Here is a 211,085-nt window from a genome sequence, read left to right on the forward strand (position 1 = left end):
CATATGGCTTGTTGGCACCTCACCGTAACTGCAGGGCTTAGCGAGCTGTCAATTAGCCTAGCGTCTGCAGAAAACAGTGTCTTGAACGAACAACTACGTGAAAAGATGACTTTTTCCTCATCATTATTATGTGTGTACCAATGTTCTCCTGCAGGAAAAACAAGGGTCATGTTGCCCCCTGGACATAATTTTAAATACACTGCTTGTGCCAAGAATGTCTACATAAAAAACACCCTAAGGGCCAACAGCATGCTAGGCAAAGCGCACATAATGCACGCATGCAACAGGGAGGGGAGACAAATACAAAGAAAGATGGACGGATGGAAAATAAGAGAAGACAAGATCCAAGGAACAAAAGCAGGCATGTTTTTTTGGGGAGAAAAATTAATGTTTTTACATATCGCCTGATGGTTACTATCATACCCGTCTGATTGAGCGATAACACCCTGCACTTCATTTCTTGGCACCACACTCCACCAGTAATACCAGACAGCTGGGAGGCAGAAAAAAAGCAAAAGTGCAGTTTAACCGTTTCACTGCCAGACAGAATTGAGTTGGTTGTGGTCGTGTGACTAAAACTGCTCTTTCTCGGTCTCTAAAGTTTCACGAAGATGAGTATTGATGAAAGTGCCTCTCCCAGTCACGCCTGTCTCCACCACAACCTGAAAGATAAGCGAACACCAATAGTAGGCATCCATAAGTCTTCTCTCTGATAACTAAAAACTGAAATGAAAAAAAAAAAGGTTTGGAGAAAACATCAAAAAATAAATATGGTTTACCACATCGTTATCAAAATGCAAAAGAAATAACTGCTTACCACTTTTGGATCTCAGTGCTTGTTTGCAGAGGGGATGTTTTTTTAAAGAAGTTATTACTAAAATGAGTCTGCATTTTCCCCTCTCACGGTGTTGCTGTTTCCCCTTTACTCTCATGGGAATGTATGGGGAGAGAAAATATGATACAAATGTATGTGACCATAAACAGATTAGGACAGAGAATAAAGTAATAAGGTGGTCGTGAATTTAAAAAAAAGAAATATTATTAAAGTATATGATAATTGATAAATATTGCCTTCAATTTCATTTTGATTGAATAAAAATACAAAAATAAAAGTAATGCCTTTGCTTGGTTTTTGGCTGTATCAATGAGTTACTATTTTCATGCATGAAAATTTGCTTTTAACCATTTCCCTGCATGATGCACCAGATTTATGTTTATTATATGTGAACCATATTAAATTATGTTGTAAATACAATTATAATACATGGAAAAATGGAATGGAGTGAGGCAAATGTAAAAATACAAAACAGCAGTGTTAAAGGTCAGCTATTATGCAAAAATGCACTTTTTGATGTCTTTTATTCATAAATGTGTAAGGAGACTCACAAAATGTCAGAAAATACAAACCTCTCACTTTTCCTCCTTACCCACATATCTAAAAAATGGGGGTTCAACGGAGTTGATCCAGATTTGCTGCGGACTTGATGTCATATCGGAAATGTGGGCTGGCTTTACCTTTAACGTATCTATATACATTTATCGAACCTAATATACAGTCGGCAAGCTGAATCCCCTCCCGCAGCTGTGTGTCTGTGTATTCAGCAGGATGTCTGCAGGAGGGACTTAGAGTTAAGAACATGTCAAGCTATGTGCTGTATCAGAAACAATGCTTGACGTGTTTTGGAAGTAGTATGGTCTGCGTTTACATTAGCAAGATTCGCTAACACTCAGGGCTAACGCTGTACTGGAGAAACTATGTGTTTTGAAGCCAGATATAAAAGGTACTGTCCTTGTGGTAAACCCATGAGAGAGAAACATTTGAGCTCCATACTGTTTTAGAAATAATGCTTGATGTGGTTTGGAGCATAATATGGTGTTTAATCACTGCAGCGTTTAGCTGAGTTTCTACCCTTCTCTTCTCAGAGCAACACTTGTAAGGGCGTGTGGCCAGCAGCAGCTCATTTCCATTTTAAGCTACAGTCACAGAATCAGCACTTCTGGAGCAACGCTGAAATAGAGGGGGATGAGGCATGCTACAATAGGTGATTTGTTTGGTATTTTTAGCAAAACACTTCACAGACATGTTTTGTACAGATATGGCCCTAAAATATATTGTTCAAATATAGTATAGTACGGGACCTCTAAAACAAATGTAAGATTTTGATGAAGGTCCCCTATGATGCAAAATGCACTTGTTGATGTCTTTTATACATAAATATGTGTCCCCGGTGTGTAAGGAGACTCACAAAGAGTCAGAAAATACAACCCTCTCTCTTTGCCTCCTTACCCACATCTCTAAAAACTGGGGTACAAACAAGCTGATCTAGATTTGCTTCGGTTAAGACGTCATAACCGAAATGTGGGCTTGCTTTACATTGAACTCCTGGCAAGTCCCACCCACTCGACACGTCCCAACCTATCGTCAGCAATATACAGTCGCGAGATCAATCTGAAATAGAGGGGTATAAGGCATGCTACAATGGGTGATCTGTTTGCTATTTTGAGCAAAACACTTAACAGACATGTTTTGTATAGATTAACCCTACACTATATATTTCAAATATAGCATAATAGGAAGCATACTTTTAGGTGGTTTATGAACTTTCTCCTGAAATGCAGGTGCCCACTGTGGCTACAAAGTGCAAATGTGGGGATGAATTAAAGTTGTTAAAGCATACACTAACAGTAGCACAATAGAGAAGATCATGAAATCGCCCACACCTAATCAGTCATTAAAGTTACACTTCAGAATGTCAATTTAGTTAGCTAAGTAAGTCAACCAACCAAAAATAGTGCATATTATTTTAATTGTCAGTGTTTGAATACATTTGTCCTTTTAAAAGGTTTGCTTTAAACACACTTTGATATCAAAACAAAATAAAATGTAGCTGTAAGATTTTAGAGCCAGCCGTTTAAAAAGATCTGAAAAAAGGTTAAAGCTCTCTTTTTATGTTTCAGTTTCCCCCCTCACAAGAATTACCACTGTGGAATCCACAGATCTACAAGTCCAATGTGAGAGTGTTTGTGAGTGAACCAATGTGTCATGTATCTGGGGAAATTAACAGAGAGTGTACATGTGACATAAAGTACAAATGAGTCTCGTGTAAGTGTCTGTGGTTTGTTTTCTTCGTGAGAAGCGCTGTCTGATGTTGTGGCTCGCTGTGTGTAATTTAGCAAATAGCATATCTTTGTGTAGCAGGCTTACACTACCACTTATAGTAAACCGTTTCACCTTTATTGCATAGGATGTAGAGGTGAGCATGACTTATCAGGAAATAATCTTTACATCTTAGAGCTGTAAAAACATATCTTGGCACAATTATCACACACACACACACACACACACACACACACACACACACACACACACACACACACACACACACACACACACACACACACACACACACACACACACACACACACACACACACACACACACACACACACACACGTCAGTAAAAGCTTTAAGACTGCAGATACAGTCAATAATGGAACATAGAGTCAGCAATATCTGCTTGCTCAAGGACTGAGACGCCTTTCTTGATATTTGAATACAGACTGGATAAATGATCTAGGAAGCCCCTTTAGCTTTGAGAGGAGGCAATCATTGCACCTATACACAGCAATTGCCTTTGACCGCCTTTATGCTCGCTCACTTGGTTTTCTTGGTATGAGAACAACTGTCCTTTGACAGGAAAGTTCCTGTCACTGTGAGAATGTGTTTGTGTGAGTGTGTGTGAAAACCCAAGCTAGTGAACCACTTCTGGTAAATAAAATAGAAGTGGGCTTTGCATTGCCATGACACAGATAGTATATAATGAAGAAGAATCAGACAAGAGTTTGAGGGGCTTGAATGACTAATAAGGAGATACAGTTAGCATACACAATGATGGTATTCCCTCTCACTGGAGACAATTTTATTATGAGATTAATATGATGTTAGTGTTGTGGTATGTGGGTTATATTATTTAGCATATCAGTCAAAGCCACACAAATGGACACATTCATATTCCCTGGGGCTGAGGATGTTTTAAGGTTTTTAAAGTGTGACCAAATGTCTCAGAAAAAAATGAAACCAGTAAACTGGGACAGTGTGGGCATTGTCACAATGCATTTTCCAAATGTGCATCACTCTGTGGAGTACAGTATGTTGTACTGTTCAAATTAATGAATGGGTAGGAAACTGCCTTTGAAGAACTCTCTGTGGTTTGATCACACGGGTGAAATATTAAATCAGCTCCTCAGCATAGATCAACAAGGGCTCTCACATCCTCGTCTTCTAGACATGGACTATTTTTGGACTCTCACATCCACTTCTGGTCACATCTCTGTGCTTTAGTTCCAGGAAGCATTGGGGCACAGGAGTGCTGAATCTCAATGTTCATTAGCGACAGTGAGAGCATCAGAATGCACCTCAAGCGCCTACACAGTTTCAGCCCAACTCGCACCATTGATCTCGCCAGTAACTGTGTGATTAGACTCACTGGCCTTTCCCTGTATGTACTCAGTGTCTCTTTGATAAACATTTCTCATAAGGCAGACACTATCAATTGCTGGCATAGATGCAGAAAGAAAACAACAGATTTAAAGACACAAGACAAAAGAAACTACAAAGAATGTTATGAGTAAGCTGATATAAGCTACTGATATCAATATTAATATGTATATAAATAAATGAAGAGAGGGGGTGTGAGTGATAAACTAAAGAGGAACAGAATAGTTCTTGGAAGTTGGATATCTCGGGTGTGTTGTTTGGGTTCAAACTCCTACTATAATAAGGTTATTACCATTTTTTTTGTTTTCTCAGCAGAATAATCTACGAATAGCAACCCCTCTCTGCATGAAAGATAAACATAGCTAGCATCTCTCATTTAAATTACCTGCTGGGAAATTGTGTAGGCTGGAGGAAGGCTCTAACCTCAAACCAAAACCACATATTCTCATCTGACACTTCGAGAGTAAATAAGCTAAGTCATTTACCAGCTACTGTGATAAATGTTACAATCTGCCCTGATGTAAATGAGCTCTCTTTCTCACAGGTCAGTGCGTATTTCTGATCCATTTTGAATTTCACAGGAAAGATGAGTTTAGTAAAGAAGACATTTTCAGATGTACAAAGCAGGAAGCAGAAACACATGCTGTGTCTGAGTTTGTGGATTTACATTAGCTATGTTGCATGTTAAAGGTCCCGTATTATACTGTATTTCAACAATATATTATAGGTCTCAGATATATACAAAACATGTCTCTGAAGTTTTTTGCTCAAAATACCCAACAGGTCATGAATTATAGCATGCCAAAAACCCTGTTCCAAAAGTCCTGATACTGTGTCTGTAGCTTTAAATGCAAATGAGCTGCTGCTTGCCATGCCCCTTTGCAGACGAGTTTCTAGCTCTCCGCCCCGCACCCGTGCAGCTCCATGGTAATAGTGAACAATGGTGGCAGAGAAGTGTTTCGCAATGTCCACCAGCAGAAACTCAGCGCAGCCGGATTTTTGCCACCTAAAACAGCACAGCGTCTTCTGAGACATCCCGCTGAAACTGGTGGCCAAAAATACACTGTCACACAGAGGTGCTGCGGGAGGGGATTCAAGTAAGAGGGTGGGCGGGGGCTTACCGTGGTTGGTTTGTTGCTAATGGTACAACCCACAAATGAGGTCAAAGATGAATTTTATGTCACGTATGAACCAGAAACCTAACCCACCCACTTTTGAAACGGCTTTCACATGCTTGGATCAGGAGGAAAAGAGAGACTTATTTTTTTATTGAAACTTTCTGACTATCTTAACACAAAGTGGAGACATATGTATTCAATACACTAGAAAGTGCATTTTGCATAATAGGGGACCTTTACGTGTGTCCCAATGTGAAATGATGCAGTGCACTATAAGTCTGCATGGTGCACCAAATAACAGTTACGTGTGGATATGGTTTAAAAAAATTATCAGCTGATTTACAGACGTCATCTATCCCAGTGTTAGACAATGGGAAGAAGTCCTTCAGGCCCAACAATGTGACAAACTGACACTGAGGTTCTAGTATCTCATTTTTTCAGACCTGGGTCTAGGCTGATTCATTTGACATCACTTGAGGACTTTTAAGATTTTGCAAGCTCCCTCTGGATCCACAGAAAGGCTTTATACAACTCTATAAACATATGCAGTAGTACTTCCCAAGATCTGTAAACACGTTGGAATGAGTTGAATCTGGGGAGTTCCTCTTTAACCATGCCTCTTCTTTGGAAGGATGAATAATAAAAAGGAAACTGAAATGATACAATATGCATCAACACAGCTTGTCACATGCATACAAGGATGGTGTTTTTCACCCCACATTGAGTCCAAACATACTATTAGGCTTTAAAAAAAGGTATAAATAGACACGCCACCAGAGTCTTGCACAAGGTCATGTATACCTGCAAAAATGGTACAAAGAACATTTGTGTAAATTCACTGCACAGATTGAAATAAAAGTCAGAAATGAAAATTAGCAGTATTTTGTACATGTATTCAGCTTACAGTATAAAGCATTATAGGCTAGCACAATATGTTTGATTGTGAACGTAAGGATATAGCTGCCGTGCCGGCACGGAGCACAGCCTGTGAAAGAGATTTTTGCTTGACTGAGTGACTTTGTATCCTGTGTGTTTTTTCACTGGTACAGTTGGTACCAGATTTTAGTTGGAGATCACTGTGGGAGACGGGTCACTTGAGCTTCTAAGCTTTGCAGTTCGAGGTATACAAAACATGTATGTGTCAGGACATGTGTGTTCAAAAACAATACCTTTTTACAAAATATGATGCCAGACCACTTCAGTTTATATAGATTAAAAATGATCAGAGGGGGAAGTTCTTAGTATACATTAACTCAAATACTGTACTTAAATACAATTTTGAGATACGTAGGTACTTTACAGATTTGGATTAATGATGTGAAATATAACCAACCCTTAAATCAGACTTTAGTTCACCTGGAGTAAATTCAGCAGCTACCCTGCAGTATACAAAGCCACTAAAACTAGCTGCACCTTTACCAGCTCTGAGAACACTTTAATGATCAATAATTATAAAACATATCAGAGATATTATTCTGAAATGAATCAAACAATGATTACTTTTATTGTCGCTACTTTTAGTACATTTTGATGAGAGTACTATCTTCCATTCTTTATGCTAAACTAAGCTAACCTAACTCTCGGCTAAAGCTTCCTGTTCATAGGACAGTTGCGAGTGTGGTATTGATCTCTTTTAACTATTCCCCTTAAAACGGTGTGTGTGTGTGTGTGTGTGTGTGTGTGTGTGTGTGTGTGTGTGTGTGTGTGTGTGTGTGTGTGTGTGTGTGTGTGTGTGTGTGTGTGTGTGTGTGTGTGTGTGTGTGTGTGTGTGTGTGTGTATAAGAGACAAAAGGGTGACTCAGACTTCTACTGAAAGTTGTGTAATGAACATGTGTTGATACAGTTTAGCAGACATGAAGACCTAATTAGGAAGAAGTGTTCAGCCACCCAACACACTGCAGACAACTACAAATAATTTTAAAAAAACAAGGTTTTCACAACCATGAATAATGTGTTACTTATCAACATTAATCAAGGAAGCAGTGGCATGATTTAAAAATCTTATCTAACACCTGAGGTAAAATATCTTGTTTTCTGTAGGTCTGGTGCATCCATTAGCATGATTCCTGACTTGGATCTTTTCAAGCCTTCTGTTGTTGCCACACCAGCACCGCAGCTGGTCCATTACCGCAACTTATTGAGGAAATGAAAATGTGGTGTACCCAAATCCTCCACACCCGTGGCCTCCTGCCACCTTACATTCACTTCTCGTATTTTCTCACAAAGAGGAACACTCAGCCTGAATCCGAAATCCATCCCATCTCTCTCCCTGATCCCCTGCTTTAGAACAAAATCCAGTTGTCATCTTTGAGTGGCTTATTGAGGTCTAACACAAACACAGTAAGGCAGATTGGCATTTTCCTGCTTAATAATATATACATATTATGTCTATACTTTCTATTACATATATTTATTTAGAACCTTTGGTATCAAAGATGTGGCTCAAAGTGCTTCACGAAAAACAGATGCAACAATTAGATGCAAATTAATAATACAACTACACAAGTAAATTATTAAATATATAAGTATACAAAAAAAAGTCTATGAACAATTATAGAAATGAGAGAATAGGTAAAACATAAAAGAGGGTTTACGTTAATTACGTAAAGATTGTGCATCTCTTCATTTTGGAGCATAGTTAAAAAAAATATCTTCTCTTTGTATATTGTCATGCATTACATTAATTATATAATAATGATATTGTTTGTACAAAGGTTCAACCATAAGACTATATCACAGTACTGTGATAGATAGAATCGGAGGATGAAACCCTCTTTATTAGTCACATACATGCACACAGCAGAGCACACACAGTGAAATTGGTCCTCTGCATTTAGCCCATCCTACTACTAGGAGCAGTGGGCAGCTATTGTGCAGCGCCCGGGGAGCAATGGGGAGGGGGGATTGGAGGTGTCCGGTGCCTTGCTCAAGGGCACCACAGCAGGGCCTAGGAGGTGAACTGGGACCTCTCCAAGTAGCAGTTCACTTTCCATATTTCAAGTCTGTTCGGGGACTTGAACCAGCGACCCTACGATTCCGAGTCAAAGCCCCTTCTGACTGAGCCACTGCTGGAGCAACCTTTTAGTCAGTAGTCAGTCGGTTTGTCAGCCCTTGTAGTTTCACAGCAAACATATGTGTCTTGTTTGGGTACGTTTGCAGAAAAGGGAGTGTTTGGTTTTTAATCGAACCAATTTTTTTTGGCATCTGCTTATCATCAAGCTCGAGTCAATGAACTGTGTGTGGGACATGTTTATATTAACTCTTCTTATGTTATCAGAAAAGCAGTTTCCTTCGATGACTGCAATCTACTCGTAAATGTAGTTGTTTGAACTGTTTGTAACCTTGTTTATAACAAGAACATAAGACACTCAAAACATATTGGTGATCCCCATTTAGGACAAAGCATGGCTGTGCAGTCTTAAAAAGTCGCTAGCATGGCTCTAAACTCTAATTATAGGCGTCAATACTTCAATAATTCTGTCGGATCGCTTACATGTAGTATACTGTTTAAGCTAGGTACTTATTTATGTACACTATGACCTAATTTTTGACATGGTAGTGTTGTCTCACAGAGAAGATGGCTGTTTTGCAAAGTTTACCGCTGTTAGCTACTGCAGCTAGCTAGCTTGAAAATGTGTCGTTCGGGGCAATTAATTATTACAGACTGCTTATATCAAACATTACACATACTAATGGCCTCTTTCCTTCAACAGTATAGAGATACTTATGAATTTCACTCCGCACTAGACATGTTGACTGTATGAGTCTACTCCTGGGAAGTTGTAAAAACATAGTTGTCACCGTGAATGCATTCATTCGCTCAAAATAGGAAGTGCAAGGACAGAAGGACGGTCTTATGCTTTATAATCGATCAGAACGAGACATCTCAATCAATAAAAAACTGAAATATTGTAAAAACAATATCTAACCTCACAGTTTCATCCCCCACTCATAATTAAGTTTTTGTCTTTTTCAAACAAAACAATTCCAACAATGAGCCAGCTCAATTAATAAACCAAATGGGCATGCTAAATCAGATTAGACCTAATTAAACCCCCACTTCCTGCTGTTGCCTTTTTTTTTTACAGACTGGCAGAGTGACAGGGAGTTTAAGCATCCGTGTAGATGAAGGGGAAGTGGGAAGGACAGCTCCATATGCGTTACGTCAGCCCGGGGGGACAGCTGGGTCCGACTGTCTTTTCCTGCCACACTCATTTGGCCCCAGCAATCATCCTGTCTTGTGCTAAAGGTCTCTCGTCGCTACAAGGCTCCTTGGCACTATCTGGGAGCTACAGACGAAGAATATGCTGATTAAACATGCCTTCATTAAAGCGATTACATGCAGAAGGCGGTTCAATTTCCCACGGGCAGCCAAATAACGATGAGGGGGGAAGAAGAAGGAAAAGGCTTTTGGTGCGGGGATGGGGTTCATGGAGGAGAGGAGGGGGTAAATTGAGTATGGCTGCTTGTTAGTGTTAATTTAAGTTACCCACACACACTCTTTAAAGACTGACTAAGTCTTCCTACTTAATATGCTGTGTGAGCTGCGCTCCCTCCCGGGGACAGCCAGCTCTTTGCCCTTACGAACACCCCTACCTGACTCACCACACCTACAGGCCACTTCCAGGTCATCGAGCTTCCACCGCAGAAGACCTTGCCAAAGACGCAGGAGAGGCATTACTTCTGGTTGATTAAATAAGCCGGACAATGTTTTAGTGCCTGAACAAGCTGTAGAAGATGTGGTGGCATGCAAGAAGGAAAGGAAGGAGTTAAAGTCGTTATGAAAGCTGAATGAACATCAGCAGCATTTAGGCATTCTTGATGTTGTCCTTTTCTGACCAACGTTTCTTTTTTTGAAGGACAAACAAGATCATTTTCTTGAAGCCAAATTGATATTTTAACGATTACAGAAAAGTCCTAATTTTGTGTACTACTCTTTTAACAATCTCTTACTTCCTACTCACTCCATCCTGACCTAAAGGAAATTGATTTTGCAATACACCCTTCTCTTGTTGTGTCAGCAGTCCTGGTCAGTTCCAGATAATTGATTGCTTAGTGAAAAAAAGCATGATTCATCATTACTGAGAACAGCCACATGTTTTGTTGAGATCACAGACTTTATTATAACTGACACACTACTACAGTACAATGTGACAAATTCAACAAATTCAATTATTCCTCCCACAGTACACTTCACCTGCCCTCAGTCCCTCTCCCTTGGGCACGGCTGGCAGTCTTCCCGTACCCCAGTGATGTGCTAATAGCCAGTAAAGAATAGAAGAGTCTTTATATTTCTCAGCCAGAGGCGCTATCTGCCCTGCTGTTGGTGATTGCACCTATACACTCCTCTATTGCGTTCATGTATTTTTATTTTATTTCCCTGTTGCCTCTTTTGTGCTTTATTACCCTACTGTCAACCTGAATCACACCAGCACTCAAAGAAAGTGACAAAATTGCATGTATGAGGTGTTTGAACTGTGTATTCTGGTGCATAGCGGCATGTAATCATGTGCATGCGAGTAAAATAATTGTTCAGCGCCTCAGAGGCAATTAGGTGTCCCAAATAGGAAAGTCACATGTAAAGAAAGTGGTTTCTAGCAAATGCAAATATAGCAGCAAAAAAGTCCTGATTTTGATTCCCATCATAAAGACCCAAAAAAATTCTAAGAATCATCCTCCTAATTATGATCTAATGAGAAGCAAATTTTGTCAAACCACACGCAATAAGCAGTTGTTACTTTACTGACCTTTAGTAAAGTCGATGAGGTCAATCTGAAACTGGAACTGACCACTGTGTGATACTTTTTCTGTTTCCCTGAAACTACTTCTGTTTCTCTGTTGTCCCTGACATTTCTTTTCAATGACACCGGCACATAAGAACACTCTTTCAATAGAAGGAGCTCGGTCCAAATTGACCGCTTTATGACAGCTTGTCAACCTACAGCTCCCAGAATCTGAGGAAGAGCACAAGATGTGGCTGTTGATAATTCAGATATCCTTAAAAACTTCAATGAACAGAATAATACAGCAGCTATGGTGAGAGCTGATGTAACTGGTTAACCTGATTTATTTATCCTTTATTATTTCACATAAGGTGTTTGTTGGTGCAAAGGTGATAGCAAAGGTTAAAAGGTCAACATGCTCAATGAGGGGAACCCCCAGTTTCACTTTCAATAAATAATAGTTTTACCTGTATTATAAACTAAGTATGAAATTATACTGATGAAATATTTATGACCACAAAGCCCATGTTCCCATCATACACACATTAAAGCATGCATTTCTGTCAGCATCCCTGTTGAAATCTATCTTTCAAAATAAAAGCCCTTGATTGCATCATTGCCTACCAGAGAGTTACCAGAGGCAACTCAACAAAATAGCTAAAATACCAATGTCGAGGCAGCAAAAAGTGCTCATAAGTTAACTCCAGTAATACGAGAGTTAAAGAACCAGGTTACACGGAGATAGCACCAAAAACTGGATTCCTAGTTATTTTGAACTGATGTTGTTCCTTGCTTAAAATTAGCCAGGATGCTAAAGGTAGCAATTAGGCTAAAGCTATATTAGGTAGTCAAATGATCTTCTTGTTTATATGAAAATCAACGGACGGTTTTCTAATGAGCAGTTTGTTTGGAAAAAAATGCCGAACATCTGTTGTTAGTAGCTCTGGGGAAAACAAATAAATCTGGTTGTGTTTGGGACAGTGGCACCAACAACAATACCATTTGAAAATGCTAGTGAACAGCTATCTGTTTCCACTTATTGTTCAGCCTGTGAAAACAGTTGTAAAATCTCTTATGTGGCTCTTCCACAAGTCTGAGGAAATAAGGTGATGTCATGGTGATGTCATTTAAGTTTTCTCAGCATTTGGATTGAGACTTTTTATTATTACATTTTAAAATGTGAATCCAATTCTACAAACAACAATCTCACTGTGAGTGACCAAAAATACAGTTATTACCTCATTATCCCCGGCATGTGTCCGCTGACAGATCTCATGTCATCTGTTCACACTAACACAGACTGTCAGAGCAAACAACAGGAGAAAATGTAGTTAAAATTGTGGTTTTTCCCACAGTGTAACTGTTTGATACTCTGGGATTGCTAAAGTTGTACCACTATGTTTAATGTTACATCAGCTTTGTCTTAGGACTAGAGAGAACATAATGACTTGAGTACTAGATCTGCGTAAAGATGGATAAGGTGCTAAAATAAAGATAAAATAAACAGAAACACATATAACCTGAGGATAGGTGCAAGCAGCAGGCTGGAAACTCAAACTAGACGATGCAAACGTGCGTAGGCGCATGGCCCTCTGGCAAGTGATTCAGAGGTCATTACCATATTGAGAACACAAAGACTTCTTTCTATCAAACAGGTGTTCAGTCCAGGGGGACATGTCAGTACTCTTGCATACCTCGAAGGATCCGTCAATTGTTATTAATTTCTACCACAACCATTCAGTTCAATTCACCAAATAAAAACAAGACAATAAAATAGAGAGACGAAAGATATATACTGAGATCTAATAAGACATGAGCTACTACTACTACCTTTAGTTTTAAATAATACAACATACTAATGTATACAGTAATAATAAGATGTATAGTTTATTTGTGTACTGCCCATAGTTGTAGACAAGTACAATAGTAGAATGTAACTTAATACATTTACTTAAATACAGAAACATTTTGAGGAACAGTAATTAAGTACTTCACCATTTTATGCTACTTTAAACTTTCTACTCCACTACATATTTAATCTAACTATTAATATTCTAACTTTTCTGATTCCCTAAATATTACTATAGGTTAAGATACCCAGTGGTGTATGAAGCAAATAAAATTAGCAACATTTATTAATGCATCAATTCAGTAATGTTATATTATATTATTTAGGAGCTGGAGACAAGTTCTATCCCACCTTGACCGACACTGCAGTCGACATGCCGTCCCTTGGCAAGACACTTCACCCTAAATTGCTCCTGTGGGTATTGACCACAGTATTGATGTATCACATGATAAGTAATATGTAATTCAAAGCGCTTTGAGCACTTGTAAAAGCACTAGAATAAATGCAATTAATTGTTATCATTATATGATCCTTTAATACATGAAATGGTCAGTTCTGCATAATGATATAATAATATAATAATAATAATAATAATAATAATAATAATAATAATAATAATAATAATAATAATAATAATAATAATAATGCTTTTATTAGTTAACATTAGTTAGTTTCAACGCATTACTTATGGCAAAGGATGTTTTTACATTGTGTAGCTCTTCTTGAGAAAAATATTGTAATACTTCTTCCAGTTTGTCAGATTATCCATCTAATAATATAATAGATTGTATCACATGATTAGAATTCTGTCTGATCCGCCGAGCATATGTCTATATTTGCCACCCACTATGCTTCATGCATTCTTTTGAAGACATCACGCCCAAGAGTTTACGCCACCTACTATCCTCTCCCTGCCTGTAGGGTGGAGGAGCTCAGCAGTGAGCCTCCTCTGCCTCCCTCATACCGAAGAGCTGGATGCGCGCCAGGATGGGATTGGCTTCCCGCTCCTGTCAGGGAGGAACTGGTGCGCCAGGATACCCAAATATGGACTGTCCGATCCAGGTTGGAGCACATGACTCAGCACCAGACTATATAGCCTATCCTTACCTTGGGATTGTTATGAAGAATAAATAAGCTATAAGGAGTGTTGGAGTGTTTTAGGTGTCTCATTAGATTGGGAAAAGGGAGCTTTGTGGTTTGGATTGTTTTGAGCTTTGAGACACATTCAGAGTGACCTGTTAATAAATGCTAATTAGTGTAGATAAGCACTTGAATCAACTGTATACGTTTCCTGGGTTGAGTTACCCTCACGCCAAAAAGCACTCGTCTTGTTTACAGTCCTTGTTCCTGGCAACAACGTCATCAAGTGTGCCTGACATCCCGGAGGCGGGGTCACAGACGAAGCAGCCAATCAGAGAGCTGACCGGAGCGCATGTTCAGCCCTACACTGTGTGTTCAGCGGTATGATATAAGTAGAGTGGAGCGCAACCGGCGCCTGTCATTACAGAGGAAACACAAGTGGAGCTCAATTTCAGAGCAGAAAAAACTCCTACACACGAGTGGAATCAAAACATCTGAATTAGTCACTGGACTCCGCTTTGAATTCAGGTACAAAACGACGACTTGGTACAGTACAGTTCCACTATTTTGGAAGTTTTGCTCTGTTTTTGATAGCTTTGGTCTTCAGTATAATAATACAGCGGGACTTTGTGCTGGAATCAATTGGGACACTAAATCCTCGGTGTCCAAGCAAGCAGCTTTGCAGCGCACTCTTGTATTTGACTGTGTGATTTTGAAATATGTCCACAATAATGGAACAGCCTTTTTATGACGACTCGTTTCTCTCTGCTTATGGCCATCCAGGCGCAGCCTTGCCAGACTACAAGCTGCTAAAGCAGAATATGAACTTGAACTTCTCCGATTCATATCGGAACTCAAACTTCAAGTCGCAGCACCTGCGCAACGACGGTGATTTCTATTCGGCTGGGTCAGCAGAAGTGGGCTCGCTGAAGCTCGCCTCTCCGGAGCTGGAGCGCCTGATTATCCAGAACAGCAACGGGGTGATCACCACCACACCAACACCTGCCCAGTATCTCTACAACCGGGGAATCACAGAAGAGCAGGAAGGCTTCGCTGACGGTTTTGTTAAAGCCTTGGACGACCTGCACAAAATGAACCACATGGCTCCTCCAAACGTCTCGATCGGCGGCGTCTCCTGTGGCGTCCCGGGCGGTGTGGTGTGCTCCGCCCCCCCGCTGTTCGGCTCATCCATGCAGCAGGACGCTCTCGAGTACACCACCTTGAGCAGCTGCACCACGAACCCCAGTCTGTCCTCTGCAGCCAGTTATCCCTCCAGCACCATCAGCTACCTGCCACCACACCACCAGTACCACCACCACCAGCATCCCCAGGCCATGGCGCACGGATCGCACCATTTCCAGCACTCTCTGGCCAGCGCGGGCATCCACTCGCAGCGGTTCACCGGCTTGAAAGAAGAGCCTCAGACGGTGCCTGACATGCTGAGCAGTGATTGCTCTCCACCAATGTCTCCTATCGATATGGAGAACCAGGACCGCATGAAAACGGAGCGCAAGCGACTGAGGAACAGGCTGGCCGCTTCAAAGTGTCGGAGGCGCAAACTGGAGCGCATCTCCCGCCTGGAGGACAAGGTGAAGGTGCTGAAAACTGACAACGCCGGACTGTCAAGCACGGCGTCTGTACTGCGGGAGCAGGTGGCCCAACTCAAACAGAAAGTCATGACACATGTGAGCAGTGGCTGCCAGCTCATGTTGGCGCCCAAAGTGAAGTCCTATTGAAGAAACAATGCACTTTAAACAACAAAAAACACTGGACATGAACTGCACTGACAACGAACAATGTCACCCTTTTCTGTACGAAAGAACTGGACCATGATAGTTTCTATGGCTGAAAGAGAAGCAGCTGAAATCTAAAGACTAAAACACTTAGGGGCATTTTTGAATACTTTTTTAAAAAAATATGTCGTCTTGGCTCTGCCTGTTTACATTTTACCTTAATTGCTATCTGTGATACATTGTTATGTAACTTATTTGTGTTCCTCAGGTTGACCCTGTTTTTTTACTTGTACAGTATATATTTAAGTAAATGAAATTATGAAACTAAGAAGTATGTGGTGTTGTTTCTTATTGGGGTTATCCGTCATCTGATGAAGTAATTCATTCTCGTTAACATAACCGCACTGTTATCAATGGTCTTTTTCTGGGCAGAAGTTGAAGTTCAGAACAGCAGCAGTTACTTGACGTTGGAAACGTCCCTACGTAGGATTGTTTGCCCATTGACGCACATACGTCAGTCCATATATGGTCAATTTGGCTGACAAACGTCACAAACCGAGAAGGTTTCCGGGAACTCCCTCCTACACTGCCCGTCAGTAAAGCTGCGCTCTCCCCTTTACACCGCAGTTTGAGTGTGTGGGTTTAAATGAAGGTTTGTCAATGGGTGGTTTATTAAAGTTAAGGGAGTTTCCCCATTCTGCTTTCAGTTTCCCAAAACAAGCCCTGAGAACATTAGCTCAAGGAAAATGGTTGAAAAATAAGTTCCAGACAAACAGCAGAGTAGACTTTCTGTCTGGTTGTTAACAGCTAGGTTGAAATAAAAATAGATAACGAAAAAAAGACTTTGGCTGAATATGTCAGAAAGGAAATAAAGGATCCACATAAGATAAACTACCAAATCATGTGTTTAAAGTAAGACAGCAAATAGGAATGTATATACATAAGTGGTACAGCTTATACTCAAATAGCCAATATAATTCCTCACTGAATTAGAAATAAATAGTATCATTATACTATGACATCGAAAGTAGGATTCATACATATAGATTCATCTTTTCCTCAAAAAAGTCATGTAGGACTGTGTAAATCATATCCAACAATCCAATCTTTCCCAATGCACCACAGATCCTTTGGCAATACAGGGTTGTTTTGTGAGTCAAACACAATAACTCCGACATTTACCAAGACTTCACAGCTTGTGACGTACTCAGATCCTCAGGCAGGCACCGAGCCCAGGATTGATCACAAGTTAATCACAAAAATGTCTTTTGGCATTTTTCTTCCAAGTTGTAAAGTCACCAAACTAGTAAACACCAAGGAGAGATTCAGGTAGAAGTCTGGCGCCACTTAGCAGTCACAAGTGGAATTACTTTCACACATCAATGTACAGCAGTTATGCAATGAAAAAAACACACTTAAGTCATAGTTCTCCCACTAGTTTTAATAAAGATGGTAGCAAATTATTAAACTCCAGCAAAGAAAATTATTTTTTATTTATTTTTCTGAAAAAGGAACTATAGTTTCAGTGCTTGAGACTATGAGGACACCCCCACCTATTGTACACTGGACGTACAAAGATAAAGATTTGCAAACAAAAGATTATCCAACAAGTTTAGAAATATTGTTTCGGGTTTGAAAACATTAGATTGGACGCCATGAAATACTGCTTCACAGGGACACCTCTCATCTGAAGGTAAGTGCTTTGATAGGAAGTCTGCGCGGAGACCTTCCTGTTTACTGCTTGGAGAAGTAGGTTTTGCTCTTCTCAACATCGGGGATGATTGTGTCGCTACCGGGTTTCCAGCCAGCAGGGCACACTGCGCGGGGGGAGGGAGAAGGGACAAAGTTTAGCACAAGGCATAACTGACATTGAACTTTGTATAGGACAAAGAACATGTGTGATAGCCCCAGAGGTTAGGTTAATAATGCAAGGCTATATCTGCAAACTAAGTGCTGTCAGATAACAGCTACCGAAAATCTAAGTTTTGACTTGCTAGCTGTAAGATGTGCCATACAAGGGGTTTAAGCAAAGTATCTCTTACTCATGCATGGCCGCTGCATGTAATTTAACATGTTAACAAATATTCTTATTTATACTAATCCTGCATTTTAAAAACATACATCCTGTTCTCAGCATTTTTATTTACAAAGGAAAGAAAAAATAATAATTTTGTTGTTGAAATATTTACATTAACTGATGCCATGACATCGAACTGGGGTATACACACACTACACAGGGACTTTTTCTCACCCTCTCCATGTTTGTCAGTGTGCTGGAAGGCCTGGACCAGACGCAGAGTCTCATCCACAGAGCGACCCACGGGCAGGTCGTTGATGGTGATCTGCCTCAGGATGCCCTTGTCGTCGATCACAAACAGACCCCTGAGAAGCGCAATGTGAGTTTAAAGTATAGCACAGCAGATAATTATCTTCTTTTGTAACCGAAGCTGCCCAAACTTTAGCTGAAATACATTTTGCTGCGGCACCTGTCAAAATGTGTACATTGCACCAGAGTTAGTTCTCCTGTCCATTTCCTAACTGGGGCTTAGCAACAGTCATCTACTGTACACGACTATGGATATACATTTCGAATAATGCAAACCATCCCTACAAGTCATTATACCACAGAATTTGTATTAAAAGCCTCACAAGGGCTCCCTCCTCATAAAGCTCATGGATTTCCCCCACTGGATATAGCAATAATGCAGAAAATAAGATCTGTGGCAAACATTTATAAGACGTATGTGTTGTGTTCAGCAGGATAATCTTCTCCTATTTACACAACTTTTATCATTTTTTAAAGTGTAAATACAATCGGTAGAAGTATATATCCAATGTTTAGCCTATAATCAATCTACAAAACGTTATCATGGCTAGGCTATACCAATGCTAAACTAAAGGCAGCTAATAATCTGCCTGACGAGATTATGTTGTCTTATGTAGTGGCTTGTTACAACCACTGTTTTTATGACACATAGAAATCGTACACATTCACAAGTGGGGTGTTATTGACATTTTTTAAAAATGGTTGACTTCGAGATAAGGCAACCAGAAGTGGTAAAACGCTAACTCATTCCAGGTTTAAGGACTCACTCCTGCAACACTTTATTGGACTAAGCTCTCGCGCACAACATCCATTGGCTTTTTGTCTGAACGTTTCAAGTCCTTTTCCTGACCTGTATGCAATGCCTTCGTCCTGCTTCAGCACACCGTAGTCTTTGGAGATTGTCTTGTTGAGGTCTGCCACGAGAGGGATTTTCATGTTACCCAGACCTCCCTGCTTCCTTGGTGTGTTGATCCTGTAATGAGAAAATATAATACAAGTTGCACATCAAAAACTCATTTATGAGCCAAAGAAATATGTCCAAAATTCAACTCCCAATTTAGACCGAGGGCAGAGACCATTCCCTTGGAACTTATCAACAGCGTGCAGAGAAGCACAGTGACAGCAGATAAACAGGGGAGGGTGTTGCTTGAGAACTGCCAAAAACAGTCATTAACCGACTTGTATTTTGCAAAATAGGGACCTCCTTATGAGTCATGTAGTCTTTCTACATTTTTCAAATAACTACTAATAGTATATGTGTTAATTATGGTATTTGGGGTGATCACTTTTTTAAGTATACAACAGTCAACCTTGAAAACAGCAGCTCTGCTTACTCCATGTTGACTGCATGGATGATATTTTGCAACTGTTGTTTTCACTGCATACAATCACATGGATTACTGTTAAGCTTTAAAGCCATAATATACTTTCAGTTGGGAAGAATTCTCACCAGGCCAAGTGACTGAAGTGAGAGTCTACGGAGCAGCCGATAACCTCGCAGCCGAGTTTGCGGAACTCCTCTACCCTGTCGCTGAAGGCGATGATCTCGGTGGGACACACAAATGTGAAGTCCAGGGGGTAGAAGAACAAGATCACATACTTTCCTGCAGAGCACGGGAGGAAAAGATAAAGACACATTTTCACACTGATCATCTCATATTAAGATGAAAAAAACTAATTATGATTATCGATAATTTAAAATAGGTTCAAGAGTAGTATAATATTCTATAAAGGATAACTTTAACAGGGAGTACGAAAAACAACTACAAACTGTTTTACTAAGTGCAATTTAAAATGAACATATTAATGTGATCACTAGTTATAATTCAGTAAAAATAAATACATAAAATAAAATATTTCTACACACAAGTACATTCAAGTACTTTATAACCCTCCTAGAAATGGTAAAAGATGTACAAATACCTGTACAACTACTAGTGATGTGCTCTATGTCAAATAACAAAGTTACCTTTGTACTCTGATAGCTGGATGTCCTTGAACTGTCCATCCACTACAGCTGTGGCTTTGAAGTCTGGGGCAGCCTGGCCAATCTTAGCATTTCCAGCAGACATGGTGCTAGAGGTTGACTGAGGGAGAAATAGCACTTATAGTTACCAGAACATTCCTGATGTTCATGGGCCGTTGAGGATCAAGTTAAGCTGGGTGGAACTCGTATGCAGGAGAACATACATAACACTACAACTAGGGAGATCCTGCGACATGTTTTCGCAGTTCCTTGATAATTGGTAGACTGATCATAAGCTGGTTCAGTAAGAAAACCACATTAAGTCACATGCAAGTCATGTTCAACCCGTGGGGAACAATAGCCTATTAGGCAGCTTACATAACCATGACAGGCACAAACCAATGGGGGAGTAGTTTTGGGATTCAAATGCTTTTCAACAAGAGTCTGCAGTTCTTCAATCAAAAGCTAGCGATTAAAGTGCAGGATATACTTTATCTACACATTTCACATACTGTAGAACTGATTCAACCAGGCCTAAACAGCCCCATGAGGTGTTTATTGTTTTTAAACAATTGTTCCGTCTCAGAAATAGGCCTAATTTGACTGTCCATGTCATAATACAAAAATCAGATAAAAATCCATCTATCCTTTGTGTTCTTCAAAGGATATATATTTATCGCAAGTAGCATACAAATTGCATGGTCAAAGTTTGGCGCAGTAGGTCAAAGTTTTACAACGGGTTGTCAATTGAGGTGTTACCAACTAATGTTGAACAAAGCGAGGAGGTTTTCACCAGTCTCCTGCAAGCTAGCCGCAGCACAGGGACAAAGAAAGAGCCAGAAACAGGCCCAATACTTCAGGAGGGGAGCCACTGACCCGCATTGCACAGCTAGCTTGAAGTTAGCTTCATGAAATAAGCTGCTTCCTTTGTTGTCTCTTTGTTCAATGACAGACAGTTGCTGCTTTTGTGCAGCTGTGCAGACATAATGTGAACGTCTGACAGGAAAGGCCGAGAGACACATATAATATATCTGACTCACCTGTCTGTTCGTAAAGCAGATGAGAAGTTGGACGAGCGGAGGAGGTCTGATGCTGGCAGGACGCGAGTACTCAAAGGAGGGACCGTGCGAGGAAGAAGTAGGCGGGGCCAGCTGCGGACTCCGGAAGTGAAAATAACCTATTTCAAAGTAAAGGTTGAAATCAGAGTGTGTCACTTGGTGGTCAAGAGAGAGAAATACATTTTATTCAACTGCAATTGCACGCATTCACTTTAATATTAATAATTTGATTAAAATGTAGACATAACTTGGGGTATAGTTCAGAATGTTGACCTAGGACCTCATTTCCAAGTTAGCCAGTATGCTATTTATCAGTGGAGACCGTTTTCAACACGTTTCATCCAGTCCTCCTAGTTGCAGAGTTCGCTGGTGCTAGGCTAGCACAAGTCAACGGTTTCTGCTAGCCTGCCAATAAAAACAGTCTTACCCACTCCACAGTACACCCGAGGCAAATAAATTAAAACGCCAGACTATCGACGTAAATGTTTGTGTTGATACAATAATGTTAGAAATAAAACTATCCTTGCATCGCAATGATCGCATTATATTTTGACTTTCCGAACCACATGCCTCGGAAAGTAGTGGCATCTGCAGCTGCAACCGCAAGTACTTGCCACTGCTTGCAAATGCCACAAATTGAGCCAGGCCCTACTGCAGAGAAGCGCACTCCAGTCGGGACACAGTAGTACAGTGGGATTGAAGCATTAGTCGATTGTAAACGAACGACTAAGCAGCATGGTGATTCGGTGTGCATTTCCACATTGTAAAAATAAACGCTACAGATGGGCACCACAAAGTTTCCACAAGTTTCCAGTGCAAGATCCAGAAAGGAATCAACTGTGGCTTGTTGCTGCTGGCTTGGACCTCAACACACTGGCGGAGACTCAACTCAAGTGGCGACTGTGTAGTGATCATTTCAGACCAGACGACTTCGAAAAACCCCGCAATCTAAAAGACCACACGTTACTGACAACGAATGCGGTGCCATCCGTCTTTCCAGATGCACCAACAGCTACTGATGAACAGGTAATAACTTGTGGTAGGCTACTCTAGCTAATAAAGCTAGCCCCTTTCAAAACGTTAGCCTACTACCAACTACAGCGAACAAATTATAAACTACGCTGCTGCTGAGACACTAGTCCCTCAAAATATAATGCGTTGCAAGGGTAGTTTTATTTCTAACATTCATTTATTTGCCTCGGGTGTACTGTGGAGTGGGTAAGACTTATTTTATTGGCAGGCTAGCAGAAACCGTTGACTTGCGCTAGCCGAGCGCCAGCGAACTCTGCAACTAGGAGGACTGGATGAAACGTGTTGAAAACGGTCTCCACTGATAAATAGCACACCGGCTAACTTGGAAATGAGATCCTATGTCCAAAATTCTGCACTACCCCTTTAATGTCATAGAACAAAACGTGATCCGTCTCTTAAATTTGTGTCAACCACAGACCTTATTTCGAGCTATTTTCCAAAATTGCATTGACTGAGAAGAGGGAACCGGAAGTTGTAAAATGTTAACTTACTTCCGGGTTTTAGGACTTGTTCCTGCGGCAATATATTGACCATTCATAAGCAACTAATGCAATGTAGGTGTGTTGGTATGGATGTCAAAGAGTGGTGTCTGTTGAGTTAAATACAGCTTTACAAAATAAAATATGCATTTAATATAAAATATTAAGATAAATAAAAACACACAGCATACTGACATACACAGCCATACATGCACTATTTCAATTAAATAAATAAAAAAAACCTGTCTCCAAAGACAAAGCTATAAATATGTGTATTTTTCTTATTTTGATAAAAGATAGCCATATTAGTGACCAGTAATCATTTGAGCCCAGTTCATTCTTTGTCTACACATGAAGCACCTTTTGGGCTTTTATTTTGAAAACATACAGCACCGGTAATGTGTGGAGTAGACCACTACTTCCGCTAAGCTTGTCAGTGTCTGGAATGAAACTGATGTAACGTTACTGAGGCAGCCTGATCAAGCTTTTAGGTAAATTTACTTTTATCTATAATTGAAAAAAATGCAGTTGGGTTTGTAGTCCAGATTGTTGTATGTGTGGCTAATTGCTGTTCCGCTAAAGTAACATTTATTTTGAGGTAGCATGCAGCTAATGTTAGCATGCTTCCAGAGTAAAACAATGGGTGTAACAGCCCCGTCCTTAGCTCTAAGTTAGCTCTAACTTCATGATGCTTAAGCCACTTACAATGTTATAGTTGGTTTATTACGTATTGCCCTTGGAGATGTTAAAATTACGGACTGTTCTCTAACAGGGAATAACGTTACAAGTCGCAATACACAGCTTTAAACATATTTCTTAACTGGCAACACAAAGTTATCGCGAGGTTTTAATCGTGTGACGTTCGTAGGCAAAACAACAGTAGATGTAGTTACCAGTCATTTATAGATTGCATTCTGTCTCAAAAAAACAGTATAGATTTAACAGTCCGTGAACCCGTGTTAACATAATACATAATCTAATTTGCCCTTAAATTGCCTTAAACAATTGTAGCTCCAATTTGAGATGGCTGTCAACCTGTGACGTCATGAGGTTGGTTGGCTACTGTTTTATCTTCAGCTGTTACTTAAATCTAGTTAACTTTTTTAACAAGTGACAGCAGCACTGACTATCACTTACTAAATGGAAAAGAAGGACCCCAAAACTATAAAGCGATGCAAGGGGGGTCACTTTTGTATTGCCCCTGGATGCAACAATAACTTTTATAGAGTCAAAACCCAAGGAAAAATTGTCCACTTTCATGCTTTACCATTTAAGCGTGAAGAAGTTCTTCATCGGTGGCTAGCTGCACTGAAGCGAGAGAATACTCCAGTTCGTCCTGGAGCTAGGGTTTGTAGCGAGCACTTTGTAGATGAAGACTATGTGAAGGAGAAGGCCTTTCAGTTAGGTGTAAAGGTGTTTCGCCGGACCAATAAACTGAAGTCAGAGGCTGCTCCCTCTCTGTTTGGGGGTGCAGACCATCCAACCCAACCTGCTAGCAATGAAGTAGCCGCGAGCCTTCAGGAACAATCCCAACGATACGCCCGCCTGGTTGAGCAGAGAGAGGTACTGCCAACAAGTTCAATAACCAGACATGACATGGCAGGACAGGGAGTTCTTTTATCCATTATGGTCTTAAACACATTTCCCTGTAAGGGATTAATAAAGTATTTCTCCTCCTCCTCCTCCTCCTCCTCCTCCTCCTCCTCCTCCTCCTCCTCCTCCTCCTCCTCCTCTCTCTCTTCTTCTTCTTCTTCTTCTTCTTCTTCTTCTTCTTCTTCTTCTTCTTCTTCTTCTTCTTCTTCATGACATTACACCACACCAGTATCTCAATTCACTTTACCCCCCTCTAGTAAAAAGTAGTTACGCTCTCATCTGTTAATGTTTTTCAATTTAAATTTCAATAGCTATTCTATTCAGCCTATCAACTTGTTCATCGCACACCTTCGCCATTAGCTTAAAGATAAATGATCGTTTTTGTCCATGTTCCAAAGATATAGGGGGCAGCATTTTACCTCACTTATCACTTATATGAAAAAGCGAACTAGTGGAGGCGAGGAATATGCAACATTTTACCAAACTGCACAAACTCTGAAGCCAATCTTAATAAAAACACTACTTTTCGCATATGGCATTGGCCATTAAGAAATCGGAGCCTGCTTTGTGTTCACCAATTGGGGCTGTAAGGTCAGTGTACATTTATTTATTAGATTGAATCTTAAGTTGCAGAAACAAGAGATCCATTTATGATTTTGTTTCGTCCTCCCTGAACCTTAAGGATTTCTTTGTGGTTTGCGTTGCCCAAAGTCAAGCTAACTGCTAAAGTCCATCTCCCTGAGCTGTCACCTTCTCTCCTTTCGACACACTAGCATCCTGGTGGCATGAAGGACTACATGCAAATACAAATTTCTGCAACTTTGGAATTAATTAAATAAAGAATCTACCAAAACTTACACAGACCCCGTACTTTAAATGTGATTGAGAAGCCCTTGGGGTAGATTTACTTCTCCGCATTTTGTGATGGACTAAGGGCTGACTGGACGCAAATAGGGCTGCTTGATTTGGAAAAAATAACTAATTTTGACTGATAGAAATTGCTATATGATGAAGGGGTTTGTCATTTTCTCATCTATATTCTCATATCATTGAAAAATATATGACTATGATCATGTTGTGATTTTTGTATTGTTAAGTTGGATTACAGGGCGGCCCGGTGCTAGTTGCATAGCATTTCAGATATCGCTGCAACACAGTACATTGATACGATGTCAACAATGTAACCTCTCTACATACTGTTGATCAACTTTAGTTGTTAAACTTAAATACTTGGCATATCTTACTCGCATCCTTCATAAACTTCTCTTTACGGGAGAAGCAATTTACAATGAACACATTTTCTGAGAGGCCCTTTGAACATTCGCTTGAATACAGTGCACTAGAGCAGACTACACAACATCATCAACACAAGCTAGCATATAGGTTCACTGCACATAATTCATATGGAATAAACTGATAACTATTAAATCCCACCAGAGTAACTTATCAGCACAAAGACAAAGCAAATATGACATCCTAAATGGAAAGGGGTTTCAAAAGAATAACACAACAATTATTCTAAAATGCAGAAAATGTATATGTAAATGAAAGTGTATAGAGGGTAGTTAGATAATCCGCTTTTTTTTCCCTTCACAGCATCCACAGAGAGTCGGCATTCACATCCTTGAAGAGAGACCCATAACATTATCAGCAGCCATGGATTCACCAGGTAGGAGACATTGTTATAAATGAACAACCAATAACTTCATAACTTGTTTTGCTACATTGTCAATGCAGGTGCTTGTACATTATATATCAGTGGTCATCATTATGATTAGATCTCGATTGTAATATCATTTTAATTTTAGATCATTTTAAAATTAACTCAGCTCATAAAAACAAGAAAAAATGCAAGTAAACATTGACAATTAGCTTCCATTTCATAAAGGTTAAGTTATGGTTTTCAAGTCTATTGTGGAATTGTACTTCCATTTCATTTGTATTGACAAACTCCCATCTGAACTCCCCCACAGCGACCCAGCTGTCAGTCATGTGTGAGGTCTGTGGAACTTACTTTGAGACTCGTAAAGGTCTGTCCAGCCACGCCCGCCTCCACCTACGGCAGCTCGGTGTGACGCTGTCCGAAAGCAGCGGTGCTCCCATCGAACTCCTCTACCAGCTCATGCAGGAGAAAGGGGGCTCCCTCCCAGATTTTAAAGCAGACTCCTCTGAAACTGGTGCGACCCCACCCCAAAAAACAACCCAGCAGGAGACCGGGAGACCTTCCGCATCAGAGGACAGTATTGACTCCTCCAAAGCAGGGAGCAGAGTCATGACGACTCCACGAAAGATGGACCACAGAGCAGGTGAAGGCAGCAGCTCTTCCTCAGAGCAACAAACCCCGACCAAGCCAATGTGGGCACCCTCGGCAACTGACGCCCCCATCAGCTTAGGTACGGCTGAATATTGAATTGATTAGATTTTTTAAGTTTTGAAGGACTAGCTGTCTGTACCAGAAATGTAACAGCCAGGTTTTTATTTTATTGCTAAGAGATTATTTTTTGCCATGGATGTTATTTTCGGCACATTTTCAGTTTATTGTTTACATGAATGATCAAAGGTGAATTTTTCTGTAAGCAGTTCACATAGCACCTTGGACAAATATATATTAACTGTATAGATAACATGCAAATCCTTTTTGTGTGCACTATGGTATTGTAGGATATGGACCTTTCCCAGTTCCTAATAAATCCATTAATGATGTAATTTCTTAGGTCGATATGGAAGGTAGCATTGCAAGGGCTCCCTCAACAGAAAACCAATGGGAATGTTCCATGATTTTCAGAATATTGCAGAAAATAAGATATTTAGCAAACATTTTTGTGATGCTTACAAGTTTTGTTCCGTAGGATAACATCAACGTATTAACACCCATTTTATGATTTTTGATGCGTTAATGGATAAGCTAAAGGTGGCTAAAAATGAGTGAGATGATATTTAGAAGTCTGATTAAGTCACTTGGTAGCAACCGCCCTTATGTATTTGATATCGTAAAACTGAACAGTTCCATTTACAATTAAGAGTATCAGTGGAAGCAATTGAGAAAAACTGCAACATATGTTTCCTTGAGACTGTGTTTCTTTCTCATATAATTGTTATTATTGTTGCAGCTTCAGACACCAAACATGAGGTCCATGTGTGCCAACTCTGTGGCTGCTGGTACGGGACACGCAAAGGCCTGTCGGGTCACGCTCGGACCCATCTGCGCCAGATTGGAATCCCTGACAGCGACATCAAGGGAAGCCCAATTGATTTGCTTTACCAGATCATGGAAGAAGAGGACTTCAAGCCCATCAGCAGCGAGGGGCAACCAGGGGAGTTCACCTCAAGCAGCCCCTCCACATCCACCCCTTCGAAACGGCCCTCCCATCAGTCACCTCTATCAAGCAAGCGGCTAAAACTGTCGGAGAACTTCGCCTGCATTCTGTGTGGGGAGGAGTTTGAGAATCGTAAGGGCCTGGGAATCCATGCGCGCGCTCACCTGCGTCAGATGGGAGTGGTTGACCTGCAGGGGAAGAGCTCGGCGATTGACACCATCCAGGAGCTGGTCAGCAGCGGCATGCTAGAAGCTAAATACCAAAAGAACAGTACAACCAGCTTGTCTGCAGCGTCCTTCCCCTCCACATCCCTCTCCCCAAGCTTTGCAAAGTACCCTCGGTCTCCTACGGCCCCAAAGGCTAAGAAAGGCTTTCGACTAGCGGTGGACCCCCTTCATAGGAAGCCCAAGCCGGAGCCTGTTGAAGTTGAGGTCTCTTTTGAAGCGCAGGGATCCAGCACTAACAACTCTTTCACGCACAAGTCACCTGCTGCTCCGAAGACTCTTATAGCAGGTAAGGCAGAGAGCCACTGATCTCCATTAGTTGTTGGGAAATACTACTTTTTGGTACCTTAACATGTTGTAACATTCCCAAATTGAGTGTTTGATTTATACTCTCAGGTAGGGCTGCAATCTTGTTTTGTCAGTCCAAAAGCAAAATATACTACTATATGACATAAAACTGAAAAAAATAGTAAATATTCACATTTGAGAGTCTGAAATGAGCATTTTCTAACATTTTTGCATGAAAAATAACCTTAAACAGTTGATGCATTATAAACATAACTGGTGATAACTTATCAATTATTTTGTGCATGCAGTGTGGATTCATCCTCTTTTATTTTACTCCAGTCTCCTCCACAGGTGTAGAATCTCCACCCACAGTCCTCTGCGATTACTGTGGCCAGCTATTTGAAACCCGCAAAGCGCTATCATGCCACGCTCGCGCCCATCTGCGCCAGCTCGGAGTGGCCTGGTCGATCAAATCTTCTCCCATCGATATCCTCAATGAGATCATGATGCGTGGTGAAGAAGGCAAGAAAGTGCCTGCCGCCTCCTCCGGCAAACCATCATATACCCCTCAGGGCTCCAGAAGGTCCCTGGACAGCCTCCAGTCAGGGGAAGCCGGCCAAACCTCCTCCTCCCCTGTGGATTACTCCATGAGGGAGAAATCCTCGTCAGGCAGGAACTGGACCTCGTTCAACGGTTAGACGTTAACATGTTAATGTTTCAATTGTTAGGCCTAATATGTCCCTGTAACAGCCATGTTGTTTTAATATGGGGAGCCTCACTGTTGTACTAAATGCCTCTTCACTAAAATGAACAAGGACACTGAAGTAAGTCCTGAACAAATAGTCCTGGGGCCTTAAATATTCACTTGAATACGATTCAATACAATACAACTTTATTATCAGACATTAAAGAGCCCCTATTATGCCTTTTAGTTCGCACTTCTATTGGCTAGTGCTCCAACACACTGGACGTGATAGGCTTTCTAAGCAGATGATTAATCACAATAAAGCCAACCAGCTAACCAATCAGAGCAGACTGGGCTTTGGTTTCAGACAGAGGGTTACAAGAGGTGCTGCAGCTCAGGCAGTATGAGGAAAATAAAGAGCTTTTTGAACCTTAAAGGATGGAGACATGTCACAGTAGAGGCAGAAAGTACAAATATATGCTCTGAAAATGAACATAATAGGCCCCATTTAAGACAAGACACATGTAAACAGACTTTGAACGTAACATTACCATCACTAAGGACTATATGTCAAAGTCTTTTGAACAAACATTTGACGTGGGATTGACTCTGCACTAAAGAGTCTGTATGCGCCGCCTTTGAAGTTGTTGTTTCACCAGATGTGGTCTGGTCTGCAGATAAAAATAGTCCTTAACAAATGCAATAGTTAATCTTTGTTAAACACTGAGATAAGAGGCCAGATTCAGATCTAAATTGGGAACTGATGTGTTGAGACATGACAGGGAATTAAGAGTATTGAGGGAGACCAAAATATTTGTTTTTTCTTTTTATATAAGAAAAACACAACTTCACACCAGCCTTATCCTTTAAAACCCAGCCTTTTAGCCTTAAGATAAGCCTCATGTAGAGTATTCTCTATCCCACAATGCTGCTTTCAGCATTGTTGGCATTACTCTGCTGTCCCTTTAATCAATTACTGCACTTGGTCAAATCCATGTGCATTTCAAGACAGTTAAAACCAAAAATTCTGGTTAGATGAGAGGAAATCACTGTAGATGCAGCAGGTTTAATACGTAGGAATAAACCAAAAGTAAATACGCCATAAGACTATTTCTCAAACTCACTGGACTGGTGATACATTTCTAACCCGTCATCAGTAGTTTAGATACTGGTTCTTATTTCCTCGTGTCTTCTCTTTGTTTTAGACGCATCCTGTGAGCTTTGTGGCTTTCGCTTCGAGAACCGCAAAGCCCTGGCCAGTCACTCGCGGGCCCACCTCCGACAGCTGGGGATCATGGAGTGGAAGACGGACGGAGCGAGTTCGCCAATCGATCTCCTCAGTGAGTTGATCCGGAGGGAACCGGCCAAGGTAGCAGCTCTAACCAGCCGCTATCGTTCGGGAGACTTTTACATCAAGAAGGTGGGCTGTATCTGTCTTGTACAGGGTTGGACACAGTGGATGTATTCATTTATTCAATCTGATGCTCTACACTGAAATGCGTGCGTTGTTGTTCTAAGAAACAGAGCGCTGTATTTCTAAATGAATTAACACATGAATTATAATACAGGAAACAGATGATTATGATTTGACATCAAAGCCTTTAACAATATGCCTCTATGCCTTTTTAAAGTAGGTTAAAGCTTACGTTAGGAGTTACAGAAGATGTAAGCAGGTTAGCTAGCAACATTTTTCCAGTTTCATTAAATAATACCCAGCTCTGGCACTGGTATTATTTAGGAAAGCAGCCAATGTTTTTATTCATTTGAATTATTATTTACTTTCTTTTTACTCTTAGTCCCAGAAGGGTGCTGCTTCGCCCTCCCTGTCCACAGACTCTGACTCTGTGCCCGGCAGCAGCCTGAGGCTTTCAGGGGGCAGAGAGCATGCGGGATTGTCCAGACACTTGCACAGCCACACACGGACTCCTGTGGCCCAGCGCAGTGACCCCGGCCTGCGCTCCCCAAGGGGTGAGAAATCAAAACAGCCGGATACAGAAACACTGTAATTGAATAAAGGAATCATCAAGATTTTGCATGTTTCTCTAATACCTTCCTGTGGTTCCAGGGGTTCATCCACCAAAACGTGTTGTGCCTGCAGGAGGAGAAAATCAGGACAGCAATTCCCAGCAGCCACCTCGGTCAGGCAGCATCCCTGCTATGCTGCCAAAGCCTCCGCTGACACCGCTGGTCAAACTGGTAGGGAAAGTCTACTCGCTGAAGTGCAGGTCAGTGCAAGTACAACATATAGAGAATCACAGCCCTTATGGTTTTTTCTGTCTTTTTTTTTTCAGTTCACATTGTCATTTATTCTAATTGCCATATTCTGTACTAGAAGAATCCCATTCTCCCTTGCTTTGTTTTATTCAGTGAACAATAGGGGTTATAGAAATAAACCAATAGGGTATATCAGATAAATCAAATCAAGCTGGAAACGAGACAGCATTCATATTTAAATTAGACTAAACCTACTGTGCAACATTTTCATTTGTATTTTTGAGCAATTATGGCAATATTAGGCAAAGAGGTGATATGGAAATGAGCTGAGACGGAGATGGGGATGACATAGAGATGAAATGTGTAAGCCTGCTTGGAATTCACAAACTCATGCCAAACAGGCCAATATTACTCAAACCCACAGAGCTTCTTCTAAATAATTGTGGAGATCCCAAAATGTCCAAAGATACCAAATATCGTTATTTGCGTATTTTCCCGAAATGTGAAAGCATTATGTAACTATGCCGAATATGTTAAGATATTTCCATCAAAACAATAAATTGAGCTCAGTCTGTAGGGACTTGGCTCAGGAACCGGAGGGTTGCTGGTGGAAGTCCCAGAACGGTCTAACTAAGGCGAGTAGAACTGTACTTTGCGATGTCCCATTTGCCTCCTAGGCACTGCCTAGCTGCCCTAGAGCAAGACACCAGACTCCCACACTGCTCGTCTGTTGCTGTATAATAGCTACCCACTGCTCATAATAATGGTATGCATTAAATGCAGCGATTATGTTTCACTATGTCTGTGGTGCTGTCTACATGTACATGTGTGTAAAGTTTAAGAGGAATTACGGAATACGATTATTTATACAAACCATAACTGAAGTGGAAACCCAATAGAAAAAGGTTTGGGCTTTTTTGGAATGAAATTGACAAGGGGTACTTAATGTTTTTATGTTGCTTGGCTTTAGCTGCACCTCATTTAATGCAATTAAGATCATATCCCCCTCTCTTTGTGCTGCTGTTCAGGTTCTGTGAAGAAGTGTTTCATGGCCCTTTGACGATTCAGGAGCGCTGGATCACACACCTGCAGAAACACATCCTCTCCCTGGGCTACAAAGGCAAAGCGCCTCCACCTGCTGCGCCAGTGGCAGCTCCAGCTCTCGTCCATCCAGTCGCTGTGTAGTCCCCTAAGTCCTTATGAAGGTCGCATTAAACTAGGTTAACATTAGGAAATGTAACGGCAGAGTCATGAAGTCTTTATGTCTACTTGAGACAATAAATTGTCGGTTAAAAATGTGCAAAATAGATTTTCCTTTTTTTGTCCTAGAGAGGGCAGGCATGAGCCTTATGAGGATAGCAGCAGAAAATAGTCAACTCAGGTGAAATCCACTGGATCACATTTTCATGTTTTCTAGAAAAAATATCCAAGGCCGGTGAATCCTTAAAAATATCCAAGGCCGATGCTTTCTTCCTCCTGCTGATAATTCCTACCATTGGTAAAGGTGTTGTTAATATGTTTGAATGTGTTTCAATACTTGTCAGTGATTTCACTGTGATATCTCCTAAATGTGCTTTTCAATTGAGTCTTGTTTTACACATTTATTTTTTTACAATCCATCCAGAAGATTTATTTAGTCTCAAATGGATATTTTATGAAAACCAAAACACTGAAAGTCAGGCACAAAAATGTAACTTGTGAACATTGAGTTAAAAATACAAATGTCAATGGAAATGTAATTTAAAATGTGTTGAGCATAGAGACACAGTGTCTCTATTATTTTATTCAGAAGTAAATGCAAATAATGACCTGTGTTTTTGGTCTTTTTTACATTTGTTTTCTAACACTATGTTATTAAACTGTGCCTTTGTATGTAACCATGAAGCATATGTGTTTTTCTTATTTTTCACAAATGCAAATCAATCAACAATGTACAAATGTGACAAACAACCTGCACTCTACCAGCTGCCACAGTAATGCTCAATAACGCCAATACAGTTTGTTCACATAGCAACCAGATGTACACATCTTAGCAGTTTCAAATACAAGGAGGAGCAACGACTACGCCACAACATGTTGGTTTAAGATGTATTTACAGGAGATATTGAATGTAAGGGGAGGGGAGAAGAAGTATAAGGGATTTCACTTGTCAGGCCGATCTGGACGACTGAAAACCATACAGAGGGAGACTCAGGGTGGGGGGGGGGTTACATCTCAGGTGGGTTTCTGCCCCATCTGAATACAAGCCTCCAGACGAAAAATGAGAAAAAAGTTTGCACCAGATAAAAGAGAACGGAATAAGGGGAGACCAGAAGAAGATATTAATGGTTGGAGGGATGTATAGGAAGGGAGGCATGAACGGATGTCGGTAGGGATGAATGGATGGAGGGATATTGCAAGGGATATTGCAAGGGATGTAGAGATGAAGTGATATAGGGCGGTTGTGGCGACGTCTGTAAGGACTTGGCTTGGAAGGTCACCGCTTGAAGACCCTGAAAGACCAGGTGCTACAGAGGTGTCCCTTGGCATGGCACCGTTCCCTACACTGCTCCTCGAGCCCTGTACATATGGCAGCCCACTGCTCCTTACAATAGGATGGGTCCAATGCAGAACTTAAATGTTCCCACTGTGGGACCACTAAGGGCTCCTTCTGTTATAGTAAGGGATGAAAGGATATTGGAAGGGATGTAAGTAGGGATGAATGGATAATGGGAGGTAGGAAGGGATGGATGGATGATGGGATTTAGGTTGGGATTATTGGAAGAAGGGATGATGGGATGTAGGAAGGGATGAATGGATGATAGGAGGTAAGTAGGGATGAATGGATGATAGGAGGTAAGTAGGGATGAATGGATGATAGGAGGTAAGTAGGGATGAATGGATGATGGGATGTAGGAAGTGATGAAGGTTGAAGGGATTTATGTAGGGATAAAATGATGTATGAATGGATGTATGGAGGATTGAAGGAAGTTAGGGGTGTGGATAAGGATGGGGTAGGAAGGGGAATGGATGTAATAGGGAGGTTGCATCATGGTACAAATGAGGCTGGATGTGTTGACTGGTATGAGTAGCAGGTGATTAGAGGGGCGGTTGAGGCCCTGCTCCCTAACCAAAGTCTAAACTATAAAACATTTCCCATGTGATCAAAATAGCTTGTTTAGATGTAAAACTGTGTGTCAGTTAAATGTTCAAAAACTGACCACTTGTGGTGAGAAAACACTGTTGCTCAGTTTCTATTCTCACCGTTCTTCTCATGTTAAACTTGTTGTTGTGTCTCAGGATGACTTATTATTTCAAGCCCACCAGGGTGTAATTCCTTCTGAAGGAAGAATGTGTGACCTGCACTGTGTTAAATAAGTGCAAATGAGTTTGTATTGGCCGTATTTATTCACAGGCTTTGTAGCAGATTGCTTCTGATGGCGCCCGTAGTTCTTAGAAAAGTGTCCTCTGTTAATACATTCCTTAAACATTGAGGTGTCATTTCCCTTCCCTGCTTTGTTGAATTAAAACAGGATCTCGCTTTTGTTTTAAAATGTCATGCTTGGAGTCATAGATAACATTTCGGTTTCACATAGCTTAGTTTGGAAAATGTGGAAATCTGGAAGAAAAAAAAGTTTGGAGCGTTTACTGCTCATGTCAACCACAACCCCCCGAACACAAATATGTTTCCGTGCTCCTCAGTCCTTACAAACATTGTCGATAAGTCTGTCTTGCTCCCAGCGGTACCCTTAAAAGTGTATTTGTCAAGATTTGACTTCAGAGGAAGATATGTCTGAGCTACCCTCCCTAGTGTCCATAATGTTTATAGGGTGACTTTTAATGTAAAATCCTCCACCTTTAAGGACTACAGTCATCGTTGTGCTGACAAGTGGTCATTAATCCAAGTACCCATATGGATTCTGCACTCCGTCTTTTATTGCTCTAGAGATGGTGCCTGAAATTGTTAGCTCTTCACGTAACAATAAAAAAAACATTGTAAACTATTGTTATTTAACTTTCATATGGCTATACTTGTCACAACACTTTAGAAGTCTTACAGATCTCAATCTCCCTCACTCCTTGTTCAGACAAGAAAACATGTTTTATTCTCAAGAATAATCTTTGTGCTCTTAGATGAAATGAGTAAATATATATAACAATAACAGGTATTATGTACGACAATAGAACAAGTAACTTTAGAAAGGAGAAACCAAGATAATACTTTTAGCAAATATATTTTTGGGGATTTGTACATTCAGTAGATGGCGAAATTTCCACCTAGTGAAAGCATTCTTCAAACTTTAGGCCAACATGATGACCTGGAAGTTTAGCTATGTTTTCACTCGGGACTTGGTGTTGTGAGACTCGTGAAGTGGTAATGCTATCCTGCTAGAAATCCCCATTTTAAAAGGAATGTATCAGTACTCTGATTAGTTCTTTTTTTCATGGAACTGTAAGGGAATACAGTTACGTTTTTTTATATACTGATATACTGTTAATCCCGTTACGTGTGGATGGGATGATCTATAGAAGCTGTCCATTCAGCCTATAACACTATTTATCTTTTCTGCTGTCATCCCCATAGACAGTATATGGTCACCACCCTCAGTCTCTGCTATATTTTACGTCACAGGGACAATCTCTGGGGTCTCTCTTTGTTGTAATTTACTGTTGAAGGGAAGTGGGCAGTGCTTTAGTCCGCCTTCATTCACTGATGGATAAATCTGATGTCCGCTCCACTGCTGGCGCGCCAGCCTCCAGGCATTTAGTGGGCGACTGATCCCACCTGTCTGAGCAGGCTGTTGCGCAGAGCTTTCAACACCTGATTGTTTAATCATGCACACAAGGAAGGACTCATGGCATTTATTCCAAAGCCCTCATTGAAGTGAGAGCCCACATTAGGAGCACATCTGTCTTCGAGGGCTGTGGAATTAGTGAGATCTTGTGTAATAACTTTGGGTTCCAGACTGCGGTCCATGGATTTTATATCTGGAAGCACAAGCTTTCAATTCTTGGAGCACAATCCTTATTAGCCATGCTCTTGACAAGTGTGGACGGCTATATGTGGAGGAATCACCTGGAAACGGTAGAAAACTAAAAAAAAAAGCTATTAACTTTCCTGTTAATTATGGTTTAATTAAAGTGACATTTATGGGTTTTAAGAAGCTAGTAAAGAAATGGATGTGTTGTAATTTTCTATGCAGTTTTATATGGTTTACCACATGGTTTTAATTGTTTTTAGCAGAAGAACCTCATAAAACGGACTATTACGTGTTTAAATGTCTGACTATAAAGGGTTATTGAGGTGCTTGGAAAGTGTGGAATAGCACAACTTGTCTAACACAGGTGTGCTAATAACACGCTTAAATGCTTCATTGCATTATTTGCCCTAGCAGAGCCCTCAGTAATGGTATTGTTAACAGCTGTCCCACTGGGACAAAAATCAAAATAGCCTAGTTTAAAAAAGTATTTGAAGCAATAAAGTAATGGCAAAAAGGAGGAAATAACAAAGAATGTCTATACCAAATATTTTATATAATTGGTTTGATGTATTTACTGTATACTGTTCTCTGAGTTTAGTACTTTAAGGAGTGTACTCAGGCCCAAACTTCAGGCTCGCTAAAGAACTAAATGTTCTTTCCCAATACTACAAATATTCAACTCAGACTTTGACATAATAAGGAGATATTAGGGTAAATTGTCCTTAAATTACCCCCAGATTAGCATATCCTCATCTGCTGCTGCTGCTGCTGCTGCTACTTCTTTCCTAAAGGTGGCACTAGTTTGCACATGTACAAAGCTTTAACAATGATTATGTTCAAATAGATCAAAATGTTAACCCTTAATCGGAAAAGGAAATTATTAACACTAAGCCGTAAATATCACTGATAAGAATGTATATTGTGTTAATATACCCGTTTACATGCTGCCGTGCATGCTCCAACTAACATCATGTACAAATATGGAAAAGAAGAACAGCTGCTTCTGCCGTGTTGCTTCTTTGTGACAGGATAGGATTTTTTTAATGGAATTTACTCGAGAATTTGCTAGGCATACAGTATGTAGGAATATCAAACAGAATTCTGTTTACATGGTAATCAAATTTCAGAAAATTGCTCAATATTCTTTAAATGTAACATATTCAGTGATATAGAAGATACCATTTCCAAATTTGCATCCCCTATCCTTACGTACATTTTTTATGTATCTGTTGTAGGGCACACAATATGTGGACATTTCTTTTTAATTCACAATTCCTTAATTCCAAACAGATTTTTCATAACTCATTTCTGAACATGGGTGTGATTTCATGCATATATCCAATTAAATGTGATATTTGATGACTAGCTAACCCACCATCATATAAAAGCATACTTGACAGTTAGCTATTGTGAAAAGCTGAGCAATATTTCATATCTCAGGACCTCATACCTTATCAATGATTCTAACACTGAGGTATGGTATATTTAAACATGTGTAGTACAGATCGGATCACAGTACCATTTATATCTTTTTGAAATCCTGAGCTTTGATCACTGCTTGCTTTAGCTAGATTATCTGTTAGGACATTATATAGCAAATGTGGAAAACCCAGATAAGATACTTTAAACTATTTTAAGCAAAAATATTTGGCAAAAAATGATATCATCAATCATATTTAGTTCTTTCGTTGAAAAGAGGTAAAGGTTGAATTGTATAAGTTTTCATTTGTTATTTGTACATGTGGGTAAAAAGGGAACAACACTTTCTCTCCGTTCATCAAGTTTGTCCTATGACTCAGTGTCTGGAATTAAACTCTTCCAGCATCTCTGGCATGATTTATAGTAGGTTTTAGGGGCTTGGCAGAAGATGGATTTTTATCACACAGTTTGTGGCTTTGCAATAATCCCTTAAGGAGGACAGATTCCCCACACAGTGCATCTGTGCTTTTCCCTTTCTGTTTTCTAGTTGTTTATTGTTCTGATTTTGATGTTTCTTGTCCTGCAAAGCTGATGTTGGTAGAGTACTTCTTCACTTTAGTTCAAGGATAGTAGAAGATGTTCACCCCGAGCAATAGGCGCATGCAAACAAAGTGTATGAAGTTATAACTGGGTTTTGTTTTATTGGTTAAAAAACAACCTCTGCTTGTATCTTTGAACCGGGTGTAAAGCTGTCGCGCCTTCAGATTAGGTTTTTACTGCACTGTCATTTTCAGGCAGTGAGGTCATGATTTTGTGATCAAAGTCCACTTGGCTGATCAGGTTACTGGTTTTGCAGCATGCAGACTCCACTTGACACCAGAGACGAGAAGAGAAACTTTTCCCAGGGGGCCGTGCTGCTGCTGCTGGTGTCCTCATGCGTGTTGCTGTTCTTCAGACTGAAAAGCTGAACTCCTACACATCCTGGAACAGCCCAAACTAATCTTAAAACTATTTTTCACAAGCAATTAATCAGTAGAACAAAACATGACTTACTGCCAGGTGCTTTTTGGGAATCACGCCCAGACATTTGTGTACAACAACTCAGCTACACAAGAAGTGAAGTGAACATTTTGTAAGTCTGGTGAACAAAAGTATTTTTTTACCTTCTCTTCGAAATAAAATTTAAGAAAGAAATAAAATGTTCAGTTTGAAGCTCACATCTTCTCTGAGTATAGGGTGATTGTGTGCGTAATAGTAGCCCGTAACTTTATGCATGTACTGTATATAGGGGATGTATATTGTAGTTCTATGGAAGTCCTCAGAAGAGAGTAAAACTCCTTGTGATATATTTTCAGAGTCTAATATTAATTGTTTTCTTTTGTATCTATGACTTAAGCAAATGAGGAAAAAAGTTTCTAGATTAATCGTTATATGCCCCTTGCTAATACCATTGCACCATCACCTCATGTCAAAAGTAGGAGTACAAGTGGCAGAGAACTCAAAGATAAATTATGTACTACCAGACATAGTATTTTTTATGTATCAGAAGGAGAAATTAGCTGAAACTGAAAAATAGCAGCTTAATATCCTATTTTAAACATTTGGTTGTGGTGCTCTTTAGCCTCCCGTGGCCAAAGTACATATATCAAATCAACAAACACTACGAAACACTTGTTCTTAAATCAGAAATATGTCTTACAAAACAGATAACAAGATTTATGGTTGCTGATTTGCCTGTCAGGGCTTCCTTTAGTACCCATATATATGTGTGCGTGTATGTGTCTGTCTGTGGGTCAGACTAAGTGTAACTCCCCTTAAGTGATCTGTCCTGTCATAGGAGAACAGCGTGTGCCGATGAAGGCATGCAACACCGCCGGGTCAACAAGCTAAACGAACTCATCATGATGCAGGGCAAAGGGAAAGGATCTTAACATAAATTACAGTCAACTGCAGTGAAGAGAGGATTTTACAACCTAACTCTGTCGGGGAACTCGAAAGCTATAGAGAACACAACAACAACAAAAACCCTGATTGTAACTTTCAGAGCTTTTTAGTGTTTTTTAACCCACTCATAAACATGTCTTCATTTCTCAATGGTAAGCCATTTAGGAATTGTGTTGGACAACATGAATGGGATCCCAGAGAATAAAATATGACTTTGGTTTTGAGTTTTATCAAGCTTTTTTTGTAAAGTGGTTTCACTTGCTGATTACGGTATTTTAATTTTCTGTATGTATAACACATGTGGAAATTTGGACAATAAAGTGGACTTTGACTTTGATGTCTAGAGAGACAATTATTCAACACTTGCTTATCCGTCATCCGTAATGAATAGATATTAAGATGTGGAGCTCTAATATGAATATATAGGCTACAGAAAATAGAACTGGGTGTAACTGATTGGAAGATGGGAGAATTGGGGGAAGGATTGGAAGAAGCATAAAAAAAGCTTTCTTAATACATCCATGGTTAATATGGCAATGTGTTTATCAGACAGTTGCAGTGACGCTGGAAGTCATTCAGAGTTGGGGGAGCTGAGTGACGTCACCCGGTGACCACGACGTCACACCAAACGCAGCGCAACGGAGCAAAAAATGAGCTAGATTCAATATTATGCTACAATAGGCTACTTAAATTAGCTCTATCTAAAGCTAACCACCTCACAAGCCATATTTGTGAACATAACATAATTTTTTTAATGACACAGGAAGCAAAAATATCACGATTATGTAAAAGTACAAAATTCATGTTTTTATTTTGAAAAGTAAAAAGTTGAAAATAAAAATTATTTATTTACCATGTCAGTGTTGCAGTGTTGCAATAGTCCTTCACCAGGGGGTGCTGCAAGCACCCTCAGCACCCCTACTTCCAGCGTACTATGGAGGACCTGAAAGTGCCAAAATTAAATAAATAAATACGCCATTAAATAATTACTTAAATGTGTCATTAATTAATTAAAATTGGAATTAAATACATAAATGTGTTATTAAATGTGTCATTAATTAATTTAAATACCAATTCATTTTATGTAAAAAAAAACCGTATATAATTATTTCACTATTTAATTATTTCATGGTCCTGTGTTGCAGTGCATCATGAATTAATTTTATCTGTCAAACTCGCCCATCAAAGTCAGTGGGCGGATTTGTAACACCTGATTGGTTACCATGCACATCAAGTCAAGGCAAATCGATTCCAGATAATAGCTGGGTTTCAGTCACGTGATTATGATGACGCGCGAAGGTGGCGAGATTTCAGATGGAGGGCAGGAAGTAAAAATGGAGAATACGTCTATGGAGGAAACTGTTGCAGAGAGTCCGTATTGTACAAATTTAGATCCAGTTTCAAGACAAAGATACAAGCAATTAATTAACAAATATGTTGGCCGTGACCCGTATCTCATGAAGATGAGTGAGTTTTCCACAAAAATCTAAAGATTTGCCGACAATCGAGGCTGTTGATATCACAAACTATCTGGTGCTTCAGACATCCTACTACACCAAACTGCAGATGAAAGCCTATAAAAGTCTGGAGGCATATCACTTTTTTGTCAGCGGGTGGGTCCACAACCTCGGTACAAAACGGCTCCACGATGATTATCGTTTGGTCTTCACGAGGGTGAGTGTTTGTTGGAAGACATCCGCCGTGACGTCTGTCAGTTCGTGTATGGCAACAGGACATTTATGGAGACAGGGACAGTGTTGGATGAAGGGAAGAGTGGACGACCGAGAACATCTGAGGAAAACATCCATCGTGTAAGACAATCCTTTGATCGTTCTCTCTCATCCTTACGTACTACTGCAATTGTACTTGTGTGAAAACCTAATTTGAGGTTTGCATAGATTTTCTGACGATCACATTTGTAATATTTAATAATAATGCTGGTTGTACTGTTCTTAAAGCTAACAGCCAGCTAAACTCATCTCTTCAACAAATCCCCCAAGAAAAGGCAGGTCTTGTAGTTAGCGAGGTTTATTGAAAAGAAGGTAAAACTGAAATAAACACAAATACAGCAGGTAAGTGTAAATAATATCTAAACATCAGATAAGCACCAAATAATAAGGTAAGTATTACAAATATCTATACAGATAGATAGCACAAATAAGTAACTGAATGCTATACTTAGCTTAGCTTCCATGCTAATAAGGTCAATGGTAAATCCCACACAGGAATTGCTAACATTAGCTGAGTCACACATCATTTCCAGTACAATAACTGCATTACTGTGTCCACATGAATTAACTTATTTTCTCATGAAAAGTTCGCCTAAACTATGTATTTACTCATTAACTTCTTCTTTCTACAGGTTAATCAACACAAATGTACTTACTGGCAATGCCACACCAAAATGGAACGATAATGTTCAGAGGAGCTGAGCTGACATGTGAACTTCACCTTGAACAACTGAATAAGGACTATTCCCAGAACAGGAAGTGACATCATACCCCAATCCGAGAAATTACTGTGTCAAAATAAAAGTCACTATCAAAAATATATTCCCCGTGACATCACACTGGTTACACATCTTAGTACAATAATTTACCTTGATCATTTAATGTCCCATTCCCACTGATGCCCTCTGATTGTGGGTTGTCAGCTGGCTGCTTCGGTTCGGAGCTCTCGGCTGTCTGCTTCATATCCGGGCTCTCAGCTGTCAGTTGGAGATCAAACATCTGTTGGTCTTCCTTGAGCTTCATCCTCTGCTCTCGTTGAAGAGATGCCTCTGATTTGGGCTTAGTTTTTTGGTAACCGAGGTTGACCGTCGGAGCCCAGTCTACCGACTCAACGTCACTCAAAGCGCTAGGGCAGGCTAAAAAGTCCCAATGAAGTCCATATTAGACTGCCAGCAACTTATTGATCATTACTAGGTAAATGAGCATTTAACAACAACCTAATGCTATATAAACACAGCCACAAAAACCAAGTTAGCTAGCTAACAAACCTCTGACGAAGTGGTCGCTGCAGACACGGGCATTATCAGACTCTGCTCCTCCCGACCACAGACGTAGGTTTAAAAGCAACTTTTTACGGCGTAGTTCTGAGAGCATTTTACATTTCTCACCTTTGTGAACGACAATCTTTGGTAAACCCATTTTCCTTTTCTCGGTTAGAACGATTGGAGCAGCCGTAAACTACACAAAACATGGGCATTTTTAAGGACGGCAGATCCTCAGAAGCTACTTCACCTCCTGCCCTCCATCTGAATTTCGCGCTCTCGCGATGCAGCAATGTGACGTCACGTGAAACCAACCTATGGATTGGTGCAGAGCTAGTGAACACATTCCTATACACTGGGTGGCGCTATTCACCTCTACGTTGGTTTAGATACTCTATCAAACAAAACTTTATTTGTGATCATTCAAAATCAAGCCCCAATGTTGAGACAGCGTCTAAAACGGCAAGATGTCTACAACTTGTCCGGAGCTGCTGAGAGAAGCAGCACATTTAATCGAGGAAGCTCTGAGCAGAACTCCTTCGGCTCCGGCGGCTCAGCCACAGCAGATACCTGCTGCTCCATCACGTACCAGTGCTGGCGCTATGGGGGGGCATTCGAGGGCCGTGCCCCCCCTAGCGGTCATTGATGCCCCCCCTACCACAGGACTTACCTCGGCAAAAAAAATATCCCTTTTAGTTATTCTTTGAATATTAAATGTGCAAAGTGTAACTTAAATGAAATAAAATAAAATTAACGGTGAGAACGCATACTTTTGGTTGTGCATGCATAGCAGGCTACTAGGCTTGGTCAACGCTCATTGGTCGCTGAATAAACTTGATACATTTGATTTCGCATTCTAAACATAACAGTGAGCTGCAGCGCGCAGAATCCATTTCAAGTTGTTGGTTTGAAATTGAAAAGTTTGTCCGTCTATCATAATGCAGTTGGCCTAATTATCGACAATGGATTTACGAAAATGGCTTAGACCTCCACCTCCTCTTCACCAGCCTCTTCCAGCAGTAGACTCTGACAATCCAGCCACCACCACCACCAGTACAGCCACGGTCTCTGAGAGTCGACCTGGTCCTGGCCCTTCGGCTAACGCTAGCTTCGGACAACCGCCAACGGTCTTAACCAGCGCAGCGCAACGATCTACAAGCTCGCCTAGCCAGCGGACAGTGGTTGATGATCTGGGGACTGACGGGCCTGTCCAAATTGTGTTAAAACAGTATCCTGTAACTGACTACAATGGTAAGGGGCGATCATTTGTTGAGAAATGGTTTCACAACAGAGAGTGGTTGGAGTATAGTGTCAAGGCAGACGCAGCATTTTGTTTTTGCTGTCGGATGTTCAGCTGCACTAGAAATCTGGAACATTGGATGCCTTCGCTAATGTGGGCTATCGTAACTGGAAACACGCTATGGCCAAAGACTGTGGATTTCATAAACATGAAACTTCGAAGGACCACATGTCTTGTTATGCAATGTGGAAAGAGAGAGAGATGCGTCGCAATACAGAGAATGAGGTATCAACCCTTGTCAATGCAAGCCAACTGAAGAAAAACCGGTATTATGTGTCGTCACTAATCGATATAGTTGGGTTCTTGGTTGGAAACCAGTTGCCGCTACGGGGGAAGGTTGATGCTTTTGATGACATGTCGGAGGGGGGGTCTGGACTTTTCCTTTCCATGCTTAATTATACCATCTACAAGGATCCTGAATTGGCTAATGTCGTGAAGACAATCCCTCGCAATGCCACTTACACCTGTCATGATATGCAAAATGAACTAATAAGAACACTCAGTAGTGTCGTGACAGAGGCTATAGTGGAAGAAGTTGGTGACTCCTACTATACTTTGAAAGTTGATGGAACGCGTGACCCCACAGGATGTGAAAATATTTCCATTGTGCTTCGGTTTGTGAATGATTCATACGAAGTTACAGAGCGTCTACTGTGCATCGCTACTTGTCAGAAAGGTGACGCACAGACATTAACTGATACCGTTCTCACAGAGCTGAACAAGGTTGGCCTGGATACCTCAAAAATTCTGAGTCAGGTGTATGATGGAGCTTCGCTTATGTCGGGGAAACGTGGTGGTGTTCAGAAAATTCTACAGGAGAGACATGGACGTGAGTTTCCGTATGTGCACTGCCTCAACCATCAGTTGCATTTGGTTGTGGTCCATGTCATGTCTGCAGAGTCTGCACTTTCAGAGTTTTTTGAGGTTTGCAATTCCCTCTACAAATTCTGTAGGAAGCCAACGGTTGCTATGCATTACAAAGGTGTTCAGCTTAAACGTCTTCTGGAGCAGAGATGGACAGGGCATCTTGCCACTGTCTCAGTCATTCGTAAGTCTTTCAATGACATCAAATCGATTCTGACCGATGCTGACACAGTGCTGAACTATGGCGCAGAGACGAGAATGGAAGCTACTGGCCTACTACGCGAGGTGTCTGAGCCAAGTTTCATGTTCCTTGTCAACTTAACCCACAGGGTCCTTTCTCTATTGGATCCACCGAACAAGCTTCTACAGAGAGAGGACACTGACTTGTTGAGGGGTTTAAGTGTTGTGGCGAGTGCAACAGCATGTGTTAAAAAACTGCGTTGTGATGAGGAGTTTAAGCAGGTGCTGGATACTGCCACAGCCACCAGCGAGTCACTGAGACCTGGGCCCAAAGGGAGACGCACAGAGAACACACGGATGGATGGTTACATCGTTATGGGGCCTACAGGAGGATACAGAGCCAGAGGTGATGATGACTGCGAAACTGAACTTCGGAGATTGTACTACAACACGATTGATTTGGTGGTTGGGGAACTGGAGCGTAGATTCAGCGAGCGCAACTCACAACTGGCAAGTGCACTTGCAGCACTAAATCCTGAAGGTGATAATTTCCTTGATGTGAAAGCTGTGAAGCATATTCTCGACCTGTCACAATCAGTTTTAATTGACGCTGAGTTCGAAGTTGCTAAAGAGTTTTTAATGTCACAAAAGCAAGCAATGGAGGGAGACTGGACCATACAGCACATCATCTCAAAGTACCACAACCATCTGATTGCCATGCCCAGTGTGCTGACTGCTTTTAAACATGCATTAACATTTGGTGCATCTACAGCAATGTGTGAGAATTCATTCTCCACTCTGAGAAATGTTTTTTCGGAACACAGACGCTCAATGTTACACGAGAGAAAGGTCCGGTTGGTACAGCTTGCAATCGAAAAAGACTTGACTCGCAAATGCACAAGGGAATGGAAGGACACAGTACTTCGAAAGTTCAGCAGCAACACTCGTCGCCTGCTGCTCTTCTGACCGTAAGTTGTTGTTTGTTAATTTCACTTGTTGAAGCCAGCCCTGGCTTTCATGATAAGGCCTAAGCAGGTGAATTGTTGATTAACGTTTACTGGGTCTATCTGCATTTGTGTTTTATACTCGGCTGCCTGTAAAATACATGGGCTTATGACATTTCTGCCTGGTGTGTGGCTTGTCTGTTAGGCTACTTGCTGCCCGAATGCGTGCCTAGGCCATATGTCGTGATGTCAACCGATAACGTCCGGTCATTTTACCTAGACCTAATATAGCTATGTTGTACAGGGCCCTGTTTATGATGATGAGGTTGTCTAAATGTATATATGTATATAACCAGCCTACCGCCTACTAAATGGTTTTCTGGAGGTGCATTTAAAACTATTTCTGACATGTCAGAGGTGGGTAATCTGTTGTTGTTGTTGTTTTTTAAGTGTCGCGAACGGAACGCTTCAGTTATGTGCCCGGTGTAGCTTCCCTGAGTGACATGATATAGAAATTAGCAACAACAAAAAGCGAAATTCGCTAATGAAATTATTATTATTATTATTATTAATAAAGAAAAACATATTTTGTTTTTAAAATATTTATCAAACGGCAGTGCCCCCCCACTGCTGAACCAATGCCCCTCCTGCTCTGACGCCGACTCTGTCACGTACACCTGTCCAAGGTAAGCAATTTCATTAAGTATTTTCATGTTAGCCAGGTGTGCTACAATCAATGACTCGGGACACAGATGTGGGTTAATTTAGATAACAATTTGTGAGTTGAATCGAAAATGCATTTTGTAGGCTCATTATGTAGGGTGACCAAACGTCCTCTTTTGCCCGGACATGTCCTCTTTTTACGTCCTGTCCGGAGCGTCCGGGGGGTTATATAAATTCATGAAAACGCCCGGTTTTCACTGTTGGGACCATTAAAAATTGACTGGCGCTTCCCCCCACCCCCCAACAATCGCAAGTGGGGGGTTTTATAAATTCATGAAAACGCCCGGTTTTCACAGTTGGGACCATTAAGCGTGTACTTAAATTGACTGGCGCTTCCCCTAACCCCCCAACAATCGCAAGTGTCCTCTTTTTCGCCACCTCAAATCTGGTCACCCTACATTATGCTTCGTGTGTTATACGTTCATTGTTAATGGTGGGAACATAAAACTAGTTCGCTAATCGGCTAAAAAATGTTAGCTAGCAGTAACATCCCAAGATAACATTTGAGGCGATTTTAGCTGACTGGTGACCATTGAGCTGAGGCGTATTTGTGTCTTGCAGCCGAGGTAGCGAGGCTCTTTGCGCCGTATAACGGTGGAGCCAGACGTAATATGAAGAGACGACCAGCACAAATCCAAGTTAGCCGAACAAGCTACACACACACTGTCTGTTGTTTGGCTGACCACAAGTCGGATAAAGTTCCAAGTGTAGTGCTTAAAGCGCAACTTCTAACTTCGGGACTTGGAGAGCAAATGGTGACATTTTCAGGTAAGTGGGAAACTAGGAATTTACCAAAACCAAAAAAAAGCTTGTACTGTCTGTGGCTCGTTGAAATTATTTGCAGTTCTTCTTATAGTCATAAATATTTCCATATGTTCATATTCGACTTATTGGATTTTCATTGTGTGAATAATAGGCTGAATCACAGGCTTATTTGCTCAGTTTTAGGTGAGTCAATATGAGTTATGACTATTTGTTTTCCTTCCAGGGAATGACAACGATCCCATGGTTATAACAAATAAACTGATGGAAGTGTTTCCGAAGCTCCAAGAAGGGGGAGGCTTTGAACTTCTAAAAATTGTAGGATCTACTCGCAGTCGAAATCTTGCATTGCTTCAGTGTCCCAACACTGGATACACCCTTGCTTATCTGAAAGATCCATTGACGATGATTGGACAGGCTACAATCTATATAGGCCTACGTCCACTTCAACAGGATCTACCATTAGATTGTGTACATACATTTACAGAGACTCAGTTTATTACATAGTCAAAACAAAGCTTACTGGTGACTTTTATTCATTAATTCAAAGCAATTCTTTGTTATTAGGAGAGCTCATGTCTTGCCTCTGGTCCAGTCATTCCCTGCATCACTTGTCAGAAGGAAGTTCCCTTTTCAGAGATGAAGCTGCACAGATTCAGCTGCAAGGGTAGCTGAATCTGAAATGCAAGGGTAGCATAATAATTTTTCTTTGTGAAAATGTCTCTCTCAGAGAGTTGTGCACACAAATAAGGGAGTATGACCATCATTTTAATTGAGTTAACTTCAAGGACACCCCTGCAGGAATCAGAAAGAGAGCAAGAGGGAGGCCAAAGTGAAGGAAAGGATAGCGAGACAGCCCAAGTCAGTGACAGTGTTCCAGTGAGACCTGAAACGTCAGCTCAGAGTGCAGTAGTATCAGCAGTGATTGACAACCGAGGAGTTGGATCTCAAAGAAACAGACAGTGGTTAGTGTCATCACAATAGGGTTACTATAAGATTGTGTCATTAGACAAATATCACCTGTAAGATATAATTAGATGAGATAATACAGTTACACACAGTTAATAGCATGCACATGGATCATATATTCTAACTGTTAAAATATTATTTGTGTTCAGAATGCTGTTTTGCTGTTTTTATGTCAACTTGGCTTTGTGACAGATTCTGAAGATGTTGGGTCTCACGTGTTTGTCATTGACATGGACAGCACTTTCCTCCTTTTCTGTAGACTGAGAGGATATCTGTATCTACAGGTAACATGCCAACTCACAACATGTCTCTGGAAAAGATAACTTATTATTGTTGTTTGTTTAGAATGGAAGCTTATTGAAGAACCGGCTCAAGCTGCCAAAGTTTTCAAAGAGAATCTGCTAAGGGAACATGCATCTGGGAAAGCACTTAGAATGAAGATGGATGTAAGGGACTCTGAAGAGGACAGGGAACGGGAACTTCTCTCATTCTATAAACAGCAGCAAGAATGGGCATGTCCACTTCCTTGTACTCTTGTTGGTAAGTAATATAAATGTATCAGTAAAGATTATACCACTTAAATGGGAGAATGGGATCCAAAAGATTATATAATTGATGACCACTAATGAAAATATGCCGTGCACAATATTCTCCTGTTATCTGGAAGAGTCAATATTAAGGATGCTATTCTAGAATTACAGCCAATAGAATATTGACTATTTCTATCCCTTGCTTGTTAAATGTTACCTAATCAAGTTACCTGTATTAGTCAGCCACTGTTTTTCCACTGTGTTATTATCAGTATTTTATTTCAGGTGATGCTGCTGTCGGAGAGGGAGTGATGCGGTACTTTATATCCAAACTCCAGTTTGGATTCAGTCTAGATCTTGGCAAGTCTCTCACTATTTTGAAAGTTATATGATGTCATTTTAATTTTAAATGTATTTAAGTGGTTAATTGTTGTGACTTTATCCCCTGCTCTCTTGGTACTTTACAGGAGGAATGGGCCGAACACTGCTATTTGAGGGTGAACCTGACCATCTTGTTCCAGCAGCATCAGAGGTTCTTATTGAAAGCAACCTCTTCCGGGTTGCAGGAAGGATGTTGGCCCACACCTTCCTGCATGACGGTCCCAATATCACAGGATTAAGTCCTGCTGTAATTCATGTACTGTTCAATGGGGACCCTGAAATGGCAACTGTTATAGAAGACTGCCCTGATCTGCACATCAGGAGTGTGATACAACTGGTATGTAACATAAAAAAAACGTTCTCTTGCAAAAATTATTGTTTGGGCAAATGTAATAACTTGTATGGTCTTGATTCTAGCTTGAACAGGAAGAACTTACACTGGAACAGAAGGACACAGTTTCAGATCTTTCCATGTCTTGGGATCTCCCGGCAGTCACCAAAGCAAATCAGAGATGGCTGCATAACAAAGGAAAAATGATCACAAAAAACTAAATGTAATCCTTTACAAAAAAATTACACTACAGTACATTGAGAGCAGCTCAACAACACACGTCTGGCCTTTTGATAATTTACTTTAAAAAGGTGATGGTCAAGAGTTCACCATTGTTAACTTCTCTTTCATTTACAGTTTTTAAGCATTCAAGCACTAGACACCAGTTGCTGAAATGTAGAAAGTGGAATTTCCCCATTCATCCAATAGTTACTTGTTATCCAGGTACAATGCGATTTGTTGTGAAATGAAGGGACGTCCTGGAAATATACACATCGGAATAGCTGCAAACATTCTAAAATGTGTAAATGTCGTATAAGGGGTTCATATATTCTGTTCTCTGAATGGATTTTATAAAGCACTTTATTGTGCTTTTATGAACATTTCCCTACTGTATTTGGGTTGAGGATTTGGGCTGAAATATCGGTCTCTTAGGTCCTTGGGAGGACCATGCGCCAAATTAAACAGTTCAGAAAGGGACTGAAAGATGTGATGGTATGGCCCCTGCTGACATCTAGGCCAGATGTTGTCTCACTTCTTTTCCCCAAAATGGCTGAAATGCAGTTCACACCTCAGGTAAGTCAGTAATTCAGTTATATTTGATTGAATGTGACCTGCATATTCCTTCACCAAAATAAGTTCTCCCTTTCTAAAATAATTAATATTTGTTTTTATTTAAGATGCTCCTACAAAAAATCACATGGCCAGTTGAGGACAGTGATGATGAAGACTTTGACCTGGAGTCCACGTGCCGCGTCACTGGCTTTCTAAGGATGTTCATTGAAATGGGTATTAACACCTTATTTGGCTAGTGTATTGTTCTCTTTACAAATGCCTTAATGTGTCATGGATAAATATGATTAATTAAAGTCGAACTAAATGTTGTCTTGAATCTATTTTATGACTTTCAGCTTCATCAGGTACATTGGCTCAGCTGCTGACATTCTGGGTTGGCTGGGAGATGCTTCCTCCTGAGCTGTAAGTGGAGATTTCTGGGGGAACTTTTCCTACGTCTACATGCTTTGAAACACTCAAGCTGCCAGCTCATTTCAAAACCTACATGGACTTTGAGAAAGCACTTGTCTCTGCCATAAATAGTGCACAGAGTGGATTTGGACTTGTTTAAGTTTTTTTCAAACAGATGTCATTTCATGCACTGTTCAGTCAGGTCAATTGACACAAGTTCAGTGTCTTTAACACACCGTGCAATAGTTGACAATTGTTTTATGCAACATATTTTTTCCATTTACTGAAACCAAACAGTTCTGCATCTTCAGTGTTGACAGAACATCATTCATGTTATTCATTCTGTGGACAATAATGAGACGGGAAGTAAAGGAGTGTGTTCAGAAAGTAGTGACGCTGTTCAGAAAGTCCATTTGCGAGATCAGAACAGTAATTATAGTAGAGCTTCAAAGTAAAACAGCTTTTTTTCTTTTATTCTTCTTAAGGAAAGCAAACTTTCAGTTTATCCTTGCTTGTTCTATCATGCTAAATAAAAGCATGGGTTGGACATCAGTCTGCTATGATTCTTGATAACACTTGCTCAGTCTCTACATATGATCTAAGTCAGGGGTCTTCAACGTTTTTCAGGCCAGGGACCCCCAAACTGATGGAGAGTTGGAGCAGGGACCCCCTACTATTAATATGGCATACAATTGTGTTTTATATTAAACGGGGCCTAGTGCAGTGTGTAAACATAGATACTGTTATTGTACATTCAATACTAAGCTATTCAAATAATACACAGGTTAATATATTCATGTTTTTATTTTAAACAAGTGCAAGGTACAGTGTGGCCGTACCACTGCCATTTATGAACATATATCTTGCACACAACACAGGGCTATTAAAATAAATCACAATAAAAGTTTGAACTTTAAACAAGTGCAAGGTGCAGAGTGGCTGTGCCACTGTCATTTATAAACAAACACTGAGCTATGAGATTTTAACACTAAACATGCATGTAGATGGGACAATGAATCCTCAAACCATCTGTGGATGGCACACGTACTCTCACATCAGTGAGATGTCTGACCCTGATGAGCAGCACACAGCTGATCCAGCCTTGGACGGATGGAGGTTGTCAGGCAGAGGGTCATATCAGCCTCAGGCTGCAGCCTTGACCTGTATTTGTTTTTCAAGTAAGTCAGTGAGGAAAATCCACTTTCGAAAAGATAGGTTGTGGCAAAGGGCAAAAGGCTCATCATGGCTTTTCCTGCCAATTGCGGAAAGTCTTTCTGGCAAGAGATCCAGAACTGGGTGAGTGGTTTTGTGTCATATATGTGTCTGAACGTACTGTCAGTGGATAGTTCGATTAGTTGATCCTCCTCCGTCACTGTCAGGTGTGTGCCGTCTGCTGCGTTGTCTGTGAATGGAAACAGTATCCATGTCTTGTCCCTGCGCCAGGAGTCAGCCTCAGAAAAGTAGTGCCCAAATTGTCCCTCGAGCGCCTCCAAATGCGCAAGAATTGCGCGTGTAATGGGGGGCGAGAGCACAGCAGAATCTCCCAGCTCATCCACTGATGGAAACATGGAAAATATTTCCTCCCCGATGCGCTCCCTCCACCTTTTGATTTTTTTTAGAAAGCCTTCCATTTTGTCATACAGTTGAATGGCATGGGTATTGCGGCCTTGCATTGAACTGTTCAGTTTGTTCAGCTCAGCGAAAACATCAGCAAGATAGGCAAGTTTGGTGACCCAAACATTGTCACTGAAAAGTGCAGCCAGCTCTGTGCGCTTTTGGAGAAGTAAAAACTCCCGAATAGACTTGCGCAATTCCAGCACACGTGACAACACTGTTCCACGTGAAAGCCACCGAACCTCGGAATGGTAGAGTAGCGCAGTGTGTTCTTCTCCCTCAGCAGCACAGAGATTCGAGAAGAGACATGTTTGCAATGCGCTCTTCTTGACTAGGTTGACTACTTTCACTACCGAGTCCATGACATCTGCCAATTCAGCGCTCATATCTTTGGCAACAAGTGACTCCCTGTGTAGCATGCAGTGCGTCCAAATCACTTGCGGAGACACATCCCTTACAAGCGCGATTAGTCCACTTTTTAAACCAGCCATGGCTCTTGCACCGTCAGTGCACAGCGCAATACATTTTGTCCACGGAATGTCATTCTCTCTGAAAAAAACATCGATCACTTTGAAGATTTCAGAACTAGTTGTGCGTTGAGGGAGGCACTTACAAAACAAAAATTCCTCCTGCATTTCCTTATCATCGACAAAGCGCACAAACGCCAGAAGCTGGGCGTCCTTCGACACATCTGTTGACTCGTCTAATTGTAACGCAAATGCATCTGCCAACCTCAGCTTCTCTATCAGTTGCATCCTCACATCAGATGCCATCTCGTCTATACGGCGAGCTATGGTTGTGTCCGACACTGGAATGGTTTTCAGTTTATTAATGTCAATATCATTTCCATACATGGTTTTACACATATCGGTTGCTGAAGGCAATATTAAATCCTCTGCAAGTGTGTATGGCTGTTTCTTCTGGGCAATCCGAAGAGCAATTTGATAAGAGCATTTCAAAGCTAGCTCCCCAACTTTGGCTGATTTTCTGATCAATGTCTGTTGACCTTGGAGGGATTTGAGGCTAGCTTGGAAGTATTCAACAGGTTTGTCTTTTAAGTGGCTGTGTGTTGTCTCCAAGTGACGCTGCAGCTTTGATGGCTTCATAGATTCATTTGAAAGAACAGTAGAGCAAATGACACACATTGGAAACTCAATGCCATCTGTCTCCTTAAAGGTAAACCCGAACTTCAGATAATGATCTGAGTATTTTCGTGTCTTCTCCCTTTTGCGCTTACCCTTATTAGCTGCAACATCTGCAGGCGCAGCAGGTTCTGCCTCGTCACTTGCATGTTCACTGGTGGATGGTATCTCGCTTGTGCTTGTTGATTTTTTCGCTCGAGTTACAAAACGATCCATTTTATATGTATGGTCTTCTCAATAATGTTGCTGCGTGCATCCCTGTGTCTGGGTCTTCAGTAAACTGGGGCCTGAATAGGCTCTCGTCCAATCACGGGGAACCTGACAGAGCCAGCGCATAGACATAATATTATGTCTATGAGCCAGCGTGTGTCACACGGCCTCGTGATTGGCACATCTGCCTCCATTTTTCCGTTCGCTATAATATTTTGGATTTGTGTTGTGCATTTAAAGACATTGCAATTTGTGGGAAAAAACGGTTTGTAAAAAAAATATATATATATAAAAAATTGTCTAATCAACCAAAGATTTCGCGACCCCCCTGCAGTACCTCCGCGGACCCCCTGGGGGTCGCGACCCCCCTGTTGAAGACCTCTGATCTAAGTGCATCAGTTACAGAAACTCCTGGAGCTGGCAAAATAGCAACCTCTTAATCTGAGAGCTCACGGGCCAGCTGAACCTCGGGGACTGACACAATGCCTCCATGAAGACTGTGAGGTCCGTTCCAGTCGATCCCATAGTCTTCATAAACCTGAATGGAGGACAAGCATGATCAATCTTCTACTTAAAACTAGTCTGACATGTCATTACACACAGTATTTAAGATTGTTATTTTTGGTCATCAAGTTGGTGAGAAATTAAATGTTGCCTATTCAGTTTTTTAAAATAATAGTTGTGCACAATAGGAACTACAGCTCAGAGGTTGATCTTTGAAAGCTCAGGAGACTTTGAAGAGACTATTGCCTATGTTTCATTTAAAGTAGCACATTAAGCACAATAGTTTCCCCCATAATTCCTTTGGGGAAACGGACAGTAAATAGTGTTTAAAGTTGATCTTTCTTTAACCTCAGTAGGATCCTCCATAGGGCCTTGCTCTCTGTATCTTCTCTAGAGTTGCTGTGGTGACTGATTCCTTTCAGTTCTAAGACCATGAAAGTTCCAAGCATCTTTGAAAGAGTTGAGGCTTTGCTGAGTTAGTGGAAAGAAGATCCGGTGCAGTGCGAAAACATGGACTTCGTTGTCTGGATTCAGTGTTCCCTGATCTTCCAATGAAGTGAAGATCTGATAGAAAAGGTCCAGGGCATGTTCATAAACATCTCTCCACAGCCTCTCTATTCTGTATTTAGGATACAATTGACAAGTGTTGATTAACGTGTGACATGCTAAAGAAGTACATTCAATCATTGTGTGAGCCTAGTTGCCAAACATATTTATTTACTGCTGATTGTGGACACTTCTGCCTGTGATGTGTGAATTCCTGTCAGTACCTCTGCTGCTGATCATGAATTCTGCTACATCTGCATTCTCCCCCCCTTTATCAGACCGTACCCTTGATGGCAGCCCGTACTGCTCAACAGCAGCGATAAAGCTCTGTAAGACCGTATGAGCTCTATTATTGCCAGCCACAGTCAGGTAGACCACTAAACGACTGAATCCATCCACCCCACCATGGACAACAAATCTCCACCTGTCAGGTAATTGTGAACACACGAAAAAAACAACTTTATTGTAAAACATTTCTAATGAAACATCTATAGAAAGATGCGTTGTTAATCTGCTAATATCACTCACCTGATGAGTTTATGGTTGCCGTCTATATGCCACAAAGAGTTTGGGCCAGGTACAGAATACTGCCGTCGTCTCGTGTAGACTCCCTCTGCATCGACTCGAGCAGCATCACCTGAAATAAAATACTGATAATAACACAGTGGAAAAACAGTGGCTGACTAATACAGGTAACTTGATTAGGTAACATTTAACAAGCAAGGGATAGAAATAGTCAATATTCTATTGGCTGTAATTCTAGAATAGCATCCTTAATATTGACTCTTCCAGATAACGTAAAGACTCTTGCAGTCTTGAGACTGAGGGGAGTAAAATGAATAACCATACACTCACTGGCAACTTCATTAGAAACACCTGTTCAATCTACTTGACCAGTCCTGGAATAAAAATACTCAGTCACTAATTTTGAGGAAATGGTGGTGTCATAATAAAATACATATGTGTGTAAAACGGTCTCAAAATGTACTGTCAGATCTTGTCCCTCTATTTATATATAAAAGTAATCCCACATGCTTGATGTTTAAACTGCTGACTATCATCCAAACAGACAATATTTAAACAAATTTAAATAATGGCCATATTATTACACTCACTTGGGACATGCACACCTCTTGCAATCAGATGACCACGCATTAGCTTGTAGCCGGTGTTTGGATGGCTTCTGTGAATTTCACTTATATAACTCCTCATCATTCACAGTAGAATAGAGGTCTGTCTTTCTGCGCAAACAAAAAACATAAACATCCGAGTACTGTTACACTAAACATAATATCCTTTCTGAGTGAATGAGACCGGCAATTCATAAACTGAAGACTCAAGAATTTAGTGTCAATACCTTAAACCGCTTTGTTTCATGCGCCTCCTGATGGTCCTCTTTGACACTCCAAACATCGCTGCAATTTGTCCAGCTGGCAATCCACAAAGAACTTGATGCTCCAGGACTGCACTCGGTATGTCAAACGCCAAACGCTCCGGTCCCTGTGTGTGTTGTGCCTGTTGCGCCCTGGTACCGGAGAAGCCGTAGAGTACGTCTTCTAAATTTGCAGTCACTCTGCGGTCAATATCTTGGTCGGAAAGTGCGGAAATAAGTCCAACAGCTTCAATCAATTCCTCTGCTTTATTTGTTACATGCTCTGGGTCAGCAGATCCTGCCTCCACATCCTCTGCTAGGGCTAAAATGCCTCTCACCAACTCCCGGGAAAGTTCATGAAGGTCCTCCATCGTCTCTCTCAAGGCATGCTACTTCAGACCAAAGCAATGGATCAGACTAGAAGAAGAAGACATACTTTATTAATCCCTTACAGGGAAATTGCTTAATTAGATTAGCGTCAGCCCCGCCCACTGACTTTGATGGGCGAGTTTGACAGATACAATTAATTCAAGATGCACTGCAACACAGGACCATGAAATAATCAAATAGTGAAATAATTATATACGGTTTTTTTTACATAAAATTAATTGGTATTTAAATGAATTAATGACACATTTAATGACATTTATGTATTTAATTCCAATTTTAATTAATTAATGACACATTTAAGTAATTATTTAATGGCGTATTTATTTATTTAATTTTGGCACTTTCAGTCCTCCATAGCAGACTGCCTGTACAATGGTAAAAGCAGAAGATTAATAGGGTGATAGGGCTGGATTTTTCATTATCTTGTCACACAATGTAGGCTACACCTCATGCTACCACATGCTATTTATAAAATAATTTGGCATGGCCTTTGTAATTAATGAATATATTTCTTTCGGGCAGTGGATATTGGTCCCTCAGATTAATTGGCTCAAAAGTGCAAATCAAGCTTTTTATTTCTCTCTCTCTCCGCAACTTCATTTGATTTAAATTGACTGCACTCCAATAACTGTTAACTGTAGGGAGAAATTCAACAACCAAATCAATCATACTGCCCATTTTCAGAAAACTATGTAAGCACTTACAGTTGTGTAGGTTTGTCATAAGAGTATGAGTGCAGCTAAGCCTTTGGTTGCCTTATTTTTAAGCCGTAACCTAGGGGGCTGTACATTTAAGCCAGTGAAAAAACTGCTATTTATGAAATGGCCAGATTTTTTCGTGCTAATATTAAACAGATAATTTAGTCTGTCTTGTCTGCTATCCAACAATACGGTGCTTAATTTATTTTTGATGAGTGAAAGTCTATTTTAATGTTAGCATTTATTATCAGGTATCAGTGTCTTTTCTCATCATAGCTGGCTTGATAGCTTAGTTCATTGTACTATAAGACTCAATTGGCAATTATTTTTTCCTTAAAGCATCCCTATTAATAGCACGGTTAACGTGGAAGGTGCAACTTGCTAACCTAACTAACCAATGTAGGTAGCAAAGGCTAACATTACCGTGTATCTTTGTGTTTGTAATGCTAACAGTACCTAGCCCTGCAAGGTCTCGCTTCTCCCAAGCTCTACCTTTGTATCCTTGTATGGCTTACCTCTTGCCTCCTAAAACCAAAGTGGCAGAGGCCAAAATACCAAACAAATGTTAATTTATTTTGTACAGTCTTTCTTCTCTCAAAGGAGAGGATAACACTGAGCTAGCAGCAGGATGCCAAACTGAAATTCTTGAAATTAGCTGCCATGGCTAAATAGACTGTGGCTGCTTTTGAGCTTTGAGTTCAGAACATGAACTTTTGTACCAGCACATAAAGGTGCCAGCATTGACATAATTTGGCCTGCAGAATATTTCTTCTCTGTCAGAATTGGCCAGGGTTGGTGTTGACATTTTTATCTTTGAAAAGGCAAGAAAACATTATGTGTCACTAAATTAGAGGCCGGAGACAGACACAGGGCAGACTGCCAGTCACAGTGCTGAAAAATATAGACGGATATAAAATGACTAATATTTGTATTCCTACAGAATATAGAGAAAAGTGATGTAGAGCATGTTAGGAAAATGTTCGTTGTTTGAAGACCAAGAGTTGTTGAAAAGTAGACCAGGAAACTGCTAGGTTAAATTTAAGAGTATTTATTAAAGCAAGTGTAGTAGGTTTGAGAAGGGGCACAGCTGCGGTCCTCCCCCACGCCACTGGACCACAGACTACGTTTAGGCAGTTAGCTGTGTCCCAGCAACTCGGAGGAAAAGAGGCCGATGTTTTCCCTACATCAGACACTTCTACTCAAAGACATCTTAGCTTCTACTCTGCGTTTTTTCCGGTCTCGTCTTCTCTCATTGGTTGGCAATGGGGGCTGGATCCTGTTGGTCCCATGTCGTCACATGGGTGTTTCGCGGTCTCTCCTACTGGCTGACACTGTCGGAGGCGGGTCCTTTGCAAGATCTGCATAGCACTTGTGACGTCACCGTCGCCGCCTGTTGGCGTAGTCATGAAGTTCCACCTACGATATTCTTATTATGCAATTCTTCTGAGGTTTATGGGTTATTAAACACGTAATAGTATTATTGCAGCATCAATGAGTGAGAGGTAGAGGCGGTGTGTTAAATATGTAACTCTCCTTCTACTTGTATAATGATTATACTATGAGCTACAAGCTAACCGAGTCTAAGAAAACAACATCCGGAAGTGCAGAAATATGGTCCGTCCAGAAACAGTGAATTATATCTTTTAATGTTTCGTTTCAATAGATTGACTATTCTTACAAGCACCAAGTTATTTCAGGATATAGACGTTTGGCAAAAGCAATTTAAATACAGAAAAATAACATAGGAAGGCACCAACTCACATATACCGTAAGTGGTTTCAGGTCATTCTGTTGAGTTGATGATTTCCTCTTTCAATGCTTATCTGTACATCTAAGAAAGAATCCAATCCACCTGGCTTGTGAAGTATAGACCGTAGTTGTCTCTGTCTCATGTTAATCACTGTTCTGAATGTCCAATGTACAGAAAAGTATCCTGGCTTTGATACAATAAATATCTTCTGCGTTTTTCCAGTCCCTCTGTCCAGTTCTAACGCTTGATTTATTCATGATCTTCCCTCTCTTACAACACCCCTTCACATTAACATAATAATGTGAATGGGTCCAGGGAAAGTACTTCAATACTACATTTCAGACGAATGAGCTGAGAGATTTTAAATTAAAGGCAACTCATCAAAGTCCCTGAGGTTTCTCCAACTACCAATAGTTGAATAGAAAGCATTTCCTCCCATCCTAAAACTGTATAACCTTACATGAACCGCGTCTTACTCTGTAAGATCCAGTGACAGGACACAGGCCGAAACTGTAGCTCTGCTCATCACAGAGAGCGCCCCAGCCAAACAAAGCTTGCTCCAAACCAGTGTGGGTCCTGGAAACAGTATGCTATAAGGTGTAAGCCATGAAAAATGTATATTTCACTTACAAATCCCCAAAACTGGAATTCACTGGGCCTCTTCATCGAGAGCCTTAGGGTGACCCTAAAAACATAACATATATAGGCTGGAACCCCTTGGTGTCTTGGTAGCTGAGTGGTTACATTGCATGCCATTTAACTGCAACCTCCTCGGCATGTTTATGTAAGAAAGATCCCCCCCCCCGATTAAAAAAAAGGAGAAAAAAAGAAAGATAAATGTGTCTGCAAAACCATTGTTAGAAGCTTAAAACAAAGTGTGTCAACTGTGTTATTATCTTATTATGCATGAAAGAAGTACCTTATCATGTTGAGAGCAGAGAAAATAAAACATGTTACATTTAAGATGGCCAGTGTCCCATAATGATTAATCATTTAAATGCTGAAGATTTATTTTCCAGCTGTTTTTTAACCTTGGGCCAAGAATTATTTACATCTGGGTTCTGCTTCTCATACTACTTTGGAAATTAAAATCCACAGCTCTGTGTTGTGAAGTCTGCAGGTCACTGATGCAAACTGAGCCTCTTCTTTTAACAGAAGCAATGAACACAACATACTGACTCAGCCTAGTATTGCAAGTAATTTCCAGGAAAGTCATACAGTACAGTACAGCTTATTGTTGCTGTTTAAAACCGTAATAGTTATTTCTATTTCACACGAGAAGGTCCAGACGAATTTGATAAATAATGAGTCGGACAGAGAACAAGTAACACATGGGGTGTGTTTTAAGATTGAGAACCAGCCTAAAATTGTATGGGTCCTTAATGTCTATTTTGGAAAATAAACACCTAATTTTCCAAAATGTATCTCCTAATTTAAGTCAAGAACAGCAAACTCAAAATAACACCAGCCCAGTGTTAGCAATGCAATATTCCACACATGCCTTATCCCCAGAAATACATGCAGCACTATTTATTACACCTCAAACAATAGTCATCTTTTACAAAACCAAGCATTAGCTGTACTTCCTGAATAATCACAGCCTTGTGCAACATATTTGAAAGTCTCACATCATTTGCTGCACAAAGCAGTGAAAGTATACATTCAGTGACTCTCCATTGTGTCACATACTGTAAACACAAGACGCCTCCATGGTGCTGTGATCCTCAGCAGGGCAGCACAAGCTCCAAATATGGAACCAAAAATATTGGGGAGCGACCAAAATCTCTAAAAGCTTGCTGTATGATTTTGTTTCTGTGGTGTTTACACTGATGCCTCGTTCAGCAGTGAGCACAGGCTAATGTGGCTTCACGCCTTGTCTCGACCCCTCTGAAGAACAAGAGTTTGGCTCCTGAACAGGCGTTGACTCATGTTGTTTCATAACGGATTGCTCACTCTCCTCTTCGATTTGTCTCAACGTGTTCCCCTTCTGCTCCCTGTGGACATCGAACACGGCAGGAGATCCTTAAGCATTAAAAGCATGTTTAAGGGTAAAAACACTTTATGACATCTAAGATATAGCCCAATAATCCTAGATGCATTTCTTATTCCCAACATTACAAGAATAAACAAACCAGTTGTGCATTTAATCAACATACAATCCATGAGGGACATGCTCATTCAAACTACTCACCGCCACCAACTGCAAGATAAATCGTTTTGGAAGCCCCTTGAGGTTGCAGACAGACACTAATGACCTTTTGATGATGAATCTTGTTTACTCCCTGACGTCAGCTCTACATTGGCAGACCTGTTGATGGACTGTGATTTACGGCTTCAAAAACGGATCAATCTGACCGGAGTCAAAGCAGGACTGGAATTAAAACCAAACGAGTTGACCAACAAGACAATCAGTCTAATTTCTTGGCACCGCTGTCACACACACTCCTCTGCGTGTATCCGTGTGATACATCTTTAGCTGCTACCCTTCAAATCTCTCATGAGCTGTTAATAGACGGTCATTGAAGTCAGCCAGCAGACTCCAACCACTCCCTTTGTGACTGGATGACAGCAGTCCAGTTATCCAGTGTCCTCCACACCCACAGTACTAGAAAGTCACACCTTGTCTATATCATATCCTATATCTGGAAAGTATTACCACCCTATTCCAGACCTGCATATAGATACGAATTTGGTGTATTCTAAATTTGCTCTTGAAAGTTCCCAGAAATTTCACAACAACACTTCAAAAACAAATATGGATGTGTAAGGATTTGTTAAAGTGGACCCACCCAGACTAATTCCAGCAAGTTTTCACAGAAAAAGAGAGAAAACATGATCTGAAATTGGGATACTGCAGATCTCATGTGGATAGAGAAACAAGGAGTGCAGCCAATCTGTTGGAGAAACCGCCAAAATGAACATCCATGAAACAGTTGTTCAGCCTCACACCCATTGGATCAACCCTGCGTCACCCCTTTTAGCTCTCTGCTTCTTTCCCCTTCTCCTTCTTTCTTCATCAGAATCTTTGAATCACCAAATTAACTTTTATAAAAGCCCATAGAGAGTGGAAGTCGAGGTTAAAGCCACCGATGGAGTTGAGAAATACACTGCAGTGCTGCTGCCCCAGGTGTTAAATATTTCTGTGGTTATTCCAAAAGACTGACATTCCTGGTGCACCTGCAGCAAACCTTGTGTAGTCCTTACTTTATTAACGACTTAGTAAAGAAAAAAATCTCAGTTTCTGATACACCTGCCAAGCTACGTAGGTATAGGTATTTTTAAATAAAAAACCCATAGAAAGACACTTCTATCAATTGGCCTCTGCAACGGTCCATATATCTGGGCTTCTGGTCAATTGTTTAACCGATCAGCAACCTCTCTATGTTCCTAAATTGCAATTCAACCAATGCATTTGGCCTCTTCCCTCGGATTGCTTAGCTACAACAAACCAACGTGCGCTCAAGAATGATTTGTGAAAACTACTCCGACATTTTACTGAAACAATTGTGCTTTCAATACCAAAAATCTTGGCTACAGATTCTGCAATAATACACAGATATCTGTTTGGAGAAATAAGAAACAACCAGGGTAACAAATCAAAGTCGTATACAATCCTGATGACAGTTTGCTAACTAATTAAGCTAAAATGTACTCAACATATCGGGCTGTCGTGTTGCAAACTAACAACTTCATCCAGAGTCTTAAAAACGCACTTAATGATATAGTGCTCAAAAACAGTTGCTTAAGCCGCACATCCCAAATCCAAGCGAAGTAGAATTGCTGACCTTACCCTGACGTCGTAAACAAACTCATGGAGATATTTACAGTAAAGATGTGCTACATGGATGTAACCTTGAGCTTGATGCCTAATTATTTTAGATATCTAATGATGTGCTGCATGGTAATATTGGGTTACTATAAGACAGTAAGCTAGTTAGCTAGGCATGCTATATGTATATATTAGAGCACATAAACACATTTAATCAATTTTGTTATTTCCATACTCTAAACTATTTATATATTCCAGACCGCCATATGCACCACTTCAACATGTGGGAAAATGCAAAGCTTGGTCTGCCATGCCTGGTTACTGTTTCTTAGCTAGGAGTGGACAATTATTGGTTGGGTTGAGGACTTTGCAATCAGTCAACTGCATGATGAGGATAGCTTAAATACTGAAGAACACATCTGTTATATTGCTTAAATACAAGTTCAGCCTCACAGGTTGTCAACACAGTCTCATAGTTTGGCAAACAAGTGACAATTACTGTATCACAGCATGGATGTTGCATCGGACATCAAGGAATGATGAAATAGTGTGGATATCCAGTAAATGTGGAACATAAACTACCTCTATTTCCTGATTTCTCACAACTGTAAAGTCTAAACAGTTGGTTCCTTCATTCATCTGTCTTTATTAGCTTTATTTAGAATCCAGATTTTTTATTAAAACCAGCCAGGCACAAGAATGCTCAAGAACAGCGAACATTAGCTGTACAGGCCATTTCCTGCTCTAATGGTTGGTTGGCTGTTCACTATTAGGGGTTGGACTCTAATTCGTGTTTTTTTTTCACACTCCATATTTCCAAAGCTGAAGAGCAGAAGACAAAGATGGCCCTGAGTTCAAACGGAAAGATTCTGTCTGACAGGAAAGTACTGTAATGATGTACAGATGCACATTTAACAGCTGAATAAATCTGTTAAATGTCCAAGTCTAGATTCTGCCAATCCAGTTCTTGAAAATTATATTTAGTATTTGTTCCAACACAGTCCTAACAGCAACCGTAACATTATTGGAGCCATTTTTAGTTAAGTTAAAAAATAAAATGGCAGAGTTGAGTACAGTTTATATGAAAGATGTCAGCACTCTTTTGTCGTGTTAACCTGATCTGCTTCACTGGCCTCAGCATTCAGCCTATCCAGCCATAAACGACTTGCCATGACAGCAGATTATTGGCCATTCAACAGAAACACAGACTAAACTGCCTCACCTGTGTCGAAAGTAACCAGCACCCGGCTTACTTCAGACTGGCTTGATCATCAAAGAGAATTTGAAGCTGACAGCTGGCCCACGGGAACTGTTAAACGTTGCACTGCAAGTGCTTCTCCAAAAAACATCAGTATTTAATGTTATTACACTCATATTTAAGTTTTTGTTTGAAGCAGGGCTGTCACCGTGAGAGCCCCTGAGGTTAAATACATTGTATGTGTCTGAATGTGGAGAATTGTTTAAGCCCAAATTTGGGCTGCAGTTTTGGTTTCTATCACGTGTTATTGCAAATATTTTCCTTTCAAAAACCATTTGGCCTTCAGCAGAACACATTTCAGCTTCGCCAGATTCATAACAAGTGCTAATTCAATAGTTGTGAAGATAACAGGGCTATTTATTATCATAATCTGGCAGTCACTGGCTGTATCTGGTTTGGACTACAACATCTGATTCAGTGGTACAGATCTCTCCTTTCCCTTTGTTCTTGTTCTTTTGAACTTCTGTTAGCTTACTTTAAACAAAGTTCATTTTCGAAGACAGCCCTAAAGTGTTTGCAGATTAATACAGATAGGCATTAGGCATCTAATAATCTGGGATATTTAAAAAATAAAATAAAAATACAATCACAAACTCCGACACCACATTGCAATCTGCTGGACGTTTGAATACCCCCATCAACTGAGAATCTTACAATATGTAACAGCAGAAAGAGTCAAGATCTTCTCCGACTGAAAGTGGACACATTACTTTTTTCCCTAGCAATTCTGCTTGTTGATATGCAGCGCAAAGCATACAATGTAAGGGTCATCTTATTGCATGCATGCACATGTAAGGACAAATGGAGGTCATTTGTCTTCATCGGGGTTTATGAATCCAGAAGTTCATTTTTTAAGATGTTTTTCAGATTGTATTTGATTTATTATCCATGTATTTATTGCTGACACCTGCTCACAGTATTTGTGAAATGTGAAAAATCTCAGATGCTGCCCAGATCTTGTAGGAACACATTAGTATCATTTTCCCCAGATGTTCTAAAGTCAAGATCACCACTCTTTGCTTTGAAAAGGAACCAGACCTCTAAACAAAATTTGACAAACGTTGCCACTTACACTGTATTTATCCTTAGCTATGGGAAAGGTATGTGGCTAATTGACATTTACTTGTTTTTATAGCAGCAAGTAAAGCTAAGTTGAAACAACTACATGAATTGTGTGTTGTACTACTACTGCATATTTTTGCTTTAATTGGCTCGGAGTCTCGGAGGTTTTGGTGAGCAAGATTACGTGCCAAAATGTGGTTTAGGTTAAGTGGGTGAGAAGAATGCCAGGGCGCACTGACATCCTGTATCTTAGTGGTAACACAGACATACTTTCAATCAACAACAGCTGTGGAGTGTTTGAATGCCCCACACTGAATACTGTTTGGACTGTCTTGAGTTTTCAATATTAAATTGAGAGGGATTATGTAGAAATTGCAAAATAGGTGAACAAAGACAAATTCCTCTTCAGCATCTCCTCTATGCTGACTACATTTTTATTACCCGTTGTCTGGCCGGTTCACAGCTGTTGAGATGGAGTTCGAGTAAGAATAGTGTTTTTACTCTGCAATGATTGCAAGACATTTTAGGAAATACCTTTGATTATTTTCTATTGCCTGCATGGTAAATAAAAACGTACCACCACTGTTAGCTTAGCTTAGTATGAAGACCAAACGGTGTAACAGCTAGCCTGGCTCTGTACAAAGGTAATATTAATTGCCTACCTATGCCTAAAACAGGTATTGTCTTGTTTGTTAGATTTTTACAAAAAACAGAAGTATAAAAATGACAACCTTCAGTTTTATGGAAGATAACCCAACCATAGAGAGCAGACGTCATGCAACACGTCAGTGCTAACCTCTGTTCTATTAGCGTCTTTAGCTCAATGCAACCTCTAATTCAACATTTATTTCATCCGTCTCTCTAGAAATGAAGTGTGCTGTTGGGGTTTACTTTGGCATTTGAAAACCAGAAATAGTAGATATAAATTGTTTGGAGTAAAAAATGTCCACCCTTAGTTAGATATTTGAAGCTAGCCAAACAACATACGGTAATGAATGTGCAAGTAAAACCAGACGCAAATGTTTTTGGCCAGGTGCACTGGCTTCTGGGATCTCCTCTTCAAGAAAAACTGGTATAGATTTTGTTACTGTTGGACAAGGATAGACTCGCTGTTTTCTACACTATGCTAAGCTAACCAGCTGCTTGCGGAGCTTCATATTAAATGGAGGATACAATAATTTTCTGAAAATTACATTCACGAAAGTAGGTGTATTTTGCCAGAGTTCATTTATCAGTTAAATGCTTGCATGTAACATAGGCCTGGTTACATGCTGCTATTCCGACATACCTCTACTCCGACATTGTGCCCACATATACACATGCACATGCAAATAATTGAAGCACTTGATAGCTTAAATTTTACAATAACTTAATGCATTTTATTTCTGAACATGTAGAGTAGGTATTTTAGTTTGGCTGTAGCTGCTTCAGGCCACCTACAGAATTATACGGTAGCTGACACGCTACAACAGGCCAAAACACATCCAGAAGGAGAAAGGCCCTGTGGCCTCAGAAACGATACAAATACAAAAAGACAAATGTTCCAAAACACATGCAAATAAAGAAACATCTTCACCAACTTGACAGCACTGCATAACGCTGCATAGACCGGACACTACAAAGTGACGCACAAAGCTTGGACCAGAGCGCTTGGTAATGTTCCCGGATTATAAAAATGGCCAACTGTCACACTATCACTGGAAACGGATAAACATATAAAACTGCTCTGAAAAGAATTAAAAAACCACATTTTTTTCAGTAAAATAAAAATGAAATTCTGTATTTTATAAACTACTGTCAACATTTCTCTGTGTTGGATTTCAACAGACACCAGAATGGAATGGCTGCCATCTAGAGATATTTTTACTTGCAGTGTTGTTTTATTTGCAGCTTTTTTGAACGCTGCACCTGCGTTGTCATGTTGGTGAAGATCTTCCTTCGTTTGCATCTGTTTTGGCATTATTGTGTTTTTATATTTGCATCGTTTCTGAAGCTGCAGCGCGATTCTCCTGTTGGAAATGCTTTGGGCCGTTGCAACGCGTTTGCACCTGTCAGCCACCGTATCATAAACCGCACTAAGCCAAAGTGAACATTACACACTGCAGCAAATTAACATCATTGGTACCACCAGAAGGAATAGAACAGGTGTTTTCTTTTAAAAGTAACTTAAAGAGTGTCTTAGTCTTTCTCTTAGTTTTAGTCTAGAGGGGATTATATGAAGACAATGAGATGTATTTTGGCATTAAGATGCAACTGTCTTTATGACCGCTAAATCTATTTACAGGTTAAATATTAGTGTTATGTCTCATCGCTCCTAATACAATGTATGACACAATGCTGCTGCTGTAAAACCTTTTATAGAAATGTCTAACAAACATTGTTTATCATCGGCTAAAGTGTCTACTGTTGGCTCAAAACACCCCATTTTTATAGAGCTCTTCTTTTTTTTGCATCGTATAAAACAAACCAAATTGAGACAAAAGTCTAGATGATGTGTCACTGGACGTGCCTATGAAACATGAACCTTAATACCAAAAAGTGGACAGAAAGCAAAATAAAAACATCCTCAAACTGTCACTTTTTTACTTAAAATGGTTCAGATTTTGAAAAAACAAACAGATCGCTTCTAAATTTGGTTTTAATGGTGACATGACCATGAATGTAACTGATTAGGATGAAACTAATATAGTAAAACAACCATATCTTTCTCCATATGTAATGAAGTCACTTAAAGGGATATCCTCAGAGCTGAATGAGAGCAAATAAATACAAGTAATGACATCAACAACAAAAAAATAATTCACTTAAAATGTTCAAAAGAAACAATAAATCATAAAATACAAATAACATAGGGCACTAGTTTTTAAATAGATCAGTCCAGCTGTCCTCACCTCAGAACAATTTTTTGTTTAATACGTTTGCATGACGGTGATCCTTAGACGCCATCAGGCCAGTTTGAGCCAGGAATTTGGAGATAATGTGGAAACACGGCTCAGTGATGAGCCTCTAATCCTCAGGGTTGTGAAACAAGGACACTGCACTGATTGTATTTCTGTTGCTGCTGTGCCACATCCCTGCTGTCTGTGTTTTAGAGAGAACAACCCCAACCAGGGTTCCTTGTACCCCAGGGTTACCCCTGTAGTAACCAATAGTAACAACTGAAAAGTTTGGCAATTGCATCTTGCAAGATTGACAACATCTTGAAGGTAATATCGTTATCAGCGTCGCTCTTGCAACTGGTAATAGTTTAAAGGCAAATTAATATTATTGATGTCGAGTAGTTCACCTGACATAGCTGTTGGGAAAATGGTTGGGAACGACTGCCCATACCAATTATGATAAATGAATTCCTCAGAAGAAATCCAATCAAAGGAAAAGTGTTATATTCAAAAGGATTTCTGTACGAATTCCCAGTCGAAGTTGGGTGTCAATTCGGTTTGTGATGTAATGTCCTGCATTCATGCTCCTGATGTTTTACATCACCTGTGCCACCACAACCAGGTGATTTAAAACGACAAGGATCATCAAAGCTCCACATGCGGTAGTTGTAGTCCTGCATGAACATACCACACACTGTAAGCATTTATAGGCAGTAAAAAACATTGAATAATTTGTCTACAACACAAGTTTAAAGTGTTTGCGGCTATGTTATACAGTGTTATCATTCATTAGGTTTTGTTATATACACTAATTACAGATGCTTCCACATAAAACGGTGCTTTAGCGTGATATGAACCTTGAATTAGTTGCTTACATACTGAAAACTAAAAGGCACACAGAAATCTCCAACCTCAGCCAAGGTCTTTCGGTGGTAATAAAGTGTTTTATCAGTTATAAAATGGTTTTATTCTTTGGCCTATGTTGTACCCTTCTGCCAAGTTTCCTGTAAATTGGGCCAGTACTTTTTCCTGAATCCTGCAGACGAAACAAACCCACCCGAATACCTCCTTGGTGGCGGAAATAAATGCTAAATAGAGGTGCAATTAAGAATAAATTTTTTTTTGGCACATGATTTACTTTCACAAATAAAAAAAGCAACAAGTTATTGACTCAATTTTGCTGTTTAGCCTATAAGAGTCATCAAAGTCTTCAGCACCTCTGTCAAATCACCCACTAGATTAAAAATCAATCTGTGAACAGAAAGGCCAGACTAGAGGTAAACAGCATGATTACTTTCATCTTTGTCACCAAAACCAGTGAGATGGCTTTGCTTTATCACCACAGTACTGTTTGTACCTTTGAGAGGAGAACTATGCTGAGTGAGTTTCAGTGTGGTTACGCAGCAGAAGTTCTAATGTTAAGAGTCTGAGTTATCTGTCCGTCTGCCTGAGCCCCATAGAGTCACATCTGAGAGGCCTGTTCTAAATATGTTATAAGCTACTGTACACTCATTTCTCCATAAATGTTTATGGGAAGATAAACAGGGAGCAAGCTTCTCATCCAAACCTGTTCCCAATAGGGCTATTTACTACAAAATGCATGAGGAAAATGCTTAAGATTTATATCTTCATTTAGAAAGGACATTTAAATTTATAATCAATCCCTTAGTGTTCCGCTGCAGCGTACTGCCTCTGACATTTCATCACATCTGTGAGACTGATGAGGAAATGGAAATTAAATGGAGGGAGGTCTGAAGAGATGAATGCCTTGAACCCACAGCTATAACTGTTCTTGTTATAGTTTGGACTGTAAATCTGTTTGTGTGCAGAGCATCTGTTTTTAACGAATTCTCATCGACATATAATTTTGCTCCCTCGGCCTCCAAGGTTTATTGATACTTCGTCGATAACCATTTGCCATTCTACAAACTGATCAGTTTTATGTATGTGCAGCGGGGTGGTGAGGTGAAAATCTAGAGCATTAAAGTTTAATAAAAGGGGGACCGACAACGCCACCTGGGGACTTGCACCCCAAGATATAAACCTTCAAAGATTTGGGCACAAGTTCGTACTGAGGGGCAGAGACGTGTTTTGTACAGAAAAGAAACTTTTATTAATTATGAATAAAACAACAAAAGAAGCTGAGGAAGAGGATGCTAAAAAGAGAAAATGCAAAGTCATCACGTTGTAAACAATAGTACAGTTTATATCTTTATTACTACCAAAAGGTTTTAAAATCTTTATGTAAAAGCTGACATTTAAATCAAAACAGAAAAATAAACTAAACCTCGGTGAGATGAGGCCAGTTAATGGGGTAGCATACTACTTTGTGACACTCGGGTGCAACCAAATACTCACAGGTGCAGTCACAGCAAACCAGTCACAGCAAGTAGGTCACTCATTCGTGCTCCCCGGTGATCTCCACCACAGCAAACAGTGATACGGACTAGCCCTCCCCATATACTGGCACTCAGCTTGAATAGCAAACTAAGACTAAAAACTAAACCTAAACAAATAAGAAAATCCCAGCTGGCAAAAGGAACTAACTAAACAAAACCAAAGTAACTATACAAAACTTAACTAAACAGCAATGAACAAAAAACAGCAGGTAAACCACCATAGGAAGTCAGCAGACAACTGTACCACCGACCATGAGGACAGGGCCATGGGGAAGGATGATTGCAGCAGGTGCCATTTATACTCTCTCTAATTAGGGGGAGTGGTTCGGGGAGGAGTAAGGCCCTGAGCTGCTTTTCCCAGCACCCAGCTACATATGCTTAAAGTGACCTGCCATTAAAATCCATTTAACCTGCACTTAAATGGTTTAGTAAAATAGTCACAGTAAATGGTTAAAGGGCCTTATTATGCTTATTTTTAGGTTTCATTGTTGTATTTTTATGTTTTAATGTTAAAAAAGCTCTTTATTTTTCTCATACTGCCTGTGATTCAGCACCTCTTTTCACCCTCTGTCTGAAACCAGAGCCCAGTCTGCTCTGTTAGCTGGCCAGCTCTATTGTGATTGGTCAACTGCTTAGAGATGGTCCCAGCCCTAAGCCTATCAGATACAATGTGTTGGAGAGCTGCAAATAGAAGCGGCAGTGTAATTTAATGCTGTCATTATGTTACAGAAATAAACATCAAGTCCAATGGAGGCATTTCATGCATGGGGAGAGTGTATGGGAGAGAAACTCTCTCTGGAAGAAACTTTGGGATGTTATCCTTTGGAGACCATTTACATGAACAAAAACCTATATCCCAAACCAAAACATTGCAAAACACATGGAAAAAATGAATTTATATTCAGAATCAAGAAGAAAAATGAAACTTTCTGGTGTAAATGGCTGCAGTATTTTTCCAAATTAAATGAGGGTTGTGGAAATTATTTCTGTAAGAGTCTGCGCACATATTTTCCACAGTTTGTTTTTGACAGATAAGAGATAGGGTGTGTGAAAGCATGAATTGCTGTTTAGCCAGACAAGGAAGAACATCTGTGCGTGCTATTTAATGCCATTGAGTGTTTTGTTGATGGGAGTAAAATGTTTCTCTCTTGATTAAGTGGCGCAAGCCAGAACTGAAAGATACGAAGAAGAAAAGGGAGACTAATGGCATGGCTCAACACCACACGGCTTTGTGGATCGAATAATGGTTTCATTGGTTTGGGCTGGTTCAATTTGTCTTCATTAGATTGTGTTTCATGTCCTCTAAGCCTCTATGCTGATCACTCGGTACATTTGAGCCCTCAATTGATAAATAGCATGAAAACCTAACCTAACTGGCATTCAGAGAAATACTTAAACATTTTTGGAAATACGCTTATGCACTTTCTTGCAGAGTGTAGCTTTAGATTAGATTAGCTTAGCAAGACTAAAAACAGGTGTACCAGAACAGTACAAATTGGACATTTGAGCCCAATTTGAATAAAGCCCTCCTGGCATTATTTAGATATTCAAGAAAAGGGACAGACAGACCATATCCCTAAAACATAAAAACTGACAAAAATGTGTATAAAGCAGCACATTACTTTCATGACCATCTGGATTATGAGCTCCAATAAAAGAGCAGTATTATTCAATTCAATCCAAATAAATGTAAAGCATTCTCCTTGCAAATAGCCCATATAACGATGGTGCCCCTGCAAATAGCTTTCAATTTGATCAGTATTCGCTGATTAACACATTGTTTCTGGTGACAGGTAAAACACTGCAGCTAGGAGGTTAACATATGTACCTGACTGAATATGTGAAGGATTAATTGTTTGCTTGAGTGTCGGGGGAGTTGATAGGTGGTTGAGTGCTTGTGTCACCATCCACTATTAATAGCATGTGGGCTGACTTGATTAGCAGGCAGTGGTTCTTAGATCTTGCTCTGCTGCAGACCCACTTTAATTACCACTGGCCATCTTTTATTCCCACTGACAGGAGCTCTCATAAATCACAGAGAGGTGAGCCTTTCACTTTTATTACTGCATCAAGCAAAGCAACAAAGAGCACGACCCGTGATGGTGGGCTAGGATCAGATTGTTCACCATGCTCCAATGTAGAGTCGCTGTGCAAAGTTTGTTATTATTTATCTGCTAAGTTGCATTGACATTAACATTTTTCGGGAATTGGGAATATGGAAATCACATTTAACGGGAAAGACCATACAAAAATGTCTTTCAAATCAAGATTTATGAATCATTGCCACTCATGCATTTTCATTTCATGTTTATGCAAATTTAACCATACCACAAGTCAAGCACATCAGCTTCCAGCTATGAGTCCCTGTATGGAGTTATTAAAATATTGACAAAACACTGGTTTAGTTTGGCCGAGGGCAGTGAAGGGAAAATTTGATCTCATGTAAATCATTAAACACTGATTTGGAAAACTGTAACTGGTTTTCACCATGAAAAAAAACGTTTATGAGAAGAAAAGCCACAGAAATGTCACGGTTGTGCTCTTTGCAAAGACAACAGAAATACACAAATCCTCTTCCCAGAAATACATTTGGTTAAGAAACTATTGGGAGATCCAGGACTGGATGTAATTCATGGCACCTGCGGACTTTCAAGCTGCTGAATCATATTGAAGGTGAACTGTAATAGGAAACATCTTTTCTGTATTTCACAAAAAGGTCACAGTGTTCTTCTTGTGATCTGGGAGAATATACTGTGTGAACATTTCCCACATAAAAACCTTGAGAGATCAGACTGTTCTGTGCATAAATAACTAACCATGTATTTTTGAAGGGCTGATGTTTATTAATAAGGTTATTTATGAATAGCAAATTGTCCAGGTATTGAGAAAACTGCTATCGCAAACTAGTCTTTTTCTGATATTTTGTGAATGGAGCTGTGGGTGGTGTTAGAAGATGGTGCATGACAAAAAGGGAAAATGGATGGAAAATATTTGCTTGATAAAATGAATGTCTTCTCCAAGCAGGAGACACAGTTCCTGTACTTGGCATGACAGACTACTGCTAAAACAGTGTGGATGTGTGTGAATGGATAGCCACAGAGGCTGGCAGTGCGGTGTTTTTTTTTCTCCTTTTGACTTTGTACAATTCATAACACCACGTTGTTCTGCTGACCTAAGCGTTCTCTTCCCTAAACCCCAACAATTAAATCCTGACACTGATCATAAATTATAACCAAACAGGCTCATCAGATGGGGTCTGCAAGTTTGTAGTTACTGTGACATACTGCTTCATTTAAGAAGTGCTTACAAGTTCCATCCGCTCTGGAAACAGAAAGTGCTCAAGCCCTGTGAAATGTCTTTGCTGTCCTGTCTGACTTTACAGGCCAAAACATCAATGTGGCAAAATACAATGATAAGCTTGAATAATATGCTTGTGTCATGGTCAGAGAGCGAAAGAAAGTCACCAGGACAAACAATGACACACACTGACTGTAATAGGTTTTAAAATCTTCAAGGACACTGCAGACTTAACACGGTGATATATTTATAGCAGAGGGAGAAAGTTGTCCTCCAGAACAGACGTCACTCAGTAAGAAATTTCATTTGACCTCATATGAAAGCTAAATACCAATAACAGAAGACTAATAACACTTGTTTGGTGTGAGGAATTTGTAAAGCATCTGTGAATATTGACTCATGTGAACGAGAGATTATGGCACAGTAAACAACAAGATAAAAGTCTACAGCCCTAGCAGCTTGAGAGGCTGTATGAACTGGTACTCTGAGCTCAATAGTGGTGCAGGTATGACTCATATACCGGTAAATGAGTTCTAAGACATAGAATATGTCAGATAACCCCAAATTAGTGACCATCTAAAGCATCTAAACATTAGCTGCCTTTAGCTTAGAGGTTTAAGACATGAAGCCATGTGGTTCTTTATAGCATTACGTTAGTTAACAAAATAGGAGTATCATAAAACGTGTGTTCGCAACAGATGTTACAAAATCAATTGGAAGTCTCCCATCTCTTTAGGTCGAGGGAGCCCTTGCAATGCTTACTTGCGGCTAACAAAACATGACATCACTGCACACTGCGAAACAATTTCCCCAGCTGCTCCTTTGCCCCTCAGCAAATACATTGGGCTGCTGCGCTTTGAAACAAGAACCAACTAATTGTATCAATTTCCCTCTGGTTCGATTAGCCAATCGTAAATGAACTATCGCTTGTGAATCTGCCCTTTCATAACACTGGCTCAATGTTAAAACAGCACGATTACACTGTTTTCCTTAAATCTGCATTGCTTGATATTGTATCAAAAGAATACTGATTATCCTGAGTACTTTGAAATGCTTGCCGTTGTACACAAGAAAATGCGCTGAGATGATCCTCATGTTTTGCATTACCCAGAAAGAATGATAGCTGAGAGTATTTGTGGTTTCACCATATTGTGGCTATTTCTCTCGGAACAACGAGCTCTCCCTCCCTTCTTCACAAAGTTTAAGACACACAGTGGCAAAACAGTAAGCAAATATTAGAAATGACCTTTGGGTTTCTGCCAGACAGACAGACAGCCATTTTTAAACAATTTGCACTACGAGGAGTGTGCGTTTCATCAGACAAAATTAGCTGTTTCTGCCTTTGACAGCGTGTTTGTGTTCTCCACTCTCGGCTGAATATTCTCATGCAAACATTCCACTGTTTCATTTCTGGCCCGTAGTTTGAGAAGCGCCCAGACAGATAGCGTGTGGCTTTCCACTCATGATAGCCAACATCTCCTTAAAATGTCAGCGAGGAATGCACAAACACACGACTGCCTGAACACATTTACATGATGTCATTTTGATTGATTGATACTAGCACCTTGCAATTGTGAAAATTACCATCATAGGCCTACTTTTTCTTCCCAAAAATATTTCAAGTGTTAGCTTCAAATGCTAAGAAGTTTTGGCAAAATGAGCGTTGAGAGAAACCGCTCAACAATTGTGGTCAAGGTATGTTGTGTCTTGAGGCCAAAGTGGAATACTTGTGTGAACATGCAACAAGTAATGCTTTTTCTTCCATGTTTTCTTCAAAACTTTAAGAAAAGAGATCTTACCCTAAACTTTTCCAATCGGTATAGCTTCTCCATCTCAGAGAGCTTCAAAGATCATCAGGTATGCAGTCTGAGGTTTTCACTTTGTGGTCAGTGGAAGAGGAAAGGGTGTAGAAGGAGCCTCAAACCCATAAACCCCAGACTTAGTATTGGAAGAGCTAGCAGGCTGTAAAGGCCAATGGCTCCATTTGTAAGAGCAATCGAGGAGAAAAATGGGGGCAACAGGGTCTGCTTTCAGAGACAGAGTAAAAACACACACGGCAGCCAAACGCTTGATTGTTGCACTTAGAGCGTAAATGGGCACCAGGAAAGGAAGACAATCAGACATAAACAATTGTGTCTTTAGTCCAGAAGCAGCACACATTGACACATATTGTGATGTGCTGATAAGATAAATGAAGCCAATACAAACAAAAGCAAAGTAGTTCAGCATTGACCTCCCAATATGCCACTTTTATTCTTTTGAATTCCTTCTGTGTAAGTTTTGAAATCAATGACGGTTTGGTCAGAACTAAATGTGAATAAAATGACCAATAATTGCTTCCTTTTCTGTCTTTTTGCAGTGATATGTCAAACTGTATTTGATTGATTACCCTTTTGTGTAGTACAGAAATATGTGGTCTCCAGAGACTTTGGTGATACCCTGACTTTCCCTTAGTGCTACCAGGATTTTTCCTTGAATTTTATGTCTGCATTGGATATTCGACAGCAAACAAGGGAAAATAGACAATGGGAACGACATGAAATCAATTTTGGGTTGGAGTGAAATTCTTCAAATTTTCAAACATAAAATGAGATTCATGGTTCCCAGAGGATGATTTCTACCAACTCCGGTGAAACAGTGAAGCCGACTTTTAATGAGTGAAAGGTTTTGGCAAATATCAATACAAACTATGGACTGTGTAACGCATCTGAACACGGGGTTAGCCTGTAATTTCATGGGAAACAGGGGGTTAGACATACTACATTACTGATGCATCATCATTTTCATCAGGGCATTATAATTTATTATCAGAACTGCATCATCAGAATCAGAATCAGAATCAGAATACCTTTAATCGTCCCACAGAGGAGAAATGTTCTTGTGTACAGCAGAAAGAGCCAAAGACAGCTTAATATTACACATAAGACACAAAAAAAAATATACAAGAATCCCACAATTTATAAATACACAAAAATAAAAGTATAGCAGCCAGATATATATTGCACAGTTATCAACACAACAGGGGGTGTTATAGTCAGTGTTGTTATGTGTGTGGGGGTCTACCGGGGGCCATGATGGTTATAGAGTCTGACCGCTGCAGGAAGGAAGGACCTGCGGTATCTCTCCGTGAGACACCGCGGGTGCAGCAGCCTGTCGCTGAAGGAGCTGCACAGCGCGGACAGGGTGTCCTGGAGGGGGTGGGACACATATTCCAGCAGGGAGGACAGCTTGGCTGCCATTCTCCTGTCTCCCACCACTTCCAGAGTGTCCAGGGGACTCCCCAGGACAGAGCTAACCCATCTGCCTCAGTATCGCTTCAATGCTACTTATCAAGTTAGCATGCTCACATGGTAAATTATGGCAAATATGTTATACCTGATTAATATCATTAGCATTGTAATTGTGAGTATGTTAGCATGCTAGAATTTAGTTTAAACACAATGGCGTACCTGAGTGCAGCCAGCAAGCTAGCGAGTCTCTTGACTCTTGAGTGGTTCTGTCCAAACCAAATGTTGTTGTGAAATCCTGCTCCCTCTCTGCAGCTGCTGTCAAATGTGATTGTATCTTTCACTCCTTATACCTCTCTTTCAACAGTTCAAATTACTGAACAATGTTTTTCTAGTACAAATGTTTCATATAAGGCCTAAATGAAATACACTGTTAAATGACAGCTGTCAGTTCACAGGTTCAATACATAGTTTCCAATCAGTATAATTATTTTCAGCATATTATTAAAACAATTAAACCAATTTATATGTAAGTGCCATTCTCCAGCCTGTGAACCTGCAGCTAATTTTGAAAAGATGTTGCTTTTACCCTTTTTCCAAACCTCAGTGTGTGAAAGAATGTGATCCAGCTGCTTGCCAGGTTCCTGTAAATTTAAAACAAACATAACCACCTGTCCCCAGTATTTAGCGAGAGGACAAAAATCAAAAATCCATTATGCCTTCTCGTGGTTTCCCCTCCTAGAGTGTCAATCAAAGAGAAGATAAAAAGGACATTTTTCCCTGAAAGCAGCTGCAAAAACCTTTAGGAAGATCACAGTCCTTGAAGAACATGTGGAGCATTCATAAGGGCCAATATGACCATTCCATACTGGAGTTTCCATAACATGTGGTATTCAGATCAACAATACAAGGGTACACTGCAATGAAAGACTAGCTAGGATATACCCCTCTATTAACGCGTTCCTGTCTCTTCGTAGTACATTTCTGGTCCTCCCAATTTGAATGCTTTCTGTCTTTGTAATAGAACTTTGAGACATAACCCAGTCAACACCATCTTGGCAATAACAACTCTATAAACTCAAACCTCAAATGCGAAAAAGAAAGCAATAGCATTAAGTAACTTCATAACATGGATGCTAAATGTTATGAATTGGAAATGTAACAGACTTCTTGGCTTCAAGAAATGGACAGTGTTATCATTGGTTCAGCTCAACAACGTAATATGAACATTGTGTGGGCTCCATTCATTGAATGGAGCCCACACAATGTATGAACTATGCAGCTTTAAGGATGAAATGAAGATTCCTTGAGTTTTATACAAATTATAATGAATGTAACCCAGACATTTGGGTTAAGTCTCTATGTGTACATCTTATAGTATATAAATAACATAATTCTGAATTTGTTGGGGGTATGTTTGATGTGGAAATATAATTGGGACAAACTAATATGCCTTGTGCTTATCTATCTTACCTGTCCAACATTCTCTGAATTAAATAATGGCATTCTTTATGTCGTTGCACCGGTGGACACATTTTAGGACTACCACACCAAAAAGTGAATAATATGCAAAATATATGAAGAATTAGAAATGGACACATTCAGTTTTGAATTATTCACATATAAGGGAATATAATTATATGTCATTGGACATATATTTTTGAATTATTATTTTTTTCACTTTGGATTTGAGTTCACGTCAATCACCCATATGTAAAGGAATATATTCTCTGATACACAATACCATGGGATTATTGGTTTCCCAAATCAATTTGTTGCTACTGTATTTAATGCATTGCATATTTTTTTATACCCTTCACTATGGGTTGTTTTGTCTTTTCCCCAATGTTAGTGTTTGGTCATTTGCATCATTTTATTATGCTTATACTTTTTGAGTGGATCCCACAAAGGATGGATATGGGTCAATTAAGTCCTTAGAAGTTTGGTGGGTTTAAATATATGTTTCATTTGAACATTTCTATAAATGCAAGAGTCCTTACATTTTGAAATAGATACAAATGCAAGAACTTCATTGTTTAACCTTATCTATTAATTGTCTAAATAACTGTCCAGCAGCATTTTCTCTTAGGTCGTTTTTTCAAGCAGGTGAAATAGAAACCCTCTCCAACAGAAAACTGATAAACATCCACCATGTCCTTGATCTCTCTGGATAACTGATACCCCAGAGGTTATTTTGAGCACAGGGTTGCGCATCAAACAGCAAGAAAAAAAAAAAAAGATGCAGTCTATGAAACCAAATATGATCTCATAGATCCAGACTCCATAAAACAAAATGCGTAATGAAAACATTGATGCATCCATGTTTATAATCCATTCATACATTTAACATTGTACTGAAATAGAGTATTATCGCATAATAACTACTTTTACCTTTGGTACTTCTACTTCTAAGTACAATTGTAACAATGTCTTCACCCAATAACTGGTCAATAAAATCCTAACCCTGTGAAGTCTGCACATTTTGGTGACGTCTAAAATATGACTAAGTTATAACTGAAAATTAAAGCTTTGCTGTACACAACGCACCTCTAGTAAAATAAGCCAGTTTGAGATAGCTTCTTGGAAATGGACGTGACACGCATAAAGTGAGTAAACGCATTAAAGTGCATTAATGTATAGGCTACAGAGAAGCGACAGCAGAGGGGATGAGACGTGAACTTGACTGTGCACCCCCCCCCCCCCCCCCCCCCACACACACACACACACACACACACACACACACACACAGGAGGTAGAAACAAGCGCTATAAAAACGTGGCTCGGTATTTGAGTGTCAGTGGGGATCACAACCTTTAAGCCACCATGAAGGAACCAGATGGATTTAGTGTCGGGAAATACTCCGCTAAGGACATCGGTACATTGGATTTTATGAAAGGGAAACAGGATATCTGATCTTAAGGAAAAGGACATCTGTTTGTGGAATTTGCTGAAAGTGTTGCACAGACGGTGGATGATATCTGTTTGACAAGGAAAACTTATCTTCATGTTTTTCAGCTGGACTGGGAAGGATAGCTGAACTATGTAGTGGTAAGATACATTTGTTATATAATTTGTTCCTAAAGAAAAATGTGGCGAATTAAATCGGATGTATTTTAAATGTGTGACTATAACTTGATACATAGCGTTTGTAGCTTGTTATCACAGTAAGCAGTGTTTTTGTGTTCTTTCTTACACACTGTAACACGCTGCCAACGGGAGCAAATGTCTGTGGGAAATTACATAGTTTTACATGCAGAAAAAGAAAAAAATCGTTTGGTTATTTATCTCATTAAAACTTTATTGCTAACAGATTATGTTATACTTATAGCATCCTTACAATGCTTGAGACTGACCAAAACATATATAGAAGTAAGCTAGTATAATGGTTCACTTACATACTGTATTTGCACACATACGCTAAAAAAAATCTGAAAATACAGTCTATGGTTTAAGTACAGAACATCAGCTTTTCGATTTATTTTCTTTACATCACATTGCACTCCTTTAAACAAGCTAAGATAACATAAGGTAAGATAAGATAGAGCTACATTTATCCTGAGGAAATTTGATTTAGAAATCGGATACATTTTTATGTCCTTAAATAGAACTCATTCTCATTCATTTACTGCATTGCTGAGCCATGGTGTATTTCAATATGCAGGAGTATGTCACTGTCCTGTGTGTGACCTGTGTTTGACCTCCAGCCAAACTCAACCTAAGTGATCATTAGCCTCCACTCCCCATCCTGCTACTCTGCAGCTCTGACACTTACCTTGTGCCTTTGTATGATAGGCTGGACACTATTCACAAGGTAAACAGCTGTCGAGTCATGTTTGAGATCATTATGAAGAAAAACTCCAGAATGTATTCAAGTATTTGACAAAGTATTGTTTATCATTAGAAGTCCCTCAACCTAAAGACACGGATCAAATAAAATAATATCTAAGGCCTATATTTAAAGTTTCCTAATTTGAAGTAACACAGTTTTGGTGCTCTTAAACTAAGTGTGTGAAGGAATTAAACACTATTATATCACATCAATAAGGTACAATATGACATAATACCATCCATCCATTTAGTTTAAGATCTGTTGGATTTCCAGCTTCAGTTTTTTACATAAATGTTCACTTTTTATGTGTATGCTTTACAGTTTTTATTATTTAAGATTCACAGCTCATTTGTTCTATCTCCTTTGTCTTGCAGCCTCCCTTAACTATGGACCTCCTGCCCTTTGCAGTTTAGTGATGTTAGCTTTGAGCCACTGCAACTCCTCATCCTCCCTGCTCCTCCCTCGGTCCTCTAATGACAGCGGGGGGAAAGTGGAGGCCAGGGTGGCAGTTGAAGGTCTGTCTCATCAAGGAAACCTCACCCTGCTGCAGCCCACCACCAGTGGAGTCATTGTGGTCATACTGTCCATGACCCTGGGCATCATCTCCAACATTGTGGCCCTCTTCATCCTGGCCAATGCCTACTCCCAGCAGCGCCGGCGCACCAAAGCCACATTCCTTATCTTTGCCTCTTCTCTGGTGGTTACAGACTTCATTGGGCACCTGATCCCTGGTGCCCTTGTGCTCAGACTCTACCTCTCTGGAGGCGTTCACCCTGATGACTTTAACTCCTCCGATGGGATGTGTCAGTTCCTGGGTGGCAGCATGGTGTTCTTCGGCCTGTGCCCCCTCTTCATGGGCTGTGCCATGGCTGCTGAGCGCTGCCTGGGTGTCACCAAGCCCCTACTGCACTCCTCTCTAGTCACCAAAACGCGTACAAAGATCTGCCTGTCCACCATCTGGCTGGCGGCTCTGTGTGTGGCCCTGCTGCCCTGCCTTCAGCTAGGATCCTACGCCTACCAGGACCCAGGGACCTGGTGTTTCATCAAAGTGCTCAGTGACACTCAGGAGGTGGACTTGGCATTCGTGGTGCTGTTCTCCGGGCTTGGGCTGGCCTCATTGGCTGTGGCGCTGGTGTGTAACACCATCAGTGGACTGACACTGGTGCTGGCGAGGCTCAGGAGGAAGCCCGGCTCTCATCACTCAGCAAAGTCTCATGATATAGAGATGGTGGTGCAGCTGGTCGGCATCATGGTCACCTCCTGTATCTGCTGGAGCCCTCTGCTGGTGAGTCTTATGAAGTACAATGAGAGGGGATGAGCGCACAGGTCGGTTGATAATGAGATCACTTCACTCTCTGCTAAGTATGCACTGGCACTCTGAGCACTTATAACGATTAAATAAGACAGTGCTATAAGTGCTATATTATAAGTAAAGGTCTTTGAGTTTGTTGTCCCCTTTCTTATGGTGCCTATAGTTTGATAACAGCATGTCATTTTCACACAGCTGGAACAATGTATGATGCAAGGTCATTTTTCAGTGACTATCTCTGCAACATAATACATATTTTTGTAAAACGTTTTCATATTCTCTTGATAGAAAGTTTTAATACGTTTGCCCATATCTTACACATTGCAAATTTAAGGGACAGTATTATGCAAATAAGGTTTCATAATTGTATTTTGTGCCTCTACTGTTTACATGCTTTGAGGAGCATGGGAAGTGTGGGAGAGATTTTACCCTTTAACTTTAGGATTATGTTACTGAATACAAGTAAATTGCAACAGCTTAGACAGTGGTGTAGATCATACAAATATTAATCAGGTTTTTTTTATGGATGCTCATTGCTCACTATGCAGTTGACTGTTACATTTTAAAGAAATCAAATAAGCCTGATTTAACTAAACGGAAAAATGGGATGTCAATTCAATAGGAAAACAACTATTATGAAAACAAATTCAGACAACTTTAATAAGCAATGCGTTCTGCTAAAATCCAAGAGGGTCTACGAAAAAAAAAACATATCAAATTTTTAACACATCACTAAATTGGTAAGCAGTGGTGGAATGTAATCAAGAACATTCAATCAATGTTTGTGATTGTGATGGATGCAGTTTACAAGGTAATAAAAAACTAGCCCATCTTTTACAAGCTTCAACATTAGTGTAATGAAGACATTGATGCATCCATGTTTATAATCCATTTATAAATTTAACTTTGTACTCAAATAGAGCATTATCGCATAATGACTTTTTACTTTTGGTACTTTTACTTCTAAGTACAATTTTGAAAGCAAGACTTTTTTGTAATAGAGTATTTAAACATCTGAATATTTATTCCACTACTAATAAAGACATTTTTCTAACATGTTTCATCCTGATATGGGTGTGATAATAACATAATGTGTTACATAAAATCAAAACAAATATAAAGTTTTTTACGTATGCAGTGTTTTTCCCCTGTCATCATGTAATAATTTCAAGCACGTGTTTCACCCCTGCAGATATTTGGCCTGATGTCGGCGATCCGTTCATACACAGGATCTATAGCAGAGGACTTATCAAGCTATAAAACCCTGATGGTGATGGCCGTGAGGCTGGCCACATGGAACCAGATTCTGGACCCCTGGGTCTACATCCTGCTGCGGCGCACCGTTCTCCGCAAAATCTACCTCATCTCTAAGTGCCAGATGGGACTGAGGGGGAATATATTGGGCCGCTGGGAGCCCACCTCTTTCCCCAGCTCAGAGAAGCACGCAGTCAACCAAGTTTGAGCTGAGTGAAAGACTAACTGAAGATGATGCAGTACTTTGTCCCCCAGGTCATTGAACATTTACAGAACTTTGAGAATAAATTTGTTTAAAAAAGAGAGACCAACACATAAGATATATTTGGCTAGAAATGCATCAAAAGTATCTCTCTCATACTCCATCAAAGTTTACCCTTGAGTTTGTTGTCTGAATTAACTAATGGAAGCTAGCTAAGGCTATGATTTTGCACATAAACCTATTGTTTTCTTGTAATAGGACATTCAGTCATTTTGTATTCTCATTTGGAAACATGAAGGGGCAAAGAATATGAACACAGAAATAACCATGCTCTGTCCTGAGGTTTGATGACGAGCCACTCATAAAGGGAAGGAGTAATGTTTTATTTCTAAACTTCATTTTAACCATCTTTGGAAGTAAAAAAAATTGCACGGTGTCTTGCTCTTACATGTATATGGAAGAATTGAGCTGCACCATTATAACCACCAGGGCGAGCTACAGAGTAAAGCAGAAGTACTCGGATCGTGTCCAATGCAAATTATTCTGCTGAATGTATTACAAGGAATGTTAATATTAAAGTATTGTGGAGTGTATGTAAGTTTACATTTGAATATGCTTTCCATTTGTTTATATAGTGCTTTATGTGAAGTAATCTATTTTTTTTATAAGTTAAAACTTGAATTGTACCCTCGTTTTTACTGAGGATAAGAAACGTAAATTGAATGTAAATAAAAGTATGCAATGTGAGCTTACTCCGAATTGTATTGAGTGCTTAAGTATTCTCTTTGCTGTCCTGAGTATTAATGATAAAACAAATCTTTATTGACAGTGTGATCTGCAGCAGTAATTTCCTGCCGATTACTTCTGGACTTCACATTCCAGTGATGACAATAAAAAAGGACCAAAAATAATTATCCACTAAGCTCATGCGGGTGATAACATAATAAATCGAGAAGATTGTTGAGCAAATATCTTTGATTAAGTTGAGGATGTAACCTTTTGACAGGCTTCAGTGCTTCAATGAAATACCATTATCTCCAGCTTGGTATTTGATTAGTTTCCTTCCTGCATCACCTTCTGCCGGATAGAAAATAAAGCCTTTCTGACAAACTTGTTCATTAATTAATGTGACTCACTCTGAAGTGCAGGTGTATAACTGGGACATCCTCCATTCTGCTAACCACCTGCAAAATCTTATCTTAAATGTGTACAAATTAAATAAACAACTATTTATAGATAATGATATTTTAGGAATTTGCTTTAGGTCAGAAGCAATTCATTCATATCCAATACACATATTAAGAGGAAATAAAACATAAAGCCAATGTAATAATATAGGTATGGAGACGTAAAATACAAATATAATAAAAAACAGTATTCAATATATGTACAGTATGTTTTGTTCAAATACAGCCCTTCGACCTGTAATTGCGCTTATCGCCATAGAGTGGGCTTGGCGCCTTTTATGATGGTTCGTATTGCACCAGTTAAAGCAAAGGAGAAGAAGAAGAGGAGGAGCAGGAAGTAGAAGAAGTCATCCTAACTACGTAATCGCGAAAACGTCTATACACATTTGTATTTGCTTTTTATCAAAAGGTAAGCCCTAACTGCGCAGGCGTTAGTTCTCGTGAAGGTAGTGCTACTGTGCTAAGTAAACCCCACTGTTGACACGTTCACAAACATGGCACTGTTATGCTTGACAGCGTTAGCTAGCTTGCTAGCATCAAGTGGGATGCCAATGGTATAAACAGTTGACATTAGCTAACGTTAGCCTGTTAGGTGCTAGGAAAACATGCATCTGGATAACTTGCCTACCATCATTTAGTACAGTTTACAGTGGCCGTTCGGCAGTGACAAGAAGGGTTTGTTTTTCTTCTGAAAGAGGTGGTAGCTTTCCTGAAAGTCGTGACAGCATGGCCGCTGCAGAGCAGTGGGATGAGCACCAGGCGTATGAGGAGCTGCTTTACTGGGACGCCCTGATCCAGGAGGGCCACCGCCTACTCCCGCACGACTTTGATAGGTACACACAAGCACGCACGCAAACACGCCTGCACGCACACAGCAATGTAATACGAAGTGGTCTTAAGATAATATGTACCTTTGTTGAGCCTCCTCGGGAAATGCAGGTGTTGTAGCAGCAACAGAATAAGGGAAAAACACAGGTGTACTACATGAGCATACACAGGGATATTAAGAGTAAAGAAATAAGAATAAACATGTATTAACAGTAAGAATAGAAGTAACAAAAATGACATGACTTAAACTCTGATCAGGCGAATGTACATATAAACATATGTGAACATGATTAAATATACATTTAAATGTACATTTTTAAAATAAAATAATCCTAAAATAAAGCAAGGCAATTGAATTTGTATAACACATTTAATGGTATTTATTTTTTCATAAATAATGAACATTGAGCAACATGTATTTTTCAATAATTCAAGATACAAATCAATAAAGAGAAAGGAAAAAACACTGCAAGAGGTCTAGAAAGCCACAAACTGACGCGCACAGGAATTCATAATAAAACTGACATAATAGAAATGATCCATTTGCTTTTGAATGAGGGCACAGTTGGAGTAGATTAATTTACTTGAACTCAAATTGAGACATTTCTTCTTTTGGCAGAGCAGGTGCGTTTGATAAGAAGAGGAAACCTTTCTTTGTTTTCGCACAGAAATTGCTTTAATTGTATCAACCTGTTGCATTTAAATAAAAACTATAGCACATTGGGTAGATCAATCATTCAAAGGGTCTTATGCTAAATGTTCAAAGTGACAATAAAAAAAATCAGATTTTCATGTTACTGCATTGTTGTAGCGTCTGCTTTGGTCAGAGCTGTCCTCATATTTTTTTTTCTCCTCCCTCCAGATATGAAGATCTGCGCTACTGGTATGACAGCCTGTGCTACGAGGAGGAGTTGAGACGATACCATGATTACGTCGCAGCTATAGAGCAGATTGAACACCACCCAAGGCACCATGAGGTCCTTATTTCACCTTCTGAATCACACATCAAAGACTAAATAATCTGCAGGCTTTATAATTTGACTTATTTAACCTTTTATGCTTTAAAAAGATTGTTCTTCCTCTTTCACAAAGGCTTTTTCTGGTGCGTGTTATTTTGTATAAAGTCAGTTACTTCCCGACTATTTCTATTAATATTTTGACTTCCCAATTCTATTTTTAATCCACATATGGAATGCATCAAAGTAGCAATGAACTGGAAATGCAAAAACTACCTCTAATGAATACTCATAAAAGTAACTAAATGTATGTAGTGGCCGATTATGCGTAACAAAGTGTTCAAAGGCCACTTCGGCGAATTTGAGTATTGACTCGCTAATACTTAAAAAATCCAGATACCTTCATCGTTCCATTCAAAGTGCTTTATTCCAAGGTTTCAATTAATCCGTTGGCGGCTGCCTGCCGACTTAGGACTTTTGCACAGCACAAAAAAAATGGATACGAACAAAAAAGCAACTGGCCTGCGGACGGGTGCAGACTTCCTGTTGTGTCATGCTGGCAGCGTCATTTATACCTGAGACTGCAAACTCGAGCCTGCGCACTACAGTCTGCTAAATAATAACAAAACATAAACCTAGAGCAGTCCATAAACAAAACAAAACTTTACAAAAACGGTATAATTATAATTCAGTTCATTAAAGTTTACTTGAAAGAATAAGCAACTGCCTCACCAAAATAATAAAATAATTACCATAAATAATATGCCTAAATGGCTCTTCCATGTATATTTGCCCTCATCTACACGTTGTCTATTTCTCTTACCTAATCCTTACCTTTTCTGATTTCCCAATAAAGGAAGCTCCAACCCCCCGGGCTCACACAGGGCCATATGACCGCCACGTGATGGCCAAACACTCGGAAGTGTATCCTTCCCCGGAGGAGCTGGAGGCGGTGCAGACAATCGTCTCGCGGGTGGAGTGTGCCCTCAAAACTGTGTCTGACCAGATGGATACTCTGAAGGATAAGACAGGAAAAACAATGAGGTGAGCGGCATATCCAAATGGTCTGTGGCTGTCTTGCCCAACGAGTTGAAAAGTAAACAATACATTATTATTGTTTTTATTATAGCCTCATATAGTGATATTTGGTTGTACATTACTGCTCTAGAAAGAACATTTAGGTCTATTTAGAGTCAATATATATGTTCACAATACAATGCATTTATATTTGGAGAGATAGAATCGGAGGATGAAACCCTCTTTATTGGTCACATACATGCACACAGCAGAGCACACACAGTGAAATTGGTCCTCTGCATTTAACCCATCATAGTACTAGGAGCAGCGGGCAGCTATTGTGCAGTGCCCGGGGAGCAATGGGGAGGGGGGATTAGAGGTGTCCGGTGCCTTGCTCAAGGGCACCACAGCAGGGCCTGGGACCTCTCCAAGTAGCAGTCCACTTTCCATATTTTTTCAAGTCTGTTTGGGGACTTGAACCGGCGACCCTACGATTCCCAGTCCAAGCCCCTACTGACTGAGCCACTGCTGGAATATACATACAATTCTTTTTTATCTTTCATATCTTAAAAATCTATTTTTTATCAATGGACCCATAATACTATACATTAAGCACCAAACCAATAAGGATGCATCGATAAGTAGCATTATCAAATCTTAACGACACCCATCTCTAATAATTTGCAGATCAAAATGAGACTTCTAACCTGACAGTTTTTCCTCTTTAGACAAATGCTTACATTATTATTTTTATTGTTGGTCCGTCTCACAGTGCAAGTGCTGATTCACAAGAGCGTGTCCTGCGTGGGGTCATGAGGGTCGGCCTAGTGGCCAAGGGCCTCCTTCTGACCGGAGACAAGGACCTGGAGCTGGTGCTGCTCTGCACCAACAAGCCCACAATCACTCTGCTCAATCAAGTGGCTGAGAAATTATCTGAACAGTTAGAGGTAGAACTGACTACCTTCAGTTGTTTTAAGTCATTCTCCATAAACACATTTCACAAATTGAGGTTACATTTTGTACTTTCTTAGATATTAAGAGTCTTGTTTTTTTCCTCTTTTAACAGGCGAGTTCAGCTGGGACATATACAGTGAGCCAGTGTCCGGAGGATGCCAGTCTTGTTGTGACAACTACCAAGGAGTCGATCCTGACTCTCACTATCCACCTGACTTCACCTCTGGTCAGGACAAATCAAGAAAATGAAATCGCAGAAGGAAAAACTGAAGGAGAAGAAGGTACGTATGTTGATGGAGTCAACATCAGCTTCCACAGCTGCTCTGATCTGTGTGTCTGTGCAGACACTGTGCCGCTCCACTGACATGTATCTCTGCACACTATTGTCCACCATCATCTTGTTAACCCTCGGTGGAGCTGTCACAGTGACTGTCTTACACCGACGCCGGTGAACATCCAGTCATTGTTGGCTCTTCACCTGCTCGGGAGTCCTGTCGTCGTTTTGGGGCAATCTGGTGTTTGCCAGCTCTACATTTCCTCTGTAGTCGCTGATACATGTTGTTGATATCAATGCTACAGTCCTAAAAACAACTTGTTGAATTGTTTTCATGTTTTAAAGTGAAGGCTTTTCAAGGATAACAATTAAAGCGCGCATTGCATGTACTTGATGAATATGTACATTTGGCACCAGCTGCAGCAAAACTGATACATCATAATGTAAAATGACTTGAGGATAATTACATGGCTTCTATTAAGATCCTTTAAATGTACCAGACAGGGAGAAGGTGTAAACACAGAAGCAGTCTGTTGTGTTGGTGAGTGTTTATCGAGCTTCTGCAATGATCAGCTTTAGCTGTATTTACATAGTAGCAAGGAGTTTTAAAGGTTAAGGGGAGGCATACAGAACCATACCGGTCTTAGTGCAGTTTAGTCCATTTACTGCACCGCACACTGGGGCAGCACAGTTAAAACGGTGCAATAATTTCATTAATCATGACTTTGGCTTCCCTTATTACTCAGACCTGATCAGATGCAGCACTGTGCGTGTCTAATGCCTTCAAAGGCTAAAATCCCAAAGTTCCCTCCAGAGGGAGTTTCTCTCCCACACACCCCTCCCCCCATGCCTGAAACGCCTCCACTGGACTCCTTTGTTTACTTCTGTAACATAGTTAGTGCTCCATTGTGGTGGTGGCTGAGAAACCACCCACGGAGTCATGTTGTGAAATGTATTGACTACTTCCACGACTTTTCTTATGTTCAGCATGAAGTGAGGCTATGGCTTACATGATGAACAATTACTGTTTCACTCGAGGACAAGGACAGTAACCTGAGTAGAGTTCAGCTTTCCTGCATAAGGATGCATTGTCTCAATATCATCTCAATTAAAAGTAATTGCGTTTCTACTTTTCGTTCAGCTTAAATAACTGCCATCTGTCAGTTTTTCAGTTTTTTTTATCTCGCCTATCACTCATGCAACCATTCAATGTGGCGTCGAAAGGAAATCAACTTAAGGAAGCTTACGACTTTCTGGGGATAGATATGAGTACATTTGAACTAATAGTTTTTTAAAATAGTGTAGAGAATGAGCTTAAACTTGCACAAAGCTGGTATGGCCCTTTGATTTTTCCAGTCTTTTAATAAGGCACTTTTAGATCAGGGACTCCATCAGTTTTGCTGCAGCTTGGGGCAGACGTGAAGACTCTCTAAATGCTTGTGATTTACAATTGACTGCCTTTTAGTTTGTGAAGTTTTTAGGAACGCTGGACCTTTGACCAACTGGACACACTGTCTCAGGAGGGGAGGAGCAGCAATCCCAAGCCAAGTGGCTGAGAGAAGGGGGTGTTTAATGTAGTTTACAACATGCTATGTAATGTTGTTAAGGCTGAAACATTGTTTACTTCCATGTTAACCCACTGTGGAAACGTACACCGGGATTTGTGAGATTTATTCTTGTTGGGACCAAAGATTTACACCCCCTTTCCCTGCTGCTGGTTTGGGGAAAGCTGCTACTCCCTGAGCTGCGAGACAGAGCCCACCCCCTTGGTCAAACTGTACCTTTTCTTCTTACCCCACCTCGTCAATAGCTACGCGAACAGACAACGATCCGCCGGACGTTCTGGACAGGCAGAATTGCCTTACTGCCTTGGCGTCTCTCCGCCACGCCAAGTGGTTCCAGGTTTGCATTCACGTCCTTATTTATACATAAGGTTGAGTTTCTTTGAGTAGTGTCTCTTGTCAACCTAATTAGAGACAGTATCAATAAAGAGAGATCTGTTGATCCATACCAATGACACATTAGACTACATCATTGATATTGACAACAGCATATAATTTTCGTTATCAAAAATGTCATCTTTCAGGCTTGAACTCTCTCTATATCAACTTTGTTTGATAGTACATTGAAGTCTTGTTGATTTGGAGACGGCTCAGTTGTTCCGACCTGTCTGTGCTTTGTTTTCGGGTTGTTTTGTGAAACCTCAAAACCCAGGGTTAGGGAGACATTAGAGGCGGCAGCTCCTCCAACTGCACTAGCTTTTGTTTGTGTCTCCAGGCTAAAGTCAACAACCTGGGTTCTGCCATCCTCGTGGTGCGGATCATGAGGGACTTATGCAACCGCGTGCCTACTTGGACGCCACTCTCAGGATGGGTGAGGAAACCGTGGTTGCGCATGTTGCAACAAAAATGTACTTTTATTAAGCTCTGGATAACGTGCAGATAGTTTTGATAGTTTTGTGTGTGAAGTGAGGATTTTAGAATGTTGCAAAAGTGGAGATCTGTGGCAAACAAACCTTGGTGATACCTAAACAAGTTTTCCAGGAGGATAAAAGGTTATTAACACCAATTTAATTATAGTAATAGCCAATATGCAATTTCCATTAGTAAATAGCTAACCTAATGCTAAAGGTGGCTGATGTTTGGCATGAATTTACTGATGTATTTACTGATTTTTTAGAATCAGAAACCTGTTTCTGATTCTGATTAAACACAGTCCTTCTTTCCGGCATCGAACCAAAAACTCTGCTGAAATTCTAAGTATTTTCTGGGACTCATCCCACAGCTCTATGCTCTCTCCTCTCATCTCTCATAGCCTCTTGAGCTGCTGGTAGAAAAAGCTATAGGAACATCTGAGAGAACGATGGGAGCAGGCGAGTCGCTGCGCAGGGTTTTGGAGTGCGTTGCATCTGGAATCCTCTTGGAAGGTGAACTTTTGTACTGATTTTGAAACCGGCATTGATGTTTATACACTAACATTACCATGTATATGCTAATGTAGCTGTGTCCGTGCATAGACGGCCCTGGAATAAAAGATCCATGTGAGAAGGATACAGTGGACGCCACTGCATATCTGACTCAGCAGCAGCGTGAAGACATCACGCAGAGTGCTCAGGTGGGAGGAGGATGCTAATGCTTGACTTACTCATATGTTTGGATTTAGTGGCTAACTTTGACATTCTCCATAGTTTGCCTTGAGGCTCTGTGCATTTGGACAAATGCACAAGGTATTGGGGATGGACTTCAAACCTTCAAAGCCTCGGAGAATAGGGGGAGCCGGCAAAGAAGGCACAGGTACCTATCTATCTCTTTTATTTCCTGTGTTGGTTGTCATGAAATAGTATTTTCTCATGCAGGTTTCTGTTTCTGTTGTGTCTTGCAGCCCAGATACCACCCGCTGGACACTTCAGCCTGCCAGCTAAGAGACCGTACACACAGGTGGAGAAAGCTGAAGGGGAGCCACAACTCAACAGCAAGCAGAGGAAGTTTCTCAAGTTCCAGAAGCGCTTTCAGAGGAAATCATGTTAGTAATGAGTGTCAGCGGGCCTCCTGTAATCTGAGCCTTTTTACTGTAGAATGAGTTGTGTAGATATCACTGAAAGACAGAACACATTTTCTCGGCTGCTTTTATCTTGGGCTTATAACTTTAAATTTCGGGCTGAATTCCATTGTAGCAATCCACACTCAGAAGGAAGGTAACACAGAATAAAAAAATATATTTGTAATTCAAAAATTAAATATATTTAGCATTCTGAAAGTGCTAAATTTCGCGAGTGCTCTGAAAAATAAACATTTAAGTAGACTAATGTTGTTGTTATTTAGCCTTCATGAAGAAATCACCAAGATGCTGCTTGGATAGGACAGCAGGTTTCAATATAGTCCAACTGCATCTACATGATGTCTTCATGATATAAAATAAGTAGATCAATTGTAAATTTAAATTAGTGTTAACATAATTATTCAAATACTAATATATACCAAAAAGAAAGGAACCAATAAATGGCCCTAGTCAAATTACTTTCCACAAACACGGTTTGTCCAGTCAGGCTCCTAAGATTAGATAGTGGTGTTTTTAGGGTCACCATAATAAAATGACAACCTGCCATAGATAAAAGCTGGGGAAATGTTTGCAGAGCTGCAGGTATTAAACGTTTTGGATATTTCTCAAAGAAACTGCTCATGTCTGAATAGTTTATTTCCCTTTCCTCCATAGTTACGGATGATTTCAGCATGAATGCTGTGATGCGTCTGAACCAGTACAGACCGGGCCTGGAGTACCGACTCACATCTCAGACGGGTCCAGTCCACGAGCCGGTCTTCACCATGGCTGTGGACGTAAACGGGAAGACCTATGAGTCAACGGGGCCGTCCAAACGAGCAGCCAAGCTTAACGTAGCCACCAAGGCAAGACTCTTGTATTCCTTATTCAAGATTATTTAGTTGGCTTTCACTAAAAGAAAAACATTTTGAATGCCGGTGAAAATAAAGTGTAACTTTATCTTCTGTAGTATTACATATTCCCCAGGGAAAGAAATATTTGAGCTAAGCACAGTTATAACAGTACTAGTAGTTAGTCATTTAAAAAGAAACCTATCCATGTTGTTGGACCGCTATCAAAGGGGCGGGGTTAGGATGTAGCGTGCTACAGCGCTAACTCCCTTTTCACTATCATTAGGGGCATGATCCTATTGGTTGAAATTGGTTGGGACTAGCTAAAGTAAAAACTCTGTTCACAATCTTTCAAAAGTAAGGAAAGATGTTTGGATTAAATGTAAAAATACAAAGAAATTGTCTTCGTGTTGTATATATTGTGACTAAAAGGGTTAAAAATGCCCTTTTCGCATTGTCTCGAATCTACCACATTGACGTCGTTTAATGGCAGAACATCTGAAGCCTTTGCCTGATTGTTGACATGTATGTATACATTTACATAACACACATGGCATGTGAATAAACAGAGGGTTGTTAATGTTTTGACTTTTGTAATTGCCAGGCCCTGCAGGATCTTGGCCTTCCGACTGGCTCTGAATCTAAAGCAGAGTCCATTGTTGAAGTTGAAGGAACCCAGGAAGTAGTGAAAGCTGCTAGCACGGCCTCTAATGCATCGGACGACGTATGTTCCTCAGTTCCTCCCTCTGAGAAGCCTTTTTTTCTTTTAAAAACTGTTATGCAAAAAGATCCTCATGTGTGTTTACCAGCCACTGTTTGTCATTTACTACAGAGCGGTCAGGGTCCTATCTTAACCAAACATGGGAAGAACCCTGTGATGGAGCTGAATGAGAAGCGCCGCAGCCTGAAGTACGAGCTGTCTGCAGAGACGGGGGGCTCCCATGAAAAGTGCTTTGTCATGGAGGTGAGTCAGCAGTATCACATACAAGAAATACACAAACTGTAACTGTTCGGTTCCTTTGGAGGGTTTAGCGTCAGACTTTGCAGACTCTTAAGTTGTAGAATCAAATAAGATCACAGACTGTAATGCATGTCAGTTTAAAAAGCACAAACATTAATGCTTTATCTTCCATCAGGTGGCGGTTGATGGACAGAAGTTCAAAGGGAGAGGCTCTAATAAGAAGGAAGCGAAGGCGTACGCTGCCCTCGCAGCTCTGGAGAAGCTGTTCCCAGATGAGAGTGGCGTGTCAAGCACAGACAGAAATGCTCCCAAGAAGAAAGTCACCTACACTGACATGGTAACGCATCTACTTCATGATATGATGTATTGTTTATCTTGTTATTATCGCGGACCTTGTTGACCCATGCCCTTAAGTTCCCAACAGCTTTTAAAAGTGTCTGAATTTGAGTGGGAAAAATGAAATCTACTTTGGAAGTCTTGACTCTTTCACCTTGTGTGTGAGCTTCTGTAAAGCATCCTGCTTCTCATTATAAATATGGTCTGTTGTAGCGTTAATCATCCTGGATTCATCTGTCAAGTCAGGCAGTGTCCATCCATCCATCCATCCATCTTCTCCCGCTTTCCGTCAGGGTCGCGGAGGTAACAGCTCCAGCAGAGAACCCCAAACTTCTCTTTCCCTGGCCACATCACCAGCTCTGACTGGGGGATTCCAAGACGCTCCCAGGCCAGTGAAGAGATATAATCCCTCCACCTGGTCCTAGGTCTACCCCTAGGTCTCTTCCCAGCTGGACGTGCCTGGAACACCTCCCTAGGGAGGCGCCCAGGTGGCATCCTCACTAGGTGCCCGAACCACCTCAACTGGCTCCTTTCAACGCGAAGGAGCAGCAGTTCTACTCCGAGTCCCTCCCTGATGACTGAACTTCTCACCTTATCTAAGGGAGATGCCAGCCACCCTGCGGAGAAATCCCATTTTGGCCGCTTGTATCCGCGATCTCGTTCTTTCGGTCATGACCCATCTGGCTTAGCTCTCTTTTTCACAACGGTGCGTTAAAGCGACTGCAGTACCGCTCCCGCTGCTCCGATTCTCCGGCCCATCTCATGCTCCATACATCAGGCAGTGTTGGGTCGTTAAATATGAGGGAATTGGGCAATAAAGTCCTTAAATGTATGTTGAGGAAGGTGTATCTGTACATGGTGTGTATTGGATGAGGACCATGTTGGATGAATATGCCATTATGGATTGTGGCTTTAAGGTTTTGTTTATTTATAAATGTGGAATAAAACATTTACTTCCTTGGTTAAATATCAGAATTGTCACACAAGCATTAGCTATTAACATAAATTATTCTTCAATTTCCTGTTCAACAGCACATCCCGGGGTTCGGCACTATCCGCGGCATTCCTTCCGACTCGGGGTCCCGTGGCTGGGGTCCCAACAGAGGTCGAGGCAGGGGCCGAGGAAAACAGTTTCCCTCAGGACCGAGCTATAACAAGAGTAAAGAATCTGCACTCACTTGATTTCAGCTTAGTCAGTTCTTCCAAGATCCTTTGAATACAGTTAGACCCAACTAAATGTTCCTTTCTTTCCTTTATTTCAAAAGCTAACTACAGTTATGATGGCGGTGCTGGCGCAAGCTATCGTAAGTATTTATAAAAGATAAGATTCAACTAAACACAGAAATCAACAAAGATGCAATTTTAAACAGATCCACTACACTTTAAAGATCATAGGGAGTCACCTAAATGCCTGTTTGTAAAAGTGTCTTGTCTGTCCTTCAGAGAAACTGTATGGAAGTAATGCAGCCAGCACCACAGCCACAGGTCCCATTGTATCAGGCAGCAGCGTTGGCTACGGCACCTTTTACCCAGAAGGCAGTAGCACCACCACATATGTCTCCCCACCCGTCTCCAGCTCCGACACCGGCGCCACACAGGGAGAAAGCTACCAGTCCATGCCTCCGCCCGCCGACCAGGAGAGCCCCTACAGCTACGGCTACGGAGACGAGAAGAAGAAGATGCTGACCCAGAGTCAGACGCAGGGCCCGGCAGGAAACTACTCCATGTACAGCACGGCTTACCCCAGCTCAGTGACAGGAGGACAGATGTATAACACTTACGGTGAGGGAGGATGGAGTTGAATTTAACTGATACAAATAAAATGTACAATTTATAGGATTTTGGTGTACAAATTATTTCTCCGGAGAAACCCTCCTTTGGCATAAACTTTATCTCAAGGATGACATGTCACTGTACCATCAAATGTATCAGATTCCATTCGTTGCAATATCTCGAAATATATGCAGACTCAAGATTTACCTAATTAGAATATGAGAAACTCCTTCATGAGGGGCCACATGGATTTAAGTCTCTGCAGACCCTTTACATGCACAGAAAACTATATAACACTACAGGAAAGGGGAAACCCCCCAAAAGCCCCTTTTAAGGGTAAATGCATAATTTCCATCATATGACACCTTTTGGTTTTGTCCACAGATTGGGGATACCAGTCGTCCTTGGAGAATCAGAATCAGAGTTGCAGCTCGTACACAGGCTTCGGAGGACAAAACCAGGGCTCGTACTCCGGATACAGCAACATGCATTACTAACCATTGGTGTACAAACGTTTCTCACCTCACTGTCATGTTTTTGTTGCGTTCTCACGTCACTAGAGTTATCTGATTAACTAACCATAACAAATGTGATCTCGCTAAGCGGTCCTACGACACTGTTTAGCAACTCGTTAAGTCAACCCAGGGTTTCTCAGTCCTAAACATAAAGAGGTCACGTGAAAGGGGCAGGGCTGGCAACATTTGACCATAATCCAGGAAAAAAGCAACATAGCTGCAGAATGCAGGAGGAACGGCAAAAAACTCTGTGTGAATGCACAAATTAACCGGTTTATAATATCACTACCCCGTTTAAGACAGTGGATCTGATTAATTACATTTGAGTGTTTCATCAGCCTAATGTGTTGTTTAAAAAATGTTTTTGTGGAATATAAGAGAATATATTATACATCCCCAGAAATAATTAGAAAAACACAATTTAACAGGCTTATTGTTATATCTTCAAGGCAGCAGTGGTTTATTAAACGTTTATCTAACCGCAAGTGTAATAATTCTTAGATCAGTGATATTCTGTTAATCTTTCTGTTCACACAGTCGGCGATATATGGCCGCCCGTCCTGCCTGCATACACTGCAGTTTAAACTGTTTCCTTTATCCTGGAATATGACTCTATTGCTTTAAGCTCCCCACACAGAGCTCTGATTGGTCAGCAGGCAATGCTTTCTCTCCAGTTGATGTCTTATCTCGAACATAACCTCCCAGTAGGGCTGCCCTTGATTTAAGATTTTTCTAGTCGACTAATAGTCGTCAGATCAGGCCATTAGTCGACTAATCGTCTCACGTATCTGATATATTATGATTTATGAAAAATGTATCATAATTTTAAAAAAAAGAAAATCTTCTCCCAAAATTAGTCGACTATTATTTTTGTTTGCCGAATAAAGATTAGTCCTACTCCGGAGCATAAGGTACCATGGTGATTTACCCCAGTAAGAAGTGAACCAGCATTGTAGGATCTAAAACTCTGGGTAACCCGAAAGTTACCATGCTAACACAGAATCCTGCTTCCTCGTAAAGGCCTCCGGTAAAACAGTTTGAGGTGACGGGTGCAGCCTCTCCAACCTCCCTACTGTCCGTGTTGACATAAATGTAAAAGAAAACAAACATACCTGCTCTGTCATTGTCTTCTGTGTACGGTTCTGTTTTTTCAATCTAGTAACCTTGTTCTGTATCAGTACATATGGTTTTTATTTCTGCTTTTACTTCTGAACTGAAGATTTATTTCAGTGTCATCCTTCTTGTAAAATAAATGACTCTTATTTTGAAAAATGTTTCTTCCATTCAGTTATATTGTTTCATCTTTCTTTCAGTACAAAGTTACAATATAGCCCGAACCTTGTATATCTGAATTCATATGTTCAATTACCTTATTTAAGGGGCACACTACATTTTGATCTTTCAATAAGATTGAAATAGGTTTATTAATCAAAATCAAAGTAGAGGAGGCTAACTTATCTGAACTTGTATTCTCAGCTTGAATTAAGGACACTAATACATTTCCGAGAAAGTGTAATACTTCACAACCTGGCAAGTTGAATACTGAATGAATAGAGTGTGAAATAATGTATTCCAACCTAATTGCTCATCAACTGTCAATGTAGAAATATCCCTTCTTTTATTGACAGTTTGATTTTGGCAAGCAGAAAGGAAACACAGTTTATAATGAACTCCTGATGGCCTTTTAGCTGTTTAACACACCATGGTTTCAAAGTAAGAAGAATGCACTACATAGTTGTATATAGTTGTTTGTTTCAGAAGTTAAATGATACAAAACTGCATTATTTGAGACTACAGTTTCACCTTGCTGTCAGCATTCGTTGTGCTTTAAGTTTACACATTAAGTCACTGAAACAAAAACACTATTTTTTTATTCCCTAGTTATCTTATAAAGGGGAAGCACACATAAAAAAATTGAAGGAAAAAACTGTGATTAACACTGAAGTGGAGTCTGGACTCCAGCTATAATAACCATTACGGATCACATGAATCTCAGATGAGTCAGGGTGAGCAATGATCATGCCCCTGCTCCTTGTCCATGGGATGGACGCTTCGTCTCCAGGAATGCTGATAAAAGGACGGGCAGGAAGAGCTCTGCGAGTGTCACCCTGAGCTCACCAGTTATCAGCTGTGAGTGTTTTTTATCTCCGTCTCTGACATTATCTCTCCAGACTACAAGCAGTTTTTCTTGTCGGCCAGCTTTCTTTTCTTTTTGATGAGAGGAATGTAGCATTAGATACTTTAATTTGCTTTTCTGGTGTCTCTGCTGACGCTAATGGAGTTAACTTGTGTAAAGCTGTGTTTCGTAAGGAGCAGCGTTTCTTAATTAAGAGAAGCAGAGGTGCAATTACATGCTTTAACAAACGTGAGATTGTGATCTTTGACCCTCTTTGCATCACAGACATGGCTTCTGTGATTAGCTTCCATTAGCTGCAGCTTGGACATGTCAGGCTGCAGCCAATCACAAGTCACCTGAAGGCACAAAAGCAAGCTACAGTTTGTTGAGAGATGTAGGAAGGAGAAAGGAAGCGTAGGCCAGATGGTATGATGTTGCTGCGGTTTGTGTTCTGTTCCGCTTCTCTTGTGCATGTCTTGATTTCATTTCCTTTGGTCTAAATGTCTTATTTGAGCAGCATTTGGTTTGCTGCTTACTCTTGATCTGATTGTTTTTTTTAAAGATGGCACTTACATTGGTTTACATCTTAATTGCTGCCATTCCGGTGGCCTACTGCTATCCTACTGCCTTCGAAAACTTGGAGGGAACTAGTAGTAAGTTTAACTTTACACATCTTTTCATGACTTCATGTTAATTATATGAAAGGGAGGTCTTGCTCCTCACACTTTCGGATTTTTCAAAGTTTATTTTTCGTTCTCTTACAGCAAACCGAACCTCCATTAAGTTCCTGGCTGTGGGAGACTGGGGTGGTGTGCCTTATCCGCCCTACATCACCGCCGTGCAGAAGATGACTGCTCGAGAGATGAGCAAAGTAGCAGAGCAGATGGGAGCAGACTTTGTTCTATCCCTTGGCGATAACTTCTACTACAGAGGTGTGGACAGCGTGGACTCTCCCCGGTTTAAGGTCAGTTGAGTAAACTGGAATTCTGTTGAAGTTAAATGTAAAGCAAGTGGGGTAAAAAAAAAAAAGAACTTGTTTCTCATCTTAATCTTCTATCAGGACACGTTTGAGACTGTGTACACGGCCAAGTCTCTCAAAGTCCCCTGGTATGTGATTGCTGGCAATCATGACCATGCAGGGAACGTCAAAGCTCAGATCGAGTACAGTAAGAAATCTGACCGATGGTAAGCAAGACCTCAAAACAATGTATATAATAAATAACTTGCCTTTAGTCTAACAAAAGGAATACTTTATTTCCAAAATGACCCTTTCTTTGAATATCTCACAAGCTTTTATGGGGAAATTGACCTGAAAGAAAAATGGAGGCCTTGCGGGTGCTAGTACTACTGTTTTATTTGGTGGGTTTAATTAAGGGTAACTTTTCTCAAATGATTGTAATTGAGAAGTAAGTTATGAATTGTACTGCACATATTGAGTTTCTTATTGAATGGCCCAATTTAATTCACTAAATTAAGACTTTGTTTTCTGTTTTTGGGTTCTTCGCTCACTGTGAAGTCATGTTGATTTTAGTCTGAACTCAATATTTATGACAAGGTAGAAGAAAAACAAATGTAGTTGAAGCAGTTAAATAGCCCTCTTGTTGGTTATCCAATTGCATCAGTTTTGTTCGAAGACATACAAAAAAGATGGCAAGTTTCAAAACTTATACAAATATATAGTGTTAGTAATTGACATACAAATGATTATTTTTTTCGAGGAACCTATTGTTATTGTCACAACCCTGCTATCGTAACCTTCTCAGGAAGTTCCCCTCTTACTATTACGAGCTGAACTTCCGGATCCCCAACACTGGGAAGACCCTGACCATCATCATGCTTGACACCATAATGCTGTGCGGCAACTCGGATGACTTCCTGGATGAGAAGCCTCGAGGCCCGCTGTGTGCTGTGGATGCCAACCGCCAGCTGATGTGGCTGCAGGAGAGACTGGCTCGGTCCACTGCAGACTTCCTGTTGCTGGCCGGTCACTACCCCGTGTGGTCAGTGTCCGAACACGGGCCCACAGAGTGTCTACTGCAGAGGCTCCATCCTCTCCTCAAAAAATACAATGCCACTGCTTACCTCTGCGGGCATGACCACAACCTGCAGGTAGGTTCATGTAAGATCTGTATTAATCTGCACGACTTTCCTCACTTTCGCTTCAATCCTATCTTGTTTTTGTCCCCCGTTCAGTATATTGAAGAGTCTGGCGTGGGCTACGTGGTGAGCGGGGCTGGAAACTTCCTGGATCCTGATGTCCGCCACTGGAACCATGTTCCCAAAGGTTCTGTGAAGTTCTTCACGGGCCAAGCTTCAACCCTGGGAGGCTTCGTCCACGCAGAAGTCACCAAGAACAACATGATCCTGACCTTCTTCCAGGCTAAAGGCACGTCTCTCTACCGCACAGTCCTTAACCAAAGGAACTTTGAGTAGACCAGCTCATAACAGGCACGGTCAAATGGTCAGATACAGACAATATAAGTCTGTAGTGTAGCTCCAGACCACAGAAAAGGCTCATAACCCTGTGTTTTAATATTTGGAATTAATATTTCAATGCAATTGATAATGTGTATTTTAAAAGGGAATAAACTAGTTTTACATGTACAGTAAATCTATTGTTAAAAGAAAAATAATAAATGTGTTTTGGTAAAGAATGCTTCTACTCAGCAATTGATTTTTCAAGACTGAAACCATTTCTAATGAAGAAAATCAAAGAGTTGAGAAGATTGTGGGTGAATTCATGTCTTTTACAGTAATGTAAATGCTGCTCAATGCTACCACTTTCTTGTCAGGTCTGCTGCATGTGTCAGAAGAAATTATACCTTCATTTTAAACCAGGACAATTACTACTAATCCAAGTTTGCACTCATCTAAACGTGTACATCCAAATACTTAATGGTAGCTTTAAGTATTTAAATTTTACACAGATTACTTCCTGCTAACATGCAACTGGTTAGGAATGTAACCATTTGCTCTTTATTCATAACGGTAGCTAAATATGACTGAGTATCGGTTTGTTCTCTTTATGATCCATCAGGTGACTCTTAAATAACAATACACTTGCAGTTATGCACATTTTATCCATTAAAATAAGTACTTTATTCCCTTAAGCTTGCCGGCTAACATGTAATCTGGAGGGATAAGATTTTTTCGTAGTGTTGGGCAGAATGAAACTAGAGACAATCTTGCCATGAGATTACACCAGCTTTGATGCCGAGTGGGGGTGGAGCAATGTCCCCATTCCCACATCCTGCCCCCTTCCTTACACATTTTCAACGTTTTATGAATGCTTCTTCTATGGTTGTGGCTCTATCATCTCTCAAATACCTCAGTCTGTTTATTGTCAATTGGTTGAGTTTAGACAGTTTTGCATCAAATTAGAATTTTAGGTGCACGACTGGTTAACATTGTGCTTGAGTTTAAGTGGATACCGTACAGAACTACTTTTTTCTCCAAGCCATTCACCTGTTTAAAGGCTTTGACTAAATATTTCACTCCAATGCAGGGGTGAGAGGGCATACGCATACAAATATTTCAGAGTGCCCCTTAATGTGCAGGCTAAATTTTGATTGCTTTCATTTGCAAAATTAATACGCAAATGTCCCAAATAGAATATTGTACTACATTTGGATCCTCTCGCTCAGTCTTTTTTAATATGGGCCATCAAAAGCCTGTGTGCAGAGTATTTTTAAATACGGACATGACCTGATTATCTACTGCTGAAGGTTGTGATAGTCCAAGACTTCCACAGTCACTGCTCTTCTGTCTGTAACACAGAACCACCTGTCCTGCCAACAGAGGATTAGGTTGGATGACAGCAGATTGGCAGTGAGTGACGGCAACCAGGATAAACTCAGCCAACCAATGAGAAAACATTAACCTGGGGGCAAAGCAGAACAGCAGGGTTTCTGTTTGTTCTCCCTGCTCCTGCCCCCATGATGAATTGTTTAAACTATTGTCCTTATTATTAAATTAAAATAATTCTGGAACCCCTCTTATTTTGTATTGAGAAAAGAAATGCATACGGTTAATGTAAATGACCACTGTATGCTGGTTAATAGGTGGTGTAAAATGTAATGTCTTACTGCATAATGTAGTTAAATGCAGTATGTTTTTCCTTGTGTTAATCTAGTCTTCACCACAGTCTGATTCCGTTAGCATTGCTGACTCTTCAAGTGTGTGTGGTCCTGATCCAATTAGGATGAGTTACAGTCCGCTGGTGTCATGCCATATCAGACTGAGAGCTGGAACTGAGAACTGAGTCAATGCCAAAAATCCTCTGAGGTTAAGCTGTCGACTTATGCTAAACGACAAGTAATGATAGCTAAACCATCCCTTACGTATACTGACAGCAGAGGAAAAGAAAGCTCAATTGCACGTGAGACAGACTGATTTACAGTAAGCAATACAAATGTTGACCTTTCACCTACAGGCGACCTCAGTAGGTGCCCCATGGGGTTTGCAACAAGAAAGAAACTAACTTAAATGTATGATTAAAGCAACTAAAACCAATTACTTTTGTAATAGCCACATATCAAATGACAGTGACCGTGTGAAAAGTGTTGCTCCTCCCTGTGGTGCGTGCTAGCTAGCTAGCTTGATTAGCATGTTGCATCCGTAAACCACGTCAACTGTGATATTAATTGCTCATTTTAGGAAGCAATGCTGTATCTCAGACACATGAAAACTAACAATTGAGACCATGAACTCATTAAAACATGTTTACTAAGATAAATCAAGTGAAAAGTAATTATCTTATAGTCGTGTTTACAATCTGACTAACCAATGGATTCACCCACCGCTGGCCACAAGAAATGAAGAATTTAAAAGCTGATGAAACATATATTTCCTTCAGGAGTTGGAAGAGAACAAAAATAAAGGGGGTGGATATTAGACGTACCTAGCTCTATGGCCACATTTTAGCACTTGTAACCTAAAAAACTGCAATGCCAAAGTGGAACATGCTCACATTTGGAAACGTATGCACAAAAGTAGGGTACAGGATAAAGATGACTGCTAATAAAACTGCTAATTGGCATGAACCGAATGGGAGCCATGCTACTGATTTAGTTTTAATTTAATTAATTAATTTACCCTTTATTATGTTAATGTTACATTTCTTGAATACTGCTATTCACTTTTACACCACTGTGCACATTTTTGAGTCCTTGTTGGTCACAGGTGTTGATTCATTTGTTATATAGCTACATATTTATGTTTCCCACCCGTCACCCAATGTCCAGGCCTGCAGTGCATTAATCCTGCGCTCACATGTTCCACAGCTAATCCAAAAATGTGTCTACAGTATGTGTTAATGTTGTGTTATCAGATGTCTGTTGATCAGACAGCTCATTATTTGTATATGGTGTAGGATATAGACAGTGGAACCTTAAACTGGGGTCATCTAGCACAGTGTTAAACCCTGCAACACAAAATATAACGTTCAGAAAAGACACTATAGAAATTAAATTAAAACTGTGGGAACTGTGATATAATGGTCTACAACCCTCCGGCAAATCACTTCCTCAAATTGACCTTCTTTCTTTATTGGCTCCTCCTAAGACCTAACCCAGGGCATCTCTTGAAGAGCTCCTGTGAAGGGTCAGTGACGGCTTTAGAGCACTGAGATCTCTTCTCTGAGGAAATTGGATTAGAAAAACTTCCCCAGTCAGAACTGAAAAAGCCACATTCAGAAAGGTGTGCTTTAGCTGTTGTTATCCTAAAATAAAGATGGTGTTGAGAATTTAGAAAAAGTAGAAGCAGAAATCCCAAAAAATATTCTATATTCTATCTCCTTCACTAGTTTGACACTGCATGCTTGCACCCTGTCAGACAAGCAGAATATTCAATGTAAGCTTCAGAAGTTGTTCCACTGAGATTAGGCTACCGATGTCCGATTATTTAATTCAAAAGTAATAAAAGGATGCTGTATTAAAGGCTAAACTGCTCATCTAATCTTCTCTGCCTAATCTCAATCCCTCACTGAATACGGGCACTCTGGGTTTTTCCTAACTTTGATGTTCGTCCAGAGAGAGAAAGTGAAGGTGGAATAATCCCTTTTTTAGTTATGGGCACAAACACAGAGAATTATTGAAAATGCTGATGTTTACCGTGAGTGTATGTGTGTTTGTGAGATGATGCAGGTTCATGTGCTATTCATATCACAGGATTTCTGTATCAGCCAATGTCCTTCATAAAATAAACCCTGAAATCTGTCTTTTTGAGTTGTGTGGTTTTTGATGCCAACAAGCCAAAATATATAGCTTTCATAACTGAAATATCTGAGATCAGAAAAATCAAAAACTACTCAACTAAACAAGTGTATTAATTTGAGCCGATTATTTTATTTCCATCATGTAACGTTATTGCCTTCGTTTTAAGCATACTTTGGGGTTTTTAGGTCCATTTTATTTGCATTTTTGTAATTGTGTCATTTGATGTAATTGCAGTCTTTTTTCTTGTTTCTATTTTAACCATGTGAAGGCTTACTGTATCTTTGTTTTAAAATAAAAAGGTTTAGTTTAGCAGTTTAATAGATATGACTTCTTTGAATTATATACCATCATATCAAGCCCATAATGTAATACCTGTCACACTTTTCAACCTCCTTCACTACAGATACTCAGATTATAAAAAAAGATGAGTAGAGGCATCACTGTATTTCAAAAGCTTCCTTTTTAAAATACACAGTCAAGTTACAGCACTCACCTCCACTAATTGAATTAACTTCAGCCTATTAGGGAGTATCCGATCCTCCAAAGGGCCAGAAATAAGTGTCAGAATAAGATTGAGGCATGTGTGTTCTCTAATCTTATTTTAGTACTTTATTTGACACAGTACCTCACTTGGCTATCCTCTCAGGTATATACAGCGTGAGACAGGATATTACGAATTTATATTACGCGGCTTTAAGACGTGATTCGGGCTCTTTTACTAAAGACAAACCCCCTGTTCATGGCCAAAGATCAACTCATTATAAATGTCAATTATTTCATCTTGAATATAGACAGAAGCTCAACTTAACTCCATCTGAAGTTTTTCAGTGATAGTAGAAACTATACAAACATAAATACAGATGTAAAAGGTGAGTCTGGCAGGAGAAGGTTAATAGCCACGATACTGACTTGGCACAAATCCACGACAAAAATGAAGGGAAGGCTGTCCCACTGAGTGTCCATGGCTCTGATCCGGAAAAACTGTGCTGCTTGTCTTTTGTCTTAAATAGACTCATCAGTTAGTCCAACAGAAATAAATCCATTCAGGAAACGTCTCAATGCATAGTTTGCAAGTCTCTGCAGGCCATATGATGTTATTTGATTTGTGACAATCACTGATTTTCATGTGAACTTCCTAGTTACTTTTTCCATTTGTGTTTCAGAGGTGAAACATGGAGCTAAAGATTTTCAAGTAAGGAACCGTCTGAAAACGTCTCTGGATCATTCGTCCTGCTTCACGCGTCACTTTCTTTTGGGATGTGATGGTTGTAAGGCGGGCTGTTGACATTGCTAAAGGAGTTGGGGAAAAATGAAGGGATGTAGGGGATGACAGCCATTACAGGCGGGGACACTGGGCTCTCATTTGAGGCAGAAATGGGGATGATGACGTCGTCCCTGTCCCACACATGGAAGGCATTCGGGTGGGAGTGGCTAAGGGAAGGTGGTAGGTGCAGTGGGCTGTTATACCCCTCCCCTTCTCCATCTTTTCTCATGTCATCCTCGACTGGGCCCAGGAGACAGTCTGTGGACAGGAAAAAGGAAAGGATTCAGAATAAGATTACATCATAATCTCGTCGCACATCTTTACAAAACTTTCCTCACTGTATTGTTTAGATAGCACAGCAAGTACTCTAACTTCTGTTTCATCTCTAAGAGAAAAAACTGAATTTTGGTCTAATTTGAGCCTTTCAATTATAACAGCAATATTTGTTTTAAAGACAATATAGATTTATGCTGGACGATGTTTTTGATAAAGATATATACACTTATAACACCAAGATTTGAAAAATAATGTGCAACTAACAATTGAACATATTAATTGAATTGAGAGTTTTGGATGGAATGTTCAGGTGCATCAGTCCTGATATAATCTAATAGAGCCAAGGTCAACAGATGTCTCAGACATTTTCTTATCCTGTCTTTATACTAGAATGGCGAATCTCTCTCTCTCATTCTTATAGAAAAACAAAGACCTATATTTTTCCTAATATGGATTTTCACCTGTGATTTGATGGTGTGTTATAGCCTTAGTTTTCAAGCTTTAATCATTGTTTTTTACAATACTTTTTATTCCTATTCATTAGTCTTGTAATTCAAGCTGAAAACACATGGTTGTGCAAATCAAAGTCACACCTACATGGTTTAAAAGCAAATAAAAACAGTTTAGTTTTGCTATCAATGGCTCCAATCAACATTAACCTATTTATGATTTATCAGGGTAATCAGAACAAGATACTTACTTTACTTAGATCAACAACAGTTCTGTTACACAACTAATTTTAGTATAAAATGAGTCAGCTCCACTTATAGACATGAGTACCTGTTATATCTAGCATGAGGTCCTTGATGAGGTGACCAACGATAGCGTAAGCCACAGCAACTATGACCAGTGCGGCGACCAGGAGGTAGAGGACAGACTTCGGTAGCTGGATGATGTCCCTGGAAGGAGGCTTGTACTCAGTGTACAGAGGCTTCATATTTTGAACCAAATACTGAAAGGAAAGTCCTTCTTCTGTGTAGTTTAAGTTTTCCATATTCCCACAGTATAAGCTTCCAGTTCTCCTATAACAGTAGTTTATTCATCACGTGCAAAGCGGAAATGTTCCCAATTTGATTCATCCACTTGCCCAGGTGTCACTGCCTAAAATAAAAAAAAGGCAAAGTCAAAGACTATTACTTAAAGATAAAATAAATATATTTGAATTTGATTACAATATAAAGGCAAAATATAATAAGAAAACATAGAAATAGGCCAGTGAATAGATTTACCCACCTGTCAAAGTTTTTGCAGATTCCAGATAAATCACATTTGGATTTTTGCTCATCATTTTGCCAACATACAGCTGATTTTAATTAGCGATTGATTTTTCCATCAGTTTGTCCCTCCACACCAGAAACCATGACATTTCTGACAGCTTTTGTGCGTCTATACTGTGTCGTGTCCTCCTCTCAATTGAAATAATCCACACTGTGGGCGGTGACAGAGAGAGAGAGGAAGCAGGGATTACACTTCCAATCACAGTCACGATCAATCAGTCCCTCATCCCATCCCCATCCCTCACACAGATTACCTAATCCACCACAAATGAGAGCTTTCTCAAATCTTAATGCCCAAACACAATATGCCCACACACACACACAAACACACACACACACACACACACACACACACACACACACACACACACACACACACACACACACACACACACACTTTACAAAGAAAATAAAAAAATGAATCCTTTCTAAGACATTTTAAATTCTTTAAGGTCATAAATACATCAAATCTTTCTGACTTCCTGACTGGAAAGGTTTAAATTAAATCATGCCCCATTTCCGGATTTGTGTTTTTTTTTTATATTATATATATATATATATAATTTCTAAAAATCTTTCAATGGTCTCAATGGTAGTAAATAGGGGTTTCTGTCCATATTTTAAATGTGATGGTGATTACTTAAATTTGTGAACACATAATGTACCTGACCATTTTCAGGTAGGCCAACTCCTCTCTATTTTTTTTGGGGGGGGGGGGCACCTATTCCTAATATTATTTACTCTCTAAAGAGCTTCTACGGGGCTGCATACGTTTTTAGGTAAATAAAAGGGTTTAAAGCTTTATGTAGTAAATTATTTTGTATGTGCTGTAGCTACCCTCTACCTCTGCTAACAAGGTGAGACCATCTCCTCTTTTTAACGTAGCATTATAAATGTATTATAGTTTTTTTATTGTATTATTAAAATGTTCAACGTATAAAACAATATAAACATTAAAAAAAAACTGAGGATAATACACAGACTGTATAATATACAGTCTAAAGTTTATCGCTTTATACAAAGGGATAAACGTTAGTTTAGCGGTCGACAGTACATTAGCATTTAGCTTAGGCAGCTAGTGCAGATAGTTAGTTAAAACTTTAACGTCACACAAACAGCACCGGTCTGCACGACAAGTATGTTATAAGCAATGTTTGTAACATCACATTAATATAGCTATAGTCATTATGTGTTTTTTGTTATTTGTAAAGCTAAAGGTATAGTTACATTTAACAGCCTAGATGCTTAAGCTAAAGGAGTCTGTTAGCTAACGTTAGCTGTAGTTCATTAGACTTGAGACGTCCTCTTTTACTAACGTTACATTACACAGAACACCAGGTATTTCTTTTAACACACCTGCTAAACATTGTGTATGTTGGGCAGGCGTGTTTTGTTTTGTTCATTTTAGATTCAATCCTGCAGTCAAACAAACCGACATGGATTTTTACTTGAACGACCTACCATCCACCTCACTGTCCAATCCCAAAGGCGGGCATGAAGATTCACAGATGGTAACCGGTTATTACATCAATTTAAAAGACCCAGGAGTCACAAAATACGGTGTTAAAACAGTACAACAAATAATCCCATCTGCACGAGCATTCCTTAAATTTACATTTGTCCTCAATATATTTTAAAACGATTTTATGTTTACTGTTAGTGAATCTGTGAAACCATTATTGTACAGTAAATGTTTACTATAAGCCACCTTGTAATAATAAATACAATCATTTTTATTTTCCTGTGTCCTGGGCCATACAGACAGAAGACGCCGAATCACCTGGAGGAAAGTCCTCAAGCCTTAGCATGACTGATATTCAAGAGCAGAATACCAGGTACAGTATACAGTCCATTGCATTAACTTCAAGTGATATTTGATGAAGCAGTTGGGTCCACTTGCTCCAGGATGATGAATTTTCTATTGTCAATATCTATCTTAGCTTGAGAGTAACTGACATCAGCAGTAGAGTTCAGGAACTGGTGGAAAAGATTAACAACAGCCGCACTCGTGACCAGAAAGTGATGGACAGCTTCCAGGACAAGTTAGTGGAACAGGTGCAGGCTTATTTTTATCATAATTTAGTCTACATATCTATACATACTAAGCAAATACTCTTTTGTGAATTTCACTTTGGGCCTGAATACACTATATGCTTGAAATGCCAATTATGAAAGAGTGTCTTTACTCTGCCCACAACTGTTCTTTTCTAGACTTTTTTCTTTTTTTAATTCCCTAGGTGACAGAGATGTGTCAGCAGATGAAGGGGCAATTGTTCACAGTGTATGAAGAGAACAGCAATGAGATGCAGGTGAAGTTAATGGAGTTGTCGCAGGTGCTGGAGAGCTGCACTAAGCTCAACAGTGAGCTCAAGGAAGCCAGTCATGCACTGGCAGGTCTTAGAGGGGCCTTGGCTATTAACCAGACATCAGAACCCTAAAAATGAGTCGTTGTTCTGATGTCCGCATTATTTTTTTGAATTGTTCCGAGTTTGTTCATGTGCTCTTTTGTTTCTGTTGAGTAATCTGAATAGTTGCCTTACTCAAATGCTGGAGTGAAAAATATTACTCCTTTTGCTTTCCTATTTCTTCCTATTTTTCTAAGAATACATGGTACATTGTGTTTTTGCTAAAAGAACATTTTAGTATTTGCAGTTGCGATTCTTATATTTTCAGTAACTCAAACATCTAATGTGAATGTCTATCTATCCCTGGTTTGCAGTTTTTGCATATGTTCTTCAACATTCCCCGGAAACATTGTATTGCTTTTTATCTGTGCTAATAATTGCATTCAAAAAACACTCAAACAAAAGCTGAATCCAAGTTTTAAGTGTGTTCAATTTCAGCATCTGTTAAGTCAATTAAAAAACTATAACTAACAAACAGAATAAACCACATTATTTTTGTTCTTAGATGTTGACAAATTGCATCAAAACTTAAATGTGTAAGCTAAGATAGTGTGATCTTTAGACATACAATTACTAACATGATAATGTAAAATGACAACAGAAGGCAATGTCATTTGAGCAGAGGTCTGTATCAACAGATTTTTACATACTGATTCTCAGCTACAGTCATATCTTATCATTAATTTAAAGCCATTTATTTACATTTTTAATTTTCACAAACACTCATATTGCCGCAATTTAACATGCACCATGATTAATCACTGCCTAAAATATATTTCATATATTTCCGACATATTAACTGTACATTTGTCCTCACAGTTTTGACCCAATGCTTAGTTAGTTTGACCTAACGTATTCACCAAAGATTAACCAAACAGAGGCAGTGATGGACAGATCCTATCACTATTTTAAAACCATAAATGTAATGAGGTATTTAGGATTTATCCCAACAGGCAAATCTAAAAATGTATTTTTTACAAATGAGTTTGCCAAATGAAAAACAGGAAGCACAGTATGAATCCACATCAAATCCATTACAACATTTTACTTTTCAACAGTAAAAGACTGCAGTCCAGTGATGGCTCTGCCCAGGATCAAGGCATGAATGTCATGAGTTCCTATAAAAGAAAGGACAATGAGAACACTTTATCAACAACTGGTGTTCACATAGATGAGGAAATACTTCTCTTGCTAATAGCAGTTACTTCGATTAAGCATTTTCCAAACTTTCCTCAGTGCGCTTTAGATATGAGAATACACATTGTTTTAATTATAGTTTTGCCAAATTACAACAGGATAATTGATTTATTTTTATTATTTGTATTTGAGCTTGCTATGTATAAACATGATCTATATTGGACAGTGTTCTAAAAAGTGAATTTCTTAAATCAACCTCTCATAATGTGTACACTGCTGACCTCTAGGGGTAGAAGTACATCCTTGCAGCTAAGTTTCACATCTTTTTCACCAAAAAATGCAGACTAGATGTTTCCGGGTGTGTGCCTACCCTCGTATGTGTTGACGGCTTCCAGGTTCATGACGTGACGGATTATATGGTACTCATCTGCGATGCCGTTTCCTCCCAGCATGTCTCTGGCTTGTCTAGCAATATCCAAAGCCTTGCCACAGCTATTCCTCTTAAGCATGGAGATCATATCTGGTGCCGCTCTGTTAGGATAAGAACACATGTTAAAAGAAATTGTTTTAGTTTTTTAAGGATCAGCTGCTAACAACGCCAGAAAAGATGTAAACAATGTAATGACAGTAGGAGAAGACTCACTTCTTCTCATCAATAAGTCTTCCCAGGGTCAGACATGACTGCAACCCGATGGTGATCTCTGTCAGCATGTCAGCCATTTTCTTCTGCATCAGCTGGTTCCTGGCTAGTGGCACCCCAAACTGGATTCTGTTTGGAGGGGAGAAAAATATGAAAACCAATCCATTACAAAAAAAAGTTTGCATAACAGGAGGATTAGATATGGATATACACAGTATGGTAATGTTTAAACTTCCCCTGAGGTTGGACTTTGTTTGTCGGTTAGGTGGTTCGGCCTTAAAGGGATATTTATGATTATTTGTAGAGTTGGCGGAATGAGGTTCTTATCTAAAGTCAGGAGTATCCAAGACGCTATGTACTGCTTTTGACAGGGGCAGCAAAACATATTGAGACTCTTAAAAAACGTTGCCTGAAATTATCAATATCAGTTGTCAACTACATTTGTAATATTTTCACTGCTTAACCTTGTCATCAGACAGACCTTTCGTTTGGTTTACTTCATTGTGACTTTGGAATTCTAAATGTTTGGATTCACCAATGGCACACAATTACACATAGTGGTGAAGATATTCCCCAAAAAGGTGTACACAAAATCAACTGATATTTATTGTTTAATGTAAATCAAGTTTTACTGCTGCCCCCTTTCAAAGAAGGACTGGTAATACTCCGACTATAGATAAGAACCTCATACAACCCAACTATAAACAACCTAACAAACATGAACCCCTTCCATTTTAGTGAACACACATACTGTAAACAGAATGTCATTTACCTGTCCAGAGTGTACTGTCGGGCAGCATGGAAGCAGAATTCCGCAGCTCCCAGAGCTCCCCATGCAATGCCGTACCGAGCGTTGTTCAGACAGCCAAAGGGACCCTAATCACAGAGGTCAACAACCAAATAAATGTTAGATTTCAAGATACAGCACTTGATCTTAATGGTGTAGGAGAACTTGGACTAAAAGAGCAGCCACTTACAGCCAGACCGGAGACGTTGGGAAGCAGGTTCTCCTGGGGAACCTCCACTTCATCCATCAGGATCATGCCGGTGGCGGATGCCCTCAGCGAAAACTTTCCTTCAATCTTGGGGGTGGCAAAACCCTTCATTCCACGCTCCAGGATAAAACCCCGAACCCTGCCATCTTCACACTTGGCCCACACAACTGCGATGTCTGCCTCGGGGGAGTTTGTAATCCTAGCAGAGAGAAAAGAGTGAAGACCAATAAGAACATGAACTATGACGTAAGTATTTCACAAAGGGCTTGATTTGGCTTGTTCGGTATGGATCCAAGTTTCCCAAAAGAGGTCAACTTGTGTGATTTACAGCATTTGATTTCCTACAAACTGGCAGCTCTAGAGTAGAAGTCATTTTCACATTGTTGGTCTAAAAGCACCTCAGAATCTTCAATTTCTCCAATTCTGCTTTGAGATAACCCTCAAGAAATCTGATGCTCCTTGTATGTGACTACCCACCAGGTCTTGGATCCGCTGATGCTGAAGGTACCACTGGAGGGGTTGTATTTGGCCTTGGTCTCCATGCCGCTGGGATCACTGCCATGGTTGGGCTCTGTCAAGCCAAAGCATCCAAGGATTTCGCCACGAGCTGCGAGAAAAATAAAATCAGGAGGCACGGTAGTTAGTATTTCCTTTGGCCTTTTTTTCAAGCGTAACCAATGCAGAAAATGTCTTTCCCACCAAGTCGGGGCAGGTACTTCTCCTTCTGGGCATCCGTGCCGTAAGCATTGATCGGGTGCATGACCAGTGAAGACTGGACACTCATGACCGAGCGATACCCGCTGTCCACTCTCTCCACCTCTCTGGCTATCAAGCCGTACGCCACATAACTCACGCCTGCACAGCCGTACCCTGCAGGGTGAATAAAACACAGCGCAATATTGTGTAATGAAATATTGGGTAATGAAATGTACTGATTGATATTGTAATAACATCTTACATATAAGTTTATGTTGTGCTTGAATACATGAAATCAGTGTCAAATTCAAGTGTTTTCAGTAACATGACACAGTATAATGTATAATAATAGTGTTATACATTTTGTATACTCACATACTTAACATTTCTGAATAATTTAACAAGAGTTCTAATTTAGTTGCGTATTTTATATGATTTCATGGAAATGATTACATTATTGGGTTGCAACAAGGCACGTAAATAAGCATTGAAGATATTGTTATATAAACATTTGTTTCAATTATTTTTATATTCCATAGTACAAATTTGTACAGGAGTAGCTTTGTTTCCATTTACCTTTAATAGTTGGGCCTAAGACGCCCAACTCTCCCATCTCTGAGACAATCTCACGGTGGAAATCTGTAGCATGTTGGCAAAATAAAAACTGACAGTCAAATATTAAATCAGAAACAAAATACTTTTTGCACAACATACACATCCTTACAGTTGCGACTACAAAACAAACATAATTCCTCTGTATGCTTTGCTTACATTCATGTCTGTTCGCCATGAGAATGCGGGGCATGAGCTTTTCCTGGCAGTAGTCACGGAAGGAGTCCCGGATCATGATCTCCTCCTCTGTTAGCTGACTCTCCAGATTTAGGGCGTCCTGCCAGTTAAACACCACCTTGGCTGAGGGTCGAAAAGACATACACATAAACACACTGGTTATGTCACTGTCATGGGACAACAGTATGTGTGAAGAAATCTGGACAGTTCAGGATGTACTTGTTAAAAAAAACTTCACTCACGAGCCTTCGCTGGCTTTTTGATGTCTTCAACATCTAAAAAGGGAGAAAAACAAAAATGTGCTCACCTTACAGACATTTTAAAACTTATATCGGTTTACACGTCCTGTGAGTTTCTTCTCTTTTTGGACAAAGGTGACGAATGTGCGATATTTCTTTCAAGACAAGCACTCTAAACCTTACATTATCATATATTTCTATATATTAAAATAACTATGTTAATAATTGTACCTTTGGTTGCTGTTGCAGCTGTGCCCTGGGCTCTGGAGGCAGCAACAGCAGCACATTTCTGGCTGTTGCATAGCAGACGGGTGACAGCACCTCTGAGAGCCATTTCTTTTCTGAATAAAGTGGAAACCGGATGAAATATTTATTAAAATGTTAATAATTTATAATAAGTGAAAGCACATTTCAGGTTAGTGAAAACCAGATTGTCAAAACAATATTCACATAATATAATGTCCTTCATTTGCCATGATAAGTACAGTGGTTTTAATTGGCTCATAAAAACCCTTTCTTTTCGAGCATGAATTAATATTGTTGATTATCACTTCATGCGAGACTTAAAATAGAGGTTTGTGTATTGAATGGACAGTTGATTACAATACTGTTTTTTAAAGTTGTTTTTCTAAATCCAACTCTAGTCTGTTTACAATTTTTATCAGAGCCAACTAGCATGCTGTTGCTTTGTGAGCAACGTTCAAATAAACTACTTTAACTCTTACATGCAAAAACGTAATATAGATGTGACGTTTTTGTCAGAAAGATTTGTCTAAACTATAGTACAGTACCTTTTTTCTCACGGTGGGTTTTCTATAGAGCCGATGACTTGTCAGCGGTGAGTTATAAAAGTTGCTTAAGTAACATATCTCCGGGTGCAACGTCACAGCTATACGTGGTGTGACGCATGGTAGCTGCTGTCCTCCATGACAGGTGAGGCAGAAGACACTGAAGGCAATGCACGGCCAACAAGTGGAAGTTGCTCAACCAACATACAGCAGTGGGGAAGTAATGACATTAAATACACTGGAGAGGTTTATCTGTTGTGAGTGCTTCGCCATGCTTCCTGTACCGTGCATAGCGAACTGTTTAAAGGTCCAGGAGGCGTGTTGCCACATTCAAAATGGCGCATATTCAGTGCTGTGGGCTCGGGATGTGTGGAGGGTGTAGGCCCACCACCTCCAGTTCATTGGCTGGTAAAATAAGGAGCAATGTAGAGACGACCTGTCCCAAACCTCAAAAAGTGACTCTGCAGTAAATAACAGGTTAATACAACAAGAGCATTATCAAACATTCATATCTATGATTTTAATGTTGTAGCTAGGGGGATTTTGTCTTGATGTGCTAATATTGTGAGGAAAATGTGTTTTAATACATGGTATAGTAGAACTAAGGCCCTTATCCCTTGTGAATGCAGAATATAGAACAAAAAACGGTTTGCCCTTTGCTTACACAATTCTAGTTAAGAGGATTGGTGTTTAAAACCAAATATAAAACAAAAAATATTCCAGACCTGTAAGATAAAAATAAGTCAATAATGTCACCAAATTAGGACTGGATGTTCCCAGGTAGGCATTGCATACAATAAAGCACTTATTTAATTAATACCTTTTTCCATATTTCTAATTCATACACAAGTTAATTATATAGAGAAATATAGTAGGAAATAAAAAATCCAAAAGAGTTTGAAAAGTTTGAATATAGTTTTTTGTCATTTTAGTAACAAGGATGACAAAAATATACGTACCGAATACTTATATCTTATCATAAAAGTAGTTTATTGGACTATTCAAATCACCCCCAGCTGTCGCCCACACTTTGAATTAATCAAACAAAAATAAAGTATAGATTATACAGTATAGATATGGGTCCTCGGTATTTATATATGTGCTATATTTCAGTTTTTCATTTGAAATCAGTAATAGGAAGATTACATTTAGCCTTCTATTTATTATTCCTTGGTGCCCTTGAGCATGGCACCAGAAATCCCCCCCAAAACCCACCCCCCATTGCTCCCGGGTGCTGACAATAGCTGCCCACTGCTCCTAGTAGGATGGATTAAATGCAGAGGACAAATTTCCCTGTGTATGCTCTGCTCTGTGCATGTGTGTGACCAATAAAGAGGTTTTCATCCTCCGATTCTTCTTCTTCTACTACATTTACCTAGTTTCTTAGTTCAATAGCTGATAAATCTTGGGACTTGAAGGACACACCTACTTCAATTGGAATTTAGTGTTCTTGCCATCTTTTAATGTTATTTTTGAAATTTCTGCAATTTCTCGTTTTTCTTTTTCAACAGCTTCCATCTCATGTGACCAAGTGTTTCCATATCAATGCTTATACACTCGACAAGTAAGACACATCTCTTTAATTGGCTTTTAGTCATTTTGCTAGTTTTAAAAACATATTTGAATGAAAGTTCAGCAGTTTTCCATTGGAATGGTCAATGTATTATGTCAAGCTGCTTGTTAGTTCATAGCATCACCATATACACCTTGTATTCAAAGATAAAGGCTCAGTCATCGTCCACCAATGGGAGGGTTAGTGGTTCAGTCCCCAGCCTAATACTCTAAAATCAAGTGGGCTTTTAACATGAAATAACTCTCCAAAGAAGATGTTACCAGCAACTGTGCGCACATGTTTTTATTTCTTTGTTATTTAAGACTGTTAATGCTCTCATCAGGATTGAGAAGACACCTGATAACATGTTGTACCTTTAAATTATTCATTGCTTTAGCGACACACCTACACATGACACTTTTGTGGCCAGATCAGTCAACTGTCACAGTTCACCTTCACATGTATAAAACGTGATAATCTCTCCTAAATGACTTTCTAAAGGTTTTTTTGAATGTTTGTAGGAGTCTGTTTTTGTTGTTGTATCTTTGTAAACCATATCACAGATTTGCTACAGTTTGTCTACAAGTGCTGAGTGGAGTGCAGAGAGTAGAAGCCAGTCATTTATCTGCTATAACCAGTTTAACTTCTCATAAACGGGTTTTCAAATGATGGTAAGCAAAAGTAACTGTTTGCTTAGCTATTCATTTCTCTTGAATTTGTTATCGATAAGCATATTTCAATTCAATCAAGAGTAATTTCATGAGTTATAGAAAAAGGTTTCCTCAGAGTGCTGCTCTGGAGGATATACTCATAAGTAAATGTAGCAATACCAAATTATAAAAAAACGCTTAAAAAAGGTCTTATAATAAAATGACATTTAAGTATGTATACTGATAATCAGCCATAGGCTATCACACAAATAATACTGGTGGTGCAGAATGAATAGAATGTTTTTCACTTCTGAACTACAATGTAAAGTGTATTGATGAGACGTTTTGACTACTTTGAATACGACTGAGCAGTTTAATCTATTACATGAAACATTTATATATCCTCAGTATTGAGAACCTTAATTGGCACAGCAACTGAAACTGAAGAGGCCAAATGAATAGGCTACAGTGGAGAGGAGATCAATGAAAATGCAAAAATAAAGTGTGTACAATAAGTGAGGGCTAAAGCAAGCTTAGTAAATATAATATAACCATTTTCAACACTGCTGTGCTCTTTTTTTTAATTCACACACTAAAAGCAAAAATAATAATAAAAAACGCGGTTTGATTTCATTTGAATCATGAAGGAACGCCGTTAAATTTCCAACGTCCTAATAAAATGCATTATGTCCGTTAGAAACACATTAGTCTACACTCTTCACACATTCCACTAAAGTAACGGCAAACTGTTTTTGTTCTGCTCCGGCGTGCCCTGATTGGTTGAAGCAGCTGTCAGTCAAAGGGTTCTGTTCTCTGATTGGCTGCCTCACCTCTCCGTTAGCCTGGAATGCGCCGTTTGCTTCAGTTTGGTATGGGATGGTCTCCTCTCTATAGCAGTCTTCTACTGTTATTGATGTTTTTTTCCTCGACATATCCATGGTAACTGTCCTGTCTAACGTCTGATCAGCAGCCAGGAGCCTAGCAGTGTGTGAGAATGGAGCTGGAGGAAAAAAACCCGGACCCTAAATACGGTAAGAAAACGTAAAGTGACTGCTGTCTCACCGATCTTTGATTTTCTCTAAACCGACGAAGAAATGGAAACAATGAGTGCAAGGGATGGATGGGTGTGGACCTCATGCAGATCTGGAGGCATCCTAAACCGGGTTATTTTTTACAAGAGTTCTCATCTTTAGTCTTTTATTTCACAATACAATATGAATGAAAGAAACATACTGTACATGCGAGGTTTTATTTGTATAATCCTTCACTCCGAACCAGATACTGCTTCCAGTAAAACCAATACTACACAACCAGAGGTTTAAATGGCTTAATATGTGACTGATAAACTAGGATGATATAGAAAAGTAGGCTAGGTTGTCGTCTATTCAAACATGGCTGTTCTTCTAATACAAAATTAGCTTAATATTGCTGTTTGTTTCCACAGCACAAATAAACAAAACAGGCCATGTTTGTTTAAATGCTGTTTTATAGATTCATGTTCATATCAATAGATGCACACAGATTATTGCACAAATGTACAAACACACCAACATATGTTTAAAGCTTTTGTACACACTCATTTTTTCGCATATACATATTATGGAAAATGCGTCTTCTATACCAGTCAAAGACATGACTCATTGGCCAGTATTATGTTTCACCCAGGCATTTTCTCAATTTAGCAGCCCTCAGCAGCCGAGGTTCTTCTTCTTGTATCTGGGCTGGGTTGTTGTTCATATGAACTGTTGAGTCATGAAGTTCTCCCAACCAGTCTTCTTTTTTTTTGCTTGTCAGTATGGGAGGGTAGCCATAGCTTAAGAGCAAACCGCAGCCTCTATACTGGAATTTAATTGGGAAGATGACACCAATGCTGTGTGGTTTTTCAGTTATTCCTTCTTTCACAATGCAAGATACTCCCAACAGCCCACACCCTAAACGCTAAGAGCGCACATCCTCTCCAGTCAATCCATGGAGCTCCCACTGTGGAACATTTCCTTGTTTGCCTTTTCACCACGTCAACTCTTTTTCCCCCCCCCATGAGCCCTTTCACACGGGGGATAAAAGTTTATATGATGCAAACACACATAACTCATTAAAACCGTTTTTATTATCAGAGTGTGACCCTTGTGAGTGGTCCCTGTTTGCCTACTACTCTTGATACCTCAATTCCCTTCTGTCTAGGCTGATGTGTGCATGCAGGCATGTTGCAGCCTGCAAAGCCTGCACTGTGTACAGCCTCGTCTGGCTCAGACACAGTCAAGAGGCTTCCAGTCAATATTAAGCTGGCAAACTCAGATGCATTGCCACACATACTGCATATAACACACATGCATGTCTGAGCCCAAGCAGACACACGACTGCGTAAGGTTTCCCATTGATTGCTTCTCATTTGGACTGTGGGTTTTAAAAAGTAAGACCCACCATTGTTGTTTGATATAATCAGTTTCTGTGAGGGGTACAGAGAGTCAGTGATCTGAGACAGTGGATGCCATTTCCAAACATTTATTTCAACAAACAGACTGAAATGTGTTTCCTCCTTTCTTTTTATAAGTATGTAGGTCAAAGGCATTATAAGTTGATGTCAAAGTCAGGGCTGAAGCACCAACAGCTGATGCAGCAGTAAGAAGGACAACATACAGTCATCTCTGAGTCCCATATATTATACATCTTACAGGCTCTAAATAGAAAGATAACATTGTCAAGAATCAGAGCAATGTCTCCCTGCATGTCTGCGTGCACACACACATGCACACACACACGCACGCACACACACACACACACACACACACACACACACACACACACACACACACACACACACACACACACACACACACACACACACACACACACACACACACACACACACACACACACAAAAAAAACCACAGTGGCCACATACCCATTAAGGTAGCCGGGCAGGGTTCATCTGATAACCCCTCCGGGCCCATTAGTGAATCACATTAGTAATGACATCATCACATCCTCTAATGGCACACACGTGAACACACACCACAAAGAGGCCGAGACCAAATTACTTCACTTTTTTTTAGCATGAACTTTTTTTCAATTCAAATATTATAAATGTTTTACATAAACTGTTAAAGGGACAGTTCACCGCTTATGAAATCCTCAGCAGATTTTTTTACGTTTACTAGATCAAGAGAGCCCGTTGTGCATTGGTAGATGCACACTTCCTTCTGCATGGTGATACGATTGTTTGGTTTATTTGCTGGGGAAAAAATGGTTCTTCCAAGAAATGTTAACAACAAGGTCTGTGGAATATCCTGAGTAGTCATGATTGGAAAGAGCCTTGGCTGTTACATTTCGATGAATGTATTTGCTTTGTTTGAGCACTACAAGCTGAGTGCCATCTAGTTGCATTATTTTGGAGACAATCTCATTTGCCAACCTCAAAGCAAGCCAATAGATCGATACACAGCACTACAGGTGAGAGGTAAATGATGTATTTTTGTTTTGGGTAAATTTAAGACCATTACAGTTTGGTTAAATAAGGTTTGTCAGACATATAATATCTACATGGATCAGAATGCAGACTAACATGGTCTGGCAGGCTCTGTGTGTTTCCATCATCAGGGCCTCTGGAGTATTTAAAAAAAAACATGTGCATCTTTCAAAAAGTCTCTTCTTGAGGTTGCTATAACTACTGACACTGACACTATAAACCACTTAACCATTAATTTTGCCAGCCATAAACAATCAGTGTATTTCCGAGACATTTGGCCGGCATTTACAAGAGAAATGCGCCGGAATGCTTTTAGCACAATCAGAGATTGTTTTATGGCACAAAGCAGGCAAAGAGATGCCTGTTCCTCCTGCTCTAATGGACTGTGTCTCACATTAACAGACGGTTCAGCAAATCAAAGGTCAATGGAAAATTTGCTTTCAATGTTTATCCTCTAAAGTGAAGCAGAAAAGGAAATGTATTCAAACAAAGTGATGGCAGCAGGAATCCATTCAAACTTTAAATACTATGCACCCTAACACTTAACACCTCAGCGCTCCCTGTTATTTTATGTCACTTGTGTCTGCTAGTGTAAATTAACACCTTTTGTGATAACAATCATATCTCAATAATTGAAATCTAAAACTTAAAAGCAGTATTCCATGACTTAAAACGTGCTTACATTTTAACATAGAAACACAGGCTACAGTGCAACCTTTTTTATTTATTTTTAAATGCAGTATTTTAAAAAGAAAACATACAGCTTTTGTCCTATCAACACATGGTATCATTCATTCTAGATTATAAAATGTACATAGGCAATGTAGTATAGAAATACCAAAGATACATTTTGGGGAAAGCAGGTTCTCTATTACTAGTTAGTAGTCCAGAAACAGTCGGAAACAGATAACAGGTAGTCTCCTATGTCTTAAGGAAGCAGAATTCACCTACCAGCACCTCAACATTCTCATTTTAGTCACACAAATCCAACATTTGGGGAGGCTGTTGCTCGGTGGGTTAGTGCACTCATCTTCAGATCTGGGAGTTCTGATTCAATCCCAACTTGACACCCACTGCAGTCAGTATGTTGCTAGTCAATAGAAGCGCAGGTGTTACTTGGTGATGTCACTATGTTACGGAAGTAAGCGGGGGGAGGGTAACCCTGGAGTGAACTTTTGGATTAATCCTTTGCAGACCGTTTACATGCACAAGAACCTATATAACACACTACAGGAAAGGAAAACCCCAAAAAGCATGATAGAGCCTCTTTAGCACAACGTGATGATAGTCTTGACCCATGAATACTTTTGCAACCACGTGAGCTATTTATCCTGTGCTAAATCACTGTTGGTCCCCCCTTCATAACTTCAAACTTGTAAGCTTCAGCTACAAGCAATTATTTTAATAGCTTAGCATTGTATGCTGTATACACATATGTTTATACATTTCTCTATGGCAACCCGACACATTATTGTAGGCCCAGCTTAATATGTAACTCAATACAGTATGTAGCCTAGTAAATAGGGCGTTCCTTTGTCAGGTTAAAATCTGTGCTCTATATGTTCATATGAGCCTCAAAAACCCTATCTGTTGGGCTTGAATACAGGTTAAGTAAGTTCAGTGTGTATGGGCAGAAACATGGCACTGTGTTTGTAACAGGCACTTGAATGTGGTCAATACTCAGTATTGTGTTTCATCCTATGGCATGCTGTTAGTTTGTCACATGGCAGAGTAAGTGGGCAGAGTCATGTGCCTGCAAAACCACGTAGGATGCCCTTATCTCTCATGTAGCCTCAGATACACACAATGCATCATAATCATAGCCACATCATTGTGTTAACAATGCAAGAAACCATTTCAAGAAGTCTTTGTCCATTGTTTAGAAAGTTAGTGATGTTATATTTAAATATTACACACTTATTGGGGGATGTGGTGGCAGCTGGGAAATACAGCTTAAAGTAGAAAGAGGAAGCTGAGAAAACTAAGTGATGCATTATAAGAGTGAGTGCAGCAATTTTGTCAACATCAGGTTCACATGCTTTAAGTATTTGTTGATAGTGCTGCACCTCATTTAATTCCCCCAGCAAATACTGTTTATCTTTTAGTTCCCCCGATGAGCTAGCTGAGAGAAAGAGGGAATACAAGTCAAGCAGTGCTTTGAAAACACAGAAAGAAGGAAGTGACAAGTCAGAGTTAGAGGACAAAGCCCTCATACAGGAAGACAAGATAAAAAAAGAACTGCCAAACAGTAGGACACTGCGAGAAATCTATAGAAACGTCTATGGCAGAGACAGAAATAACGACAACATGAGAAAATACGATGGAAAAGGTATTGTCACGGTCTACTACTGTCATGCTCTGAATGTCTTTTAAATATAATCCAAGTTTGTCAGACTGCTGCATTGACGAATGGCTCTTGTAAAGATCAGTAATTCTGATGGTTTAAGACACATTTTACCTAAATGACTAAGGCCTGTGGAGCCTTTGTAGTGGTATTAACGCCAGTTTCGTTTCTTTGATGTGTAGGCAGAGTGTGTGTGTGTGTTAACAGAGTGTGATGTAGCAGACATGCAGTACGTAAGCACTACGGAGTGACAACAAGTAGCTACCCTCGCCTCTGACTCCCACTTTGCGCGCTTAATGAAGAAATGACAGTAAACCCCATCATCTGTTATCATTTGGTTTACAGCCCACACGTACAGTTATGTGACAGGGTGTGAAATATCTCACAGTCTTGTTATGTCAAGAGGATATCAGTTGAAAACATTGTGCTCACTGTGTTCCCCCGGCTGATTTCCTGTCTAAAACATGTTTTTTTTCAGAAAATGAGCGATGGGCACTTTCGTTTCATATTGTTGACTCGCTGTGTTAGCTCATGGTGACCTCACTGTGGGCAAACTGGCCTTGGTCTATGTTTCTCCTCCCTCCTCCCTGAAGTGTCTGAGGTGTTTCCATGGCGGCTGCTGTTGTCCATGGGGAGCTCAACATCACCAGGGGAGACTTTTTGTGGGTTGCTAGGCATGGCAGTTGGGCAGAAGAATCCTTTTGTTCTGGAGAATGCCCTGTCTTTGTCAAAAACGGGCTTTCGAATAAGTCCTCAGAATCAAAATCAGAATCAGAATACCTTTATTTGTCCCACAGAGGGGAAATATACAAGTGTTACAGCAAAGACCCAAAGATAGCTTAATATCTCTCAAAAATCATACATAAGAAAAAATGTCAAAGTTACACAATTTACAAGATACACATCCAGTCCCGATAACAGTTTAGAGCTATAGCAGACAGGTGAAAGTATAAAAGGTGGTAGAATAAATTGCACAGCTATTTATGGTATATATATTGCACATAAGTAGTACTGCAGTGTTTTAGTCTTTGTTGTTCTATGTGTGTGTGGGGGTCTAGCAGGCGCCGTGGTGGTTGAACAGCCTGAACGCTGCAGGAAATAAAGGACCTGCGATATCTCTCCGTTAGACACAGCGGGTGCCGCAGCCTGTCACTGAAGGAGCTGCACAGTGCATCCTTGTACTCGTGTGTATATTTCATACACAAAATCCATACATTACATTTACATATACTATACCAATTAAGTAAACCTATCAATCATTTCATATGGGCTATATTATGGGAAGAAAGCATATTTTTAGTGCAAGTATTCAGTGTAAACAATGCTTTGCACAGATTTATAGCTCAGGTTGAAACTCAATTGAACAAAAAATGCCATAGAGCTTTACTAAATATAAAAGCCACCACTTTATTTATAAGACTAAATTGAGGTCCCAGAGGTGAAACCACACGTTTGGATAAAAGCCTTCATGCAAGTGTTTTGACTTTAATCAGACTGAAAATTAACAAGCCTGTTGTCTCTTTTGTCCACAGGGGAGTCCAGGAAGTTTGACCCAAACTTCAAAGGACCGATTCATAACAGGTGAAATGTCTTTTTCACAAGCTGATAATTATTTCCTTTATGTTTGACAATACACAAGTAACAATCCTCTCCTCTCCTCTCCTCTCTTCTCCTCTCCTCTCCTCTCCTCTCCTCTCCTCTCCTCTCCTCTCCTCTCCTCTCCTCTCCTCTCCTCAGGGGCTGCACAGATATCCTCTGCTGTATTATCTTCATCTTGGCCTTGTTGGGGTATTTTGCTGTCGGTATTGTTGGTAAGTTAAACTATTAATATGTTCTGTTTCATTGCTTAAGGACGTACGATTTTTACAGGAAACCTGCTTTCAATGTAGTGCACATTATTTATTAAAATGTTTTTGGAAACATGGTTTATTTAGCAAACGTGTTTAGCTATCTTGCCTTAATCAGTGAGGTGTCTAAATTCAATTTAGAAAATCTATAGAAACCAGGATTGTAATGTTGTTTAGTTTACCTATATGTGGTGATCACTGATCAATTGATTTGATATACAAAAATAAAACACCATCCTGCTGATGGCAAGATACCTAATTCTATAAAATATTTTAAAAGAAGAATTTATTTCATGATTAATTAAATATAGCTTTTATAACTCTTCTTTGTGTAAACTGCCTGAATTTCGGTCAGACTTTCCCTGACTTTTTGTCAAATGACTGTTGGTCACAGCAGAGTCATTCATGTCTTCCCACTTGGGTAGAAAAGCTCAGATATTAGTCATTTTTTAAACATGTATTTATTGATTTTTCACATTTATCACAATACGAAAACACAGCTGAACTTTCCCCCAATATATCGGTACGTGTACAGTTACAAGAAATGTATGTAAAGTGCATACTAAGAAAATAAATACATTTGCCAACCCACAAATAAAAAAATACAAAAGAGCACGATACAATTATTTGATGATGAAATATAACTATTACTTAAGCTATGATTGATAACTTGTCTAAACAAGAGCATCTCTCACATGATGCGTTCAATGAGCACCAGAAAGTTGAAAATAATCTGAAAGACAAGCTAAAGTTTGCTAAAACAAACCCTGCTTTTCAGACCCTCTTCATATTTTTGGCATTAATAGGGTTAAAAGATCTGAGAAGTGCAGTATGTCGGTCATTACATTTTAGATAATAATAATAATAATTTAGATAATGTGTTTTTCTTAAATTTCCTCTTTTGTTCTAAATGATTTCAATCATTCTCTATGCAGCCTGGTCTCAGGGTGACCCCAGGAAAGTGATCTATCCCACGGACAGCAGGGGTCAGTTCTGCGGACAAGCTGGAACTCCTCTGGAGTGAGTCGCCTGACAATATGACGTTACAGTATACGTGCCCTCGGAAACCTTTCACATGCAGACTCTGTTGTGTGATCCAGCATATTTATTTATGATACAGGCCTAATAACAGTTTGGTTCAACTGTTCTTACACAACAGGAAGAAGCCTCTTCTGTTCTACTTTAACATCCTGAAGTGTGCCAGCCCTCTGGTGCTGCTGGAGTTCCAGTGTCCCACCACGCAGGTCAGATAATTATCACTTATATTCCTTGCAATGTTTTTCTACTTTCTATCAACCACGCTAATTGTCATAATTGTATGTTGTGTCTATTTGTGTTCAGTTATGTGTGGAAACCTGTCCTGACCGGCACATGACCTTGGTGAAAGCCAAGGTAAGCAACAAAGAAGACCATGAATACTACAAACAGTACTGCAAGGATGGAGTGGACTTCAGCAAATTGGTAAGTATTTAAATCAGTCACATTTTGTACATGCTTGATGTAATACAGTAGAAATGCTCTAAAAATGACAGGTGTTTGCCATGTTTCAGAGTCCTCCTGAGATCCTCAAGGAAGGCTTGTGCCCGGCCATGCTGATGCCCAGTAAACCCTGTAAGTGAGACACTTGTTTTCTTCACCTCCTAAACCTTATTTCCGCACAAGCTGCTGTGTGTTGGTATTTCGTAACAAATATATCAATATACATAAACGTATCATCATCTCCTCCCCCCGCACAGTCACGCGGCGCTGCCTTCCTGCTTTGGGGACGATGAAAGGTGGTGTGGTGGTGGTTGGCAATGAGACCTCTTTCGATGCTGGAGAGGGCACCAACATCAATGCCACGGATGTGCTGGAGGCATCAAAGTGAGTCCATGGCACTGTATGGCAACAAATTATGTTAGCCTTTGGGTACATGAATCAGTCTCTCATGGTTGCACAATGACAGAGATGTTGGATTAACACACAGGTACAATCATGTTATAACGTCACGATATCGCAACCCCGACATGATTAACAAATGCTGGGAAAATGTGTGATTAAACAGAACGGTGTCACTCAAATGCAATGGACAGTCATTTTTTTTTATAAAATGAGGGTTAAAATGATGATTCTTTTTAATGGATTAGTTACTTTACTGACAGTTGTGAGCATTTTATCATTATAAATGTGATCCCTCTTGGTTGGTAGTTGGTTTAGTCTAAATTTGTTGTTTAAAGATATCATTTGTGCTCTCAGAACTCGAGGTGGACTATATTCTCATAATATTTATTTGACAGGTTCATTGAATAATCCAAGAATTGTTTATCAGTAAAAATGAGTGAAACTTCTTCCCTTTTAGCTCAAGAAGAAATGCTGCTAGCTGGATAAATGCTAATATTTGACTCTCCTGACTCACATGCTGCTATGCTGTGTCAGCTGACAGCTAGCATATCACATCCCTATCAAATCTCACTGCTGTTATTAGATAGGCTACTTAAAATGCAACATACACTGCACTGCATGCTGATCGTAAGTCTGCTGTACTGTATGTGTGCACCCTGGAGGGTCGTTACGTCAGAGTTTTCTATCAGCGTTTCTCCCACTGGGGGAAGTTGCAAAGCAGAAAGCAATGGGAATAACGCTTGTTAATTATCAAGCTGTGTATCACCATCTGGTATGTTGTGTTCGCTGGAGAAAGCCATGTCTAATTATTTGTCATATTGACATCTTAATGTCACATGACGATGCAAAAAAATGAACAGGTTTCAAATAAAGGCTTACTTTGAATCCCCAAAGTGAATTAAAAATATATTAATAATATTATATTATATTATTGCTATAATATGTGTGTTTATTTATTCCACATATGGTAGTTATTTAAATATATAACAATAATAATTTGCAGCATTCATCTATTTTATCGAGTAAAGGAATAGCATAAACCTTGTATTTCTTTTGACATACCGTCGTACTTATTACACTAACAGTAGTAAATGCTGACATGTTGAATTATGGGCTTCATTTTTTACTGAAATACGCACTACTATGCTATTTTGGGGTTTATTCTGTATCATGTTATATAGGTTTTACCCCCTGCCTGAAACGCCTCCATTGGAGTCCCTTGTTTAGGTCCATAACATAGTGACAGCATTGTGAAACACTCACACTTCTACTGGCTAGCGCTCCAACACATTGTACGTGAAAGTCTAAGGGCCGGGACATCTCTAACTGATTGTCCAATAACATCAGAGCCGGCCAGCTAACCAATCAGAGCAGACTGGGCTCTGGTTTCAGACAGAGGGTGAAAAGAGGTGCTGCAGCACAGGCAGTATGAGAAAAATAAAGAGCTATTTGAACATTAAAGCATGGAGACATGTCCCAGTAGAGGCACAAAGTACAACAAATATGAACCTGAACATTTTCATCATAGGGCCCCTTTAACTTTTTGCTAAAGGTTGTCATGTTTGGGCATAAATTCCTAACTGATGTCTCACATTTTCCTCTTCTCTCTCTTTTGTTTTCAGGAAGTCAAATATGGTTATTGAAGCTCGCCAGGTGGCCATGAGAATCTTTGAGGACTACACTCAGTCTTGGCACTGGATTTTGCTGTAAGCCTGTTTACATTTGTTTAACTCTACACTGACATTATTATGTAGAACATCAGGAGTAAGACCAAAATATCGGCAAACAAACACCAATGTTTCTTTCGTTTGCTCATAAATAGTTTTTAGGAACCACTGAATTGATTCAGAAAGACTTCACTGTAGATGTTGAAAGGGATGCAGTTATCATGGCTGTAAAAGTTTGTATTTGATATACAAAAGCATCAGTGTTCAAAATCGACTTCAGCTAACTTATCATTTGGAAGCCAAAAGACTTAATTGTTCCTGTCAAATAAAAGAAAATCCAAGAAGACTCTGCAATTATCTCTTGGCATTTTACGATTTACAATGTGTCTTCCCTCTCTAGCGGTCTTGTGATTGCCATGCTGGTCAGCTTGATTTTCATCGTCCTGCTGCGATTCTTGGCTGGCATCATGGTCTGGGTCATGATTGTTTTGGTTATTCTTGTCATCGGATATGGTAAGTCCTCAGCCTCTGGAGATGATCAACTTTAATTACAAAGCAAATCTGAATATTTGAACTATTTCTTTAGGGATTTTCCACTGTTACATGGAGTTTTCGAGTCTGAGGGGAGAGCCTGGCTCTGACGTCACTATCCGTGATCTGGGCGTGCAGACGGACTTCTCTGTGTACCTGCAGATCAGACAAACCTGGCTGGCCTTCAGTACGTACACACACATTTGCAATCTGAAATACATCGCTGTATAAGGTATTGATGAATCCTGTTAATCGAATGCTTTTTAATCTTTTACAGTGATCATCCTGGCTATTGTAGAAGTCATCATCATCCTGCTACTCATATTCCTCAGGAAGAGAATCATGATTGCCATCGCTCTCATCAAGGAGGCCAGCAGGTCAGTAGAGTCGGCTGGGTCTGGCATCTCTCTGTTCAGTTATAAAGATGCACTTCAGTATTTTTACAATGACAATGGATAAAAGAAGTTGCTCATTGTAACAAACTCCCCAGAAGTATTTCCCAAACCGTAACGCAGCGAACACACGGTTCCGTTGCATTGACGCTTACCAGTGGGCCTGTCTGGCGCTTGGGCTTAACGCGACCAACAACCAATCACATTAATCTCCCGCCCCGGACACACGTACACACGGTTTGATTGGCTAGTGCTATATTAGATTAAATTCAACTTTATTGTCATTGCACAGATTACAACGAAATGCAGTTTGCATCCAACCAGAAAGTGCAAAGGCTAATAGAGTGCATTCATTCAACATAGCAAATATAAGGTGCAGGGTTTAGACATAGATAGATAAATACAGATTTATTCAATAGTAGATACAAATGTTATAAATATGAAAAAAAGGCATTACTAATAAGTCACAAGGAGTGCAATGTCCCTGAGTGTGAGGCGCTTTGGGTTTGAGCCCCATGACATTCAATGGTGTGTGGGAGTGTGGTCGGCTAGTTCTGAGTGTGAGAGTTCAGGAGGGTTATGGTGTTGTGGGAAAAGCTGTTTCTGGGCCTGCCGGTGCGTGATCTAAGGCTCCTGTAAACTATCCCTGATGGGAGGAGGGCGAACAGACTGTGGTTTGGATATGAGGAGTCTTTTTTGATGCTGTTAGCATGACGCAGACACCGTGTTCGCTGCAGCGATGACAGGTAGTGGGAAGCCAATGACGGCGTTATTACAACCCGTTGCAGGGCCTATATATCTATAGTCTTCCTGTTCACAAAACATCACTACGGAGCATTGAGACGTGTAAGAGGAAAACCTTTGCCATTAGCAGTTTCTGGAGACCAAACAAAGAAAAATAGTATGAACTTTGAACTCCAATGCTCTAGATGGCCAGTTGCTAATGTTGCTAAAGTAGACAACTGTTTGCTAATAACTTTACCATTTGAAAAGCGACCTTAGCAGTCAGGAAAGTCCTTTCTTTTTACACTTAACATGACAGTGCTTGGGAAAAAAAGGTCTTACCTAATCGTGTTGACTTAACGTTTTCTTTTTCAGAGCTGTTGGGCACGTCATGTCATCTCTGTTCTACCCCCTGCTGACCTTTGCCCTGCTGTCTGTGGTGATCGCTTACTGGGCCATCACTGCTGTGTATCCTTTCTTTTGTCCAGATATAGATCAAATATAGTCAAAGCAAATACATGTCACAACCTTTTTTTTATTTCACCTTTAACTGCACAGATTCCAACTCTATATTGTTATTTATTTTTCCTCTTTATATGGAATATATTTTTGCATTAATTTAAATACCAAGTAATTAAAGAACTAAAGAAAAATGGAAAAGAAACGTGTTTTAAATATATTATCGAAGTAATCAAACAGTTACACATTCAATCCACCACATTTACTACTTTTCAAAGTTGCTTCATCATTTCCATTTGTTGGAAATCACTTTATCTTCCCAGTTCTGAAACCTTCTTACTTTAGGGTGCATATGTCTTTTGATTGTGACCTTTTGAGAAACATCCTCCCTTTGTTGACATGCTGTAATCTCCTTGATCGTTCTACACAGCTTTTTGTCCACCTCTAATGAGCAGGTGTACAAAGTGTTCAACACCACAGAGTGCGAGTATTCACGAGAGACCTGCGACCCCAAGGTACTGTCACTGCCTCATGAGATTAACTGCCTGAAGTTGTGTGTGGAGTTTAGTCAGAAAGACAAATACTCGTTCTATATTTGACACCTTTGCTTATCTCGTTGTTTACCTGGACTGTACCACAGTTTCATCATATCTTTCTTTTAACTCCCTTTAATAATACTGTGGTGTCCCTCTTCCCTTAATCTCCAGACGTTCAACACCTCTAAGGTTTCAGCTCAGTGTGCTGATGCCGAGTGTCTGTTTGCCTTCTATGGTGGGGAGACCCTCTACCACAAATACCTCATCCTGTTCCAGTTCTACAACGTCTTTCTCTTCTTCTGGTGCGCCAACTTTGTGACAGCACTGGGCCAGGTCACTCTGTCAGGGGCTTTCGCCTCCTATTACTGGGCCTTCAAGAAGCCAGACGATATTCCTGCCTTCCCCATCTTCTCCTCGCTTGGACGGGCTCTCCGGTTAGAGACTCAATTTATATTGTATTGTTTAGCAATCCGTTCAACTGTGAATATACTGTTCCATTACAACTATCAATGCTGACTTTTTAAGCTCATGGTTGGCTTCTGTTTCCACTTCCTGTCCAGATACCACACTGGCTCTCTGGCTTTTGGCTCTCTGATCCTCTCCATTGTTCAGGTCATCAGGGTCCTTCTGGAGTACCTGGACCACAAGTTGAAAGGTCAGAAAATTCAATCACCGACTTACTTAATTACTTGTGTGTTGTAGGGGTTACCCCGATAAGCCTACTATTATATTCATCAGTAGTTTAATTAAAAACAGACACTGTTTTTTCTGTGTCAAAAGGCTCTCACACCAAAAAATATATATATAAGACTACCCTTTCTTACGTTTGTGTAACAGACTGCTTCCATGCCTGGTGCAGCCATTTTCAATGATTATAGGGAGACATTGTGTTGCAGAAGGCAGCCACTCAGCTAATGGTTCACATATGGTACGTGTTGAATGTAGCCTGCCCGTAAGGAGCCTAATTCCACTTCCAATCGCACAGTAGAGTCTTCACATCTGCTGGATAAAATGATTGTAAATTAAAGGATCTTTCCATATGTTCTTTAAGATGATGGTGAAAATCTGATTTTTATGAAGAACTGCATTGGTTTCTCCCCATAAATCATGATAATTAGCCTATTTTGTAATAAAGAAGCAGCCTATCGCTGTCTGTATTTCTCTCTTTCTCTTTTTCTCCCTCGGTGCCTTCGCCCCCCTGTAGTTTCCCTTCTGTCTGTGGATTGCTGACAAAATGTCTATTTCCATCCACAAAAATCAAGCAGACTAGAAAGAGAAAGCGTGTTCAATTTCCTATGCTCCATTTCAGTACTATGGACAGCACCACACCTACACACACACACACACACACACACACACGCAATGTACACACAACAAACAGTGTAGTCCATTGTTCTGAAACAACAGCTAAGCTATAGTCACTTGTATCTCAGCGATTGTGTTATTTTTGCCTTCTCTCTCTGAATACGGAAAGCTTGGACAGAGAAAACAAATATTTGTCAACCAGTTTATGGTAGCCAAGAGACGTCTCACTGCGGGACTGTGTTGATTGTGTATCTTCTTCTTTATGTTATACTAATCAGTGACTGTATTAATATGCATTTAAGATGTTCTTGTTAGACCAGTTGGATTCTGGTTTTACATTGATGCATGTGTAATGCCAGAGGACAGAACAATGCATTTTATTTAACACTCTAATCATAAATGAATGAATGAATTGTAACATGCTTCTCACATCCCTCAGGTGCTCAGAACAAGTGTGCTAAATTCATGTTGAGCTGCATGAAGTGCTGCTTCTGGTGTTTGGAGAAATGTATCAAGTTCCTTAACAGGAATGCCTACATCATGGTGAGTCATCGCTACCAGATACTGCTGTGTCAGAGATGTTGGATCTGGTTCCGGTTTAAAATGGTACATCGTTTTTTTTCTTTAGATCGCCATCTATGGAAAAAGCTTCTGCCCTTCTGCTAAGGATGCCTTTTTCCTGCTCATGAGGAACATCGTCAGGTGGGGTTTCATCCCATTTATATCCAGAATGTTTAATTATATAGGAATTAGACTATTGAATATTTAAGCTTTACCTATCCTTGTTTAATGGGATATTCTCTTATATTCTCTGCTGATCTGTTTACGCACAGGGTCGCTGTTTTAGATAAAGTGACTGACTTCCTGCTATTCCTTGGGAAGCTCCTCATCGTTGGAATTGTTGGTAGGAGAGCTTTTTATTTTTAGTGCTAAAGCGTGATCCCTGGAGAGGGATCTGTCAGGATTTCTTGTGGAAACCCATTAATTTACTTTTGTTTGTCTGTGCAGGCATCTTCTCTTTCTTCTTCTTCTCTGGGAGAATCAAAGCGATAGAGGAAGCTGCTCCATCTCTCAACTACTACTGGGTGCCAATATTGGTGAGAGACAGTTAAATATGCAGGATTTCTCTTTCAAAGAAACAGATACACACTATACAGGCAGAGACACCTCACTGCAGAAACACTCAGGTATATCATATACATTCACAAATAGCTTCTAAGGGTCAATTTGAGAACTTTTTAAGACCGCATCAGATGCAATTTAAAGGGGCCCTGTTATGCTCATAATTATGTTGTGTGCCTCTACTCTGCTTTAATGTTCAAACAGCTCTTTATTTTTCTTGTGCTGCAGCACCTCTTTTCACCCTCTGTCTGAAACCAGAGCCCAGTCTGCTCTGATTGGTTAGCTGGCCAGCTCTGTTGTGATCAAACTCTTAGAGTTGTTTCGTCCTATTCTGTACAATGTGTTGAAGCACTAGCAAATCAAAACGCGAGTGTAACATACTGTAGTGATGTCACTATGTTACGGAAGAAATCAAAGGAGTCCAAGTTTCAGGCAGTGGGGTTGTGGGAGAGAAAGTCAAAAGTCATGATAGGGCCCCTTTAATAACTCAATTTCAGAATCATACACAACATTTTTGGGAGAAATGCATTGCACGCTATAATAATGGTATTAGTGTGCTTTTAGGCAAAACCTATACTAGTTACAGCTTCTCTAATGAGAGGATTTTATTATTTCATCTTTTGTAAATGATGTGAACTGATGTTTCATAAAATTATAATATATGGCAGCCAAGAACAAATATTTAAAACTCAGTAGTTATCTTTTGAGCTAGGTTGGGGGAATTGATGCGACAGCAGAAGTCTGGATGTTTTGTTGATGTTTGTAATTTCCTTCACCTAGACGTTGGTAGTGGGATCCTACCTCATCGCCCATGGCTTCTTCAGCGTGTACGCCATGTGTGTGGACACACTGTTCCTCTGCTTCTGTGAGTACCTTTGCATTCAGTCAGATCTCCTCTTTTCTTTCTTTTTTCAAGCACTAATACAACTTCCTCGAGCTAAAATGCTTATTTCTCCTTCTGGCCATGTTTCTGACTCTTCTTCTCTTTGTCTTATTCCTCCCGTTCATTTTGCTTTATTTTCACACATTCCCTTTTATATTATGTTTTGGTTTCCCTTTCATTTTCCATTAACCCAATCAAAAAAACCACAAACTACGCACCCCCATAAACGAAAAAAGGTGAGGACCTGGAGAGAAACGACGGCTCGTCTGACAGGCCTTACTTCATGTCGCCCGAGCTGCACGAGATCCTCTCCAAAACCAAGAGGGAGGAAGAAGACCACGATGGCGTTGAGCAGGGGGAATCTGCTGGTCCTGCAAAGCCATTGGATGAAGTGAAACTGGAGGAGGAGACCCCTCTTCAACAGCAAGATGGAGAAATCCAACTGAAACAGCAGACCGTGCTCAAGCAAGAAAACGAGGAGGAGCAGCCTCTGCGGGCCACGGCGGATGCCGAAGAGCCACAACAGGAGAACAAAGAAGAAGAACAAGTCAGTCAGGCTGAGGAGGCTGAAAAGAAAGAAGAAGCGGAGGTGAAAGAAGAGGCGGAAAAGGAGGAGGAAAAAACCGAGGACGCCCCACCTCCCGCTGCGAAGGCTGAGAAAGAGGAGACAGGTGATAAAAAGGAGGAATCTTTGGAGGAAAATCCTCCTTCTGCACCACAGGGGTAAACAGTAATGCAAGGGCAAAGAAATTAGGCTTGGTAAACCTCAAAAAGTACTGTATCTACACCTTGATGTGATGTAGGCATGTTAAATGTGCGGCATACAACAACAAAAGCTAAATATTTCCGATGTGACATCCAGCTGGAGGAGGTCAAAGAAGGTCAAAAAGCCCAGGTGCATCTCTGTAGCTTGAATAAAAACGCTCTCTTGTGTTGGTTTTAGAACAGTGTTGGTTTTTATATATCGTGAAGATCTGTAGAACTTTGTGAGTGCTGAACCTGTGCCTGATTGCTGTCACTGATATTTGTTGTCTTAATCCTGTTAAACGGATGCACTGCAGAAACCACTATGTACCGTGTTTACAGCCGGAACACACTCATGTCAATCGATGGTGAATCTCTTTCACTGTTTACAATAATACCAGCTGACCAGCCAAAATGTTACAGACATATTTGATATACTGTATGAATATTGGATCATTTTTTTCCTATGAAATGTGTATATATACAGTAGTGTTCTTCTATTACGAATTGCTTCAGTCTTGTAGAGATCCAAGATGGGATCCGATGTATTGTATTGCCACCTACTTGCCTTGGTATTTTGAACTGATGTAAGTGCTGTTTGTGTCACCATGACGCAGCCTCTCTTCGGACCCCCCCCCTCTCAAAAAAATGTTGACTAACCCACCCTGCATTGCTCTGTCCCTCTCCCCTCTTTGTCTCTCTGCTGCATGGTGTTGACATGGCCTTCTGAATGCTTGCAACTAACAGCTCAACTCTCTGGATGCTTTTGTACACTTTTTTCTCGTTTGTCGCCTTGTGAAAGATGTAAGTTGATTTCCTGATGAAGTTACTGATTGATGACATTCCATATTTATCGGATGTAAATCTTGATTAAAGGTGATTGTATTTAATCACAGTCATTCTGTTGTGGGTAAAAATGAGCTTCAACAGGGTTTGGCGTTTGGTAGCAGGTGAGTTTTCAGGACCAAAAAAAATCAGCAACACATTTTTTATTTAGTCTTAAAGGGCATTAACAACAATTTCACCAGTTAAGGGCACTTGACCGGCCATGGAGAGAACCGAGCCTGTAAAACAGTTTCATATTGTTTTCTGTGGCTTTTGGGGGAAGCTTTTATAAACCTTAGAACATTCAAGAAAAGCAATTTGAAAGCTGTGAGCATTTGCTAACAATCAGATTGAAAATGCATTATGAGACATATAGTATCCTGGGTTCTTGAAACCTGACCAATGTTAGGGACTAAAATCAGGATATCTCTGCCTCTGCTGCAATTACAAAGGAGTGGTTTGTAGCTTTTTGGCTTGTGACAGGTTAAAAGGAAATTACTTGCAGTCCCTTATTGCTGGTTATGGAACTTCTAAATTCAACCAAAGAATCACTATTTGTAATCGAAGAAGGTAGGATCTTTAGATAATGAAAGAAGGACAATCTGGAGAGAAAAAGATATTGTTTCTGATAGAAATATGCATTTCTTTTTGTTATTAATATTTAAAGTTCAATTATTCATGGGCCCAGGTTAGGAAGTACTGAATAACTGGTTTATCCTCTTACTTACCATGACATCACTGTAGCATGTGATCACAGGGGCAACAGAACACACGTCTTGAAAATTCAGTCAGATAGGGTGGTACAAAAACACTGCTTTACAACCTGGAATTAAATTACTCTTTTAACTCTCGTCTCTCGTTGGTCTCCTCACTTTGTAGAGTGCAATGTTAGGATCATAATTACTATTTATATTATGTTTCTTGACATGGGCCTCATTATTGCTAGGGACTCTGGGTGCATGTTCCATTCTCTCTATGAACATGACTAACAGCCACGCTGTTGAGTCAAGTTAGCGACAATAAAGAGGAAAGCCAGGTTGTCAAGAGTCTCAAGGTTGTTGCTAACAAATGGTAAGCATTTGTTACATACACTAGAAAAGGGTCCCCACCACTTTTCAAATCAAAGTGACACCTATGTTTCTAGAGTTACTGAAAGGCAAATGAGATAATAGATAGCTGAGACATGAAAAAGTAAAATAACTCTCCTGAATGTTGTTCTTCAACTGCTTGTGTTCGTCACAGTGGAGGATCTGGAGCGCAACGACGGATCAGCAGAGAGGCCGTACTTCATGTCCCAAAACCTGCTCAGCCTCCTAAAGAAGTCCAATGAAGAGGTCAAATCTGTAGACTAGGTCACGTTAGTGTGTGTGTGTGTGTGTGTGTGTGTGTGTGTGTGTGTGTGTGTGTGTGTGTGTGTGTGTGTGTGTGTGTGTGTGTGTGTGTCTGTGTGTGTGTGTCTGTGTGTGTGTGTCTGTGTGTGTGTGTCTGTGTGTGTGATGGAAATAACAACAAAAGACGACTGCCATTTCCTGTGTTACATTATGTATGTACAGTATGTTTGTGTGTTTCTGCCAAACGAGTCATTAATGTTTTACGGATGATAATATTGATCCTTTAGGAGTTTGTTACAAAGCCTTAGGTTTATTGCCCCCCTGCATTTGCCCAACAAGGAGGATATACATCAGAAGGAACATGAGACTTGACTTTCAGATGATATCTTGTTAAATAAGGCAATAGTTTGCCTTATGTCCAGTGTGGATGATTTAGGGGGATTTATTGAAGGAAATGGAATAAAGGATTCACGTTCATGTTTTCATTAGGGTTTCAGTTGAAGATAAGATTCCTCTTCATGGATTCAGCTATGTTGCACCCATGTTTCTCTGGTAGCTCAGAAAGGACAAACCAAACTCTGACTTTCAGGTAACTGTAGTTCCCCTAGTTCCCGTAGTTATGTAATAGGAGGGGTGTGGGGAGCGGTACTCAGACTAGTCAATCTGTAACCTCACCGCTATGCCGCTTTTTAAAACCATTTTTCTCCTTTTTGTTGTACATTTTGTTCTTTATTAATGTGACTCTGTGTGTATTCTGTCATCAAGTTGATGTGGAAGCTTTTAAGGGTCCAATGAGATACAGTTTATTGCAGGTAGGATGTAGATACATGAGTAAAGCTCTGCTTACTAAGAATATTGCACTGTTTGATACTACCAAAGTTGCTCAATGCAGGTTTATAAAAGCTAAGTATGTTTCTCAAAGCCTTAAGAGATTATAAATTAACCAAGTGATTCAACTTGGACTTGCAGTCTTAATTTGTATGGACCTATTTTCTTTGGTGTTCATACACATATCTGTAATGAATAAATAAAAGTTGTACTTTTTCATTTTACTGTAAACTAATTGTAAAAGGAATTTCTGTTGGAAATTAATAAAGTATGTCTTTATCTTAATTAAAATTTGTGTTGCCATGTAAGTGTTAAAAGGGGAAACCTCGATTATTGTTTGATTTTATCAGTGCTGTTCTTATTTTTAATAATACTGACAAGAGTTAAATACTAACTAATTATCGATGAATAGTCTGTTTGTTAAATGAGAGCTTTACATATTCTTGAGTTTCCAATAAAAAAAAGAATATATATATATATCATTAATCCATAATGTATTTAATGTAATTCTTCTGTAAAGTTGTGAAAGAATTTTAGTTTTAGACATCAAATAATAATTAGTGAAATAACAGAAAAAAGTTATTAATCCATGCTTCCTATATTTGTCCATATGCAAGATTATTTATTAAATGTATTTATTTATTTATTGCCAGTAAAAGTATTACAGTATAGTACAGTAATATTATTGTTTTGTTTATCATTCAGTTTATTTGAATTGACTCAATGTCAATGAATAGACATTATTCCAGAAATAGCCTTAAAGAGTGCATACAATTCAAAAATAAGCAAAAACAATAATCATCATGTAAGTTATTTTATATTAAAAAACACCAAATTTAGGAAACAAAAATATTTAGTAACAAATAAGAATTGGCTTAGTGTATCCCACTGAGGCACACTGCATGTGCAATCTGCTTGTTCTTTTAAGGCCTTTAAACATTGGAATATTCCAGTGTATCTTTAATAATTAATTAATTAGATTTGAAGACGTGGTCCTTGTTCAATAAAGACATATAATAATAATTCCATTAAGCACATGAAAACTTGCAGGTTTAACAATCACTATAAAATAAACTAAAGGTCCAGTCAGAGGTGGAAGAAGTATTCAGATCTTGTGCTTGATTCAAAGTAGAAGTACCAGAGTGTATGAATACTCTGTTACAAGTAAAAGTACTGCATTCAAAATGTTACTCAAAAGTACAAAAGTATTTGCATCAAAACATACTTAAAGTATCAAAAGTAAAAGTACTCGTGCAAATTGGCTAATTTCAGAATAATATATATAATATGTTTTGATTATAATTATTGATTCATTAATATGTTTATCAAAGCTGGTAAAGGTGCAGCTAGTTTGAATGACTTTGTATACTGCAGGGTAGCTTGTGAATTTACTCCAAGTGTAACTATAGTCTAATTTAAGTATTGATTACATTTCACAATCCAATCTGCAAAGTAGCTAAAGGTTAAAGAGTAAAAGTACACTATTTACCTCTGAATTGTAGTGGAGTAGCATAACATGGACATACTCAAGTACAGTACTTGAGTAAATATACTTAGTTACTTCTCACCTTTTGGTCCAGTGGCTCGAGACGCTCAGGGTCAGTTTGAAACGTTGAGCCTGACTTCAGTGCGTGTACAGGTTGCTAGGCAACACTGGAGACTACCAGAAGTCTTCGTGCAGGTCAAGCTAGGCTAACGCCGACGGTTGTCACGTTTTATTTGCTACCTGTACAACAATAACTCAGCACCAACATGCCGTTCAGTGCTGACTCAATGAAACCTCCGTTGCATGACCAAATAATGGAGATGCAGCGTAAAATACAACTTTTGGGTAAGTTTATTTGGTCTTAGCGTCGACTTCGGTTCAAGCTAAAGTAAGGCGCTAGGTAGCCAACGTTAGCTTCCTTTTATGGTTGTGACTAGCCACTGTCAACACATACATTAATACCAGATAAACAGCAGTTGGCTGTGTTATTTGTGAATAATGACACAGTTCTCCATATGTATTTTTTGTGTAGTCGTGTAATTATGATGTATGTCCACCAGAGGGCGACAGAACTGCATACTATGAGAGCTCTCAGTCCACCATCAAGAAGAACCGAGAGACCATCCGCCATCTGAGGCAGGACAACAAGAGGCTGTGCAGGAAAATGGCAGAAGTAAATGCTGTAAGTCCCCTGAAGATAGAAAGGCAACTTTACCAGATATTTTTGCTTATTTTCTCATCAATACTTTAATCAAATGAGCAGTAAAACACTATTACTGACTTTTTTGGCAATAACAATCTTGTTCCCTTTGGTGTCTTGCTCCCAGGGGGATGAAACTATCATCAAAGGTGCCTTTCAGAACAGAGGCTTGGAGAAGGATGGCTACCGCAACATGTCAGGGAAGGTGAAAGGAAGAAGCATCATTACTAAAAAACACAATTATATTGTTGGACTATTTGCACCATAAGTTTTACCACCTTTAAATGGACAGTTCCCCAAAAATCTGTATGTCCGGGAGCTTTCTCAATGGGTATACATCTAATACAGTACCTTTTAAAGCAAGTTGTTCTTTAAACCTAAATGATATAGACTTATTGGCATTTAAGTATACACAATGTTTTAGTCATGGCAGGTTGCTCTTTTATTCCATTAAAGACTTACCACACTCTCCCTGCCATTACTCTTTCCCAGGCAGCCCTTACAACACTCGACCAGAGAGTTCTATCCAAGACAAAGCGTCTCAACGCCCTTAAACACAACACCCAGATGTACCAGCGCCGCCTGGATGAGCTGAAGAAGGAATACCAGAGGAGGAAACCAGAGGGCAGCAGTGGAGCAGTGTCTGCGGATGCTAGGGCTCGAAAAAAAGAGGAAGATGCCATGGTTGACACTTTCAAGCTTATGCAGAAATGTTCAGAAAGAAAAACAGTTTTTATTTTTTCCTAATTTTCATTTTCAAATGGGCTATATCACGCTTTTTGGGGTTTTCCCTTTCCTGTAGTGTGTTATATAGGTTTTTGTCTCAAGTCTAAAAGTTATAGCAAAAAGTCTAAAATCACAAAGTTAGCTCGAAATGGAGTTTCTCTCCCACATGACCTCGACTGGACTCCTTTGTTTATTTCTGTAACATAATGATATCATTATGTAACACTCGCTCTTCTATTGGCTATTCTGCGTGATAGGCTAAGGGTAGGGTCATCTTTAAGCGGTTGACCAAACTCAACCGGCTGTGGCTCAGTGGGTTAGAGCGCTGATCTTTGGATCAGGGGGACACTGGTTCCTGTCCCACTGCAGTCAGCATTGTTGTGTCCCTGGGCAAGGCACTTCACCTCAAATTGCTCCTGTGGGGGTTGCCCACAGTAATGAGTATGTAATGTAATGGCCAGCTAACCAATCAGAGCAGACTCGGCTGTGGTTGCAGACAGAGGCGGAAAAGATGTGCTGCAGCACAGTCAGTATGACAAAAGAATTCGCTGAAAATGAGCATAATAGCGCCCCTTTAATGACATTTTTGACTGAGTAGTACATGCTCAGTTAACAATGTGTGTGTATGTCTTCAGAAACTGCGGGCTCTGGAGAACAGTCTGGAGAAGACTCAGTTTAAGTGCAAGGAGGCCGAGAACATCATGATTAACTATCAGAAGCTCAAAAGTCACCTGCAGGTGAGTCCCACCCTGTTAAAATATTGTTTGGTTTTCATCCTAACTTGCAGGGTTATGCAGCTTTGTCAGCAAGTTGAGTTGCATGCAACTTATGTCAGTACAAATATTGTCACTGTGCATTCTACATCAGCAGACACCTTCATGAGAGAGTAAGTACTGTGTTTGTGATAAGTAAACATGAGTGAGACTTTCACTGTGGTACAGTCCTTCCTGTCCCACACTCACTTTACCTTTGTTTGCTCTCAACTTGACCTCCATTTTTTATATATGAGACATGTAGTTAGTTTCTTAGCTTTGCAGATATTGTCCAGGGTGAGCCCGAGATACTTAAATACCCTCCACCCTCTTATCAGTTTTATTATATAATGCAGGTGGGGTTGTGGGTTGGAGTTGTTGTGGGCTGTGCTGCATTTGCTAAAAGTGTTAATTAACAGTTCCAAACCTAAAGATTAGCCAGTAGATCATTCATGCAGTGGTTGTAAACAATCCTCTCCTCACCCCTTTCACTCTTTACATTTATATTTCTTGTCCTTTTTCATCTCTCACCTTTTCCACTTCAGGATGAGAGTCTGACTTTCCAGGGCCAGCTGGACAGTCTGGAGGCAGAAATCCTGAAGCACAGAGAGGAGCTTCACGACATGCAGATCATGAATAACAACGCCCAGCTCTCCAAAGAAGCCGCTAAGGTTCCTGTATTCCTCCTCTGCTATGAGTTTGCAGTGTGCTAGTAAAGGCGTATCTAGAATGATTCACTCATAATTACTTACACTAATAAAATATGTCATATGGGTCACAAGTGGAGCGGCTGCAAAACATTTATCATTGTTTTGTCCTTTTCATTTTGATGCGTTCCTCAGCACAGATAAATGAGCCTACCTCATCGCTATTTGTTGTAAACAGCATTTTTCTTTAAACAATGTTCACTCTCTTCTTCCCTTTGCTCTGGCTGCCAGGCGGACTTGCAGCAGCTGGAGGAATGTCTCTACAAGGAGCGCAAGGACAGAGAGCGTATTATAGCAAGCTACAGGAAGAAGGTAGAGGAGCGCAAGGCCCAGGCTGAGAAAATTGATAGAAGGGTGAGCAAAACACGGAGGTATAAACATGTACACTATATCGTAGGGAATGGATTTGTTTGGAAATGCATCATAAACATATTTATAATGCATTTTTATCATTGTTAAATCATAGTGATAGGCACTCATCACGCTTTGTGACAATTATACATTATAGTGCTTTTTATTATAACTTTTTAGTACATAAATCATAACACTTCATAATCAAATTATGCAGTCTGCAAAAAAAAGTGAAATTGGAGTAAACAATGAGTATACACGATCCAGCATTCCAATAGTGAGGTCATTTTCCTCTACAGCAGCTAGAGGAAACGTTCACATAGTGCCAATGTTCCTGTGGAAGTCCGTCCATGCTCCGACGTGTCTTTCATTTTAAAATTCAATAATTAATTTCAAACGCAACTAATCCCAAAATTGATCAAAATATCCACTTGGATGGCCTGGCTTTTTGCTTTGTAGCGGCAAAATTGTAAGGAAATAAAACTGAAAATGTAAAAAAACAGCTGCTTGGGTTCCAAATCCTGAATGTTATGCAGGAAATATCATCCATTGTTCTTTATGATGTTGTTGGACTTTTGAAACACAACAAAATAAAACAAACAAATTCCATTTTATATATAGTCTTCATGACATTAATTCCTTTCTAAATCATGAAAGCTTTATTTACACAGTTCTGTTAGCAGATAATATTGCATTTAAATATGTTTGCAATTCATTACAGCCATGGACCCCGTAGAAAAGGCTAAAAAATATATATATTCAGAGAAACAGAGACATTCTTTATAATAGCAGTGGTGGCGAAGTTCGTAGGGACTTGACTTGGAAACCTGAAGTTCACCGGTTCAAGTCCCGAAAAGACCAGGCGCTGCAGAGGTGTCCCTGAGCAAGGCACCGTTCCCTACACTGCTCCTCGGGCGCCGTGCTTAATGGCAGCCCACTGCTCCTAACACTAGAATGGGTCAAATGCAGAATGTACGTGTCCCCTCTGTGGGACCATTAGGGTATATTCTTCTTCTTCTATAATGAAATGACTATCATATGTGATACGTTTTTATAACCTGCGGCACTTTTAGGCTCAGAGAACAGCGATGCAGCCAGACGAGCTGAGCAGTGAGGCTCAGCGCAGCAGCCCCAGGATAGGAGGCGAAGAGGAGAAGGTCATCTCCACTTTTGAGGAGGCATTCCGACGCATCAAGGAGGCCACAGGAGTCACAGACATACAGGTGTGAAAGTGGAAAAGAGAAGGATGGGCTGTGAACTCTGTGCTGTATTATCATTGTAAACATTTTATTTCATATGTGTGTGTAGGAGATAGTGGAGCGCTTTATCTCACAGAAGGAGACACACCAGCATCTGGAGAAGCTGAAGGGAGAGAACGAGACGGTGCTGCAGGAGCTGAAGGAGCAGAAGGAGCTCCTGGACCAAAGGTTCCAGGATATGAAATACTCGGGAGAGGCTCAACTCTCAAGGTGAGACACTCAACAGAAGTGGAACAAAAGGATGGTCTCAGCTGTAGTGTTTATTCTGAAACTCTGTCTCTCGGTGTGTGTTTTATTAGTGACAGACAGATGCTGGAGGATTGTGAGCTGCAGCTGCAGGCTCAGCAGCAAAGGTGTGATGCAGATAAGGAGCGTCTGGAGTGGCTTGTTAAAGCCCTCAGCACTGTCCGAGCCGGAGTGGAGCACCTCGCAGATAAACTTCAACACATCACACTGGTAAATACGACCGCTGCCATCGTGACTGTAGGTCTATATTTTAGCCACTAAACATTTGTATTTAGATTATTTCAAAATGAATTACATTTCTATACAATAGGCCATACTCTTCAAGACTATAGATGCAAACATTTTGAAAAAAAGCTAGCATTACAAAGCAAAACAAAACAAACACGCATAAAGGGGAAATTAAAGAAAAAAGGAACCAAGGAACTACAACATAAGAGGGAAGAAATGAGGGAAACATTTGGAATCTAGACCACTATCAGCACTGAAAACAATACTTTTTATTAAATATGGCTATAGGTTTAGCTTATAATCAGTCTTTTCCTTACTATCAATCATATATGTGTGTGTGTGTGTGTGTGTGTGTGTGTGTGTGTGTGTGTGTGTGTGTGTGTGTGTGTGTGTGTGTGTGTGTGTGTGTGTGTGTGTGTGTGTGTGTGTGTGTGTGTATGTGTGTGTTCACCATTCTTCCATTTCTCTCAGAGTGAGGACACGGTGGCTGAAGTGTCTCCAGACTCAGATGAGTTTGTGCTGGAGCTGATGACCCAGTGTGAGCTGAAGTTGAAGGTACTGCACGAGGAGCTCCATGGAAAGGATCTGTCTGCTATCATGAAGGAGATGGAGGAAGAGGAAGTGAGTCAACACTACACTCATACACACGCATCCAACACTATAGTGGTTTTAAATGCGGGTACTGTTTTAGTTTTTCCCTAATGTAAGTGAAGACATATCAATCTTTTTAATTAGTGCCTAAAATTCACCGAAAAAAAAAAAAAAAATCAGATTTAGGCATCAAGGCCTTGTTGACCCACACCGTGCACAGTGCCACACAGGAACAGCACATGGCTGAGCATGTTAGCATGCATGCTGCTGTGCGTGCATATCTTATCTGAATGGAAAAGCAGCCGTTAGAGCCACCTGAAGTGTTTGTTCCAGAATACCAACGCTCTACAGCACCTTCTCTGTTTGAGAACATACGATATCAGAGTGTACCCGTCTGTGGGCTATTCGCTAATGACATTGACTGCTTTACCCTCAGATCCATTTTGAGAGGCCATAATCTTTGTAATGTACGTAACTGTGAGCTGATATTTTCCAGTCTAGCCTTGTTTGATTCGGAGCTACCATTAGAAAACTAGTCTGCCGTCCCGGTCAAAGAGGTTGCACCCTACCATAACGAAGTACATCCATTCTGGAAACCTACTGCTAATCATATCAGTTACATGGAATAGACATGACTCTAGAACTCCTCCACCTATCACACAACAAACTACATTAACCATACAAGGTATACAAGTATAATAGTTTTAAAAATACAGAAACAAAGGTTAATGGTTTGTTATTCAAATCTCTCCTACAACTTCAAACTGGCTCTTTGCAAGTTTTCTCAAAACGTTGCCGAACAATAAGTGTATTTCCTAATGAATATGACATTTTAGATACATGTGAAGTTTTGTTTATATAATAAGACTTAAAAAAGAGAGGCTCATGAAAAACTAGAATGGCCCCTGGAGAGCAAAGAACTCTACCAAGACCATGGTGCATTCACATGCTGCTTGGATGGTCCCACTTCCAAAGTTGGAACCAACATAGGTGCTACGAAGAAGTTTGATTTAATATACATTCATCTGCCATGTTTCTGCGTGACATGACATCATCTCGATATGTCGTGACCCACAATGTTTGCAGACTTTCAGATGTTACGACATTGAGGGGCCATTTTCAAAAACACTGTAAAGTCAGATTATTTGAGAAACGTTGAGGATTAATATTAAAATAAGATACATATGTAACATATTTTGTCCTATTTTTTTTCTGTGAGCAGTTTTATGTCAGGATTGAGGGAAAGCTGCCAGAGTACAACACCCGCGTCAAGCTTCCTGAGGACCAAAGACTGGACCTATTCAACGACGGTGAGTTGGAAGCCACCAACACAAACAGAAGAATTCCAGCACAACATCTTAGCTCTCCATGTTTGTGTCTCAGAGGACGACAGTGAAGAGGACGAGGCTGACGTCATCTCTCGTGAAGCCCTGAAGCGCCAGTCTCAGATGATCATTGAGTCCAAGTCCAAGAAGAAGCCCTGGAAGAAGAAGAAGGGCAAGTTCTGATCCGACGCCACAGTCTCAGGACTCCGATCTCAGGACCCAGATTTCACATCGCTATATTTAGTGTTTCACCATTCCAATAAAAGTTATTATGTGTTGCTACACATCTTTGACAAATGCAAATGAGATTATATATTTTTAGAAATGAACGATTAGCTCAATTAAAAGTTCTAAGATGATTTTTGTTTAAATATATGTACCTTTGAAACGTGTTGTATAAGTGTGTGTTTTTAGAACAGTAATGTTCTGTTACACAAACTCTTGTTCCTTTCCCTCTTTTCACAGTTCACATTTCCACACTCTGCATGGTAACCTAATAAAAACAAACAAAACATTGCTTTTTTAAATAATCTGACCATAAATGTGGGTGAAACCTGTAACTTTTGCCTGAAGGCTTTCTCTGTTATTGTCCTGCTATCCAAAGTGAACGTAAAAGGGTTTTACCTTTCAGACATGATGCAGGTGCCTGAAAGCCAACACCTCTGACAAATCCAGCCTTTATTTAATGAGTGAATCACGTCAACAATAGAGACGCATTTGCTTTGTCCCAGCTTACACGTGAGCGTCTCACACCTGAACTGTCTCTGCTATGCTCAGCATGTCAGAAATGGCTGTGCCTCTTTGCTCAAACTCTTGGTTGCTGTTTGGTGGAGTGTTTTGTTCTTATTATTAGCAAAACAAAACATCAGTGTGTAACTTCAATTATGTTCTCTGTCTTTAATTGCCCAACTGTTACATCTTACATTGAATGTCATACAATGTTTAACCACACAGACAACTATGATTGAGCAAATTAATTAGTGTTCAATTCCAAGGGATGGGTGCTCCTGTAGAATTATTTTATGTGCTGATAGCTATACAACATACATCCAATTCATTTTCTAAAAAATAGGGCCATGAAGAATTCATTTACAGCATGCACACATAAAACCAATCCCCTAAAATAAGACAGAAAATGTTCATAGAAAAATAGAGTATATATATATAATATTTAATTGGATTTGTTTCAGTCACGTACGCACACAGAAAAAGAAAACCAACAATAGGCAAACACTTAACATAGGAGGAAAGAATAAACAAAACAACCTATAAAATGCATCACACATTTGGTGATTGCATAAAAGCTGTACATGCATTCCTGCCCAATGTTGTGACAACAACAAAGACTGTCTGTGCTACATTACACATTAAATGTAATCAAATATCTCAGAAATATTACATTTATTTACACATCAATAATAACCTTTATTTAATTGACTTTCTCAAAAGGTAACGACATGCCGATTGGCTGACAGCCCAATATATCCACAACCACTGCATGTCCGTGTTTACCAGTAGCAAGTGATTTGATTGGTGCTTTGTTCGATCGACCAATCAGTGAGTGTAGGCGGGTCTGTGGGTGCTGGTAGCTGCAGATTTTGCATCGCCGCCAGCAGTGTGAGTTAGTGAACCATCAGGCCTCCAATTCAACATGTATCATCAGTCTGTAGAGGCTTTGAATTATGGATTTGTCACGTTTTACAGATAAACTCTGTTTACTGATAACAACTTACAGGTAAGAGACATTCAAGCTCATCAGAGCCAGACGAGTTCAAGGTTAGCTAATTATTGGCCACACTCACAAAAATAATCTGCATTTCTGTGCACTTTCTTTGGGGTGATTGAAATGATCCATGTGTGTGCTTCAGTGTTTTCTTTTTACTTTATACATAACTACAGTGTTGAACTACAATAATGTTACCCAATAGGTAGTTCATGAAACTCTAATGAGACTGATCCTCTTTGCTACTAACTTGGCTAATTTAAGGCTCTGCTGCTGAGAAGCTTCATAGCAGCTTCAGAGACCAGGTTTATCCTTGGCCTCAAACTTAACATATAATTTGGTCAATTTAATGCAGGACGAGTAGAGAAAAGGGGTTCAAACTAAATTCTAAAAAAATATCAAATTGGCAATTAAATATTTTAAGAAAAAGTCACATACCACCAACAATACAATTCAATTGACTTTATTTCAAAAAGTTCTCAGTTGTTCACATGAATAGACCACAAAATAATAATTAAATACCACACTGAAGAAATATTTATTTGGCACCTTTATTTCCTGTTACCTGGGTCTAAAGAAATAGACCCGTTGTCTTAGTTTTGTAACCTCTGACCTGTACAATTTTCACTATTGAGGTTTAACTTTTAGATGGTAAGAACATCTTGAACACTGTCAAAAAGCATAAATAAAAAAGTCTCTGATTTAATGACCCTAAAACCGTTTCGTAGTTTGAACAGCTAGCTAACTATACAAACAATGCAAAAAAGGTCATTTAAATAGACTTATGGAAATGTGAAAGTAGTTGATTCAGCACTGTCTACAGGCCCGGCCCTGGCCATTGTGCTGCCCTAGGCATGATTTTAGCTGGGGGGTGGGGTGGCGTTCCCCCAGTTTATGGCTGATGTATGTAGGCGTAGTTTCAAACATTGTTAATAGTTTTTATCAAAAGTTTGAACTGTTTTATTTTTTCCCCCAATTGATGGCGCCCCCCATGGATAGATGAGCCCTTAGCATTCGCCTATACTGCCTATGCCCAGGGCCGTCCCTGACTGTCTATGTTGAATATATTAAAAGGAGGTATTGAGTTTGTTTTATTATTATAATGAGGAAGGTAGTGAACTGGAATGAAGTGAAATGAAATCAAATTGGGACATACTCATATACCACAGTGCAGATCCAACTAGGGAAGGAGGCCAAGCTGACACATACACTCACGCACGGTTAGACATGCGCGCGGAGCATCATCCGCCCACAAACAAAGAGAACAATCATTCCTCTGATATATGCCACAGTCTCTTCCTTCTAACTTTCACACTGTCTTTGCATGAACACTGTTGCTGGACCAACAGGGCTCTGAACATGGACTTCATCGAGTGTCGAGATGCAGATTCATGAGAAGAACGATTACGGTTGAGTACCCACTTGTTTTGGGGGGGTAATATGTTTATTTTTGTATTCTAAGGACCTTTTGAATGCCAGATTTATTTTTATTGAGGATGCTACAGAAGATGCATGGATATCTAGCTCTATGGTTGCAAGTGAATTTGTAGATTTTGTATCTTTTTTTTAAAGACATCATTTAATGTAATTTTGAGCATTGATTACAAGTTATATTCCGTATAAATTACAGTCTTAATATTTTTATAAATTATTCTGTGTGGCCAGTTTGAAGCCATTTGGATTGACGATTACACAGTACAGATAAAGTAAATATACTTTACACAATGTAGACCTGTGCCAGTAAGATCCTAAAAAACAATACAGAGTAGTGATCGCAATCTGCTTTGAATGTCTTTTGCAACACAGATTGTTTCCTGCCATAAAATTGTAAAGAGCGTTCCCCCTCAGCTCAGTCTAGACATAAAATATTTCGTCATTGCAATTTTACATGTAGGAACACTGAGTTTTAAATGTTAAGCTGCTTTTGCATTTACGGTTGAAATAAAACAAAAATAAAATAACCAGAAACTGATACAGCGAGGGACTAATGTTTTCTCGCTCTCCTCCCTGGCACAGATGAAGCAGCAGGTGTGGGGGAGATCTGACTCGGTGTGTGGGCCCGTGAGCGTGACACAGAGTGGAGGATGAGGACTTTTATTTCTGTGGGTGGAGGCGCTGATGGAGGGGAGTCCCGCGGCCTCCGCAGCAGGGTGGGCAGGATGAAGAAGCTCCTGTGGACCAGGCCCAGTCATTGCGGAGACATCCACACGAACACAGAGCCCGGCGTGTGGCTCACCAGCTTCCAGTCACTGGATACAGATGGGCAGTACAAGGTGAGGAAGAAACAAAAATGACTGACGTGAGGGATTCACCTGCTTTGTTCCCTGGATGCAGCTTACTGTAACAACTTCTCTTGATGTCATTATTTTGTTGTATTGATGTCATGCATGGAAATAATGCAGAGAAGTGAAAGCACAAATACATGTCTCCACTCCACTCTTGGTCCAGCAGATCAGGACGGATGCCAAACACACACACAGCAAACGTAGGAGGGTTTCTTACATGTATGAGGATTCACCATTGAAACATGGAAATATAAAATGTGTGAGGTATTCCACCTAGAGTGACGAGGTGTTCTGATACAACCTTAAACATTTCAACAGATTCAACTAAGAGTCTATACTATATTTCTCTGTTATATTGTAGGGAAAAGACCACTGTCTGCATGGACTTCTCATCAGTATTAGTAATGAGTCCACCAAACCTTAGGGCTGTAATTTCAGTGCTGATTTATCTGTATTCCATTTAGACTAACAATTATCTTTAAATTCCTTGTTTTATCCAAAATCCAGAGATGTTAGCGTGTACAGTGATACTAAAAAACAAAAAGCTAGCATAACAAGCAGCCAATCTCTTCTTTGTCGAAGCTATAGCCAGCAAATAAGTTAAATGTGTTATTAACTCATTGAGAGTAATACTTAATTCATCATCAAGATTTTTGGTGATTCCTTCTGTCAATAAACAAATCAGTTAACGTTAACGCATTTTGTCCCTCGAGCAAATAAGTGACATTTTGCTTGATAATCGTATTTCTATCAACAATTTATTAAAAAATTCAAAATAATGTTTGATAATTGTACTGGTCAGCTGAGTAATACATTTATTGACAAATCTTCCCGACTTACGTGTGTCTAAAGTGACTGGGTGTGTGTGGATAGTAAAATAATTCATTCTGATTGGCTGCCTTGCCTTCTACTCCTTGATGGGATTTTCTGTTATATTGTTATTATTGTTATGCAAGTCTTGCATTAGTTGTAAGGTAAACGTTTACTGTTAACAATCTTAAGACAGAACAGCTCTCTGATATTCAGTCATTGTTTCTCTCTGGGATTTTTTGCTGTTGTTCCTGTTCAGCTCCTACATTTTTTCACTCGTTATGTCATCAACGGGTAGACTTTCAGTGACACTGACTAGTAACCTTATCAGACGCTCCAGGAAGTGCATCATGTTTCAGCTAAAATAAGCAATAAGAATAGACTAAGAGCAACCAAATGACACATAAAAACACAAGTTGATGCAAAGCGACTTCAAAGAAAAAAAATGACAACCGAAATTAGATCAGAAAGAGACCTTAACACCACAAAGGATACAAAAAATGGCCACAGGTAGACACAAAAGGATCATAAGGAGACACAGAGTAACAACATAGAGACTAAAATCACCAATACAATTAACTACAACAAACAAAACAACCACAAAATGGCTACAAAAATAAACAAAAGCACCACTAAGAGATGCAATGACTGCAAAAAAGGGGCATAAAACAGACTTTAAAAGAACAACAAAGGGACACAAAATGACTACAGGAGAGGCTAAACAACTACATAGTGTGTAGGAGAGGTGGTGGGGCCTTTTGCATGCCTGTGCCCAGGGTCCTATTCACCCACGATCTGCACATGCTCATCACCCATTCATGTGTCTAATGAGAACTAATTGAGATGTCTGCTGGCACTTCCTTTTGTTCAGTCTCTGTGCTGGGTTGGCTGGCATTGGCAAACATGGATGGTAGATTTTCAGGTCAGAGAGAGACTGATTAGAGAAAACAAAAAGCTCATTATTCTCTTTGAGCTGAACGCGCAGTGGACACCCTGATTCAGCTTTTCACTGTTTCCACAATGTGTGGCTGCCTGTCAAATTATGTCTGGATGTGTTTTAATATCACAGGCTCTTGAAATGTATATTTCCTCATGTTGTGCTTCCAGTAAATGTTAAGAACCACAACAGACCTGTTTTATGTGGTATGTCACTCCACGCCCCTGTCACCATGGGCCCATAGGCAGGGACAGAAGTCAGGTGCCGTCAAGAAAAACTGTCCCGACTGGATTCTTTGAAATGAGCTGTTCCATCTGTATGTTGGCCTGAAACCAGCTTCTTGCATCTAGCAGACAGAATAATTCATTCGTATTTCTTACTGTAAAATTATCACTGTAGTTTTTATGCAACTGAAAATACACTTCCGGATGAATGAGGGGTTAAAGTTTAAAGGCTGACGAGCCCTCTCGATCCAGTCAGTGTGAGAAAAAATTAATTATTTAAAGTCCATTTTAGGATGTTTACACCGTGGCCACCAGATGTCACAGTAATGTCAGATCTGTAAATCACACTGAATTAAATCCAAGCCCCATAAACCAGATACAAATATTTGTTTTTCTTTTACTGTAAATGATTGGTTAATATTGTTAGTCGGTTGGAGCTTTTAGGTGGCTCTAACTTTATGATTTACTTAATGTTTTATGTAGCTCCCTTTTTGTTATGGAATTCCATTTCTCCCAGTAAATGTGACAAAAAGAGATGAAAACAAAGCTTGTGATTAGAAAAAAAAGATCTTGTAAGGGTGTAAGAAATTATTAAATAGTTCAATAATATGTTTTGTGATACTGTATTGTTCGTCAAAAGCAAAACAGTTTTTTGTTACATTTAGAGACAATAGATTAAAGGCTGATGCAGATCTATATCAAGTCCATACAAAATATAAACTTTGTATTGCCGAGTATGGAGCTGTGTTCTTTACAATAATGAACTTAAGTAGAATGTATACGTTGTATATGCTGTGCATATGACCAATAAAACCTTGAAACCTTGAAACCTTGAATGAGATTAAAAATAAATACTATAGGCCTGTTGCCTATAACCTTGCTTATATTATGTCATTATATTAGTAAATTGAATCGTATCGTGATGAATATAATATTGTCAGATCTTGCCAATACACAGCCCTACCTGTTAGTCATTATACTCAAAATAATGACCTAGTTTCTCAAAGGTCATATTAAGTACTTTAAGCTATTACGTTGTTTTTTTTCTTCACAAGTCCAATCTGCTTTTTTATCTTTCACTTGCGTAAATAGGCTCCAATAGCTTGGTAACATTATCATGGTTGATCATATTTAAAATCTGCATAATAAAAGCTGATGTTTTTATTCTCCTTACCCTGATTGGTCAATAGCAAAAGCCCCGCCCACATGTGTATGATTAGACCCGCCCACTGAGTGACTCCTCTCTCTGTCCTCCTCGCTCTGTCAGACCGGTCCATCCACCGACTCTGTGGCTGTTCCTCTCCTACGTCTGGGCACTACTTTATTTAATTGTATCGATATTAGTTCCTTTAATTCTCAAACATGAAAGATACTATTCAGACCGAAGTGAACCGTCGGACGTCGCTGCTTATTCCTTAATTTCTGCAGGATTAGCACCTGCAGCAAAAGGAGTTTACAGACAATTTGGGGATTCTTTCCTCAACAAACATGGGAAAATGGCATTTGTCTATGGTAGGTTGATTTCAATGCACTCGTTCTTGTTTGTGAAGGCAATTTACGTGTGTTTGTACACTATAATTTTGTAAAACTTGTTTATCATTTTATTTTTTTTATCAAGTGAACTTCAGAAGAACATTATTCTCTGGTTGTCTCATTGATATAATGGATGTATTCATGTAGTTCCACTAGTGTCTCATCATATCAATATTTTAGCGCACTGAGTTTTTATCCGAGTTTCTGTCATGTGATATCAGAGTTTTCTGAAGCATGCTCTGCTTCTGTGTTTGCTTATGTGCAAAAATAACACCGTGCTTACATAACGCCTGTAAGAACAAACCACCATGACGTTTTCTACAAGTCAAGTCTCATGTCCAAGCATTGACTTACTGTTGAGGATGACAGCCACAGGTCATCCTCTACCAGCCTGGTTCTTGTTTACCTTATACTTATTATCGCACATTGTAGAGTCAAGTATATTTGAGTTTTCTGTCATTGAAGAGAAATATAATGGGACAACTTATACAAACTGCTTTGCATTTTTAATGACGCATACAGTAGTTCTGTCCTCATTTTGCTAAGACATGTTCCCCTTTTCCACTAAATTAACCATGTGGTGTCAAAGCAAAAATCCCTTTTTTGTCATCATATCATATTTTTTATTATACCTTCCACCAACTTTTTAGACTTTTGATTAAACATTTTGTTGGAAGCATTCTTAATGCAAAATGGTTTTCAGCAAAAAAATGTATTTTATGTTAATCTTTTATTAAAGCAATGATCTTGTGTCAGTCCAAGATCTTTGATTTTGGACTGACACAAAACGTTTTTTACCTTTTTGACTTGAGAAATTGTGATGGACAAAATCCAAATAATGGGTAGTTGCAGCTCTATAATTACTGTTGTCATATCACTTACACCTGACCAGGTGCCAACAAGCCATATGCAGGACAAAGAGTAAGTTTGTGCGGGACAATGTGGGACATGCTACTGCTTTGCTAAGAGCTAGTTTAGATTGAAATATAATGTCTAACCCTAAAAATGTACCTATTTTGGTATCAGGAGGAAAATATCCACAGATCGATATTTTCTTTATTGGCCAAGGGCTTCAAAACGTATTCACCTCTGTGCGCAAATGAAAAAAAAATCTGGTGAATCTCAGAAAAACTCTCTGGGGGTCGCCCTCCATGGCTACACACATAAATACATTTCTCTGTTGATTGATTGACATCTGACAGAGCTAGTGGTGATAGCCCTCTCGTGTTTTCTAAACACCTTTGGATGAAAGCCAAGTTTTAAATGGGCAACTTTGAATCAAATGCGGGACATCGGCTAAATGTGTGGGACAAATTATGCAAATGCTGTGCAGTCCCGCACAAAGCGGGAGACCTGGTCACCCTACTGAACACCTAATGAAAGAGTCAGTGAAACATCTTTTAACTTGTTCCCTTTTAATGGGCATGAATTTAAAATTGTTACAGTAGTTTAGATAACATATTGTAAGGGATTTTTGTGATAAATATTCTATGTATTTCTGTTATAAGATTTGAAGCAGATTGAAGTTATTGTAATCCACCATATCAGAATAAAGTAGCGGCACAGACGGCTGTATCGTTTCCATGGGTGATTTATTTTTGCCAGATCTTGATGACCTTGCGCTCTCTCCTGCAGGATCAGGTGCAGGAGTGGGGGGAGGAGGAGGAGGAAGGGGCAGTTTTTGGCATCACACTGCGCAGGGAGCCCGTGCTGCCTAGCTCGGACCCAAAAGAGCCCTCCACGGCCTTCAGCTTTGCCCACTACCACACAGTGAAGCTGCGCAGACTGAAGGCCGCCACCCTGGAGCGTCTGATCACACACCTGCTGGACCCCGAGCACCAGGAACCCGACTTCATGCGAGTCTTCCTCTCCACCTACAGGGCCTTCACCTCCACGAGCACCCTCATCGAGCTGCTGTTTCAGAGGTGAGGCTAAGCTGACCTTGGTCCATTCTAATCTATGCAGTTAAAGGGGCCCTGATATGCTTGTGCCTCTACAGTGACATGTCTCCATGCTTTAATGTTCAAATAGCTCTTTATTTTTCTCATACTGCCTGTGCTGCAGCACCTCTTTTCACCCTCTGTCTGAAACCAGAGCCTTATCTGGTCTGATTGGTTAGCAGGTCGGCTCTGTTGATATTGGTCAACCTCTTAGAGATCCCTTAGCCATCAAGTACAACATATTGGATTCTAAATGTGGCTGTGTGTGCTTTGAAAAATATTTTCCAAAGGCCATATTGGTTTGTCTTGTAACAATAATCAGGATGACATTTAGTTTTGACTGGTTGCACACAGCCTGTATACATTTCACCTCTAGAAAAGTTCATTTAATCCTACATTATTTGCCTCAGCAACTCCTTGTCAGCTTTATTATTTCCTAAACCACAAATTAGCTTTGATTTGTTGTATGAGCACATGCTGCTTTTAGAAAATATGTCACTGTAATGCAAATATGAGCAGTGCATAACCAGGTTTAATTGCATGCCAGATGCACACATAAAACCTCTGTTGACGTGTGTCAAGCTTCTCTGACTGATCTCATTGACATGAAGGAAACAAAGCAGTCAGGAGCTTTGTTCCGTTCCAGAACGGTCAGGACTACACCCTCCACACCCAGACTCAGCTCAGTGACATTCAAAAGCACTGAGATTTAATTTGACTGAGAGGCAAATGCTGCCAATATATTTCAGGTTTAGAAAAAAGAATGCCTGTCTTTGGTTTTAATACTTTAAAAAAAAGAAAGCAATATTTCTTAATTTTTTTTCCATAATCTGAATAAATATTCATAATTAGGCCACTAAAACAGGCTCAGATCAGGTCCATAGAACTTTCTTTTGTCTCTTTTTGACGCTCAATTCACCTTTGTTGAACGTCTGCCTGTGTGAAACTGTGGCCATTAGCGCTGTGAGTTGATCTATTATTTGTCAAACACTCGCCCTGATGTCTGTGTTGCTGGTGGCAACAGGTTTCCTGTGAGCCTTACGTAAGGCCAGCCTCAGGGCAACCTTAGATGTGTGTTTCCCTCCTTTTGCTTTTTCAAGGATTTTGTGCAGGATGTACCATTTTGGTGCTGTCATTAATCACCTGCTTAACAACTTTGTTACATGCTACAGTAAATAACCTATTTTTTCTACTTTTACAATATTTAATTTGCTCGTCTGTGTCACATTTTATAGCGTGACAGATAAAAACCTTGTGTAAAACTTTGGCCATCTTCCTACACATACAGTCCAGGGCTATATTTTATTTTCTAAGATCCCCTAATGGATCCCTAAGGAAGACATTTATCAGTTTACACTCGTCACTCTGTAAGGCCACAGTGTGCAGGGAGTCACAGTGTTGCAGGAGGTTTCCACAGGATGCACCGATACAGAGGATCCACCCTGGGACATTTGTTATGTTCATAATGTGATGATTGTCTCTGAAATGTTCTCAGCTAAAATGTTATTGTGTGTTTATCTTTTCCCACAGAGAGGACTCAATCGCCAACCTGGACAACACTGTCTGCCCACGAAGGTGAGTGCGAATCTTCGATTAGCAAAGATTGGTTTGCATCTGCCATCAGTTTGAACTGAGTTCGATGATGATTTGATCTCGCGACGGCCCGCATGATGTTGTTTACGATTAACACATTGATGTCTCGATCATCCCCTCAGTACCTTACCCCCGGTGATCCGGCTGTGGCTGGAGGAATACGGTGAAGACTTCCACAAGCCCCCCCAGTACTCGTCCCTCAGGCTGCTGTGTGTCCACCTGCGGCATCGTCTCTGCTTCAGACGCCTGGCTCAGTCTGCAGAGACTCTCCTCAAGAGGCTGCAGGATCAAGGTAGAGGGGAATAGGAGAAGTGATTGTGAAAGATTGTGCGTAATATAAAATCCCATGAGTATCCTGTTTCGTTGTCATTTACGATTCCGCTTGGTTGACAGATTGCAGCAAGGCTGCGTCAGAGCACAGCAGTGAATATTCGCAGCAGGAGCTCAGAGATCAGGAGGGCGCAGGAGACACGTCCACGAAGGAGGAGGAGAAACACAACTTTATGGACTTCCCTGTGCAGGAAGTGGCGCAGCAGCTGACCCGATTGGATGCTGTAGGTTTCAGTGAGAAATATAAGATAACTTCAGTGTCAATAGAGTGGTTCAGGAATGAGTCCTAAACCTGGAATAGTTAGCACTTTTAAACTCCCACATCCCAAGTGTTCACGTTTAGTTCTAGGACACAAAACATCTCAATAAATACCCCGTCGATGAACATCTGAAGCTTTTAAGCACCTTAAAAACAATGGTTGCTAACATAAGTCCACCTTTAGCTAAGCAGTGTTGATGGTAATGCATGGGATCTTGATATAGTTCATTAATAGTCTAACGTTAGCTTTTTACTAAGTCAACTAACAACTACTACTGAACAAAACGTGTAAATATTATAGAAGTGTGTTTGCTATAAACATTATTTCCTGAAATATACAGAACAATAACACCCAAAAAACATTTAAATAAAACAAGAGAAACTGATAATGCTGAAGTGGTCTCTTAATTTTTCCGGTGCTGTATATACTGCACCACTATATGAGCGTTGCTTATTCAGATTGTTCCACCATCTGTTCCTCAGGAGCTGTTTGTCCGAGTGGTCCCCTTCCACTGCCTGGGCTGCATCTGGTCCCAGCGCGACAAGAAGGAAAACCGAAACCTGGCGCCCACCGTCCGCGCCACCATCTCCCAGTTCAACGCCGTCACCAACCGTGTCATCACCTCTCTCCTCTGGATGTCCTCGCCCAGCCCTTCCACTTCCTCTCCCATCTCCTCCCTCTCCTCCTCGTCTAACTTCCTGTACCCCTCCACAGCCCCGAGCTCACCTCGCTGCTCTCACACCAGTCCCGCACACAGGGCACACATCATTGAGAGGTGGATCCATATAGCTCAGGTCAGGGCCTAAAGATACTAATCATTGCATTACATAAACAACAAAGGCATTATATAAATGTATTTTGTTGTATTTCCTCTGTGCAGGAGTGCCATCAGCTGAAGAACTTCTCCTCTTTGAGGGCCATCCTCTCCGCCCTGCAGTCCAATGCTGTGTATCGCCTCAAGAAGACCTGGGCTGCTGTCAGCAGGTCAGCAAGCTGTTACAAAACTCTCATAATGGTTAAAGATGAAAATCAATCCCACAGTGGGTTTCTCTGAATCCATTATTGACTGACTTTCATAACAAATGTAATTTGTGTGTTTTCAGGGAAAGCATGAACACCTTCGACCACCTGTGTGAGACGTTCCCTGACGAGAACTGCGTGCTAACCAGCAGAGAGATCCTGGTGGAGGTGAATACTTTCATTAAACAAACATTGTGTTACATCAAACTGATGTGAACAATGTGTGGATTACTGTGATGGCTTCCTGGATAGCAGTCATTTCTCATGTTTATCCAGAATAATGACATCATAGGTTTACTACTAATCTGTTACAAATCCCATAAGTAAGGAGTCAAACATTAACATCAGTTAATAGCACAGTTTTAGAGGAATGTGGTAGAGTAGATCCATAACGAAGCAGAACTTCAGAATAGTAAGTACAGTGCTTGAGAGAAGGTACTTTCCACCATTGAAAACCACTAACTTGTAAATATGATTATGTAAATATTACAAATCGCGTCTTATCGTAGTTTTAAGGGGACCTATAATGGTTTATGGGGTTTTCCCTTTCCTGTAGTGTGTAGGTTTTTGTGCATGTAAATGGTCTGCAAAAGGCTAAAATCCCTGTGTTACCCCCAGAGGGAGTGTCTCCCCTTTCCTATTACTGGGCTACTCTCACGTCTTTGTTACTAAACTGAGATAATGTTCAGTTTGCCTGCCACTCCGTGTCCTTTGTACCCTGTGAAACAATTGATATGAATGTTTATTCAGTGAATGGTATCAGGGTCATAATACAAAGGTCATTGTTAGCAGCCAACACAAATGAAACTACAAATAAAATCAGTTAGTTGGCACTAACTAGTAGGAGCTGCAGAGACACCACCCTGTCAGCAGGTGCTCCACCCTGAAAATAACAAACGTTTGACTCACTGTAGCACACCCAGCACTGTCACATTAATTACTTTCCTTGTGTTTAATCGGTGTTGACTGGACGTGTTGTTTGTTTGTTGCAGGATGGGACTCACCCAGATGGCAGTGCCACGCCGAGCTCAGTGTCCAGACACATTGTAAGTCTTCATTTTGTTTCAAAACAACATCGTGCTTCCTCAAATTTGCAGCTTTTAAATTCAAATGAAAGGCAGAGGTCTATTTTTTACTCTGCCTGGATCATCAACTTTACTTCCTTAAAGTCACATGTCTTAAAAGCTGATTATAATTTGCTAAAATAGAACCCTCATTTTCAGTTCCCTCTTCTTTTTCAATCTGTTAATTCTATGGAAAAAGTTTCCGCGTGTCCAGATCACATGACTTCTAGTTTTTAGTGAGGGGAATAAAAGCTGATGCGTGTGAAGGGTTTCTCACAGTTTGACAGTTTACTTAGTGAAGGTGGGGCAGAGTGTAAAATGTTTTATACCCCCATATTCACTTTGTTGACGTAGTGATGGTCTGTGTACATTTCTACTTTGCAGATTACTTTATATTCCTAAACATGACGTAGTGAGCTCAATATTCTGTCCTCCAAATGTTGGGTTGAGATAATTTTCTACAAGAGCAATATTTATGAGTTTTAATTAATTATTGTCAACTTTTTGCAAATATATTATATTACATATTTGCAATAAGTTGATTCTGTTTCCTAGTATTTTTTTAATTTTATTTATTTAGTATAAAATTAGATTTAAAAAGTAAATACTAATGAAAGTATTTTTCTGTATTCATTTATTTATTTTGTAACAAAAAAGGAAATAAATAAAATGAACTTAAACCCTATAGATGACTCTTAATATACAATATCTCATAAATAAAGTCAGTAATTATCATTTATATACATTTCAAACATCTACCTTGATGCTGCTTGATATGCTCGACCCAAATATCCAAATGTAACTAAAACGATAACCTTTATTATATTTGCTCTACAAACCCTTGCTTGTCCCTTTACCTCTAAAAACAAAGCTTTATTTTGCACATCATGTAATGTTTATACATAAACTTTGCTTGTGTTATAAACCACATTTGTAAATTGAGGGCAAAATGAAAACCAAAATGTAAAATGTTAAAAAGAAATACTAATTAAGCGTAATGATTTGTGTCTTCAGAGCTTCAGCAGTGGCGTCGTGCCGTACCTCGGCACCTACCTGACCGTCCTCACCATGCTGGATACAGCGCTGACCGACACTGTGGAGGTGAGCACGCACACACACACACACACACACACACACACACACACACACACACACACACACACACACACACATGTTGTTATACTTTGTTCTGTTTGATGGTGCTTTTTATGGTGCCCTATTTGTAACACTGTTTTTGTTTCACAGGGTGGTCTTATCAACTTTGAGAAGCACAGACGGGTAGGTGCTGCCTCCTAGTGGTGTCTTGCATAAATGCCTATGATTTTCTCTTGTTTTATTAGTCAAATCTACCGCATATTACATTTTTTTAATGTTCTTCCATGTTATTTTCTGTGCTATGATGTAATCTATGCTCTGTTTTGTGTGTTTCTCTGATAGGAGTTTGAGATTCTCTCTCAGATCCGGCAGCTTCAGGCTTCCTGCTCCCACTACAGCTTTCCAGTAAACCCTCATATCGCCACCTGGCTGCAGGCACACACACTGCTCACAGACCAGGAGAGGTAAGAAACACAAAATGCTTTTACACTTGGCAATACAATTAAAAAACAATCAGGCACATTGAAAGACTAATGCATCCCTGTCTAATCCTTAATGTATCTCTCTTTGTCTCCTGAAGTTATGAGCTGTCTCGTGAGCTGGAGCCTCCTGTGGACCCATGTCCCAACTCCCCCAACTCATGGAGCAGCCGTCTGCTCACAAAGAAACTCACCTCGTAAGTCTGGAAAACAACCTCTAGCCTGTAACGCATATCAACAGCTGCCCTGTCATTACATTGTCTGCAATAATAAACAAACAGCCCATTGTTTGTAAGATTTGGGTTTGTTGTGTTAGAGAAAATAAGTAGGTTTTATCTGTGACCAAATACACATTTACAGAATTAAAACACATGAGCAAAATTGTATTTTTAATATAAGCATGTAGTTGTTTATAAGGCAATATCAAACATCCTCTAAAATTCCTACATCTTTATGCTGCCCAATTTTTAAAACTGGATTTAAGTTGCTATTTCAGGGAAAAAACAGCCCAACTAAACAACGTTTGTTTGTTTGTGTTTGCAGGTTGCGAACATCCAGTGAAAGCTCCCTCAGGAAGACCCACGCTGACCAGATCAGCGTTTCTTCCTCTGGCTCCAGCAGTTCGGACATGGAGGACCTCTCGGCCCCTCAGCCCTTCCCCCTCAGACTCAAACTCAAGGTGAGCACCCATAGACTCCTGTTTGATATTCCCAGTATAGTGTGGCATAAGTAATGATATGTTCAAATCAGCAAATGATGCTTTCTCTTATGGAATATATGCTAATTTGCATACATTTCCTAAACATAAATCTGAACATTTGATAACACCAGTTTTTAAATGTTTGCCATTTTATTAAATTATGATAAAAAATAAAATGTTGAGGTCAATTTGTATCTTTGTATTACTCAATCAATTGGAAAATACCAATCATAATATTAATTCTCACCATGCGTCAAATAATGCCATTATAATATCAACTGACCTCTGTAAAACCTTTCAGAATATAGAAACTGGAAAGGTGAGTGCATGTAAATGCTACTGAATGGGAGATTATTGCGTCAGAGTATGAAAAAAAAAAACATTTTGGGAAACGGCTTTTAAGAAATGTACTGTAAAATTCCAGATGTTTTACCACTACAAGGGAAAGAGTTGAAAGAAATAACTAATAAAAATCACCATTAAACTTCCATAGTAGATTACTTGTAACAAGACAATCTTTTGTTTCTATTACAGGTTCTCTGAAATAATACATTAAAAATGAGCCGGTATCTAATGCTAGCTTTTGGTAAACATAGGGGAAATCCACTGACACAAAAAAGACAGTAAAATGCACACCTCCTGCCTGAAAGAAGACATGTTATGGAATCAAATAACCCCAATCTCAACATTAACCAGTGTAAAACTGCCTGTAGTTTCGCTAATCGAAAAGATAAAAGGATATTTTAACAGGGGTTTACCTAGTTAAGTTCAAAACTAGGGGAAATTGTTTTTAAATTGGAACATAATGATATTCATATTTCCTCCTCTGTCTTCCCCTCAGACGCTCTCCGGCTCTCTCCACAACGTCGCAGAGGATTTCTCCTCCGGCTCCTTGTCGTCGTCCTCTCCCAGTCTGTCCAGCTCCTCCTCAAACCCCGACCTCAGCTCTCCTTCTCTGGTGCAGAGCCCGGAGTCGCCGCCCTCCAGCTGCTCTCCTCAGCCCGCGCTGCCCGTCTACAACAAACAGGTCGCAGACTCGTGCATCGTCAGGATCAGCGTGGAGTCTGTCAGCAATGGAAACGTCTACAAAAGCATACTGGTAGGAACAATGCTTTCGTAATAGGTGTTTCTGAGGTCAGCCAGCCTGATTTAAGTCGACTAAGGCTGTCTAAAAAGCAAAGCAGAAGGAAAAATCTAAAGAAGAGAGGAAGGACTTGGTATTGCTTAATCATTTGTGTCCACCTTATTACGTCAAAAGAAAACTAGATTATTTTAAAACACTTTTTTGTTTGTTTTTTTCCCCCGGGACACTTGCAAATAAGGTTCTGTTTTATTAGCATTAGATTTATAAATGAAGAAAAGATTATACATTTAAGGTGCTACTAACAGTTTTATGATTACATTAAATATACATTAAAAAACTGAAATGAATAAAATACATTAAAATCCATATTTGTATCAACAACCAATAGAAATAATACATTTTTACTCACTGCTATCACTGAAATTATCTCTCTAACTCGGGAATACCTACAAAATTATGTTGTATGGATACTAAAAAATAATCATTCTGTTCTGTTTTCTGCTCTGCAGCTCACCGGTCAGGATCACACGCCTCAGGTGATCCAGAGAGCTCTGGAGAAACACAACATGGAGGACGTCAGCTGCTGCAGCTTCAACCTCTGCCAAATGCTCAACAATGGGAAAGGTGAATATTTTCTTCTTAGGCATTTCCTGTAGCATTCTAATAATTTCTGAGTGCAGCTATAACTTTAATAATAAGTTACTTTTTTAACTACGAAGGGACCAGGTGCGGTTTGTTGGTCACTGTGCCGAGTGCACCAATGAACAATGTGACTCTTCCTGAATCAACCTCTGTTTTGTTTCATGATATTGAGATTTGATATAGTCAAGAGTCTTATTCAGTCGTCTTCTACTCAAAGATTGAATGGTTTAACTTTATTAAACGTAATATTATCTCTCTTAATTATTTAACGCAATGTCAGTATTGAGCTTTTACAGAAAAGTGGGCAAGCCTTAATGTAAAGAGTCCGCCTACTACTTTTTGTAATATGAATACCTTCTCAGGTTTTTTCTCTAGTTATCTAATGTTGTCTTACTGCAGTAAGAACATGATTACTTCTAAAGCCTCTTTTTCTTTTGTACACCTAGTCTCTCTTTTTGTCAGATACTAGGGATCATATACAAGACATAAGCAAAACCACCAGTAGTGTGGTACTGTATCTCAGGACCACACAGTCCTGTGCCTGCAGAATTTCTACGATGCTCTCTGTAGATTTCTCTTGAATAAATAATGTCTATCATATTCAAACAAAAACACATTCCACTTAGTTTTCCAGATGTTCTTTGTGAATCACAGCTGAAAACAGTGAAAAGAAAGATTTTTTAAAAAGTGATCATAAGCAGCATCAGACCTAAAACTATCATAACCTGCTTACTAATAGAGAGCACAACAATTAAAGTTTGTGGGAAAGCAGTCAATGTCTTGCCTTTATAAAGGAAGCTAAAAACCAGCTACTTCAATAGCACTGCCTTTAATCAACTGCCATGCAAACCCACCGTTATTTCATCTGAAAGAAGAGTAAATACATTGCTTTCATTTATTCCAATCACTAAATTCTGGGATTTTCTGAAAATGACCTTCCTTATATCACTCTGAAAAATATCTGTAGTCTCTAACTGAAACAGAAGCAGATAAATCTGCTGCAGATAAATCTGCTTCTGTTTCTGCTGGAAAATAAAATTGCAACGCTTTGTTCCTCTTTCTGCCTCAGAGCTCCAGATACCTGAGAAAGCCAACGTATTTTATGCCATGTGCACCTCCGCCAACTACGACTTTGTGCTGCGTCAGCGCTGGAGGAGCCACGGGAGGCGTCTGGGCTCCTCTTTCAGTCCCGGAGCCCAACCCAGGAGCCGCCACAGCAAGTGAACAGCATCCATAGGACTGTAAGGACGATGACTAAAACACAGAGGAGCTGCTCGTCTGCAAACAGCCCAACAACACGTCTGAGGCCCTTTGGTTCAGAGCGGCTTGATCTGCTGTACAGTGATCTCACACAGACTCTCATGCAACGGAGCTTCGACTGAAAAAGGAGTTTTTATTATGACCTAGTCTGCAATGGGAAAACGTGTTGTACCGGGAGTTATACTGGAATGTCAAAAGAGTGACTTGAGAGAGGAGGAATTTCCCCAGAAGTGAGACACCGAGAAGAATCTGAGAAAGAAATGTTGAGGAATGAACCCCCCGGGACCTGTGGTGGGTTTGGATTATTGTGCATCATAAAGTGAGCACTGCTTCAGGTCTGGATGAGGATCAGCTGGTCTGCAGATACATACTTGAGTGATTCTTCAGGAAAGAAAGTGGCAGCAGACCCACGCCTGCAGACTCTGCTGCAGTGTCCTGTTTTACGACATACAGACATGGGATATTTACTTCAGCCTGCATGAGTCTCTCGTACTTTTAGTGGTGCAGAGTGCTCACTGTTGGCAACATTTCAGTTGTGCCGAATACTGAAACAAATGGTGTTTGAACTCCAGGCATTGAGATTTCATTTGCCTGGAGAGTAGGTAGTAAGTATTCAGTCGTCTCCTAGTTGAGGATTTAAATGATTTAATGTAACTTAATGTCATTTTATCATTATAAATTATTTAATGCAATGCCAGTATTCAGCTTGTAGAGCAAAAGTGGGAATCACTATTTTTGGAGAGTCCGCCTACTGATAGTTTTTGTAAAATATTAGTTGAAATACTAATGTTAGCTTTATCTGGAGATGTCTAACAGATTATCTTGAACAGACCTACATATAACCAGGATTGTATCTTCATATATTGTCACATATACACTAAAGATAATCTGTTAAACATCTCCAGAGAAACCTAGCTGTTTAAACTTTACAAATACTCTCAGCTCTCCAAAGAAAGCGTTTCCCAGAAATGTTGTTAGGAAAATGTTTTTCTGTTTGTCTTGTTTTGTTTTCATTGTCACACTGTTTCCGGACATCACTTAATGTACCTAAATGGATTTGGTATCTCAGAAGGTCAACCCAAGTTAGCATTATTCTGAATGGAGAAAGCTGACGTCTGCTTGAATAAATGGAAGAAGGCATTGTGAGCACATGGAAATATCTCTGCCGTAAGCAACAGGCCGTCTACATCAGGAGGTATGAAGCTCACTCGGCACGTGAATGAGATTAATCTGAAGAATGCATCATGGGTGTGAAAATGAAGTGTGTTATATGTGAATTTTTTTTTGATATCTCAGTGATGTGAAATCCTCCCCAAAACTCTATGGCAGCTTTTACTAAGTACTAAAACTGAAAGCAAGTATGAAAGGTTAAGACAAATGTTATAATGGTTCACATCATGTTTAAAATGCACAGAATCAAAACACACACTGGTGAAGCGTCTCCTCAGTTTTGGGCAGGATTTAGCTTCTCTGTTTGTTATGAGTCAGGTGAGAGTCTAGCTGCTGCAATATAAAGTATGAAGGAGGAGTCCCCACAGTGACTTCCTGTCTGTCTGTCTGTCTGTCTGTCTGTCTGTCTGTCTGTCTGTCTGTCTGTCTGTCTGTCTGTCTGTCTGTCTGTCTGTCTGTCTGTCTGTCTGTCTGTCTGTATTATTATTTGTATTGTTATTATAAGTAGGTTTTCATGTACATGCTCTCATTTAAATCTTATCAGCGTTACTGTATGTAATACATGCCTACATGTCCTCGTCCTAATATTTTATTTTAACAGATTTTTTATTTTTAAAGTTTAATCTAAGCACTTGTTCTTTATAAGTAGTACTAATAAAGCCAATTGACTATTTATCCCAGTATTGTTTGTTTTTTGCGTCAAATCATTTCTTGAGTCGTAAGAAATGGTTGTGGTTTATTTTATTAAAAATGTAGGTTTTAGTTTTAATTGATTATTTATTTATTTAAATGTTCATGAGCTCTGGCTTTGTATGTCAACAAGAGACTGAAGATGGACATAGAGAACTCTGAATAAACATATGTGTTTATTTTAACAAGGACCATGTATACAAATACATTCATCTCAGAAAAGAGAACGGGTGATTTATGACAGATTTGAGCTAATTCAACACACACAACAATCAGTAAACACTAAAGACATTGCATAATCTCTATCACACAAACTGTTTAAAACGAGACTAAAGTACAGGTCAATAAAATACTACATAGTACAGTTAAAATATAATATATAACGATACAATTCAAATTGAAAAACTCAGATTACGGTGTAATTAATGTTGGCTGGACTGGTTGCTTAATATCTATTTGTTTGCACCATAAGAGAAAGAGTGAAAGTCAGTGCAGGTTTTAAGCTCAGCTGGAAGATTATTCCGGTGTTTGATGGCCGTAAGTGAAAATGCAGATTGTGCAAAGGCAGTGCGCCTCAGAGGGACTGTTATATCTGTGCAGATCTTGAGTTTCTGCATCTCTGCTCACGGCGGAGCTGAGCAAAGCTCCTCATAATGGCTGTGTCCGACCACCAGGGGGAGACACACTCAAATTCTTTAAATTGCTTGGTCTCGCTTTGCTCACCGACTGAAGTCCAAAGATAAACAAAGTGTTTGTCCTTCAGTCAAATATGCAGTGCTCTCAGGGGTGACCTTCATCATGTTCAGATAAAGTCTGCATGGAAACAATGTTGTCTCAACAGATGGAAAACTCAGATTGAGATGTGAATCCAACAAAGAAACATAATCATATTGTCTATTTATAATCATGTTTTTTTTAGCCTTTATCTAACTAGATAGGCCTATTGAGCTATATGATCTGTTTTACTAGAGAGCCATGGCCAAGAATAATAACTTTTGGGTAAAAACATTGCACTCAACAGCATTAAAGTCATTCAGGGTTACAACAGTTTGTATTAAAGGGCCATACAGTCTGTGGATTATTCCTTGCAGTTCAGACAAACTATAAGAATTCAATTTTTCAACATTTAAAATGGAAGAAAAGGAAAGTTAAATGATTAAAGATCTGTAGAAATGTATTGAAAAGAGCAAAAAGAGAAGAGTTGGTTCAACGGGGTCGTTCTCCCGCCTTTGCACCCTGATGAATCATTAAACAAAGTGGAAGGTCAGAGGTCACGGTGACAGATGTGTGTGTGTGTGTGTGTGTGTGTGTGTGTGTGTGTGTGTGGAGGTTGTGACCTGTCTGGCCGGTTTTGCTATATGTTGTCGGAGCTCTAATTTCCATATTCTGAACCCCGACTCGCTTTAACCTTGAATGACAGTTGGAGGGGGGATACATCTTTAGAAAAGCCCCGTATTCGGATGTTGCATTACTAATTATTTCAAGGTGAAGCTTTGGTTTACGGTCAAAGGTAGGTTAAGGCAAGGCTCCAGGAAATGTTTTTTGTTGTTGTCATTGCAGTCTCGACAGACAGTCTATAGTTTTTAACCATAGAGAGAGACTTGGCCGCAGCTGTAGATGGTGTCCTGTTGCTGTGATTCCTCTTTGCTTTCTGTGCCTCATGTTTGCACGATTGCCTTCTGCCATTGACGTCTGGCCTGATCCTTTAAGGTGATGGGGTTGATATTAAAGGCATTGCTTAGAGCCTTCCTTAAAGTGTATCTATGGGCAGCCGGTCTGCCTCTTGCCGGATGATATTTCCCTCTAATGAATGTCTTGGGATTCGTCCATCTGCAAGACATGGCCCAACCAACCTGATGTCGTTGCCTCACAAGAAATACCTCCTGGGAAGCTTTGACCTCTGCAGGACAGCTGTGTGTGTAATCATGTCCCTCAAAGTTATGCCCAGTATACGCTTCAGGCAGCACAGATGAACTGTTTACCCTCCGCTCTTGATGTGAGTATTGGGCTAAACCACCATACAGAAGTGGGCAGACCACAAAGGCCCTCTTCACCTGTGTCTTCATGTGGACTGTTCAAGTTTGCCTTTGTCCAAAACTCTAGCTGTCCACTTTCCCAAAAGAATAATTATTTCCCAAGTCGAGGGGCAGGAATTGTTAGACTTCATTTGTACAAGGTTGAATAAGTTACCGTCTGTCCTTGTGTGTGGATAGACTCCCTCTGTTGGTCATTTAAAGGCTTGATGCAGGAAGAGAGAAAAGAATATATCTTAGAAAGTGGGCGCCAAACAAACTTGATGGTCCCTAGTATGATGGTTTAGTGTGACTGGAGGATGCAGATGAGTTCTGGGGGCCAATGTATCCGTTCGAACAATCAGGAAGGGAATGCTCGTACTTGAGACGGAAAAAGCTTTCATAAGGTCAATGAAGGCCATGTAAAGTGGTTTCCTCTGCTCTCTGCAGCTGCCTCTGACAGAAGATCATTTATCTAGTAGATCTTCCTGCTCTGAACCCGGCCTGTGCCTCAGGGTAAAGCTTTTCTGTGAGGTCCTGGACTCTGTTCAGTGCAACTCAAAGAGCTTACCGTCAATGCTGAGAATGAGGATATGACACGCTTGTTGTTAAAGTAACTCTTGTCTTTCTTATTCTTGTGCAGGGTGAAGAAGGTAGCCTCCCTTTAAAGGGAATGCACCAGATGGAAAACATACCCCTGGTCCATATGTGTTTGGTGAACCCTATTAGTTTTGACAGACACCACCTGCGCAGGATGTCTAAGAGTCACATGCTCTATTTATCCTCAGCTGACTGCTGATATTGCATTAAAGGCATCCATGTGTTTTCCCCTGACGCTAATGCAGAGCATTTTTTTCCTCAATTGTGGTTTCTTGATGTCCTCCTCTGCCCCGGAGCCTTGTGGCTAATTGACTCTTTTAATGACTTGCAGTGTGTGAGAGGTCAGATCAGGCCGCTTTCTTGGCTTTCGCCGGACCAACATTCAGTCAACTGGTATCATGTGGAATCCCAATATAAATTAGTCCGGCTTCGTCCCGGTTTGACTCAAGGTTTTATTTGGAGCTGCTGAAATGAATTTTACATGGTTTGTTTTTCCTGGAGCGGTTGTTCTTTTTAATGGCAGGAATAAGCCCTTAGGCCAAAACCAAGTCATCAGTAGTTTGGTTTAATAATCGCTCATACTTTGATGTTTGCATGTGACTGACAGTCTGCAGACTTTCCAGATAACATAAAAACAGAGGTGAGGAACAATCAGATCATTTATTTATGTAAAAAAGCCATACTAAAGTTAAAAATACTCAGTGACAAGTGAAGTTCTGCATTAAGAATGTTACTTAAATCAAAGTATAAAAGTATTAGCATCAAAATATACTCTATACACTATACTATAAGTATCAAAAGTAAAAGAGCTTGTTGTGCACAAAGGTACATCTAAACGGATATATATTTTTAATTATTGATGCATTAATGTGCTCATGACTTCAATGATGTACTTGGTAATGGCAGGTTTATTTGAATTGCTTTATACAATACCGGGTAGCTTAACCTATAATAATATATAATAATACTGTGTAGATTTATATATATATTTATTTTATACGACCACGGTTCACTTTCAAAGGAAATAGCAATGATTATTTTATTATGTTAAATGTTTGGTGAGTATTCGAGAACAACACGTATCTGTCTGGAGAGTCAGCCAAACAGTAAGAAGAGCATTTTTGGGTTATTTAATCAACCTAAGATGTGTAGATCTGTTTAAACATGACAACAGATTATCATACTTATTTTCTATCAGCAGGGAAATATAATGGCTTTGTAGAAGGATGACTTTTAACACATTTCAGAGAGCATGGCAGCATGAATTGAGCATGTTGCTGTGGTTCCACATATTGGTGAAATTAAATCTGTGCACGGGGCACTAAAATACATTTCAGGTGAGGGTGTAACGTTTACTCTGCTGCTGATCAAGAGATTGCCAATCACCAGGACATTGTGTACTCTTGTCCTCTGTGGTTTTTATTAAACAAAAAATGCATCTCTTTGTAACTTTTTTCACAAGGCCTGTATAAAAATGAGCTTAATTCATTTGAAAAAATACTATTTATCAAACTTTTAAAATCCTATGGAAGTCAATCTAACGGTTACAAAGGGTCACAAAATGTCTACAAAAGACCCATCAATGACAAAGAGACACATAATTACTATAAAGAGAAACAAATAAAACTGCACCGAGACGCAAAAACAACAACAAAAAGTCACAAAATTACTCCAAAAAGAAACAAATTTACAAAGAGACACAAAACAACTACAAAAAGACACACATATACTCATAGTCTAAATCTGTTTTAAATGAGGAACGTGCATTTGTTCAACATGTGTCGCATGTGTACTGTTCACTGAACTGAGAATAATAACCAACGACTAATCACATATTAGTGTATGTGTGCGCGTTTCCTTGCATGTGAGGCAGAGGCCACAGTACAGTCCGTACAGTACGCACTGTACTGTATTCCTACCGTATGCCAGTGGGAGATTTGCTTCTCACATACTCAACATTCAATCTTTGAGCGAACACACAAACACACACACACACACACACACACACACGCGTGTGTGTGTGTGTGTGTGTGTGTGTGTTGTGTGTGTCCTGTGGTTGTACAGTGGCAGATCTGTGGTGTAACAGTAGACAGATGGGAGAAATGGCTGAGACTAATCTAAAGGGGTTAATCCACTTAATAACCACCACGGAGGCCTGCAGGTTACTTCACTCACCACAGCTTCAACATGTTGTTTGTCTGTCAGGCTGGAGCTTTAATAATGTTGCCTTACATGGAAAATGCAGACTGGGTATTAATCTTTATGTAGCAGCACAGTACCAGCTGTTTTTCTGTATGTGACGCAAAACATGACGTACATTTCTTGGTTAAAGAATAGGCAAGTCTGTCTTATACAATACTCGCATTCCAACATGTACATCTCTGTAATCTTTGTCCTTTCCATACATCGCCCTGAAGATATCCTTTCTTAACCCTTAGTGAACCAAATAGACCCAGAGCAGCGAGGTGAACGGATAGTAATACTTATACAAACGAGGATAACTTTGGGAGAGAATTGTTTGGCAAACCCAGATTGCTGAAGTGTCTTACCTTCTCTCCCATGTTAGATTATTGTTTTTGTTCGGCTGCACTCAAACATAAATATCCTGTACTATTTTTAGTCATAATTTGATACATTTTAACACTGGGAGGTTTGAGGTCAGCATTACGTTCAGGGTGTTGAGGGAAGGTCCAAATGCTTATAACAGCACTGCCTGGTAATTTATTTCAAACTGAAAACATGCAACCCTTTAATTGAGTCATCAAAGTCCAAGAGTGTCCTTCTTGATTGATATAATGATAAAAAGAAATAAAAAAGCAAGCTAAATTAGCATAAAATATAGTGGCATAAGCCAAATATGTTCACACATATTGCCAGCTTTAAGGTAATTTTTTTATGTTAATGATTAATTCTGATCTAGATTAAAGAGGTTTGATGATAATGAATATGTTTTAGTAGAAAAAACCTATTTCATAGAGATGTTCCAGTTAAAATAGTCATGGAACAACGTGGCAGCTTGGATTTGTCACTGTGTTTTCTTGAGTTAATGCGCTCAACAGCTATGAGTGTTCCTCTGATGTCATTAGGCTGTTTGTATTGTGCAGATCAACAACTGAATCATTATTAGCAGATATAAAGGGAGACATAGCATAGCACCTGAGTCAGAGTTCCCTCACAGCTACGTGAGAAACTAGTCTGGACTGAATCAGTTTTCATGAACACATAGCATGAAGCTGTTCCTTCATTTGAGTAAGAAGTCACGTTTTCTAGAAAGCTCAGCCTAGTGGAAAAAGCACTAAAAAAGACACTCAATGTACAAAAAATACACGTACTGTTTTGTTGAGGTTTCTAATGAGAAGTAGATTTCTTATTTAAAAAAAACGTCAAATAATAATCTAAACCACTTTCATGACTGTGCTGTAAATATGTAATATAAGCTTGGGCTAGCAGCCAGCTGGCTTAGCATAGCATAGCTTAGCTACAGAACAGGGGGAAACATTTAGCTTAGCTAACTGTATCTAACTCTGTGTTCTTTAGCAAAAGAAAAAAGAAAAAATCAGCCTGCAGTTACAGTTCCTGACATAAAAGGTGCGGGGGGCAGGCATTCTTCAACTTCCGACATGTGAAAGAGAAAACGAAAGCATACTATTTAGGATTTAATATGCTGGCAATGCTGGACATGGCCCTTTTTAAAATGCTCTTGAATTACCACCTCTCTGGAGAAGCTTGTAATATCACTGTGTTGTGTGTGGTCATGGGTGCTGATCTTTGTGAATTGGACACTACATATTATCTAGACTTTAAATAAATGCATAACAAGATGCTATTTTCCTGGCAGTGCAATTGGGGTGTACTTTATCCCTCGTGTCTGCTTTGAGAATCACACAGGGTGTTTTGGTCTTGATTATACAGGTCTAGCTGCTGCAGGAGCTTCCCAATCTTTTTGTGAGTTCTCCCAAAAGAACAATTTTGGTTTTATGGAGTGTTGTGTGATGGACTACATTTTGTCTAGGTGCAGTGACTTCCTATTGTCTTAATGATAAGCTAAGCTAACTTACTGCTGGCCGTACCTTCAAATGTAGCTTAGGCGATGTATACATCTTGTCATATAACTCTCGGCAAGGCACTTAATAAGAGTATCTCCCAATATTGTGTTTAAACTCTGAGAGAATTGAGGATTGGATATTGGATCAAATATGCTGAGTTCAATGCAATAAAGATCCTCCTGTTAATATTTAGAGATGTTCTGAAAAAAGTGTGTTTGCCTTAAAGTGGAAGTAACTTTTGTACCACGTGACTGAGATGGAAAAGCACAGAATTGTGTTAGAAAAAATGACTGCTCATAGAGGACAAGTTCATCCTTTTCTGGCAAAGTGAATCCACGTTTTAGTACATTTAAACTCAAATCTAACTTTTCATATATGTAAAATAAATACTTACACCCTTAAATAAATTCGACAGTCAAATGTTGGATGGTTACGTCATATGCCCAGAGCCTTTCACTCTCTCACACAAACACACGCACACAAGTACGCCAACAGGCTACTTCCTGTAGCACAAGGGCACATGATATGGTAACAGGACCCAGGGGTGGTTCAGCATTACATAACATGAAGCTGAATCATCTCTCTCGCACGCATGCGCACACAGTAATTCCTAGTGGCCTACTTTTATTACCAAAGTGCACAGCTTTCTTGCGGCTTATTTTTTAAGTTGTGACATAAACCTATCTTTATGGTGTGTTCTAAGTTGTTTTAGTTTATCTGTCCATACATCCTATACACACCTTGGAAACAGTGCACACACACTCACACACACAAATAACCTGACCTATTTTTTCTCTCAGTGCAGGACAGAGGCAGGGAGGATTGGATGGGTCAGGGCAGGCAACATAACTCTCTCCTGAACGGCTGCCAACCCAGCATGTTCAGCAGAGGCGTCACTTTTCTCTTTCAGGCAGGCGTGTACCAAATCTGAGACCCATTTACAGTGGTTTTAAATAACATGTTAATAATCTGTGTTATCTAACCTTTAGATATCACAACCTATAATGTAACATGTACTGCGAAAATTTGATGGTATTTTAATTGTATACCGCCAAAACATGCTAATGCAGCCTTGAAATCACAAATTCAGTGAGGAAAGAGACAGAAGGTGATCCAGTTAATCTAATTAAAGCAACAATCATCATAGGAAATGATGGATTAAATCACAAATTCAGTGAGGAAAGACACAGACGGTGATGCACTTATTCAAAATTAAAGCATCACAGGAAATTAAAAATGAAATTCAAGAAGCAAAAAAGGTTTATTCATACAAGAAAACTCCAAGGCACTCTTTTTTAAACAATTAATCCTGTCATCTCACTCTCGCCTTCAGGTGTTCAAAAAGAGTGCTATACAATTTTCTATTTTTTGTGCCAAACTTCTTTTGAGCCTGGGCAGCTTCAAGGTTATTAATAGCCCTAATAAACTTAACTGAGGGAACTTGAAACTCTACATTAGCACCCTTGACGCTGCAAAGTGTTTAATAATTGATTACAGAGTTATTTCTTCCTTAACTAGAGAACCTCACGGTGAGCATGACTCATATGCCTCAGACCGGTTTCAAATATTAGGGTCATATTTTAATCCTGATGGTTCTAACATGTCTCTCCTCGTCAAATCCAGACTTTTATTTGCCTCTCAGCGCATGTTTTATTATTTAATTTTATTTGATGTGATGTGAAATCTTTCCACTTCCAGAGTTTGTTTACATTAGATGATGCGAAACCTTGTGATTTGAAACTTTATGAGTGGATTGTGAAAGACAAACATGTAGTTAATGGTTAAAGAGACATGGGTCCGTTAGTTGCACAATGAGTTTCCACACCGTCGGGCTCCTGATGATTGCTCCCTCTCCGCCTGTCGTTTTGAGTCTGGTGTTATGGTATTTGACACCTGCTCGGCACAATGTAACATGTACATTCGCCATGTGAACACACAGACTCATATGTACCAACACACAGGCGAACACACTCCCCCAGCTCCGTCCTCCTCCTCCTGCTCCTCAGCCCATCCCTACCTCTCCCTGTGCTGCTGACCTACATACTGCAGCATCCTGGTTACATAACCTGCTTGGGCTGTTGATCACCGCAGGCAGCGCAAGGCCAGCACCCCCCCTCTCTAACACACACACACGCACACACACACACACACACACACACACACACACACACACACACACACACACACACACACACACACACACACACACACACACACACACACACACACACACACACACAGGTGGCTGAGGATGTGTTGCCAAACAACAACACAAAATTCCAAAGTAAGTCGAACTAAAATGTCCACGGTTTTGTCATCTGTAATGAGGCACTGCTGTGTATGTGACATTCATCCAGACGTGGCAGAAGTACTTGCACAAAAAACAGTGTAGAAATACTAAGTAAAAATCCTGTATTCAAAATTGTACTTCAGTAAAAAGTATTATTGTTATACTGTACCGAGCAGACGTCAAATACCAAGTAGCCTATTAGCGTTAAAAGTGTAAGTACTGAAAGTACTCATTATGCAGAATACCATTTTAAGCACCAGATATTTTTTCGTTATTTAACTAAAATGATTTGTACATTAATGTGTGTACATCACTTCAATGTCGCTTTTGATAAACTACAACCTAACTGTATTAGGTAAGTTGAAAGCAATGCTATTAGGTTCAACTTAAAATTATTGCTTTCAACTCACCTAATACAGATATGTGAAATGTGTTGATGTAAAACACTCAATTAACGTCAGCGTTTCAGATTTTTCAGAGCAGGGCTTTTTTTGACTTAGCTTTGCCTATAATGATGTATTATAATGTGTGTTGATTTATAAACCTGTTAAGTAATTAGTAACTAAATATGTAAAATAAATGTAGAGGAGTAAGAAGTATAAAGCCTAATGTGAAAATACAGAAGTACAGAACTTGAGTAAATGTACTTAGTTACATTACACCACTCATCAAATTATATTAAAGCATAGTTTTCTCAAAACCGCAAATGTCCCCACTTATATTCCAGTAATTCAATGAACAACAATAGGCTTCAGTTTCTCATATGAGGTCACCAGGAAAAGTTATATTGATGATAAAACTAATGTCATGGAGATAATCCTATTACCTCTGAGGCAATAATCACTATGCAAGTCATTTTTTATAAATATCAGCCTAATGCAAACTGATACATCGGCAAAACCCAAGTGTGTGTGTGTGTGTGTGTGTGTGTGTGTGTGTGTGTGTGTGTGTGTGTGTGTGTGTGTGTGTGTGTGTGTGTGTGTGTGTGTGTGTGAGAGAGAGTGTGTGTGTGTGTGTGTGTGTGTGTGTGTGTGTGTGTGTGTGTGTGTGTGTATGTGTGTGTGTGTGTGTGTGTGTGTGTGTGTGTGTGTGTGTGTGTGTGTGTGTGTGTCCCTAAGGCAGCAACAAGAGAGAGCTTCTTTATGCGTAGTTTGTTCAAGTTTACACGGTAGATGCATGTGACGTAACGTCCCCTCCCTCCCTCTGTCAGTCCTTCACTCTGAATAACCCCTCTCTCCTTCTTCACCCCTCTTCTTTCCTCACCCTCTCCTCCATCCTCTCCTCAGTGACCTACTTTTACTCTCCTGGCCCGTTTGCACAATCCTCCGCAAAACACAAAGCTGCTTTTACAGCTCAAAGATGGGTGGGGGGGAGAAAAAGGGTTGAGTACAAGAACAACGCGAGGAGGGAAGGCATGGGGGAGGGGGGGGGGGCGTAGGAGGGAGCATGGGGAAAGGAGAGTGCACTACAAAGCACTGCGGTTTTTCTCAAGAATGTCACCTTGTTATAGCTGGCTGGTGGTAGAAAACAGGAGTTTCATACGTCAAACTAAACTCAGCTGGTTCATCTGCTGGGAAAGTGGATTGCGTCACATAAGGTGATGAACTCTGAGACTGAAAACATGTCCTCCCGCCTTTGTTGACATTTTCAAACCTGATCTTGCCGGCCTGTGATTCTCAGGAAATATGGCTGTTTCCTTGAAATTGCAACACCTATGTGCTAGTATTACAGGCTCTCATTCCTGTAATTGCTCTTGTGTAACCCTCGCCAGCATCACGCTCAGCACCATGCCAACTTGTTGTTCCCATTAGCTCCTCTAAGGGCAGGGTCAGACGGGGGCTGCCACTCGCGCAGTCTGACGCACATTTCTCCTAAGAATGTTATGTAACTTGTTTGTGCTCGTCCTGTGATTCTTCTCCCTGCTTTTGTCCAGCTCAAGCACATCTGTGAAAGCGTTGGCTCATTTCTGGACTTACATCAGAAGCAGAAAGCCGAATATGTAGCGATGCTAATGTGCTGGTTGACGTTACACTGCTTATTAGTGAGTGGTTTTACAGGCTTGAGCTTCTCACTCAGTAACCCACTGTTAAAGGAGCCAGTTCTGTATGCTGCTCTGTATAGTGTTTGAGTCCACTTCCTGATGATTTTAATTACATCCATACCTAACAATCTTTCAAGCTAAATTAAAAGCTCAAATTGTATTAATTATGGAGTAATATTTTACTTAATAATCGTTTTGGGCTTGGATGAGGCTTTTAATGCAGGGTTAGGGTTCATCAATCCAAGTAGTTTTTCTGTATGCTAGACAACATTTAGTCAAATAAGTCATTTTAACTCTGCCAAATCATGAGGTAATATATGATTTTGAATATTGTAATATGGCATTAGTGTTGTATTTTCCTTGCTATAAAGCAATAAATTGATTTAATTTTCTGAACCTACAAGACTATTCAATTATTTGCCTTTACCCACTTATTTGTTTACACATTAATAATGATTGCTCGTCAAATAATGTTTTGTCAATATTTTGTGAAAGCACAAATAGTCAAACATAAAACATAATTGCAGGTATTTAGTCCCCCCAAAAATAGTATTTACTGTAATGTGATACATGTACATAATTGCTATATTCTTTTCATTCATTTTTAACTAAGATAACTGGTTGACCTTGACAGTTTTCATGAAATGTTGTGAATATGTTAGCCACTGAATATACACTTGTGTGCAGACTGCAGGCTGTTTATGAATTATGAAGTGTACTCTGTGGCTGTTATTGCAGTCATGTGGATGTTGTGACTGTCAGTATAAATATATTACATGAATATTCAGACGGAGGTTAAGTTTAGAGAACAATTTCCCTCCTGTACTGCGGCCCCGCACAGTCTGAGTGTGTTTCATCTCAGCGAGTGTGTGTCAGTGGGCGACATGAAGTGATGAGGGGAAGTTTACTGCGTCGGCTCACAATGAGCTGCACTGGCAGACTGGGATGTTTCTGTCTGTGAACTGTTAATCAACTAGTTGGTCTTCTGTTAGAAAAAGTGTGTGTGTGTGTGTGTGTGTGTGTATATATCCTTCACCATTCATTATAGGGACTCAAAGAGACATACATTAATTTAACAACCTTTAATTTTTTCTCCATTTTCAATCTTTCACAATGTAAAATGAGTGTTTTCGTAACCATTTTTGCATATCCACATGAAGTATAACAATACATAATCACTTCTGGACAAGCCTTATTCAATTTTTCATTTTTTTTATCCATTTCTTTCGGAAACAACAAAGGTTATACGGTAACACAGAGTACAAATGGTAACTGGGGCAAAGGGGAATATGGGTAAATACACAGCACAAGCAGAAAGAGCATAGAGCAAAATGACACAACAGGATGACAGAAAAACACACGTAATAATCAAGCCCAAAATAATAACGGAATATAATAGAAAAACAATATTAATAAAATAATAATAAAATAATAACAGCAGTATACAAGAGATTGAGAGACAACTTTACATTTATACACAGTGGCCAGAGGCAGGCACCAGGAAGGGAAACAGTTAAACGTGTACAGACTGATCTACGGTAGCTAAAACGACTCAGTGCGGGGGGGAGTGGGCTCGTAAAGACGTCGGCCAAAGTAGGGACGAGGGACAACACAATAAAGAGGCACCTTATGAAGAGAGAGCAGCTTTGCTGGTTTTTTCGATGGGAGAGCCATTTCGTTTATTAGGCAGACCATATTTGTCTGGAAATGACGATGTATTGAGCGGCTGGCAGATGGCTTGCCTTGTGCTTGTCAGGTTTTGCAAACAGCAAAGTGTGACTGCATAGCCTTGACTGATATGCGTTAGATAAATGGCCTTGACTATTTCAACAGCTCACCCGATCTGATCCATCAATTTAAAAAAAATTGTACCTTATTTTTTTATTTTCTTCTTTTTCTATACAACTTGCGGCTCATGTAAAAAAAAAATCTTTGAGGCATTTTCTAGACAAAAAGCGACTGTACAAGGTGTCTCATCAAGAAAGAAAAAAACACTTTTCAGTCTACGACTTCACACTGCTTTATTTTTTGTTGTTTTCTGCCACATTTTTCTTCTTAAAATATATTTTCCATTTATGCAAATGTATGTCACAGTCATATACAATCTAAGTGCTTCAGAAGTGAAGGGGACTTGTGTGTGAATGTGGTCAGACAGTGGAGGCTCAAATAGTACAGGTGTGTGTGCAGAGGGAGGCAACTTTTTGCCGAATAGGGAGATGCTAAAGGAGGGATGCGTATTCTTTGGTCAGAGGATTGTTCCCATAATGCCACAATTAACGCTGGCCAGCCACCAGGGCAGTTTACAAAAATGGATGACGTTTGAGTTTTCCGTAAGGGAAATACCCCAGACTCCAGCTCTGGAGGGTTGCCTTCCTGATTAAGTGATCTACCAAATGAGACGAACAGGTAGGGGAGATTAAAGGGAAGAGGAACAGCGACACAGTGAAACTTTGTGATATCACATCCTAACTGCACCTCGCGCAGATCACCGACTCTTCTTCTCCATGTCTTAGGGTGGCGATGTTAGTTGTTGTGGTATTGTCTGTTGAAGACGACAAAGACGTGTCAGAAAAAAAGATCCTATGTGTCCTTACTCTTGCCTCTTATTGGGCCCACTTCTGCTACTTGATCCCTTTTCCCCTCCCTCCTTTTTAGCCTCCTCTCCCTCATTCAGAGGGTTGATCTGTCCCGCACAATCATTGACATTGTCCGCCTCTTTGCTCTCGCCGTTCATCTGGGAGCTGTGAGGGTTGCTGGGCAGAGCTAAGTAGGGGTGTTGAGGCAAAGTGGGAGAAGGGGATAGGGACATGTTGACGGTTCCCTCCATCTGCAGCCCCGCCGCCCCGTTGGACAAGGCTCTGTACTTGAGGCGGAGCTTGTGGGGCAGGGCGGTGCCTTTGACCTCGGCTTGGAGCTCGCTGTGTGAGCCTGCATGTCCCGCCTCCTTCTGATGGTAGCTGCTGATGTCTGAGGAGGACGAGGAGGGAGACTCGTCGTCTGTTGACGCCTCCTTGTCAGAGCTGCGAGGGTCCCCGTCACTGGATGATGTGTCTTTAGTGGAGGAGTTCCCCTGGTAGAAGCCACCTGCTCGAGGGCCTCCCTCGTACGTGAGAACCGGGGGCTCTTCGTCCAGTGTGTTGAGGTAGCCATTATGCTGTGGGAAGGAGGACTCGCCCTCCTCCGTGTTTCGGGTCAGATCAGGGGCAAAGGGGTTCTGTTGGCTTTGCTGCAGACCGCCCTCCTGCCCCTGGTAGCTGTAGTGATGGTGGCTCTCCCGCTGCTGCGTGGTGGGGTCGTACTTCTGCTGTACATGCTCTGTGGACTCAGCATGACCTTCGGTGTAATCGTACTGAGGCGAATCCATGGTCTTTGTCCTCTCCAGCTTCTCAGCGACCTCGGTGATGTCTGAGAACTTGGAGGTGGAGTGCTGCTGGGGCCTGCTCTGCTGCTCTTCGGCCCGCTGGGTATCCATGGGGTAACAGCCGCTGCTGGAGCGGTACAGGATGACACTCCTCTGCGCGGAGGTGGCCTGAGGAGCTGGACTAGGGGCCTTTATGTGGCACTGCTGCTGCTGCTGCTGCTGCTGGTGGTGGTGCTGGTAGTCCATGGCACTTTCAGCCAATGTGGCGCTCTGCTGGTGAGGAGAAACCACAGCAGCAGGGTTGCCGTGGTAAGCTCCATTCTGTATCGCCTTGCTTTCCAGTCCGGCCATCTCCATAATTGCGGGCTCCGTCTTTATGTTGAAGCCCATTGGTTCTGGGCTGTCTCTGGAGGAGTCGTCGGACATGTCAGAAATGGAGCCACGTGGAGAGTACTGGTGGAGCGTGTTGTGGCGCTCGCCACGGCCCGACTGTTCGGTTTCAGACGAGTCCGAGTTCAGCATCACCTGGGATGCGCTGGAGTAGCCGCTGCTTGAGAGGTACGGGTTGGGGGTGCCGTTGTTGCTCCCACTACTACTGTTGACACAAGCAGCGCTGTTGGCGATCTGCTGACTTTTCTCCATGTAGGACGCCGTGCTGATGAGGCCGAAGCGCAGCTTGAGTTGAAGGAGCTCAGTCTTTATGCGGCAGTTCTCCTCGTTCAGCGCCATGACGCGGTTCTCCAGCACCATGTCGTTGAGGCGCCGCTTTTCCCTTGAGCGCTTGGCAGCTTCATTGTTCTTCCTTCGCTTTTCCCAGTAGGAAGCATCTTTCTTCTCATCAGAAATGAACTCTCGCTTGCGGCGGCTACTCGCATTGGACTTGGAACCTTTAGACTGGCGGCTGCTCCGCGCTTCTGGGGAAGGGGATCGGACGCTGCCGCTGTAGGAGGAAAAAGTGTCGACATCCATGGCATTCTTATTGCTTGTTGATGGGAGGTGTAGACTCAGACTTTCCATTTTTTCCCAGCTGTGGGCCAGAGTGTAACTCTAGCAAAGGGAAAAGGGGGAAAGGGGAAATTCAAAACAAGATGAGACTAATGCTTCGTTACTGAGGACTAAGTCGCAGGATCTGCAAAAATGTCTTGATGAGGTATTTGTGTTCCTTGAAGGGATGGCCTCATTGATTTCTGTTATTGTTCAAGATCGAAACTTTCAAGTGTCCATATTCGCCAGGAAGATTAAAAAGAGGTGGAACTTCAGAAAAACCTCAGACATTGAACCAGTGTTCCAGTGATCTCCTCAGTCTTTGGAGTCTTGTTGGAGTTGATTTAGACTTTATCTTCCTCAATCTTTAGCAGAGCTGTGATGTCTGTCAGGCTGCTGCTCCCAGTGCCTTACAGAGGATGTAGGTCAGTCCGTCTACTTTGGGGGCTCCCTGAGGATCCGGTTCAGTGCTTCTGTTTACTGACCACTCACTGGATTAAACAGAGAGAAGGAGGGAGGGGAGAGAGGGAGAGAGAGCATTAGATTGGATGTAAAAACACAATTCATAGTAACATATAATTACATTTCAGCCAGGTGAAATTAGACTCATGAACTGGAGTACAAAGCTTTAGTGCGGGTCTCTTGCACGTAAGGGATCAATACTCAGGCTGCTGTGGCTGGGATTAGACATACTGTATGTGCGGCTGCTGCAGAGCTATTGTGTAAGAAGGGGCACTGTCATAGTCACATAACAGGACTAAAAAAGACTGACCTGAGCCAGCTCTGCAGAGACTGACAGATAAAGAGCTGAGGGAGGGGCGTAACGGACGAAGATATCATAACCGTTATGATATATAACTGCAATTGTAGTATGGTATATTAAATCACTTATGTGCACATTTCTGCTTCTAAATTATATTTTATAAAAAGAATCACGAGGGAACAGATTTAAAGAAATGCATCAGGAGAACTCCGGCAATGTCTTTGTTGCTTAAGTAGTCATCACACTGAGCGAAATTACACAACTCCCCAGGCTGCAGCATGAACACCCTTATGCAGTGTCAAAATCGTAACAGCAGGAAGCCGCGCTCACACAACATCTCTTGCGATACCCACGCCGTTTAAACGCAGCACAGACGGATGTTGACGACAGTCCGGCGTTACGTAATACCTAGATCTGCACTTGTTTTTGTTTATTCTGGTTCTCTTGCCGCACTGCACTGCACAGCTGATATGCGCTGGTAATTAATAACACATCACTACACTGAGCCCGGGAGTCCATAGGAAACAGGAAAACATGTTTTTTTATGACACACACTGGCAAATGATCCAGGTCACTGGGCCTCTGGGTAACAATGACTCCTCCAGTGTTGTATTTTCATGCATAGCACTGGAGTTAGCGCAAATATTAACTTTCATCATCACTCGTTGTTTTATTACGTAAACTTCCCAGATTTCAGAGCACGCACGGATTGGAAACTGGAATCATTGCAGCACAATTACGGCTTCATGGACGTTGCGTTATGTTTTGTAATTTACCAGTCTCTTCACTTCTGCTGCATTTAAAGATTGTCAACTTGAATTAAATAAAGAATTTTGAATATTTAAATAAAACAAGCAGCACGAGTATGCATATGGCCATTGGTACAGGAGCAGTATTAAGTATTTGCATTTTATTTTTGAAGCATTCACTGCACCTTTTTCATCCAGTATACCACAGAAACTATGGGGGAAATGTCAAATAAAAATAATATATATCAGTTAAAGTGTCTTATAACAGATTCCATCCGACAGTACTTTTGTGTTTCATGTTGAGAGCTTTATCTTCAAACTTGAATTTGGACAAATATAGTAGCAGAGGAATTTGGAAGCATGGTTTATGAAACAACAAGCAGCTGCTAAATCCCATGTGTGCTGCCATATTTGTCCTTTATCTGCCATGGTGTGAGCAGAGAAAGCAGATCTGAACAAAGAAACCCTGCCGACATCTTCAATTATATCAACTTTGCTGTGATGGCAAGAGAGCTAAACAGACTCCTTATCCCAAAGAGAGTTGAACAAAGGTACTTGACTTCAACAAAACTGACTCACATCGACCTTCTTTCACTACGCTGCAGTGTATTGGTTTCAATGTTTTATTGGTCATATGCACAGCATATACAACGTATATGTTGGCAATGAAAATCTTATATCCCATGCTCCTCCAACAACTCAACATATATAGTGCAAATAAGATAAATAAAATAGTGCAAAAACAGAGAAGAATATTTACAATAACAACACTAAGGATGTAAAGATGTAAAATATATACATATGTATTGAAATTATTTAAATACACTGTACAGTAATTTAAATACTTTACACTGTTGAATGAGGAGGTATAGACAGATGCATATATTACGTATAACAGATGTATATGGCAGATATGTATAATATATAGATATGTGTACTATAAACAGATATGTATGGCAGATGTGTGTAATATATATATATTTGTTCCCTAATGAAAAGCCACTTACATCTCACCATCGAGTCAATGCTACATAGCTATTTACTATAAAATACATCCTTAAGATTATTTAAATCCTGTCTTTTCTTCCCTCTCAGTCAATGATCCTGTTACATAATCTCATATTTATAAAATCCGCATTGAGACCTTTGAACAGCTCGACTTCGGCCCCGAATAATTAACCATTTATTTACTCATGTCTGTTATGTTGTAACTGGAAGTCTAGCTCTGCTGCAGGCTGCTCTTCAAATTGAATTTACCTTTCAATGCCAAACCACGATTTCACCGTCTCCCTTTCTCAAAGAACGGGAGTAAAGCTACACCGTTTGGGAAGGTATTTGGACAAAACCACCAACAGATGTGGAAAAATGTGGGGTCAGCCCCTCCCTGTCTCGCTAACCGTGAATCATTTTAATAAAGACTTTCAAGGGAGGGAGGAGGCGTGAAACAAAGGCGGCGGGAAGGAAGCGCGCATACGTCTGCGTTGTCCCACTGACCTAGAAACGACGCTAAGCAGTAAACACTCCTCCTGTCTTTGACGGTGCGCCATTAAAATAGGTCAGTGGGGAGGGAGGCCAGGAGAGGAAAGGAAGGGAGCAACAGAATGCACTCTAAAAATAGAGGGAGGTGAAGTGTGGGGTGGGGTGGGGGGGAGCACAAGAGCTATGGGGTGACTTCAGTTTGTGGAAACCAGAAGAATTATACAGAATCTGCAGCAGGAGGAATAAAAGAGCCGAACTCAAAGTTGTCATCTGATTATGAAGCCCCAGTGATCTTCATGCAACATTAACCCCTGCTCACAGAAGACGCCTTGTGCAGCACAGAACAATGTGAATCAATAGCAGATGGATGTCGGTAGGGAGAGATAGGGAGATGGCGTTGACGTCAGAGCACACACCCTTCTCTGCAGCCAAATTCACACATAACAGGCTATCTCTCAGGACCGCATGGGGAGGGGCTGCCGTGGCTGCTCATAACGTACGTGCTCTGAATTTCTCTTGTTGCAGAGCAAAGCTTGTGTAACGCGTGCATATTACATCGCAGCCGGAGCTACAGGTTAACTGGCCGTGAATACCCTGCTCACTCCCCTGCTTACCCTCCTCTATGTGCTCTGAACAAAAGCCAATACTTGAGCCACAATAAATGGGGGATTCTGGATATGATACAATGTCTAATTGGCTTTTTCTGCAGAGGCTAATTTCCCATTTAAACCAATGATTAACTGCGGCCACTGTAAGCCGTCTGTTTGCGGTCTTTCTGGCAGTGGAAAACACAAGTCTGAAGTAGTTCCCAGGCACTTGCTGCTTAGGGAGGAATGCCTCACCTCTGACCTCCTCTGAGGCAAGTGTGAGTAAAACGCTTGGCATCCTCTTCCCCTCCTCCATCCTTTAAGTGATCCAACACCACACACGTGGAGGGGGCCCCTAGCCAGGAGCCTCCATTTTGCCACAGAGTTTTTGTGTCAAGAAACAAAACTAGCAGACAGGAATCCAGACTTTCCAGGTCAGTCAGTGAGACCCATCGCTGAGGGCCATTTAACACTTCCTATTAGCAATACACTTTACCTCCACTAGATCTTCCAGATTAAAGCACATGTTTCCAAAAAAACATGATCTTATTATGATATGTTCAATCTGTTTAGGTTTACAAATTTGAGTTCAGCAACCTGAATTCCGCCTAGGGCATTATTAAAGTATGCCTTCCTTTATAAAGTCTGTTAGTGTTTCGAAGCTGACTTGGTCAATTAGTGACATGTGACCCATATTTTGTACGTTTCTTTTTTATCTAAAACTAATGAATAGACACTAAAGTTTAACAAACAGGACAAGTCACTGTGGTTACTTAAGGCTGTATGAATGAGTCCACAGTGTGCCCTGTTTCCTCATGTGTCTCCTCACCCAGATTCAGGTCTGACCTACATTCAGAGGGCTGGCTGGGAACGGAGCAAAGCAGACGGCTCTGAAACCAGACCAGCTGGCAGCGGCAGACTCTAAGAGCTCACCAGAACTCTGGCCCGGCATCACTAGACAGGGGTTTCCATGCATTACATCACATCCTGGATGTTCACTTGTTGTTCTAATTTCAGTCACGCAAAGAAAAAAGAAAACATTCAATCTGGTTGACTTCTGCTTTTCTTTTTTATGTTCCAAGTTTTCTCTTGGAGGAGACAGACTGAGAAAGTTAAAAATAACTCGCAGACACTGAACAGCTGCGTGACGTCATTGTTGAAAGCATTTTTAAAATATCTATATGCTTTAGAAAAAAGCATATGGTGTTAACTGTGGTATGAATGATGGGAAAAAGGAGCAGGATGGTGTAAAGGGGAATCAATTACAGGCCCCTGTGTGTCCCGGGAGAGAGCTGCTGTTTATTGCTTCTCCCCGCTGTGTGCTGGTTATGTCATACCCTCCAACTCCCTCAAAGCATTGCTCTGTGCTTTACTTAACACAACTCATGAGGACAAGGGGAAGAAAAAAGAATCACCCAAGGACTCACTTTGAATTAAAATCAGACATTTTGTGGCTGTTTTCCCCTTTGAACTTGAACACCTAAAAAATTCGAAAAATGTTCCGCACATATTGGGAATTAAAGACACATAAATATGAAAAAGATATATAATTGTATTCTTAGTAGATTATGGTTGCATTCGTTCATCCTGTGGTATCTCTTTAATACTCCAAAATGTGTTTTTAATGATATTATTTACACCACCCTGAAAACATTAGATGTGCATTTAATCTCTTTTTATATTCTCTACCTCCACTATGACATGAGTTTCACCTACATTTAACAAAATGTGGCATTCGCACTATCCTTTGTGCTTACCCATGCTTTAAACCAGACATGTGATTGCATCAGTCGACAGACAAAAACACTATTGAGCATCTAATCGATCAGAGGGATGTAGTGACCTACATTTCAACGACATTCATAAAGCCTACAATCCGCAGCACGCCACGTGCAAGAGCTAATACACTGTAGTATGCTACCCTGTGTGTCTGCATTAACCAGACAACACACAGCCAGCTCTGCCCCCATTCCCTGGAAAACACCAGCGTGGAGGAAATAACCTCGCCTTGACATTGAGCACACAACGTGGGATACAGCCAACCACGTTTTCTCACATATTTTACACGTTTCGTGTAAATAACAGCGAACAATGCGACAAAACCGGCAACAAAGTAGCACATTGGCGCAGGGAGAGCCGTGTTTTACGTGACAAAAGCGGTCTCAAAGTCACGGCAGAGACGAGAGTCGCCATGTGAACAATGACCGGCCACGAGCATCATGTCCTCACTTCAACACACCGCTGAAACACCTAATATTATCCTGAATGAAATACATATACGGAGATAGAAACAGACAAAGGAAAAAAGCAGCCTTCCGCTCAGTCATAACATACCTTTCCGTGTCCTGGAGGGGGAGAAAGATTCCGGCTTCCCCGACACAAAGCTGTCTCGCTCCCGTTTCCTCCTTTTCCTTGCGCGTGTGGAAGAAACCTCCCAATAAAGCCGAAAAGTTTTCGTCTCCTTCTGCTGTCGCAGCTCGACAGAGTGGCGGTGTAGTGAGAGGCTCTACTGGATGCTGTTTTTGTGTCTTGGCTCTCGCTGCCTGTGTGTTGTGCGCTGCCGGACCCTTTGCTCCAGTTTCTCCGGCTCCCTTGCTAGAAATATGTGTTAGTAGGTCAGCGGTTGCATAACAGCTCTTAGGCTGCCTCGTCACGTTTTTGTCCTCTGTCTCTCCGCGCAAGAGTCTCTCTCTGTTATTAGTCCCTCTATTTTTTCCCTGTTCGCCACCCCTCCATCCCTATCTCCACCTCTGCTCCATCATGTAATCCCAACTCTTTTTATAACTTGGCCCTGAATGCATGTTACACAGACATCATATTACTGAGAGGTCCAATAATAGCATGCAACAGCATGTCCTTGACCTGTGGAAGTGGACACTCACTGTCAGTCATTATAGCCTTGGTTCATTTTTTAATGGTTAGTGAAGCAAATAGAATAACATTTATTCTGAAAACAGGCTTTTTCTTCTTTCACTATTTGCAAGCACACTTTTGGATTTAACCTCAATGTTAATAGTTGAAAACAAGGAACTTATTTTGTGATCCATTAGTTTTGAAGCTGCCACTGTGGAGCTACAGGACATATTTAAATCATGTGCGTTTATAATGCAATCAGAATTGAATTATTTACTCTGATCTTTTACTTTACCAATATTACAGTGTATTAATACTCACTTTGTATGAGTCCTGCATTCAAAACGTAACTTAAGTAAAAGGTCAAAATAAACAGCATCAAAATATCCTTAAAGTTTACAATTAGTAATGCATAATGGTTTTAACTTAAATGTTGCAGTTGGTAAAGGTGGAACTAATTCCAACTACTTAATATACTGCCGGTCATCATACATAATAAGTATTCTATTAATAGTTGATATACAACTTGCATTAATAACCTCAATCAGTACAATTGCTTAATTTCAGCACTTAAGGTTCACTGATTTTAGCACCAAGGTCATTAACAGTAGGATTCATTCTGGTTTGTTTAAAGAAATGTTGCTTGATGTAATTGCCAATGAGTAATAGGCTGTGCTTCTTGTTTTTCTTACTTATTTGCAATAAATGTAAGAATGTGTCAGCCGTGCAGAAAGACGGGATGTAGGTCATTGAGGATTGTTTAGACACATGCAGAGTGTATGTGGTAACAGTTATAATAGCTTACCAACCCACTTATTACACTGTTCCATGGATTATGAGCATGTTGAATATTGAATTCACTGAGGAAATATTCATGCCTCAGACCGATTGTGTATCTGTTCAGAACACAATATGCTAATGTTTTTGCTGGTGAACAGAGTTTAACCCTTTGTTTAATCAATATGGTCTTTAGAAACGTGGCCATGATCTGATATCTTTTGCTTATAATAACATACATTCAGTTATAGCAGTAACATTGATAAATACTGGATTCTATCTAAGCTCATTTGAATATAATTATTCTATTTGAAAAACATAATTAAAACACACATTAAAACTAGATGCCACACTGAAACCACATCAATGCATTGGAAATTGTAAGCAGCTTGAACCCTGCCCCTTTTGTGTGTGGTGTTAATGTCAATTATTTAAATTTTTTGCTCCCTTTTTTTGTAAAACATCATACTTAAATCATTGTAACTATCCATGGCCATTATAAATAACACATGGAAGATCTCTAATAAAACATGAATTACACCATTGTTTTTTATACCCTTACAGTCAACTTGTTTATGTTTAGTGTCTTCTGGTTTGTCTGCTTATGAGCTTTTCTATTATCCCATAAAGCCCATTGTCCTCCTCACCACTACATTTCATGAGCAGTTGCGTCTGCCCTGTTTTGGTATCAGACACACATCCACTTCCAACCCACTTTCTCACTCACATCCCTTCCCCCTACCTTGACTCAAAACACACACATGCACTCATTCACCTCATCCACCACCACCACCACCACCACCATTAGACCATGTGGGGGGGGGGAAACCTTGAACTTGTCTAGCTCCTCCCCCCACCAGGGCTCTGTTTTCGCCACCAACCCCCAACGCATTGCTCCATCTCTTCAGCTGCCTCTGCATGCAGGCATTCCCTTGGCAACTGTGGTTTGGTGGTGCCTGCCTAGCAACCGGAAGGCTCTCGCTCCTGCCTATAAGGCTTGTGGCATGGGGGGGTTGGATGAAGATTGATTGCAGACAAAAGATCTCATGTGTATCTCCTGTTGTTGCCCTCATTCAGGGCCTCTGCTGCAGCGGTGTTACCTGTTTAACCTCACATGTTGACATTAAATATTATAATATATAATAATCATCATGCCATTTTCAAGCTCCTTCCTTGTTCTAGCTTTGTGTTTTTTTTTTGTAAAGGCGGGTCATTTAAAGGTGGTAGTGTTTTACTTTCAACCTAAAATGACTTCCTAGCTCTTTCTGTGATCAGAGTGTGTTGCAACAGCAGCACAATGGAGGAGATGACCTCTGTAGTAACACTTTGAATGAATGAGTGACTGAATGAATGAGTCAATGATCAATGCTGATAGACACCTGGCGCCACCTGGTGCTGATACAAAATACTGAAAAACTGAAGAATGTACCATAAAGAATAATGGCATTTGGGTCAAGGTTCTATACAAAACTGTACAATTCAGTGTATTTATTGTGGCTTTTTCTGGCAATTGCTTACAGAATGTATTTCAAATCAGCTCATCGGATGTCTATCTGCAGATTTATGCTCCATCCAGGTGTTAATGGATTCTGAACCTGTATCCTTCCCTACATGAGGTCCAATCAGTCTCCACTGCAGCTGCCTCAATGCTAAAAATAGCTCTGTTCTGCTGACGTGAGTGATGACTCATGCACAGTCTCACATCCCTCCCTGCATCCGTACACCACTCCCCTCTCCCTAGCACTGTCCGAGACCCCACTCCCCCCCTGGCCTCATATCAGTAACCTTTGTTTAGTTAGGGGTGACTGACGGCAAGGTGGTTTGTCCAGTTTTAAGGCATTTATTAAAGAGCGTAATTAATCATTTCAGCACAAAATGAAATCTGTGATATATACATACTCTTGCGCAGTGCACCTCTCCTCTCCAGTGACTCAGAGCTCTCTCTAGGCCCTGGCTTGGTCAGCTTTCTACTTTTACCCCAGCCTCTCATAGCCTGTGATGTAAAGCAAAATGCAGTCTAAATATAGCTGAACACATCTCTTTAGTGCATGTTTACGAATGTTACTCTTAAATACTGTATGTATGGCCTCTAAAACAAAAACAGCATCTATTTATTCAAAAATATTTCAATCTCGAAAATGATTTAGACTCTATCACAGAGGAGCTAATTGTAGATGGTTTGTAATTTGTCAAATATACCAAAAAATGTATCACAACGTGTTTACATAAAATACACTTTTATTTTATTCATAGAAATCAGATACAGTAAGCAATATTAAGATCACAAAAACATAAAAGGTGTACAGTCTTTTTTCGTCTTCTTTAGGAAAGCATATAATATATACAGTATTTGTGTTAAAAACCTATGAATTGTCCCACTGCAGACAATAATGGCTTTTGTACATCTGAGTTGAGTGAATAAAGTGTTATACATTTAACCGTGTACTATGTGTTGTATCCAAGGTAATGTCCAGTGTTTCTGACAGACCCGTTTTGAATCCAGAAATATAGCGTCATTCAAATCTGAGGAATTATCATGATTGAAAGACATGTGGTTATTCCAGAAGCCCTGAGAGAAAATAAATCCTTATGATGATTTTTGTAAATTAATGAAATGTCATCTGGTAAAACATATTAAAAATACATTTGGCCCCGGCCGTGGCGCAACTGGCTGGGGCACCTGCACCGTACGCCCGCGAACCGTGGTCCTTTCCGGATCCCACCCCGACTCTCTCTCCCACTTTCCTGTCACTCTCCACTGTCCTATCCGATTAAAGGCAAAAAGCCCCCAAAACATATATTAAAAAAAAATTTAAAAAAACATTTGGCCGGTGATTATAGTGTAATCAAAGATCACACAATACATGTATCCAGACCAGTTGTCGATGATGGTAAAATATGATAAGATTACACGTGTAAAACTGTCTCTTCCACAATTTAGATCACACTTACAAAATGCTTTTGCCTGTCCTGGTTCCGTAGATGAATAACACAGAAATCTCTTTTAGATTTGCACTCATTACACATAATACATTATTAAAAACTAGATGTTGTTGTTTTCTCTGGTAGTGATGTGCCGACCATCTTAAGCTTTTCCAGTGAAACAGGTGTCAGTAAGGTTTGTCACTTCAGAGGTAGCTGTTAACACGAGGACCATGCTCTCCTGTCAGAGTATCAGCAGTCTGTAAGATCGATGGTTTGCGAAGGTGTAGTGTGAAATCCGTCTGCTAACTTTAGTCCTTTAAGCGATCTTGGAGAGCAGCTGCTGAGAGAAAAGCATCTTGAGCTGAGCCACTTCCTGAGACAAACAGCTGATCTGAGACCTGAGACTGAAGTCCTCTGTTGAATGCTTGGTGTGCCTCGTGCTCTGAAGAGAGAAGGAGTTATAATGAGGAGAGGACAGACCCTGATAATGCTCCCCAATACCACCATATGCCTCCTTCCTGGGCCAAGGGGCCTGACTCTCTATCTGACCCTCCAGTCCTGCCTGCTGCTGGTTCCTCACCTGGATGTTAGGCCACACTGTGGCTACAGGGGGTCCATTGTGCCTGGTATCAGAAGATGGAGAAATGTCCCCTCCATCGTTGCAACAAGAGGGCCCTTTAAAGCGGAGCTTGTGAGGGAGGCTCCTCAAACCCTCGTGTGAGTCTTGTCTGTTTACATACTGATGCTTGTTGACCTCCAGGGGAAAGGTGTGGGAGTCGTAGCCTTGCTGCTCCTTCACCACCTCCCTCGGAGAAGGCCCAAGATGCTCATTTGGAGATTCATCAAAAAACACAGGGCTGCCCATGTTTGAGCTACATGAGGTCGAGACATTGGACTCCTCAGATACACTTTGATGTGACAAAGGCCCAGCTCCTCTCTGTGCATAGATGGGACCCTGATGTGGGGGCTGAGAAAGGACGTGGTGTGTGTGTTTCGGGTATGAGGATCCATCTGTGTGAGGCTGGTAGCGATTTGTTGCACTGGGTGTTGGGTGAGAATGGAGTGGTGCAGACAATGGTAGGATTGAGACATCAGATGGGTCCTTGACCAGGCCAAAGCGAAACTTCAGAGCCAACACCTCAGCCCTCAGATGGGCGTTCTCCTCAAGCAGGCCCAGCACTCGCCTCTCCAGCACCATGTCATTGGTTCGCCGCTTCTCTCTGGACCTCTTGGCAGCCTCATTGTTTTTTTTCCTCTTGTCCCAATAACCGTCATCTTTCTTATCATCAGAGATGAACTCTCGTTTGCGGCGTGCACTGTTGACGTTGTCTTCATCGCAGCTACTGCCTGCTCTTGCTTCTGTGTTGGCAAGGCTCTCTTTGTGTTGGAAGGGAAATGTGTGACCAAGGAGGGTTTGGGCCAACTGGCCTCCCCTGGAGGTGAGGATGGAAACAGCCTCTTCAGTGAAGGATGCAGCCCTTGCTCGAGGCCTTGACTCTGGTCCCTCTACAGCCAGCAGTGAGGGTGCTGACAGTGCTTGAGCAACACCTCCCACAGTCTGACCCGTCATGTTCCAACACTGATTTCACACCTGAAGGAGCGATGAGGTGGTCGAGGACCTTTCTGGGGTGGTTCGGGGTAAAGTGTGCTATAATGGCACCATCTGGTGGTGACAAAATACACACACATAGAGGGGTGACCATTTGTTTACAAGGTTGCAAAACACAAAATCGACATGATACTTGTTTTGGATGACACTTGAATATAATAAAAAATAACTTAGTTAAATATAACTTATATTAAATAAATAATAACAAGCAATACAGTGGGATACTGCTACATAAATACAAATTCATAACGAAATGGAAATAAATGTTGAATGTCACTTTATCCACATTACATAAGTGTCATACAATTAGCATATTTTATCGATCAAATTACTATACAAACAGATTGTATTGCGAGAATAAGAAAACACATGTGATGGACAAATGTGACATTGGCTGTGATTATTCATTTAGCTTGTAAATTTCGCTTTAGATTATGGTTAAGAGTATTTTTGGATTCATTATTAAAAATGGTTTTTTTTTACCCTATTACCTTGAGAATGTATTTACAGTTAGTGTTATCACTTCCAATCTTTCAGTTAAACCCTAAATGGATCACTGATCGGTGCTACGTTGTTTATTGTTTACCTTTATAATAAATCCCATATAAAATATTAAACTGCTATTTCACCCGATGAGATGATAAATTAAACAAATGATGCAGAAACTTTCTTTAAAAACCAAATAAACACATCTCGGGATACGTAAAGAGATCTTACTTACAAATCAAACAGCTTCTGAAGCCTTTGATGAATCTCCTCTGTCAGGTTTAGGAGACATGTGGAGCAGCACAGGTCTCTGGATGTTTCTCCTCCTTAAAAAGCTCTGTGCAGTTTCTTCCCCCACTCATCGGTTCAGCTGGGGTCGGATCGTCGGATCCTCACCCTGGCTGACCCGACCTCCTCCTCCTCCTCCCCGTCCTAACAGGAAGCCCGCTGAGTGAAACCAGCGGAGACATGCAGAACAAACAACAACAAACCGGAGAGCCACCATTCCTGACTGATTGGTTAAATAGGGACTTATGTATTCAAAGGATGTTGATTCGAAAGAGAGGTTGATATTTATACAACAAACAGTTAGCCGCACCTTAAGTGTTGCCAATTTGTAACATTATTTAAATGTCATTAAGTTACTGCCAGTTAATTGACTTTCCCGCTTATGCTGCCACAGTATCATTTTTCGTCAGAAGGTACGTGATGTGGCAGTTAAAAATTAGCCAATCATAGGCTGTCTTCCAGATAATCCGCCAATCATAGCATGTCATTCAGACTTCAGCCAATCATATCATTGAAAAAAAAACGTTTAGCTAGCTCTCCGTAAAAAAAAGAAATATATATACATATATCAATATATCATTAATATCACAAGTAGGTATTTCTTGACTAGCTGTAATGCATTTGGGGCTAAAGGGTTACTGAAATGCGAACAGGAAATACAAACATGAGAAAGAGTTGATCTTCACAAAGGTCAGAGCTAACTTTAAATGCTAATGTTAGGTTTAAAGTCAACCATTTAGCTTGTTAGCATGCTAACATTTGCTAATATGCACGAAACACAAAGTATAACTTGTTTTATAAATATTTTTTAAGTATGACATTTCAATATCATTTCTATTTTACGTCAGTTAACGTTTCAGTTTGACAAAAATAAGTGATATTTAACATATATATAGATACACATTGATGAAAGCAAATAAAGTATATTAATGAACATAAAAACATTTACATCACACAAAGTCAGGGGTAAAAAAAAAAGGATTGCAAATGAATTAAAAACGTAAACATGGTGAAAGTAGAAAGGCCAGGGTTTCACAGGTATTATACTAAGTCATATTTTTTACATTTACTCATGAAGAAAAAATCAGGTTTTTGTTCCTACTATTCACTTGGTGTGTGAGATCTCGTTAACATTTCTATTTCAATGACAGTTTTCTACCTAGAAAAAACTCAGAGCAGAAACCGGCACTTTTATTAAATACTGTAAAGTAGATTAGGTGATCCAGTTTAAAAAAGTCCTCTGTGGACAGAAGTCATGGTTGCTGGAGTTGTCCTCATTTGCTCTTTGCAGATGAGCTTCGATAACGAGGAGTCAAAGGTAACCTGGCTACAAGGAAAAATGTGTACATGTACTTTTTGTTTCTCTACAAACACTTATTCTATCCCAGCATAAGGTTAGCAGGCACACCAGTTGACCTAAAGAAGAATGTGTAATATCAAGCCCTCTGTTCTATCTTCCTTTTCAGAGGCTGATGACCTTACAGTGTAAGAACAAAAGAAGGTCATCTCCATGTTGCCGCACCTATGAGTTAATCTATAATTTTATAACCATGTTTTGTAGACGAAGAACGTCAAGTGCCTTTTAGAGAGAGTTACTCATTTGAATGTCAGTGGATAGTGTGAATGGAAAGAGAGCAGTTATGCAATACACACAGAGAGCGAGAGCATTTGAGGACTGCGCAGTGTTGGAAGTTCAGTTGGGGTGAGGTTGCAGAGAAAAAAGGGACATTGTTCCATGAGCGAGCTAGTGATACTTCTTCCCCCCACATGGAAACGCGGATTTCTCTGTCTTTGTGTCAATCTAACCAAAAACAAAACAAGGCAACAGTTAACTTCTCACTCTTTAATTTATGCAGATCAATATCCCTATTGACCTTTTTCTATGACCTTAACAGATGCGTTTGGACATGTTGATGCATGGCTTTGTGTGCTCAAAGGCAGAGAGAGTGTTGGAGGTTCTGTGAATCAAAAACTGTACCACTGTCCTAAGGTTCAGCTGAATGACCCGCCAACTAATTAGATTAAATGAAACATTTTGAGTTCAGTTCCTGCCTTTCCAAGAAATGCAAGCAGCGGCCTGGATCGTGGGGTTACACTGGAACAAACCTGTCTTAACAAGTCATTTTTGACTTGAATCTAATTTTCTTTAACAAACACAAAATTACTTCTTGTCTGAGATGATTTCATCTGTCTCCATCATTTTCAAATGTTTCGACATTTTGATGCATGTTCTGATTCTAAATGAGAGATGTTTTTCCAGGAATCTCTTCTCAAAGATTGCCGAACAAGATTAAGAGTCTGCAGCCAAGCTAGCGCCTCTGTACTTCTGTGAAGTTGTGCTTTGAGTTTAATGCTAACATCAGCATGTTAACATGATCGCAATAAAAATGCTAACGCGCTAACGTTTAAAAGGCATAACGTTAAATTAGTTTCATTAGCTCTGCTTAACTTGTCAAAAAGCTAACATTTTCATATTAGTCGACTCGAAACTAAAAGTGAGGCTCATGGGAGTTTCATTGATGCAGGTATTTGGTTGTGAACCTAAGTATACCACTAGTTAAAGTCAGGGGGTCAGTTAAGGAGCTTGAATGTCTGTAACGGGAATTGCAAACCATGAAAGTCTGTATGAAATTTCATGACAATCCATCCAATGTTTGAGCTTTTTCAGTCCTGGCCAAAGTAGTGAAACGACCCAAATGTTCCTGGAAAATTGTGTTTATACTCATGGACTCTGAATTGACTTAACATCACCCCTACCCTCCGTGACTCTAATCCTAACCGCATGTGCTTTTCAGAAGGTGGATGCTCTAACAGTTTTTAAAAGCTACTTCACTGGACATTCTGTATTATGCAACTGCAATATTATGCAATGTATAACAACTCAGGCAGGAAGTACAACATGATATGTACTCATATTTTGGATCACATTTTCCCCATTGAAAGCCAGTTTGCAATAGGAGCAGGGCAACAAAGAAGTTCTGTTTTTGAGTGACATCAACAGCATGTGTGTCCTCAGGATACCCAGAGAAATCTGAGCTGAAAAAGCCTTATTTCTTTCATGCATTAATTTACTATTCATGTCACCTCACAACACTGGATGCAGGATTAACAACACATTTAGCAGATGTGAATTAAATTCTGAGGTCAATAAATCACGTACTGGGGAATTTAATGCTACAATTTACTACATAAACTGTACCATAAACACTCATTTGACATTCACACAAATTGAAGAATTTCCCTCTAAAGGACAAAAGTTTAATTTCAGGTAATATTTAGAGGGTTTTTTATAGGTAGTGTGCAGAAGAAGAAGACTAATACCAAAACTAAATCATCTTTTTGACTTTTTAACTACGTATCGATATGGTAAGTGCAAAACCGACAAAGAAATGCCAGTAAATATGGATGTAAAAATAATCTTGTTTCCAAATGTTCAATAAATTAGCTTTGCAAATATTTATAAGAAAGAAAATTAATTCAACACGTTTGTAACGACTTCAAGGATAAAAACAATTGGTTATGTATAGATCTGATATAATGTAATATTTAAATGTCCTATAATAAGAAGCTCTTTAGCAGAGGTACTTCCATGGTAGATAGTGTTCTTGCAGAAAGATAAATCATTGCTCATTCTTTATTGCTTTACGTGAATACTGTGTGCTACTTCATAACCTCCAGGCTGTTACTCTCATAAAGATTAAATCAAATGGCAGCATATAGGGTTATCATTCTTCTAACTTTGCGAGAACAATTTCAGATTTGCTTTGTCCTCACAATGGATCAGGGTCAAGACGTGGTTAAAAGTGTTCTAACAAAAAGACACTATCCAGATGCATTATTAGTTATGGTGTTTTTGATTGACTTTATGTAAAATTTAAGATATCTCAGCTTTTTTAGCTTTGATTTAGGCTATCCTTAAATTGTCATTTGTAAATCTGTCTTTCAATTGCAATAGTAAACCTCCTTTTAAGGCTAGGAGCTAGTTATGTATTATGTCAACAACTTGTCAGACAGGAGGTACAAATGTGTGTGAATGTCCATTAGTGTGTACCTATGGTGCAGTTTTATCTTAAAACAAAGGCAGAAAGGCACCTGAGCATACAGCGGACACTGGCCTCGTTTGACTCCGTCTTTGTGTACTCTCAAGTTCAATTCAGGGGACTAGCCCCCCTCCCCTCCCTCCCTCCCTCCCTCTCTCTGTTCCTCGATCCACTTGGACTCAGGGAGCCTCTTGGCAGCCTCAGCTCTGCAGCGGCTTTCATCGCTTTAATCCTCATCCTGCTTTTGGACATCGGGCCAAGATTCACATTTTGGGAGGTTGCGTAATCGCAAAACCCACAGTACAGTAATTAACTCCAAACTGCCGTACAAAGTTACAATTAATTAGCCTAGTGAGGAATATCCTGGAGTGAGAACAGACACTTTTTATGCTGCTCCAGTTTATCTGCATTTAGAAATTCTAACCTCAGGCCCTCAGTTTGATGGATGGCATCAGTGCTGTCCTGAGGTATCAGGGGCTTATAATAATCAAAACAACTCCTAAATATTATTCCCATATAGCATTAAGCAGTAAATGTTGTTTGAATGTGGGTTTCTATGTGACTGTTTTGTGTATGTCTGTTTGTTCTGCTGTGTAAAATAGGTCTCTGCTTCTTTTAAGTAACACTCTTCTGCTGGGTTCACACAGTATCCCCCTTCTCTGAGCTTTAGGTTTAGGGTGTGTCTGTGCAGGAAAGAAAACATTACGATGCTTGAAGAAAGTACAATTGTTTCAAATGAATTCATAAATGTTTTAATTAAAATCTATAAAAACTGCAGTTTTAATGTCGGGTCTTGCTGTCAAATGATTAATATGCAATAATACAACTACGTTTTTTTAAGAGTTGAATGTGTTTTCTCTACAATGGGACAGATTCTCTTCAAAAGTCAGACAAATTGATTCCTCTCCATTTCTCCACAGAGGAAAAAGAAGAGGGAGAGGGAATTAAATTACAGTAAATCTGTCCCCAGTCAACCTTCCCTTAGCTTGTTGATAAGCGGTTGGCACGGAAGTAGAAAATATGAATCATATTAAGTGTGTTTAATGATCCCTTATTATTAATACATTGGGGATTTACTGAAAAGGAATTTGGAAATCTGCATAGCAGTTTTTACTCTGCGTTGTTGGAATTGTTTGTATGGTTATACGTTTGTTTTGCCTTTGCCATTTTCCAACTTTAATCTGTTTAGCGTCTTAGACGAAATAAGAAACCAAAACATTTAATATTTCATGTTTGTTCATGCTTCAGTGCTTGTTTTGCAAAGGCTTGAATAGTTCTCTTAATGAATAATGCCTGCATAATTCCCTGACTCAAAGTATAACATTACGTAAACAGGGAAGGATGAATTAGAAAGTGGAAGTACAAAGGGGGATTTGTGCGGGAGTGTATTTGTTCTTTTCAGGGCACTACAGGACAGAACACCCTGTCCTCATCCAAACTCTAAGTCTCAGAATCAATCACGCTTAGAACGCTTCGCTACGATGACCTCATGTTACAGATGGAGCCTCAAAACCATCCCTAACTTATCAGGGAAGTGCTTTGGATTTATCTGCTGATGTGTAACTGTGCACCATCCTTCTATGTGAGCACGCTCTCAGTGGATAACCAGTTATAAATGACCAAGAAGTATATCTGTAACACTATAATTAGCAGGATTAATTAATGTGTGTATATTTGGCGATAGTAAGGCACTAATGCATTGGAGAGTGCGTGCTGAGTGTCGGCTCACTTTCCTGCTGTTGGGCTATCGTGCCATTTTGGATGAGCAGGTTTAAGAAGCCAATCATAGCCTTGATAGTGCTCCAAAGAGGAAACTGGAGCTAATTGCTGTTCCAAATAAAGATTAACACCACACCTCATCACCAGTGTGTTTGTACCTGTCTTACTTTAGGCCAAGTAGGAATAAACCAATGTATCCTATTAAACCGGCTACACCCATTTAAAATCTACTGCCCCAAATCAGTGAGAGATAGTTAAAGGGTCCTCCAGAAAGTCAGTGATACACTTCTGTGAAGTTGTTGGACTTACCTCTTAAGACTTTTAACATCATACAGCATTCAAACTTTGGAAATCTCCCTCCAGAGAGACACCGATTTTAATTTTATCAGCCCCTTAAATGTCCATTATCAGTTAAGGTTTGATGGTACTACTCTACCTTCTTTATTGGCTTATCCGGCCATTATCATCTATTGGTAAGGTAAATCAAAATTGCTTTGCAGCAACCTCTGGCTGTAGTAATTATGATAAGAGGAAAGGAAGAAGTCTGGTGCCGTAGTTTAGACACTGATATACAAACACAGCCCATGGAGTCCATAAAGGCATACATTCTTGGTGGAAGGATCGGTTAAAAACACAGGAGACCGCTGTATGTGGGTCACAACGTCTTAGGCACAAAAACGAGACAGGAGTCCTGGCACAGTGACCCTCTGAAGACTCAGGCCCATGGTGAAGCTCTTATGCAATACTTGTTGGCCCAGAAGAAGCAATATTTGGGAAGCCATCAAAGGAAACGTTGTCCTCAGATATGTCCTGGTGCAGCCATGTTTTTGTAAAACACATTAAACTACAGTTTAGTTATTCGGTCTCACTTCTAGCTAACAACGTTATCCGTTCATTAGCCAGTGGTCTTATGTTGAAATGGCTTATATCTCATTTCCCCCATAAATCTGGACCCAGCTCTCCTCTTCTCTTCAGTTTACCCTTCACTTACATGTATAACCCTAATTCACGTTACAAACATTTTTTCTTGAAACCAAATCACATTCTTTCCCCTAACCTTGCAAAGTAGTTTTTTTTCAATACAAAACACAACCAGATGTTTTATAACTGCAACGTACGGGCAGTTACAGCTCTTCCTGTCGGAGGCATTATAATGGTAGTGATAACGTCTGATAAAAGCCATTTAATGGGCTGTTAACTTTAGAATCTGGCATCACAGAATATATTATAGAACTGATTTAAGAGGCTGAGCAGCCCCTTTAAAGCTGACATATCACAAACAGATTCCCCTTGTTCTTGTTTAGTTGGAATCTCTGACATTGAGAGAAGGGAACTCTGAACCCGACTTTTGTAGGTGTTATTTACCTGTTTTATTGTAATTAAATGGTACTTTACCAAAACACTCGGTACACTGTAATATATCCCTTGAGTGTCGATGGTGAGTTTTCACTTCAACAATGCCAGATGTTAATAAACTCAAAACAAAATCCCCTCTGGTGCTTGTAGCATATGCAAATGAAGTTATGTTGGTCTGTGTGTTTAAGTATGACAGACATATTTGGTTGGAGTGGGTAATGATGTTTACTTTTCTATGTTTGTCTTTCCTCAGATAGTATATCTGTGCAACTGTATGCACAGAGAGAGAGAGAGGAGCTCTCTAATGTGATGACTAACTCCATCATCTGACCTAATCAGGACGATTCCGTGAGTTCTGAGTTACATAAGATGTTCTTTGCTAGCACCAGCCTCACCCAGATTTGAAACAACTGCCACAGATTGCCACCTACAGGACAAATTCTGGCATTACTTGTGAGGATGACTCATGAAAATGCCTAAGCTCTTATGTATTCTCTAAAAATATTTTGTCTTCTTCTGCCTTATACAGGGTAGATTTATCTTCGAATAACACCCTAACAACACTGATGGTATAATATAACAGTCAGCTCATTTTTAGGCTCATATTTGTACTTTGCCTCTACTGGGACATGTCTCCATGCTTTAATGTTCAAAAAGCTCTTTATTTTTCTCATACTGCCTGTGCTGCAGCACCTCTTTTCACCCTCTGTCTGAAACCAGAGCCAGTGTGGTAGAGAAACTCCCTCTGGAGGGAAATTGGGGATTTTAGCCTTTGCAGACCATTTACATGCACAAAAACCTATATAACAAACTACAGGGAAGGGGAAACCCCCAAATGCATAGTAGGGTGTCTTTAAAAATGTCTAATGCAGAGACAGCATTACAGCATTAGTGGTCTTTATTAGAATTATAAAAAAACACCAATAAAAGACTTTAAAGCACTCTTTTGAGGATAGAAAAACACTGTACAATAATATCTTCTGGTAATAAAAAAGAGTATGTTAATAAATATGTTGCTTGCATTTTTAGATGATAATTAACAACGGATTATTTATAGTTTTAAATGCTGCTTGATGCGAGAGACAAAAGCATATATGTTCTTCTTAAATTAATAATCTGTAGGCAGACAAACATAAAGGAAGGCGACAAAAATGCATAGTTCCATTTACTGTGTCATCACATCACTGGTTTGTATGAATTACAAGAAAGGTTATTAAGAACTAAACCTCTAACAGGAAATCAAAATAAGATATCAAATAAGCAGTAATACAGCAGGCATTAGGCATTCATGACTCGGTTCAGCGTGCCATGAGATACTACAACTGTGTGTTGTCTTATAACCAGTAGTACACAAAAAATAAATTATATTTATTTTGTAGGTGGGTATTATGTTAGTGTTAATGGTTTCTGAATACATGCCCACAGTGTACAGTGTTCATCTAACTGGCTCTTATAAAGGATCCTGATTTTATAACTTTATTATTATTTTTATTTAGGTCAAAGACAAAGAGAGAACCACCTCATCTCTTTACATTAAATTACATTTTAGAAATCTCTAAAGATATGTTTTATTGATGTATAAATAATCACTGTGATTTCACTTAATCTCATCTGAAACCTAGACTGTCACATTAAAGGGAAAACACAGATCGAAGAGTGTAAAATACGATATTTCTTTTTAACCACAAATCAATTTAAAATGTGTAAACAAAATAATATAAAAAGTAATTTTAATACAAGCCTATAATTGTTGTGTTTCAATTCTCATGTTGCTTATCTACATGTGGGCCTGTATCTACTAACCAGATCATTAAGTGCAGATTTCAAGATGATACTTAGAAAACATTTTCAGTTGATTTACTGATTTGGTTCAGAGAAAAAAAACTTTTAAAAAATAGCCAATATCAAAAATGTGTTAAAAGTGTGTATGAGAGTGTATTTGTATATTTTTGTGTGTTTGTTTTCTGTGTGAGCATCAGGTGTGTCTCTTCATGTGCAAAGCCAGGTGGTCTGAACGGGAGAAGGCCCTCTGACACAGCAGACACTCATAGGGTTTTTGTCCCGTGTGCTTGCGGTAGTGACGTGTCAGCTCGTCCGAGCGGGCAAATTTCCAGCTGCAGCCTTCCCAGGAGCAGTGGTAAGGCTTTTCCCCTGAGGAATAAGCAATAAAACAGAAGATAAATCACTGAGTCAGTGCCGCCGCTCCCATAACGCGCATTACGCGCTGTGCGTAGGGCACCAAGTGTCGAGGGGGCACCACCAAAAATAGCCTAATGAAAAATCGTCATAATAATTATAAGGCCGAAATTATTTCAGTAGACTATAGAAATATGAGGCACTTTTTAGGCATACTACTCAAAGGTACCGATGGTGCCCCCCTCTCCCCTCCCCCCCTCCCCTCCCCACTCACACAAACACAAACGAAAACACAATCTGCACAATCTGCGTCCCAAGCGCCCTGTGGGTGCCCTTGCTGTCAGTGGTCTTTTGGATTACTCGACATTTTTGGAAATGAAAAGGCAACAGGAGTCAGGAGCAGAAAAAAGAAAAAAGAGGAAACAGCGAGATGATGCCCGTGCATCACTTGCAGGTAAGTGTCCACGTTTAATCTTTCTTAAATACGGGAAATATGTGCAGCTAGTGTAAAGCTTAGCCTATGCATACACCTTGAACTAGCTGACGTTATTGCTAATGTTAGCAAACTCAAATATGTGTTATAACTTAGGCGCAAGCTAAATTGAGATTTTGCTGTTAAAAATTATAACTGCATTTTGCAAGTAACTGATGCCAGTTAGCCGTTACTTTACTTTAGATATTGAATAGTAGACAGTTTATGGTTTATTTTGACGTGACGGTGGCCAATACTTTCTCAGTAACAGTTAGCAGTCATTGCACTAGGTAGGCTAACAATTCTGGCTTCAGACCATTTATCACTGTGTGGCGTGAAATTAATAGTGTTTAGCCAGGCATTTAGAAAAGTTTACATAGCATTTATTTTATTTTGGAGTTTGCACTTTCAAATGTCAAAAGTTTGTTGTTTTGCTGTGTGTTTGCTGCTGCTATTGTTTTATATGTTTGGTAATAAAAAAGTTAAACTTTTCCGCGAATGTTTTTTTATTGGGGGGGGGGGGGGGGGGGAGGGCATCATGAAGGAATTATGCTTAGGGCACCAAAATGGCTAGCAGCGGCACTGCACTGAGTCACACATTGAGACTAATGTCTTTTTCAACGGGGTTTACCTGTGTGAGTGCGCAGGTGAGCCTTGAGGTGTGAGCTCTTGGTGTAGGTCTTGCTGCAGTTGGGGTAGACGCAGCAGTGGACGGCGGGCCTCTTCTTCCCCGCAGCCCTTCGACTGCGCTTCACCTCCTCCCCACCAGGGGGCAGCTGTGGTCCCATTAGCAGGGGCTGCTGGTGGAGAGCCAGGTGACTAGAGGCCTGGCTGTGGGTGTAGTCACAGAAGAGGTTGTGGTTAAAGTGTGGCATGTAGCTGTAGTGTCGCGGGTCAGGGGTCACGGCTTGATGTGGGATGACCCTGCTGTCGGGGAAGGTCACCATGGAGGGGTGTTGCTGGGGGTAGTAAGGGTTAAAGTCCCAGGATGACACTTTGTTTCCTCTGCTGTGCCTCTCCACACTGCCTCCCTGAGGGAAGCTGAACTGATCTACATTACTGGGAAACCGACCCGTTTGTTCGCCATTGTAACCATGGCGATACAGCTCCGGCTGGACTGAGGGGGTGGTCCCTGCTGGGGGCAAGAGCTCCATCAGACAGCCTGTGTTCACCTGCACATGCTCCTGAGCTGGTTGCTCCTTGAACACAACGGCGTCATAGTACGCTGTGTGAGGGTCTGACTGTGGGGGTCCCTGATCCTTGTTTTCCAGAGAAGGGTTGGGGTCGGGAGAGGGACTGCTCCATTCAGACAGCAGGAACTCAATGTCCCAGGATGCTCTGCTGTCATCATCCAGGAGCTCCTCAGTTATTTGCTGGGAGACCTGCAGCTGCTCAGAGCTGCCCGGTGACAGTTTGCTGCTGAGAGAGTCGCCCTCAGACTTCCACTCCTAGACCATGTTGGAAAGCATTGAAAAGTCAGGATTAAAAAGAAGTGAAAAGGAGATTCATGAACATGATTTTACATTTAAATAGTTCACCATTTTCATCATAGGTGGCTTTTAATTGTTCAATCATTTCTGCAGTGCAATTGTATATGGCAAAGGTGTGTGCATCTTCAGCTCATAAAATAGGAATATAATAAATAAACTCTTTAGCCAAAATTGAAACACTAAAACACACAACATTTTTTGTTTAAAAACCTATTAAAATCACAAAAAAATTAAATTCATACATTCTTTTATATCACGTTTAGCTACTGCCCATTTTCATTATGTAAATAAAAACAACAGTGCTATATGTAAAAAAGAACTTGTTTACAAAAGTTTACAATTAATTAAAAAAAAGGGAATGAATATTACAAGTTATAACCAGGAATGGAATTACCCAAAAAAAGTGAATAAATAATATGTTATGACACAAACATTTGTGTCTTCTGTCTTTAAACAATAGCCATATGTCTGTGTGTACATTGAAAGAGTTCTGGGTGCTGTATTTGCTTCTTCCGCTCATACTGGCTGTAAAGAGGTCAGTTGTAGCTAATATGAGTCTGAGTTAATCCCTCTTTCAACAAGTGTCTTCTACATTCAATTTTTAGTGCAAAACTCTCCCTTTGTGTTAGAATCCCTGCACAGTAGCTTAGTAGGGAAACACTTGTACTTCACAATCGACAAAGTTGATTTTCACATAAAATGAGTTGTCTGGATTTCTCCCCCTTACTTTTAGTGTGGTCCCACTTTAGGGAGGGAAATGTCTGCGGCCAGGATGGACAGCACTGTCACCCATAACTCTTTCATTGCCCAAACGGGAATGTCTGATAGACTTGAGACGTTTTATAATTTAAAACATTTATTGAATCGGGTTATATAACATTTCACTTTTCACACTTTTTTCAGATAATGAGCAGCGGTGGAAGAAGCATTGATCTTTTAGTTAAGTATAATAATAATAACAACAACACAGTGTAGAAATATTGTAACAAGTAAAAGTCTGGTATTTAAACTGCTGCTTAAGTAAAAGCACATTAGCATAAAAATATACCTAAAGCACCAAATCTAAAAGTACTTCTATTGTGCAATGTTTTCAGGTAAAATATATCACGGGATTGAATCAAATGATCAATTGATGTGAACACGATTTACATTTTGAAGATGGTAAAGGTGGAGACGTTTTATACTTCCAAATATTAGTAACTGATAACAACAAATATCCAATAAATAATGGACTATGAAATAAAAAATACAACATTGGCCTCCATATTATAGTAAAATAGTATGATGTACAAGTACCGCAAAAATTCACTTGTGGACAGTACTTGAGTAAATTAACTCAAGTACTGTCCACCAATCTTGTGAGGTTTTTTTTTAATATTATTTCATATCACATTAGCAGATGCCTTAAAGCACTTCCAATAAGTGCATTGAAGCAGCCTTTGCTCCAGTTAAACCTGATGAAGTTCAGTAAATATCAAGTCATATAATGAGGCATTTATCTGTGAAATTCATAATGATAAAAACCGTGACAGTATCCAAGCCTATTTTCTTTCTCTGTCACTGTGTAGGATTCAAACAACGGAAGTCGGGCTCATACTTACTTTCATATTGTCGCTGGACTGAGCGAGGTTGGCGAAGGAGCTGAAGGAAGGGAGCACGGCCTGGGTAACAGCCATCGAGCGTTTTGATATGAAGCTGATTGTCAGTGGTAGGAACAGAGAGAACTTCTTTTTTTTGCTTTTTACTCTTTACATGACCATCCTGAGCTCAGCTAACAGAAAGTCAAAGCCCAGTTTGCCAGGCCGTCCAACCCAGTTACAGTCCCGCTAAAAGGCCCTAAAATGAAGATGTTAAAGCTGCCTCCTTTTCTCCATTACCCCCCCTGCTATCTCTCCCTCCTCTCTCTTGTCTATCTCCGTCAGCTGCAAGTCTCACTTCAAATCTCTCTTTTTCATGTAGGTTTTGACCGTTAGGAGGTGGAGCGTAAGTGTGAGTCAGTCTGCTCGACTACTTTTTTATTCCCTTAAGATTGTGTATTTACTTTCTCACAACAACTCACTGTCTTCCTGTTCTCTGGGATTCAGAGTGAGCATGCATCATTTATAATCCAGACTAATACAGCAAAAGGTGAATACGTCAATTAAAGCCTGAATAATCTTTCAGTGTTTAAGTGCTGAATCAGTTCATTTCCCCAGTATCTTTTTCGATGGGCTGCAACTTCTTTAAAAAGAAATAAACTCCAACCTTCGATTTGCTAATAATAAAAAGTAATACAAACACAATCTTACAAATGATCAAGCCTATGGCTGCAATGTCAAAAAGAAAAATGTAATATTATAAATAAATAAAAGGGTGCAAATAACATTTGTCATTTATTTTGTTTATAAATTACAGAGAAGCATTGCTGTGATTTTAAGGCCCTTTCTTTGACAGTGACTCTACATCTACGTCTAGAAATAAACACAAAATCTCAATGACCAATTAATATGTCATTGGATGCCTTGGATACAAAATCAAAACACATAGAAAAATACATAAAGTAAAAATAAGACACATTTTATTATTTTAAACCAGAATGCAGGTGTAAAACAGTTCCCTCAAACTCTAAAGCAAGTGTATTATATATGTGACATAGATCCCTCTCACGTTAACACTCACACACTTGAACCCATCCTGAATGAAATAACCCAAAGACAAAGTGTAAAACTATTTTGCATATCAAATAAAATTAACCAAAATTGTCTTGTTATTCTGTGGTGTTAAAAACATATATTTCAGCGAGTCGCATATATTTTTTAAGAGTGAAAATAGCTAAATATACCACGATAATGCAATTATTAATGAATGAAAAGTTAGAGAAAATGAAAGAGGTAGCAGTATTATAGACTGCTTAAATGATCCACTAACACTGCTGACTAATCCTCTATGTTATTTTTCATTCACAAGTGAACACGGCTATCAGATGTCTGGCCGCTATCTTATAAAGCATGCTTTGGCACTGAGTGGACAGTGTGTTTGTGTATGTACGGGGAAGTGTGTGTGCACATTTAGTTGGTCAGGCTTTTATAATAAGCCAACATCAAGATCGAAAGGCTTTATTGTCACATGCACAGTAGCTACAGTGTAGAAATATCAAGTCCCTCCAACAATGAAACATAGTTATACAACTAAATTATCCATGATTTTTCATTACAAAGCAACTTAAAGACATTGAATTTTGAAACAAGATAGAAATATGATATATAGGAGAAACAGATGTTGGTAGAGCTCATAGACAAGTAGAACAAGAATGCAATACAGATCACAATCTGTTTTTCAGTTTGCAATTTAAATAGGTTCCTCTTTTTGAGCAAAACAAAGTTTTTTTCTGACAACACAACCACAAGAGATCTGACTTACAAAATTCAATTCGATAAAATGGCACAGGAACAATAACAGTTTATTATAATACCCAAAGATTAACAGATGCCCCAGATAAGGTTCTGCCGGCTCAGACATCTGCAGTGGGTATCAAGGCTCATTCATATTTATTGACATGTTCAACAACATTGCAATTTATAACACTTTACAAAATACATAAAACAGCAGTAAAAAGCGACAGAAAAAGACATAAACAGGATTTAAAAGCATTAATTCAAGGTGAAATAGAGGACCGAAACAGCTTTAGAAAAACTAAAATGAAGCACTGGTCGCTCCCTGTCTTCCCAGTGAGGACATGCTCTTCTGACTTCTGAGAAGACCTGTGTGTGAAAGGTGATTATATTCTGGCTGCTGTTTATCTGTGGACAGGAGGCAGAGGCAGGCTGCTGTCCTCTCACAGATAATGGCCTCCTGACTGCTGCTGGCCCCTGATGAGGAGCCCGGCGCTGATAAAGACCCTCTCTTTCTCTCACAGTGACGACTGCACAGGCTGAACACGGAGCCCCTCTATATAACACATTGTTTGTTTGTTAGTTTGTTTCGGGGAGAATTCACTAACAAACACTTGTAATAACATCTTACTCTCAACTACAAGTTTAAGACAGAAAGACAAGAAAAAAGAAGATATATTGTGTAGTTGTTTTATCAAAAACATGCTCTTATAATCCAACTGATTATAAGAGCATGTTTTTGATAGTCGTTTAATTAATAGTTTCATGGTTATCATGGTGGTTCAATGAGAAGGTTTTCTGCTACATAATGTTACTTGTGCTGTTCCAGATTTGGATTAATGATGGTAAATATAATCAGCCCTTAAATCAGACTTTAGTTCACCTGGAGTAAATTCAGCAGCTACCCTGCAGTATACAAAGCCATTCATACTAGCTGCACCTTTACCAGC

The 211,085-nt window shown here is 40.0% G+C and overlaps 14 protein-coding genes and 1 long non-coding RNA gene across 26 annotated transcripts; 9 read left to right on the plus strand and 6 right to left on the minus strand.

Moving 5' to 3' along the window:
* Positions 1-14,436: 14,436 nt before the first annotated feature.
* Positions 14,437-16,332, plus strand: LOC134865330 (transcription factor JunB-like). 2 transcript variants are annotated; one of them, XM_063884848.1, is made up of 2 exons: positions 14,437-14,796; positions 15,052-16,332. In XM_063884848.1, the coding sequence occupies exon 2, from the start codon at positions 15,090-15,092 to the stop codon at positions 16,002-16,004; it is 915 nt and encodes a 304-aa protein (XP_063740918.1). In that variant the 5' UTR covers positions 14,437-14,796; positions 15,052-15,089; the 3' UTR covers positions 16,005-16,332. The 2 variants fall into 2 exon arrangements, with proteins under 2 accessions (XP_063740918.1, XP_063740917.1); XM_063884847.1 differs by having other exon boundaries at positions 14,667-16,332.
* Positions 16,333-17,421: 1,089 nt separating this feature from the next.
* On the minus strand, positions 17,422-21,458 carry prdx2 (peroxiredoxin 2). Its single transcript, XM_063884849.1, has 6 exons — positions 21,334-21,458; positions 20,297-20,414; positions 19,778-19,931; positions 19,178-19,300; positions 18,253-18,383; positions 17,422-17,818 (listed from the first exon to the last, which is right to left on the minus strand). Exons 2-6 carry the CDS (start codon positions 20,397-20,399, stop codon positions 17,736-17,738), a joined length of 594 nt encoding a protein of 197 aa, XP_063740919.1. The 5' UTR covers positions 20,400-20,414; positions 21,334-21,458; the 3' UTR covers positions 17,422-17,735.
* Positions 21,459-22,148: 690 nt separating this feature from the next.
* Positions 22,149-33,060, plus strand: LOC134865329 (protein Wiz-like). The gene is made up of 9 exons (XM_063884846.1): positions 22,149-22,377; positions 26,052-26,124; positions 26,429-26,848; positions 27,566-28,285; positions 28,624-28,977; positions 30,175-30,389; positions 30,766-30,937; positions 31,035-31,194; positions 32,212-33,060. Exons 2-9 carry the CDS (start codon positions 26,112-26,114, stop codon positions 32,366-32,368), a joined length of 2,211 nt encoding a protein of 736 aa, XP_063740916.1. The 5' UTR covers positions 22,149-22,377; positions 26,052-26,111; the 3' UTR covers positions 32,369-33,060.
* Positions 33,061-55,209: 22,149 nt separating this feature from the next.
* Positions 55,210-56,388, minus strand: LOC134864282 (uncharacterized). The gene is made up of 3 exons (XR_010165810.1): positions 56,042-56,388; positions 55,800-55,925; positions 55,210-55,321 (listed from the first exon to the last, which is right to left on the minus strand). It is a non-coding gene; the product is annotated as an uncharacterized LOC134864282 (long non-coding RNA).
* A 23,208-nt stretch (positions 56,389-79,596) lies between these two features.
* Positions 79,597-84,763, plus strand: LOC134864290 (prostaglandin E2 receptor EP1 subtype-like). The gene is made up of 3 exons (XM_063883141.1): positions 79,597-79,833; positions 80,989-81,899; positions 83,116-84,763. Exons 2-3 carry the CDS (start codon positions 81,030-81,032, stop codon positions 83,383-83,385), a joined length of 1,140 nt encoding a protein of 379 aa, XP_063739211.1. The 5' UTR covers positions 79,597-79,833; positions 80,989-81,029; the 3' UTR covers positions 83,386-84,763.
* Positions 84,764-84,875: 112 nt separating this feature from the next.
* Positions 84,876-97,840, plus strand: LOC134864855 (interleukin enhancer-binding factor 3-like). 4 transcript variants are annotated; one of them, XM_063884154.1, is made up of 20 exons: positions 84,876-84,975; positions 85,262-85,399; positions 86,257-86,371; positions 87,207-87,394; positions 88,140-88,314; positions 88,434-88,602; positions 90,406-90,497; positions 90,873-90,968; positions 91,410-91,521; positions 91,612-91,709; positions 91,783-91,888; positions 91,977-92,117; positions 92,808-92,998; positions 93,588-93,707; positions 93,816-93,947; positions 94,120-94,281; positions 95,313-95,439; positions 95,546-95,584; positions 95,724-96,062; positions 96,438-97,840. In XM_063884154.1, the coding sequence occupies exons 2-20, from the start codon at positions 85,293-85,295 to the stop codon at positions 96,548-96,550; spliced, it is 2,622 nt and encodes an 873-aa protein (XP_063740224.1). In that variant the 5' UTR covers positions 84,876-84,975; positions 85,262-85,292; the 3' UTR covers positions 96,551-97,840. The 4 variants fall into 4 exon arrangements, with proteins under 4 accessions (XP_063740224.1, XP_063740221.1, XP_063740225.1 ...); XM_063884151.1 differs by having other exon boundaries at positions 93,588-93,947; XM_063884153.1 differs by lacking the exon at positions 84,876-84,975 and having other exon boundaries at positions 85,010-85,399; positions 93,588-93,947.
* Positions 97,841-98,961: 1,121 nt separating this feature from the next.
* Positions 98,962-101,338, plus strand: acp5a (acid phosphatase 5a, tartrate resistant). Its single transcript, XM_063883067.1, has 6 exons — positions 98,962-99,110; positions 99,247-99,337; positions 99,449-99,648; positions 99,745-99,869; positions 100,448-100,793; positions 100,878-101,338. The coding sequence occupies exons 1-6, from the start codon at positions 99,108-99,110 to the stop codon at positions 101,115-101,117; spliced, it is 1,005 nt and encodes a 334-aa protein (XP_063739137.1). The 5' UTR covers positions 98,962-99,107; the 3' UTR covers positions 101,118-101,338.
* A 7,157-nt stretch (positions 101,339-108,495) lies between these two features.
* Positions 108,496-110,740, plus strand: syce2 (synaptonemal complex central element protein 2). Of its 2 annotated transcripts, none has more exons than XM_063884860.1 (5): positions 108,496-108,573; positions 109,100-109,227; positions 109,478-109,551; positions 109,657-109,771; positions 109,954-110,740. In XM_063884860.1, the coding sequence occupies exons 2-5, from the start codon at positions 109,153-109,155 to the stop codon at positions 110,152-110,154; spliced, it is 465 nt and encodes a 154-aa protein (XP_063740930.1). In that variant the 5' UTR covers positions 108,496-108,573; positions 109,100-109,152; the 3' UTR covers positions 110,155-110,740. The 2 variants fall into 2 exon arrangements, with proteins under 2 accessions (XP_063740930.1, XP_063740929.1); XM_063884859.1 differs by lacking the exon at positions 108,496-108,573 and adding an exon at positions 108,764-108,852.
* LOC134865337 (glutaryl-CoA dehydrogenase, mitochondrial-like) lies at positions 110,732-115,586 on the minus strand. Its single transcript, XM_063884858.1, has 12 exons — positions 115,409-115,586; positions 114,849-114,958; positions 114,621-114,653; positions 114,361-114,501; positions 114,166-114,228; positions 113,593-113,763; positions 113,371-113,500; positions 112,876-113,092; positions 112,671-112,774; positions 111,902-112,027; positions 111,629-111,789; positions 110,732-111,239 (listed from the first exon to the last, which is right to left on the minus strand). Exons 2-12 carry the CDS (start codon positions 114,949-114,951, stop codon positions 111,166-111,168), a joined length of 1,323 nt encoding a protein of 440 aa, XP_063740928.1. The 5' UTR covers positions 114,952-114,958; positions 115,409-115,586; the 3' UTR covers positions 110,732-111,165.
* Positions 115,587-118,461: 2,875 nt separating this feature from the next.
* slc44a2 (solute carrier family 44 member 2 (CTL2 blood group)) lies at positions 118,462-138,794 on the plus strand. Of its 3 annotated transcripts, none has more exons than XM_063883864.1 (22): positions 118,462-118,638; positions 124,950-124,998; positions 125,155-125,228; positions 126,200-126,284; positions 126,424-126,508; positions 126,606-126,725; positions 126,815-126,875; positions 127,001-127,127; positions 128,768-128,851; positions 129,213-129,325; positions 129,399-129,530; positions 129,621-129,720; positions 130,834-130,926; positions 131,348-131,432; positions 131,625-131,887; positions 132,014-132,108; positions 133,198-133,301; positions 133,387-133,460; positions 133,592-133,662; positions 133,767-133,855; positions 134,661-134,745; positions 137,575-138,794. In XM_063883864.1, the coding sequence occupies exons 1-22, from the start codon at positions 118,602-118,604 to the stop codon at positions 137,682-137,684; spliced, it is 2,136 nt and encodes a 711-aa protein (XP_063739934.1). In that variant the 5' UTR covers positions 118,462-118,601; the 3' UTR covers positions 137,685-138,794. The 3 variants fall into 3 exon arrangements, with proteins under 3 accessions (XP_063739934.1, XP_063739932.1, XP_063739933.1); XM_063883862.1 differs by lacking the exon at positions 137,575-138,794 and adding an exon at positions 135,000-137,558; XM_063883863.1 differs by lacking the exons at positions 118,462-118,638; positions 137,575-138,794 and adding exons at positions 123,233-123,402; positions 135,000-137,558.
* Positions 138,795-140,101: 1,307 nt separating this feature from the next.
* Positions 140,102-147,250, plus strand: odad3 (outer dynein arm docking complex subunit 3). 2 transcript variants are annotated; one of them, XM_063883867.1, is made up of 13 exons: positions 140,102-140,322; positions 140,538-140,659; positions 140,805-140,882; positions 141,170-141,406; positions 142,039-142,140; positions 142,701-142,826; positions 143,094-143,216; positions 144,287-144,436; positions 144,522-144,682; positions 144,772-144,928; positions 145,418-145,567; positions 146,760-146,847; positions 146,921-147,250. In XM_063883867.1, the coding sequence occupies exons 1-13, from the start codon at positions 140,244-140,246 to the stop codon at positions 147,043-147,045; spliced, it is 1,698 nt and encodes a 565-aa protein (XP_063739937.1). In that variant the 5' UTR covers positions 140,102-140,243; the 3' UTR covers positions 147,046-147,250. The 2 variants fall into 2 exon arrangements, with proteins under 2 accessions (XP_063739937.1, XP_063739936.1); XM_063883866.1 differs by having other exon boundaries at positions 141,170-141,361.
* Positions 147,251-148,483: 1,233 nt separating this feature from the next.
* Positions 148,484-167,686, plus strand: rgl3a (ral guanine nucleotide dissociation stimulator-like 3a). Of its 3 annotated transcripts, XM_063884547.1 has the most exons (19): positions 148,484-148,597; positions 149,935-149,994; positions 150,602-150,858; positions 156,010-156,299; positions 157,845-157,889; positions 158,030-158,199; positions 158,301-158,461; positions 158,980-159,291; positions 159,378-159,481; positions 159,601-159,685; positions 160,510-160,563; positions 161,596-161,682; positions 161,827-161,859; positions 162,019-162,140; positions 162,257-162,352; positions 162,699-162,834; positions 163,697-163,954; positions 164,449-164,563; positions 165,651-167,686. In XM_063884547.1, exons 3-19 carry the CDS (start codon positions 150,670-150,672, stop codon positions 165,803-165,805), a joined length of 2,412 nt encoding a protein of 803 aa, XP_063740617.1. In that variant the 5' UTR covers positions 148,484-148,597; positions 149,935-149,994; positions 150,602-150,669; the 3' UTR covers positions 165,806-167,686. The 3 variants fall into 3 exon arrangements, with proteins under 3 accessions (XP_063740617.1, XP_063740616.1, XP_063740618.1); XM_063884546.1 differs by lacking the exon at positions 148,484-148,597 and having other exon boundaries at positions 149,860-149,994; XM_063884548.1 differs by lacking the exons at positions 148,484-148,597; positions 149,935-149,994; positions 150,602-150,858 and adding an exon at positions 154,123-154,353.
* A 12,071-nt stretch (positions 167,687-179,757) lies between these two features.
* nfil3-5 (nuclear factor, interleukin 3 regulated, member 5) lies at positions 179,758-189,351 on the minus strand. Its single transcript, XM_063883996.1, has 2 exons — positions 188,948-189,351; positions 179,758-183,526 (listed from the first exon to the last, which is right to left on the minus strand). Exon 2 carries the CDS (start codon positions 183,066-183,068, stop codon positions 181,281-181,283), a length of 1,788 nt encoding a protein of 595 aa, XP_063740066.1. The 5' UTR covers positions 183,069-183,526; positions 188,948-189,351; the 3' UTR covers positions 179,758-181,280.
* Positions 189,352-192,463: 3,112 nt separating this feature from the next.
* On the minus strand, positions 192,464-195,871 carry LOC134864004 (nuclear factor interleukin-3-regulated protein-like). 2 transcript variants are annotated; one of them, XM_063882731.1, is made up of 3 exons: positions 195,499-195,871; positions 193,749-194,831; positions 192,464-193,610 (listed from the first exon to the last, which is right to left on the minus strand). In XM_063882731.1, exons 2-3 carry the CDS (start codon positions 194,736-194,738, stop codon positions 193,485-193,487), a joined length of 1,116 nt encoding a protein of 371 aa, XP_063738801.1. In that variant the 5' UTR covers positions 194,739-194,831; positions 195,499-195,871; the 3' UTR covers positions 192,464-193,484. The 2 variants fall into 2 exon arrangements, with proteins under 2 accessions (XP_063738801.1, XP_063738800.1); XM_063882730.1 differs by having other exon boundaries at positions 192,464-194,831; positions 195,499-195,862.
* A 7,675-nt stretch (positions 195,872-203,546) lies between these two features.
* On the minus strand, positions 203,547-208,676 carry klf1 (Kruppel like factor 1 (erythroid)). The gene is made up of 3 exons (XM_063882738.1): positions 208,366-208,676; positions 205,906-206,722; positions 203,547-204,817 (listed from the first exon to the last, which is right to left on the minus strand). The coding sequence occupies exons 1-3, from the start codon at positions 208,438-208,440 to the stop codon at positions 204,642-204,644; spliced, it is 1,068 nt and encodes a 355-aa protein (XP_063738808.1). The 5' UTR covers positions 208,441-208,676; the 3' UTR covers positions 203,547-204,641.
* Positions 208,677-211,085: the final 2,409 nt, after the last annotated feature.

The sequence above is a fragment of the Eleginops maclovinus genome, chromosome 5 (genome assembly GCF_036324505.1).
Source record: "Eleginops maclovinus isolate JMC-PN-2008 ecotype Puerto Natales chromosome 5, JC_Emac_rtc_rv5, whole genome shotgun sequence".
Lineage (NCBI taxonomy): Eukaryota > Metazoa > Chordata > Actinopteri > Perciformes > Eleginopidae > Eleginops > Eleginops maclovinus.

What these genes read in the sequence shown, in the direction of transcription:
- syce2 (XM_063884860.1), top strand. Translation starts at nt 109,153, where the DNA reads ATGGATTTTTACTTGAACGACCTACCATCCACCTCACTGTCCAATCCC. An exon ending in GGCATGAAGATTCACAGATG is followed by an intron (nt 109,228 to 109,477) that starts GTAACCGGTTAT and finishes TGGGCCATACAG; the next exon opens with ACAGAAGACGCCGAATCACC. An exon ending in AGGACAAGTTAGTGGAACAG is followed by an intron (nt 109,772 to 109,953) that starts GTGCAGGCTTAT and finishes TTAATTCCCTAG; the next exon opens with GTGACAGAGATGTGTCAGCA.
- LOC134864004 (XM_063882730.1), bottom strand. Translation starts at nt 194,738, where the DNA reads ATGACGGGTCAGACTGTGGGAGGTGTTGCTCAAGCACTGTCAGCACCC.
- LOC134864855 (XM_063884151.1), top strand. Translation starts at nt 85,293, where the DNA reads ATGGCCGCTGCAGAGCAGTGGGATGAGCACCAGGCGTATGAGGAGCTG. An exon ending in GGACGCCACTCTCAGGATGG is followed by an intron (nt 90,969 to 91,409) that starts GTGAGGAAACCG and finishes CATCTCTCATAG; the next exon opens with CCTCTTGAGCTGCTGGTAGA. An exon ending in ACATCACGCAGAGTGCTCAG is followed by an intron (nt 91,710 to 91,782) that starts GTGGGAGGAGGA and finishes CATTCTCCATAG; the next exon opens with TTTGCCTTGAGGCTCTGTGC.
- acp5a (XM_063883067.1), top strand. An exon ending in TGGACTCTCCCCGGTTTAAG is followed by an intron (nt 99,649 to 99,744) that starts GTCAGTTGAGTA and finishes ATCTTCTATCAG; the next exon opens with GACACGTTTGAGACTGTGTA. An exon ending in AGTAAGAAATCTGACCGATG is followed by an intron (nt 99,870 to 100,447) that starts GTAAGCAAGACC and finishes TAACCTTCTCAG; the next exon opens with GAAGTTCCCCTCTTACTATT.
- odad3 (XM_063883867.1), top strand. Translation starts at nt 140,244, where the DNA reads ATGCCGTTCAGTGCTGACTCAATGAAACCTCCGTTGCATGACCAAATA. An exon ending in GCGTAAAATACAACTTTTGG is followed by an intron (nt 140,323 to 140,537) that starts GTAAGTTTATTT and finishes TATGTCCACCAG; the next exon opens with AGGGCGACAGAACTGCATAC. An exon ending in TCTCCAAAGAAGCCGCTAAG is followed by an intron (nt 142,827 to 143,093) that starts GTTCCTGTATTC and finishes TCTGGCTGCCAG; the next exon opens with GCGGACTTGCAGCAGCTGGA.
- slc44a2 (XM_063883862.1), top strand. Translation starts at nt 118,602, where the DNA reads ATGGAGCTGGAGGAAAAAAACCCGGACCCTAAATACG. An exon ending in GAGTGGACTTCAGCAAATTG is followed by an intron (nt 126,726 to 126,814) that starts GTAAGTATTTAA and finishes GCCATGTTTCAG; the next exon opens with AGTCCTCCTGAGATCCTCAA. An exon ending in ACAGGAATGCCTACATCATG is followed by an intron (nt 133,302 to 133,386) that starts GTGAGTCATCGC and finishes TTTTTTCTTTAG; the next exon opens with ATCGCCATCTATGGAAAAAG.
- klf1 (XM_063882738.1), bottom strand. Translation starts at nt 208,440, where the DNA reads ATGGCTGTTACCCAGGCCGTGCTCCCTTCCTTCAGCTCCTTCGCCAAC. An exon ending in AGTCCAGCGACAATATGAAA is followed by an intron (nt 206,723 to 208,365) that starts GTAAGTATGAGC and finishes AACATGGTCTAG; the next exon opens with GAGTGGAAGTCTGAGGGCGA. An exon ending in TCACCTGCGCACTCACACAG is followed by an intron (nt 204,818 to 205,905) that starts GTAAACCCCGTT and finishes CTTATTCCTCAG; the next exon opens with GGGAAAAGCCTTACCACTGC.
- prdx2 (XM_063884849.1), bottom strand. Translation starts at nt 20,399, where the DNA reads ATGTCTGCTGGAAATGCTAAGATTGGCCAGGCTGCCCCAGACTTCAAA. An exon ending in CACTTCAGTCACTTGGCCTG is followed by an intron (nt 19,301 to 19,777) that starts GTGAGAATTCTT and finishes TTCTCATTACAG; the next exon opens with GATCAACACACCAAGGAAGC. An exon ending in GACGAAGGCATTGCATACAG is followed by an intron (nt 18,384 to 19,177) that starts GTCAGGAAAAGG and finishes TGCGCTTCTCAG; the next exon opens with GGGTCTGTTTGTGATCGACG.
- LOC134864290 (XM_063883141.1), top strand. Translation starts at nt 81,030, where the DNA reads ATGTTAGCTTTGAGCCACTGCAACTCCTCATCCTCCCTGCTCCTCCCT. An exon ending in TCTGCTGGAGCCCTCTGCTG is followed by an intron (nt 81,900 to 83,115) that starts GTGAGTCTTATG and finishes TCACCCCTGCAG; the next exon opens with ATATTTGGCCTGATGTCGGC.
- LOC134865329 (XM_063884846.1), top strand. An exon ending in TCCGAAGACTCTTATAGCAG is followed by an intron (nt 28,286 to 28,623) that starts GTAAGGCAGAGA and finishes ATTTTACTCCAG; the next exon opens with TCTCCTCCACAGGTGTAGAA. An exon ending in GAGACTTTTACATCAAGAAG is followed by an intron (nt 30,390 to 30,765) that starts GTGGGCTGTATC and finishes TTTTACTCTTAG; the next exon opens with TCCCAGAAGGGTGCTGCTTC.
- nfil3-5 (XM_063883996.1), bottom strand. Translation starts at nt 183,068, where the DNA reads ATGGAAAGTCTGAGTCTACACCTCCCATCAACAAGCAATAAGAATGCC.
- LOC134865337 (XM_063884858.1), bottom strand. Translation starts at nt 114,951, where the DNA reads ATGGCTCTCAGAGGTGCTGTCACCCGTCTGCTATGCAACAGCCAGAAA. An exon ending in AGCTGCAACAGCAACCAAAG is followed by an intron (nt 114,654 to 114,848) that starts GTACAATTATTA and finishes CTCCCTTTTTAG; the next exon opens with ATGTTGAAGACATCAAAAAG. An exon ending in CCAACGTCTCCGGTCTGGCT is followed by an intron (nt 112,775 to 112,875) that starts GTAAGTGGCTGC and finishes CTCTGTGATTAG; the next exon opens with GGTCCCTTTGGCTGTCTGAA.
- LOC134865330 (XM_063884847.1), top strand. Translation starts at nt 14,988, where the DNA reads ATGTCCACAATAATGGAACAGCCTTTTTATGACGACTCGTTTCTCTCT.
- rgl3a (XM_063884547.1), top strand. Translation starts at nt 150,670, where the DNA reads ATGAGGACTTTTATTTCTGTGGGTGGAGGCGCTGATGGAGGGGAGTCC. An exon ending in AACACTGTCTGCCCACGAAG is followed by an intron (nt 157,890 to 158,029) that starts GTGAGTGCGAAT and finishes TCATCCCCTCAG; the next exon opens with TACCTTACCCCCGGTGATCC. An exon ending in CTCACAAAGAAACTCACCTC is followed by an intron (nt 162,353 to 162,698) that starts GTAAGTCTGGAA and finishes TTGTGTTTGCAG; the next exon opens with GTTGCGAACATCCAGTGAAA.